The 241,493-nt window shown below is 39.2% G+C and overlaps 1 protein-coding gene across 6 annotated transcripts; it reads left to right on the forward strand.

Moving 5' to 3' along the window:
• Positions 1 to 18,963: 18,963 nt before the first annotated feature.
• On the forward strand, positions 18,964 to 199,058 carry LOC115061625 (partitioning defective 3 homolog B-like). Of its 6 annotated transcripts, none has more exons than XM_029530049.1 (27): positions 18,964 to 19,212; positions 19,843 to 20,068; positions 29,648 to 29,749; positions 56,509 to 56,662; positions 62,786 to 62,880; positions 71,220 to 71,290; positions 77,517 to 77,600; positions 78,546 to 78,671; positions 82,772 to 83,031; positions 84,202 to 84,306; positions 85,506 to 85,645; positions 85,801 to 85,929; positions 96,577 to 96,765; positions 97,502 to 97,660; positions 101,248 to 101,401; positions 104,555 to 104,630; positions 105,014 to 105,150; positions 108,486 to 108,530; positions 118,364 to 118,579; positions 121,481 to 121,703; positions 130,078 to 130,185; positions 130,651 to 131,025; positions 146,454 to 146,559; positions 179,669 to 179,745; positions 195,399 to 195,599; positions 196,247 to 196,390; positions 196,618 to 199,058. In XM_029530049.1, exons 2-26 carry the CDS (start codon positions 19,952 to 19,954, stop codon positions 196,359 to 196,361), a joined length of 3,564 nt encoding a protein of 1,187 aa, XP_029385909.1. In that variant the 5' UTR covers positions 18,964 to 19,212; positions 19,843 to 19,951; the 3' UTR covers positions 196,362 to 196,390; positions 196,618 to 199,058. The 6 variants fall into 6 exon arrangements, with proteins under 6 accessions (XP_029385909.1, XP_029385908.1, XP_029385905.1 ...); XM_029530048.1 differs by having other exon boundaries at positions 82,772 to 83,021; positions 84,198 to 84,306; positions 96,574 to 96,765; positions 146,445 to 146,559; XM_029530045.1 differs by having other exon boundaries at positions 82,772 to 83,021; positions 84,198 to 84,306; positions 96,574 to 96,765; positions 146,445 to 146,559; positions 196,247 to 196,357.
• The last annotated feature ends 42,435 nt before the right edge of the window (positions 199,059 to 241,493 follow it).

Here is a 241,493-nt window from a genome sequence, read left to right on the forward strand (position 1 = left end):
AGGCAGCTAAGTATTTTAGTGGCTGTGGTGGTTATTGTTGATGAGTCTTTCCTCTGGTTAGGGCACATTGTCTTCTACCACTAAACCCATGTTGTACCTGTACCTTCGAACCTACACCATAATAATCCCCAGTTCCTTGACTCTATGATACTTCCTGTTTTATTTTGAAATGCACTCTCTTTATCTGCTTCCTTCGTCTGCCGTGGTAATTATCATCAGCTGGCACCACTGATTCCTTTTCAGATTCTTTTGTTCTCGTTCGTGAGTATTACACCTTACTGTGCTACCTATGTTTTGTTCATCTGTCTGAGGTGATGGTCTTACCACACACTCTTCCTGTAAACCAGCACCATCACTGGTTCTGCTTGAGTCATCCTCTGCCAGCCATGACAGCTTCTCTGTAACTTCTGCTTCCAAAGTTCCCTGCAGTTGCTAACTCACATCTCTGTGATTTATCACTAAATTGGTCCGTGGATGCTGTTCCTTTCATATCATGTAACTGTGTCTTCCCCATTTGCACCTGAGCTTCATGTTGTTTTTCAAAAAGAAACTGAAAGGCTCCATCCTGCCGTCTTCTCCACCAACAGTGTCCATACTTAAGAGGCTCCTCCGTTATCTTCTGTTCTGAAATGAATCAGTGTTTAACTCATGCTTTACATGGATGCCATCAAACACATTTCCAAGCAATCTCTCCTATTTGAGATCCTCTTTAATTGTCAGAACATAACAATGCAATATAAACTGTGCACGTAAAAATCACTCATGTACCTTTAGGTGGTAAATTTTAGCACCACTGTGTCACATCAGAGCTGAGGCAGAATTTTTCAGTCGAGACTTGAGAGCAACATGTTTAATCACATGACACATCATTAGAGTTGCTGTGATCACACAGTCGTAATGTTATGACAGTTTTTCGCCCAGTTGCAGTGCTATCACAATCTCAAAGGGATGTACTATCCTAAGCTCATTTATACTAATAAAAAGGTGCAGCGTTATACCTTTGTTTTTAGGGGAAATCACATTCAAAGTGTAATGGCCAATCCATTAAAAGCTTTGATGAAAAACGTGACAAACGGAAGAATTAGCACATACACATGCCTCCCGTCTCTCTCTTCTTACTTGCTTGTCTCCATTCTTTTCTGTCTTCCTCTCACCATGTCTCCATCGTCCTCTGTCTATCATTCTCTCCCTCTATCCTTCCTTCCTGTCCCCAGTGTTCATTGCCACATTGAGTTTTCACAGGAATTTGAGCATGAATCTTTAATTAGCAACAGCTGCTCTTCTTGTGTGCTTGTCTTCATGTGTGTGTTTATGTAAGAGTGTTGGTGTGTGTCTGCTCAGTGCTAACTATTCTCACGGGCTCACTGTCACCTCAATAACTGTTTCACACACCGAGTGGCCTGCCAAATAGCGCAGTAACGTGTGCGCACAGGCACACAAAAAGTGCACCCGTGTGCTCACGCTTCCAGAATCAGATATGCACACCCGCTCGTGAATGCACCCAAAGCTTACGTCCATCACGCACAGTGAGACACTTTGTACACTTTTCAGTCTCCTGGCCCTCTTCCTCCCCATCCTTTCAGTTCTTGCCCTTGTTCTCTCTTTCTCTCTCTTTGTCCTCGTTTGCTCAGCTGTTAGCAATGAATTATGTATTATATCCTTATGGAGTGAGAAAAGTTAGCTTGGGGCTATCATTCGTCACTTAACGATCGTTAGCTGCATCTTTGTACCAATTAGAGCTTGATGGCAAATCAGGTCCTTTCTGCAGCCATCCATCTCGTGCATAATGCAGCTCATTGCACCTGTTAGTGCTACAGATGTGTAATATCACAGAAAACAATGTGACAATCAAGTACTGTTTCTGATTTCCAGCTAAATCACCCATGTTGACTGATGCTGGTTTGACTTCTTTGACAGTTTTGTAACTGTCTTTTGAGCCAAGTAGATATGAAAAGAACTTCAGGTTATGGTGGGGGCGTTAGCACACCTTTACAATGTCCTAATTTTTACTACTCTTTTACTACTCTTTTACTACTCTTTGTGTTTATAATTATTAACACATTGTAACACATTGTAAATATTATATACTTTATGGGTCTCCATTATTTCCAGGAGTGCCTTCGTCTGTACTCTAATTCTTTCTAATTCTCTCTGATACAGAGAGTCCAAATCTACAGAGTCCATATTAACCAGATTGTTCTGTTATGGCTCACGACTCTGTTGCAACTGAAACCCCAAGCAGATTCAAGCCAGGGGGCAGAGAATGGGTGAGAGTCTTTATTGAGATGTATGATAATACAAAACGATAACCCGAGGAGCTGGCATAAGGCAGGGGAAATCAGGAAGGGGGGCTTTTTGGTTAGAAAGCTGCAGTAACAGAAGAGGCAACAGCAAATGCCACATGGACGAAGGGAAAAGGCTGTCAGACAGGGGACGCACTCACTCACTAGAGTAGAGCAGCCAGACAGTACCGCAGTACCTGTGTAGACAATATGACGGAGAGCAGATGAGGAACCTGGATCTAAATACTTCATGCCCCTGCAAAGAAGCACACATGCCCAAACACACACACAAAGACACAAGGGCACATTAAAGAAAATAGAATAGGTCAAGGGAAACATAAAAGGGCTAGTGCTAGTGCTAGTTTTTAATATAATGTTGAATCAATTGTGTTATGAAATCGTTAATGATGTCTGTGGTATCCAGAGGGTAATTCTTTTGACTCATTTATACATTCCCACAAGCTTCATCTGCATACTGTGTTTAGTGCTGATTAACAAATATGGACGTATTTGAACAGTGAACAAAGAGAGGGATCATTAGCTGCTAAACATGAACACAACTTCCATCATGACTGTGCTCATATTAGCGTGTTGACGTGAAGCCTTTAACCCAAAGCACCATTGCACCGCTGCCTCGCAGATTGGCTCGCACAGTTGTACGCTTATATGTCTCATATCAGTATCACACCATCCTGTGGGTGTTCCATTGTGTCTGTCATTTGGAAACAGTGTCAGATTGGACGGATCAAAGAGAGTAATCTATGATCATGTCACCCACTGAAGTTTGTCAGAATGTGCTAAACTCAGCCTCACCCCAACATCTGGGTATCTACTATATAACATCCAACGCTGATCCACAGTCTTATCCCTATAATATGTACAATAACTCCTTCAATTTATATTGCTGAACGGGAGGCATCCTGGGCTGAGATGGTAATCATGTAGTTAATATTGTACAATGATCAAGGTTTAGTTAGAGTTTGGCACAAAAACTATATTGATTTTGAAAAGAAATCATGGATTGAATTAGAATTAGTGTCTTTTTAAAGATTGGGCCTATGGTGTTATTAAGACAGTTGTTGAATTGTTGAACAGATAAATGAAAAAGTACTGATTTCAGCGTCCCATTTAAAATGGTCCTCAGTTTGGCCAATCCATCAATCCACAACAACAAACACTTACTTTGTCTTCATCTATGTGCCCATAATTATAGGGCAGTAGTAACAATGTTTGAGTACGCTTTTTACTGGTGAGTCTCCGCATGTAAGAGTGATTCTGTTGCTAACATACAATTGATCCCGATACAGGAAGCTGACTGGACAGTAATGAAAATAACCCCTTTTCAACACATTTACAGGACGTCTGGCAGGACTTACCTATCTTGCATGACAATATTTCATAATGACACAGCAAATGATTGCATCCATCCCCAGCTGCTGCCGGGATCTAGCCTTTCAGTTACAATTTGTGTTCATAACCACCCCGCTACCTTTCCAGCTGAGAAAACAAGCCGTGCTTTTTGTCACTGAGTCTTGCATCCTTTAAAGCACTGTTCTTTGTTCTGTCAGAGTTTGCCTCCTCTCCACTTCTCTTGTCTCCTCTCACAGAATCCCTTTCTCCTTCACAAGACAGCCTTCTTGCCAGAACTGGATTTTATTTTGCTGACTTCAAGGCAATTTGTGGGATAAATGTCATCTTTTCCATTACGCTAACATTGCTGCCCTTCTTGCCACACACACACACACACACACACACACACACACACACGCACAAACACTCGCACAAACACATTTAGATGGTGAGTTTGTTTGAGACCTTCAGACCCTCAGTTTTTTGCCTGTCACACAGAGCAGCAATCGTAAATTCTTTTAAAATTCAAAAAGGAGAAGAAAACACCCTGGAATTAACCACAATGTCAGAGTCTACAGTATTTCAATGTATTGTTGCAGCTTCTTGACATCCAGGGTTGCTGAATGCAGTGGGGAACCTACAAACATTCCCTGTAGTTAAATAAAAGTGCCATCCTGACTTCCATAGAGCAGCAGTAGTTTGCAGTATCCTGTCTCTACCTGCCCACACTGACCTAACTACAGACTTAATGGCTCTGCTTGCTTCACACCCAACTTCAAACTTTCTTTCAAAAGGGAATATACAGTAGGAAAGGATAAAAATGTGAAAGAAATGTAATGGAAAGTGGGTTAAGGAAGTAATGTATAAGAGAGTAAAAGAAAGGAAGAAAATTAAAAAAAAAATTAAGTAAAAAATGAAAATATTTAGAATGGCAAGACGCTCTTGTTGCAATGGGATGGGTTCAAAATGCGGAGTATTGGAGAGGAAATGATGGCGAGATGGATTAGGAAAATAAAAGGAGATATTTAATGATAAAGAATAGCAGCAGGGGGAGATGAAAAATAATCTGAAAGGTCACAGTGAGGCTAGTAACTTTTCTCTCCAAAGACAAATGGGACCAAACCCTCTTCAAAGGAAAAGACCCGATACTAAAATAATAATATTAGTCCTTCTGTCTTCTTTGTCAAAGCTTGGGTTTCCATCAAGCCTTGAGTTTGTTATCATTCTTTCTGTTCAAGGGAACTTTAGAACATCTTGTTAATCTCTTATCATTTCACTTCCATTTTATTCATCTGCTTCCTAATATCCCACTTCTCTTTACCTACATTTGATTTGTTTCTCTTTTTGAAGGATTTGTTTTGCCAGGAATGGAGACATTGTTATATAAGCATAGCACAGCAAGAGGAAGTTCACCTCTGAAAGGGGAAGACAGAAGAATAATATTTAAAAAGTTATAAACAAAGATTAACTGGATAGAAAGAGTTTAGCATGAACATAAAAGGGTAAAGAATGGGAGTCAGAGAAAACATATAAAGAAGGGGAGATGAAAATGACAGGATAAACTGGATTTCCAGTTTCTACTGATGGTGGATGGATTATTACAGATACATTAAGTCTTTCCTTTCTGGTAAACTACATTTGAAAGTTCGCTGCACTGCAAGAATGCTTCAACAACAGTATCAACAACTGTAAATGTATAAAATCTGTATATATCCTTAAATCTATATTTTAGACTTACTGTAGGATATTCTTTTGCTCTTCCTTCAATTTTTTTTACTTGTATTATATGTTAATGTGGTATAACAAAAGAATTTCCCTGTGGATAAAATAAAGTATCTGTCAGTCCATCTATCTATCCATCTACCTATCCCTTAGGGTCATGTGGCCATTTTATTTGTGTGTGTGAGAGAGAGAGAGAGTGAATGAACATGTACAACCTGGCACACAAGCATAAACTCAAGTACTGGTTATTAACCCTAACCCTAACCCTCTACCAGATTTTCTTACTTTGCAAACAAATGTTAAATGTTGATTTTTGGTTGTATGCTGGATGACCAATGTCTAAGGTCATCACAACATCTAATGTCAACGCCATTTTGATGTAGTATATTGATGACAGCTGATGTTGATATTGTGCTGGTCTGAAGTTGTGATCGTAATCCTTCAAAATGTCTCAGGTCAATGCCATTTCACCATGGAAAAGACAATATTTGTGAGTGAAACCTTACTTTCAAACTCCACACAGAAAGGCCCATAAAGTTTAACCCCAGAACCTTCTTGCTTTCAATATGTGTGTGCATTGTTGACCATCCCTAACTGGTTAATTGGTCAGTAGGTCACATTTGTCTGATAAATAGCTAAAATACTTCCACACAAAAATTCATCTTACTTTTTAGTTTGCCAACTTGTTGGCATGATGCAGTCACAGGAGAGTCTCAGTGTCAGCCTCAGTGTCTGCAGCTGGTGTACTGGCTAAGGGAAATCGTACCAACAGTTTGCTGTTGTTAACTGTATCAACTGTGTTAACCGTCCTCCTCTGTACAACCTGAAAAGAGTTTTACAGCCCAGACCTGAAAACACAAGTTTACTACACGTGGATTTGGTGGAATACATAATTCAAAATGCTAAAATGCTGTGCCAGCTAATGCTTTATTTCCTTGTTAGCATACATCCAATCTAAAAATGTAAACTCTGACTCACTAACTGTAGATGGGATTTATTCTGTTATCTATTGAATTCTATTATTGTGTAAATCACATTTCATTTGTTGGATGATATTTATATTTTAGGATGTGTTATAATACATGAATGTGAGGAGCAGAGCTCCTTTAGGAGTGAAGATTTTTCTGTTGAGTTCAAATATCATGTCTTACTGAAGAAACACTTTTCCCATCTTTAAGAAAGACAACAGCAACAGACTGAGATAAGTATTTGCTATGTTAAATTGATCTTTAACTAATGTGCAGTGCACCATCATCCAGAAAAGTTGCAGGGAAAATGTCAGTTTGATTTGCTTTACAGAAAATGTAGTTGCTCTTTGCTTTCAAGAAGGTTAAAGGGTCACACTCCCAGAAACAATATTGATCTCATGCAGCATTAACATTCATGCTGCTGTCCTTAAAATTGCAGCACCTGTCAGTGAAGTGTGCTGTGTGCAAAATGGCCAAACTAAAACACAGGTACACACAATAGGTCGTTATTTCTTTATTTACTTTACAATGATTCAAGAAAAATGACCCTGAGACATGAAAGAAAGAAAGGAGGGGGAGAGAATACATGGCCAACATATGGAACCCTTTGAAAGGTCAGTCTATTTGTGTGTGGCAATTAAACTTGAATATCAAATAAAATGCTAATCTCTTTAATTCTTTCATTCTCAATAGAATACCCATATGATCTCTTATTTACCAATTGCTTCTTCCTCTTCTTTTTATACTTCATTTTTCAAAAATTACTTTCTCCCTCCTTCAGCACTGTGACTTGGTCAAAACATGGCCTGTTGAAAATTCAACAGGCCGTGAGTCCTATGATGTCTCCCTCCATGCCTATCCCCCATTAAAGGCTAAAAAGATCACTTACCAAGCCCCGACTACACACACACACACACCCACCCAGACATGCACCCTCATAGACACACTAAAAATATAAACTGCAGGAGAAGTTAGAGATGTGAGAGAGGAAATTTAGGAGAAAGCATTGTGAAGAAGAAAGATATGATTTTCTGTGGTTTCAGGAGTGCCACAGTCTCAGGCCAGAATATATTATTCACTTTCACAAGGCACACAATATTATATCTGACATTGTGGACTCGAGGCTTCTATTTCCCCATAATGAACAGAGGAATGGAATTTTATATTAGAGGTCTATGAAAATATTGTTCTAATAAATAGATCGGTTGGTGTTTGCTCTTTGAATCCTTGCTCTCCCTTTTGCTTGCTGAATGTTTTTACTCTGTTTTGGTTCTTTCCATGCCTTTCTTATTCCCTCCTGTTTCTTTCTGCATAGGTCAGACTCTTTCACCATGGGGATACAGTAATCACAATATAATTTAATGTGGATTTATTTTCATGCCTACTCATGGCAATGTGCTAACACATATATCTTGTAGACCTAATATTTTGGTCTGTTGTTACTTTTGTTAAAAAAGCTTGAAAAGGAGGAATTTATACAGAAAAGAAATGTAGTTCATTTGCATGTGTGGTTGTTGGTCTCTGTCTGTCTCAGTGTGTTGGCCCTGTGATGGACTGGTGAGCTGTCCAGGGTGAACCCAACCCTCACCGTGTGAGCTGAGATTGGCTCCAGTAACCCACTCAACCCAGAAGAGTGGTAGAAGATGAATGAATGAATGAAAAAATATGAAATCAGTCTTTCTCAGATGGAAGTATAACTATATGAGGAATGATTCATGTTTGTAAACTGAAATGAGGAGAGGAAGGAAATTTGAAAATAAATGTTATAACACAAACACAAGGGGGAGTACTCACCATAATACACGATTCCACTGAATAATTGTTCACAATGTTGAGAATCAATTTAAGTATTAAAGTCTTAATATTTGATTTCAGTGTTATCATTTATTAGCATATCAAATACAATTGGCCTAACAGACTGAATGAATCAATTTTAAAGTTATGGTTTAATACTTGATTCAACCCATTTCCACTGAGCGTATGGACACACACAAACACACACACACACACAGAGCCAGTTAATAGCAGGCTTTGTTTCAGACTTTAATTATTTAGCATTCATATTTTTAACAGCTAACATTACACATTGTAACATTACACAGCAAGTGTATCACTTGACTCACACAAGTGCTCTACTTCAGCGGCCCGCAACCTTTTTGGCGCCAAAGACCGGTTTAATGTCAGACAATATTTCCACAGACTGGCCTAGGTGTGGCGGATAAATGCATCAAAATAAAATGATACGATCGGCATAAAAACTGTGCTATTTTCTAAATTTCATAATAAGCATGAATCCACATGTGCACTAGTATGCAAATTTATTAGCAGCGTCCTCATAAAAAAGGTTGGGGAATGCTGATTTAGAAGAATGGACATCATCCAAACAAGTCCAGACACTTGTAGAATTAGTAGCAAGGTACACTGAAGCTGTTGTGATGGCATGTTATCACCTAACACCTCCCTAATAACCCATTGAATTTATTTACAATTGCATAAAAAATGTATTATTCATGTTTTTGCTTTCAAGCTAAGAGATAGATTTCAAGATACATTAACTGGACAGGTTAATTTGATTATAGTACATTGAATAAATATAAATTTAGGTATGGGGCAAATTAGCAACAACAGGCAATAATGAGCGGTCCCCTGAGAAAGCAGTATTTCCAAATTGTTCACAGGTATGAATTGAATACGCACAAACCAGCATTGGGGAAATAAATACGCTATCTTCGCTGCATTCTGAACCAAAGTGGCTGGTTGGTCAATTCTAAAATGTATTCAAATTATAATTTTTTCACAGAAACAGAATCCATATCATATGATACATGTAACTTGTGATTTCTATGATACAGGCTTACATTTGGGCTTGAGTTTGAGGCGAATTTGATTGTATAATAAACGTGTTGACTTTGTGTGTTTCATTTTTTTCATTATTGCTGTTAGTCATGACAGTGTAGACAGTGTAATTTGTGTTTACACTGGCATATGTGTGCCCAGTGTAAGAATGCCATATGATCTGTGTTTGCATGAACAGTGATAGTTTGTAATACTGTGCATTGCCATTTTGAGAAATGGTTTCAAATAAAAGAAAATTAGGGAGCGAGAGGACAGAATGTAACTGTAAACTGATATGTTGCCACCCTATAAAACGCCAGAAAATTCTTAGTTATTTCAAATAAGAAAAAATTGTATTTATCATGGTAATAGGCAAAAGGAAATTCCTAAAGATAGATGCAGCGGCAAAGTGACTATTGAGTGTAACTTACCTTTTTTGGAAAAACATAGCATGCAGGTGTTGGCGCCTACAACAGAGGCACTCTATCGCCTTGAACACATTCTTGTGAAGGATACATGACTTGAGTCTTTATTGCACTGAACCTCTCCAATATACGCTGTGTATTCAAAAGAGAGCTTGCCACTTGTATAAATGAGGAAGCACACAATGACAGATTTTTCACAACTTTTGCTATTAATAAGAGAGCTTAAGAGCTGTGCACACTTACAGTAGATGTATATCTAGAAGTGCAAATACATATCATTCTCCTGCTTAAGGACATCAAAACAGTACATTTTGTGTAAAATCCTTTGAACTGCTTCTGCTTAATCCAAAGCAAGACTCTGTGTCAATCTCTGCTATTATTCATAATGACAATGTTGGGATGAATAAAGCAGGCCAAGACATTTCCAATGAGATGGCATGTTTAACATAACAAAAGAATGTTTTTCCCTCCATCTTATTCTGCTTTCTGAAAAACCTTGATTTCATTCAGGCAGTCAGTCAGTCTGCTATCATCACTTCTATTCATCGCCTTGTTGTTTAAGCCCCGATTTTTTTCTTACCCAACACATTTTGCTCACCCTTTCTTTTCGTTTCTCTTTCTGCACTTTCTTGTTATATTTCCGCTTCACTTTCTGTTCCCTCATCTCTCATTCGTCTCTGAGGATTTGCCCCAGACATAAAATGCTTGTATATTCAATTATTTATTTATTTGTTTTGTATTTGCATGAGGGCAGAAGGTTTTACAGTGTGTGTGTATGGGCTGCATAAAAGAGATCAGAGTATAAGGATGATGTAGTTATGGGTTTGTAATTAATAAATTTACATACAGTAATGGGGAATGTTTGGCAGGCAGAATGCTGCTTTCCGATGGGAGCAAGTCTGACCTCTGACAAATGGACTGATCGCAGAGGGAGAGCGAGAGAGTGACCTTAGAGAAAGCAGAGTGATCTCCCACTTAATTTCACAGACGCTCATTTACAGACATTTTCATAAGAGAGAGAGAGAGAATGAATCGAAAGAGATTAAATTGCTTCATGCATTGATAATATCTTATATTCTGTATTAGATGGAGAAAGAGAAGATAAAAGAGAGAGAGAGAGAAAGCGAGAGAGATCGACAGACTGAACAATCTCTGGGAGATCTCCTTAATTCCACAGACGCTCATTTAAAGACATTTTCATAGACGAGAGAGAGAGAGAGAGAGATTAAATTGCTTCATGCATTGAAATGTCATATTTTTTGTAAAAGGGAGAGGAAGGAGATAGAGGGCATGAACCCGCTGCTCCTTTGGCCTGCAATTCCTCTGAATCCAATTCAGTGTCAGACCGTTTTCCATTCCAACGACCTATTCATCTGCTCGCATCCAGCTCTTACTGGACTAAGGATATAACCAACAGTATTGATTTAAAGAAGCAGACTGTTGATTTTCCATTTTGTCACCAAATCCTACTCAGATAACAAAACCAACAATGAATTTACCCAACTTATAAATATTGTGCATGTATCCAAAGTCTGATTTATCTTATGCGCCATAGAGCTCCAGTGTCATTTAAAAACCATTTTTAGCGGGGTTTTAGATTGCACCATCCTATTCCTTCCTATGTTAGTCATAAAATCTATTAAAAAAAAAAAAGATAAATAAAGCATCAAAAGCTTAAAAGCTTTTTTTTCTGAATGGAGAGAGCGTATGCACTGTGAATATGACCAATGGTCCGGTGATCGTAAAACCAATTGAGTTTTCTTCAGATTTGCACAAATGTAAGAAAGAAAGTGTTACAGTCCTTACAGTACCTTGCCTGTCTAACCAATAAAATTAGCGAAGTCAAAAATTAGATTCCCCTCTGAAATGTAGTGAAACAGAAACATAAGGTAACTTTAAAAGTAAATATTGCAAGTCAGCACCCATGGATTCTAATATTGTTCAGTTCAGTTCAGTTATGTTGATAATTAAATGTCAAGCCAATATTGTCAATGAATAGCCACTCTTATCAGATGGCTAACATTAGGTTGCTGAATGCTGAAATTTAACACAAGAGACACAAGCTAGATAACATTATTGTTTATCCATAAATAACTGACACACTGTCACTCTGTAGTCAGGGAATGCTACTTACATTAACCTACAGTGTCTGCGTTTAACACTGGAACAGTGTGAGTGAGGGTGAGTCCATTGATTGACCCTGACTTTTCGGACGTATAAGTCCAGCCAGCTTCTCCTCAAATACACCCGTTAAATTCTGATCCAAGTTTTCCCATTATAGTGAATGTCGATCAGAGCCCCACTGTACATTTCCTGGTTTGAAATACCCATAACTGAGGAATCAGTTTTTAACTAGTATACTCCCTTTTAAGTAACAGGCTGTCTTCATGTATTGCAACTGAAAGGAGAGATTACAGCTCAGTCACATGATGAGATATACACATGCAAACTCACTCGCTCACACCTCCCTGTCTTCACAACTATTAGCTTTCAGAGGCTGTCGGAATAATTCTCTGCTTGTTATACACACATAATTAGTTTTCAAAGTAGCTTCCCGTGAATATAGTATCAATTACTTCCTCTCTCCCTCTTTGCTATCCCCCTTGGAGACAGGTGGATTTAGTGAGCTCACATTTTTTGATGTGACAGTGTGTTAATTGAGCTATTAGCCAGAGGTGTGTGTGTGTGTGTGTGTGTCTATGTGTGTGTGTGCGCATATGGAAGAAGGAAGGAGAGACACAAACCCAAGGTGTGCCCAGGTGTAGTGTCAAGTATATGTAGTTGTGTATGTGGGTTGGGTATATGCATGTGTGTGTGTTTGTGTGTGCACAAATTCACTTTCCGAGGTGTTTCGTTATATTCTCTCTCTTTCTATTTAACCCGATTGAAAGGTGTGAAATATAAGGATTTTTTTTATTACCAAGTCTATTTCTGAGCTGATGTCAGAGACTGTAAATGTGACTGTCATTTTTATGTAACACATATTCACTGATTGCTTTACATGTTTAATGTGAATTAGCTAAGCTAACAAATTCAGTTTTGTAAAAATCTGAATCAGAAAAGTTACTTAACAAGTAAAAAGGTAGAAAATGAAGTGGGGGGAAGTTTTCAGTGTGTCAGAGTTCAGTGTTTTGTTTAGTTTTGTTGTCTTTGTTGTTCTTTTTTTTTAGCTTTTTTGTTTGTATGTTCGGATGTTGGTCATTGATGTTTCTCTGACTTATACACATAAGACAATGACGTCCAAATGTTTAGTATAATGAAAAACAGTAATGATCATTGGAAATGTTACACAGTGGCACCAGTACCTCAGACTACCTGTGAAGTTAAAGTCATTGTTTTGTTTTTTAGTTATTGTTGATAAGAGGCCTTTTCACATTTGTGTTTCTAGTCAGGCACTTTGTCCCATTGTTTTGTTTTCTCCAACTCTTAGTGGCCTCAGCATCACATGTTTTTCTTGCTCATGTTTTGTTTTTTTTGCATTATTATGCTGTTTTCTACAGTGAAATGTTAGACATTCATTTATTTTTTCCAAGATGCTGAACTATCCATGCTATTTCTTTTTTCATATGACATTTTCTGCTAGAGTTGAGTTCAGAAGGAGTGGTCAAATTCATCACAAGCCCAGGTTTTATTCTAATATGAAATACTGATATATTTCATATCAAATGGATGTATGCTAGTGAATAAAAAAATGAATACAGAAAGCTAATGAGCAACATTAGCATATAGATAAGCTTTTAAAAGAAAAGTTAACATTACAAAGTGCTATTGACGAAACATTATGGATTGTAAATTAAAAGTAACTTATCAGATAATTTTAATTAAGTCACATGTAAAAGTCTCAGACTAATATAATTAAGTCACTCCTTCATCAGTAAAATCATTGAATACTTCTCAGTTACCGTTAGAATATATAAAACCTTTAGGGAAAGCTACCAATGATAAAATGCCAATAGCTTTCAAAATAAAACATAGGCATTGCAGTGAGGAAAACAAATAAAGCAAACATGTTCCATTTGGTGCTGATTTCCATAGTAATTTTCTCAGTCCAGGATTACCAGGGGAGGCATAAATGCTTTTCCAACTACAATACATAGTAAAAGGCCAGTTCATAACTGAATGTGACACATTAGACATCTCTGCAGGAAGCATGGATGATCGACATCCTCGGCTACTATTATTAGTATATGTGGGTGTGCGGGTATGTGTGTGTCTCAGAACATATTGACAGTCTGCAGGGTGCTGGAAAAATCTTTTTGTTTTTTCAATTGCATATAACACATTGAGTGCCAGGGCATGTCATTTAGTCTGGGCTAGATTTATTCAGTTGATATACTTTACGAGTTGTGGAGGTTTATAGTTCCACACAGCAAATAAAGTAATGAGAGGATATAACAGCAAAATGAAAACAAGTATTGAGTGCCACAAAATAAAGGTTTTAGAATGAGGAGGCCATTGACACTAATAGAATGTAATCTGCTCTTGCACAAAAATGCCATTAACAATATAAGTTTATTGTGCTGTCAACTGTGTCGTGTGTTTACATAACTGATCTTAGCTTCATAAAGACTGTGAGTTGTATGCACACAATGATGAATAATCTTAAATCTATTAAAAACATTTTGCTTTCTGCACCTTTGACTGCCCTGCTGCTTTACCCCTGTTTACCTGAGAAACAGACACAATGAAACTTTAGAAGATGTACAAACATTCACACTGTAGCATATAGTGGGCTTATCTGACAAAAAAAAAAAAAGACGACTAAGCAACCGTAGCAAATTCAAAAAAGGAAAATCAAAATAATGATTCTGGAAGAGGCTAAAAAGCTTGGTGCAACTGAGATAAACCGCAGAGATGGGAGGAGATTATATGTAAGTTTATTTCATTACACAGTTATTTGAGGCCGTGTAGTCCAACTTTGAATATCTGATGTTTTCAACCCAAAAGATAAAAGCCTTATTTGAAATACACTTAGGCTTTTGGATTGATTACATTATAATACATCAACATCAAGCTAAATGACTGCCCTGGATATATGACTCGAGAATGAGTGAGTTCGTGGAAAGAAATGTGTGTGTGTCCCCGTTCTCATATGCCCCCCTGTACATCTTAACTTTGAAAGCCTTTCATGATATATTGAGCTGAGGCTCCTAAGAGTAATTCAGAAACATTACTGGCATGTGGATGATATAGGTATGTTCTTTAAAAACAGCAATAAATGTTATTTTGATAGTACCGACTGATCATGCTTGTTGCACAAGTGTCTTCTTGTTTTTTTTATAGTATTGAACTGCAATGACTGACTTACTGATCCTATTTCCACCATTGATCAGCTGAATGCCACATGACTAAACATTGTAGATGCCAACAACACAGCTCGAGTTATAAGCAGTCAGCCAGATACTTAGCTTTCCTGGCTCCTCTGAAGCTGCAGGGAAGTGGAGTGGTCCTGAGCCTCACTTGCAAAACAGCAAATAAACTCCTTTCATTATATGTATCATCATTACTTAAGGAGAAGAAGAATAATTCAACTTAAAATAAGGTACAGAGAGACCAAGGGAAGTGGGAGGGATAAAGAAAAACAATCTTCAACTACTAAGTTAAAGAAACTAGTAGAAAATAGCTTCTAAACAACAAAGTCACTAGCAATTGGAAATGAAAGAATGCATTAATACAGCACAGAAATAAAAGTCCTGTAAGAAAATTAAGGGTTTCTGTCCACTGAAATTCTTGCATTAATGAACAAGCCAGTAACTTTAACATGGCAAATGAAGGCCTCAGACTAAATCACCAGTATTGCCACTTACAATGTCAAAGGGAGGAAAATAGAAATAAAGACCTGGCCTTAATAAGGCATAGTCTTCTTTTTTCACTGTGCTTTCCTGTATTTTCCCTTTCCCTACTCTGTGGCTGGCTCGGCCTTCCCTCTCCAGCCAACTCATCTGAAGATTATGCCAAGTGCCATGAGCTATACCTTCCTGTTTAAGAAACCAGTCTTTGCCTGCATGTTGTTTCACTCCATGTGGTGAGCACTACACTTCATGATTGTGAGTCCAACCAATACTTAGCTGTATTATGTCCACTCAGTTGGATCTTGTCTCCTGTGTGATTGTTCTAGCCAAGTCAACTGCTCCTGCTCTCCCCACAACTGTCCTAAAGGTCCCTATCAGCTTTTCCTCACTTCTTTACAGGAACATATCAGCACACAACTTGCCCCTTTGCCCCTTTCTGTTCTGCCCAGCCTTTACTTCAGATGAGTAATTAAACTAGCATCCATCAGTGTGTTAACATTATGGATCCAGTCTCACAAAGCAGTTAATTTTAAGGCTCATTGTGGATATTCTGTCGCATCTAACTCTCTCCCTAAGTGATCCTTTTATAAGTTAATACAGATGAAATCACAGCACAGTCTGTCTCATAACCGATGTGTCAGGTGATTTGTCAAACAATTCCCAGGTTTATAAAATAAGGATTTAGCAGCAGCTTGGAAATTGATTCTATGTAGTCTTAATGCGCCAAGCTCCACAACAGAAACAGAAAAACATGTAAAATGAAAATTTACTAAACTGTGATAAAATACTGTATATATGAGTACAGAGAGTGGGGCAATATAATATATATAATGATGTAAATTGTTTAGAGGTTCCAGATCCAACGCCTCAGCTTCACATATTGATCATCTGTTGTCCTGCATTTTAGTAAGTTTTTACTTAGTTTGGTTTTTTGATAGCAGAACATGTTGTACTGCAAACTGATTGTTTGCTGGAGTAAAGATGCACCTGGCCCAATAGCAGGGCAGCATTCACATCCTAGCATGTTCGCTGTGTTTCATAGCTGAGGTTAGCATATAGGTTGAGGACAGGGAATGACCAACCTTATAGACAAAATGGATACATTTTGAGCATAAGCCTATTTCTCCGTTATTTAAACAAACAAACAAACAAAAAAAAAAAACAACAATTAAACAAAAGCAGTAACCTTTGGCAGCTTGGTTGTAGGGGACCAATAATGAAAGTCAGCTGTGGTGTGTGTGTCATGGATCAATATTACATTATATTTAAAGCTCAAATATTTTTAAACGCTTTCAGATGCTGTTTTTTTTTTATGTACTATAAAGATTTTTGCTGCAACTGTAGCAACATTCTATTGTTGTTCCTGTCTGTTGCCCTTTCTTCATGAGTGTGAAAGAATAAATGTATCGTGAAACAGTTTTTATACATCACACATGTATATAAATGGATATGTGGTGTGATAAGCAGGTTACTGGTCTAAACTACATAAGGAGCCAGTTTAGCACTGTAACTGCTTATAGGTTTCCTTCACACTTTTCATTGTGCCATTGTTGTGATTATAAGATATAGTATGTGCTATGTGCTCCTTATTTCCATACATTTGGTAATTCCATTTAACCTGGTGTGGAGTCGGTTTTATTTACACTTATCTGTTATCACATTGTAAAATAAATGATTTCCAATTTTCTATAATTTGGCTCAGAGGATGCTTTGAACTGGGAAAATGGCTTATTTGTGTTAGATTTTGGCCACCCTTACAACCTTACACTTATTCACTTTGTGGAATTGGTTTCATTTATTGGTCACAGCACACATTTTGATTTATCATAGCAAGAAAATTGCAGCTGTTAGTAAGAATAATAATGTGTCTGTTCTATTCAAGAGTCCGAGATAGTCATGATAGTGTGACAGTGAGCAAGCATGCACAACACTGCGATTTAGAAACTGAACTGAAGCATGCATCATTAACTTCATTTATATGTGACAAGTCAAAATGTCCTCTACTGGCAGTGTTGAGGAAATAAAAAAGGAAGATATGTTGTACAAATAAAGTTTGAATTGATGTTGACAAATGACATGTATAAATAAATTTTTGGGAACTACAAAGCTATCAAAGCAACTAATAATCCTTTAATCTACTTTAATACTAATACTCCTTTACATTTACAATGCAAAGTCCCAATGTTATAGAAAATATTCAAATTTGGCTTTTCTTTACTTTCCTTTTCTTTTCTTTCGACCTGTCTGTCAATATAAACATTTTACCATTTATATCCTAAATGTTTATTCAAGTGCACTTCTAATTTTCAAACTTTCACGGAAGAGGGAAAGAAACAAGAAAAAATGCATGCATGCACAACATTCCCCCTCCCTTGGGGTTCATTAGCAGCAATGGAATTCAGTGACCCAGAAACTAAACCTAGCCCAAATCAATTAGGAGACATACACATGCATACATTTGATCTGCTAATTACAAAGCCAAACTCCACCTCTGAGAAAAGGATTTCCTCCTTGTAAATGAACCAAACTCTGAAAATCCAAAATGTTTTGCAAATACAGTATTTTTGTTGGTTTCAATATTATAATGCTGAACCAGTGTCAACTTGAAGTTCAAAGGATCTGATTACACGTTTGAATTTGATGTTTGGTGTATTATTGTGACATTTATTTGTAGCCTGTCCACTAGCAGTAGATGTGTGCCTGTTCTTGGCTCTGCAAAGGTTAACTAACATTGGTTGGTTGTTCCTTCTGGTGTAAGCATTTGACAAGACAGCAGTGAATTATTTGAAGTAACTAATGTAGTATTATTACATTAAATAAAAAAAAGCTTAAAAGTGGGGTATGGCTGTATGTGGCATTGAAATAAATGTTCCATGGTGACCTTATACAATCTATAATGAAGTGTATTAGATAGAGCAGCAAAGTAAAATGCTATGCAGAGGCAGGCAGGCAGGCAGTTTGGCATTTGGACAATACTATAATGACACACTACTTTTCAAGAACAGGTAATACAGGGAGAACTTCAGGGCAAGTGGAACACTTCTGTTTGTTTAAACCTGAGGAAATGAATTCTTTTTCACAGCAGACCACAATCTGAGAAGCTCCATCATATAATTCTTTTTAATGAATAATGGATCAAGTGAGTGCACTCACAGATAATTAGCAACAAACCAACTCTGCAGTTATTCCCAGTGTTTAACCCCAACTGCCTTTCATCCCATTCATGTGGAGACCAAAACAATGGAAAAAAATGGATTTCGTTACTCAGGTAGCCAGAGGCACAACTCCATGTGAATGCCATGATCGTACGTTTGTATGTGGACCCGTTTGCTATCAACTTACTTACTATCAACTACTACAACATAAAACGTTTAGGTGTGTGTACTCCACCACGTTGGGCTGAAAACAGTAAGTGAACGGATCCGTCGTTTAGCCGTGTTTCCCTCCAGCCACACTTACCGTGTGGGACCATGAACGGCGCATCACCTCTGCGCTCCAGCAGAACTTCAGGAATTGGAGCGCTGCTCCTTTAAGAAAGTGACAGCAACAAGCGGCGGAGGAGCTGGTCAGGATCTGGCCAGGAGCGGACGGCAGTGAAGGCATCTCCAAACTTTTCCAACACACAGTGACGCGCTCTAATTCACTCGTTCACTGCTCCTCAAGTTTGCCCCATCTTATTTCTAATATTAAAACAAGCTCGACGTCGCCGTAGTTTGTGTGTCGGTGGCGAAGCGGATGCTACTGACCGCTTGAGGGAAGAAAAAGGAAATTTGCGAGAGAGAAAACTTGTGGAATGATGCCCGAGCGACTCCATCCCTCCCTCCAAAGTTCAGCTAAGGTGGCTAACGTTAGCTAGCGAGGCACTCAGCTCGGTGACTGTGTGTGAAAGTTTTCATGTACGTGTTGTCTGCTGGTAGAGAGCAGCTGGAACAGATCACCTGTTGTGGTGGAGGAAGGCGTCAGGATACGTTATCCTGTGGCAATGTGAACGCTTTCTTACTTGGCTCGCTGTCTTAGCCGGGCCAGGTTACATTATCAGGCTAATGACTCTGAGCTAACTGGAGCTAGCAGACAGACAGACAGACACACACACACACAGAGCTCTCCTCTGTCAGGTCAACTTAACAACCTTTAGCTAACTCTGTGTGAGAAATGACAACACGCACACTTCCCGTTTACCACACAAAGCCACTGTGACAGTGAAAGACTGAGGTGCTTTACCGAAACGTACACACCCCTGCCATCGGCTAGGGCTGTTTACTTTGGACATGGCGAGGACAGACACTGATAGTCTTATAGGAAGGTTAATTATGACAAGCCGACAATCTGTGTCATTTATTAAGACATTGTATGGAGTTGTGTTAAACTGATTTTATGTTTTTTTTCCGTTTCTGATTCCCCTAACCACTTATTACACTTTTTTTTTTATTTAATCTTTCCTGGTTGGTCTCCTGGTCTCATCATCAAGACTTTCCGGGGGGCATTCTACAGTTTGGAGCCTTCCTGCGTCATTATCACCATTGTTCCTCACTAACAACCTACTGGTCCTCATCTTGGATGAAGTGGACAGTGCTATAATGAAGGTGACAGTGACTTTTGGGCAGACTGGTGTGGTGGTGCCCTGCAAGGAGGGTTGGACCGTGAGGGACCTCATCCAGCAAGCCACGCAGCGATACAGAAAACTTCTTGAACAGGTACGACTCACAACCGGGCATGTTTGAAAGCTGTGACATACAACTGCATGTTTTGTTGCAGTTGCTCCAAATCCAGGGAAAGGTATTTATTATTATAATTTCAACCGACCACCCTTTGCACAATATATAAATTAGTTAGAAAGACGTACAAAGTAATATGCTTGGGTACTCAAATATTCTTTTTTTTCCTTTCTAAAAGTCATTTGAGGACATCTCTAAATTAACTCACCTTGTACACATCACCCCTACACAGTAATTACAATGGATCATTTCTTCATGTAATTGCTTTTCATTTGTAAAACTTTCTGTAGCAGTAATTGCAGTTGTGGAATAACACTTCATTGACATTGATACCAGTGTGCCCAAAAACGTGTTGAAAAGCATGAATACATTGTATTCTATCCCTTTTTAAGTCTTCCTGACCTTTGAACCACCAGTTAGCTACATTTTATAAATTGTAAGAAGTACTTTTGTAATATTTTGTAAAGATTTTCACAAACTCCTGAAAGACTTAGGAAAGACAAAAGATAACTTTTCATGAAAGAGGGTTTTCATAATATTTGAGGTTTTCCCTGAAGTCATAAAAGAGTAATCAAATGCTCTGTCATTTTTATATCATGAAAGGACCATATGATTTTCACATCCTAAAGTCTTGGGAAATTAGATGAAGCCAGGAGGTCCAGTTCTCCATAATTTCTGCATAAAAAATTAAAAGCATGTCTGATATGAATTGTGATGGTCCAGACAGTAGCAGGCATGGCTCTTTTCCACTTTAGTTGTGAGTGTAAAATGCAAATGTTCCCTTCTTGTGATTCCTTTATGACTGCTGTTGATTCCCTGCCTTGCTCTTAGGACAGGAACCCTGTGACCCCCATCAGACGACCAAATCTTCTCAGTGACTTGCTTCATATTGGCTCTATTATTCAAAGAGCACGCCAGTCATATAGATAGATGGCCTCAGTTGTGATTGTGAGAGAGATGTTTAAGCTGTGTGTGTATGTTTTGGTTTATGTGAGACAGACATCAAGACAGTGCTTGGAGATGCACTCATTATTTCCATCCTTCTCTCTTCCTTTGTCTTGCTAACTTTTTCACTTCTTAATCTCCTTTCATCTGCCTGCACCCCTCCCAACTCAAAGGTTTCCTCTCCCTTATTATCCTTTTTCTTTCACTAGTACATCTCCTCCTCACCTCTGTCATAACTTTCCACATAGCAGGAACCCTCACCTTTGTCATTTGAACTCTTCTTCCTCTTTTGACTAGTTCCTCACACACCTTCTGTTCCTTCTTTGTGAGACTTGTTTTGCCTCTGTCCTCTTCTAAACTAACACCACAGACAGCTTGGTACAAGCAGAAACAATGTCGTGATTTAGGTTAATAATTAGAATTGAAAGATAGACCAGCTGGTTTGCTGTATTCTTCTCATGGGCTCAGTTTTGGTGATGCCATCTTATCAGAATGTCAACTTTTAGCAAGTGTTTGTCATGTACTCTCAACTCTGTTTGTTACCTTGTGATTTGAATAACGTGGATACTGTGGGACTATATGACATCTAACTCTAACTCTAACTCTAATGAATTGCCTTCAGAATCACAAGTGATATTTATATTTCACAACCACACAAATATTACACCAATGAATTTACAGTTTACAACATCAGTGTGAGCAAAAGATTCACACCCAATGGATAACACTAATGAAGTTCTTAATTTCGGTCATAACAATTTTATGCACAATGATATAAGACCAAACCAACTTCTTTCGCTCTGATTAATTTTGGTCTTTGACAACGTGCTCACATAACCCACACAGTGCAAGGGAAGTGAGGAGCTTGCAATGAAAATTAAAAACAAGAGGCACTTGGTGGTGTTTTGGCATATAAAAGTGAGAGCAGGCTGCAAAATGGAAGCTACTGAGAGTGATAATGGTGATGAGGAAAGAAAAGGAACAGTCAGGAGAAAACGACAAAATGTCTGAAGTTTGTGATCATTATAAATTGAAGAGCAAAGATAACACTGTGGTTTGTGTATGTTGCAAGATTGAGCTGGCTTGCTACAATAGTGCAGGGCAAGCTTCAGTTCTGAGAGAGAGAGAGACATTTTAATAGGTGTAGCCTTTTCTCATGAATACATTGGTTTAAAGCACTCAGAACAAAAATGTGTAAAACTATGTATGCATGGGCTCTTGTTCCAAGTTCCTCTTTATTTGTTTTTGCCTCCCAAATGCCACAACACATGACTAGAAGGTGACATTAAAGGCCTATATTATGCCTGAGCTGTGAATGTTGAAACTTGTAGTACTGAAAGTGAATTTCCTCAACTTAAAAGGCTGTGTTTGTCTTTTTTCTGTTTAATTTATTTATTGTCTGCCTTACTTTTGACTAAACAACTAACAACTAAACTAAACAAATCTCATCTAAGTCAATTTTGTGGTTGTTCACAGTGCAAGTTCAAACAGACAATGAGCAACTACCGTTTTACTTTTGATAGCAAACATTGTAATAATTACATTCATTCATTCACCTTCAACTGCTTCAAACCTTTTATCTGATTACTCGATGGAATTTTTGATGGAATACTCATTACTAAAATATTTGGGTGCTACAGCCCTAACTGAACTATTATCAGGATTGCATTTTAAGTTTAATAGATAATAAAAAGGAAAAGCTCATATTCCATTACAGTGTACTCCAATCTTACACAAATGCAGTGACATTTAGGTGTTGTTAATGTTCACTGAGCGATGGAGTTCCAGTGTTTTCCTGCAGCTGTGAAGTGTGTAAAGGTGCACCTCCCTGCTCTATTGATTAGGTCTCTCAGTGTCTATATACTTTGTTTCCTGTCTGCGTGAATGAAATGCCTTGTTAAGCACATGCAAACTGTGTGTGCTGGTCTGCTCTCCCACAGCTCTTCTTCTTTATCTTTCCCTTGCTCTCTGTTTTGTTTCTCTCTTCCCACAGCTTTGTCAGCATTTCCCAATCTTTCCTTTTCTCTGACATTCCTATATTTTATTTTTTGTGGGTGTTTGTATTTTCAGTTTTTTTTTTAAGCATTAATTGCTCTTTCCATTTCTTGATAATTTTGCCTCGTTAGTCCTCTGCTTTGTTGTTCTTTTAAAGAGTCTTCCTTCTGTTTGTGTTCCTTCTTGTTCCTTCCTCCTCTCCTTAATTGCCTCATCTCATCCAAACTTCTTCTATTATATTTGTATTTTTTTTGCTTGTGTAATTATAGCTGTTAGTGTGTTCCAAGATTAGAAAACCAGGATATGTGTCAGATAGGTTTATGTTATAGAGCTGTCCAATATCTCATCTGACAAGGCAGATCAAGTCTTGAAATTGTCTCAGAGACAGTTCACTTTCTGTCTGTCTACCCCCCCAGCCAACATATGCTTTATCCTACTTAGTGAGTATGCTGCTTGTATTAAAAGCATTTTATTATCTTGCGTGTTCCAGCATGCAACCGCTGTAGCTAACTAACAGTAGCTGTCCCTTTTATCAGCTGCTTTGTGAGTTCCCACACCGGTGCTTAGGAGGAGCCCACACTGAAAATAGGCATTAAAGCTACATTTTGGTTGGCTTGAATTAAGTTTGCCATCTTTGAGGGTTCGTCTTGAATTAGGTTTTAGAGAGGATTTGTTTAAAAATTCAGATGCATTGTTTTTTTTTTTCTCAGTCTATTTATTACCATATCTATGTTTTTTGTGTTACGCAGTGAGGCTCCAAAGGAGCAATAGACAAATGGGAATATTTTAATATGTACAATACACTACATCTGTGTCATACTAATGCAAGGAAAAGTCTGTTCTAAGGATTCTGTGGACTCTGAGCTTGTGCAAAGCTCTTCTCTGTGAAAGTTTCATTTTCACGTCATTAAATACTAAATAGTCTTTCACAAATATAATCTTGGCCTTTCTTTGGACAGAGCTCTGACTGATGCTAAGCTGAAAACGTAATGTTGAATTTTGCTAAAGCACATAGTATACAGTTCACATATGATATTTAAGGGTCTTAACAATTGAAAATATACCTGCTACACACTGTGGATGATATGCACTTACTAAATAGGAACGGCAAAATAATTGTACTTTCATAGCCAGCATTTTAGTATTCTCAGTGGAGGAAAGCTGGTAAAGTGAAACGTTAGCTCTTGGACTAGTTAGTGTCCAGTCACTCATCTAATGTAACAGTATTAGTTCTCTGAGGTACTCTGTGAAGTGGGTGACAATAAATCCAAGTGAACTATGATCTGTAATTACTTCTTTGAAATGGCAATGGGAAAGTTATAATATAGAGCCGTTACTCCTGACTGATATAAAGCATGGAGCACAAGTTGTTGTTGGGTGAAAAAGAATGGAAATGGTAATAAGAGAAAACATAATGTAGTCATAGATGGCATGCGAATAGAGATGCAACAGGGAGGAATTAAAGAAGGCCATGACGGAATCAGAACAAACATGCTGAATTCAAAAAGGTAAAAGGCTTGAAGAGCTGGTGAAGAGGAAGAGCCAATGGGGTGGGTGGGTTGCGTGTTTTTTTTTTTTTTTTTCGTGGGGAGTTGTTAGGAAGTCATCAGTTTGTTCACAGACTTCTTAATTACCTTTTGGTAAACAGACAAGTGTGTCGTCATGTGTTTAAGGATGCTTGTGTGACTTCAGGGTTGGTCTCCAGTAAGATGAAGGCTGTATATCTGCTATATCACTTTTTAAAATGCAAGTACCCTTTAAGTGCAAGTATATTTTTCTGCATGTCAAAAGACAATACCAATATTTTGCAAAGCCTTATCTTGTGATGCTCACGTGCTATGTACAGTATGCCTCTGTACACTTGCACAATTGTCAGGTAGATGTATTTGAAAGGGTTCCTGCCTATGTGGGTGTGTTCCTTAGTTTCATTAGCCAGGGGAGGAATGCTGATGTGGCCGAACAAGCTGATAAAATCGTAAAAGAATTCTGGCCCTGTGCCAAACCACAGGCAATTATTCCTGAGAGGAAGGGAGGGGAAAGGAGGGGTCGCGTGCTGCCTTCTCTGCAGGACTTTGTTGATCTAGTCTGAACACTTATCCTATTCTGTTCCCTTCTTTCCTGTTCATTTCAGATATGCTCTGTTCTAGTCTTATTCGTATTTTCCCATCTATTCTTTTCCAAGTTAGAAGCGCTGTAATTGCACACACTTAGCAAAACTAGACAGTGGCTTGACCTTGCCATTTAGCTAATTATTAATGCAAGAGATTGAAAGTGATAGTGTGCAGATCAGCCTGGAAGATGAATTCTAAAATTTGTACATTTTAGAATTGAATGTGCCATGTTAGTCGTGAAAAAAGGATGCTTGCCAGACAGTGTTAAGAAATTATGGCATGATTTGCAGGTAAGGTGCTAATTAAAATAAGATTTTCAACCATCAGATTAACCAAACCACGGAGACTAAATGGATGAAAAATTTGATTCTGCCCATCTGAAATGTTGCTGTGGGGTCAAAGGTCAATGTAACTCAGATTTTGTTCTTTTTACACAGAATTGAATGCAGCATCAGAACTCACTGTCTCAACAAAATGGAGGGGCTCCAGAAATTCTATTTGATAATTTCAGACCCCTCAGTTTTGGCCCAGCTCCAAAAATGTAGAAATTTTTATCTAGTGGTACTAATGCAAATTGTCTTAGATTGAACCTGATGTGGTGCTCAGTTTTAAGTGTATTGAACAGATGCCTGTCACATTTTGTGTAGACAGCATGAGCTCCAGGGCATGCTTTAAATCAACCCTTGATCAGTGTTTTGTGGAGTGGCTAAAATATTTTCTTTGTGCTGCCTTCAGTTTTTTTGACAGCAGAATACATAACAAATGCTTGTGTCAGCTGACAGACTTAAAAAACTGGCTGTGGGAGAGTTGGGGAGCTATATGCATACCTAACAACATGAATTAAGCTGCATAGTGTATGAACTCGTTTGTAGATCATGTCCTGAAAGTAAAATACCTAAAATTTAAGCTTATCTGTCGTAGTATCAAGTACTGCATTAAGCGCTAAGCCCCTGATTTTCAGATTAGATCAGTCTGTTTACAACTCTTATCATCAGCCCTACAAAATCTAAATGTCCTTCTAGATTAAACTCCCAGATATAAAGGTACAAGGTTTCTATAGCTCCCACAAATATAACATATTCATGCACTCCCATGAATATCAGATGTGATGACTTTTTTCACTGCTCTTATCACTCTAACTCTCTATCCCGTTGTCGTCTTAGCTCACAGCTGTATGGCTTGCCTACTGTCAGAAGAGATCATAGGGTGCTTTTGACCTACAAACAACAGCTGGTCATCAAAAGAATGAGGCTGCTCGATGTTGTTGTTCTGCTTTTACTACTACTTTCACTGTTTTCTTTAAAAACTTAAGTTAAAGTTTACAGTAAAAAATTTTTGTGTCCAGGTTTACATCTGCAGTGGTCAGTTTTAAAGAGAAAGTATGTTATTAAAAACTAATGTATACAATGCAATGTAATGTTGGAATCAAATAATATTTATATTATTAGTATGAAATAGAAAATGTAAATGATATAATATAGTATCAGTGTGTATAATATAATATTTCCTTAAGTTAAAAATTACAATGGTTCAAATAATCCAATCCTGCCAGTTGGGTGGGTTGAAATAATAATATTTTTTTAAATCATAAATCATCAATGTTAAAGTATTTATTTATTTTTTTTTTATTCATTTTCATCCATGAATTGGGTGCTTGGATTGGATTAATTACTTTGCTTCATAGTTGTTTTTCCATTCACTTATTTGGTATTTAAAATCTCAGAAGTGAAATGTACCCTAAAAATATCTCAGACCTCTTTCTCTCATTGATTTCTCAAATGTCTAGTTTTTTTAAATCAAATACCTAAAAAATATTGATAAATAATTTCAGTGATTATTCTTTAATTTCCATTACAAATAGAGAAAATCACAAAGTGATGAAATAATGTACTCTTCTGACAGCTACAGACAGTGTTCAATTCATAAAGGGGAAACACACCCCTTTGCTCTTGTAATTGTATGGCTAAGAGAGTAATGCAGGGATTAAATACAATCAATGAATTTCTGTCAAAAGTATAACATGGCAGTTTTGCAGAAAATTCATCAAAAGAAAAAAAAAAAAAAGGTTTTGAGTGCTGGATCACTTATATCACTAACGGGGCAAAGCAGGCAAATTGTCCTGAGGTGCCAAGTTTGTTAAGTGGTCTGTGGTAATTAGATCATTTGGTAATTTGTTTGCACCCAAAAAACACAATATTAACTGAAATGAAACCACATTGTATAGTCTGCTGTGTGAACTGCAGGGAGCTGTTCAGCTGCTCATTTCTCCCCCAGAGCACCCTAAGTTTTTAATGTGGACCTCACAACTAAGGTTTTGTTGACATAAAATACATTTTTCTTACTGTAGATGATTAGATTAAAAGTCCAGTGCAAGCAAGTCAAGAAAATGTTACCCATAATTCTTCGTTGTCCTGTTTTCTGTAAAGAATGAAAAGAGTTACTATGTCTTTTTGTCAAGGCATGGTTTGTGAAGTTGTATCTTAAATGGCTTCCTGTTTTTTATTTATTTATTTATTTATTTTTTTTAGGGAAGATGGACTGAGCACTTTGACTGTAAAACCATTATATACAAAAGCCCAAGTGGTAATACCTCTGGATACAAATAAAAAGAATAAAAAAACACTTTGGAACCAAATTTTTACTTCAGGTAATCATAAAAATTTTGTGTGTTGACCCAGAGTTAATAACCCTGCAAGACCCTGATTGGTAGTGCTCACAGAAGGTCAACACTGCAGAAGAGAAAAGGGTACTACGCAGTGCTTTAAAATGGTTGTCATGCATGTGGCCTGGGTTTCAGCCAAACCCGTGTTAAAATAAGTTAAACAATGAATTCCAGCAGGAGGAGAGGAAGAAGAAGACAAAACAGCCACAGTCTTGTTTAACAGTGATGGTTGCAAAACCATTGAAATATGTTGTAAGGAAACAATCATATTTGAAGGTTATTCATGTATCAGCTGATTCCAGATGGTTCTTAAGTGTGACTAATAACACTTAGTGCTTACTGACAGTCTTAACGCACTGACATGTTTATTTTTCTGTTATATCCAGGCCATTAAGAAAAGTTTGAGCAAAAACTAACATAGACATCATAAAAAAGGTTCAAGCGTGAAACCACTCTCATTTAGGTGAATACACTATCATCCCTTTGTTGGACTTTTATAATAGCTGTTTCTTGTGTTGCAGTGAGAATGGACTAAAGACTGACAAGTTGACTCCAACGAAGGGTACAATCAGCTCTGACAGTTATTCTCTTTTTTCCCATTTCACCTACTTTTCATTCTGAGAAATCAAAGCCCAGATGCATATAACTTATCAAACTGAAAGAAAACTATAATTAAATTAAACTTAAAATGATTGGTGCACTGTACTGAAGATCAGTACCCATCACCAATATGGCCTAACTCAGAATCATATATTCTATTACAAGTTACTTGAAGATACCTTGCTGCTTTGGATGCTTTGGATAGTGTTTAACCCAGAGTTAAATATTATATATTTTTACAAAGCACATTCACAAAACTAACATTATGTAAATAGAGGAATAACACATATCTACACTCTGTAAAAACAATTGTTATTGGATATAGACCATTCAAAGCTCAAATTATATTTATATTTACTGTATGTTGTTCAATGTAAATTTCTACACACATATTACTATAAGAAATGTGAGTAAGTAAGCCATACATTGGAAAGATTGCTGCTCTAGAGTTGCTCTTAATTTAGTGTATATCTACCGTGATATCCAGAGACATAGAGTGCTTCGCTCCATCTGACACTCTCCCTGATGGGAGTTTTTGAAAAGCACCTGACCCTGAAAAAGTGATTTAATGGAGCGCCACTCTGAAATGTTTCGACTCATGCCTCTCCTAAGGCTGTGTGTGGTTTTGTATGTGCCTGTGTGTGCAGATGTGTGTGTGTGTGTATTGTTGCAATATGTTGTTCAACAACCAGCTCTATGTAGTCAGCTGTCCAGTGCAGTGTTGATGTCATTAATCACAGACCCAACACAGCAGACAGGGAAAGGGCCAGGTTGGACTTGTAATCTCTACAAGGTAGGTAGGAAAAAATGTGGAAAATGCCTGGATGAAAGAAACAAAAGAGAGAGCAGTCGTGGGGAGGGAAGGGAGACGAACAGTGGGAGCTGCATGAATGGGATGCAAAAATGTGTTATGGTCACCAACACACTGTGCTGTGGCCAAATTGGATGGTGATCACAAAGTGAACACACTTAGTACAGCACTGGTCTTATTTCTGATTGGGAAAATGTTGCAGTATCTTACAATAAATGCTAAGTTACAATGCCCCATATGATTTCTATGTCATCTCAGTTTTTTAAAGATGTACCTTAGCTCACTATAATACTCAGTTGATTTAATAATTATGAATAGTTCCACTGACATCGACTATTTTGAGCATACCAGTAAGGCAGGAGAGTGATCAACTGATCATTGGTCTGTTCACTTAATAAGGTTTTGATCACATGCTTTTTGCCTTATATATGTAGGAAGGAGATTTCCTGGTCCGGACTCACCATGTTGAATACTGTGATGGAGGAATTCTGGACCCCGACGATATTCTTAGTGATCTGGTTGAAGACAAGGACAAAGTAAGAACCTCTTTGGGTCCTTTTAATGTTTTCTGTGTGAACCTGCTTTCAATCTTATAATGTAAAACTAATTGATTTACTTATTTTTTATTTTACCTTCTGCAATAAAAACATTGACACTATTCAAAGGTTTGTTTGGCATCAAACTCACCACAAACAGCCATGTAAAGTTTATCTTCTTAATTAATACCCATGCAGTGGAAATAAAATGTGAGAGGTTTGACTTTAATATTCATTGATTAAAATGGCTTATTTTCCTGAATAACCAACAGTCAGCAGACTATGCAGACAGGCGTGTGACTAAGCAAAAGTGTCCAGACCAGCAGTCCATAAAGAATGGAAACAAATGCCAGGCAGGTCTTGTTCTTTCCACAGATCTGCAAATTGACTGAATTTAAGTCAACCATTTAATCCGATAAATCCTCTCTGATACTTTTTATATAATTCATATAATCCTTTTATTTATACTTATTAATTAGTGCGTGTGTGCGCATGTGCATGTGCGCATGTATATGTGCTTGTAAAAGGGTTTGAGTGGGCATTTTGTGTGTGGCTGTATGTGTGAGTTTGTTCAGACTATACAGTATTGAGCTGCAGTGGCCTATAAGCCACTCCCTTGGATAGAATATTGCTTCACAAGCAAAATTCAAAAAGGGAAATGGTTTTAATTTGCCTGTAGCGTTAGGCAGTGTCATTAGCAATTCACTTTTTCATTTTGCCAGCTCAATCCATATATATAAATCCTATTTCTTCTTGTTTTTCCCCTGAGGAAAATGTCATGTTTCATTCTCTCCTTTGGAAAGTCTTGTGTTTTTTGTTCCCTTTCAAAGATTTTGGCATTATTAGATTGTGATAAATGGCCCAGATGAAGGGCTTTTTAAACCATGGTTTAGGACCTTAAAAGAATCTTGAGCCCTCTCTTGGTGATTCTGCACATTAAAAGAGTATCAACGTGTTTTAATGAGTCCATGTCCTATGGTGAACTGAATTCTTAATTTAGGTCACTGCAAGTGAAAGTGGAGGAAACTACTGGCTAGAAAAAGTGATGTACAGTATACTTCCTGGTCGTTTGCTCACACTGTATGCCTTTAAGGATGAATGAATACTGCACTATGTTGGGAGATTCTCTGAACTAATTAAGAACAAAGTTTCCTTAGTTTCTCTTGGAGCTATAAGAGCCTTTGAGAAGAAACAGTCACTGTCTTTCTTAAGTGGGATTCAAGCCTCAGTTAACATCAAAATAATCTTGCTTTTAATACTCATTTTGATTTTAAGGTTTCATAAGGAAGATATTTATCATTAAATCTCTAGTTACAGTCACAGCTAAATAAAAAAGATAATTTTTATGTTTAATAGTTTGACTAGACCTGACAATGTGAATGGTGGCATCTTTTGAAAAAATGACATAGGACTGTCTTCATTATGAATAAAAACCCCCACATATCATTTTAGAAATATTTAAAGACTTTTTCTTGGCTGAATCTTAATGAGCTCCCAGATGTCTGTCAACTGAGGGGGTTACATGATATATAAGCCTGAGCCCAGGGGCCATATTACTCAGTGACAGGTGCAAAAACAGAGTTAGAAGACCAACACCTAACTTAGGGGGCTTGTTGCCATTTGTGGAGATCCAGCAAGCAGCATGGCCTGTTTCCATAGCTGGCTAGTTGCCACACGTCCTGGAGGATGTGCTAAGACAGAAAAATGTCTTCATTCACTCATGTCCTCTTTCTTTGCCATTGTGTATGAATTCTCAGTGTGCAAGTTTGTCCACTATAAAATATCCACAATGGAACACAAACACTTCCTGCTGACAATACTATATTACAACGCCATATATTTTATAGAATTTGAAAATAAGTTTGCTGATACAATAAATGTATTTATTGCACCTGACAGTTGCAGTGTGATGCTAATTAGGTGATTAACAGTTTGCTCCATAGAGTAATTTATCAATATATTCTTTAGTGGGGGGAATAACTCAAGCATTTTAGGCACAGCCAATATACACCTTTTAAGGTTTTCTACAGCAGTTGGGCCTTATCTGGCACAAAGCCAGATGTGACGTTTGAACAATTTGAACTGCTATGGAGATGAAGTTTTCTTCACATGCCACTGAGGTAGCTATGGCAGGTGCCAATTTTTATATATAGCACATGGTAAGACCTATCAAAGGAAAAATTTATAGTTAGTGTTGAATTATTTCAGGCTTTGATGCCAAGATGCTGAAATGTTCTGAAGAGCTTAGGGGAACTGTAACCACCAGCTGAGATGTTGCACTGCACTTTTATTGTGAACAGGACTAGGGAAGCATTTAGTGAATTGTTGTTGTCGTCATAAAAGTTAGAAGTTTGAAGTTTGTTTGTCAGGCCCGATGCAAAGATCAGATAAGCTTTGGATCATTTGAATGGTCTTTGTGTGGATAAAGCTGGTTTAGCAGGTTTCGGTATCATGGCTGGAGTTGCAGTAAATGCAACTTCATTTGTGTGTTTATGTATTTATTTTTGAAGACCATATATGGACAGGTGTTTTGCATTTTTTCCCCAAATGTATCCTGAAGTCTCTCATCTCATATTACTTAAACAGGACAGAAGTATTTTCTTTTTGATAACATCCTGTAAATTCAGTGAAACTGAACAAAACATACCTTTGGAGCACACAACCAAATATAAATGTACATGCATACCAGAAAATACACATTTTCATACTCCTATCAAATACACAAACCAATTCCACAAAACACACACACATGGTGAGACACACATGGGGAGAAATAAAGTGTACAGAATGATATCCAGCAATACACATATCTGTGCACCAGAGATTGCATATGAAATGAAAGTGTGAAATATTCATTGGATTCTGAGGCAAGGCTCTCATAGTATTACTGAGCTGAGATGAATAAATGGCTTCTAATCCCAGATGAGTGTTTTACTGCAGGCAGACTCAGACTGCCTGGCTTTAGGTTTATAACCACAACCCCCCCCCCCCCCCCCCCATCCCAAAAAAAAAACCAAAACAAAACAGAAGATTTCTGAGGTCTGCTGAAGATGGAGCAGAGGTCAAAAATACAGTTTCATAAATCCATTTCTGAAATATAGTCAAGTGATGCATTTGGGAACAGAGTGCTCAGTTTATGAACGAACATTACTCTCAAAAATCTTAAAAGTATAGCAGCACAACATGATGAAAGATCACTTACTGTCTAGATCCAAAAGTTGCCATTCATTGTACTTCTGGTTCTCCTGTATCAACACATTCATTTTATGAAATAAAATTATTGCATGCCAAGTCACAGCTTTAATGTGATTAGTTTTATGTCACGAAAGAGGACAGTATGACAAATACAAATCTTTAAACAAATCATCATCAATGTTCAGGGATTCAGAAGTACATGGCCTACACATGAAGTCAAACAAAACCGGCACATTAAAATATTTTGTGAAAAATCCTTTTCACAAAAGCGTTTGCCAACTACCATAAGCTTCACTGTAGCTATCTTCATGTCTTGCTTGTGTTGTTATTCTGTCTTTAGTTTGGTCTCTCAGCAAGTGGACTGTGACTATATTGGATTGTGATCAGATAACTGACTTGGGTAGTCAAGGATGTTAAACCTCTTGTAATGCTTAATAATGGTTAATGACTAATGCTTAAACAACACACAGTGGCGCAAGAAACAAAGAAAATTATTAGTTGTTTTTTTTTTTTTTTAACCCTTGCAAGTTGAGGAGTGTTAAAAGGGCTATAATTGAAGTTGCCGTAGTACAAGGCCTGAAGAGCAAAACGTGTAATTGTCCAAATGCTTTTTAGGAAGGATGCTTACCATTGTCTGTCTCCGATGAAAAGATTTCATCATCTTGCATGGCAATGTTCAGCTTAGCCCAAAGACTGGAAGCATATGGAAATAGAAAGCTTTGGTCTCTCAGTGGTATGTAAGTGCCAACTTTCGGAAGAGTCCTGTTTATTTCAAACTTTACTTTCTTTCCCAAAGAGGCCTGTCTTCTTTGGAACCTTCAATGTAGTAGAATTTCTTGTTGCTTTCCACGGATCTGTGCCTTGGCATAATCGTGTGTTGTGTCTTATCTATGCATCCAGTTCCATCTTTTCCGTCACGTGATATTTGCCTGATATGCTGTCAGCTTTTAGAACTGAAGACGTGTGCTATTCCAAATCATGCTTTACCAACTGAATGGAACACAAGTTGACTCCTATTGTGGAATAAGTCTGCAACATAAAGTGTGTGGGGGGGGGGGGGGGACAAAAAGAAAAACCCAAACAAACTGAAATTGTCCAATAATGCTCTGAATACACTTAGGCATTAGTTCAAAATCATCTTAAAAGTATTTTGTGGTGCAATATGGGGCCCTGTGTCAGAAAGGTGGGGCTCCATCAGAGGTCATGGGCCTTCCAGCAGGACAACAGCCTAAAATGTACTTAAAAAGCATGCAGAAATTGTTAAATACAAAGTGGTGGAGAGTCCTAAAATGACTGGCAATAAGTCCAGACCTGAATCCCATAGAACACCTGTGGAGAGATCTCAGCAGTTGGCACCCTCATATCTGAAAGAACGGAAGCAGTTTGCAAATGAAGAATGGTCCAACATTACAGTAGAGAGGTGTGAGAAACAAATTCTTGGTTACATGAGGCCATTCATTTGACTTATCCATCCTAAAGGATATGCTACCAAATATTAAGACGAGGGTGCCAATAATTTTGTCCAGTCCACTTTTGGAGTTTTGAGTGGAATATAATAAAATATGGCTTTTTTGCATCACAATACAAAAGAAAGTATTTGTAATTGTAATTTGTAATTTTCTGGGAGAAGTGGTACGTTATCTGACAGTGTTAGTGTGCCAATATTTTTGTCCATCACAGCTTTTTGCACAACTTTTACACCCGACAAATGCACTCCATTCTAGTACCTTGGCCATCTTGCATGAAAAAGAAGCAGCATCACCAGATTTATCAGGCATCAGATAACATCAAGGCTCTGCTTCCTGATAAACTCTTGTTGTTGGGAATAAATAGATGCTCAATTGAGGAATCCATATGTGAAGTGTCTGAATACTTTCTCAAAGCACATTAATGTGGTGGCATATAAGCCTGAAACAGATACGAAAGCTGTGAGGAAGCCTTTGTCTGCATGGTTTTCAAGTTTACCTTTTAGACCAGCAGCCACACATCCACCCCAAGCCATTTCTCCATTACCCTAATGTCTCCCTTGCATGTTGTTTTTCAATCTCACTCACAGCTTTATGCCAAAGAAAATGAAAAGTAAGCAGGAAATATGGATTCCCATCAGCATTTTTTGTGTGGCTGGAAGTGTAATTCCTAATGTATTTTTTGTGTAGGTATTGCAGAAAGAACCCTACATAGACCTTACGGAGAGTTTTTTAAAAGGTTAACTGGTAATGGAGACAGGGGACTGCTGCCCTATATGATATTGCTGTTTGCTATCAATATCAAATACACTTGATCAATCTTTTTCACACATACACACACACACACACACACACATTCTTAACAAACATCAGTGTAAAGCGTAAATGCTGTTCATTGAGGTTGCACACCTGTCTACAGGAAGAACCCATTTACAGTACCAGTCCCATTCTGTTTGCTGTCACACCCTACGCCAATATGTGGATGTGTGTGTGATCTCAAATACTCTTAAATAAGTATATTATACAAATTCAGTAATTTCTTTTTAGTATCATCTGTTTAGGAACAAATATTTTCAGAACCTCTGTGGAAAGATGAATGGAACAAAGGCTCACCAGGAACTATGGCAGCTCAGCTTTGATTATGGCTGATTGTGCAAGTCATTATTTATCCTATTGATTGTTTGAAGCACGCATGCACAGAAACTCGCGAGTGGTTTCATTATATTCCTTCCTTATTCTGATGTAAATACTATTAGCATTCTACCAGGACATCCTATTGGTTCCTCTTCGAAAAATTGATCTGTTGTGTACTTCTTTATTTTTAAAGGCATTTTAAAGGCAGAAATTCAACAATATATAAAATTAAGATGGTTCTCTACAGTAAATACTTGATTATAACAAACTGAGTTGAGGTGTCAGGAGTTGGTGTATCCAGATCTAAAGGTTGTTTTTAAATGACACTATGCTGGCCTTGGAAATTTCTTGCATCCTTCCCCGATCTGTCCCCAAGCATTTTTGCGGCATATGAATTAATAGCTATAGCAACATGATATGAACATCAGAAGAATGATCTGTGTTTCTCCAGTGACTAAGTCCACAGACAAATCTAGTCAAGTCAGACCTGTAATGCTCCGATGGTGTCACTTGCCGGAGGACTGATTTTAAGTGGTCTCTTAAATCCTGTTAGAATACACTTTGAATCGATCAAACTTTAAACATGTCTGGTGATTATACTGTCTGTCTGTCTGATTAGATGAAACAACCTGAAATGGTCTGACTTAGAGACATTAAGATAGAGAGTTGGTGGACTTTGAGTTTGCATATTCTCCCACATGTATGTGTCAATGTTTCCTGCCAGCTACTAGTAATTTTCTTGAATCAGGCTGTTTGTTTATATGTTTAATATATCATGATAGCTGTAATTTTCTTGCTTTTCTTAACTTTCTTTGTTGTCCTTCTGTTTTTTGGCCCTTGTTGCCATCATTTTTGGGCAGTGGATGGTAAGAGCATGATGGAGACAAACAGTGTCCATACAGATTGTGTTGTGTTGGGACAGAGTGTAAAATGTAAATTAGCATTACAATATGCAAGATCAAGACATTGTACATATATGTAAAGGGTGAGGGTTGTGCGGGTGATACACTTTACATTGGAAAAAGGAGAGTTGAATAACAAAAGAAACACAAATCAGCTATTGTGTGAAGCCATGGACCCAGGCAGTGACCCGTATCAACACGCTGAGAATGTTTTGGCTATGAGGAAGTGAAATATAACCTGTGTTGGATTTTTTTTGGCTCTAAATTAAGTGTGCTTCTTCTTCTTGTCTTCCCCATCTGAACACCTTACTCTTTCCTACATTTTAATCAAAGCTTGATAAAAGATCTTCCCAAAAAAATTCTAATTGTCTATATTTATTATTTCTGATTTAATGATTTAAATTAAAATCTCTTTTCCATTTTGCCCAGATCACATCCTTTGAAATTAGTCATCTGTTGGTTAAACTGGAATTAAAATAATTAAAGGCCTCTACAATACCAGAATAATTAACAGAATAGCCAAACCTTTGATAATGAGGAAATTATTCAGAGCAGGTTCCATGTTATCAGCAGGCCCTTCCTTCCCTTCTGTGCTCTCACACACTACAGTTCTCCAGATCCATGATCATGAATGCTTTGCTGATCAGTGGTGAATAACACAAGCTGCTGCTGCTAACAGATGCAGCTCTGTAAAACAGACTCAGTTATGTCTGTCTTCCAGTCTGAGCACTCACTTTGTAACTTATAGCATGAGAAGACATTAATAATGTTTGCAGGATGCGACAGTTCCTGATCCAGATAAATCAATTAAAGGCCCACAAAAATGAGAAAGAATTACGATCATGGGCTGCTGTACTATTTGTTTTAATGTGCAGAGACACACAGATGCACATGAAAAAGCCATTTGGCCAAATTGATGTGGCATCATTTACAGATTGATTACTGCCATCACTGATTGTGTGAACTTGTAGTATTATTTATAATGGAGCCAAATCATATTTGTTACACCATTCATCATTAGCGACGATTCAGTCTAGCTTTTTGCATGGCAATTAATTGTTGGCCTGATCATTCTATTTGGGTCAAAACACATTGTTTAAGTTGAAAGAGAGATTTATTTATTTTTTTTTTGGGTATGTCTGTATGTACATTTTGAATATATATGTAAGCTGTGACACAGCTTACATATACAGCAAACCCTTGATACATCACAGACTAATGGAGGAGAGAGTTGTTTGAATGAAAAATTGTTCAAAGGTATGTGCAAAAGGATTAATTATGCAAATTATAAAAATGATTACATTTTAAACACAGATTTAACCTATAGTACTGTAAGGCATGGACTGAATAATTAACCAAAATATTTGATTTTATTGCAACTGCAATGTTCAAATCACAGTAGCTGGAATTCTTTTGATAAAAGTAAAAGGCATCTTCATAAATGTAATGTAATTTTATTGCAATGATACAGAGATACCCTGCTCTACGTATAATATTCTACAGATGTACAGAATTCAGCCCTACTCTAAGCAGGAGTACACATGGAGGAGAAGGAGGATAGGTAGAGTACAGAGATAGGTATAGAGCCCACAGAGTTTGCTTGCAAGCAAAGTGATGGGCAAAAAAAGTCTTTTTGTCTTTAACGGATCAGCAGCTGTGGAGTAAGTGAAAAATGTATGCAGGTGTCACAATCATCACATCAATAGTTTTTGGCTATGTTAACCCCTCCAATTTACAAACTATATAAGCCATCTTTTGGTCTTTCCCAACCTTTTCCATTCTGTCACTTAAAATCGTCTCTCCCTCTTCCTTTTTCTCCACAACTGCTGTACATGTCTGTCTTCTTTTTCTCTCTCTCCTCCCCCATTTCTCTCCTTTTCCTTCCTACCACCTCTTTGCTCACCAGCTTAGTGCTGTCATTTTGAGGAAAAAAACACAAGCCAGTCAGAATGAGGCAATTATGACCCTGTTGGAAGGGTTATTACACATAATGCCCCATAATCCTCCACTCGAGTTTTCATCATAAATGACATGTACATTAAGTCTGTGCAGAATATACTTGCTGACAGAAAGTTTGCAGCTTCAGCCCCTCTTTCAAAATTGACACATATACGCACACACACAACTGTGTTTAAACTATCGATTCATAAAGATGATGAAGTTGCAGTGTGATTATTCATAGCAACTTATTCTGGTGTGACAAGATAATGAAGACAATAGACAACCGGCAGTCGAGCAGTGTTCGATTGCGCTCTTCTGTACATGCTGTGTAAGTTGCGTGTTTGTACATTAATGTGGTTAATGATAAGTTCTTATAAGATTTAGCATGTGCGTGTCTGGGTGTTACTGGATAACATGTCAACATTAATTGAACCATGACCCAGATCAAAACAATGAGTCTTGAAAGGGATTAGAAAAACATGCAGACATATTGAGGAGCAGAGCTTTATGTGGGAAGCCTCTGAAGCACTCCATTTTTAATTGCAACATTTTAATCCCAGGCAATTTAACAAAACCCTGATAGTTAAATGAACCAGACCGGCATCTAAAATCTCATTGTTCACCTTGAACCTGTGTGTTGCACTGTATAATCATATTAGTGCTGTTTAATGTGCTTTCTTTTTTTCAAGCTTTGCCAGTATCATTGTTTTCCTTTACTGTAGCAGAGTTTTGATCAAGTTTTAACAAAAAAAATTATTGTCTTTTTAACCTCTCAAGACCTATGGTCTCTGATAATATTTTTAACTTGCCTGTTCATTATCTCTGGTATGATTACAGCTTATAGGTTAGATTTTTATTTTTTATTTTGTATCGAAGTTTCAAGGTGTCTGGTAATTGTGCTTGTGCTTTCACCAGACCTTGTGCCTGAGCTCCATCTTGAAACTGAATTGAGTTATAAAATTCAGGGTTGAGAGAAAAGAATGCTTCAATCTACAGACATGCCACCATTTCTGCAAAAGGTAAAAGCCAATTTCTCTCAAACCTTTTTAGACCAGTACAGATAAAATACTTTGCTGAAACATAATCTTAATCTCCCTTTGGTTTTTTTCAGCCGGTCTTAATCATATTTATCAACATATCAGTCAGGGCAATCAAGTTCAGACATATCTTCCTTTTCACATTTGATGTCAGCTCGAAAAGGTTCAGCGAATGAACTAGAAGGACAAATATTCATCCACATTTCTTTCTCACCCACGTACACACACAATGTGGCCACATAATACTAACAGTCTTCTTGGCACCTTTGACCTCTCTGCTCTTCGTATCAAGTGGCCAACTGGAGAGAATAATATTGACCTTCCGCTAAAGAAAGCAGTGCTGCTTATTGCTTTCACACATTGTGCTTCTTTCATTTCCTGGGTATCCTGGTAGTGGGTGTGTGTATGCACAGATAAATAGAGCACATAAAAAAATCGGAATATATGCTAAACTGGTTTGTATTTTTTGAGGTGTGTCTTTTCTGCAGTGAAAATGACATGCTCTGGGGGGTTATTTGAATTTGGTAGTCTGTTCTCTTTAATGCAATCTGAGTCACTCAGAAAACCTAAATTATATTATTTCCGAAAGAGAAACAATATAAGTTACAAGAGTGGGAAGCAACTGACCTGACTGTAAACCTACTGATACTAAGAGGAATAACAGTCTCTTTTTAAATAGAAAAAAAAAAACAACTCTCAATTTCAAAGGTTGAGGAAAAAACTGTGTGAAAGAATAGTTTATTGTTTTCTTATAAGCCTCATTATAGCATGGTATGACCTTCTAACTGAGTCAGCAAACATGATAGCAAAAGGAAAATTAAATTTTAAATCAGTCTTCTCTCATTAAATGTATCTGGGCCAACGGAAAACTGGTATGGAGCCCACTTCCCCAATATAAATGTTTGTATTTGTTCTTCCCAGTCCTTCAGAGGGGTACAAGGACCATAAAACCTTCAGTCCATGCACTATTGGTATGTCTTGGAGACCATTTTCCAAATATAATCTGACATTTTTAATTATAATGTAATCATATATTTTACTTTTCATTGATGGGTTCCCTTATGTGTATATGTGTGCATTTAAGTGTATCTGGTAGTCCTTGAGAAGGGTAGATGGCCCATAAACCGACTCTGTAGGTACTCAGATCTCAGCTATTGTGAATTATATTTGATGAGGCTATGGCCTCATTGTTAAATTGCGGTACAGTGACACATATATCAGTCTACACTGACAGTCAACATATATTAACAGGACACCCTTTAATGAATCTGCATATTGTATGTACATGTGTGCTGAAGTATCAGCTTTTAGTGATATATAACGTCCTTGGTTGTATCTTTTGCAGTGATTTACAGTATCAGCGAGTCTATATGATGAATATTCTCTTTTCTGTTTTTGATAGAGTAAAAGGCTACATGTTCATGATTGGAGGTTTCTTTGGTCTTAAATCTTATTTGTCTATAAACCTTAATGGAGAATGTACTCTCTCTCTCTGTCTGTCTGTGTCTGTGTGTGTGTGTGTGTGTGTGTGTGTGTGTGTGTGTGTGTGTGTGTGTGTGTGTGTGTGTGTGTGTGTGTGTGTGTGTGTGTGTGTGTGTGTGTGTGTGTGTGTGTGTGTGTGTGTGTGTGTGTGTGTGTGTGTGTGTGTTTCAGTGAATCATCTTTCCAAATGCTGCTGACACTCAGTACCATCACCTCCTATCTTTATCTTTTGCACACCCACACATGTGCACACGCTCACACACACACACACACCCAACCACATAACTTATGAGGAACACAATGACTTCATATGTAAGCCCTGATGCCGTCTAGCTTCCTATGTTAAAGGCATGCCATGCTTCAGTTCATCACACACACAGATGGGTAATACAATATTACTCATGTGGCACATTTTGAATAGTTCTGTAATGTTCCATTAGTTTGATTGCTTATAACCCGTCACACATGACGGGTAGAAACAATAAAATTGGACTATACAAAACTCAATTAAATGTTGTTTTTATGTGGTAATTTAATGGTTTAAATTTAATGTTGTTCATTTACGACACAAGTGATGTGAAGAGACGGTTTCACTTAGACACAGATAGATGGAGATGAAAGCTCCACACAATTGTACACACACACACACCCACACACACAAAGACACACACCCTTGTCAAAAGCAGTGGAGTGGAATAATGGACAAGGCGATGGAATAGTGGGCAGATTTTATCACTCACACACTCTTAACCACCAGCCATCTGCTAAATGCACACATCCTTGTCGTCGTGTCTCTGGGTGGGTGTATGCATGTGTGTGCATGCACACATACATACATGCATGCGAATAGTTCTGTAAAAGCTTGGACTTGAAGGCTTGGACAAAAACTCATCTTGTTACACTTCCTGGTATATAGCTAAAGTTTTGAATAAAATGCATGATGAAGAATTGGACTTGCAATCTCAAGCAATGTAGTTAGTACAATGTATGTTATTTATTGAATACTTGTTTTCTTATTTTCTACTCATCTTGGTGCCAGTTTTCTGATAACTAGATACAAATTGCATTGTCTGCCATTACAGCCTTAAAGACTTCAGTGAACTGATGTTTTGAGATACAAGGGAGTTCAAGTTTTTCCAATTAACAGGAATTTTTCCTAAAGGTCATCCAGGCTTGGCTGATGTATCATTATCTCTGTTACGTAAAGAGATTGCTCATTACAACAGGATAAAGAGGAGACAGCACTGAGATCTCAGCCATAATGAACCGAAATGGTCCCTCTCACCGTCACCACATTGCCCTATTCTATCCATTCTCCACCTCAACTTTTACTCTTTATAGTAATTATCCTCCCTGTGCTTGTTCCCTCTCTCCATGAGTACTGTTTCTTGGCTTTTTGTGGTGCCTTTCAGTCCGTCAACCATTTGCCCTCACCCTTTTCCCCTTTACACTCTGTCTGCATCTTAGTTAACTCTACCTGTCAAACAAATTAGTTCATATACATTTCTTTCTTTCCTTGGCATAATTCTTCAGCTAACATCAGTCTTTGTCTCTTTCCCCTTTCCAGTATTGGACTCCTCTTTCTTTGTCTTTCTTTATTCGCAATAACTCTTACCTGTATTTTTTTTGCTAGCCTAGTAATAGTAGCCAGTAATGTATTGGCCCCCTCCTCCTCTTTACTATCCCTCAACCCATTTCTTCACCTTCACCGCTTACCTCTGTCTCTCACCCTTCGCGCTAATGAATCCAATAATTTTTGAGTCACACCTTAGTGGTCAAGTCTTTGTGTGTGGAGTCTTCATTTGTCAAAGGCACACACGATTTGATCCAGAGCTGACACACCAGTTGACCCTTAGACAGGAACCACAGGGGTTAATTGAGTAACGGCGTCTGCAAGAGAGGGTGAGGATGCTTGAAGGGAGGATGAGACAAAAAGCCAGAGCAAGAACGAGACCGATAGCTGTAATTTGTAAGATCATATGGAAGGAGGAGAAGCAGGAGGGTACAAAACTGAAAGGGGTTAATTGCAAGAGTGAATAAAATGAAAGTCACAAGGAGGCTGGCAATTAAAGAACTGTGGAAGAGAGTGTGAAATAAAGACAAATGTTAGGTTAATGGTGACAGTGTTGAGATGGGCACGAGGTGACAGCATGAGGGAGCCAGCCAGCAGAACCTGGAAGATTGATCTGAAGCAAAAATAGAAAGGGTTAACAGGATGATTGAAATGAAACACAGTGTGAGAGAGAGAGAGAGAAGGTGGTGGGGGGGGGGGGGGGGGGGCAGGAACGGTGAAAGCAAAACGGTTAATTATGAGTGTAATAAATGGAGAAGCCAATGGTCTTCATGGAGCTTGGCTCTTAATTAAGGAAACGCAGCTGCACCTGGGACCCACCAAGAATAGATGGATCCATGATCTTGCGTCATGAAAGTGTGTGTGCATGTTACTAATTGTTATTGTTATGAAGTCTGTGTCGTATTGGATTCATTGTGCTGATGAATTACCTTAATGAAGTGGCTGAATGTAGTGGTTGCTGGGAATGGATAAAGTAAATGACCAAGATGCCTTCCTGTGTGTGGTTCCAACTGTGTAAATGGACACAAATACAGTCAAGTATATAAACATGGTAATGTATGGTAATATAGATCTTAAAATAAAAATAAAATGTCAGTGTATTGGCACACATTTAAAATTTTAAATGAAATGTCTGAACTACAGGCCAACAGATAGTTTTGTTGAAGACTGATACAATTTTGGTATTTGAGGATTTAAAAATTCACATGTGATATAATATGATATATTCCAAAAATGTAAATATTCATTTTTAGTTTGATTTTTTTCAGAAACGCATAATCAAAGATTTGTCCTTCATATTTATGAAGTGTAGTTAATTGAGAGTCCTCACCAAAATAAGGAGATACAATGCAGTGTAAAAATAAATATGGTTTATCAACAAAAATATTTTTTTAACAAAGGCACAGCTGGTGCCAGATCCCTGGCTCATGGAGGTTGTGCAAATGTTGCACATCAATGTACCTGATGGGTCTCTGGTAAAGTACTCCCACACCCCTTGCCATATGTCAAAACATAAGATGAAAAACAGGTGAGACATAAACAAGATAAGGAACTTAATTACTTAAAAACTTTTGATCCTGTTACTGCCTGCATACTTTGGTGCATCTTTTATGCTGGCATGGATGTGGAGCCATACATCCAGTAGACAGCAGCTCCTCCACTGCTGTCCAACTCACATTTCACTCCCATCCAATGTCCTTGCAGCTGTTTGTTCCTGTGCTTGGACAAAGTAACATTATACATATATTAAAAACATATGTTAAAAATCTCTCCATTATTAAAAAAAACAACAACAACAACAACAAAAAAAAAAAACCTTTGGTGTGTCTGGCTTGAACTTTTTGCTAACTTGTCGGACCATTTGCGATGGTAATTCTCCATTTTATCCATTTCTCACAAATACAGATGAAATGAATGCTGAGACTGTTCATTCTGTATCATTATTTAACATTAAGAATCAATAAGTCACAGATATATTTTTCATTTCTTCATTTAGGCAGAATAAAGTGAACACTATAGTTTAACTGTTAAAAATACCACCCTTCTGCTGATAACCAATGTGTTTAGTAGCTTTGTGAGTAACCCCATTTAGCTATGGATAGCAGTATAAGCTGCTAGCAATGTAACACCACTCAAGTACCCTGATGTAAAACATAATTTTGTTGTTTGATGGTACAGGCTTTCAAATGATTGCAGCAAAACCAGGCATGGCTGACATGACTGCTGTCAAGTTTATCTGGATTAAGAGAGGAAGTGATGGGGATTGTTTTTTGTTTTTTCAGTAATAACTTAAGTATTAACTTACCATTCATGCAGGTGGGCTCTGTTGTGGGCCACCATTCTTGACACTGATTAGCTCAGTTGATTGTCGTCATTTGTGGCATTTGTATATGTGGTGCGAAAAATTAAGTTGGCGGGCTCTTGTCTGAACGTTTTTGTACTTTAAGCATGTCAAGTTGCTGAAAGATATTCAACATAATCCACATTTTCTGATAAAGATTAACTTCTTTTCATCCAAATGATGTCAGATGATGTGGTTCAGTGAAAAAGAACTGATTGCTCTTGAAATGTGACATCATAAGAAATATTTTCATTCAAAATGTAATTTTTTTGGATGAGAACAGTCAAATCCATTGCCATAATGACAGTGTGCAGATTTCTATGGATGAAAAAACAGGTAGCTTAAAAGTCACTGAAATTGAACCTCTGAAGACCTGCCAGTCTCATACTGTAGTTCATTATGATTACACCGAGAGAGCATAATTTGCTGCTTGATCTCATAACTTAAAAGGCTAAAGTCAGAGCCATCTAAATCTTTGAAGATATTAAGCAATTTACTGCAGCAAGCCTTGGGCTGATTCAAGGAAATTATTTAGATCTACCTGAGAGATTGTCAGCTAAACTTCAGCTGGGAACTACTGTCGCTTTGTCCTATGACAAAACCTGTGGTGTGTAATTCAGATCGAGGTGTATTGTCCATTTGTGCACAAAACATTGTTGAGAGTGCTGAGATGAATTTGATTCCTGGTCTTGTGAAAAGGTGATATGAGCTGTTAGGAAAACTAATGTAATCATTCTTTACTGACTATGAGCTTCACTCCTCATCTCAATCATTAAGACATTAGAAAGACCACATCTCAGACCAACCATTTAAAAAGAAAATCTTCTCTATAGATGCACTCCCTTTGGATCTGTTTGTGTGTTCAAGAGAGATTTATCATTCATGAATGTGTCGTCATTGCTCATTCAGACGTGCACACACTCAAATAAATAACTCTACCAGCCGTTAATGGAAAGATTTACATACATTGACAGAGTAATGTTTCTGGTGGTGAGAGCTTTATAAAGAGTGAACTTGTCCCTGAATGTGTGAGCTATGACAACAGGCTCATTTAATTGCCTAACCCCTAAACATAAACACACACACTTGCAGATCATCAGCTTCCGAAGTAGGTGCCATGTAATTTCTCTCATTCACCTTGAAGAGGAGGTAAAATAGAACCGTGGGAGAAAGAAAGTACTCAGTGTGTGATTTAGCTTTGCAACATTAGCCTGTGTTTTAGGACACTGATTGAACCAACAATAATGCTGGTTTAGGAAGATGGATGAAGTAATCTTTTTTCAGTTTTTGAACGGACAGAAATTGTTGTAAAATGCGAATAGGTGTTTCTTTTAGTAAGAGCTAATAGCAATGAAAGTCCTTTTACCTTGCATGGTTTGAAGGGACGTGGTAAGATTGATTGTTCTCCTTTAGCTCTGGAGTAGATAAGCTGTTGGAGGGGTCAAGAAACAACCTTTCACCAATTAACCCGATAATCCCCAATGTGGTTACAGATTATAGACGTGTGCAGTTGCAATCTTTTGTGTAGAACAGGACAATGATTCTTGCACCAAAAATGTTTTCATGTTAGAAGCACAAAGGTCCGAGGGAATAGGCGTAGCGCATGTTATCACTAGCCATAAAAAAACAAAAACAAAAAAACGGGATCATAAACGGAAAATAATTTTCTCAGTAAATGTTATCTTTTATAAGGAGAAGCGTGAGGAGCTGTAGGTTTGATACAATCTATCCTTTAAACTCTGTTTCCATGCCAATATACTTATGTGTATGTGACTACTGCATTGATTCGGGGTTAGGACTGTCAGCGGATGGATACTAATGCTTTGTGTGGTGACATTTTAATCCTCAAACAACAACCACCAAAACCTTTTGTGTGTATATGATTGTGAAACTGTGTTTGCATATATGTGAGAACATTGTGTGTGTGTGTTGGGTTTGTGTGTACGTGTGTAGCCTAATCATTCACATCCAACAGACAGCAAATCCCACTTCAAAAGCCACTCAGACATCCATTGTTATGTGGAGAGCCAGCTGAATGAGATAAGATGGTGGAAAGGAAGAGGTGGATGAAGGAAAGGAAGGCTGGATAAATGAGCTATCAGGGGACATAAGAGCTGTAGACTAAGGGTTGGCTTATGGTCTCTTAGAACTAGTTCTAAAGATGTGTTGGTCAACCACATTGTAATTCGGATGTGTTTATAGTTGTTCTCAAGGGTTGCACTCAAGGGTGGAGTAAAACACCAGCACATTGGGGAGAGGATGTGAAATTAAAGAAAATATAGATAATGATGCATATTTTCAGACAAGGCCAGCACGGCAGCATAGTGGTTAGCGCTGTTGCCTCACAATAAGAAGGTCATGGGTTTGGTTCCTGGGCCTTTCTGTGGGGATTTTGCATTTTCTCTCCTTGCTTGTGTGGGTACTCCAGTTTCCTCCCACCATCCAAAGACATCATGTTTGGGTTAGCTGATGACTCTAAATTGTCTGTAGGTCTGAGTGTGAGTGTGAATGGTTGTTGGTCTGTCTTTGTATGTTGGCCTAGTGATGGACTGGCAACCCTGCCCTCAGCCAATGTGAGCTGGTATTGGCTCCAGCACACCCTGTGACCCGGACACTATAAGTGGTTGAAAATGAATAAAAAAAAAAAAAATGAAAAGAAAAAAAGGGTTAGGGTTATTAATTAATTTTCAGACAGTCTCTTCACCAAGACATTTGTTCATATGGAAGTTCCACAGATATCAATATAAATGGAAATGGAAGACCATGGCTTGTGTTACTTGTGTTTAGTAATAGGTTGTTGTTGGCCTGAGCAAAAAATCATTGGCCAAACTCTTTGCCCATTCAACTGGCCAATTTTGCTCTTTTCCGCAACAAGCTTTTCCTGCACTTTAAGTGAATGGTCATTTGATATTCGTTTGGTATGGCTCCTTATGGATTCAAATACGGACAAATACGGTATGCTGCAGTCATGGTTCAGTATGTACCTTGGTTTTGAAAATCACGGTTTGGTACATTTCTGCTACAGAGATAAAAAACTTGAGCAATGAAAACATTAAACCTGGTTAGGACGGTTCTCGGATGGGACTCGGTAGGACAATAAAAATAAGTAATAAAATAAAGCTCAATTAAATAGCATTGTAGAGAATAATTTTCGTCTTCACATTCAAACAGCTTGATTAAATAAAAAAAAGCCTACTTGGCTTTACTATGCAAGTTGAAATATCTTGAAAGATATGTGGGTCCCCAAGCTCTTGTTTCTCACTTGCATTCGCCATTAGTGAGCCTCATGCTCCTCCATGCTAACGCTAGGTGCTAAAAGGAGTTGCCAGATGGCTCTGTGTTAGACTGGGTCGTTAGTTAGATTAATTAACTCAAATTTGTTTGGGTAGCTCAAGCTCAGTGAGGCTGGTCTGCACTACATGCTAAACAAGGTTGCTCGGATGGCTCGACAACAACATACGGGGCTTTGTGATAGTGTTCCGTCACCCAGAGGAAACAAGGAGTGGCGAGTAGTTCTGCTTTGCTTTAGCCTGGTAATATTTTTGTACCAATACACCCTTAGAAAACATACCAGATTATTGCCACAGCTAGTTTCCATTCTTAATCCCTTGGCAGATAGGTGTTGCGGATTACTAATGCATGAAGAATTTGATGCTTCGAGATATATCGATGTAGCACTCTCATTCGGAATGGAATCGTGAGGTAGCTAGAGATTCCGACCCTATTTTTCTCAGGCGGAGCCTGTGCAGTTTTCTCTAGTTAATAGGCTCCTCTGTTTTGTGAATGCTGTTGGTAAAATGGCTAATCCTGGATCATTCGGAATATGGCCTTCACAGAATGTGTCCATCTGTGCTGCTGTGTGTCTCCATAATGCTGTTCCATATGGCCAAGTGTGGTGTACACACAGCCTCAGGGAAGTGATGGTAGATGGTTATCGCTCACACTCACTCTCACTTCCCCATGCACAAGCATAAATACATATATGAATATGGGGACACAAACACACATTCATTCACACATGCACATTTGAATACAGACACGTGTGCACACCATCTGCATAAGTGAGGAGACAGAAGTTGTCATTATATTTTGGCTGTGTGGCAGACACTGAAGTTCTGTAGTCTGAGGTTCACAAAGTCAAAGCAGTTGCACTACTGGTATGGATGGAGGCTGCTCTGCTTTTGACATTTTAAATTGTTTGTGCGTTGTCTCTCTCTATATCTAGCAGCCCCCCTCCCTCTTTGTCTTTATGTCTGTGCTTTACCTTCTTCACAGTATGCCATTTATTCATTGTGTTCTACCTGTCTGTGTTGTCTGAATATCTCATGTACTACTGAGGGGCAAAGTGACTGGAGGTCAATAGAGGGTCAACCAATGCACACAAACCTAGACAAACACACACACACACACACACACACACACATACACAGTTGAAACTGCTGAGCAGGTGATGGTGCTGTCTCCATACGGAGACAGCACCATCCTTTTTATTGATCACCATTGCGATGAATCGATTGCAGCAGAGGTCATAGTCAGAGGTGTGCGTGCGTGCGTGCATGGCACTTTTTGTCACTGTCTTCTTATACAAGGCATACATGATTTCCTTTATAGTATATTTATACATCCCTCTTTGGTGAATGTGTTTTCTAATCTGCATAAATCTGCTGCTGCTGTTTGTTTCTCTCATGTCATGTTCTCTTCATAAGAAATGTAGACATAACAAAGTAATTAAAACAAGAGAGAGTGGAAGAGGAAAAACAAAGGAATTAAATAGTAGGTACAGAGATTGAGAGCATTTGTGTAGCTGTATCAGATTCATTTGTAATCGATAAGCTCTTTGTTGGTTTGTGGGTGTATCCGATAGAGCAAAGTGCTAGAACATGATGAGTTACATCAGCTGATTTGTAAGGAGCCACTACAGCCCAGAGTGGAGAGAGGGACGGCAGAGAGAACCTACAGAGAAGATTACTAGGGAGGAAGTGTCGGGAGAGGGAAGGGATAACAGAAGCAGGAGAGGAAACAGAGCAAAGGAGGCAGGGTAAAGCAGAGGAAGCACAACAGTAACCAAAAAGAGGATAGGCAAAAGAAGGGAGGGGTTACGAGTAGCAGCAAAAGGAGAGGAGGCAGGGTGAAGCCAGAGGGGAAAATGGGGCTAAGCAGGAATAGTTGCTGATGAAAGAAGAAAAAGCCAACTTGTACATAGCCTGGTGGAGGAAAGCTGACCTGCCTCGGGGTTCATTCAAATTCTCTTTGTGATCTGCACAATTATCTTTATGGGCATCATGCAGAAATGTGCAAGGCTTTTAAAAGCTACCTCTTGTGTTGGGTTTATCCAGAGCTAGCTCAAATGACCTTATCTTGCTACATTAGCAGTCCTGCTTTGGATTTCTTTTATGGGTGCAGCATAAAGAGCATCACAATTATGTCATGAGACATAAAGCATTTCTTTTTACTTTGGCATTACATCAGAAAGGATAAAAAGTGCAATGACGACATGCTGATAGAAAGCAGCTCACTGGGGCTGTAAAGCGTAGCAACATAGAACAAAAAAACAAAGTGCACAAAGAATGGTGTTTTAAGAATTCTCCATCTACCACAAAGCAAGCAGCCACTGTTTTCCTTGCAACTTTTTATGCTTTGAGTAGAGTAACATGCAGGTATAGTGATAACTAATAACAAAAACAGTGGTAGCACTGGGTCTCCCTCATTCTGCACTTCTCACAGGAAGAAAACAGTTCTTTGTTTAACAAGGAAAATACGAATAACATAGTTACAGACCATGACTGCTTTGGGGAGGGGGCAGTGGCAGCCTGGCCTTAAGTTGCCCTGAAGATGTAGTTACCATTGTGAAGAGCTAGGTGGTGCTGTCAGTCTATCCACTCTGTGTGTATATTTGTGTGTGTTTGTGTATGTACGTGTGTGTACGTGTGTGTGTCACTGAGTGATCACAGCTGGTTTCCTATGAACACCAGTTGCCTTAGAGTAAGAGCTTTGTGATTTTGGACCTGGAATTTAATCTTTTTTTTTTTTTTTTTTTTAAATCCTCAATTTGTTACTGTGCTATGGTCATTAGAGTTTATTAATTATTCCTTTTTAATATAAAATACCAACAACTTAAAAGTAAATTACTATATTTCCAGTGAGGAAAATAGAAGATTTATTTTAAATTTCGCTTTGCGCTTTTACTCAAGCCTCAAGTGTTTAACACCCAATACCAACTGAGCTCTTTGTAACCCCTAATATGGCATGTCCTGACTCATGCGCACAGGCACACCTACACCGGCGCACACACACACACACACACACACACACATTTCACACGATGGACAGCCAGCATGATATGTTGCCACCTCAAACATTAAATTTATGGTTAAGGCTGTTGTGATACATTGGTCATTGCCAAGCTGCCTTTGCTGATGGCATTAAATGCCAGTGTACACACACGCATACACACATACACGCAAGCACACCACTTTAACATCATAGATTTTTTTTTTATGGTAAGTGGTCATGAGTGGAAATCAAAGCTCAGTGATGTACAGATAGCTTAAGCACATTTCAAGATTGTTTTCTATGCTCTGTCTGAGCTGTGTGTATGCTCATGCATTTGGCTGATTGTAGCATTTTATTGATTGACTCTGCATCAATCAATCATGCTTTAATCGACCCGATTAAAAAGGGTATGATGTGAAAAAATTGTAATATAGTATGTATGTGTGTGTGTAATGCTGCCAACTTATGCACTTAAAACCTTAACTGCTATCAATCTACCCTTCTCAATTTCATATGCTGTTTTAATTTTAATAAAATGACAGGAAGAAACTCTGCACTTCTTCATCCCGCCTCCTACATATGCACTTTAGAAGTGGATGAACAGCGTACATAACAGAACACACCGTGTGTATTGCATTTTACATCATTTGAATAAAAAACACTATATAAGTTAACTAAGAAATTTTACATTTTGATAGCCTCATGCTTTTCGTTCCCTCTAGATCTATCACAATTATGACGCAATTGCCTGATTGCTATCATTTCAGCATTTTGCTTAATCGTTTAACCTGTTTCCATTTAAATTGTATATAAACAGCTGAATAAGACCAACAGATATGCCATATTTCCACAGCTATTTCCAGGTTGTTTTCCACACTTTGAGGTTTGATTGAGTCTCTTTTAATGACATAATTTCTTTCTGTTTTCTTGTTCAGCTTGTTCAGTTACATTAGAGTAGAGAATTATTCTGAAAAACTGGTACTTTCAGTTTCAGTTGTTTATATCATATCTGCCCTGTGTGCAATTTTTGTTTCCAAAGCCTAAAAGGCAAACGGAACTGCAATTTTTGTGTACCAATGTTCAATGGCAATATATTGCTGTTCTTCTTCATAAGGTGTATGTGTATTATTAAACAATTTTTATGTTTTTACTATTATAGTCAAAATCATCAGAAAATGACAATTAAATTGTGAATTGGAAATTATTTGTATGGCAATTAACCAACAAAAATTCATGATGGTGACAGCCCTACTGCCACCTAAAACAAGACCAGACTTATTGCTGGTAGCAAGCTCGCTATGTTAAGACGATGACAGATGGAAATTGAATGACCGTGCGGGCCATGTTTTCATCCAGTATGTTAATTTTGGATGAGGAAGTGATGATTATAAGCACTTTAAGTCAGTCTTAGGTTTCACTTTGTAGCACTTGTGTGGATAGGACTAATTAAACAATCATTGCATATTTCCTTTTGAATTTTAAATTTTCCTTTTTTTTTTTCGTCATCATCCCATTAGTATCCAAAAATGTTTGTTCACTCCTGGTTGGAGACGAATGAGTTTGAACAATAGGTTTAGCCTGCCATGAAGGACAACAGGGAGGCCCCTGCAAAAAAGTTAGCGGAGCCTCGATGGGCATCAACACTGCCAAATCTCACATGAACTGAAGCCCATGCCATGAGTTCTGATTGATATTCATATTAAATATCAAGGTGTCCTTGTGAATAATTTAAACTCAGAAGAGTTGAAGATTAAAAGTGGCAGTGAGGTCTTTTATTTTTGAGAAGGTCTTTAAAAAGTGTAAAAAAGGTAATGAAATTAACTTCAGGATTCCTGCACATAGCGTTTTAAGATTATCTTGATGTTATCTCAGCAGCCAGTGTCTGTTAGGCAATTGCTTTGCTTTTCTACCTACAGGAGTTTTATACGTTTTAGTTGGTTCTCTTGTTTCAAGAGTTTATTTTCTTATTTTCTGATGTAGATTTTGTCGTGATGATTTGCACTGCAACTCCATCAGTTTTCTTCAGTTCTTACTCCACTCTGCTTGATCTGAGAAACATCTGACTTAGCAGCACATTGCCAGAGGATGGGCAATCCTTTTGTCAGTTAATTTGACTAATGTGACATGTTCAGTATTAATTCTCATAAGTCACAGAGCAACGACCACCCCAGGAAAATGGTCATTGAGCCCCCATTAAGATACCCAAGCTCCAGTCTTAACCTAACCGTTTAGAAGAATGGCTTATAGAAAACCTTGTAACTAACTTTGTAAGTTAAACACTTAATTCAGTGAAAATTTGTCACAGAGAACTCCCAAAGTGGTCCAAATTCTCACACATCAGGGTAATTTTGTCTGGGTGTTTGATCGTAATTTGTTACGTTGAGCTGTCAGCGCTCAGGTCATGATGTTCAAAGATCACTTACATGTGGACAAACACATGAATACGCTTCAAGTCTCTCTCCGTTAGCTTCCCCTTGGTCTGGGTAACCTGTGTTTACATTGACCATACAAGACTCTTTGTCGCTAAACTATTCATGGGAAATTCATTGATGGGAAAACTGAACCAAAGCATTACATTCTGTTTTAATATGGTTTGTGCCATATTCAGTCTGTATTTGGTGCATCTTTCTAAAACTAAATTAAGCCAGAATAAAGCTTTATTTTTTGCTCAGTATTTTTATTTTTTGACCTCAAAAGTTTTGAAGCTTACAGATGGATAAAGGGATTTCATGAGGTTGTCAGCAACATGATCAAACCAAAGTGTGTTTTGACAGTAAGATGAAAATGAAAAATGGGGGAAAAAAACAAGTTCTTTACTATCTTTGTCTTCAAATCTGTCTAGTTTGTTGACAGGATAGCTGATGAGAAGATAACATGGTATATTTTAAAGCATGATATAGAGACACACCAGTAACGTGTTTGCAGTGGCAATTATAACAATTAACTTGTTAGTCCAAGGGCCAAAAATATAGGTATTTACATCATAAGCTTTCAATGTAACACTAGTCTTGATGCTAGCAAAAATGGTTGTGGTGTAAGAGAAATAGAAGCAGTGTTGGCAACCTGTAACTTTTCATTTTGCGGAAAATGGACACATCATTGCAGTAGCACTTGACATAGTTAAACTCTCAGACAATCTTAAGTCTGAGGTTTCTGTCAGTCCCCCTCATTATTATCATTATGCTTCTCTTTTAGCTTCTGTCTCACATTTTCCATGGCCATCCTTTTTTTTTTTTCTTCTTCCCTCTGTGTTTTCCCTCTGTGCAGTCTCACCTTTATGTTTCTCCCCCTCCCCCTCTCCCTCTCTTGCTCAGGCTATGGTGTCATTTTGTTTGGCAGGTCTTTGAGTCCCTTGTCTTAAAGAACATAGGCACAGTCCTCCCCTGTCTCGTCTTGCTGTCTTTATTTCCAACACTCCTTTTTAAGAGTCTCAGCGAGGCTATGTTGAATTTGTCTATCCATTCCGTTCCCTGTCATTCTTTCAGTAGTTCCTTATAAGAATTTCTTCCACCCCTCTCTGTGTGCTTAGCTGGAAACATTTAGTTTTGTTTTGGTTTGTTCCAATAGCCAGATTTACTGAAACTGTAGTATGCCATCAGTTTTTAATATTATAATTATTATTATATGCAATTGTGCAACTAAACCAAGGTTTGAGACTCTGGGCATGAAGGTTTCAGAAAGCTATGTGAATGAAATACAGAGGATATGAGGAAAGGGAAAGGATGAAAATCAACAAGCGGGTAAAAAAATTGCTTTGAAAGTAAATTTTGAGCAGAAAGTCTTTTTAAAGTAATGGAAGAAAGGCGTATGAGAGAGCATGAATTTGTGAGTGACTGAGGGGTGTCAGCTGGGCTGAACACTTGATGTGATGGTGAGAAAGGTGTTATAAAAGGCTTGATGTTCTGCATGTTGCCTTACTGACGTAGTTATGCTTGTAGAAGAAGGCACTCACAATGTATTATATTCACCTCTTCACAAAGACCATTTTAAACGTTTCTAAATGTTTTTCACACAAATTTGAAGTAATCAAACATATCAAAACAAGCAAATCAAGCAATCAAATCAAGCAATCAAAACAAAATAGTGAATTCAGCAAAATCATGGATAGCAAAATTAAATTTACTGTATGGTTAAGTATACACTGCTACAAAATAACATAAAGCTATTTGCTTTTGCTTTTTACATGCAATTACATTTTATCAGCACCGAAGGACAATGTGGTTCAAATACAGTCAAAGTTTATGCAATTATTAGTGAAGCTAAATGGTAAACTATCCTGATAGAGATTTTCTCTGCTACTGTTGATCCAAGTTTTTAAAAAACCCAATTACAGGCTTCCAGTGAAAATCTCCATAATTTATCAGGTTGGTCTTGAAAAAAGCGACTGGACTACCAGCACCTGTGTAAGCTTTTAGTCCAAAATGTTGACATTACTTTTTGTTTTAGAGTTGCATTTTTGTAATGTCAGCTTAATCATTTCTGCCTCCCTGCCATAGTGCACCAATTTATATAGTTTGTGTCTATGTTAGTGTGTATGTACGTGTGATTGACACAGTATGACAGCCACTTGTGGGTTCCAGTTTAGCAGGAAGCCTCTGGCTTTACTGGCAAAGTCCCCTTTCTTTACCCTTGACCACTATGGATGTGACAGGCACATGCTCATATGGGCCCATTCAGCTTTTGCATGGAGGCCCCTAGAACACTGCGTTGACAAGCTATGTGCTATGTTAGGCTAAACGCAGACTCAGTGCAATACTCAATAGACAGGGATTCCACTATATAACACAGTTGGAACAAGCTCGGTGTTGCACACATGCAAAGGCCAGACACGAATGGAGTCAGTTGCTAATCAGTAGACACCCATCACTCTGTCACAGGAATGCTGGGCTCCTTGGACGTCCTCTATAGCGTCCTCATCCACAAGGTAATTTGCAATTTGTGAATGCGAACATACACATCCATTCAGTTTTTCTAAATACCCTGTTGTAGGTTTTGTTTTGTTATTTGAAGAAATGTGATCTGAGGGTTGTTTATGTACATTCACTTGCTGCAGAGGACCTCTTGACATATACAAGTTCTTCTCAAGTTACTGAATATCATTTATGGTACCTCTAAATGTTGTTCAATTGTTTTCACTGTACAAAGCCAGAAAGGACAACAGTTGCAATGTACCCAATCATTCTAAACTAAACTGGAGCAGCTTTTCTGTGGAGAGAGTGTAAAGAGTAGAAAGTACAAAACCTGAATAGACGGAATCAAGTTAAGTCAGAATATTGAAGTGCAATTCTGCTGTTCTACTCTGATCAAACAATGTGTTCATAGAGGATGAAAAAATAAAAATAATAAAAAAATGGTGACCCCAAAAAAAAAGTATATATACATATATATTTTTTTTTCTCCCCTTTGTTTTTTCAGCTGATGGCGGTGTATGAGGAGCAGGAAGCCCAGCAGAGGGGTGTGGCGAACACAAGCCTTGCTCCCAGCCCTGAACTCTACCAATCCGAGCTCTCTGTCTTCCAGCCAATCGCAGGAGGAGAGATTGAAGTCAATTCTTCAGCGCTCAAGTCCAGTAAGTTATTTCACATTTTGTTGTTAGCTGCTCCATCCACTTCAACTGCAAAAATCCAATCAAAGGAGATCTTTGTTTGCAGATCTATGGTTTGTACAAGAATACTTCACTGCTAGATTTAAAGCTTCAGAGATCTTCCATGTTAGATTATTAATTATTCATTCATGAAAAGCATCCACAGAGCAGTGAGATGCACCTGAACACCTACCCAGTTATGTAGTTATCCTATCAGGATGTTAAGTTAATCCTCACCTCAAATATAAAACTGCAAACATCCAACCATGTTTGGGAGCTTCTGAAACTGAAGATCTCCTGGGATTTTCTTGCACAAAAGTCTCAAGATTTTTTTTCTGAATTACGTGGTGGGGGGGATACATCCACTGGGCACCAGCTCTGTAAATAAAAACCCCTTGTTGACTAATGCTATGATAACTCAGAAAACCACTCTTTATAGCCGAGTGGAAAAGCATTTTAGGATGCACATCATGTAAAACCTTGAGGAGGATGAATTATAACAGCAGACCATGTCAGGTTACTCTCCTATCAGTCCAGAACAGAAATCCTAGACAGGTCAGTTAAAGACTGAGAAAAACAGTCTGGTTTCATGAATATTGATTTCTGCTTAGGCAGCAGATGGTAAGATCAGAATTTGGCATCAGCGCCTTGAATCCATAGACCCAACCTGCCTTTTGTCAACAGTCCAGGCTGCTGGTTATGGTGTAATGGTGTGAAGATTTTTTTCTCAGCAAGCTCTGGGCCTCTAAATACCAATTCATCATCATTTGAGTGTTGATGCTAACTGTGTGCATCCTTTTATCACCTTAGTTTAGTGTTTCCTCACGGCTATTTCCAGCATGATAATACAGCATGTCATAATGCAAAAATCACCAGATCAGTATCCAATCAAACACCTTTGGGTGGGCGTAAAGTGGGAGATTCACAGCATGAATGTGCAGCTGACAGATTTGCAGAAATGATATGATGCAGTCTTGTCAACATAGAACAGAATCCCAGAAGAGCTGAGGGAACAGAGAATGAAAATGAAGAAAGAAAAGAAAGAAAATGGCGGCCCTGTACACTACTAGTATGATATTCCTAATATGGTGTTTGCTGAGCGTAGGTACTCTGTGCTCTGTGGAGGAGGAGCAATGATGTTAACATCAGTTGGATTCTGGCATGTGCCATGGCATTACAAAATTTTGTCCCAATTATTGTTACGCTGAAGGCTGAGTACTTGTGTATGGCAAACACAAGTACTCTGTGTCTGATTAAATACTTAGAAATCCAAATTTTCTCAATAATTTTCTCAGTCTACTACTTAGACTGCGACTTTCTTCTGACAAGGTTCCGTTTCTTATGGTGTAAATGCTGTTTTAATCATTCTTGTGACTTCACAATGAAAAGGCCTTTGGGAACTGTCTATGTTTTTAAGTGTAATCTGTGGGTCAAAGCAGAAAGAGGCCAATGCCATAAGTGATGTTAAACAAAAAACAGGTTCAATCTGTCTCAGCTGTGATAAGGATCCTGATTGCTGGGTCAAGGATAGCAGTCAAGCCAGCTTTATTAAATTCAAAACCAAAGTACATATTTGAAATTTTGTAATGGCTAATTATGGCTGTTTGTAGACAACATTGTAGGAAGGATGTTAATTTAATACTTTCTGAAATATAGAACAGACAAAGGTCAGGCTGTAATAGTCATTTTCTTTGAGAAACTGATGAAAATACGATGGAGACAACTCAAACATTGGTAGCCTTACCTCCGACATACAGACCAAGATGGGGGTGATAAACAATCGGATGAGGAGAAGCAGGAGAAAGAGAAGGCAGGAAGTGTATGTGTTCTGTCAGGCTCGAAGCAAAAACTGATGTATGTGTCTGGTTAATCTTACTTGGACCATACCTAACTTCATGGCCTTTCCTTTTTCCTCCTATCCCTCTCTTTAAGTCTTCCACTCAGGTCTTTTTCTTTCTCTCTTCAGCTATCTCTTCATCTCTTCCTCTTTTCTTACTCTAAGTCAAGTGCCTGTTCAGTTCAGGGACTGTAGTTGTAAGAGATGGCTTAGATCTGTCACAGTAACCCATCTAACTTTTGTTTTGCCTCGATGTAACAAACTGCATGGGCGATGGATTGTACATACACAATTAACCAAAAACCTTTGCATTACAAGTTACCTCCCCCTTTAATATGTCTGATGACCGATTCCACTTCCTTCAGTTATGAATTGTAGACCTTATGTCTGCTTTGCCGTGCGGTGCTCTGTAGCATCCATCTAGTTGGGTGCTTGACATTTATACATAACCTGTCAAGGTTGTTTTCAAAATGTCATTAATATGACAAATAATGTGCGATAAAACCCATCCATCTATTGTTTGGGGCTTCAATCAGGAAGTTTCATTACTCTCCATTCTCGTTGTGTTTAATGATGCTATACTATGCTAAGTTTCTCAGTCATCTTCAAGGATGTCAAGCACTTAATTGAGCTGAAACTCCCCAAAGATGGACAAGAATAATAATTACAATTTTACATCATAGATTATTTAGCAAAAGTAATTTTTCCATCCACTTTAACCGATATATTATACAAAAACCTTGTATCTTGCATCTATACTTGTAGCTTGACTTGTGATAGTAATAACAGTATTGACATTTCATTTTGTGTGACCTTCCAGAATTGTGAGGGGCTTTAGTTGTGAGATCCAGACACTGTTAAGAGAGGAAGTTTAGTCTGTTTTAGTATGATCGTCTGTCAGCAGAGATTAGTCCTAATGTGTGACTGTCATGGGAGATTAGAAGTAAAGGAGCTCTGGAGACTATCACTGTCAGTGTGGGAAGGTCAGACCTAAGTCTCTGTTACTGTCTACTGTTTTGCCGCTCATTCTAACCACCTGTCTCCTTCTCACTCTCATCATAACGTCAAAGTTTGTCTCTCCAAGTTGGTTTTTTATTTATTTATTTTTTTTATAAAAGAACAAAACAAAACAAAAACAACAGCATATTTTTCCTTTTAATTTCCCCTTTGATTCATCTGTTCTCTGTATCTGTGCTGAACAGGTACTCTTCTTGCCAGGAAATAAGGGCTATAAAATTGTTAAATTATATTTCGCACTGCAGTTTCAATGAAGAACTCTGAAGTGTAGATGAGCAACAAAATCAAGATTCAAAGTTCTGCACGTGTCTTGAGAATGATACATAAATCTATATAAGGCATATATTAGATAGCATTTCCTTTGGAGCCAAAGATAATCGGTCAGGTCTATGGCTGAAACAAGTTAACGATCAGCCATTCAAGAGATAACAACCTCAGAAAGATTTTGAGGAATTTCAGTATGACTTATCTATAAAGACCTAATAGATTAAAGCCATTAATATTCAGATCCACAGAAGAAAAACCAGCAAACAAAAGTAGTGAATTTTCTGGGTCAAGCATTCAGTGATAGCTTTTGCAGCAGTATTTTATTTTGTTATCAAGTTATTGTTTTTTTTTTTTTTTAATCTAGCCATTGTACATTTTCTTTTTCATGCCCATTATTTATCTCTGCATGTTGGTCCCTTACTTTTTTTCTTATCCATTTACCTGCTCTGTCTCTCATTTTTGTGTCTTTTGTCCCATGTCCATTTATCCCCCTTTCATTGCCTTTCCTTGAAGAGATGAATTGATTAGCTTTGATGTACTCTATACTCCTCAGCCAGTCTTAAGAGCACCAAGGGTCCATTTTGTGAGAATCAATATATGACCCTACAAATATCATTTGGCATGTGTTCTTCGTAGTCCACTCATTTAGAGTACCCTCCACCCTCACCACCACCTATCTCATTTTATCCCCAATGGAACTATAGAAGCTAACATGACAATGTTCTTAATGTATATAGAGATTGATGGGCCCCATGAATGGATATGGTAGACTTGAGAATTGGGAGTGTACCACAAAGATCATACTAATATCTCTGTTAAATATTATTTATTTGCATAACTCTCTGTGATGTTGACTTTTGTCTCCCTTTCACTATTTCACCAAACCCTCAGCAGCAATGCAGGCAGTTATGCAGCATGCTTTATCCATCATTCATTCATTCATCTTCAACTGCTCTTCCATTTCTGGGTTGTGGGGGTTACTGGACCCGATCGCAGCTCACAGTGGTTGAGGGTGGGGTCAACCGGGACAGGTCGCCAGTCCATCACAGGGCCAACACACAGAGACAGACAGACCAACAACCACTCACACTCACACTCAGACATACAGACAATTTAGAGTCACCACCTAACCCAAACATGATGTCTTTGGACGGTGGGAGGAAACCAGAGTACCTGGAGGAAAGCCAGGTAGGCACGGGGAGAACATGCAAACTGTATCTTAAATTTTAATTTCATGCAATGGTGTTATGAGACACCACCATGTATTTCCTACATGTGCACTGACATCTGCATATCAGCTACTTTTTGGCCATTAGTATGCATGAAAATCTGTTTGTGACCTCAACATACTCTGGCTTTCAGATCTGCTCCTGAAACACATAATCATAATCACACTGAGCCATGCACACCAAAAACAGCATTCAGAAACAAGCCCTGTGATGATGCTGCTATACTCGTCAACAGATATACCCATACACCCGCAAATTCCCCAGGCTGTATTGATCAATTTGATTGATTAAAAGTTGTTTTCTGTAAAAAGATCAAATGTCTTTGATATTTTTGATACAACTTTTTAAAAAGGCTTTTTGCATTATTTAATCAAGTCTTCTATAGCCAATTAATTTGGGCTAAAATTTTACACACTGTTGTTTTGTAAAACCTACAGACACTCAGACTCTCACACATTCAGAGACAGTAGTGTTTATATGCATTCATTTCCTATTGTCTATCCTGCCTTCATCTTACTTTATGATGATCATTGTGGTCTAATTAAAACAGCCTATCACTTTGTTATGGTGAATATTGGTATGTTCTTGTCTGTCTTTGAAGGCACACTTTGACATGTCTTGGACTGAAGTCATGGGTACATTATGATGACAGGTTGGAAATTCAATTTGTCAACTGAAGAATAAAAGTGACTAATCTCCCCTCTTTCTTTCTGTCTCGTCACACTGACAGTTTTTTGCGTGCACAAACTCCTGTCTGTAGTGTGGCATGACTAGCTCAGGGTCTGTATCTTGTCAGCTAAAAAATTATTATTAGACATGAATTTTGCTGAACTGTGACTCCATCAAAATAACAGCCGCAATTTTGTGACAGTTATGTGGGAGTGTCTGTGTTTGGAAGCAGATGCCGCCTTTCTGTACTCTCACCATTTTTGCCTTATTCTTTGTCAGTGTTATTTTTTCCTCTTTCCCATTCGAAGCCTGATGGGAGGCAATCACACTGGTGACAAGTGTCTCTTGCCCAGGTAAAAACAAAAGGACAAGTTCCTATGGTTCTTACCCGGGCAAAAGAGCAAACCCTGAAAAAATATAGCTGGATTAAAAAGAAGATAAGTTTGTGACAAGAAAGCTATCTGAAAACAAAATTTAGATACAAAGTTCATTAGTTTTTGAGAATGATTAATCTTTTTCTGCATTTACAAAGTTTTTGATAGTTGTTTTACATAAACATTTATTCTATATTATGTAACCAATATCCTGATGCAAGTAGCTGCTATGAAGTTGATTTCCAGGTTGTGGATCATCTGCTTTAGACATTATTTGTACTTATCCAGTCCATACAGATAAGCTTTTTCAACTTGTCCAAACTACAACATTTACTGTGATTCCTCAATGAAATGCTCAAATGCAGGAGTCTACTGTATATTAGTGTTTCCTTGTAGGAGTACTAGAGGCCAGTAGCAAATAGGGAAATAATTTATTGTTGTTTTGTCCATAATTAAGACAAGGACAGAAGTCATAACTGCTCCAGTTGAGGACATCTAACGACAGATTACGAACTTTAGGTTAAACAATGTGTCTGCTCAGGGTCCTTCATGTGAAAACGTTTGAACACCATTGGTGTAGCGAAGCAGTGCGGTGACTGGTCTCAACTATGTGTGATACTGTATGTTATCATGCTCCCCAAATTCTTTTTCAATAATGAAGGAGAATGCTGGAAGTTACCTCCGCATCTAATTTGTTTTTGTTTTCTTTCTGCAGATACCCCCCTGCTGGTGAGAAGTAGCAGTGACTCAGCCCTTGGCCCCCAGCTGACTGAGACTGAACCTCCCCTCAATGAAGACACCACTGAGATGGTAAGAAACACGCCAATGAATAGAAAGACACATTGAAACACACATTGTTTCTTTGTTGCTGAGGCTACCAATGCTCTTTTTGGGCTAAAAAAACATGCACAATTACCCAAAGCCAAACGATGACAGAATGTATGATCCGGTGGTTACGAAATATGAGCCATGTCTAAAAGTCTACGTCTTGCTGGCTTGTTTCAGATTGTGCAGTGTCTTCACAGTGCAAGAAGTGTAACAAAGTTATCATACTTCTAAAAAAAATATAGCAGTCTGGTAGGAGTGCAAAAAAGAGGGACCTCTGGTGATTACTGGTGATGTGTGCCGCTAGCTGACTGTTAATGATTTCTGTAACCCACAAATATTTTTAGGACACCTACCACAAATTTCAACACACAAGTGAATTTATTTTGGAAAGACCAAACATTTTGTCTCCTAAAGTATTTTTTAACTCCTTTTGTTTAATTAATCAATTAATTATATTTTGCATGCTCATATATATTTGTCTGCTTCTGTTAATGATTGACTTACTTCATTAAATCTTCATAGACACTAGGTTTTCTGCTGTTGTAATCTAATGGGCAGATTGCTGAACAAATTAAGACTCCCAAGGAGGTAAACACTTTGATTTTCGTGATTCTATAGTCTCTCCCCCGGCAGCATTCCCAGGACAAAATTAATATATATTTTTTGTTGAGATAGTTTTGTAAACTAATTACTTTACTGTCCACTATGTATGTAATACACTGGAAAAGCCTCATTTTGCCTTAGATATTCAATTTCTTGTTTTGTTCTTTTTTGTTTGAAAGCAAATTCATAAATGTTCACATAAAGGTATAGAGATGTATTGAGCATAGAGATGTTATGTGCCAAATTTCTTTAGTCTTTCTCATATTCTTGTTTGTCTTGTGCCATATGCGCACATACTGTCCAAAGCGTACAAAGAAGAATTCAATAGATTCTCAATGAACAAACCTCTGATTTGTTTATTGAACGCTGTGCTGAATCTTTTAGTATGCATGGAACCGGGGAGTTTAAATTGTGCTTGTGTGTCTCCTTATGTTCTTTCTAATTCAGTCACACTTTGTCACATCAGACTTCACTAACAAAGACAAATGACTCCAAAGTTTTCCCCCCTCTTTTCATCCTCTCTCTGCCTATCTCAAGAGGGCAGAGGGCAAACACTTGTTCCTTTCTCTTTTTTCTTGCTGCTTCCCCTCCCCCTCTTCCTTTCCTTCACTTCACTTTTTCTATTTTACATTATTCATCATCACGATTTAAAAATATATAATTTGGTTTTTTTTAATTGTAGGTCATGTTTTTTTCTATGAAAACTCGATGTTTGACGACATCTTAACTTTCTCTTAACTCACTCCACTTTTTATTAAAAGATTGTCTGCTTTTCCACTTTTGACCTCCGAACCTCATGTTTAACCTGCAGATCCATGCTGTCCGTTCCCTCTCCTCTGAAGCTAATATATGTTTTTTGCTGCATCTCCTATTGCCTCTTGAACCTTGAAACTAATTGCTCCATATCTATGCATGTCTCTTTCCTTTGCTGTTACATCCCCTATCTTCAGTTTTCTTTCAGTGGTCTGTGTAAATACTAAATCTCCAAAAAGGTTAAGTGTATGCACTACATTTGCATTATCATTATAAGCAGCAGCTGTGTTAATCCAGCATGATTTAAAATTACATTAAACACTGGGATGACAGTGAGTTTTAGCACCCATGTGTATTTATTGTGAAAGCTTTAAAACAGACGCATAATAATTTTCAGTGATGTTACTTTCCAATTATTTGAACCTAAAGTGAACTTAAATTGAGAACGAGCATCTTTATCTTTTAAATTTACTCTGTAAACTTTACATTGTGCTATATTCCCATTGTTTATTTCTAATTACACATCTTATTATCTTCTCTTCTGTGACATTAGCCACCAATTATTGTCATATTCTCAGGTGGCTTTTCTTAAATTTATTTTACAAAAATACACTTGTCTTCACTACATCAGTGACATGAATGAGTCATGCACACAGACACTTACAAGTCTGTAGAGTACCTGTTACATAGATATGCAGTTTCACTGGTAGTGTGATAGTTAAATATTCCCTGTAGATCGCTGGACACCAGAAATCCCTCAAGTTCACTAGTTACAGGAAATCCATGCCTGATTGGACTCTTGAGTGGTGAAGGCTGTTCCCTTAAGATCACTCACTGGACAAACATCCTTTTTTACCCTCACTGTATTCCCTATAGAGCAACTTGTGTGCAAGGTTCAATTCTTTTGTGGAATGAGATTGATTCTCAGAGGTAGCCATTCTACTTACTGTCTATATAACATACAAAATGTAAAAATAAAATACAAAAACAACTTTCAATATCCAGCAAAAATAGTCCTGTAGTCTGTTTTGATGTCCGACAAGCATGCTATCAAATCAGGGTGTAAATCTAGTAATACATGTTAACACTAACACTAAACTGTTCAGCTTTCCTGGTTAAATGTGAGTGGAAGCTGAGGAATGTGGACCGTGCTGTTCTGAGCTCACATTGTAGCTCTGTTTTCATGGCAAGCCATCACTCACAGCTGCCAATATAAAATATTACTGGGTTTAAGTTACACAGTAAGCTTATCATGAATGTGTGCAACTTGGTATTTATCCGTTGGTCTGCCTGAACTTTAGCATGCTCATATATGATTTCAGCTACAGCAGCTGTGTCTGTGTTTCTTGGATAGTTCATGTTTGCCACTAAAGTTTCTCTACTACCATATGGCATAACTACAGCCCACATTTTGCTTTGCCTAAGCCTACTTTCCTGGTTGGCTGCTTGCAGACAATGTTACAATAAATAGCTATTAACATTGAGTATTTAACATCATAGTTTTTGAATTTTTTTTCCTACCTAAGTCTCCCTTGACTAATTGCAAACCATCTGAACAAAGCAGACATTTTCTTGGTGGCATGCAGCACACTGGGGATCTTTTTTCTGTGTTCCCTAGTGGGATCAATAAAAAATCAAGTTTGAACCTTGGAGGAAACACAGGAAATCTAAGATGGAGGAATCTGTTAAAATACTCATGTCCTACTTCATGAATGTATGTTGCACTGCTGTAGTTTAAAATGACCCTCAGTCTAAATGTAGATTTCTTGGATAAGCTGCGTTAGCTGTGTAGTCGTGCATAGAAATGGGATGAACCTAGCCAGCTGAGATGAAGTTTGTAGTACCGTCAAGGGGGCCTCATGCTGAGGTTGAAAAGCTAAACAGCACCAAAAAAGCATGAGGTGGAGATAGCTTAGTTGGGACTTATTGAAGAATTTTAGCCAAGCACTCAGTAACCTCAACAGTTAGCTGGGGTGATTCTGCTTAGTCACTAACAGCCTTTTATTGGAGCATCCCATCTCTCTGATTGTGTTAGAGATATTATGGTGAAGTGATGTCAAATGTCATTATGGTCCTTTTACTTTCAGGAAGCCATTGTGGTCTTAAATGTGATTGCTGTATTTTGATATTTGCGCTCTGTAAAGAATGCTGAATAAGACTGTTTTGCATGACAGCACTTTTGCTTTACTTAAATTTGCCACTGAGTACCTTCTATAAGTTTCATATACATTGAAGCTGACAGCAATCAGATTCTTCCCACTCAGACGTCCACTTCTGAGTCATTTCACTTTACTTTTACTTAGGCATGTCTAACACAGGCCGGAGGGTTATATTGATGTATAAACTTGAGTTAAGCAGTTCTTTAAAGCTTTTTTTTTTTTTTTTTCCCTGTCTTGTGACATCTTGTTGATGTCATCAAAAAACTACAATATTACACCAAAAGCCATTAATTAAGAGATGTGTTTAAGTTTTTAATTGTTAATATTTATAAATTATATGGTAGGGTTTGCTGTGTTTAATGGTGTCCTGTGGCACCCATCTTTCCTGTGCCCACACGTAAATAATAAATAAATCTTATCTTTATGTTTTCTTCTCTTTTCTTCCCCATATGTCTTACATCTTTCTATGTCTTCTCACACACACACACACACACACACACACACACACACACACACACTTAGTCACTTGCTGGTCTGTCTCTTCTCAGCCAGCCAGGTTCAGATAAAGGTAATGGCTCTGGGTAATTGTTCAAATTGTCACTTGGCCTTTTGGTGAGAGCGATGAAGGGTAGAAAGTACTCTCCTTGCAGTAATTCTCTGTCTTTCCTCTCTCTCTGTTTATTCTCCTACTCTCTGTCCCTCATCTTTACTTAATTCTAATCCAGAAAGATTCACCGGTACAGCTCTTCCGTACTAAATAGCAAGCTCAAATCAGTACAGTGAGCTGCAAAATCACTCTTTGCTGTCCTTCTTTTTTTTTTTTTTTTTTGCTTACTACACACATACATGCATGCGTGCACATACACATACATGAGGTTTCAGGCCAGTTACAACGTGTTAATCATGGGGGAGTGTTTGTCCTTGCCTAGAATTCTAGTGGGGCTAATAAAGCTGTAGAGTACTTCTTTATCATGCTACCTAGGTGTCTGTGCAGCCGCACCCAGGCACCCTTCTCTTCATATTGTTGTCATCATTTTTGTATACATGCGGATCTTTGAAGCCTTTTAGTGTTAATATCTGCTTTTTTGTGTTTACACCACTTATGCTCCTCTTTGCCTGTTTGCAGATGAAAAACTGAACTCATAGTTGTGAAATAAGTGGAATGAATAAGGAAGTAGATGTTGACACTACAATATGGCTGCTTTATTTACAACTTAATTAATTAATTTATTCACTGTAATGCCTTCTGTTAATGCATTTCTTATCAGAGGTGGTGAAGAAAGATTGGGAATATCCAGGATGTTTTAAGCTGATGGAGCTGATGTAGATTCATAATGTGTGTGTGCCCAATCTCACCTTAAATCTGAGGAAGCAACTCCAGAGTATGTTGTTATATACTCAAGAGATAACTTTAGATCCCAAGAAAAAGAATAAAATGTTGGAGAGGGATGTGCCACTATGCTATTGGTTCATAAACCATAAACGAGGAAACATAATTATATTAGAACACAGGAACACTTGTTACTGTCCATGCAAGTTCTGTTTTTAATCACATCTGGTTTCAGTAGCATCAACAGAAAGCCATCCAAACGTCTCAAGGCATTGTGGCATTAATATTGAGGTGTCACAATGACCTCTGACCTTGAGTCAGTTACCTGTCAGGTGGACAGGAGAAAATTTCCCTCAAAATTTAATTTGAACAGAAAGCCCCATTTCAAAACACTAAGAACATGTTACATTGTCCTGTGCTATTTTTGTCCTTAAACTAATGGGCTATACAAAGATCTGAGAGTTTATGCCATTTATACTATAAACGTGATTTTCTATATAAAGAAAATAATATGATGTTATATTTTGAATATTATTTGTTTACTTCCCTGCTCATCCTTCTGGCTCTTTGACCTGGTATTTATCAAAACACATATTCATTTCAATTCATCATCCACATCCACATCCACAAAGAGATATTTCAAGATGGATTACCCAATGTTTGTCAGTTTTATATAGATACACGAACATGCACACGCACTAGAAATACATGCACATAGGCAAAAACTGTCCTGCATTCATTAATATTAATTTATCATACTCACTTTGGGAGTGTTTTTAGAGGACACTTAGCCAGATTGGTTATTCACTAATTAGTAGTATCACTAATAGTTCATTCTATTTTTACTGCTTTTATCCGCTTTCAGCAATTATTAGATTGAACCTGCAAAGGGTAAATGCTTGCTGACCATTTATTACAAGCATAGTAATTCATGGCATGATTATCAATCATTGGGCTTCAAATGGAAATTCTGCTATTCTAATCTCAGATTTTGGAGGGCCTTTAATGTTCAGAAGTATTGATTGAGCTGTCTGAGGTCGACAGAATAATGTATTATTTCATCCCACTATTACCCTCAATGTATCTCTAATAAATCTTTGTCTTTTAGACTTTATTTTCCTCTGAAATAACTCATCAGCTCTTTCAGTCATTATTTCTCGTGTGACTTTTAGCATGTATAGACATGTCTGTTTTTAAAGGGGCTGTTTGTATAATTTTACTTTTTGATAAAATCATAAAAGTCTGGATTGACTGATAGTGCTGATCAATTTTGAAACATAATCATGTTAGAATTTTTCTTTTTTTCCATTCTCCATTCAGTTTCACAACTTCAATAATGCTTTAATTTTAAGCTTTTTTAAGAAAATTTCAACATAGAGCTACTTCGCTGTTCAACAGATTTCATGTTTGTTGTACTATCCTTGATATTGGGAGGTCAGTATGAATAATGAGCCACATTTATACGTTCAGATTCATTAACTTGTTGAAATTAGCCTTTGATAAGTAACGTATGTTGCTGGCCTTTTATAATTAACATGTAGCTCTCCTGAAAAGAGATGGAAGACTATTGCCATTATTAAATGAGACAAACGTTTAAGCACCAAAGATTTTCCAATTAATGTAAGAGTGGCTGTTGTTATGGCAAAGAGGTTAGGATAATTAATGTTATCTGTCATCTTGTTCGTAATTAAACTCACATGACAGCATGCGTATCTAGACCAGACTAATTGATTTCTAGGCACCCAAACCTAAAACATATGTTTACTGTATTTGACGTCTCACCCCACCTTTCTCCTTTCACAGTTTTACAGCTTTCTTATATTTCCTCTCCTCATTCCTCATTTGTCTTGCTCAGTTTTTCTTTTACTTTCCTTTCTTCCCCCTTTTCCAACTGACAGGTGGTGTAGGTCAAATGGCAGTAAGGTGAAAGGTCAAAGGTTAAAGGCCATGTTATGAGTCCATTAGTGCCTACCACTAACGTTGAGCCATATTGACCTTCATGTGTCTGCTCACACGATCACTGCGCACATGAGCTCAACTACCCATATACAGATTAGGACTGAATGGATTCTGATCAGTTTGTCAGACGATCTGAGACACAGATTTTGTTAAAGATCATTCATGTATGAAAAATTAGGTGCTCTACATACAATTTACATTTTAGCCTTTAAAAAGCATGGATTTTGCAAACTTTGCAGACAAATTTCTACGAATATGTTATTAATTGTAGACTGCAAAATACATTTGCATAAATTATTGATTCCAATGTCCCCATTCATCTGTCGTAGTTTTGATGTGAATGAAGTTAAATTATTAACTATTATTAAATTAATTAAAAATTAAGTTAAATTTAAATTTTCACACCAAGGTTGACAATAGCTTGAGGTATGATGATAGAGGTCTGATATTTACGCAGAACCTCCCCTAGTTGCCTCTATGTTTTTTGTTAAATTACAAAAAATTAATCTATAAAACTTCTATAAAAGACTATAAAAGACTTTGAGTCAACATTCATCGTGATGTATTCTGTGTGCTTCAGGTGAAATGTGAACTAGGCAAGTGTTCTAGATTCATCTTAGACAATGGATCATAAAATTAGAGGAAGGATTTACAAAAAGCACCACTCAGTATGACTCACTTCTGGCCCAATGTTGGCATAAGGACTTGGAGAATAAAGCAATACTTTCTCTTCGCAGTATCTAAAAACTGCAGAGTACTGCTGGATGTCCAAAATGTTATTTATTTTCAGAAAGCTGGGATTTATTCCAGGGTTCTTGCATCTGACTGCATAAGACATTCATGGTTCATGTCAGGTATTGGCTAATTCAGCTCTCTGTCACTATCACATGGTGACATGCCATCAGACATCGTCCCTGCGGACCTCACCTTTTTATCTCCTCACAAATACACATAGAGTGTATAGTCATTATTGGCTCACATTTACATGGTTCTTTGTCACACCTCTTCCTCCTTTTCGGAGTTGCCATACCCGTTGACAGTGTTTTTGTTATTGCTTGACAACACTGTCGTCCTGATTTAAGATATGAATTGCTATTTGTACACCACCCATCCGTCAATTTAGAAGCTCCTCCACTCATCACTTCATTCATTAGTTCCTTTGTTAATCATGCATTCCTTTGTCTTTCTAATTGAAAAGAAGTATTTGAGCTCCGGATTTCATATGGGATGTAATGTATTAAATAGTCAAAACAGGGCAAATCCTTTAAGTTCTCCACTTCACTCACTCCTAGCTTTATGTTTAGTTACACTACTAACTGTCCCTTCACAAGTCCCCCAATATCCACAAAGTCTTTTTTTGTTGGTCATTTGTCCTTCCATTAATTCTTGCACTTAATGACAGCTCCAGCAGCGTTGCAGCTTTTTGTTATGTTTTTGTATTGTTTTTTTTTTTTTTTTTATCCCTAGATGCCAATCACTGACTAAGCTGAAAGAAATTCTGTGTCTGTTCTTTGCAGGCAGTCAGTCCTGCTGTGGAGAAGCTTGCAGGGGTGGACCGAGCCCAAGGCAAACACACCTTCAGTGGCAGGTCAGTTTGTGGGCTTCTCCTGTACTAGCGTCTGCTGTGCTATGTTTCCATTCTGTTTCTTGTTCACTTGCTGAATCAATGCGTTTACAAAATTCTGTGTAGTTAAATAATCCAAAAAAATATATGACTGTTGCATGATAGTTTTTACGCAGTCTATTTTCTTTCTCTGTGCATGTTTGTCTACATTCATGTGTATTGATGTTTATGTGTCTACTTCTGCCCTAGTTTTTCTTCATTAAAGCTGTATTCTAATCCAGATCAAGGCCCTAACAGATATAGTTAATGAAAAGAAGCTCCATCATTAGCACACTACAAAAGACTGCAAAAACAGGGTCAGGGTCATGCACACGTACAGAAGCACGCACACAGTCAATCACACGTTCACACGATACAAGTAAAGAGCCGCAAACAGACTTCCATGGGTGTGTATGCATGTATATGCACATGCATGCCTCATGCCTGATGCCTGATGCTTAATTAAGTGTTAGGGATGCAGAATGCAGTCCTCTGGTGAGTCTTTTAATTGTGCATGTTTATGTGGGTGTGGGGGAACAGCGACAGACATTTTTCATACATGTTGCAAACATGAAAAAGGACATAATAGACTCCTCTGATTCAGTTTTTTTTTGTTGTTGTTTTTTGGTCTCTCTTTGATGATCAGGGTTTTATTATGGTGGGTTTTAGCACACATCATCCCATGGAGCCATATGACTTGATATAGCTCAAAGGTCTATCCCAAACATAATAAAACACAAAATTGTCCTCTTAGTGCCACTGGAACCATGGGTAGTCTCTGCATTAGTATGATGAATACAAACCCACAGCAGTAAATTTGAGAAAGTGGCAGTTACGTCATTGATGAATGTAATGCTGTGTCTGGAAACACTGACCTCTGTGAATGGAGAACATATTAGTCTGTTTAAGACATTAGAAGGTCATCATGGTCATGTAATTAATCTGCAGTTAATTCATAAATACTGAAACAAAATAAAATGCAGTTAACCTGTAACATAGACAGAGAGTTAGAGCAATGTTGAAGGAATTATTTTATGAGCCTTTGCTGTTGTAGTCTCTCTCCATAGCAACCAGCTGCACCCAGGGGGCACAGACAGAGATTAGATCATTCACATGTATTGTCTCACTCACACTCATTTGACCATGCTTCCTTTAACAGTGACTTTAACTGCAGGAAGATAGTTAGATGTTTCTATTAGTAGAAAGCCTTGATTTCTAATTCCCTCTCTTTGCTGTGATTGACCATATTTTGGCATGCACCACATGCAACAACAGCTGGATGAGACTAATGACAAAATAGATGGGAAAGTATTATGATTTTATTGTTCTCTTATAAAATTAAACAAGGAAGAATAGCACACTGTATTGAGGCATATTCTCCATTCAAAGCCAGGGCACTTGAAATAATTTTTATCATATCTCTAATGAATTATCATCATCTGTCATTGAATTACTGTAATACCTAATGCTTTCACCTCAATTAATAATGGGAAACAAATATGAAAAAAATAATTAGATGAAACATCTGTATTCAAGTGAATCAAATGGAGTTATTGGACAGTTTTTGGTTTTATCCTTCAATGCAGTACTACACAATCTAATACAGTGATTATAAAGGTCATTCTTTTTGACACGCATATTCTCAGTGTCTTTTGATTAGCCTTAGTAACATAAATTCTTATGTACGCACACAAGCACACACACTATCTCCGCTGTGAGTAATGTAAGAGTCATGTAATGGTTATTGTGGTCGTTGGGGAAACGATCCTTGAAATTGCAAAAAAAGTCCAAAATGAGTAGAGGAACATAGCTATAAATATTAGAACGGTAAAGCATACGTTAAATAAATGTGTGTATGTTTGTGTGCGTTGTGAATGTGAAGCTACACCTATAAATACAGTAATGGCTTATCTAAATTTTAACCACAGTATGCTCACCACAAAACTCATTACCTTTGAACCAAAAATGTCGTTCTTATATGGGGAAACAGATTTAGTGTAAATTGGTTTATTCAAATAGCAGTGACACTATATTATATTTCTTTGTGAAATAAGGCTCTGTGTCGGAGGTGGTTTAGAAGCTAAGAGGTGAAAAGGTAAATAGGTTTCACTGAGTGCACAAAACAAACTGGATGTGAAGGAGGTTTCCATGGATAACTGAGTTTATTCATGTGCCATTTTGAGACCAAACCATCTAATTCTGGTGTCAGGATTCCTGTTGTGATGGTAATGAGATACTTGGTATGTTTTTCACTCTGTACCTGTCCATCTGTAATCTCAACCTTTTTGTTTCTTCATTTCCAGCTTTGTTCCCGGTTGTCATTCATTCACTCTGTTCATATGTACAGCAGTATAAACACAATGCAGAAGCAACTCTGACATGGCGCAGACCTGCAGTTAAACTCTCTCTTTCATTATTACTCTTTATTCTCTCCAGTAATTAACAGACAATATGTAATAATATTCAGAGGCTGCGGCTAAATCATTTGGGGACAAAAGCAATGTTATAATACATTTTTGTTGCTCACAGTGAAATTTTTTCATTCACAAATATTGTTAACTTGCTGCACTGACTTAATATAATTGTATTACATACCTGTTTAGCTAGATACCTCATACCTGATTGAAGTATAATCACTACTGTGATAAATTAATTTATAAGGAAATTCAATCCAACTCATCGCAACTTTTATCTGAACAAGAGAGGCTGAACTGTCATAGCAGAAACAGAAAACTAAGTCATTTGACTATAATCACGCTGGCTGTAAATTTTTTCCATATATATATATATATATAAACCGATATATATATATATATATATATATATATATATATATATATATATATATATATATATATATATATATATATATATATATATCGGTTTCACACCTTCATTAGAATGGAGGGGTCAGAGAGAAGTGGGAATGACTTGCAAGAAAGATTCTGGCTGGTGGAGTTGAACTGGGGACTCGTCTGCTTTGAATTTATGTGCCCTAAACAGCTATTGCGTCACCTTGGCCACCTGCTATACTAACTACTGAAAACTAATATCTAGCAGGAAATCTTTTTTAACATCTTGAACTCTCAAAATGATGATGAAGACAAAACTTTTCTGAAGACATAAAAGTAAAAGTAATAAATGTAATCTTCTGAATTGCATTGGATCAAACAATGTGTGGAAAAATTAATGGGCGCACACTTTCGGGCACATTCAAATGGAATTGTTGTTCTTTTTTCCAGCTGATCATCTCAAATAGTCAATGACCAGCCTGCTATTTTTTTTTTTTTATTGTCTTTGATATTGAATATAACCAGAAAGATGTGATATATAAAAATGGTGTGAAGCAACCATAATATATTTTGTACTGATAATCGAAGCATATTTTCATACTTATTCCTATTCAGTAATAAAGGAATCATTTCCGTATTTGGTCTTAATGGCTTTAATGCAGTACACGTAGACATTACTATGCTTGTTATCAATAAATTGTGTACACATTCATTCATCAAAGTATTATGCGTTTTTACCTGTTTACCTTCCTTTTACTCTCTACATCTCTGGTGTGCTCCACTTTGAAGGCCATCTTATAGAGACAGGGAGATGATAAATAAGAAGAGGGATGAGAGGGTGAGATGCACTGAGACGAAGAGTGGTTTGGTAATGCACATCCTCCTTTTTTGTTATTTTTCCTCTGTGTTTCTGTCTTTCATAGTGAGGATCAGTGAAGTGGCAGGCGAATAAAGAGAACACCTGCTCTCTTCATCTCTCTGAGCTCTTATCCCTCTCTCTCTCTCTGTCTGTCTGTCTGTCTGTCTGTCTGTCTGTCTGCCCGCCCGCCTGCCTGCCTGCCTGCCTGCCTGCCTGCCTGCCTGTCTGTGTGTGTGTGTGTGTTTCTGTGTGCGCGTGTGTGTTTCTCTTGTTCTCTTGTATCTCGCTCCCTCTCTCATTCCTTCTCAAGTCTCACCCGTTTTGTCTGTCTCTCACCCCCAGTTCATTTTTTGTATTGATGCAGCCTGTCAAGCATCTCGCACAAGATTTAAAAAAGCACATGCAAATGGATCTCAAGTGTGTGTGTGTCCATTCTAGTGGGAGCATTGGAGATCAGAGACACAGCAGCAGGAAGGGATTGAGGGGAGGGTGGATGTTATTTTTTCCTCTCATGTTAATGCTATTCGTTTGCCCTGTTTAATTAATTCAATGCTTCCTCCACCCTTCACTTCAGTATATCTTGCTTACAGACCTCCCTCTCTACCAATCTTTCTTTTTCCCTCCCTATTTTCTACAGTTCTCTGCCCCTCTGTATTTCTTCCCCTTCTATGTTCTGATTCTGTTCCATGTAATTTTCCCCATCTATTGAATTAGTTGGTCTGGTGAGCAAAGTGTTGAAGATTTAAAGTTAAAATCTTGATTTAAAGCTAAAGTCCTTTAGATGATTAAACCACATTTCGAGAAATTCCCTTTTACAGAAAAGTAGACAACCCAGAAACAAAAAAAGTACAACTCAAACCAAAAAAGGTGAGCTCAGGGATGAGGGGGGACCAGCTGACTGCCACTGGCCTGCTGTCAGCAGCTATTCACCCACCAGACTCCTGCGGGGGAGGGTGCATAGAGAACCTTGTCATGTTTTCCAAAATTGTTTCATTTTCTGCGGTGCTCTCTAGAAACTTTTCACATCTAATTTCAATCCCCCTGTTAATTATTCTTTGTGACTGAGAGTAGGTTGTCTTTTGTGCATTATATATTATAGAAACAGTATACAGTATATACTGTTTTGAGTGGACGGAAAGCCAATTTTCAATGTCAATACAGAACAACACAGTTTAATTTGTGACACAGTGTAACTCTCTTAATTCCATCCATCTTACCTTCCCACTGCCTTGTCTTTTTTCTGCTTCTGCTTCCCCCCCCTCTTACTCCCTTGCTGCCTTCCTACCCACATACATCCCATGTTTCTCCCTCTGTCCTTGCCTTTATGTGTCTTCTCTCTTCCCTTTTCCTGAAGTCACTTGTCTCTTATTGTCTGGATTAACTCAAATTTGCTGAGTGATGATGAGGCAGCATCAGTCGTGAGTGTGTGCGTGTGTGTGTGTGTGTGTGTGTGTGTGTGTGTGTGTGTGTGTGTGTGTTTGTGTGAGACAACAGAGAGAGAAATAGACAAGAGGGGCTTGTTTTTGCACTTTGCATCTCTCCCCCATTGCCTCCCACCATCATGAACCACCCTCTCTGGAGTTTATCAGCATCTACTCTACATGTACTGCACTACATGGAGGTGCAGGGATGGTTGGTCTACAGAGACGCAGGGAGACAATAGGGGAGAATGAGTTGGAGAGAAAGGAGGGCAGAACTGAAGAGCAAAAAAACTAAGTACAGATAAACTCACTTAGAAAAAAACACACGCAGGGAGCAGAGAGAAGGTCGGGGGGATTAATGGCTGTGTTCTGATAGATAAACTAATCAAACAAACAAAGACACGCATTAAAACACAGACAGAATGTAAAGCAGATGAATCCAAACTAGGCAGAGGCATTGAAAGATTCAAAGAGAGGAAGAAACCCATAGAGATGAATAAAAAAGTTTTGACAAACATGTGCGCACACAGAGCAGTCTTTAGTTTTGTTGACTTTGAATAGAGCGTTGGTATCTCCTCCTCGAAGGGCTGGGTTCACAGACATGGATTAAATCCTTCACAAAAAAGAGTATTTTTAACACAATGAAGGCTTCCCTGGATAGGGATATATCTATCTAAGATGGTAGGTTTCAAATGTAAGCTCAGGAGACATATTTTGAGCACTGTTTCTATTCTGGTGTCTGTATTTGTGTGACACCACAAGGTTTTTTTGTGTAATCTCTCCAACATCCTGTGATTTAAACTTGTGATCCCTCTCCTTCTCAATTGTCACTTTTTAAATAAAACCCACCTTGACCCACAAAACTTATTTTACAGAACCGCATATATGGTTTTATTACACTGATAATATGGAAATAAGATCTGTAGTTGGTTGCATTATAAAATAAATAAAGTAAAAAAACCTCTAAACACTTTATTTCCAGAGGGTAAACACTCTTTCTCATGCCAGATTTGTATGTATGCTGCAACTTTTCCATGACTATAGAAGAGTTCAACTTCACTATTACTATTACTAATTTTGAACTGATGTAATGTTTTTTTCCTACTAATCTGATGCCTGCGATATGGATATGTGTGCAGCCTGACCAGAACAGTGGAGATCCTGGGAGAGAACAGTCCTTTGGGAATCCATGTGGTTCCCTACTGCTCATCACTCAGTGGACGGTGAGTTTTTTCCACACTAATGTACAGCAATGCATTCACACTCTCAATGACAGTTTTGTGGATACAAGAACAGATAGATATTTATGCAAGGCCTAATTCTGCCCTTTGACCTTAGAAAGCCTTGTCTATCTCCAAGCAACTATACATCCCAGAGTTTTTTTTTGTGTCATCCTGTTCTGCACTTCTGACCAGAAATTCTGGTCCGTTGAGCAACAGCATACAAAATTGGCACACACACACACATACACATAAGCAGACTGAAAAAGAAAAGGAATATTGCACAGCAATGTAGGACTCTTAAAAGGCTGTGTGACAGTCAGACAGTGGAATGGGGATTTCCTTAAGGAAAGCAGGATGAACTTTATGGCTGTTCTCATGACTCACCTGACCCCACCAATCTCCTCTTTAAGCTCCTCACCCCATTCTCTCTCTGTTCTCTTTTTCCGCTCTTGCTCAGTATGCCTCTGTCCCCTCCTCGCAACTTCCTGAACACCTACTCTATCTTTCACCATTTACCATAATCTCTATCACCTTTTAACCTTCTTTCATCCTTTTGGAGCTCAAGTTTTTTTTTTTTTTTTTGTGTCGCTGTCATCGTTTCAGATTTGTTAAGCGTGTTTTAGTTCGGAAGTTGTGGACTCAGAATACTAGTTGTTTTTTCAGTCCATCCTACCATCTTATTCTCCATATGTAAATGCATATGCCTTCTCACCTGTCTGTCCTGACTGTGTGTGTGTGTGTGTGTGTGTGTGTGTGTGCGTGCGTGTGTGTGCATGTCTGCCTGCGTGCGAGTGCATGTCCATGTCCTGTTATCCACTAACCTGTGCACTCAAACTGAGAGTTCTCTGCCATTTATGTGTACAAGGATATTACAAAAACTTAAAAAATTATGCTGAACAGCATATGCAGTTTGTAACCTCCCTTTTTCTCTCTGTACAATTTTAGGCCTCTTGGTCTGTTCATTCGTGGTGTGGAGGAAGAGAGTCGCTCCAGAAAGGAGGGCTTGTTTCAAGAGGACGAGTGCATAGTCAAGATCAACAACACTGACCTGATAGACAAGACATTTAGCCAGTGAGTTCAACACAGTTTGTCTATGCAGCTGAAATTAAACAGTTCAATCATTCAGTCAATTCATTAATTAAATTGGATATCAAGCTAATGCAACTTTCTGTACAGTTATTGAGATGATCAAGTTACAACATGGTACTGGAATGTTTCTCACATTTTCTTTAGGAAATAAAATAAATATATACATAGCGGGAAATATGCACATGTAGTAATACACAGCATTTGTTAGGAAGGTATTCTGGGCCTATTTATTAAGGAGGATTATGTTAGCATTAAAAACAAGAAAGCCTTCTTCCATTGATGCCTACCTATGCAGGAAGTTTAGTTTATCTGCTAATACTTTATTGATGTTTTAATGGAGATGAGAGCCTTCTTCCCAGACCAGTTAACGTAGACTGAATTGCCTATCTGTACTGCTACAGAGAAAAAAAAAATCATTAAAAGTAGACCAGAGTTAGTATTAATTATTCAATGTAGATTTGATCATCAAATTAAGCTACTTTACAGTTGTAGATGCCACCCACTAGGATTTTATTTTACCACTATCTGAAAAATTTAAGAAAAACAATTTCTCTGTGTGTGCCAGAGTAAGGGCTGCATGCACAAAACCTGTTGGAGGGAAGTCTTCTGTTATTCCTCACTGCTGTTGTTGCTTTTTTTCATGCCTTGTTTACCTTTCTGTTGACAGAGGGCTTGTATAATCACTGTTGTGGCATCATGTAGTGGCATCACTGGGAACAGCAGAAAAGTGTGTGTGTGTGTGTGTGTGTGGCAGTTAAAGCTGGCGTTTGTGTGTCTGCACTTTCCATGTCATTCCGCAAAGTAAGATTTATTCAAAATTTATTTGAGACCAGACATTTCTTTGTATACTTTGCTTACCATAACATTGAAGTACATTAACGTAGGTGTAATTGGAAATGTAACGTGATTATGAATCATTAAAATGACACACTAAAAATGACAAGGACGGATGTGGATAATACAATGATGATCACACATTAACACGTCTACGTAGTCCAAGCAACAGTACTTGTCCACTGCCCAGTGTGATAATAAGATTATATGCGAGGTATTTTACGCTGCACTGTAGGTAAAGGGATTATCATTGGGAGGCTTTTTGCCTATTGTTCCAAAACAGGTGTCTCACTCTTCACACATACATGCAAACAGAGATACAGTTTGTCAGCAGTAGGCATTCAGTGTAAAACACGTGTAAAACACACGTCCTGCATGTAGGACAAACTGAACTAAGACAATTCTTGGAGAACATATATCTACATTATTTCTTAACATCAACAGGTTTAATTGTGATTATGTGCGCACCAGAGCAGACTCCTTGTTAATTTTTCCATTTTCAGGTTTGCATCTTCCAAAGTCTCAGTATCTGTTCAAGCACACAGCTGCACACACGCTTGCCAGTATTGTTCTTTCATGGCAGGTGTGTTGGGATGCGCAGCTTGGTCCAGTGAAATATGTGCAAGTAGGCCACTGATAGGCCACTGATCCTCGTGAGTGTTTAAATCCAAACTTGCGCACAAACAGACACACACACTGCCATTGTCCTGGCTTGGCAGCTTCATTGAGGTAGCCTGCTTGATTATAATATCTTTTTTCACACAAATGTGGCTGCGGACGTTGTCCAATCAGGGACAACAATGATATCATCTGAACACAATGATTCAAATACACACGTCAACACACACACGGTTTTCACATCTAGTGTCATTGTACTGTATTGTGGTCTCAATATAATGAAAATCACTTCAAGTGTCATTGAGCAAGGTGTGACACAAGCACTTGCTTAGCAAGCCTAATGTGTTTAACGGTATTAATATGCAAATCCTGTGTGAGAAGAATGAAGATGCGATGACCACCCATCCCTAATCTCACACACACACACACACACAGACTGACACCCTCTTAGAGATCATTCTTACCTACAGCATCATTCAGTGAAGTTCCCTTTTGCATTTAAATGCAGGGAAATATCAGTGGGGCACTCAGCACTTTGTATAGACTGGCAGGTATAATGGGTACATTAGTTTTATATTTTATGCACAGTGTCTAAAACAGATCAAGTACTCAATGTACAGTACTGTGCTAAAGTTTTAGGCAGGCATGAAGCAGGGCTGTATACTATAGTAAGATTGCTTTCAAAAATAATATATTGAAATCAAGTATTGCTTTGATTTAGATTTATATTCAGTTCATTCACTTTGCAATTTGTTAATTGATAATAAATAAACTTAAAACTTCTATTTTAAAAGCTTTCTTACTGTACAGCATTTTTTCAAACCTGCCAGAAACGTTTGCACAGTATTGTATGTTATACTTATGAAGAAAGTGCATATCCATGTAAATGTGCAGTACACAAGAATAAAGCACATCTGATTTGCTCTGGTGATCAAATGATAGATTGATTATCATCGCATTATTACAATCCGATACTATTCTTACATGTCTAGTCTATTAAAACCTGCATATCCTTTATACATGCTTTCTAACAATAGTCTCCAGTTACGGAAACATTATGATCGTTACATGTAATAATAATCTAGCCAGGAAACAATAGGAGTGTAATCCAATCAAATTTAAATAAACTGGATTTTCTCTGTCGGTTATCTGGGGAGAATGATGGTGTGTACCAATCACTTCTGACACAGTGGTCCCGTTAACATACTTAGCATAATCCGGTAGAAACTAATTGTCTGCAAAATCATCTTTTTTGTAGATCACAAGGTCATAATGGCCTTTAGCACAGATGTCATCATTCTGTCGCATCCCCTGTTCTGTCTTGTCCAGAGCTCAGTAAAAATAAAAATAAACATGGTCAACAGAAGAAACAATTGGCTGTTTCATCGACATACGTCTCAAGTATGCACAGTGACCACAGCTAATAAATGGCACATTCATGAGTTCTACATATGTGTTTAATGTTGTATAACTAAATGTTTGTTTAGTTATATAAAAATATTTTTGACTGATTTCTGAGCGTTGTTCAAGACACTGTAATGTTATAATTAACATGGATCTTTTTTTGTCCACCACCCATATATCTGAAATATCTGCTGCTTTATAGCACAAACACAAACCTAACATACATACAGATGTACATTGACATAGAATTGACATTACATTAGACTTCACAAATAAGCACTGGCAATGATTTTCACACATGCAGCCTTAAAACAAAAAAGTGTGCAAGCTGCATAAAATGCACCAGATTCCTGTGTATCATGACTAGGGGCCTGCCAAGAAACTCAGTATCATCTTAATTTCTGCTCAGATCAGCATTTCTTGAAATTTTTGTGGCCACTGAAAGACCACTTAACTAATAAAATACAACTTATGGACCACATCCCAGACATCCCCAAAAGCAACACGGCACTTATAGCAGTAGTACAGTGGTGTGCTTGTATGGAAAACTGTTGTTTGATGCATTTTTCAAAAGATTACTGACAGAACAGAAAATGAAATATTACAAATGCAAAGTAACGAAGAGTCTGGCAGATCAGGAATCAAACTGGGCTGTCTTTTCTATTTGCTGCTGTAACATGAGAGGCTTCTATGTCACTGATTGCAAGACAAAGTGTGTGGCAAACACATGAATCACTTGTACATTTGAACACTGTCCAGATGTCATCAATCAAACTCTGTCAAAGTCTCTGTCATGGTGACAGAGATGAACAGGTTTTTGTTATATCTCACATTAAAGAGGGGAGCTAATCGTTAATGTAAAAAAAAAAAAAAAAAAAGCCAATGAAAATAATTAATTATTGGAAATGACAAATCACTTAAAATCTATATATATTTAAGTGGAAAATTAGACCCCATTTATATTCATTAACAATTAACTTTTATTTAATTTGTCATTTGTAATCAAATTTGTATTATTTTATTTTATATTTCTCCTAATTATAACTTGACAATTCTTCTTGTCAGAAATTGATAACTATTTAAAGTGTATGCAATTGTGATTAATTGCAAGATTAGCTTTATTAGTATGAATATGGAGGATGCCTATCTCACTTAAAACTCTTCCCTATAGTCGAGCACTACTTTTTTCCTGCTATATATCTGCTATATATCTCTCACCCTCCCAGAGCCCAGGAGGTGTTTCGGCAGGCAATGCATTCCCCAGTTGTCCGCTTGGAAGTAGTTCCCTCCTTCAACAAAGAAGGCTATGAGAAGAGTCTAATCGGTCAGCTGTTTGGCAACAGTGCTGGTCCCGACAGCAGCCCCCGAATAACAAAGAACAAAGAACCGCCGCCTGTCAAAGCAAAACCTGTGTTTAAGCGCGCAGAGACTCCACCCACACGATTGGCAGAAGATGGCCCCATTCAGGAACCTGCTGTAAGTTGCTCTATTTCAAGTCGGATCATGTGGATCACTTGATCTGTGAGCTTTCTCCAACAGTCTTCTTAAATCCGACTGTATACATTTTAAGATGGGCTGAAAAGTTAAAAAAAAAACCAAAACTTCTAAGTATTAATTTTTGGGACCTTTTGTGCCTTTATTTAGACAATCAGTGGCAGAGAGGTCGACAGGAAGCAGGGAGTGAGTGGGAGGAGGATGACATTTAGCATTGGTCCCTGATCAGAATTAAACCCCTGACGTGACAATAATGTGGCATAACCATTTGACTAACCACGCTGCCAAGAAGTTAGGGTTTTAATAATAACAGATGTGAAGTCACTTTCACTTTGATTTGCATCAGTAAAAGAGCTCAAACCTCTGCCACTTTCCCCTCTGATAAACTTCTGTTTTTGTTAGAACACATACAAGCCTAGCAGCCTCCTCCAATCTCACTTGATCCACCGACCCTCTGGACATAATATACAGCTTCTGGCTCATGGCTCAGTATATATTTAGCTAGAACCAGTACGAACCCCACGTTATTGTAACTTGGTTCCTATTGCAACCATATGCAATTGTGGTGTCGGCATCACCATAGTGACATGGCTGACATTGGAGCAACAGCTGGCAGAGGCAATAGTTACTTAGCAACAGCTGAATATCATCTTATTGAGTTATTTCTTTGGTGGTGTTGGGGGGCAAATTTGTAATGAAGATGTTGGAGCACAGTTTCCTCTGCATTGTTTTTCTATTCATAATGCCTTCATACTTAAAAATACAGCTCATACAAGTTTAACACTGTATATTGATGCCTTCTTTTCACAATTACTTTGAATAATTTTCCAGATGCAATCAGAGTTTAGGAAATGGATAACATTAACAATTAGTCATATGTGGTCAATTTTGTGTAATAGCTTATTAGTCTGCTTAACAAATAACATCTCACTCTATTTTTTCATATGTGTTATGAAGGAAATAACTAAATTTCACAGTTCACAGAGCATTCTACTCATTAGAAATGATGCAAGTCAAATGTAACAAACTAGAGAAATGTAAAATATGCTAATGGTCCATTTGAATAGTTAGACTTGTGTGGACATCCTTCTTGTACCCTTATGCTTTAATGCATTTAGGTCAGTAAAATGACTTGATTGCTGTTCTCTCTCTACCTAGACCCCCAAGGCCAGGAGTGAGAGCCCCCTCCTTAAGAATAGTCCAGCCCTCTCCAGCTTGGTGACCAATAAGAGAGGAGGACGGAGATTGAGGATCGATTTAAAGAAAGGTGATAAGTAGCCTGAGAGCCTCCCTCACACAGTGTTACAGACTCTTTCTAAGAGTCTCACATGAACATTATTCTGTATATATTATTTAGTTCACAGATTTGTGAAAACGAGAGAGGGCTGTAGAGCTCATGCCTTTTGATGCCATATACATAAAGCCCAGCCTTAGGGGTGTATAAGAACTAAAATTTTGCTGTATGCATGCCAGATGAGGTTATGCAGATTCAGGTAGAACTACAATAATTTGTGGAAACACATCTATTCTTTCATCTCTATTTATCCTGCATTTTTTTTTTTTCCTTTCAGTCTCATTTTTTTGAATGTAGATAATTGACCCGCTTGATGTCTCTGGCTCTATGCACAGCATTGTGTTTATTATTATAGATATTCCTTTCTCTGTTCCCTGGCTCACTCTCCTTCCTCTCAGCCTTCCTCTCTCAATCTCCCTGAGTCCCTTTCTTCAGGGTCTATTAAGTCTTTATTGATCTGTTCATTTCTGCTGATATAAATTCATACTGGACCAAACTGCTGACTTGGCTCTGTTAAAGAGACTGGACTAAATGAGGTCTATAAAACACAACCAGTCTCTTTCTGTGTGGCCGTTTTGTACACGTGTGAATGTGCATGAGTGTTTTTTGGTATGTGCACCTGTCACTATTTTAATCTTCATCACTACTCTTTCCAGAACATTTCCACTGTGCTGCGCTCAGTCCTCTCTTACTTTTACTTCATTGCTTCCTCATTTTCTTTCCCTCTTCTTCGCCCTGCACCTGAACCCATTTTTTAAAACCCTCACACCTGCAGATACTGTAGCAGCAGCTATGGCTAAAGGGTTTAAAACACCACATACACACAATATCCTAAGGCTTTAAATGATCACACTCAGAGAATGTACTTGGGAGCTGAGTCAACAGCACTGTGTTGAAGTTTTCAGGACTGTGTGTGTGTGTGTGTGTGTGTGTGTGTGTGTGTGTGTGTGTATATGTATATGTATGCGCGCGTGTGCATGCATGTACATACATGCGCTTGTGAGGATGGATAGATTTTTTTTTCTTGGAAAGCCTCAACAAGACAGGGACTTAACAACCACATATGATATTTTGTGTGTTGACAGTGACTCAGGAGTGTTACTCTTGCTTGCACATTGTACCTTAAGTCTTAAATCACATTCTTTTGGGTGTGTTTGGATATGTGTTTCTAGGCTCAGAAGGTCTTGGTTTCACAGTGGTAACTAGAGACTCTTCAGTCCATGGTCCTGGTCCCATTCTAGTCAAAAACATTTTGCCACGTGGAGCTGCTGTGAAAGATGGGCGCTTGCAGTCTGGAGACCGGATACTGGAGGTACAGAGCAAGTGATTGTTGAGACCTGCACAATTATAATCATCATCACTGTAACCCAGCATTTTGCAAATCAAAAGGGAAAAATAACCTAAAAATGTATAGTCACGCTGGTGGTTTGGTGTTTTTTTTTTTTTTTTTTTTTGGCCCATGTTTAGGTAAATGGTGTGGATATCACAGGTGTGGGCCAAGAGGAGTTGGTGTGTATGCTACGCAGCACGCGGCAGGGAGAGAGTGTGTGCCTAGTGATCCTACGACAGGAAGACATGTTCCTGCCCAGAGAGATGGTAAGAATGCTATATTGTAAACGAAAGAAAGGGAGACTTTCTGATTGAGATTGGGTGGGTCAGTAATTGCTCTTGAGGAAAATGGTTTTATTACTACATCAACAGTTGTAATTTTCACCTCTCATATTCTTTCTAATAATGCAATTTTTGGTCCAATCAACAGGCTTGTCTGGATTATGCACAATTAAGAAGCCTATAGGAAGGTTTCTGTTTGTAGATGTTACCCATATTTGCCAAAAAAAGCTTTTCTGTATTAGCTGTTATATACTAGATGACTAGCTAGACATTAGCTGATGATATACTGTGATGTAAGATGAAATCTTAGCTTTAAGTAATCATGCATGATGGTGTTTCATTATTCCATTCTGGTTAACAGGCATTATAAAGGGTAAAAAATTGTGCTGGTCTACCATTGCCACTTTGTTTTTGCAGAATTGCAACACAGTTGTTATTAATAAACTCCTCTTTCTTCATACCTGTTCTATTTTCTGTGCTTTTTTCCTTTAATCTGACTGCATGATCATCTGCTCTGAATGCACTGTAGTTAATTGGAGCTCTATACGTTTTCATGCTGTCGGTGCACATAACTTTAAAATGTTTTTTCTGAGAGTGCTGTTGTGTGTTGATGTTTGCACTATCTACCTTAACAAATTGTCAGCTGCTCTGTCGATTATTTTCATTTTCCCCCCAACACTTGAGTTGTCACTCGTTTTGCTGCACTTAAATTGAGAGAAATAACAAGGTCTTACTTTCTTATATTATAGTACCACAATTTTTTATGTGCTTTTGTCTCCCCTCAGTCCGTCACTTAGTTAGGGTGTTTTCTTGTTTTCCTCATATCGCTGTGGGTTATCTTTCTTTTATGCTGCCTTTTGTGTCTATTTTCCTTCTGTTTCTCAGTTTGCTCTTATTGACTGATGTTTCCTCAACAGCTGCCAGAAAATATGACACACACATATGCATGTGCATGCGACCCTGAGCCCCATAGGAAATTCTCTTTCTACAGACAGGATGGGAAGCAATGTGCTGTGTGTATGTGTGTACATGTGTTAACATTTAGGATAATTTGCAGTGTTGAATCTAGTCCAGAGTTTCAACATATAGCATGTCTGAACTCCATCGCTCTGCTCTTGTTGTGATGACGATAGATGTCAGTGTGTGTTGATGTTACTGAATACCTTCCCTCGCCATCCTCTCACTGCTATATGATAGGGCTACCGTAGTACTCCTCCTACTTCTCCACAATCTACTGTTACGCAGACAACAACCCTTGAAAGTGTACTGGGTAGACAATTCCCAGCAGGAGTGAATCATGATATTTTCTCGCTCCCAGGTGAATTGTTGTTATTAACTGGGGAAAGCAGACTCTTCTGAAGAACGACAGGTCACTCTGGAGCCGTTTTGTGACTGTAATTCCATATCAGGCCCCTCATGGGGAATCTCAAATTCTGATCAAATTCCAGATGACAGGTATATGTGTTACCATGGTCACCCAGTGAATTTTTTCATGTCCAATATTGCTTCCTGAACATTCATTAGTTGGTTAACTATTTATTACGAAATACTTAGCTTGGTTTACTTGCTTTTAGACCACATAGACATTTCACCAGAGCCCACTTTGAAAAAAGTGTGTGTTTGTTTTTTTTTTTTGTTTTTTTTAGTACACACTGGTTTGACTGATTGCTTTCACAACAGATTAGGAGTGGAAGCATCCTAAATTTATGAATTGTAATAACAGTATTTTGAGGATTTTATGATTTGCCTGCTTCACTAAAACCAGTTTGTATAAAACTGGACCGATGCTTGGCACACTCAGTGCAGCATCATCAAATTCAAAGGCTGAATTATGTGTTATATTCCAAAGTTAACTATTTTAAATGGATGTGGGTCTCAAGCTTAGTCATGCTAATGGGGAGCCTTTTTAGTTGTTCCCTCCTGTTTTGTTGGGTAATAATTTCTTCATTAACAATAAAAGCTTTTATTGCGGTTTTGTAATTCTAAAACAAGTCGCATTACCAGATTAGCTATTGCTGAATTTTAATGACTAAGATTGTGTATTATATCAGAGCAGAATAGGACACTATTGGTGGAAAACGGTATGAAAGAGAGGTATTGGTTGAAAACAGACTTATAAGTCTCTAGTTCACCTGCTGTCCCCTGAAAATAAAGTGTCAATGAAAAATGGATGGTTTGACACTGCAGTTGACAGTGCGTACTGATTAATTACATAGGTGAGCTTAAGATTCTCTACAGCAGTCTAAGCCTAGCTACAATACATCATTGTGGTGTGTTTGTGTTCGTACAGATATTGAGATTGAGGAATTGCAAACCAGAAAATGGTAAAACTCGCAAGGAATCTGCTCTGGACTTGGTACTTTGTGATAAGAAAGAAGATAAAATATTTTACAAACCCTCTGACACCACTTGTATGTGTGTGCTGATGCTGTTCAACATTTTGCAGTTTATACCTCTACACTGAGTGCAGCCAAGGCCAACAAAAGTCACAAAACACATAAACCTATGAATTCATTTAAGAATTATGACACATAATTTAACACTGTCTAATAGCATAAGATGATGCTGTGTATATATATATATATATATATATATATATGTATATTTGCACACACACACACACACACACACACAGTTTGTCGACTCAGATTCCAAACACACACACACATATATATATATATATATATATATATATATATATATATATATATATATATGTGACATCATAATGTTCTAACAAAAGAAGGAGAGATTGTGACCATATTTACTGCATGTTTTCTGGTTTGGAGGAGGCATACAAATATGAGGTGATAATTCTAGTGCTATGTTTGGAATCTGAGTCGACAAACTTATCTGTGTCTGCCTCTATCTTCCTGTTTCTCTTTTGTCCTCACCCTCTCCTCCAGGCAGACAGGAGGACCCACTAGATTTCACCTTTCTCAACAGCACAATTTTTAAGAGCAAGTGCATAAAGTGAAGAAAAAAGGAATAGTGTATTACTGAAAAGCTGGTGAGAGTGACTGATGAGGCTAAGAGGTGAGGATAAAATGAGGAAGTCAGATATGTCTTGGCAGCAAAACTGTTCTAAGCTTTTCAAAAGCACGGGGGTCATTTGACCTTTAGCAAAAATTCAGTACATGCAATAATTGTACATGTATTTTTTTCTTATCTTGGTGGTACAGATAATGACTGTCCTCTAGAGTTTGTCTCATGCCAAAGGCTCACAGGCAGGATATTAGCCTCTAGGCTAGACATAGAAAGTATCAGTCAATGTTGTTTTCAATCATGGTCATGCAGTTTTTGCAGCAACAGCTTTATTAAACCTTGACCAACAATGTGACATCACAATACTCTCCCATTGTAACAGGAGACACTTTTGGAAGGGACCACCATTGTTTAACCTTTTAAAAAGATGTTCAATATCTCACTTGTCCATGACTGGAATATGATACAAGGCAGAAGCTATCAAATCTTAGAGATACTTTGAAGGTGTATTAAAGCAAAGAATTTCCCACAATGTTTGTATTCTCACACCTCAAAGTCAAGCATACGCTTTAAAGTATACTTTCACCTCACAAGCTAGTGTTTTCAGGGTTTTGCAATGTCTCTTTCACATTATTCTCACAAAGCTTCTTCACAACTCTGCCAATTTTTGGTAGACCTCCTGCTGCCACAGAAAACAGCCATGTGCAGACAGATATAAATGTTACATGTATTTATTTATTGTTATTATTATTTTTTTTAAATCTGACCTTTACCCTCACTTGTGAATATGAGTTTGGTTGGTTGGGGCAGCCTGATCCCAACGTAGCACAGGTAATATACCAAAATGGTACTAATGCTTATTGCAGTTTCCTCATATTTGGCTGGGAACCAAGGGCATGGGTGTGAAAGTCTGTTTACAGTGCATACCTGCACTTACTTTGCTGCCGTAAATATGATGAATTGTAATCATGTTTTCAGTGAGATTAGATGAGATGGCTGGTTGCCACTCTACCCCACTTTTTTGTGTGAATGTTGAGCATAAATTCACAAAACAGAGAAAAGCCTTGAAATTTAAATCCTCCAATGGCAACCTCATTGGAAAAGGCATTGTGTGTTACCATGGCCAAGGGGAGGCAAAAAAGAGAGGGAAAAAAAAATATATATATATTAAGATATATTAATAAAATACGACAACATATATTTTTTTTTCAATTTTTCCTCTTTTTGCTGAGAATCGGCATATCCTCATTGGTCAACAGCTTTTTACTCCCGCCAAAAGCATAACAAAATATGTTGTGTCAAATCCTTGTGTGATATTGTTTTATATGATCCTATTTCTTATTGATTTTTGTAATGAGTTTAAGTTGATCAATTTACATGAAACCTTATGCACAGCAACACATTTTATAGCATTTTCAGATAAATATAAATCACAATGTGATGACAGTTCTGTTAATGATTTTATAAGAAGGTTTATGTCATGTTTATGGAGAAGAAACAGAAGGATGATGATGAAGTGATGGAAGGATCTTGTCTTTCGTCTCCTCCCCCTCTTCCGTTGTCTCATTTTAGCCCACCATCTGGTGTTGTCAGCAAAAGTGTGTGCTTGCTGTTGAACAAAGACATTACACCACCTCTACACACATGCACTCACCCCCGCACAGATGAACACGCACACACACACACACAGTCATTTTTTTTAATTATTTGACATTCAATTCCGCAATTGTTTACCACAAGTGTACATCCACCTGCTGAGTCGACTACAGCCTTGACACAAATTCCTTGTAAATATCACATCAACATCAAATGTACGAAGCAAATTATTCAAAATAGATACTATATTTAATTTATTTTTACTATAATTATTAGAATGTACACATTTCACACTATATTCCTTTCCATCTAGCTCATCATGAATACAAAAACATGTATTGTGAAAAATTAGACAGTTGACTATATGAATATGAACGATTCGCAAACACACACTGACTCCTCATACTGAATAAAAGGTTGAAGTGTGATTCCATCAGGCTATTTGTATAGCTCTGCCTTTGGGATCCAGTACTTGATGAGCTGCGAGACAGTGTCCTGTCTGTCCTTCCTCTTTTTTCCACACTAGGAAACATTCTCCTTAGTGCCAGATGCTCCTCACACACTCTGACAAATCACTAAATAGTTGGCAGCTGGTGACAGAGCAGATTCAAAACAAAGCAACTTTATTGAACAGTTTCTTCATTCATTTATTCCCCATCCATCACCACTGCAGTCACTGTCTATGTGTGAGGCATTGTGCGTCTGTGCACTTCTTTGCAGTCTGCTGTCTGTTTTTGTGTGTGCTACATCTCGCTAATATCGTCACCAACGTGACCTCACAGAATCACTACAGTAGATCCCCCATCTGTTACACCCTCAGAGACCTGTGTATGAACACACACACATACACAAACTCCCTGGCAGCTTGGTGTCTCTGCAGGAGCTGCCATCATCCCAGTGGAGAGAGGGGTATCATGTCTCTCTCCCTCTCTCTCTCGCTCTCTCTTTGGCTCTCCGTCTCCTATCATATCTCTCCGCTGTTTGTTGAAGGTGTTTTAGAGTCTTCATTATCCTATCATCTACAGTCGCTGCTGTGCCTTTAAGCCGTCAGCACAACACCGGCTCATACATTTCAATTGTGGCTTCAAGTCACTTGGGATCAGCATGGGTGTTGTAAGCTTGTGCTCTCATTCTTAACAAATGAAACCTTTGCTTATGTCAGAGGCAGTGCAACAGTTTGTTTTGAAGTTTGTGTTGTATTGAATTTTGGGAACAGATCTTTTTCTATCTTACCAATGAAGAACAGTGACACAGACATGTTTGTTAATTTTGGTGTTTAAGAATGAAATTGGGTGAAAGTGAAAGTAAAAAAACCTGCCTACACAAAGGCTCTAAACCACTAGATAACACATTGAATTTGTTTTATTTAACCTTTTGGGGAAAAAAAAAAAAACAAAAAACAAGTTTACAAATGACAAATTTAATTTTACATCCTTTAAAAGCTTGAAGTCAGAGGTGAAAAGTCAGCACTGAATGTCTGCATTTTCACAGGCGCACAATATGATTTGATAAATTTTATGTCAATGGTTTGATGTATAAATAAAAAATATAAACTATATTTCACAATTATAAATTTGGATTCTTAGCCCAAAATGGATAGAACATGTGTAGAGTAAGGATTTCAGCATTTCTGGTAATTTTTGGAAAGAGAGTTTTTCTTGGGTGGAGGTATACACAAGCCCACAGCTTTTGAGACTTTAAAAGCAAAACGTACAGTATTACTGCTTGTGCTCCCACATCCACCAGTTACAGTCAAATGTCATCAAATAATAACCGAGAGCAGACTGACATTCTCTGTAAAAGATTCATTTTAAAGTGCAGAGACAACAGCTATAATTCACAAGCTGTTGCCAAGAAGCAATTTGGTCTTCATGTGGGGGGTTTCGGCACATGAACAGACGGCTGCCCAGCCCACACCACAGTCCCATATTACAACGTGACGGCCCGTGACCACTTGTAGCCTCGGAAAAGGAACCCTGTGCTGCCAACATCTGCTGTAGATTTCACTGGACCTGTGGGCCTGCTTACCCTGCATGCAGTGACCTTTAATATAGCGCTCCAGAGGAAAGCGTACAGGGACGCCACAAGCACTGCACTTGTTTAACTACAGGGGAGCATTGGCATCAGAGTACGCAGCGTCTGTATCCCTTCTCCAATCAGTGCCTTTCCATCGCCTAGACACTATGGCTGGTCCCCGTAGTGCTCTCCCCACAGACATTTTAACCCTTAACATGGACTGTGCATAGGTGTGAACCGGCTTGGGGTTGCACCTCTTATTACATGCAGTCACCCAGCTGTCGTGGCTACTCTGAGTAGGCAGGGAATTGAAGTTGGGCTTCCAATTCACTGAGCATCACCTTTGTTATGGCAAAAGAGCAAGAGAATAAACAGCAGAAAGACCAACAACCAGAAATTAAACAATTCCCTTAATGCAGCACACCAATAGAAGTTGTTTAAATGCTAACAGATAAAGGGCTAATCTCCACTGTAATGCCAAAGGGCTTTTAATCTGAAAGTTAAAGGTTAAAGTTAGTTAAAGGAAGGATTGAGTTCACGAGAAATGTATTAATTTTAACCTAACTGAAGCAGCTGAAAATGAGAACATTCTAATGAAGAACACCAACAACATATCGGTGTGCGGGTAGTTGAACAAAAACCTCTCTCTAGGGTAAATAAAGACCTTTGGGCCTGTGCTTTGATCCACTGGGGTGCTCTACCCAGGATGCCTTTCAATCCAGAGATGTGTGGTAAACAGGCATCACTTAACGCTGAGTAGAATTCAATATGTCAGAGCAACTACTAATTGGGAAACATTGCCTCAGTCGCATGACGTCAGTCTCTTCTCTCTTCACCCTTTTCCTGTGTTTATGTATTTATTCAGCCTTTTTTGTCCCCTTGTCCTTTCTCTTTCTTTGGTGTTGTATGTGGTCCTTACTGACTCTAAGATTGCTGTCTGTAGTTGTCCCATTCCAGCCTTTACCTTGACCATTAGTATAGGGTTTGGACGACTGGACAATGGGGGCCTGTCTTGAGAGGCCAGTGATAGGACAGTTGCTTTCATAAGTCTGAAAAGTAGCCTATAATGTCAAGCTTTGTTCCATTGGTGTGTCACTGACTGTTGTCATGCCTGCCAGTCATCTGTGTGTGTGTGTGTGTCTACTTGTCTGCTTCCCAGCACAGTGTATATTTGCCTCCGTGTGTGTGTGTGTGTGTGTGTCTACGCACGCACAAGTTGTCAAATCTACTGCTGCATTGAAGCACAATTGCTGCTGCTGTTTGGCCTTGTAAAATGAATCCTTGGACATTCATTCTCACAGCATGGGGCTTTTTACTGACACACGCACGCACACACACACACATACACACAGACAAACATACACAGCATCTCTGCATGACCGAGTGGAATGGCATCTGCGACCTGTAGTCATTAAAATAACATGTTTCTGAGAGTGGGTGTCCTTACCCACAAACACAGAGGGACCGAAGAGTTTATAGCAGCATCGTATTAAACCATACCCAAATAATACTCATTCACGTGCGAACTAAAATTCTGATCACTATTCTTATCTCCTCTTTCATTTTATATTTCACCTTTCTCTCTTTTTCCCCACTTTCTCAGTATATGCAAGTTTAAGTTTCACATAATTGGTTTCTACATCTTTCTCTAATGCACGGCTCTCTGGCTAAGTCTGATAAAACAGCACAGTTTGCTCTCAAACACCTACACCAAGTTGTCCTTTTAATAACATCTTATTTGTTGATCCATCATCGTGACAGCTTGCTGAAATGTTGGATGCCCAGCATGAGAGGGCTCATCTATGCAAAATGTTTTTGCATTAACCTTTGATAGGCTTTATGTAGCAAAGACAAAATCACCATTCTAGCCACAAACAGAAAGCACATCACTGTTTATTGTTTTAGTATTACGCACAGATATAACCACCTATCTTAGTAATGAGGCTGAAATAACAGAAATGTTCCATGAAATTACAGCATGCACTTACAATACAAAGTGTTTGCACCCTTTTTCTACTCCCGTGTGTATGCGTCTTTGTGTGCGCACATTTTAAAGAAATTCCCATGAATGAAATAGAAAGGCCTTGTTTGATTTGCCATTTTTATTTTATTTATTTATTTATTTACTGAGTTCAGCCATAAAATAGTAGCAGGTTTCGCTTTCTATTCACTTGGTTATAAAAAGTCACAGGGCACTCAGGTTGGACATTCCTCATAGGCCTGTTCTCTGATAAATTATCAGAGGAAGCCTGGGGGCTGTGCTTATTCATTGTTTTACAGGAAAATTGAATTCATCACCCAGAAAAACAACTTTACATATATTTGCATATTTTCCTCAGATTCCATAAAACATTTCACAGCCCTGTGGGTGGTCCTGACCCCCAAGCTGAGAACTGCTGCTTCAAACTTTTCTACAGTAAAGCAGCATTCATTCTAAATTTATTCCAGCATTGGTAATGTCCCATGCTGAGTACAAGAAAAAAATTAATAAAACAAAGTAGGGAGGTTAAATCAGATAATAAAAGAATGTAGCCGCTTCAGGGGAACTTACAAGTTGCTAAATCATGACATTACTCTGGACAGAACCTCAGTGACTAATGAATTCTCCCTGTAATTATACAGAGAAAGTAGCTAACATTTCTCTTCTGGGGTTTTGAAGTTCTTTCCAAGGTCACAGAGCTTCCTATCAGGTCTGGACAGTCAGTCTGATTGGAGGACTTTTTCCAGCAGGGAAAACAACTTTCTGCAGAGTAGAGGACTTTGTGTCGGCTTAGCGCTGTTAAACCTACAATCCCCACAGACAAACAGTGTCTAAACCTGACACAGCTGACCCACGCAAACAAACACACACACACTCCCTGCCTGAATTTATGCATGTATGGATACAACCACATAGGCACAGACAGACTTTCATTAAACAAGTCCTAACAAAAACAATCATGCAGGACATCCCTGTACATAAATGATAATACATGAACACAAGTCATATTGCAAGGACTGCCACAAAAACAAAATTACTGAAAATTCTGATGTGGAAACATCAGAAAATACATTCAACACAACCTGTAAATGCTACAACATACATCATCAGTTGGGTTTCAAGAGACAGTGTTTATACTATTTTCCACTGTCCATCTGAAATTATGAAACAGAATGGCCAAATATGCTGCACACGGTTTATCCAGTAACTTTATTCAACACCTTTAAAATAGGTAACCATACTTAAAGTCCTTTTTGTGGTTTAAATACAAATGGCTGTTAAAAATGTAATATAACATCTTACAACGACTCATGCAAAGCTGTTTATTTTCCTGTTAAAATCTAAGATTTCCCTAGAAAAAGCATGCATTGGAGCTCTTTATGTATTTACAATAAAAAATGCTCTGTCATGAAATGCCTTTAACTTGTCATACCCTTTCAAGTACAATCTATACGTAGTGGAACCGCGCTGTCTCCCACTGAGCTTTCATAAGCTTCAAGCAAACATTTTCATCTAACGGGATCCACTCGCTTTCTTTGTTTCTAATATTTTACTGATCTATATCCCCCTCTTGGTTGATGTTTTTCCACCATCTCTCTTGGTTTATTGTAGTCATTTTTCATCTATAAATTCAGGCTGGTTCTCTGTTTTTCAATGTGTCTTTTCTCTCTGTATTACCTCTGCTCAGTACTTCTGTCCCTCTGGCTCTCTGTGTTTGCTCTATTCTCCAATTACCTCTTGAAAATGCGCAGGCAAGTTTTTTTCTAGATATTGCAAAGCACAGAAAGGAAAAATGCCAGGTATATAAAAGCAGCCAGTCCAAATGGCTTTTTTTCTTTTTTTCCCCTTTTCGAAAATAAACTCTGCCTGTAATTTTTTTCACTCATAGCAAAATTTATCTGAAACGCTCCCTGTGATGCTTTCTCTCAAATGGAAAAGCTTTTAGTTTAGCTTCTGGACACTATTCAAGCACAATGAGCTGACCTGTGTCTCCTCTACCTCACCATTCACCCCTTTCCCTTCCATTTCCATTACTCTCTCTCATCCCTCAGAAGGAAGAGCTGTCCCACGTACCAGGCTTTGTTTCAGAGAGTGGGAAGGAGCAGCTGATGTACGAGGTGCCTCTAAACGACACCGGCTCTGCGGGACTTGGTGTCAGTCTCAAAGGAAACAAGTCCAGAGAGACAGGAGAAGATCTCGGAATCTTTATTAAATCCATTATACATGGAGGGGCGGCATACAAGGTGACATAATATTCTCAAGCAGGCCTTACGCAAAATCTAACAAAAATTGTAATTTCAAGTGTTTTAATTCTCCCATGTAAGAATAAATGCCCCTTTCCCATGGTGGGAAGGAGGGTCAAAGGTTTTACAGAATTGAAAACTTCACTCATGGAATGAAGAGAACCATTATGAAAAAATAATCATTAATCGAAGAGATTGGGAACTGAGAGAGGTATGGTTACCGCTTCAGCTGTATCTTCTTCTCTGCTGGACTGAATCTTTGACTTCTTACTTATAGGATGTGCATGATATGTTATGGACACCTGAGAGGCAGACAAGAAGATTTGCACACACATGCATCCACCTACCTGTGCAGACAGACTTGAATAGATGGGATGAGGTGTGCAGTGGAGGCGTTGTTAAAAAAACAAAAAATGACAGTGTGTTCAAGCCTGTATGTGTCAATTTATGATAGTATTTCTTCAGAGAGGTGCCTAGTGTAGTGTACAGCAGTGTGCTTGGGCACAGTAGATTTTTTTTTAGTTGTTAAAGAGAGAGCAGAATGTCAAAACACAGTGTACAGAAACAGAAATACAGCCGATGGTATTTGTAAGATTGAACATCAAGCTACCAGTCACTTGAGGTCACATACATGCCTGCGTGGACACATTTTTTTAAACAAACCCCAGTCATTTATAGAACACTGAACACAGTGCATCTGTAAACTCAGTACACTCTATACTTGAATGTTTCACAGGATGGACGTCTGCGTGTTAATGACCAGCTGGTTGCTGTAAATGGAGAGTCGCTTCTGGGACGCTCCAATCATGTGGCCATGGAGACGCTCCGCCGCTCTATGTCACAGGAGGGAAATGTGAGAGGGACCATCCAGCTAGTGGTGCTGAGGGCTCTGAAGGTAAACACACTCAGTCTTATGAGGGTCACCAATGGGCCCTAAAATTTGAGAGAAACAAAATCTCTCTGGCTTATGTGATCTTGCTCTCTGTAATCAATAGGAGCTAATAGAGCTTTAACAGTTACTTGATTATAACAATTGGTCAGCAGAAAATATAAACAGACCAAAACTTTGATATGCAATCAAGATTTTTTATTTTATTTTTAAGCACACCTGGAAACAATATTCAGGTAAATATATTCTGCTTTTCTTTGTTTTGTGTGATATGGATTGAGTTTTGGACATTTTGGACAAAGGGGTGAAGTCATCAGCCTGGAACTAACACACTTTTATATCTTTGCTGACATTTTATAACCTGAGGTGCCAGATGTTTCACAACTGCTACACATCTGGAAAGGCCTTGTTGGAAACTGTTTGTGAGAGAGCAGTGGTTGTCAGAAAATATTTGGCAGGTGGTTGAATGTGCTATCCGTTTATCATATGATGTAGTAGGAGTATGCTGATGAGGAAAAAATCCAGCTGCTCTGTAAAGTTAGACATTTGAAGACCAAACAGTAGTTGAGTTATAGATTAAAAAGAGCAATGGATTCATTTGGATAAAGTAGCACTTTTACTATTGACAGTACACTTGAATGTGTTTTTATTGTCAAAGCCAAAATTGGAAGGTTATGACACCTGAATGGGTGTCATAACCTTCTGAGTGAGAGCATGTGCATGTTTTTGTTACTTCACAAAGAAAAAAATAAACATGCATGCCTCTTTTCTCCTCACTGTATAGCTCCTCTCCTCTTTGCTGGCTCTCCTTGACTATACAGTGGTGTCGGTTTTTTCCTGTGGCCTATTGCCTCTGCTTCTTTCTACACATCCTTGAAACTAGTCTCTCTGCTCTCTTTGCTGCTCTTACCAAGCAGCACCAGAAGAGCATTTACACTTCAGCTATTCATATTTTGTGTGGTTGTCTCTGAGCTTCTATATGTGTGTGTGTGTGTGTGTGTGTGTGTGTGTGTTTGTGTTTGTGAGACAGTGTTATTCACCCAGTTGTATATCTCTTTATTCCTTAAAAAAAAAAAAAAGTAGATCTTGGTTGCCTTTCATCTGATGCTGTTAACACTGCTCTGGTGAATGTTTTTACCCTTGCACATACTGTACAAGGCCAGGTTTTTGGCTTGTGTGTGACTGGCCTGTTGCATGGCCAGCTGGTAGTAGAAAAAGAGCCACATACATTCCCTGCTTCATATTTTCAAGTACAAACATAATATACACACAAGATGTATGCTGTTTACTTGTGTGTCTTAAGATTAGGCTGCCTTGAGTGAAAATTTAATTGGGGTAAAAGAAATATAAGAAATACCTCAACCAGTTCTCAGCATCTGATCTAGGTGGCACAGATGAAGTTTAATCAACGGCTATTGGAATTAGCATGCATTAGTGTAAGGGTAACGTGTACCTAATAAACTGACATCTGAGTGAATGTATGTACACAGAGGCATTCTTGGGCTTTCAGGGAATCCCTTACCGATACCTTGGAGGACAAAGCGGTCGAGAACATCAAAGAGATGCTTCTATGTCTCTCTTTGTCTTAAGGGAGGAAAAGACTAGAATAAAAAACAGAGACAAATAAGAGAATGCACCTTAAAAGCCTTTTTTGGCCTCAGTATTGATGCTTTTAACATTGTAGAAGTGGACTGCTTTGCTTTTCCCCCCTCTGATCTTTGTTTTTTCTTTTCTTTTTTTTTTTTTGATGTGTCCTTTTACTGTTTTTCTTACTCCCTTCTCACTGTATTCATCTGCAGCCAGTTCTCCTTCAGTGTCTCACTTTATCCAGCTGCTCTTTTCATTCAATAACTCTTCAAATACTCTCCAAGATAAATAAGTACAGCTCTTTAACAGGGTCCAAGGCTGTAATCTGGTACTTCTTTCACAATATCTGAATTTTCAACTTTCATAGAGGAGGATTTGGAGAGTTGGCACTTGTCATTATCAAAGTTGTTAAAAATAAAGATGTATAAATGGACAGTGTTTTACTTTACCTTTGTTAGGAAATGAAAAATAATGATTTAGCAATTTCCTGCAAATCCTATATTTAAGTTCAAAACTCTTAGATGGAATAACTTTTATGTTGACTTTTATATGAACTTCTCCTTCACCCTTTGACTAAAATGCAAGGTGTTTCCAAGCAACAATCAAAATCTTTTGTTGAGGAACCATTCTGCGCTTTCCTTTTTTAGCTTGCCAACACCCTGGCAAGAACCACAAACTGTTCTCAGGTAGAGAATTATGAGAGCTGAAAGAACACTTCTGTAAACTACACCGTTTGCCTCTGTTGAGACATGAAAACTTTAAATTTTTTCCACACTGTCAGTTTTCCACTTGACAAAGTTTGTTACTCATGGTGATATATTTAAAGTTTTTAAGTCAACTGTTTTTGAGAGCACTCATTATACTGTTTATAGAATATCAACAATCAAAACATAAAACCCTGCAAAAAATGAATTATCCTGTTAAACAAACAAACAAACCAAAACAAAGTTTTTGTGATATCTTGTTAGGAACACTTGAAAAATTTCTGACTGTATCCGTCAGTTATGTCTTTATATTTTTCTGCCCCCAAACACATTGGATGTGTGAAGACGTACATTTTTTTCAAGGGTAGTCTGATGGCACTGTGACATTGGTTAATGGGATGTGTGTGGGAGAGAGCTGGGGTTGGGAAGGGGCCCTCAGGACCTCTAACATACTGAAGAGTGATGTGTCCAGGTTTAAAAGCAGGCACAGGTTAGGCAGGGGACAGGATCTGATGCTGCTAGTGGGGGGGTGACAAGAAGGATTTATTGCGCGCACAGTTCACTGTTGTGTCTTCTTTGTTGTGCGATCAGGAAGGATTTCTATACAAAAACACACAAGTACCCTGAGCCGTACCATTGAAATGCCAGACATATACATGTGTTTGAAAACAAACTGACAATGACAAATAAATGCAAATCAAACTCTTAAAGGAATGTGCACAAAAAGAGACATCAACAGTGGAGTGAGTGCTTCTTTTTGATTATTCAAGGTCCCCGAAAGAGTCTTACCTCTGGAGAATAGGTGTCAGTGTTACTGCTGCCGCCACACACTCAGATACTAACAAATGCACACATAAAAGTGATGCGAGTGTGGAAAATAGTTAGTAGGAACCTGATGGGCCATGGGAAATTAGCTCCCCCTTTTCACTTTGACCCTCCACTGTCTTTTGAGAGACCCTCCCTTATTCAATGTTTTGACATCTATTTGTGTTTGAATAGTCTACTCCAAAGGCCTCACTTAATGTAGTCATCTCTCACTTTAAATGCTATCCGCATACTGGACCACTTTGCATCGGAAAAGCATCCTGATTTTAAGATATATAAATAAGAAAATCAAGAAACTTACCAAACAACTATCAAATATCTAATTCATGTCTCTTTATGTATATTTTTTACAGACTTAATTTCCAGTTAAACTGAGCATCAGACGGTAGCACTCTTACGTAATTGCAGCCACTCCTGTCCAGAATCTGTATTAAATTTGCTTTGAAACTAAATGTTTCATGTGTGATCTTGTCTTAGGATCAACATGGTGTGTCACCCAATCGCTCATTTGACAGCTCCTCCGGCATGACGGGAATGATGATCCCAGCCAACAGTCAGATGGGATTGGTCAGTCAGGCCAATGGCCCCATTCACTCCCCCATGGTGACCAGTGCTCTCTATACCTCTAATGGTGAGTGAAGTGCTTTCACATTGGTTGGTCAGCATGACATACAGCACAATTTCAGTTTTAAGTTAATTATTTTCATATATTCATTTCAGCACCAAGAGCTGACATTGAAGTTTGTTTTTAGAAATTGGAAAAAAGGGGACCATAGGAATATTGTTCAAATTATGGTTTTAAAACATTTGTATTGGTCCCAAGTCTTTGGTTTTGTGTTGGCTCAAAACAGTGCAGGCCAAGCGGATGGAACAAAGTGATTTTAGTCTACTGCACTGTTCTGACATCTGTTTGTACTTTAGCAACAAGCACTAAATAGTTTAAGGACAGAGCTCAGGCAGCAAACTGCAATGCAGCCCAGTGATATGTTTAATATAAAACAATCGCTATCAAGTTTTTTTTTTTGTTTTTTTTTTTTTTGGTAATCACAGTATTACCAATCTGCAGTGCACACTGTTCGATCTATTAGGACGCACTGTTGTGCCTAAACTTTTCTTTCTTAAAACATGTTTCAGTTCATTCTGACCTTATTCCGTCCCTGATTTAATTTCAACTTGATGCAGATATATATTATTTTATCTTTCTGGCATATCATTAATAGTGTGTTCATTAAAGCATTGCATTATGTAAGTTTAATCATGAATGATAAAGCAAACTAAAGACAAACATAAAGAAAACAGCTAGTGCCATCTAAAGTCTGGTTTTAATTAGATGCTGTTCTGTCCCTCTTTTCTCTTTCATTTCTCTATCTCAGTCTTACCGTGGTTTATTTTTCTCCCCTCATTCTCAAGGTTGTTCAGTTTGTTTGTTATTGCTGGGTTCAGCCTGTTATAAAGACTTATTTTGGTTCTGTGTGTCTCATATTGCTCTGTCTCAGTAGCTTTAACTGCTCCCACCCTTATATTATTACTATATGTGTACTAGTGAATGTGTGCTCCATGCTTGTGCTGTGCTCAGTGTTCGTTACTCCCTGTTAAGTTTGTGTGTTTTCCTATGTTTGCCTGATATTTTTGCTTGTTCGGAAATGTGTCTCTGTGTTAGTTCAAAGATATTTGGCCAGTATCAAACAGCCATTTGTGTGTGTGTGTATTTACACTGAATGGTAAACAACTTTGGCCTTGAATACACTTTGTAGTTCAAATTCACCTCAGTCATGGTGTCTTTTACATATGCACATTTGCATGTGCGATAGCATTCATATGTGTGTGTCTGTATACAGTAAGCACATTTCTTAGGCTCTGTAAAGTTGTTGACAGTGTTTTACTCTCCTAATGAACTTTATCACATGTTAAATCCATTTTATCTGGCATTGAAGCCCAAATTAAAATGGAGCAATCTTTCTCTTCTCACCGATGTGTTCCTCTGCAGAAAAATAAATTGAGCTTAATTATCCCGTACATATGTATTTATGCAGATGTGTTATTTTTGCATTTATAGATCTTTCTCTTCATGGCTTATCCATCCATTGCTGCATCACAAGATGTTTTGTACCACCAGTTTTATTTTTATTATTTTTCTTTTTTCTGTACTTTGTATTTTCTCTCTCTCTCTCTCTGAGGAGGAAGAGGAAATAAGATAATATAATACAGATTTAGTTTAATTGCAGATAGATATGATGCAACCTTTCCCAATTAAGTGGTTGTTTTGGTATTGAAATGTCACAATAATGACCCAGAAGTTTCCATATTTTAATAAGTGATTTTACACATTTAGATCTGTTTTCTCATCAGCCTGTAAAATGCTTACATAAGGGCTGTGTCTCTCTATAATCTTTGTAGACTTTCTGATCATCAGAAACCTTTAAGCATAACGATGCAGGATCCTTTTCAAAGCATTAACAGACCATTGGATTTATTTGTCAACTTCTTGATCACTGGTTCCCTTTTGGAGGGCAAAAGCATGCAAGCAATGGAGTGAGAGAGGTTAGACAGAGACAGTGTAGACAAGTACAGATGGTAGGAAGAAAAAGTGTGGAAAAAAAAGATTCATATATCTGCTATTGATGCAAACTGCTCTTCATCTCTCATCCACACAACAAATGCCTTTTCCACTTCAAATAGTGGGAGTCAGTGGGAACAGATTTGTGTGTGTGAGGTGAAAGAAGAATGAGTTTTTGACAGTTCAGTTGATTAAGGTGCTGGCAGTGAGGAGGAGGAGGACAGAGGAAGTTTAGCGGGGGAAAAAAAAAACGCTGAAAACTGAGTGGGAGATTGAATGATTTATAGGAGATATGAAAGGAGAGATAAATGACAGCCAAAATATCAGAAGATTGCTATAATGGGAGCAGAAGAAAAATAAAGCAGGTGATTAGTGTAGGGAGTGAGAGAAAGAGGGTTAGAGATGAGAGAGAGTGATATCTTCAGACGCTGCCATTTTCTTCTCTAACTCCAGACGTCTCAGCTTTCAGTTACGCATGTGCGGATGCAAGCACATAAAGACACACTTTGAGGATTTGGCAGTAATCTCAGTATGTGTTGTGAGGCAGCTATGCACCCTGAGAAGTGATGACTGTATGTAAAATGTGCTTGGATGCATTATATGTCTGTGTATGAAGTTGTCATAAGCCTGCTTATCAAGCAGACACAGCCGTATCACTACTCTACATCTGCACTAGTTGCAGATGTCGAGCGGCTGCATTTGATGATTCGTTCCCATCCTTCTTACATTTCCTTTATGTTTTTCTACATCTGTCTATCTGCCTCTGTGGGACTCTTCTGCTTGTCACTACTTCTCTCTAGTTTTTAATCAAATGAGTTCTTAGTTTACCCCTTTGTGTATGGCTGGTTTCTTGAACATTTATAGAGTAGGCTTATATTGGCAATAGAGTACAGCAGATTGTGTTTGGTTTAAGTTTCAAAAATCAACACTTATGTTACATTTATGCCTGGCGCCAACACTACTGCGGCAGACTCTTGGAAACTATGATGGATTTAATCAGCTTTGACTAACTATGTGACATGGAAAACTAATTGCAGACATAGATTTTGATGGCCATTGGAGAAATAGTATTCTGGTCGGGGTCAAATTTATTGTCATCAAAATTTTTTTAACTCAACCCCAGAGGCTGGGATGAATGTGATTATTGAAAATCTGTTTGACTGGCTGCAATATATCACCACAACCATCTTTTATGTAGACAGTTTTTTTTTTTTTTTTGCTTTTCAGTAGCCAATGGGAGTTATTCCCAAATGGATGAAGAAGAGGAGGGCGAGCTGTACGGACGTGACGACCTACAGGAAAGGTTTGTGTTTGTGTATATCATGAATAATGTAAAATAGACACTAAACTTAAACACACAGCAATTATCTTCTTAATAAATATTCTCAATATATACATGACTTCCAGTGTTGTCTTTCAGTCCGCATGATGCAGAAAAGTCTCTTTGGCCACATATAAATAAAATCACCTACATTATTCATTCGTTCATTCATTTTGAACTGCTTTATTTTTTTCTGGGTCATGGGCACCTACATTATAATTGGAAAAATGAAAAAGCAAAAAAAAAAAAAAAAAGAAGAAAGTAACTGATAACAGATCCTGAGGTTTAAAAAAAAAAGTACTTACAAAAAATAAGCTGAGCTCAGCAAAAGTGCATTATGATGATGCATTGTCATTTTGTTCTAGGGAAAACTCTCGGATCCCAAGCCCAGCTCAGCCCCAGAGTCCCACCCAGAGCCAAAACCAGAGCCAACGGCAGTTCCAGCATGTAAAAGCCTCCAAGAGCATGGACCTGGGTACGACTCAGAACCAGCAGCACACTGGTGGGGTCATTTTTCAGTTTATCTGCTCTGCATGGTGGCTGCATGCGTCTTACCCTCACATCTGTCTAAGTACCCCTCCTGATGCGTGGCTGCTGCACCACTAGCATGCTCTCTACAGCCAAATGCAGACTCACACCTGTGCAGACTTGCAATGCATCATACAAACACAGTCACAGCTGCCCGTTTAGATAGGGAGCCCTGTACGCTCATTTGTTAAAAAAGGTTTCCATCTTGTGCATGTCGTTGTTTGTATGGTCTTGTTTTATGTTTGTTCCAGAATTGGGAAATGTCTTATCTTATTATCTGGTGTGATCAGCACACAATCTGCATACACTTACACAATGCTTCTGTGGAAGCATTTGTACATTTTGTATTGAAGTCTAGATTATTTTAATATCCAAAACATAATAAGTAATGTAACCCATTTGTTCCATTACTATCAAGTGAAAGTCCTGTAGGGGAAGACCTGTATCTCTTAGTAGGATGTAGATCAGAGGTTTGACAAAGGAATTTAACAGCATAAAGGAACAGAAAAGACATATTCAAGAACTATAGAAATGGCAGGCTGCATATTTACACCCAAACTCTTCCTCTGTTTCTTGTTCTTGTTTATTTTTTTAACTTCTCAAAGAAAGTGAGGAATTAGTCACTGTGTTTGTCACCAGAGTTTAATTCAGAGTCATTATGGTCTTTTATTTATATAAGAGCAAGTCAGAAAGGCTACATTTGCTGCCCCTGTGATCCCGCTTTCACTGTCCCCTCTCTGTCACCTGTTGCTCACTGATTACTGACAGATGGATTCAAGGGTTCGCTGACATTTCAGTGATTGGTAAAAAGACAGTGTTAGAAATATGTGTGTAGTTATGTCTATGCCCGTGCATACATCTGTGTAATATGACAGTGGATGCAGAAGCACAACAAAAGCTTATTGTTTCAAATGTCACTTCCCTCAGTCCTCCTCCTCCTCCTCCTTAAGCAGACTGCACTGCTGACTGTATGCGTAAGAAGATGAGATGAAAGGGCAAGAGACTCTTTGAGTAGCATATACATCCATTTCTACAGGAATAATAGACTGATGGCATCTGTACATCACCTCCTTTGTGTCTTTACACACTTAATTTTCACTAAATGCATAAAAAGCAAATTAGAATTTAATTTCGGTTGCTTGAATGGCACAACATGTTTTCATTGCCAAGCCATCGAGCAGCAGTAATGACAGCTTATTAACAAATGTCTTTGTCTTTTTTCCATGTTGACAGTAGAGGAACAAGATTCAACCAAGATTGCCAAGCTGTTTTATATCCAGAAATAGTTTAGAGAGTAGAACCTTTCATTTTTGAGGATAAATATTATCCATTTAGACTGGCCTAGGCCTAGCTTCATATTTTGTAGGATATTCTGTTAAATTTAACAAAGGGCTGTTTAGAGATAAACACAAAAACACTCAGACACACACACATGTTGGATATAAGCTTAGTACGAGGTTTTAGTTTGTGACAGAGCAGGGGGCATGTTATAGAGTCAAACATAAAGTAAAACAATAAAACACTGAGCCTCATGTTCTGCTATAATCACCATAAAATATGAACCATAACCTGGTTTCCTTAGGAAATAGCCTAACTTCAGCAACAATTAGCAAACATTTCCTCATCAGCATATTTGCTTTTCACATTTGGAAATCAGATTTGGCTAATTAGACTGTATGTAGATGGTCCACATGGGGACACTTGCGTCCCCAGGTGTATGCTGGAGACACATTTTGATAGGAAAATATGTAAAGATATACCTTTATTGAAGCTGTTTTTTTTAATGACATATTAATAGCAAAGTGATGTGTGGATTCCAAAATCAGGTGAAGTAGCATAGTTTATGGCTACTACAGGACAACAAGCTTCTTTTCAATTGCCTTTGCAAATTTGATCCTTTCTTCAGTGAAACGGCGGCTTTTTTTACTGTCCTTTACTTCATGTCTGAAAATAATCCTGATAAAAATGTATAATTAGTCCATGTGCATGCATGTCTCAAGCATCAATTAGATCTGTGCCAGTTTATGCAACATTGGAACTATATTTCAAAACATTTACTACTACCTTCCTGGTACTTTTTTTTATCAATGAGCCCATGCCCATGCCCAAAATAGACAGACAGAGAAGGCATTCTGAGCATCTCATTCGTGGGTCCGTTACATAATTTCATTTTTATTTAATTTGTCCTGATTTCATTTTCTATCCCAGTCCAATTAAACATTTAACAATAATTTCAAATGGGTTCAAAATGATGAACTCCCTGCCCAGTTCTCACTGTCCTCCTCATTCTCTCTCCTCCTTTGTCTCTGTCAGAGATTGTCACCACAGGTTTCACTGCGTAAGTTGCTTTAATTAATCAAATTGGGATATGTGACAATAATCGTTTTAGTTCAGCTTCGATTATTTTATTTCTTTTTTTTTTTAATGACAGCCCTTTACATCTTGATGGAGAGTCCCTCCACAGTGATGATTCTCTGTGTGCGTCACACACGTGGCATTTAAAAATCTGCTGATGTAGACACACACTCATTCACACTGATCCCCAAACTACTGGGTTGCTAAAGCAGTCGTACTGATTCACCGCAGACTTATGCCATCAGACACACATGTAGCTAGAATTACAGTTCAGGCTTGGTTTTCATTATAGAAGTATTTGCTGCGAGAAGCCATGTTACTGCTTGGTTTTGTGGTCTAAGAGTGTGTGTGTGTGTATTTGGCTACTAGTCAATGTGTTTCTTGTTGCCACTGGGGTGATTTGTAGCTTATGTAAAGGGTGAGGAAAAGCAACAGAAGGACTGGGGGAGAGGTAGAAAGGGAAAGCAGGATTAACAAAAAAGAAAAGCGAGAATAGACAGAAAATCTCTGCTGGATGGAGAGAGTGTTGATAAAACATCAATGAAAAGATAGAATAAGGCATAACAAAAAAGCGAAATCCAATGACGGGAAGGAAACGAGGGAGACAAATGAAGTGAAAGCGAAGGGAAGAAAGGAAATGATTTCAGTTCCAATGAAGCTGACTTCACATCACAGAGAAAAGGAGAGGTTACTGTGCCATCTCGTAAAATGAGATGGAAAGAATAATAGTGTGGTAAAAAATAATGGAGACAGGAGGAGGAGTTGAGGCAGTTGTAGAAAGGAGAAATGAAATAACCAAAAAAAGTTTTTAGGGGTTAAAAAACATTTTTGCACAGCTGGTAGATTGGACACAAAAAATTGATTATATTGAAATCAAGGGAAGTAATCCAAACAACAAAGAATTATATGTGTGAAAGTGTGTTTATAGATTAACAGGTGTATGTTTTGTTCTAGTGGCAGATGAGAGCAACGTTGGATCCCTGGTACGAAACACTGGAGGTGAGCCAATCACAGGTGCATCCTACACCAGCACATAAACTCAAGTAGAAGACACAAAAGAACACTGAAACAAAGATTTTACCAAACACAGCTTGATTTCAAAAAAATGTCAGCAAGTAAGAAAGCCAAAAGACAGCAAAGTTACAAAGGAGAAAAGTATCCCATTGAGCTGACCTCAAAAAGGGAAATCAAGAAAATGGAAGTAAGAGCCACAGCCTCAGTTTTCTGTAACTGTGTGCAATTTGTCGCAATGCATCTAAACTGGAACTCAATGTGAAAGGTGAAGACATGTTTGTCTGACCGACTTATGATTTGCTTCCACAGTAAACAAAATATAACCAAAGAAAGAGTAGATTAATAGTCACACTCAAACACTGCTGCTTCTCTCCATTTTAGTTTTTTTGTTTTGCAATCAGGAAACATTTTTTTTTTTATCACTTCAACCAATTCATCACAAAGTTTAAAGCCATGTTTCCCTTCTTTTGCCTTTCGTCTCTTTCTTTCTGTGTACATGCCACTTTAACTCTCTTTACATCTGGCTTCTTCTGTCCCCTATATGCACTTGACCCCTTTCTGTCTCGATCAACATGTCTTAATACCTGAATTTGTTCAGTTCGAGTTGCGGATGAAAATGTGAATTGCAGAAGTACTGGAGAGAGAAGAAAAGGGCCAGTCTATGGTCACTTACAGACAAGCACATACATAAGAGTTAGAACAAAAGAGGACATGCTAGTATAAAAGGAGAGCATGAGCACAGGTAAATAAAGATGACAGGTGCAGCAAAACCTTTCACCTTAGTAGCCCACACACACTCTTTTATTGAATTTTAGTGTCAAAGTTTTCTTTTTTGCTTGGCCTTAAAGTTTCCCCCATTTTGTTGTTTCTAGCTGCTTGGATGTAGAAACACATTTCTTCATTCCACTCTGTGTGTCTGTGTTGTTGTCTGCCACTTTAGTCCTGTCAATCAGTCCAGCCTCTTTTTTCACATTCTTCTCTGCTTAAGTTTTACTTAATGTGGCACTGAATTTTGTGTAGTGAATTCATAACCATTCTTTAGGGAACCGGAAAGACAATATATGGCATATAAAATACAAGACATGGAAAGAATGCTGGACACACGTTTTATTACAGTGAAACCCCCTTTTAATATAATTTGGAAAAAAATGTCTCTTTCACTCTAGTTTCTCATCTTTGGTTGGGAACTTAAGTGATACTGTCAGACCCATGACTGTGAATGATATCCTAGTGTGGGCAAGGGCAAGGTGAGGGGAAAATCTTTTTAAATCCAAAGGCACAAAACAAGGTTTCATCTGAGGAAAAACATACAAAATCCAAACACTTTGTAACTCTCATCTCAGACTCTGACTGTGTATTCCTTTAGGTTTCCAAAACAAAGCGCTCTTGTCAGTAAACATCTGCTTATGTTACGCTTATTAATGGTGTCAAAATGTATGTGGCCCTTTTCACTCTGAGAAGATTGTAACATCTTAAATAACTAGAAACTGCCTTCAGGTGTAAATTAAATCAGTCTCATTTGTAGTCACTCTCCATTGTGAGCCTGGACCTGCAAATCACATTGTTTCTCAATGGTGAGTGTGGTGAATGACAAAGAAGATCTTTCTTCAAATGTAACAGGAACAACACAGCAAAATTTTGGGGCTTGGCTGGATGAACTTGTGAATGGATTTGAAGACTAAATTGTCTGTCTAGCCTTGATATGAAGGAGTATTGTTAGATTTTCCCCTTACAATTCCTCTTCTCCCGTGAATCGCTGCAGTTTATGGCTTGTTTTGAAACCACTTATCCACAGCATATCCTGCGGAACAAAAACAGTTCATGAGGTTTTTCCTTGGCCTGTTATTTTTTTATTGACTGAAATTTTGGATGAAGAAAGACAAAAAGCACTGTTGGTTAATTATAATATATGGATTTATCTACTGTTTCCTTTTCTGTCACCAGTGAATCTAAGCCAACCTGACTTGAAGTGATAGCTGAAAGTTGCAAGCAAAGTGAAAACCTGTTTTTATCATTCGCAAGTCCAACCACAGTTTTCATTCTTTTGAGTTTTAGCTGTCTCCTCCCCAGCAACATGCTAGATGATTGTCCAGCTAAGCCTTTAAATGCTTCTCCTTTCTCCTGGGAAAATCTATATTTTTTATAATACTGAAGCCTGTTTGCATGATCTCTGTACCTGTTGCATATCAACCTGTCGCCTGTTTTACAATGCCACATAGCACAGAGAGTTAAAAAAAAGAACGTGTCTGGAAACCGTGCCCCCCCTTATTTTTTGCCAACGCACTTTCCTTTGTTCTAATGCAGTTTTTATTATTGAACAGCTTCCAGAAAACCCGCACTGGGATGTCAGACAGCTGCCTGTAGTTTGTTGAGAAAGCAAAGAGAGCGAGAGAGGGAGGGGAGATTGTGGGGTCAGTTCCTGGGAAGTGAGCAGTTTTAAAGACAATGACTTTGAGCAGTGGTCTGTCCCTCCACGCCCTGAGAAACCACCGGTCACAAATATACACGCATGCACATAGACACACAAATACTATGGTTATGGTAATGTTATGTTAATGGAAAGACTCCATCATCTTGTGGAAAATGTGAACCTTGGAAGATGTCACATTATGTTATGATTCTGTAGAATCTGCGATGCAAAGTGATGGAAATGGGAGACCATATTACAAAGTGTGTGTGTGTATGTGTGTGGAAACCTTCCCTGAAAGTGAGTGGGTGTGTGTGTGTCTAACTGTGCCTTTGTGAATGAATACATTTCCTGTGTGAAGGCAGCCATAGAGCAAATTCTGTAATTCCCCTCAGTAAATTTTAAACTGCTTATTTTTAATGTAGTTGGAAAGGTCTCTGTTTCAAAACTCCAATATTACAATACTGATGGAGAATACGAAACTTGAAACACTACTTAACACAAGTTGTTTGTCTATCTGTGTGTGTGCTGTGGTCAGTAATGCTTTATGTTTCTGTCGTGGCACAGAGAAATCGGAGCCCGATCTTTTAGAAAATAAATCGAATCAGCTGTGGTAGAAGAAACATGAAATGCATGGAGAGAAGATGCTTCAAATGAAATTCCAAGTTGATATTCAAATCACTGTCGAAATATACAATACAGATGTGAACTATGTCATGGTGAAAGAAAGTGAAAACAGAATATATAAATCTATCTTTCTTAAGTGTGGACTGATTCCCTCCACAGACCACTTTAAATAGGACAGTGCAGTTGAATGTGCATGCAGACACACACACATTCAAATACTGCTGACAGGACATAAAATGAACGGCTGCAGCTGTTTTTTTTTTTTTTCCCTGCTGCGTTTTCCTTTGGTGATGGGGACAGCCTGGAGCTCTCTCTCTTTGTGTGTGTGTGTGTGTGTGTGTGTGTGTGTGTGTGTGTGTGTGTCTTAGAATCAATGTAGGAGAGTATGAAAATAAATGGTGAGCAATGGACAGGCACAGGAATGATGAAAAGCTTGTCAGGAGAAAGTGTGTGTTTTTCTATCCAGGGAGCATGTGTACATGTGTGTGAACGTCCTCAGTGATGCCAAAGGGTTCTTGAAATGTGTGTGCGAGAGTTTAATAGTTGCACAAATCCCAACACAGATGCTTCCAAAAGATGTGATAGTCTTGTTCTGGGGAATGACTCTCATCTATCCATACTTGTGAAGACATGAAGTCATTCTCCTATTCACTGATGTATCCAAGTAAAAATACTCAATATGCCGTCAATATGCCCATCCACTTATGCTGTGGTTGTATGTCCTTGTGTTATCACCTTCTCTCTCTCTCGCTTTCTCTTTCTGTGTGACTCACTCTCTTCCTTGCCAACGCCACTCAGGCTTACAGACTTACAAACAGACAGAGGAGCTTAGAATGAACAGCATCTCTCTGAAAATGTGTGTCTGTGTGTATGTGTGTCAGGGGGCCAGTGTGATGCTGAGGGAGACTGGTGCAGTCCATTGTCTGAATCTCTCCCTAGTGAAACTTTGACTTTGACAACAGTCGCACACAGACAGGCTCAACCAAAACTAGATCTCTCTATATCCCCGTCTGTTTCTTCCTCTCTGTCTTTTTATTTCACACTCCATCTCTCTCTCTCTTTTCTTTTTTTCTTTTTCAGTTTTTCATTGTTTCTTTCTCTCTTTGGCTCTTGCAGACTTTGCCTTGGAATTAACCTGAAAGCCACCTTGTTAGGCTGATGTGGATTGATGGATTAATTTGCTACAAGGAGAGCAGCACATCTTTGTTTGTGCCTCACACTATTCCTTCTTATCCATTCTCAGACACAGAAGTAAAGCAGCTGAACTCGGCATCAACTGCTTCCCTAACAGCTTCACCTTTTATGCTATTGAATACCTTTTCCCTGCACGTAATTTTTTCATAGTCTCTCTCCCTCTGTCTGCTGTGTTTAGCACACACTGAAATTTCATGCTTATTACGTGTACACTCTGTACCTCTCCTTATATTGAATGGCCTTTGACCCTGTCTCCATCTCCTCCGATAAGCTAATAAAGATGAGGAGTAATCAGGAGATGGTCAGTGCTGTCATTTCTCACTGGTATGGCCATTCATCTCTGTAAGGCCTCACACGTCGACCACTAACATTAGTTGTATTGTACATTGTACGATGGTTGAAAGAGAGAAAGAAACACCAAGGAAGGTAGGCCATTTGTTACTGTCTTGGATCAATCAGTCTCATTCCATGATGGATTCATTCTGGAACAGTTGTGTGTGCCTGTTGTATGTCCCTTCTTGTATACATGCAACATGTCTACATGTCTCTCCTAACTGTAGCTTCCCTTTCTAACCACAGAGAACCCCATGCAGCTCTTTTCTGTTGAAGTACAAATTATGAATGCAAATTTGTTTCAGCTGCACACAGAAATATACTAATAAACTCCTTATTTACTGCCACACATTTGTTAAGTTAATTATTTTTAACAATTGAATTTCAAATGTAGACAATTAGGCCCCACAATAAGAAGGTTGTGGGTTCGGTTCCCGTCCTGGGGCCTTTCTGTGCAGAGTTTACATGTTCTCCCCCTGCCTGTGTCAGTTTCCTCCTCATGTTTGGGTTAACTGGTGACTCTAAATTGTCCGTAAGTGTGAGTGTGAGTGGTTGTTGGTCTCTGTCTGTCTCTGTGTGCTGGTCCTGTGATGGACTGGTGACCTGTCCAGGGTGACCCCACCTTCACCCAGTATGAACTGGGATTGGCTCCAGCACCTTAGTGACCCGGAAAGGGATAAGCAGTAGAAGATGAATGAATGAAAAAGTAGACCATTAGAGATCTTCAGCTTCCAGTTAAAACGGAAAGGATCAACATATTGATTTGGGGGGTACTATTCTTTATTTTATGTTTTAGAAATGTCTGAATCAGTAATGGAGGACTAAATTGCCCCCAGAAGGTGGGGGTGGTTCTGGCTGTGTGTTTTTTTTTTTTGTTTTTTTTTTTTACGTTTTTGCATCATTTACAATTTTTTTAACATTAAGATTAATCTGTTACATTTCTTCTTTTCTTTTTTTTAATCATGTAATTTCTTAGCTTCACACAGTTAGGGGCAGGAAGGTAGCCTGTTCATTCAATGTTGTGACATTACAGACATTGAAATGAGACAATAGCTTCTGGATTGTCAGGAAACAGTCCACCAAGTTAGTATTGCATTATTTTTTACAAGTATTTTATTTATTTATTTATTTTATTTCTGTTCAGTGCTGCGGCATCTGCATCAAGCTCAGAGAGAAGCAGTAAATGCCGCTCTGAGACGTGGAACTGAAGATGACGTCACATGCTTTTTTATTGTTTATGATGCCCATTCAATTAATAGGAAACTCTGAGGGATAGTAAAGCCGCATGTCATCCTCCGAGAGATTAACACTCATATATAAAATATACAAGAAATAGTTGTTTCCAGGAATGATCTTCTCTTCTCAATTTTATTTGAGGCACTAACTCACTGTCTCTTACATTTGTTCACAGGTTGAGGACATGTAATTTTCCTCACATGGCTCTTTGTTATTTATGCATCACACCCTGTATATGAGTAGATGCCTGCTAAACTTCATGTGCCTTAAGAGGACACTCATGATTCATTTGGCATGATGCTGGGCCGGATAGTGAAATATTTTGACTAAGATGTGATGTTTTTCTTTAACACAGTGGGACTTCCACTGATGGGACAGTGAGAGAAGTTTGCTATTCTCTTTACGGATAAACAAGTTTTTTTTTATTTATTTATTTATTTTTTATTGAGAAGCATCTCTTTATGTTTTCTCTTTATCTTTATGCTGCTGTTGATACACTGCAGCTAAGCCACTGTTTGGTGTAATGTTGACTTTGAAAATAGCCTTTTGCCTTCCTGCCAACAAAATAGCCTTGGGATAGCTTGGCGTTCTCTGTCTTTGCATTTTGTTTTAAATTTTTGATTACTTCTCTCCTACTCTCTGTCTCTTGTCACTTTTATCCACTGTCGTTCATTCCCAGGCTTGTTCTCTTTCTCTCTTTCTGTACAAACCTTTCACAATGTCCTGTTTTTTCCTCTGCTTGTCAGCCCCTCTCTCTCTCTCTCTCTCTCTCTCTCGCTCTCTCTCACTCTCACTCTCTCCCTTTCACTCTCCTTGCTCCCTCTATCTCTTTAAAAGCAGCTTAATTCTATCATCTTACAGTTGGACAGCAGTAATTACATTTCTGACACAAATCCTGCTACTCACAGCAAAATTTTGTGTGTCGCAGTGTGTTTGTGAATACGATTTTGGACATGGAAGCATACAAGCGTGCATGCGTCTGTTCCCTGAGAACCTAGCACAACACAAAGCTATTTTTAACAAAATTTGTATCATCCCACAATCCAAGCGTGTGCAATCAGACAACTTTGGACTTGGAGGTCACAGGCTCTATCAGACTTCTTAAACTGATTCCATTTGCCCACAAACATTGTGATCCCCCAGTGGGAAATTAATCTTGACCCTGCGGTCTGGCATTGAGTTTAAATGAAGGACTTCTCTCACATATTACATATGGATGCATTAATCTACAGAGCAGGTCAGTAAACACTGATGTGTATGAATCAAAATAAGCCTTTTAGACATGAAAACACTATTTAGGAGTTTATTGCCACAGATGTTAAAATGTCAGAAGCTATTTTAACTTTTTTTGCTCATGTGTTTTGAGAATGTTGTTGGTGACAGCATACATCAGCTTGAACAATTTGAGGAACACTGATTAGAGTGTGAATAAAGGGAATAATACCTCAAAGATTCTGGACAACTGTACTCATTCATGCCTTCATTAGCCTTGGCTCAAATGTTATAGAGTAAATCTGCTTTCTTTAGTCAATTCCAATCTTGGGTTTGCTGTTAAAGTAGGAATTTGTCCCCCTTATTTAAACATTGCAATGCAATTAAAGCCCTGGAAATTAAAATCTGCCTCTTGGAAAAAAAAAACAAAACTATATTGAATTACTATGTATATATATATATGGATCGTAGCCTCACTTTCCTCTTTGGTGGAGGAGCTAATAAAGTTTTCATTTTAGTTCACTGACAGCAAAATGTACACAGCTATATTAAACCTTTCTCAGGAAGTGACTTCTATGGTAACTTTCACAGAGTTACCAGTAAATAGTCACTTGCCCCTTAAAGGGTTAAGGCTCTGTGCCTCTGTGTATGTTATAATCAGGGATGAACTTGAGCACCCAAAAGCAGGTCACAGATTCAAGGTTGCAGTTATAAAAAGGAGTTTTCTTTAATGCATAAATATGAATGCATCAAGAGGGTGGAAAAAGGTTCCACAACATAATGCAGAGATTCAGACTGGGGTCGAATTTTAGTGGATGGAGAAGTTGGTCAGGACCAGAGACCTTGACCATGGGGAAAACAGGATTAATCCAAAAGCATATTGAAAAGTAGCAATCAACAGAATGATCTGGTGGGGTTTGGAGCGAAAACCAGGGTCCAAATACTGAAGAGCTGATGAGATGTATGGAGGTGATTTCCATCAAAGCAGCAGGGACGTGCCACACCCAGAGAGAGAGAGCAAGAAGCACAACAGAGTGGGAAAAAGAAGTGAAGTCACAAAGGGAGAGAGGGACCATGGCTGTTGCCATGACAGTGTAGGTTGATCAAATTAATTGTGATACCCCGTGACACTTATGGAAATACATATATTGGATTTTTTGATGACGATATTACACAGTTAATAATCAGGTCCATCTCTATTACATTACCTAATGTATTTAATAATCTCTTTTCTTGATCTTTAATCCTCAGCCAAGATGAAAGCTCTTCTTTTTTTGTGTGACAGGTGATATATTAATACATTTTAATATAAACTTTGACGTGTGCTGTGACTAATAGTTAAAACATCTAACATAGTGTGAATGCTGTCATTTAAGCAAAACATTTGCTGCTTGGTCAAAATGCCTGTGCAGCTGCAAAGAGTTAAGAAATTCTGAGTGGAATTAATAATAGTCTCTAATACACAAACAATAGAAAACTTTGTTGTGGCCATATTAAAAAATCTTCATCGTCAATCCAGGGTTGTGATAAAATAATCACATAGCATTTGTTGTGCTGTGTGTATGTTTACTGCTTCAGTATGCATCTGAGTGTCATGTGGGCTGTCTTTATGGATGGGAGTTATGGCCCCTTGTCCATCTCTTCACCCAGCCGCTGCCTTAAATTATTCATGTGCATACATTCTAGGTGTTATTACTCTTGATGTGTGTGTGTGTTTGCCTAATGGTTGTTTAAATAGATATGGAAGTCACATCAGTCCTCTCATCTTGTTTGCTCTGAGGAGACACCCGCGCACACACACGCGCACACATACACACACTGAGTGGTCATGTGTGTATAGGGAATCATTAGCTAAAGTGATGCAGGTTTAGCTATCATGAATCACAGTGGCATCATATCGACAAGCTAGAGCCAGCAAGTCATCTAAAATACTTGTGCGTGTATGTGTGTGGGCATGTGTGTAAGGATTAGCAGTATTTTGAGCTGGCAGCACGCCCGGCCTTACTCCCTCCTTATCATTTTTCTCTGTCTTCCTCTCTGCCACCATGGAATTCCATGGAGGAAACTCAATTTGCTCTCTCCCTGTCAACGTTCCTAGCATCTCTTTTCTCTGCATCTTTCCTGCCATCAGTGTCGTCCTCATTTTAGGTAACACACCAAATTGGAAGTGCGCATTACCTTCTTTCCATGTTTTGACTGACAATAAGCAGTCCTCGTCCCAGTGGTGTAGACATTGCAGGAGGCAACTTGGTCCATCTTAAGCAGACAACATTGCATTACTTTTGTTTGAGTTTCAGTATTGGAATAGCAACAATTGTTAGGTAGCACAATGTGTAATGCCGCCATTGTTCTGTGTTCTCATACGTTTCCCTCCTCTTCATCATCCTTTCTGCTGCATCCCTCCCTCAGTAATATCTCTCAAGGCATAGTTGAGGTGATGGATGGAGAACCACTAACATTGAAGCGGGCTTCACATCCATCATAAACTCAATAACAGCATAGTTAACTGCATCAGTGTATTTTTTCCTTGGCTCTGCTGTCCCAAATTCAGCCATGTTGTGGTCTATCTGGCTCCATGTCTACGGCTCCCAGTCTCCAGTCTCCACAGGAGTTCTCACACAATCTAATCATGGCATAACACGGTTAAATCCTTTTAATAGCTTGATCAGACTTGGAAAAATTGCCTTTTTTCCTACCAAGTGTGTGCTTTTCAGGTTCTCTTATAAGCGTGCCAATTTTTAATGCAATTATACACATTTAAAATGAGACTCTTATATCGGCCTTTTCGTCTCTCCATCTACTTCCTCAGCTGCATCAAGTCCAGTGGAACTCGGCCCTACCCTTGGCTTGAAGAAGTCCAGTTCGTTGGAGAGTCTACAAATGGCAATGTCAGAGGTTAACAGGAAAAATGAGCTCCTTCCATTCCACCGTCCTCGCCCAAATATGGTCAGGGGAAGAGGCTGCAATGAGAGCTTCAGAGCGGCTATTGATAAATCCTATGATGGGCCACCTGAAGATGATGAAGGTAAGAGATGTGAAAAACGTGTGAAGTCATGGGGCCTGTGTGCATGAATGTGTGCTGTTTTGGTGCTTATACCTGAAAAAATGTCTACATAAAACAAAAATTACTCGGATGCTCATATAAGTCACTTGCTGTCTTCTCTCCTTTTCTTCATATGCTACTATTTCCACGAGTAAATAGATTACTTCTGTGACATCATCCCTCAAATTTTCAACACATATCAAGCAATTCAGCTGCTTTTCATGGCAGGATGCATGTGATTCAGAGCTGAATTTGGCTTTAGCCTTAAATATTTGTCCAGGAGCTAAATGGTATTGTTCCACTGGAGGTAGAGGCGGTGGGGGTGTGTGGTTCATTTCCCAGCTGTATTATTAGCAGCAAACTCTTATCAGTCACCAGCAGAGTAATGAGTTGGGCTGTTTCAGATCACTACTCTCACACAGGATCGGACTAATAGGGCATGTCAACACCACACACACGCAGTGGCCACATCTGTCACCGTCCTTCTAAATGTTCAACACTTTGAGAGCTTCTGTTAATTGACAGATAACAGTCCCCTGCTGCACATACTGGAGATATTCTCTCTTTGTGTGTTCCTTCTGTACATTTCTACATTTTTCCATCACAGTGCTACAGATACTAGTGAATTCAGCACTGTTCAGTCAACAGAGGGTTCGATGTCTTCAAGTCAGCTGGGATTGATTTTAGTGGTAAATAGTTGCCACTTCCTCAGATGTTTTCTTGCACATCAGTTTCATTTGTGTCTCTGTCTTTTCTCTTTGTTGTTTGCCTTGTGTGCCTTCCTAGAACACCTTTCCAAGAAATGCTGGAATCTGTGGTTTAGGGAGAATTCTATCCTGTGAATTATAAGCTTCCTTTGACAGTACAACTTATAGTATTACAAGAGAAGAGATTTTATGCAGTGTTTTTAAAATGCTTATACTTTGTTGAAACAACCTATAGATTGACTTTATATGAGTTGACAAGCCAATAGTAAATTTATATTGGCTCATTTACCTAATGTGCTTTCTGGCAAATCCTCTGATATTTACTTATTCAACTGTACTGACGGGCTGCTCTAACTCACAACCAGTTACAGCCCAATCCTGGCATAGCAAATTACTGTGTGAGACAAACAAGAGAAACTGATCTGTGCACATCTAAACACAGGGCGTATTTGAGAGATTTTGCTGTCAGATGTCATGAACAACCCTAACTTTCTATATTTAAGTTAATTTTGTCACAATTAGTTGAGTTATGACCAAAACCCCTTTTTTCTGAGCTTTGAACTTTGACCAATCAGTTTATCTGTGGGTGCATGTGAATTTCTCTGCCACATCTAAGCAAATTAAAATTCTCTTCATATACTGCATTCAAGAGGCCAAAGCCACAATATGTGAAGGCCAAGTGACCTTGACCAAGGCGTTACTCTGCTTCCTTCTCTGGCTGTTGCAGATGTTTTTAACTCCTCATTAGAGGGTTATATCCACACGTCTGCATTTTGACTAAAATAAAAATGGTATCATCCGCACAACAAGAGGAACAAAAGCTTCCTTTTCTGGTCTACTTATTTGTTTATTTATTTATTTTTTTTAAATCAATTGTCTTGGAAAAGTTTACGGTGCACCTCCACACAAAGCCTCTCTGCAAACTCCATTTTTGGGTTCAGTTGGTACCAGATATCAATAAATATCTGGCCTATGACTGTGTTTCTTCTGGGCGAGTATACTTCCTGGTGCCACAGCCCAAATCTGGCCCAAAGGCAGTATGACTGTCAGACACTACTTTGGACCAGTTTTGGCATGCTAACAAAAAATTTGCCAGCTGTTATTCAGCACTGCAAGATAACAGCTGGACTCGACCCAGGTGTGGCTCTGTGGTCTATATTGGGTCAGCTTTATATAATATAATTTTATTTTGCTCTTTGGTTGTGTTTTAGTAGTCGCGTGAATCAGTGGGCATACAGACTCTTGCACACCCTACATTGTAAAGACCCGAGAGGACAATGCAGGACAATAAGAGTGGATTAACAATGACAGATACGACTAACAGTTTGTGGGTTTGCAGGCAGCAATGCATACACACAAATAAACATTTTCTGTACATACACACAACACACAATTATATTCCATCCTGCTGGTAGACAGTCTTTGTAATTAAGGGTGAGGTGAGGATCCACACAAAGTAAAATCTCAATTGAAGTAACTAATTTGGTTTTGTTATCTTATAAAATCTGACAACTGGTGTGTGTGTGTGTGTGTGTGTGTGTGTGTGTGTGTGTGTGTGTGTGTGTGTATGTGTGTTTGTGTCTGTGTGTGTGTGTGTGTGTGTGTGTGTGTGTGTGTGTGTGTGTCTGAGAGAGACAGATCATTGATATTCAAGACCAGAGCTCCAATCTGCTGGAGAAGTAATGAGGCATCACCATTTACGCCTTGAAGTAAAGTTAATAGATGCGATGTGAAGATGTGGCATTGTGTGCCTGTGTGTATGTGGACTTTTTTTTTTTTTGATAGATACATGATCAGTTTGAATTTCATTGATTTTATTCTACATTGATGGACGTAGTTGGTTATAGTTCTTTACTACTACTTTGCGTAAGATATCATCTATTTGCAAAATTCCTGGTAACTTCCCATTGTTTTGTTTTAAAAGTCTGACCTGTGTGTCTGATTTGGGCCAATACTGATTCTATTTCTAAAAACTATTATTGACAGAAACTTTGTAACGCGTGTGCAGCTGTGTTATATATTTAAATGGCTTAGAATTCATATATCTGACACTGATGGCGGATCACTGATCAAGCTAAAAACATGTTTACCAGCTAGTTGAACGGTGCCTCCCTTCTTCCACCACTCATTGTAATGCTCATCTTTTCTACTCCTCTTTTTTCTCTTATTCCCTTAGAGGATGATTCAGAGCCAAGTTCAGGCCGGGACACCCCTGCAAGTAGTTCCTCCCGCCAGGGGATGGGGGATCGGGTCGAGGAGAAAGGCAAGAAAGACAAGAAAAAGAAAGTGAAAACAAAGAAGAAAGAGAAGAACAAAGGGAAAGGAAAAGAGAAAAAGAAAGCAGACGATCCTGAAGAGACAGAAAAGAAGAGCAGGAAAATAGGATTTGGTCTATTGAGGTGAGCAACCGTGTGTGGGAAAGAGGAAAGTTGTCATCCAAGTCCCCTCGTAGTATGAGAATGCGTGTGCGTGTATGTCTGTATTTGTTGAAATTTGGACACAGTATCTGCACTACCTTTTACCCATGTGGCTTCTTAAAGTCTTCATTTGTCTGAGGGAGCTTCAGTTTAGAAGAAAGATAAATTTTAGTGGTAAAGAAGAATGTTGGTTTCTACTGACTTCAGATGATGTCAGCATGATAACTGCAATAACAATTACACAGAATGATAATTTAGAAGTTAACCCTCTGGTCAGGTGATCCAGTTCATTCATGAAAAACAATTGTCCCCAAATATAAGCACTTTTTTATCACTCATGAAAAACAAACAAACAAAAAAAAATCTGTCTAATTCGGGTGATTAACTTTAACACAATATCTTCCAATGTGAATGAGGTACAAGCCCACAGAGAGTGTGTGTTTTAGTGAACAGTGAGGACATTCTACCATAATACTTACTGTACCTAATACGTTGGTTTCCCTGCGTCATTTCTGAAAGTGGGATTTCACATGACCATTACACAGATGCATATCTTAAGAAAAACACTTTGAGCAACGGTTTGAGCAACAAAATAAAGCTGCAATCCACTTACTGTACAAAAGCAGTCTTTCTGAACCAGAACCCAGAAAAACACATCCAGATTTCAGTCACATTTTATCACAGTAATTATATCTCAGAATTGCAAGTTATTTACAGTGAAATATTAAGTAATTATGCTGATATGCACTAATGTTACCTAATTGAGCAGGTTCAATGCTCTCTCTGAACTACCCCACCTTTTTCTTCACCTTTTTTTTCTTTAATCTCAGCTTTGTGCTTTCCCTGATCATTAGTGACATGTGGACTACAAATGTTCTTGTGTAAAAGGCCCGTTGTATGTCAGCCCATCAAGAATCTGTGGCTCAATTTTATGCACAAAGAGAAGCAAATGCAACATATAGGAGATAGATGTTTAAAGCTATGTGATGTATTCTGTAGTGTGATGTTGAATGTTATTTTTTTTTATCAATTTGTTTCTGTAGTTTTAGTTTCATGTCAAATTTTCCTGTCTCTATTGTTGTGAAATGTTCCTGAGAGCCCACAGTTTAGGCACTTTATCCCATCATTACAAAAAGTGCTGCTTTTAGTTCTATTGAAAAATTAAATGCAGCGTCAATGGTAGCTTCTTTCCATGGCCTAAATTTATGAAATGTTTTTTTTTTTTTTGTTTTGTAATGCAATTCTTCAAGCCTCAAATGAAAGATAGACCTTGCAGCATGGAAGAAAGTCTCTGCTTGCCCACACTTGACACGAGGTCACATCCCCGAAACAAACAACATCAATAAAACTTTTTTAGCAGTATTTTATTGTGCATGAAAGAGTTTTCAACCAATGGCAAAAAGTGCAAAATTGCTAATACAAGGTCTGAGGATTTTTCAGGGTGTTTCCAAAATCACTTTTCAGAAAAGAGTTTGTTTTCAAGATGACCGCATTTCATTTTGCAATATTATTATTTGGAAGTAGAATAAATATTACTTCCATTTAATTGCATTTCCATCATGAATCTTTATCAAATAGACTAAAATTGCCTGCATGGCAACAGCACTGTTTTTATGAAGGGCAGGAACCGACTATGTAACCTAATCTAAACTTTGCAGATAAACTGATTGTACACAAATGGAAAACATTTTAACCTCCACTCACAAACGTGATCCATCACTGGGACCGTGGCACTTTTATGACAAGAGATGCTCGACGTGTTAGTGGTATGCTCTGATACAGCTGATACACATTTAATAATGTGGAGCTTCTCTCTATTTTAGCTGCTCACTAAAGGTGACATTTTGCTTGTGATAAAGATGGATGGCTGATATAGCCAAATTTTATATTGCAATATAATTCTTAATTTTGGTAAAAATTCTATAATTTGGATAAATATATGAACACTTAGAATGCCCACAACTAATGTCTGTACCTGAAAATTTTGACTATGAAAACTTCTCATATGAAACTAGATCATATTTTAGATTTAAAGTATTTACAAGTAAATCAAAGTTCACTTTTTGTTTGCCTAATTCGGCCTTCAATTATGAACAAGAAACCTAGCATGACATTACTGTCAAATGAACAAAAAACCTCAGCATGTCAATATTAATATCTTTCAACCAACCATCATTAGCTGATTAGAAGAATATTTTTTATTACCATTCTATACACACTGAATTTACATTTACATTTTGAAATACATACATGAATTAAGGTGATAACCACCAATTTTACAATAAGTCAAACTGGTCTTCTTTCAGGAAAAAGTGAAGGGTCTGTAATCATTGTGAAAAGATAAATGTTTCAATAGACTTTTAGCAGAGAAGCCCCCCTCAGTTGAGGCAGTCAAATGCAGTCATAGTTTTCATTTTTGTGATGTGGATGTTGCCCTCTGTGGTCTCCTAGTAATTTTCTGTCCCAAAATCACTCCACATACAATTCTTTTATGTTAGCTTGGAGATATGTTCAAACTGTATTAGTAGTGTATTCTCCAGTTTAATCAAACCAAGTCTTCCCGCACTGCTCTTAGCTCTCCATCCATCTATTCATCTAACCACCAATTCCCCTCTTGCTTTTTTCCTTAAGTGTGTCAAGAAACCATATTATACACCCAGAGATGTATTTAGTCCTCTCCTCCACAACCCATCTCTCATCACCATAAGAGTCTCGATTGGAGACCGGCGATAATCTCAGCCTTTTTTCTCCTTCCCCTTTTTATAGTCATGGCTCTGTAACACCCACCCTCAATCTTTGCATCATTTAAATTTTTCCTTTCTGTCCACTCCCCCTCCTCCAGTTCCCTATCTCCATTTGATTGCAAGTAATAGTAGGAGTCTGAAAAGTCAAATTGGTGCTATTCAGGACAGTCCAATTTATGCCAAGCTGCCAATTTGTCACATTCATCTAAGGCCAACTCTGATTGTACGGATGATCTGGAGGAGAGGGCAGCACAAGTCAGGACAGTCCATCTTTTTCAAAATACCTGATTTTACAGTAGCAGTAGTTAATTTTATTCATGTGTTTCTTCTCACATTTGACACTTTATATCTCAATCCATACACCAGCTCTAAAATCAAGTGCAGGTATCTGTGTTTAGTAGTCCTACAATCCTATAGTGTGACTCTGGTCACTTGTTTTCCAAATTTAAGATGTACTGGCCAAAAAAGCATTGTCATAATTTAGCTGTTCACATAAATGAAGAGTGAGTGTAGAGGTATACAAAAGTTAAATGTAATTACGGTAATGCTTCTTTCACACTGTTCATCCAGATATTAGAGTTAGACTGTGAATATTTGTTGTAAAGCCCCTTTAAGCTGACAGCTGGCTCTGTCATCTGAACTGCTGCCACCTGCCAATCAGACATGCCAGTCTGTGTGTGTGTGTGTGTGTGTGTGTGTGTGTGTGTGCGTGCGTGCGTGCGTGCGTGCGTGAGCACGTTAGAAACCATTCTATTATGAATATTTATATTGTGATAAAACATGATTGGCCACACAGTCAGATGGTTTTCGTATAGATAGTTTGCTGTGAATCTTCCTCAGACGCAGTGTGTGAAGGGGGGTGAAGGGGGGGTTGTGTGTATTACCCCAAATGATTGCATTTATTTGACCCACTATGATCTGATCTTTGCCTCTCTTTCTTGCTTGAATGCTGAGATTTGATATTCAACCAACACCTCTGTCTCATATTGTGTGTGTGTGTGTGTGGGTATGTGCGCAAGCATGTACACATGGATGCAAGCACGTGCACACACCCATGTGTGTTGGTGTGTGGCATGTTCAGAGCAAGAGATGACAATTTTGTAATCAGTTAGGAGAGACTGGAAGAGGACATGGTTCACCAGAGCTAGAGAGGAACAGACGCTGTTCTTGCCAGTTTGTTTATGTGAATGTTGCTGTGTTGAAAAGTACATGTGCATGCTATTCATTATCAGATTTAAACTGGTGTGAATTTATGAGAATGTATGATAATACATGCATGGTCGGCTGCCTGGTTCTAATCATGCACCACTGTACTCCCCTCCCTCCAGCCCACATTTGCTCTGTTTGGTGAGCATGGTTTTGTGTGTGTCCATGTGCATGTATATGCACAAATTTGTGCTGACAGCTTAACTATGTGGTTTAATAATAACATTTTATTTAGAGGGTCATAGAAATCCTTAAAAAAACTTCAAAGACTGAGAGCAGGATAATTTAGCCAGAAAATCAAAAAACAAAAATTTTTAAAAGAAAGTAAGTCTCAACAATTTTGATTCAATTAGATCACCATCGTCTACAAGCATTAAGTTAATTCCATTCCTCTACCTCTTATCGATGCCCACAATTACACCCCCCCTCATATATTTTCCCTTCGGTTTCTTTCCCACTCTCTCTCTTCGCTCCCTCCAGCTGGTCACAATACAGCACCTCTGTTAGACTTTAAGTGCTCCATCATTGTGACTATTAGCCCATCTCGATGGTGGGGCCCATTAGGGCTGACTACCTCCATTGTGGGGTCTGTTATGGTTGAGCTCCATGCTAGGCCTATTAGCCCAAGACAGCGCACACTGTACGCCTGTGTGCGTGTTTCAGTGTGTGCATGTTGTGCATGGATGAAAGGGTTGGTCGAAAATTGGCTTACTTTGTTGCCGTGGTCATTTTTTCATTTGCAGGAGACTTTCTTTTTGGTGGAGCTTTCCATTACATCAAAATCATCTGCAAAATGTATGAATGTGTTTCTGGATTGTTAGAGGAGGCCCAAATTGGGCTTGTGGGCATGTGTCGGATTAATTACTTTGTTCACACGAGTTGTCTTAAAGTTATAGGTATGGAAGCAGAGCTTTTCGAAACATTACCTTATCTCCTTATCTGAAATGCTGAAATTACAGAAAGAGGTGAAATGTGTGTTAGTGAAAGTTAAAAAGGAATATCTCCCAAAATCCTGATAGATCATGTTGGAGACAGCAATACAACTTTTGCCAAAGAAACAGTCATCAACATTTTGTCAATGCCACAGATCTAAAATACCACATTCTGACAGCTATATGTTGAATTTTTTGATTTGTTTTTTCTCCCTAGTTATTAGCATATCATTCTGTTACATAAAAGCCAACATGTTTGGATTTGGCCAGAGGATGCTTTTTTCAGTTCTTCATGCAGAAAAAAGAAAGATTAAAAAATCGTCTCTGTCATTAGTTCATAATTAGAGAGCACATGCTTGAAAGTGGGGAAGGACCCACCAGCTGCCAATCATGACAGGAAATCATTGGTGTGTCACTGACTGTTGTCATGCCTGCCAGTCATCTATGTGTGTGTGTCTACGTGTCTGCTTCCCAGCACAGTGTATACCTGCCTGTGTGTGTGTGTGTGTGTGCGCACGCTTGTTATCACAGCACACTTGTCCATCACCCGTTCCCTCTGGGATCCATTCACCAGTGACAGCAAAGGAAGGCGTGTCTCAGGAGTGGCAGAGGGAGGGAAGGAGAGGAGAGGGGAAGAATAGAGAGAATGGGTGAAGTGAGAGTCACAGATGTTTGCACCTATTTTTGACTCATTTGTCAGCTGTTGGTTCACCTCATGCACCATTCAGAAGCAAAAGTATGGGCCAGCCCTCTGCTCACAGTTCATCGCTCAAAGTGGGCCGTCTGGGTGAATGTGAATATGCAGTGTGTGTCTGTAGGTGTTTATTGTCAGAACCTGGCTTTGTCTTCCTTAATGTTTTACTTACTCCACTTCTATTGTTTCATTTTGTCTTGCACTCTCACCTTTGGTAAATTACATGAATGCACTGTTACAACAGATGTTGTGGCATTACAAATTATTTATTCAAAATTGGTTGGTAATTTGGCAGAACTCTTCTCCCTTCGTCAGATTTCAAAAGGCCAAATGTTGTTTTTTTTTCTCCACCTTATTCGACACCGATGGAAGTTTTAAGAAACCTGTACATGAAATCCTAATAATGAAATCTTTCTCACATGCAAACGAGTGAGCCGTACATTTTCCATACAGATTGTGGTGTTAGGTCATGAATATTCATGAGCCATCATTCTGTTCCCTCTAATGACGGAACAAGAGGTAATGTATTCATCTAAACTGGCTGCAAATCAGCTGTTCTAACTGATATACCTTCTGAAATAATACTCAAGTGATATTGTTGCAACTGTAAAATGTGTCATGGACGTTCTGCCTTTATGTATATTTTGTGTGTGTGTGTGTCTGTTTTGTTATATATTTAATTTAATATTAATATATTTATACGTGCAGTTACCAATACGAAGAGATCCAAGTGAATATTTTTTCATACCCTGCTCTGCTCAACCTGAGAGCAGTGGCAGGAGAAATGTTTACCCATTTCTTTTCCCTGCCATGCAGTGATGTCTCAATATTAACTAAAATGTGCGGCCCCTTTTTTTTTTTTTAAACACTCCTCCTCTTCCGTTCACTAAAGACAACATGCGCGTATAAACACACCAATACAACAAAACACACTACACTCCTGGTCAATGTAACATTAAGATGCTGTGTCATTTAAAATATTGTCTGTTTAATGCAAGTTTATTTTGTAGTACTTATAGATTAACAAATGTTGTTGTCATTTAGTAAAATGTGACTTTATGTCTTTGTGTGTGTGTGCATATTCATGTGTATAGCCCAGTAATAACAATATCACCAGGGTCTGCAGAGAGAGTGAGCTCCAGTCATATCTTCGTAACAGTTCTTTTCTGCTCCAGTTTGCTGCTGTATGTATGTAAGCGTTCTGTAGTTACATGTAGTTGCTTACTTCAGTCTTCAGTGAAAAAAGGAAATGAAAACGACAGCATAGAGAAGTGGAAACGAAGGGATGGTAAGGCTTAAGTGCAGTGAGGACAGTGTTTGATAGCTCGGAGGAAAAGAAAAAAGCGTCAAACGAGACAGCGAGATGAAGGGGTGAAGGCAAGGTGAGCTATGGATAGAAAGAAAGGAGGGTAATGAGAGGAAGGAGAGAACGCTGAGGTAAAACAGGAGGAGAAGGTGAAAGAGGGGTAAGTGAAGGTAAGGAAGCGAGTTGAAGGAAAGGGTAAGCCTCTAACACCGGAGGTAGCAGTGATTAGAGGGATGCTTGTCCCCTGTGAGGCAAATACACATGCACATTGTAAATGCACACACATGGTTGGAGCCCTTCATTGCCCATTGAGTGCTACTCTATAGGAGGGAAATTGGCTCCTTCACCAAGCCGCATGAAATTAACAGCTCAGAACTGCATGGAATGCTCAAACAACTATTATATATACTATTAACATGCATTCATACATTCAACACTTTAAAATGACCCCCAATGTTGTTTAGAATAATGCACAGAGGTATATTGATACTTCAGTCGACAAAAGGGTTTGATATAAAAAAAAAAATAACTAATGAATAAAACATAAAGTGCGTTAGAAGATCACAGTTTGCAGGTTGGATATATTAATTATTTAGCAGGCTTGACTGTCTCACTTACCCGTGTCCTTTCACTGCATAGCTGCTGGGGTGTCGTCCATCTCAAAGTGAAAAGAGACGAGGGGGAAGCAATTAAGTTATGGGAGTATTTAAGGCGGAATGTGACTTCACTATAGAATTAACTACAGGGTGGTGGTAGCAAGGCAGTCATGGTATTCACATGGATCTTGGCTGATCCAATCACATGTGATGAGTTGTAAGTACATCAGTTCTTAACTGGCTTTGGCAAAGTGTCTCCAAAACGCATCTTGAGTGGCCTTTGAATCTCATTTCCCAGCCCTATATGCAAATATACATATACACACATAATTTCTGACTGGAAAGAATAAATGTGGGTCTGTCTTTAGGCCTTAAGACTGTTGTTAATGTGGTAAGATGGGAAGAGCAGAACAAGTAGGAGCTGAGCTGATCAATGTGTTATAGTGAAATATGGTTATACCTATACGTGGTTGCAAAAACATTTGGAAAAACAATACTCAGCAGTCAATGTCGATATTGTGTAAGGCTGCCACAAATCAATTAATCAGTCCACTTGTAATTGGCTCATCTGAGCAGCATGTTAATGTCAAGTCAGAAAAAAGGCTTCACGTCTAACAGTAGGCTTGTGTTTGCTTAAGGCGGCTGTTTACAGTGAACTAGATCTTCCTGTTCCCACTGGCTTGAAGTGATATGAAGCTGTGTCATATTTTAATACCTAAACAGACTAAATCTGTTATCATATAATGTGTTTGCGTGTGCATGGTTTAGAAAGTGTTAATGTGGCGTACCTCATAATGTTATATTATCATAATATGATGCTTTTCTCCCCCTTTGTCACCGTTTCACATGTCTCTCTTTATCACTGCTTCTCTGTCCAGATTTGGAAAGAAAAAAGAGGAGAAGAAGGATAAAGCCGATCTGCAGCGACAGAAGTCAGACATCCTGAGTGATCATGAGTTTGAGAGGATGAGAGAGGAGAGAGAAAGGTGGGGAGATGAGACGATAATGAATTTGTGCGCTCAGACTGATTTTTTTTTTTTTTTTTTTTTTTTGTTTCTTTTCTCATTGAAAATTCTGTGACAATTTTTTTGCCCTGATAACAGATGACTGTTCACTCATCATTCTCATTGAACCCACTAAAATCACTGAATCCATTAACAACTGTCATCCTTTTCCCTTCGTTGCCTTTCATTCTTGTCATTTTATCCATTCCTTCTAACCCTCACTGCTCCACGCTTGTCATTCATGAGCTTTTGACTCCTGGTGCAATTACCGGGATTATCTTTTTTCAGCAGGCCATATCCTTACTCAGCCCTCTGTCCCACAATCACACATGCATCAGCATACTAAAGCAAACAGATTACACGTTGGTGCAAGGTTAATGTTTACTCTTCTTACCCTTTAATCCCAGAATTGTAGATGTCTTAACCAGCTCCTTATTTACATTTCAGAATTGAGGCAGGACATCCCGAGCTGCGTGCACACCACTCCAAAGACCATCCCAGTGGCGGGGGCGTGTCTGTGTATCCAGATGTTGAGGATGATGATGCAGACCCCAATTACGCCCGTATACAAACCTTCAGGGAACGCGATATGGGTTCAATGCCACCACCACCGCTGTCTCAGTCCCCTCCATACAGTACTCTCCAGCACACCCATGCTCATAGCTCCTCACCACAGAGCCCATCTTCTTTTCCAGGGCATGGAAATCATGCCAGTGACCCTGGAGCTAACCCTGCTGATGACCACATTGATAGACTGTATGCCAAGGTGAATAAACCAAGAGCAGCAGCAGCCACATCTCCTCCAGGTCCTGCCAATGACAGGTAAGGCTCTCTTTTTCTTAGATTTGATTTATCTGCTGGTTAACCTGGCCCCTTTCCTGAAACCAGGCCCCCTAGGTAAGCCCATGGGTGCCTAGTCAGTTTCAGCACCAAAGGTACCATGCTGGTTCCACATGACTTTTTGTCAAGTTAAATCATATTGCTACATAAGCGTCACCCAGACTGTTCTTCCTTTCTCATCCACCTGTTTTTCTCTTCCTCTCTCACCTGCTGCTTCCAACATCGAGTTTTTGTGACATGGGCCTGTATTTGTGTGTGTGTCTGCCTGTCTGGGTGTGTGTGTGTGTGTGTCTGACTGAGAGCAAAAGAGAAATGGAGAGATGGAAACAGACAATAAGTTAAGATTGAATAGTTTTTGCCTGCTTTGAGCTTCAGTATGACAGCATGTGTACTCCAATACCCACGACATAGATATTGTGTGTGTGTGTGTGTGTGTGTTAGGAAAGAAATCTCCACAGGGCTCAATGTGTTCCTCCCAGTTTAACTTTCTTCTGTCAGTCTCAGCTCACTTACTTTTGAATGTATCCACCAGTTCACACACACACACGGCCAGAAACCTTATTTCTGCACCTGTCTTCGTTTGGGGAGGCATACCTGTCTGATGGACAGTTGCGGTCTTTACAGATATCTTTTCTGATTCTGTGTTTTTCTCATATGGCTTCCTTCCTGCATAATAACATCTAATTATGCAAAGTCCTGACTCCTTTGACCCTGTCTTTGAGGTTAAACGTCTAGATACAGATACATATGAATTTATATGCATGTATACATGCACACACAGACCCACACAACACAGGAAAGAAACAGTGCCAGGTTCTTTGAAAGTAAAACCAAGATAAGGAGTTGGGCATCCCTGCTCCTTAGTTAAAGACAATTACACAGTACTACTGTATCACAAAGTTGTTCTAATTGAATTGTATTTGTTGATGATCAGTATGTAGTATGCTTATGTGAAAATGCAGTTTTAAGAACAATTTTTAGGTTTACACACATATCCAAAGCCAGTAAGAAGATTATGTATTAAAGAATGAATTTAAAGAATTAGATGAATGACTCAAATGGACCCAGACTGAGCTTTAATAGAATGGTGGTGTCAATCTGAAGAATTGACACTGTGCTAATTTGTGGCTCTTTAGTTTCTTTTATTCAATGTCTCGTTACTACATTTTGCCATCTCTTTCTTTCCTTAAAGGAACTAAACTAAGCTGTGAAATGTCTTTATTTTGGAAATCCATATTCATGGTCACAGCAGTGCTGGCAGATAGCACTGTTCATTTATCATCACTTCCTGGAACCTGATGATGCAGACAGAACACAGTCCATGTATTGGCTGACGGTAATCGATGGTGCCTAAAAAAGAAATGTGTGTCAGTGGTGTCTGTATACACATGACTCTGTGCTACTGAGCGTCAAGGGCAGCAAGAGTTGAGGTATGCATGTGGGATAAAGATAAACAAAATCCCTATGGACTCCATTCCATCAGCGCCTCAGCAAACACACACACACACACTCTAAGAGTAATGCTGTGAATAAAATAATGCATACAAATGCAACATCTAGACTGAATATAAGCGTTACAAAACAAGTCATGGACACTAAAAGTGCCCAAAAAGACAAACAATACATTGAAATGGATTGTTTGAATTTGATCAATTCCAATTCTGATTGCCCTTATTCATAATTGAAAAGACAACTAAATAATTTAAATACACTTTGAATATCAAATATCAAGATAATAGAAATACACTTAGCATTGTAAGTTGTACCCAAACTATCATCCAGCGTTTTGAGACGTGCATTAATACGATATTATTTGCGAGATAGATTATCCCAGAGCATGTTCTTCTTCTAACACTTTGCGGTTATTAGGGGTAATGGTAGGCTATAGTCACGGTTCGGTATATACCTATATACCTGGTTTTTAATTCATGGTTGTGTACATATTTGTTGCAGAAAAATGCACAAAAAAAGGGGTTGGGGGGGGTCTTCTTGCCGTTTATTGTCATATTGAAAACAAAAAACTGCTTTCTGTACACACACAATTACACTCGTAATAATTGTTAAGGTTTTGGTGTCCTGCACTCTTTTAATCAACATAGAGAGCAAATAAAATATGCTTGTTGTGAAATTGGCAACTGTTGGCAAATTGGTAACTTGGCAATTTCAGCTCAAAAAAATTTGGCAACTTCAGCTTAAATTCAAATGAACTGAACCGTCAGCTCATTTTAATTTCCTCGCTGGCGACTTGCTGCTATCTTAAGTTATTTTAAGTCTTGAAGTCTCTATGATTTCCTTGTTGGTTCACTAATGGTAAATCAGTAGATCAGTTGATAATCAATATGCTGAAATATATACGACTTATTATATATGCTTTGCTTAAATTGTGCTACCTGCCCTGAATTGAATATGAATATCTGTCATATCTGTGATTAACGTCGGGGGAATAATTACATTTAATATATTTATATATTTCTATGAACACAGAAGGCCTCATGTAATTAAGCTGCCACCTTTTTTCCAATGAATGGTTCAAATACACAGCAATGTTGCACATAGCCTTCCATAACACAATTTCAAACATCATGTCAGTGTTTTCAGCCTGGACAGCAACGTGTGGGGTCTGAAAATGTCTAAAAGTGAATGATAAAATGGTCTACTTTAAATGGCTTTTATTATGGGAGGACAGTTATTTAACCACACAGTACAGTTATGTATCATTTTGTAAACCCATTGAACACACATGCACAGAGCAAGGTCTGCCACACATTTGGTAAAGATTACACACACACACACACACAACAAAGCATGGATGTGTTTTGAAGAAGCACAGAGACGTTTCCTCCTGCAGTTACTCAGATAAACAAGCCAAAATGTAATTATCCATCTTAAAGAATACTTCGATCTTTCACTTTCTGTCACTCTTTTTCTACCTGTCTCTTTGCTCAGCGGAAATGATTTCCTACAGTATGTTGTGGTCTCTCAATATTTTGCCCTGGATTTCTTGCTAGTCCTTTCAATTTGATGCTAAATAAGTGTTTTCAAGTTGTTTTGCCATGATCACCTACATTGACATTTAAACAATGGATTTATATCATTGTCTTGACATCTCTCCACACCAGAGATTTCTTTTAACCAGGCTGAGATATTGGGGGTTATTCAAATCAGCTAAGTGTAAATAGAGCGCTGAAGCGTGGTGGAAAAAAAGATGCATTTTACAGTTGCTGGTTCGATGTGGACATACAGTTGTGTTCAAAATAATAGCAGTCCAACATGAATAACCTGTTTTTGGTAGAAATTATATTACTGCATGGCAAATAATTTACCAGTTGCTGTAGTAAGGTCATAGAAAACCAACAGAGCCAACCTTCATGATATGTATGCTCCTCAGTCTGTGTAATTGAATAATGAATTGAAGTTGCGTGTTCAAAAAAATAGCAGTGTGGAGTTCAATTAGTGAAGTCATTCAATCTGTGAAAAAACAGGTGTCAATCAGGTGGCCCTTATTTAAGGATGAAGCCAGCACATGTTGCTCATGCATTTCTCTCTGGAAACCTGAGAAAAATGGGTCGTTCCAGACATTGTTCAGAAGAAAAACGTACTTTGATTAAAATGTTGATTAATGAAGGGAAAACATACAAAGAAGTGCAGAAAATGATGGGCTGCTCAGCTAAAATGATCTCCAATGCTTTAAAATGGAAAGCAAAACCAGAGAGACGTGGAAGAAAACGGAAGACTACCATTCGAATGGATCGAAGAATAGCCAGAATGGTGAAAACTCAGCCAATGATCAGCTCCAGGATGATCAAAGACAGTCTGAAGTTACCTGTGAGTACTGTGACAATTAGAAGACGCCTGTGTGAAGCTAATCTATCAGCAAGAAGCCCCCGCAAAGTCCCACTGTTAAAAAAAAGACATGTGCTGAAGAGGATACAATTTGCCAAAGAACACATTGGCTGGCCAAAAGAGAAATGGAGAAACATTTTGTGGACGGATGAGAGTAAGATTGTTCTCTTTGGGTCTAAGGGCCGCAGACAGTTTGTCAGACGACCCCCAAACACTGAATTCAAGCCACAGTACACTCTGAAGACAGTGAAGCATGGTGGTGCAAGCATCATGATATGGGGATGTTTCTCTTACTATGGTGTCGGGCCTATTTATCGCATACCAGGGATCATGGATCAGTTTGGATACATCAAAATACTTGAAGAGGTCATGTTGCCTTATGCTGAAGAGGAAATGCCCTTGAAATGGGTGTTTCAACAAGACAACGACCCCAAACACACCAGTAAGCGAGCAGCTTCTTGGTTCCAGACCAACAAAATTAAAGTCATGGAGTGGCCAGCCCAATCCCCGGACCTTAATCCGATAGAAAACTTGTGGGGTGACATTAAAAATGCTGTTTCTGAGGCAAAACCAAGAAATGCAGAGGAATTATGGAACGTTGTCAAATCATCCTGGGCTGGAATACCTGTTCACAGATGCCAGAAGTTGGTCGACTCCATGCAACACAGATGTAAAGCGGTTATCAGAAACAGTGGCTATACAACTAAATATTAGTTTAGTGATTCATAGGAATGCTGAATCCTGGATATTTTTCAGTTTATACAGTAAATATTTGAGTTTGTAAAGTAAAATGCAGACACTGCTATTTTTTTTGAACAGCCCAATGTTCATTTTTCTTCATTTTCTGTAAAGTGAGTAAAGAATTTCTGCTTTTTTCTTCATGTTTTGATTTAGAATATAATGTGCAGTGTCCCCAATGCATGGAAATTAAAACCATTATAAGGATTTTGGGCTTTACTCAATTTTTTAAACAGACTGCTATTATTTTGAACACAACTGTACCACCCTCTTTTCTATGCCAGCACACAGATGGGCACATCTAAGGCCTGAGTGGCCTCCATAGGGAGGGAAGTACCAAGGGGACCAGAGTTGGAGAGCGAGGGACTCAAACAAAAGAACTCTCCAGAAGATTTGAAGTGAAGAGCAGCATTCTTTGCCCACCTTCTGCATGGAAACACACACAGTGACACACTCACTGTATACACTCTTTATCTCACCAGAACCATTTTCCACCTCTTGTGTGCTCACACATTTAGGTGCATGTACAAAACTGAGGTAGTTGAGATGTCAAACACACACGCACACACATGCACACACACACAAACGGTCCATTTGCTGAAGTGACCATCTAAGTCTTGAATGAGTGCTGTCCTCCGTTTTCTTGAGTGGGCCCTCCTTCCTGCCATCACCCAGGCACCATCACCACCTCACCCTTTCAAGGGCCCCTTACAGGTTACCATAACAACCACGACCCCTGGCACTCCACCAATTAGAAAACAATCATCCTGGAGAGACCAGAGTGAAGGGAACTTGAGAGAGCGGGAGAGCTACTGTTTCACATGAATGAAAGCTCATGAAAGTAGAGCGCAAAAAACAAAAAGAAAGCAACAGAAAGAAAGACCGAAAGGTCTAGGGTGCATTTGGTTAACATCCTAGAAGGAGAAGGCATAGCTCCTTATTAGAGACAATACTGATAACACTCTGCTGTATTATGACCTGAGTTGTATGTCATGTTTTTTTATGTCGGAACAAAAATATGGCAGCTCATCAGTTGCTTCTATTCCATGCCAGTGCAGTTGTCATTATTAAGCTGAGTAAACCTCTGCTGGATTGATAATGCCTGTACGCTCTCCCTTTTGTTTGTTTTGGCTTTGGAGGATAAACACACTGGAAGCCATTTTGGGAGAAACTTTTGCAGTTTGTATTTCCGCTGGTAAGGGTGCTAAAAGGCTTCATAAAGACAGTGCAGAGGCTATTCAGCTCTGTGGTAAGCCATATTGTCTCAGACATATTTAGGTTTAGACAGCTCTCCACTTATTTCAAAGATTATATGATCAAAAAATGTGCTTATAGCATTGCTTGGCCACTCACTGGAGAGGCTTCCTTTCCTCCACGTTAATTAATCAGACATTTTCTCAGCTCATTCAGTACCAAACACAGACTTCCTCTGTCTTGCTCCGTCTTTGTCTCTCTCTATCAAAAACATGTAATACTTTTTTTTTTTTTAACAACGTATAATGGATTCTGCTTATCTTCCACTCTTATCACATAAACGCAGCTTTAGTGGGTTGTGCTTCTTTTCCACATGATTTTTTTTCTTGTACATAATTAATCTTGGAAGGGTGGTGGCTTTGCCATGTGTGATCCAATGCTTCTATGCATGATTCTGCTCATTCTGAAGCATTGGATTATGTGTTTTATGGAAGAGAAATATGTGTAACTGAATTATTGTATATATATATATATATAGTTACACCATCTTAAAGCAGCCTTAGGGCTAATTGTACTGGCAGCGAGGGCTCATTGCTCATATATTATTGTGAAAATGTTACATACACATCAACAAATTACAAGCATATCTAACAATGTCTGTATCTTTTCTTCTTTAACAATTTTCTTAATTTACTGTTTTACTTAGTTAAACTGTTAAAACAGTGTGCTCATGCTCTACATAAATGGTTGGGCATGTTTATGTTGAATATTTTTTTGTTTTGTTTTTCAAAGGATGTGTTTCTTCGTGTATGTTTAAAAAGAATAGCATAATTGTTGAAACTGTGGAAAGGAGTGAGGAATTTTCAGCTAATTTAAAAACTGAGAGAAGCAAGTGGATTGAAGGACCATGACGGATATGAGAGAGAAGTTTGGAGTGTTTTGGAGCTAAAGGGAGGTAAAGTGGAAGGTTAAGTAGGATTATGAAGAGAGAGGAAGGGAAGTTGGAGAAAGAAAAATGGGACGCAGTGAAACAGAAGAGAAGTATGGAGAAGAGAGACTCAGTGAGTTTGGAGTCCAAAAGAACAAATTAATGGTTTGAAGTGCTGAAGAAAAAGACGGGGTTTAAATCTAAAAGCAGGAAGAGAAGGATACAGACTATAGAAAAGGGAGGACAAAGGTGAGGAACAGTAAAATAATAGCTCTCTGTCTCTGCATGTTTAGAACTAAAAAAAAAATGTAAGAAGAGGATGATTTGGAAGAGACAATATTATATATCCAAAATTTTTTGGCTGAAAGGAGACACAAAGAATTGCCAGGGTGAGAAAAGTGGATCAGTAAAGGGGAGAAAAGGAGAAAATAAGAGTTAGTAAGGGACTCAAAGGCGACGACAGGCTAAGTGGGCGTTTTGGGGTAATTCAACAGGTTCAACAGGTCCGCTCATGAGGTGGGGGGTTGGGGGTCAGTGAATGTCCGAGTCTGAGAGGCCCCAATAGACTGAAGAAAAGGAGATGGGAAAGTAGAAAACCATAAAGAGATGAACAAAACTGAAATGCTGAAAGTAGAGAATGTGGGTAAAAAAGAGGAATGAGAAGAGGTGGAGGGGGGACGAGTGATGGCTGGTAGACGAGAAAAGGGCCAGAGTGTTTGCTTTCCGGACTCAAAGCGCATGATTCAGTTTGGTTAATAAGGAAAAGCTCTCTAGAGGCACTCGTCTTCCTCCCCCTTGCTCTTTCCGTCAATAGACCCTTTCTAGTACTCTCTTTCCTCCTGTTGCACTCTCTTCCTCTCATTTATGATTTCCGCCTCGTCCTTGCACGAATGGTTCTCAGTGAAAAATAAATTCCATGCAAAGGACATCCGTAAGCAATGGGGCACGGACGCAGTAAAAGGACATATGGGCACATGCACTCAGGCTCTCAAAAGGACAGACACATGAACAGCACATGAACGCACAGATAGACACAAAAGAAATGCACTAAGTGACAGAATTATCTTCGTGCATTTTTAATGTTATTCTAAATTGCTAGAGATATCTATTGCCCCCCTCTTTCATCTAGTATGGTTTATTAAAAGTTAACTTAATTGAAATTTGAGTAGTAGCTAACTGTAACTAAGCAACACATTCACACAGTTTTCTATGTGTATGCAGTAGGTCTCAAACTCGGGTCCTATTTGGCAAAGATTCCTGTGATTCATATGCAAATATTCTTTTTTATTATTTTCTGTTCTCTCCATATAACCTCAAAATTGTCTCTCTACCAAGAGACAAGATGAAAGCTTGTGTTGGAGGGTGGACAATACATTTTAGGAAAGGTTGGGTGAGGAAGTTATGAAGTTTAGTTGAAAATATTTAAGTTTTAAGTTGTTGAGGTTTTTTTTTTTTTTTTTTTTTTATGAATCTCATAAAACTGAGCCACAAAGCCAGTAAACAAAGAAAATTAAAAAGAGAGCATGGGAGGTGAGAGAGACGGATTCAGGTGAAGTAAGGGTCGGCTGGAGAGACTCAAACTTCCTGGAAAGAGAGTGGAATCTGTGGATATGTGGCTGTGGCCAAAGCTGTAACTTATTTTGGCCTGTGGTGAGAAAAAACTACAGCAATACCCCAAGATCGGTGATTGTTCCGCAGCACCAAGCCAGGACACCTAAGTTGGAAGTGTCTCTGATGGGACAGCTGTTTACCCCTAGCATCAAGTGTAAACCCAGCTTCACAAAGATGCCATCTACAGCTTATGTGGTTGGCAAAGGCATTAAGCAAATAGGCATCCTGACACGCACAAATATACAAATATACGCACTGCAATTAACGTCAAAGAGGGATGTTGAGCCAGACAGCCTTCTTTCGTGATTTTATGCCAGCCAGTTAACCACCTGTAGCGCTCCCCTCTCTGTCACAAACACAGACACACATGTGCATGCACAAAAGAGGCCTTGTCTAACTAATGTTATGCCAGACAATTTTCAATCTGTACAATATAAACATACTTGGACGCACACACATGTACAAACGTGCACACACTCATACGATGACTGCCATCACGATTGAATGCCAGCCTCCTTTGCCAATGTGAGTGTCTCTCCAAGGCACGCAGGCATTTAGACAGCTCGTCTGATTGATGTCAGCAGTCGGCAGAGCGCTAATTACTCACCGGGCTTAGACGCCGCAGCGTAAGGAGCAGTGTCATATTCTGTCAGCTGCATTTTAAAAACACATGTCACTTCCTGTTAGCCCATAGAGGACAATAGAGCACCAGAGCAACCTGACAGCATGTACACGTGCTGCCCCCCAACACACACACACACACACACACAGAACTGTAGAATATTACACTCACCCTCTCTCCTTTCCTCCTTTTTTCCCGTCACTCCCCCTCTGACCCACCTGCCAACATTTGTGATCTTTTGTTGTCAAGCTTCATTAGTGGAGATGTCAGCTAATCAGAGCAAAGCAGAAGCTGGGAAGATTAGGTGGAGGAAGATGATGAAGGGCGAGATGAGGCCGGGAAATGGAAGGCAGGGCAGAGGGGATGGAGATGAGCAGATGATGAAGAGATTAAGATGGAGTGGGAGGGAATGAGAGATGGACGGTATCAAGGTAGGCATGGAAATGACAGCAGAGATGATTGCCTGTGCAAACTGTGGAGGAGGCGAGAGGGTGAGAAAGGAATGAATGGAATTGGGAGAAATTGAAAAGGCAGAAAGTGACAGAACTGTGAATATTTACTGCCCTAAATGACTCACACTCCCCGAGATAGAAAAAAAAATAAATAAATCAAATCCAGCACAGCAATGCCAAAATGATAGAACATATACAGTAATGTCAGGAAAGCTCATATCCATGCAACAAGATGATGGACAATAACTCACACTGATGAAGTTGTTTTGATTTCCAAGTAATCCAGTGTGCATGTGTGCGTGTGTTTGCAACGGCTGAGTGAGACAGATACAAGACACAAGGAGAGGCAGAGATAATGCATTGACCTGTGTCTGTTGCTGTGGTCTGATAACGATCCTCTACTCTACAACTAGACACTCGGGAAAACACACACACACACACACACACACACACTGCATATCAGCAGTCATTTGTGGACGTGTGGAAAGAAAAAGACTCCCGCTTGTCATCATCAGTCAATATTAAGCTTCATTTACTCTCTTGTTCTCCCGTACTATTAATCGAATGCGGTTTCAGTCTTGTCATTGCCAAAAGATGATACTGACCTATACCAGACTATTCATTAAAGATGTCAAATGGTAAATATTCATTATTTCCTTCTCTTTTGCAAGAACATAAAGCTTTGTATTAGTTTGACATTGAATTGAATGAAGTGATCAAGTTTCCTTAAGTTAATTCATGCAATTTGCATCCTTGTCGAAACAGGTTTTAAGGTCGTTGCCTTATTAGATCTCATCCCAATAAAGCTAATCCTTAAGTGAGCCAGAGAGACAGCTGAGTGTCATTCACATATTTCTAAAGAACCAAAAGGAAAAAAAAAAAAAAAACACAGTTATTATTTTTTGCATTGATCAGCAACAGCAGGATGCAAAGTCATAGTCCTACTTTTTTGAAAATGGCAAAGGAGTCATTATTTATGAAATGTGTACCATCTCTTAAGCTTTCTCAATCAATTGTAGTTCATGTTTTCAAGCTTTGTCGATTTTTACCAATGGCTATCATGACTTTGTGTTTGTGCTAATGAAAGGATATCTGACTTAACTACTTTGCTTTTTTCAGAAGGTCAAAAGCTTGCAACTGGGTAACATTTTTATACTCTTTTCATCTATGTTCCCCTAAAGAATACACACACACACACACAAATAAATTCTAACATCTGGGAATTGATCAATGATTTCATCCATTTCCTTTCCATATTTAAGTTTTGTTTTTTTTTTTGTTGTTTTTTTCTAACACACACTCACATGTACACATATGTTCGTAGATGTGTTAAATCAGATTGAGCCAATACTATTTATAACATATTTCCCTTGTGTACAAGAGGAGGCTATAGATCAGCTGTGTACTGTATGTGTGTGACTGAGCACTCATGGGTGTGCTGCTGTGTGCATGGCAGACTGTCTCTTGGTCATTTTCTGTCAGATTTATGAAACCTTTCAGCTCAAAGTCATCTGTTACAAAACACTAAAAGCATTCCCTTGACCTGTCCTTCCTTCAGTTTTTGTCTCCTCCTCACCCTTTAATAACCATCTTTTCATCTGAGCATGTCTTTCTTGCTTTACATCTCTGATAATTTATCTAAATGAGGAAATATGTCCAGAGAAATATCCTGACCAATGTGGCAAATTACTGTTTTCCTTTTAGAGACCAGTGTTAGTCATGGATTTGTCATATCTTTCTGCATTTAAATTATTAATGAACTTATTACAAGGCCTAAAGTCAAAAGGCTAAAAACGCCTTTCTAAGATATTTCCACTTACATTACATTACATTTTGAAGAAATAAATCACCTTTTACAGGATTTAAACATAAGCATAGTGTATTTTTCTGAATAGATTTTGTTACCACAGGATATGACAGATCTCACATTATGCCATTCAGAATTTATGTTAAATATACATGACCTTTGAACACATGCCACACTTCATCTTGTCTTCAACCCTTGACCCCTTTCTTGCTTTTAGAAGGCAAGGTAACAAAAAAAGGAATTTAACAAAAACCACAATACAGTATATTGTAGGTGTCTAACTTGAAGAAAAAAATAGCATGTCCTTTAACCAGTCCTGTAAATATTTATAGGCTTTAATGACAAGAGCATATTCCTTTACTTTGGACATTGATATATTTTAGGGCATAAGTAATGGAACAAAACCCCTCAATTATTAATAGCAGCATTATTAACAGCAATGCTGTGGTTCAGATTCTGATTTTAAACATTTATGGAATTATTATTGGTGTGACACAGCTAGAGCAAGAGATTGATCTCTCTCTCTCTCCCTGTGTGTGCGTGTGTGTCTGTACCTGGAGAGGGAGGGAAAAAGCATAGTTTATTCTGGAGGAAGCCTCTACTCTTACTTTAAAACATTAGTGAAGCGTATGACTGACATGCAATATTCCTGATGGGAAAGTATTGGTAATTAAAGCAAAAGTGTGAAGAATGTGGCTGCTGCCACATGAATTAATCCTAGTGGTGTTTAATGAGCACAATGGTAGTTAAAACGTAAGGTCATACAATTCTTTTTTTTTTTTTTTTTTTATAGCTCACTTGTTTCTCTAAAGCTAATCAATAACTCCGTCAGTTCCTCAGTATGTGGTCATGGAGATGTTTTAGTGTGTTGTTGTGTTGTGTTGTGTGTGTCTGTTTATCATATTTATTTCATTCCTCCCTGTACGCGGAGTTATAAATCGTATAAAGTACCCTTTGTGTGTGAGGGTGTGTTTACTTATAAGTTCTTGTTTATGTGTGTGCATGCGTCTGTGGGCATAAAATGGATGTTGTGTACACTTTACCACCCTATTCTCCCAGGCCCTCGGTCAATAAAATAGAGCACTGGGTGAGGGTGTGTGTTTGTGCATATTGGCATGACTTGTGTATCGTGTGGCACGCTGTCTGACACAAATCATTTCTACTGTGATAAATCAACATGAGAAAGCATAACAGAGAAAGAGGTGACCAAAAAAAGAATAAGATAGAGAAGAACCAGCATACCTGTGTGATCAGACCATCATGGGCCAGGGTTTTCATCTGGCCCAACCCATTCTCATGAACACTTAATCTCAGCATCATTTTAGCCAAATGTGTTGCAAACATGCACTTGGACTTGAGGATGAACTGATTAAATTTTGGTAGTCAGAGGTTTTTGTTTTTTTTTTTTTGTTTTTTTTTTAGCCAGAACCGATGTGTTAATTTGCTGGATATGACAATTTCTAATGTCATTAATGTTACTTGAAACAGCAGTGCATGTCTGGAGCATATTAGGCCAGAAAGGAGTGTCACAGCAAGAGGAGAGCAAGCTGTGGGATGCAGCATTGATTAGCAATAACTGCGAATGTTTTTTTCTGGTATACGATAACATCATGGCCGGTGTTTCTGTTGGTTTCACATTCTGGGACTTTGAAGCCTCTGTGTAGCTCAATAAATTGTTGACATAATTGACAATACATATAAATTAAAAAACACAAAGGAAAAGTCAACAATTTTGTACAGCTAACCGTTGATTATAAATTATCCAGACTAAGTAGTTGAATACTGTTTGGAAACAAATGTAAGTAATAGCAGCAGAACTAAAGATGAACAAGTAGTCACATCTAAGCCATTTGTGGACAAACAGTACTGCCATCTCGCTTTTGTGGATAGAGAATGAGTGAGGGAATCTGTTTCCACTTTATTTTGAAACAGGAACCAGCCAATGGGTAAACTCAGCATTTAGCTGAACCATAATGTACTTTCATCATGCAGGTAATTTGCTATGGAAATTTAAGTTTCTATGTCCATCCATAGGCAGCAAAAAAAGATACTCATGAATTTTATTTAAATAAAATAACCAAACACAACAGCAACATGGAATGGCAGCTAAATAAAACAAATCAAACAGAATAGAGAAACACAGTGACAAGACAATCAAGACCACAAAAAGTTTTTTCCTCGGTCACAAAGTGCAGTTACCTTCTAATCTCACTATGCTGCAAATCTAGTAGCTACTGTGTCTTACTGCTGACACTGCTGTTTTTCTTTCGTTCTGCAGTTAAAACATGGGGTGCAGACACACCCTCACAGAGACACAAATACACACATACACAATTCTTTGATACAGGGCACACTGTACATAAATGCAGCTTCTAGCTGTCTGACTCCTGCACCAGCAGTGAATTTGGAGACTGGGCATAATGCGTTTTCAGAGCTGTGGATATTACACTCATTTTCACAGCTCTCTGGGCTCATGGGCTCAAAGAGTCGAGGGGGAATGAAGGACCAAGGCCAAGGAGGAGAACAGGTATAAAGGGGAAATGGGAACAGAGAAATAGGAGAGTCTGAATTTATTCGTTTATTTTGGAAAATTTGGCATGGTTTTAAAAAGCGGTCTTGATTGGCGTGCTGGTGTTATATTCTGACAGTAATTTGTATTGGCATCTGCGATGAGGTCCTATTTGTTTCATTTCGTTTCAGTCTCGTCTCTCTGCCTGTGTGAAAGTTCCATGAGTAATAATTTGTCAATGGGACCTACAGTACTTTACCCCCCACCACCACGTTCAGCCTGTTTGCTAATGAGCCACGTCATTGTCTATCACGTTGCTAAGACTTTTGTTGCATTGTTGATGGTGGTATGTTATTTGGTGTTCCCCACTCCACCATCACTACAGTGGAATGTCTTGATGACTGGACACACTTGGACTTAAGTGCTTTTTTTTTTTTTCCTTTCCTTTTCCCTCTCTCTTTTCTTGGCTAATCTGTTTTTCTGGATGTTTGTAGACACTGAGTCACTATGAATGGCAACACATACAATGACTACCGAACCAGGGGAGACGCCTGTCTGAACAACAACAATAGAAAATAGATCATATCTTTAACTGTACCTTTGATGCATTTATGATCATTTTCTGAGCACCTTCAGTGTTTCTTACCGTGATCAGAACATTTGTTAGGAGAATCCCAGCTGAACACTACCAGTAGAGTCATCCACTCCAGAGTTAAGGTTAGTGCAGTCATAAGATCATTATTTATAAAAAAAAAAAAAAAAAAAAGAGGGGGGGTGTATGCTCGCAGAATAAAATGCCCACAAATCTAAAACAGACCAAAGTTGGTGCTGCATTATGGATAAATGTGCTGGCTGTTTTGCATGACCTCGCAGGTGGCATGGTTGACAGAGTGCCTTTGAGACATGGGGGGAGTCTTTTGCTATTCATCTGAATTCAGTGTGTTTTTCTCCTTCCACCAACTTGGTTCATGAAATTGCCCGGCGCAGTTCTAATGATGCATACGGGAACATATGTGTATGATATGGCTTTCCATTTTCCATTATGTGTGGGTTAGTGGATGTGTGTGTTTATGTGCATGACTCACAAGGCTGCCAAGGGTTCAGTGTTGATACGCTGCATATTTCCCCTGTTGACAGAGATAAAGAATATTCAGGGAATGATTGATGTTTTTGTTTTCTTGCCTTTTGCTCAAGAAAAAAAAACAAAAAAAACATGGAAACCTTGCTATATATGTAGGCAGTCAGAACAGTTAAGAGATTGATCTGTGTGAGTGTGTGTGCCTGCGTTTGGACTGTGTGCTTGCATGAATGCATGTTTTCAGCTGGGTCTGTCTACTCTTCTGGAGTCAAACCTCTGCAGACCGATGTTGAGAAAATTTCTATTTAAGTAAACAAATGGCTTCCCTTTGCTGGCATTGACACACACCTATGTAATGTTAGTGTCAGAGCTCTCATAGTTTTTTTTTTTTCCCCCCATACTGTTACAAATGTGATTGAGCTGTAAGAAAGTAAGAAAGATTGAGCTGTATTCATTTAGCAAAATTTTACCAGTAACTGTCCTGATTCTTTAAATCATCAATTAGCTTAGCACTTGGTGAGGCTTTGGATCAATCCATGAACCTGCAGGGCCTGAAAGCTCTATAGATGTGTTTACCCTTGTTTGTTTTTCTCTGTGTGTGTTTGTGTTTGTGTGGCAGTATGGACAGAATCCAGCAGCTGAGGAGAGAGTACCAGCAAGCAAGAAGGGAAGGAATGGTCCCACCTTACGATGAGCTTGATCCTCGGCGCAGGGGGCAGGAAAACACACACAGGGTAAGGAGCTCAGGCATACATGTTCAGACTAATGTATGTAAGAGCACACAAAGAGGTGCAAACTTCTCATCTGTCTATCCGTCTCCTGCTTTTGTTTTATGAGAACTACGTGTGTGTGTGTGTGTGTGTGTGTGTGTGTGTGTGTGTGTGTGTGCACGTGCAGAGAATTTGTGTGAGCCACCACTTTTAGTAGGACTGCTGAGTGATTGACGTCCTTTAGCTGTCACTGGCAAGTTGCTCTTTGACTTGAATGGCCCCTGCAGGCATCGAGCTGATAGGACTGATATGATCCTTTTTTCACTGAGGATGGGACACAGGGGAGATGGGTAGAGGCTTTAGTAACTTGTCATCTTGCAGGTATAGTTTTTAAAATCATAGAATCACATAACACATCCTCACAGATTCACTGCTTGAGTCATTGTGTAAAAAGACAACACAACACTTCTGTGGTGCCGTGACGACGGCATATGATTAATGTGCTAACAAGAATTCACCTCCCGTGCTGGTACCAGGTGTCACTCTGCCATGACATCATTTGCAGCTGTTGCTAACGGCGATTATAAACATGTTGTTAGGGATCAGATTTTATTTTTATTTGTCTGACAGTGCCATTGTTTTGCTGCACCACTTGGTTGTCCTAACTCTTACCAATATGTTCCTTCTTACCCACTGCTGCATGTTGCCTTTTTTATTTACTTTACTTAATGAGATTTCCCCGTAATGCCTCAAATCTCAACTTCAAGTCGTCTTGTTTAAATGTGTTACCTTATTAACAGAGAAGGAGAAATTTGAAACGTATGACGTGTTTTACAGTTAACCACAGAGCTACATTCTTCCAGGTTTGATGAGGCTCTGCTGTATTATTTTTCCACTGTTGACTTGTTTAGGCACAATTTATTTATACAACAGTATTATTTCTCACTTGACCAATAAACCTGTAAGAGAACAATTGGAGACTGAGAGCTGATGTCATGAAAAGCTTACATTAGCAATTAGTTATGAGTAAATTTTGAAACTCTACAGCAACATGTAGTGCATAGTAATCTAAACACATTGAAAGAGCAACGGCTAATTGTTTTTCCTTTCCTGTTAACAAAACCAAATCTTAGTCACACTCTTTTAATCATGCAGTAAGGTGCCATTGAGTAGTTTGTCTTTTCAGGAAACACAGAACTCTTGGTTTCGGCTTCCTGCCTTTTTTCAAATCCTAGTTCACTGAGTACATCTTGCCTTATCCTGCCTCTTCTAGTCACTGACATGTAAGCTTTCAGTTTTGTTTTGAAACAAAAAACAAATGAGGTTTTCACTGTCGAGCTGAAATTAATCCCCTCTGATAAATGAACAGATTTATTGCAGCATATCACAGCTTTAATACTGCACCATCATCAATGCCTCAATTCAGCCCAGCTGGACACAAGCTTTACTCTGTTTCCCAATATTACCAAACTTCATTGTGCTATGTTTAAAACACAAATCCAAAAGAAGGAAAGGTGTCTCAGTATTGTTGCTTAGCCTTCCATAATTGGATCATGAATATTTTCACTAAACTAAAATTTAACAATAATAGATTAACAGACAACACCTTAGCGTGTAAATACTGAGCAGATTATAGCAAGCATACATGCTTGGGTGTATATGCATGTATATCACTTAATGGAGTTAAAATTCACCAGGCCTCGAGCCCTCAGGCTTGCAAAAGAAGAATACATTGTGTGATTCTGCTTCCAAACAACGAGTACAGTAGCAGTCAGTGCTGCTGCAGGAACCCCCATAGCAGAAAATGATGCTCTAAATGTAATCACCAAGTCAGTAAATTGAAAGTGGCTTCTTAATAGGTCACCTGCTATACACACTAACTGTGCATAGTTGTTGTTTTGGCTTTTGGGGGATAGCTGTTCAGAAGTTCATTGGCTTGTAACAAGTGTGAAATAAACTAATTACTAATTTTTAAAATTTTGTGTCATTCATCAATTTTCTGTTGTTTAGATGAAGTCCAGGTGAGGACAGGCCCCTTCAGCCTGAGCTGCCCACCTCAGGGCCTCAGCTGTGATAATAACTGAGTAATATTTAGAGGCCTTTAACTTTTTAACATTTGTCAGACAGACCCAGAAAGCATACATTTTACCAAACTGTAGTTGAGCTTAAATTATTCTTCTCATATCATTTATTGTGCAGTTGACCAATTGCTGATTGGTCTGTGGTTCTTTTTCTGTGTTTTATTTGAAGTGTTGATGGGAAAAGAGTCAGACAGAGTTGGAATAATAGACAGGTCAGAGATGATTGGCTACTGCTGTGTTTTTAAAGACATAAACACAGAGACAGGGTTGGACGGTGGGTCCATGTGGCTCAGGTGAGCGGTGCTGGGGGGCATAACTGATAGCCGAGGGCAGTGACTGGGAAGTATGCACATCACAAATTGAGAAAGTTGACAGCGCACCTAAAAGGAGAGTTTCTGAATATGGGTTGAGTGTGCATTTCTCCATGGACTGAGCTCTTTGATACTTTCAGAACATTTGTATTTGGTCTGGGTCTGTTGATCAGACAAAAGTAGAGATTTGAAAGCAGTGCTTTTGGTCCTTATATTACAACCTTACACAATATCTTATTTTAGATTTATTTCTGGTTCCAGGGGGCACTAATGTGATGTCGAGTTAGTTTTGTGGAACAAAATGCTGACATTGAGTGATTCAGAATTGTACCACCTTTGGCTTATCCAAACATGCACCTGCTACACTTTAATTCAGATCTGAAAGTCATTTGGTCTGTGACCAGCTCGGGGCAATCTTCTTTATCCTGCGATCAATAGCCGCACATTACACTGCGTTCTGCCTTCAAATGAGAAAACTTTTTTTGGTTGTTTATAAAGCAGAGAGCGAGAGCAATTAGCATGCTTCAGAGGTGGAAATTTAGTTTGAAGTTGGAAAGCTAAAAAAAGGAAAAGGAAAAAATCGAAAGAAAAACAGACCAGAAGCAGTTGCCATAGGGCCTAATAAGCCCTCCTCATTAAGGATGACGCATTTATTAATTAAAGCAGAGGTGATTATTTACCTCACTGGCTTTCTGTTGGAAGGGGAGAAGGAGAAGTAATGGTTATAGAGGTGAGCCGATGGCAAACTAATTCAACTTCACTTCTATTGGTTTGTTTGTTCTCCTTAAGATGTTTTTATTTTTGTATAGGACTTGCTGAATGACTATGGAAAGTAAAAGCATAAGTGTCGAGAGAGTGAAACAAAAACAGAGACGTGGAAAGAGTTCTTCATGAAATGTTGCCACAGTATACTGAGTGTGTGTCTGTGTGCCTGTGTTTGTCCCCCTATGGCTCCATTAACATCTCACTGATTCATGGTTATGGGTTAGCTGTCTTCGCTAGCAAAATTATGTTTGCCTAAAAACAATTATCAGGCATCAAAAGCCACAGCACAAGTTTTTTTCCAAGTGAGTGCATTGTGTGCTTGTGGATTGGTATGTGTGTATTTTGGAAGACAACAACAGACTTTCTTCCTAAAGGAGATGGAAACTAAATCAGTTTGCTGTAGCTTTTGTCATATACACATGCATAAACTCAATCCTACACACATGCAGAGGGCATTTTTTTGTGGTGGGCGGTGTGACACAGCATTTACAGGATTCAATTATAATGAAAAGCTTTTGTACAGTGTTTGTTATTTATTTATTTATTGTTTTATTTATTGTACTTTAGGGTTCTTTACGTGTGTTCATTTAATTCCTAAAGGTATTTTGTTGTCTGATGTAATATAAAATAGTACAGAGCTCAATATAAGAAAACCCTCCTAAAAAGTTTTCTTATGCTCCTTTTCACATCGTTTACAATATTTTATTAATGTGCTCACCTGAGGTAAAGCCACAGACATAGGAGCCGTTATAGTCACTGGAACAGTTGTGGACTAAATGCTTTGTTCAAGAGATTTTTTTCTTATTTTTTTCCCCTTTTGTTACTAACTGTTGGTCTTAAAACTGGTCGGAAAGAATCCAAAACTTGCTTATGGGACTCATTGCCAGGGGTCCAGGAACTCATAAGATCCTGAATCAGACCACTTATCTCCATTCTTCTGTCTTTGGTCTAGTTTTCTGGTAAACTGCAGCAAATGTGTCTGAATGTGAAAGTGTCTTATTGGAATTCCATCTCGTAGGTGAAGGATACCGTCATCAAATTTCTCAGTTTTCACAGCTATGCCCTCCCTCTAATACCTGTTGCTTTAGAAATTCAACGTATTTACAGCAGGAAAAGTAAATATGAGTAGTTGCGATGCCAACAGACCTTGAAGTTTATGTAAATTCTTGTTTTTGAGCCAAACATTACAAATTTTAACAAGTGAAAATAGCACAGCTGTGCCAGTTTGCAAACTGAGGAAGGATGTATAAGTGCTGTTGGGTTTTTGTGATCCATTGTGATGTGATTTCTGAATCTACTTCAGCAACCTTGGGCAGACTGACCCGGTGTGTATTGAAAGGGTGAAAGGTGAGACACACCCTGGCCAGGTAGCCAGTATATTATATGGCTAACACACACTTCACAGTCCTATTGCTACCTAGAAGGAATTTCCGTTTCAAGTGATCAGTACATGCAGTGTGGAAAGAGAACGTACACAGAGCTGGGGAGGCTACACAAACCCCTCAGAGGAAGGTCCTTGTGGCCTGGCCAGCAGATAAAAGTCTCAGAGTTGGGAATAGTGGGTTTGAAAAATAAAACTTTTCTGTCTCAATTGCTTCCCCATCCATTCTTGATACTGTATGGATGTGTGCGTGTGTGTGTGTGTGTGTGTTTTCCGCCAGCTGTTCCCTGGAGTGTTTTATTTTTTCCAGTTGAGAAAATGTTCTCTCTGTATAATGATGCTTTGAATTCGGAGTGAACTGAATCCAACGAGGCAATCACAAGGTTTTTATTTACTAATTTGATATTCTAGCTCCCCTTCACTCACATAAAGAACCACACATACACGCATGCAGTCCTTCTGAAGTTTAGACTATGGCAATAATTCAAGTCAAGTGATGTAATGTGTTTCACATCTTCTCCAAAACCGAGACAAATTCACTTAAACTTCTGCCAACCATTTGGTGTCGATAAGGTAAGTTCGGAGTAACTGCACTGTGGTGTTTCACCCATAAGAATCAGGTGCTAATGATCCAATTTATCAGAAAATTAAGACTTTTGAACATTTAACATAACGTAGCATTCGGTCTCCCTTAGCACACAGAAAATAGTCTTCCCTGAATTGTTGTTAATGTAGAAGCCTCCCCTTTCTGTGCTTTCCTGTGAAAATAATCATGTGCAGACAACATTTGAAAGCAGATGTCGCAATTGCCTTTAACAGGTCTAGGGAAATACACATGGAAAAGATTCAGTCCTGTTGCCGTTGGCGCAGAACATTAAAAATAGTGAAATGCTGCTGGACATACTGTAACAATGACACATTTGGTCATCTGTGTTGCCTCCAAATGTCTCACATGACAGTTATAAGAGGATCTTGTATCATATCCTGTTGATCAAGACTAAATTCCTTGTACTCTTAGAGCTATGTCCAAATTTGTGTGTTTGTGTGCGTGTTTTTCTGGAATTGTCTTTGTCTTTGGTTCAAGGTCTCAGTCCCTGAACGGCTCCAGTATCCTCACTAACCTTGTCACTATGACCATCAAGAGACAGGCATGCCATTGTGTGATTCACAATAGAATTGGGGAAAATCCCAGCACACTATTCCCATAACCTTTCTTATTGTGTATTCTTTTTTTGTGTGTGTGTGTGTGTGTTAATTTTAAACTGACTACTGTGAAACCCCTCTCTTTCCACACTCATCTGACCGACCAGCTTCTGCACATTATACAGCCCGTTTTGAATTCATATGGAAGACTTGGGTTTGTCAGCATAGCATTATTTTCTGTTAATTTAGCCCACCTTGCAATTGAAGACCTTGAATTGACTTCAGCATATCTCTTTACTCTCCATATTGTGGGAAACAATAGTTCCACTAAACCTTTGACCTTATTGTGTTGACACAGCCTCAGATGAGCTTTAAATAGGTTAGACACACTGACAGAATATTGACTGGATGAAGACAGAAAGCATTTTCACCATTGTAGCACAATATGTATGTATATGGTGACATTAGTCATGAGTATCAGCCATGACCAACAGTGAACACAGATTTTCCATCCCATTCAAAGCAGCAGAGTATTTCTCTATTTGAAGTGCAGAGCTCTGATTCCACCAGCAGTGGTTTGTTTTTTTTCCCCTATTATTCGCAAAACTTGTTATCTGTGGGAAAATCTTCTCAAGTTGTGTTGATGATGTGGGACCACATCAGTATATACTCCCGAGACACCAATGACACCAAGGTCCTGCAAAGTTAATGAGCAAATATTTTTAGTGAAAATGTAATTTGGACATCTAAATGCACGTGCTTTAGTGTCAAAGATTCAAAGAAATGGAAAATCCCTTTGAATCTTATGTGTAACTTCCACACAGTTATAAAGTCCTTGATTATTTTATAGTCTGACTCAACTGAAACCCAATTCCACACAATGTCTGAGTATGTCCTGCCTTCAATAATGTGACCTCATGTTTGAGATGCTGTCAGAAGTTTTAAGTATCATTAGCATTATCAAAGCAATTCTTGCAACAGTTACACTCCGTACAGCTGAGTGGAATGCATTTTAGGGTTAGGTGAACATTAGATAAGCAGTCTTTTCTACGTGCATTCCCCTGATTTTAAAAGACTGCATCAGACTAATGATCCTTCCAGATAAGATCAGCCACGTGGACTCAGTGGAACTCAGTGTGGCTTTCTGTTCAGGTAAAAAGCCCACAAAAACAGTCACAGGTGTCAACAAGATGCTTAACATCTTGTGACTTTGTAGACTTCAGTTAGCTGTTGATTTTATGGGAGTTTAGTGTGTTTTATGTGACTTGGCTGCTTTGTGCTCTAAATGTTAAGAAAGCTTTGATTCTCATATTTCTGATTAAAACTGAGTCAGTATCCACCCTCTCCATGTCCTGGAGTATTTAGGCAACACTAATACCAACTAGCCAACCAGAAAAGGGTCACTGTATTCTCTCTGCCTGTGCTGGTGGTAATTGATAAAAATCACATAAATCAACCTTTATGGGGAATAATTCCAATTACAGTTTCTGCTTGAATGAGACTTGTTCAGTCAGAATAATGCTATAAATGTGGGCCTCTAAAATAAGATTTTTTCCACATCATGGAGGTGTGCTCAGCAGACCTTTATATTTGTCATTTTACAGCTATGCAGGGGCAAGCAAAACCTCTTCACCCTTCTCTTTGCACACATACACACACCCACACACACACATATAACCCTCTCCTTTGTGACCTTGAAACTTTTCATGTGATTTCAGCCATTATAAAACAGAAATAGGTGTGCTACCTTGGGTGCTTTATAGGTGGAGAGGCAGGGGATCAAACCCCAACCCTCCCTTAATGAAAAGGGGCTGCAGTATACCTTGTAGCTGTGCAGCTCTGTGTTGCAACAGATGGGAATAAGAGAACTGTTTGTGCTCCAAAAAAATAAAAGTAAATTGTTTTTTAACTCCCGCAACCCAGAAATGGATAAGTGGTTGAAGATGAATGAATGAATGTTGTTTTTTGTTTTTTTTTTTACTTTCTCTCCATTCATTCTCTCTCTCCTTCAATCATATTTATAATTATCATGGTTCAACATTATTTCTCCTCCTCTTTCATAATATTTACTCTATTAAATATGACATTGGGAGATGAAATGGTTTGCCTCTTTTAGATAATTGATTCATCCACCCATTCATACGCTCAGAGGTGACTGACAATGCCAGAAAACTACAGTATCTTCGTAAAATGTTGGGCCACCACGTGAAAGCAGAACAGTTTCAGTGCTCCTTGCTATCGGTTCTATAGCTGTGACATTGACTGGAGGGATAGACACGATTCTTCTCAAAGATCTTCCCTCATGTGGTATTCTAGATGATGGCATCGTGCTGTCTACAGATCAGTTTTGCAGTACTGCAGTGTCCCCCCACAGTATGACGCATCCACCTGATGCCCACTCTCTGTAGAGCTTTCGGACCTGTACCGTTTTCTTGGTTTATGCCACATATGAACTCACACATTTGGGGAAGAGCATTCTTACTTTTTCCCTGCATCCCTGTTTGTTTTGCTGTGATGTGCATCCAATTATGTGTTGAGTAATTGTAATTGTTGAATTGTTCAACACAATATACAAATGTTGTTCCCAATTCCGATTTCCATTCAGAGACCACTAAAGTCACTGTTCCTGTTGAAATTCCAGTCAGCAGAATTTTAGAAATAAGAGCGAAAAGACAAAATGAGAGTTTTTCTGCAGTATGTTGCTTGGACCAAGTAAGATCATATTTCTCCGGTCTCCATTATTAATGGCAGCTCCGGGTGACCATAAATTCACTGCAATATACTGCACCACATCACCCAATCACCAAAGACTGCATTGCTGGCGGCACACACACTCACACACCTCACCAACTGACTGCATTTCTAATCTGATGATTTGAAGGCAGCGCATATCAGAGGGGGTCTACTATGTAATTTTTTGCTCATTCAGCATACATGGACCCACATGCACAAGTATGCACAGATGTGCATACACAATGATAACAAAGAACAAGTTCAAACAATAGCAAATAAAAGACGCATTATCACATGCAGCCGGCATGCCAACACATGCAGTACAGGAACACATAAGCTGCCAAGTGCTGACACTAAACCACAGCACTGCTTGTGTAAAAACATATTTATTATATTAAAAATGAGCTGATCATATTCCTTTCCCTCCCGATCTGAATACTCACAATGTGTAAAAAACATATATTTAACTTCCACTTAATTTCTTTACTGTGAGAATTTTCCATGCGCTAAGCAAGCAAGCAAAAAAAAAAAAAAAAAAAAAAAGCCCCTCTATTTACTTTGGTGACAGATTCAACGAACAATTGAATCTCATTACAAACTTTACCCAATGCACAAATTGGATAAGGTTTAGTGTTTGGCATCTCTGGGGACTTCCATCGAAAATGTATCATCTGAATAACCGGCATTCTTCCAGCAGCGGGAGGGTGTGACCTGCACTCCTCCCAATACAAGATGACTGATGGATAAAGAAATTAAACCTGACAAATTAAAAGATTTGTCAGGCTGCTTTTGAGCAAAGTTCGGAATGACTAAGATCAGCTGGGTAGGAATTGTCAATGCATGAGTTGTAAAGATGGCAGTGCCCTAAAGGAGCAAGAGCAATCACGTAGACTCGTGCAAACATATGACGATGCACACACGAGCACACTTTGCATTCAAACTGTGGTGTTTCCTGTGTGATCATGGGATTGAGCCCAGTGCTGTTACTCACTCTGGCCTTATAAGGGCAAGTGGAGCGTTGGAATGGTACAAATGTGCTGAATCTAATGGAACAGAGAGGAAAATGGCCTCACACTGATGGTCCAGAACAACCGGGAGCCAGAAAGGAGGGATCGAGACGGAGAAACTAAGTAGAGAGAAGGGAAAGGAAAATGCCAGACAATTAGCAAGCAGATATATTTTACATTTGACAACCTTAGTTTTTATTAGGTAGCACATATTTTTGAAGTGTAATGTGTGTTCTTCAAAATGACTTAAAAATATTCTATATAGGATGGAAAGTCAGGGAAGACCTCTTCTAATCTGACTCTTACCAGTCAGAGATTCCTCTTTTATCAGTTCTTTGCCTTCATCCCTCTCTTAACATTTTTCCACTGCTTTATCTGTGCATGCGACTGTGTGTGTGTGTGTGTATGCGCGCGCATTGTGTCGGAGTACTCCCGGCAGCAGGTCAGGAGTTTGTAATCCGCAAGTCAGACAAGATGGGATCAGTGCCGATTCAGTAGACCCAGACACATAGCTGTAGCTTGTACCATAGACACACACATACACGTAATGATACGATATACATCATCTTACTGTCCGAGTCAATAATGGAGAAATGCTGATGTTCAGATATTTCACACTGAGGCACTTAACGACTGACTCATTGTCGGAGATTTAGAGGCATTAACAATTAAATCAGGGTAGCACAGCAGAATAGCACTGTTGCTACAAAATAGCAGGATTGTGGGTTCAGTTCCCGGCCTGGGGCCTTTCTGTGTGGAGTTTGCATGTGTCTGTGTGGGTTTCCTCCAGGTACTCCGGCTTCCTCCCCCCGTCCAAAGACATCATGTTTGGGTTAACTGGCGACTCTAAATTGTCTGTAGGTCTGAGTGTGAGTGTGAGTGTTTGTTGATCTCTGTCTGTCTCTGTGTGTTGGCCCTGTGATGGACTGGTGACCTGTCCAGGGTGACGCCGCCCTCAGCCAGAGTGAGCTGGGATTGGCTCCAGCACCCCCCGCAATCCGGAAACAGATAAGCGGTTGAAGATGAATGAATGAACAATTAAATCATTCATCCGCTCACAACTGATCAAGATTGTGTGTGTGTGTGTGTGTGTGTGTGTGTGTGTGTGTCGGTGTGTGGGTGGGTGTGTGTGCTGGACAGTGGAGTCATGTAACAGTCTGAATAGTGTTTCCATTGCCACTGATTGTGGGTGTGTATGTATGTGTATGAGTTAAAGATGTCAAAAAGAAAGTCCATGCAAATCATCATGCCAAATTCATAACCCTTTTGAGTCAGACTGATGCAAGCCAAATCACACAAGCTCCATTTGATTTGGCAGCAGAAGCAAAGCTGCTGTTGATAGAGATCCCCTTACCACACACACACACGTCATCTAAGCAAGAAAAAATGCCTAAGACAACACAAGGCTGACCTACAGTAACCACACTTCTGGTGCAGGCGTTCAGCACAGCGCAGCCGTAAGACTTTCCGTGCTGACAGACCTTCAGTGGAGCTTAATTCCAGCGCTTTCTCTCTGAACTATTGAAAATCTACCCTCAGACCTCTGCTCCTTTTTCAGGATCAGAAGTAAGTTCTTTCATAACAAAGGCAAATAATCTGACTGCCGTTGGAGGAAAATTTCAACATTGAAACTTATCTTGAAATTGAAGGAGAGAAAGTCAGAAGTTCTCTCAATGTATTATCATTTTCTGAACATCTGTATCTGAATAGAGGAAAATGAAAAGTTTGCCTTGCTCAAAAATCTAAATTGATCAACATAACTCAAGCTGCAAGTTTTAGCATCAATTTATTTCCAATTATCTTTTCACTTTTGTCAATAAAATATCAGAAAACCAGCTAAACCGACCAAAAGTTAAATGATCAATCATCAATTTTCAATCAATCACCTGACCACCACCCACACTTCTCTGACCAGACATTCACACAGGTGACACGAAAATGAGATTAAACCTAAGATGTTTCTTTAAGTGTTTTGCCTGATTGCATTATTATTGTTTAACTCTACACAACAATCGCTGATTAAAGTCAGACTGATATTGGTTTATGTAATAACTTTTCTATTCACATGAAGGAATGATTTAATTTCATCTTCAGCTGTGAGAAGCAGAGTACCCAAGTGTATTTCATTACGATTTTTTGATGTTAAATAATGATGACTGAGACACTCGAGAAATTGTTTTGTATACATAGGTGGGATTAATTATTGACACACATGCTATAAATAGCCATCCCCCTACGTGACACCATCTATGTTTGTGTTGCATTTGCCGTTCATCTCACTGACAGATCTGGTGGTGGAGGAGCCACAAGTTTAGACATGTTCCAGGCGTTGAAGAGATTTTTTAAATTAGGGTATGTGGGAAGAGAAGTGATGCTTGTGCTCACGCTCACTGGGAATTTTTGAAATTATGATTTTTGTTTTTAAAAAAATCTGGTGTGCAGTCCTTCCATTAAAGTAAAAAAAGAAATGTACACATTTCTGTGTTTGTGGACGAACACAAGGTTCATAGGTGGATCTAGTTTTGTGAAATTTGCCTCTCCAGTTCTCTGAACTAACAGTTGGGTATTTTCTTTCTTCAGATAAAGTTTAAAAAGAAGGCAAAACATAGGAATGAAAGTGGCAACTAATAAAACCTTATTCACATTCAAAAAATTGTCGAACTTGAAGTTGGTGGAATTTTATTATAATGATGCTCAAATACATGTTTCCCCATAATCATGTGCTATCTGGATTAAATTAATGATATCAAGTCATTTGAGGGGGAAAGAGAGAAAGGTTGAGATGGGATTTAAGTTGATGAAATGAAAAGACAGTTGGAGCAAATGACTCAGAGGAAAGCAAACCTGCAGGAGTAAAAGTGAACAAATGAGACAGCCATTGAAGGCCAAGGATGGACACTGCAGTTAAAAAAAAAAAAAAAAAGAAGTTATGAGGTAGCTAAGATCAAGTCAGAAATATAGACACGGGGGGGTAGAAAGCAACTGACGACTGAATAGGGCTGAGTTCTGCATTGGGTCATTATGAAGGAATGTTAATATGATTAGTGAATGACTCTGACCTCGCTGTCTGGGACTGGTGCCTGGTCTGATGACCACTGAACTTTTCATAGACACACACACACACACACACACAATGGAATTTAAGGATGAAAACATACCTCAGACACTTGCCCCCCCCCCCACCCCAAAAAAAAAAAAAAAAAAACATACATTGCACACAAGACTGACCGCATGATCTCACATTAACTGAAAAGTATAGATGCATGTCTGAATACACATACTTTGTCTTAAACGCACACACATCATTAGACTTCCTCACTAGCATGTGTGATTTGTGTCTTCTTGCTGCCAGCAGGGCAGAATGAGTCAACATGTCATGACTTATTATCTGTTTTTAACATGTATGATTCCCTGCAGTGTGGCCTCATAAAGTTTGTGGTAATATTCTGAACGATTCTGTGGTTTTCTTAGGTCCCGATGTGACCATGTCTGTAATTTGTTTTTGCCTGAATCCCAGGGTGAGAGACGCAATTCATCCTTTAGGTCGTGACATGAAAAGCTGGAGAAGGTTTAATTCCATGATTTAACTGTCCGTGTATCATCCAGTAACCTCACTTCAATTTACTGTGGTCTGCTAGAATTGGAAACACGAAGTTACAGCTGCCGGACACCACAAAAAGAAGTGTTTTCATCTTTTCATTTTTAGAACCAATAACCTCAACAATAGTTAGCAGTCAATGCCTAACCCTGCTGAATGAGCCTGAACTTTTGGAAACCACTTCAGAGTCTTTCTCTGTTTTGTTATTGGAAAGTGTTTAATGTGAAACAGCAGCAGGAAGTGCTGTCTTTTTCTTAGCATTAAATCATGAGTCATGACTTAATCTGTTAATGTGTTTTCTACATGCATGAATCCCTAGAGTCTGGCCTTAGCGCACATCTCACGTAAAAGCGGGCCTCTGTTGTAAAGACATAAAAACAAAAATGTTCTGGTGCTGACATCCTAACCGGAAACACTAGAAGTGAGAACATGCTACAAGGTGAGCAAGAGGAGCATCTAACTAAATGCATGGCTACTTTAGATCAGCCAATCTGTTTACTTCAGGTGAGGGTTGAGGCGTCACTGTGACTGTGAAAACTGAAAACTGGACAAACACGGACAAATCACAAGCGAGACAAGTTTTTCAGAAAGCACAGACGCTGCAAAGCATTTCTATAACTCAAACCATAGTGAGGCAATATGACCCTAAAGATGACAGGATAATTGGAAGTGTACACACTTCCATGTGATTAAAAGAGGTTATTTCTCACACAGTGCTTTCTATCCCGACATAAGTCTGCTTTATAATTGTATTATCCTATTTGGAATTACTCTGCTGCAGCTCAGAGCCTGAAAAACAAAACATGTCTAACTGTCTGGGCTGTACATGTAAAAGGTCATGTTTTTAGTATGTGTCTAGACTAGGACGGGTGTACTAGAGATTCTTCAATTCATAAATCCACAAATACGCATATACACAAAATGGCAAGTGCTCATAAAGAGTCAATCCCTGCATGTGTTTTCATTTGGCTTCCAGGCATATCCAGCAAAGAGCCATATCGATATCACATGCAGAAATAGAAATGATCCTGTAATCTAGCGTGAAAGCCTCTCTTGTTGCAGTGCTGTTGGCAGAAACGGTTCAAATAATACAGTTTACTACGTAGAGGTCACATTCTTGGAAAACCTGTCTGCAGCTGTGACCACAGTTGTGTGTGTGTGTGTGTGTGTGTGTATGTGATTTCTTTTTCTCCTTCAGGTATAGCTCATGGGTCTTCATAGCCTTACGTCTTATCAAATCTTGATTTCTGTTGAGCTCTCATGATTTTCATTTCAGGCTTTGAGAAAGATGCCAACAGGCAAACATCCTGACAAACACGCGAAGCCTTGTCCAGGTATGTGTGTAAAGAGTGATGAGTTTTGGTCCAATGGAGAGTGTTATCGCCACTGGCCACCGCACTGTGGACAGGACAGATAGCCAACTGCCACGCACTTGTGTGTACATTTTTCTTTTGTTGGCTCAGCTGTGTTGCTGAGTACCAACACCTCTATATGACGAATATGTGCACCTGTGAGTACGCTGCCTGCACACTTTTGTCAGCGTGTCAGTGAGGATGTGCGTGTGTGCCTGTGTGTGTATTTGTAGATTGTCAGCGATTCTTAAGGCAGCACGCAGCACTTGAGCTTCTGAGAGAGAAATATCTGACACTGAAATATGGTGAGTCATCTGGTAGATAAGAAATACTGAGAGCTGGAAAGGAAAGGGGGGGAGTTGGTACAGATTGAAAAACATACAGTCACAAGAGTCAGTGAGTTTCAAAATAAGAGTGGTTTTAAGAAAACTCAAGTGTCAAAAGAGAGAGGCAGTGAGAGACTGAGAGTCAACTTAAAGTCATACAGTGAAGAGAGGGTGTGCTGAAAACCCGAGGAGAGGAAGATATTGAAGAACATCAGGAGCACCAACAACCTCCTGCTGAACGCTTTAAAGATAGAGTGGGTGTATTTTATTTTTTTTAAATGACTTATCAGCAAACCCTGCAGCTAAGACATTGCAACATTTATTTATTAATTAGAATTTATGCTACTGGTTGAGCTCACGAATAGGAATGGGAATGAAGGTTTTCACCTAATCAGTTCTGCCCCTGTGACGGTATGACTGCCCTCCTGCGTAGTGAGCTTGGATAGGCGCTTCTGCCCGGGATCCAGGGGTACTTAAAATAGGTTGATGGAATTAGGTGATAATGAGCAATTTATTTCACGTACAGGTCACTGTTATCAAAGTAAACCTGCTTAAATTGAAGCTGACACTTGGCCCTTTAATGCAATGTCTATTATTTAATTCCATTAAGTCCTCTGAAGCACAGAACCTAAACAAGAAAGTTAAACTTTTACATCCTCAAATGTGTGCTCGTGGTCTGGACTTAAGGTTTAAATAAGCATGCTGTGTGTGTAGAGCTGGTGAAGTACACTTTTTTTTTTTTTTTTTTTTAAACAAAGACTCACACTCGCATTCCCTCTATGGCATGTGAGCTAATTGATTCAAGCCCAAGTTCACAGGATTCCTCTCCAAACTCTGAAAAGATGCTAAACAAGCTTTGTCTAAGTATGTGTGTATACACTGGATTGACTTTTGATAAATTCTTTGTTTGTTTAGCTCTCATCTTAATATACATTTATTGATACATACTAGTTATATATGAGTTAAGATTCTATTTTTGTACATATTTGTTTTTCTCTCATGTATTCAGCACAAATGAACTTCAACACTGGATCAATATAGAAAACTGAAAATGCAACTGAAAGAGATTTTTCTACTCCAAGCGCTATCTTTAAAAAAATGGGGGGGCGAGTGTGTGTCGGGGAGAGATTCAGTTAGAGCTGTAGAGAAAAAGAGGGCAAATTCAAGTCACACACACTGAGATATTGAGAGAGGGCAAGCTTATGTAACTGTGGCACATCAATACAGCTGTCTAAAATGCTGACTGAAAGAAAGTCAGTTTCGCTTAATGTTTTCTGTGATAAAAAATAGACATAGTGCTAAAGTACTGGAAGAATATTCAGTCCAAATCAGTGTAACTAGTGAGGCAGAGGAAGCGTTTCAAGTTCCACTGCGTTTGGTAGTACTTTCTCCATACAGCTCACTTGATATTTTTTTCCAACCCAGTAACATTGAGGCCTTTCCATTTAATACTCAAAATTTCACAGTTTGCTAACTTTACTTGAAAGAGCTCTTCATTAAATTAGGCTTAATGGACAGGAAATCACTGGCCTGCCTTGGCGATCCTTTAGTGGTTTTAAAGTAAAGCAAAGCTAGACAGGGAAGTGATTAAGAAAAGAAAGTAAATTGAGCTGGAGCTAAAACCTGTTTTATGTAACCACAATAAAGATCTGTCACAAACTACTGCACTGGAACCTAGTTGTGGCTGGAGAAAAAGTCAAATGGGGTCAACTTTAAGCACACATGATGTGCGTGAGTCCCGTGTTTTTTCAAATGATCAAAAAAAAGGTCCTACAGCATTACAAGATCAAGTATAGGTGGTTTTCATTTCAAAATTTGGCAGGTTTACAATTTGGTTTCCTTGTTTTCATTTCTAGTAGCAGAGGACTTCTCCCATTGGTCACTTTTTAAATGGAGAGATTTGTTTCCAACTGCTAACTCAAAACCAGCCAACCCCTTCAGTGAAGATGTCTCAATAGCGTTTGGGAATCCAGGCCAAGTCCCTCATTTGCTCTCTCTCTTTTCTCTCCCTCACATACACACACACACACACGTCCTCACTCCCTCTTCCTCTTCTTTCTCTCTCTGTCCGCCCATCTGTGAGTTCAGATGAACAGAAGTCTCCCGGGGCTTTTCATTGGCCTAGGTCCACACTAAGAGGCGAGCTAATTGGCCAGCTGGGGCCCAGCCGGTTGTTGGAGACAGGGCATTGGCCGAGAGGAGGGTCAAGTGACATGTCATTGGTCAGATTGGCTGGCAACCTGGCAACACTTCAGGCTTCCCCCCTCGAGAAAAGCCTGGTGGGAAGAAAGAGCTCCCCCCCCCAAAAAAAAAAAAAGAAAAAACGAAACGAAAAACAGAGTGACACTGAAATAATTTGGAGAGAACCTTTCTAAAAATGTTTATCTGTTTATTTTCAGCTTTTTAAAGATATAAAAGTTTGTATCAGTGAGAGCTGCAAGTTTCTGTACTTCTTGTGTGACTTTGCAAATAACCCTCAATCATTAGGATTTAAATAGTTGGAGGCACCTTCAGCTTCACTAATTTATCAGCCTGAACAAGGCAAGAAGCCAAAGCTAGCCAGTTACCATGACAAGCCAATGTGTATCTCAGTGGCGAGAAGTGTGTGTGTATCTGTTGTTTGTGTGTGTAGACTTTTGAATTTTCTTTATCTTTTCAATTTAACACAATGTTGAGATAATGATCATATGAAGAGAACAGAGTAAAGTATCCTGTTCTGATCTCTTCACTTATTGTTTGTTGATTTAAGCCCAACTTGCACTGTTTACCTTTTCTTTCTCCATCTAACATTCTTGGTTCTTTACTTTCTGTTTTTCTTTTTCCTTGGTTTCCCATTTTACATCAGTACCTCCAATCTTTATATCATTTGTTTTCCAGAAGCTCCGCTGTGGATACTTATGATAGTGGCCACAGCCGCTATCATATGGGCCATATGAGCAGTTCCTGATCTGAATTCTTTATCATCGGAGTGACATAGTTTCAAAACTATTAAATAATTTATGATATTTACACTTTAATGAATGCTTCAGTGCAACAATGTGTGAGCCAAAAGCTTTTTGCAAAGAGCATACAGCCTCGCCAACTTTCCTATCTGCGGTATGAACATCATTTCTTGATCATCTGCACAGCTCAGTAGTTTTCTCCCCTCTATGTACAGGATATCAATAATCTAATTTACTGACCAGGCAACAGGGAAAGCAGCTGGTCAGATGGACACGTGCATTTTGACACATACCATCTGAAGTATCAGTATTAGTGTTTGTCTTTCTGAAGACATGGCTTGTTCCTCTCCTACATTGTGATTTCTGGATCAGAACAGCTGAGTACAGATCAAGTACTTCTTTTCTTTCCTCCAATTTTGCAACACAGAGTTGCAGTGTTTGGTTAAGGCTGGGGAAGGATTGTGGTCGCAGTTAAAAGAATCCCATGTTTGCAGGTGGGAGCAGTTGGGAAGCAAACAGCAATCTTCTGTGTAAAAGTCTTGTCCTTATGAGGCTTTTCTGGCTCTATAACAATGGGGAAACGTACGCCAGTATCATTTCTCAGAGATATTAATTCAGAACTCACAAAGCTACATGAGTTTTTTGTAAAGAAATGTAGAAATAGGTCATTTTAGATGTTTGAACGGTAAATGCCGTCGTTTTTTTGGTAAGAACAGTCTTCAGAGTTGGAGAACACAATCTTTCTCCCCTTCGCTGTAGGTTAATATCTGTCCACCCTTAACTTTTTATTAAGTAGCAGAGTGAGCTAATCCAGGGGAAATGAGAGGTGGAGGTCAGTCACCAAGGATTACTCTGGTCCCAGGACATCAATCGTTCCATTCCCACCCAAGAGATAATCACAGCCAGGTAAGCCAGGAAATTAAGTGACTGCCTTTCAGAGGGTTTCTAATCCCCGTCTTGCTCTCTCTTTACATTTCTCATTCTTTCCCACCCATCCTCCTTCTAAATCTGTTCTCCTCCTCCAACCCCCCCCACCCCCCCACCCCCCCGGACTAGGACTGAGCCTAATCCTGACCAATCTGCAGCAGACTGCTTGTGTCTGCAATAAATTGTCCATCTCTATTTCTAAGAGGATATTTGATAAATGACACTTTCCGCCCTTGTACTAAATGCAATATCTGACCCTGCAGCCAGTTCGCAGCTGTCAGACGAAGGGAAAACTGCCCAGTAATATTTCACATCTCTTGTCAGGATTTTGGAGAATTTTGTTTTTACAAGGACTTTTCCCTCTGAGTATTCTCATCATCACACCTTATCAGTCAAGTCAACAATGTGAAATGAGGTACATTGTGTTTTTGTTTTTTTTTTTGTTGTTGTTTTGTTTTTTAATCTTTACCACTGGAGACAAGAAGGTCTCTCAAGGGTCAGACCGTAGTTTTAAAGATTTAGATTTGTATATATTTATGTATATTACCTTTTATATATGACCTTGCCTTTAGAACTCAAAGAGAGAGCACCACAATGTGGGTTTGTGTATCTGTCCCTGTGTACATGTACTCAGGGCCACACAACCACAACACAAAAAACTGCAGCAAGTGGATTTATGCCTCTCTTCAAGCCATGTCATCCAGCACAAAAGCAAATATTGCCTCCATTTTCCACAGTCCCTTATCTGTTTTCCTCTTTTTTCCCCTTTGCTCATCCTTAGTCATGCACAAAGCATCCATTCATCCATTTTCTACTGCTTTTTCCGTTTCCGGGTCATGGGGTTGCTGGAGCCAATCGCAGCTCACACCGGGCGAGGGGCACACCCTGGACAGGGCCAACACGCAGAGACAAACAACCACTCACGCTCACACTCAGACCTGCAGACAATTTAGAGTCACCAGTTAACTCAAACTTGATGTCTTTGGATGGTAGAAAGAAACCAAAGTACCTGGAGTAAACCCACGCAGACACGGGGCGCAGAAAGGACCCAGGCCGGGAACTGAACCCATGACCTTCTTATTGTGGGGCGACAGTGATGACCAATACGCTGCCTTATACATATACAGTCCACGAAAACAACACACTACTTCACTTCCAATATTTTGTCTATACTGCATGCAAATTGGAGATTTTTCTTTTTACTGAAATAGACAAATTCATCTTCGTGCGTCTGTCTCAGTCAGTCGTATCATATTGTTAATAGCAAAAATCCCACCCATCCCGATTCAGGATTTGTGTCAGTGTGTCAGTCACTGTAATAAAATACATTGGCAGTTCGTGGTGCATGTGTGATAGGAGTGAGGGTGTGAGGAGGAGGGGTCCCCTCGCAGTGATACCTGAGCAGACTTGAAATGGTGGGATGTCAGAAGGAATGAGAAAAGACGGAAAGCCAAGGAGATGTGAAAGGAAAAGAGCAAAGTAAAAACTGAGAGGACAAGATATATAACATGTTGAGACTGGAGCAGTGTGACAAAGGAGACAATAGGAGGGAAGAGGTCAAGACTTTGATGAGAATAGACGACATAAATATATAGGAAATACAGGGGAAAAAATGGAAAGGCTGCACGGCCATCCCTAACCTTGGAGCCAATCATCTGAGAGAGGAAGAGAGTCTGAAGGAGGCAGAGGGAGAAAGTGTCACTGTCATCCTATTAGTGCTCCATCTAACCTGCCACTGTAGCCACCTGCTCCCACCACTGCACAATCACTCTCATGTACAAACCTATTTTTTCAGCCTGATACTCTGCACATGCATACATTCTCTCTTGCACACACACACACACGCACACACACAGACACACACAATCAGGTGTACATAGTAGAGAGGTGCCTGTGCTGCTTTTATGTGCTTATGCTCTTATGCTAAGTCCTGCTCTTCAGATATCATAGTGAAATAAATAAATAATCCACAAGAATCCACAAATACCCAGCAGAGATTTTCCTACCTAAGGTGCTGACATTCTAAAAATGGCAGTGGGGGTAAAAAAATGTTTCCTGCTCTCATCTTTGCTGTCTCTGTCCTCTTTCCCCTCATCTCTACATCTCCGCGTGCTAAATTGTCTCCCCTTTAACCCCACCACTTTTCACTCACCCATATTTCTCTCTCCTCCACTCTCTGAGTTGGAATTCACCTTTTTTTGTTCCCCCTAATCCTCAAAGAGGAAATTTTATAAGTCGAGAAGTTTTGGGTGGAAGCAAGAAGTGAGGCACACAGATGGAGAGCGGGAGGATAGAGGAAGAGGGATATACTATCTGGGTGGCAGGGAGGGGGCTTAGAGGTAACCAAATTATCTAGCCTCACTTTTTTCGGCTCCTTCTCCTCATCCTTCTCTCTGTCCCTCTATATGCCATCATCCTAACTCCTTCCTACTCTCTCTGTCCTCTTATCAGCTCCCCACCTTGCACTTTCAAGGACACGCTTAACTGTTAAGAACACTAAGGATTGGATAAACCTGTGTGTGTGTGTGTGTGTGTGTGTGTGTGTGTGTGTGTGTGTGTGTGTGTGTGTGTGTGTGTGTGTGCGCTTTTTTGTGTGTATGTGTAATAGTTTTAACTGTATGTGTGGTTTTGCACCTTCTCTAATTTTTATTTGTATTTCTTACTCTACTGTATGTATTTGGATTTAATTTCATGCATATGTACTCTATTGTGGTATTGTGCGCACGCATAGATTTAGGGCATGTGTGTGTTCGTATGTGCAAGTGTGTGTTGTGTGTAAAGGCTCTGCAGCTGGGACTAATCCTAGCTTCTCTAATACCACCTTACCTTCTTTCTTACTATCATTTATTTATTCCCATCTCTCTCACCACATTAACTGTTTTCTTCCCTTTTTTTTTTTTTTTCTCTCTTTTTCATTTTTAACCTATACCCCCCTCCCATTTCCTTACAGATAGATATCCAATGTATATATATGAGATGTACTGTGCCAGTAATATGCTCAGTAATGTCAAATTTCACCATTCACTATCACCAAATATGTCCTTCCCTCTAAAAAAAAAAAAAATATATATATATATATATATATATATAGTTTTTGACAACTTTCTTCCAAGTAGTTTATGCAATCTCTGGTTCATTTTCCCATTAGTTCAGGACAGTGCAGCAGCTGTGAAAGCTGTCAGGTGAGCACCCAAACAGGTGGTCTCAGTCCACTAATTCAAAAGCTAAACTTGTTATTAAATCCATCTTCTGTTCTGTTCGTTTCCATTCCCTCTTTATAAGTGCCCAGATTTTACACAAGCTGATGAAGTGATTCTATTTTATACATTAGAAAGCGAAGATTTACTTAATCAGGGGTTTGTCTTTCTTGTGTGTTTTTCATTAAATCTCAACTGTTTTCTCCGTTTCCGGGTCGTGGGGTGCTGCAGCCAATCCCAGCTCACTCCCCGGGCAGGTCCCTGAAATGCCCTGCTGCTCTGTGTGTGTCTCCCGCAATTCAGTGGAAGATGTAAAGAGTACATCAGTCTTGATGAAAATTAAACCACCAAACAGCCAAAGCTGAAAGGAAACAGTGGCTCTTATTTTCTTTGCTCCTGAACAACTGCGCCAAAAGCTGGTTTGAGGTTATGCTAATGGTTGCAGTTATTTATGTAAGTGGTCATTTATAAGGTTAAGGTACATTTCCAGGGAATTAACATAAGTTACTGCGATATCGTCCTAAGTGGAAGAAACAAATCTACGTTGTGTCATTTGTGTGAATATGCTGTTCTGGCTACCCGTTTGCTGGGATGCTGATAATTTAAATGCCATTTTTCTTTTTTCTTTTTTTTTCTTTTTTTTTTTTTTAAGAGGAATTAATTTGATTGATAGGTCTACATACTGATATGCATACAAACAGAGGCAAACTTAATATGCAGTCCTTTCCACTCCCAGACCCACGCTAAACTAACAGGATATGCTTTGCATTAAGTAGTATTAATCGCTGTATTCATGGGCGATGCTCTAAACTGCATGCTTTGGGGAAAATTGACCTTCTGTGGTCTTAATTGTACCACAGGCTCAACAGCGCTGTGACATTTAACTGTGCTCCAGTCCTAATGCTTAGCCCTTTATTCTAGTGCTTTGCTGACATTTCAGTAGGAGGGGGGGGGGTTGTGAATAAAGATATTGCTGTTTCTTTGGTGCTGTAAACAAATAAACAAATTTGCTCATGATTATTTAATTTTTTCACTATGTTTGTCTGCCTCTGTCTCAGTGTCTTACTTTTGCTGCACTCTTTTGGCTGCCACTCTTTGTCTCTCAGCAGAGCAAACTGACATTTCACAAGCCAACAGCACAAAATGGTGTGTGTCTGTGGAAGTCTATGGAGGGCTGTTGATCAATGGCAGGGCCTCAGTGGTTACTTTGCCAGGTGCTGAGATTCCTGGCTGTGAAACGGTCCCGCCCACAGCTCTTATTGTGTCAAAGTAAACAAACAAACACAACCTACATAGACATATTTCAATTTACTTTAAGATGTCTCCTGATGCTACAAGTAGGTGAATAATTGATTTTATTCCAAAGCTGAGAAAGGGAGAATGCATAGTTTTTGAAATTCAAGTATAGAGTTTACTTCACATTTGGTTTTATATTTCAGGAGTTTATGGAGAGCACTCACTTCTAAGATAATAGGATAATAGAATAAGGTGGATAACATTTGTTAGGCAAATATTAGACTACAGCGAATATATGGTTAGCTTATCTTATTTTATCTTAGTGTGTCTCATGTCAGCATTAGGACTGGAAACAGTGTGGCTCTGTCCAAAAATGATTAAATACAGTTACAGGCAAAAGTTTATTACTCGTCGACAAGCAACAATCAAAACCGGTCAGCTCCAACATCTGCCTGGTACAATTGAGATTATTTTCCTGATTTATGTCAGCAGTGTAGGTGCTGATTTAGAGGCAGTTTTTACCCAGAGCCATCAGCATACTAAAGTCAGTGAAACTCTGAAGGTCAACGCTATTAACCAAGCTGCTCATGTGCAATTACAATTTATTATACCTGTTACCAACACAGAACAATGGCCATTCATGCTGCTACTTAATTTTATTACAATTATTTAACAGTGACTTATGCGTAAGTTATGTGTATATATTTATATATAAATGTATTACAACCTGTGATGTCTCTATGTTTTATGCTACTATTAAATGTCATTTTTTCTTTTCATGCAGCTGCTTGATTTGCACGTTCAATTTTGTTGTTTGCTTAGGACCACAATAAAATCTCAAATTAAGAAAACATCTGTTAATAGCTATGGTAGCTGTTTCTCCCTGGCTCATGTGTTCTGTGCTAAGATAACCAGCTGCTGACTGTAGATTCCTCTATAAACAATGAGATGAGAGTTGGCTTAATCTGAAAGTAAATGATTCTACTACAAGGAAGACTTGATGTCACTGATGAAAGACAAATTTCTGTCAAGCCACCATTTTATGATGCTGATACATTTGTAACTCCAGATAGAGTGATGGAAAAGGTGTACCATAGATGACTGTGGCAGAGACTGTGCCTTTTTTAGTCGCTAAAAAGTCCTTAGAGGAATGATAAGCATAAGAAAGGCCTCATTAGAACAGCTCTGTCTGTCACGTGGTAATTTTGAGGCAAAGTTTCAGACTGAAGACCAATGTCCAATTGGGAATCGAATCGGGGTTAAATAAGTGGTGGCTTGGTCAGTCACGATAGGAAATTAACAAATTAGTGCTCAAATGTGACCTGTGTGTGTGTGTGTGTCAACTTGGATGTAATTTCAGTATGAATCAACATGTTTTTGTTTTTTGCCAGTATGCTTTTTGAATGTCTTCCCTTTAGTGCTTCCTTGTTAAGAGGCTGTAGTTATTAGCTGGAGAAAATGGAGGGCTTTTCACCAGCAGCTGCAATTCATTTTCTCTACGATGGATGGAAGTGTACACGATCACATGAACAGATAGAGAGGAAAATAAATGAAGACTGCGGTGCTGTAATGAATGTAATAGAACTGAATGGAAGGAAGTGTACATAGGTGGTTAGAAGTAGGGGCAGGAAAGCTGAGGTGTTTGAGGAAGAGCCGGGGGAATGAGCTTGTTCTGCTCTGTCGTCCTGTTTTTTATTGCTTCAGTGACAGTGGATGGAATGTTATGAAGGCCATAAGCTAAATTTGATGGGAGTTTTGAAAGGGAATTTAAACTGTTAGATTCCTGTCTGATAGGTGCCCAGCCCAAACATAGTCAGACACAGGGACATGCTTGAGAATCGAGACAAAGAGGACATGTCACTAATATCATAAGGTACATTACTCTGTTAAGTGTACATAGATGGGTAAGGGTGGATTCTCTCTTTTGCAGTATATGTATGTGTTCTGGTTTGTGTGAATGTATTTTCATCACTGTTAAAACGTCTAAAACATGCTTTCAGTATGTGACAAAATGCAACTAATAGCAGTGGGGTTGTAATTACTAAAAACATGAGGTGTGTGTGCGATGGGGGGGGGGGGGGTCATTTAAACCACAGTCTGAAATTAATAAATAAATAATATAAATATTGTGTTTTAAAAAGATTATATTAGATATATTATTATATATTATATATCAATTCTATTGACTATTCATAATCATTCAATATTATTCAGGAGTGGTTTTGTAGTTTTTGCTTTTTCAGCAATACACTAATGAAGTCCACCCTTTGTTTTTCTTCGGGTAGCAGATAGATGCAAACAGAGTTTTTAAAAATCAATATGGCACAGACTGGGGTTTTCCCCCTCCAGCAGGTCATCTTTGCACCAGCATACAGACTTAAAGCAGCCAATGCTTCAGTTTAGAATTTGGCTCACAGTTAATGTTGACGCGCCTAAAATTTAAAGTGAGAAGGCCGCTATGACCCTTGATAGTTTGTCTTTTAACGGTAGCATCACTGTCGCTCTAACCTTTTTTTCCCCATTACAAACCAGACACATTATTCTGTTCCCAAAGTTGAAGTTCAGACTTCACTATTACACACTATTTGACGCCATGAGGATTCAAATTCACACCACCGCCTTTGGAAATGCACTTCATCACTGGAATGGTTATTGTCATTGCTGTATGCAGTGGCAGGCTTCCTCGGGTGGCACCCACCCCATTCCTCCCACCTGTAACTGAATCTGACACATATGCATTAACCCCTTAACATCTCTTGTCACGAATTCACCTCAAACTCAAACCTTTATGTAAGTCTGTACCATAGAAATAACATCATGTGTGTATCATGTGATGTGGATTTGGTTTGAGGCATCGACCTGCAAAAAATTTTAATACATCTTAGAATTAACCAACCAACTGCTTCCATTCATGATGCAGCCTTGTTTATTCCCCACTGCCTGCTTGTCATATTTGATACATACCTAGGAATCTTTTGAAAGCGCTGATTTGTCATAGGACTGGTCATTATTTCCTGTTGTTAATTTGTATCATACCTAAATTTATATTTATTTTATGTGCTATAGTCAAATTAACAATGTTCAGTTAATGTAGGGTCCACTTGATTTTTTTTTTTTACACAAGTGTAAATAAATTCAGGGATTAAGGGGTTTATTATATCACATGCTCCAGTACAACACAGACACTGGAATAGTAGCCTCTTCAGAGCTGTTTTAATTGAGTCAGCTCAAAGTGCTGGCTGAGCAGAACGATATGTCTGATACAGATTAGGAGCAGCCTTCCCTTATTCATTGATTTCTACAGGGGTGGTGGGGCACTCTGGAGGCAGGACAGAAAGAGAGAAAAATCTTTTTTATCGATTTACGAAAGAAGACAAGGGCATTGGCAGTGAAAGAACGACATGGGCCGAGGGTAAACGAAACATATGGAAGGAGGAGGATGGGGGTTTGTCGAAGAGGGAACCTCCTCCATGTGACTGATTCTCTTTTTGTCTTCATTGATTTTAGGAATGGGGGGTATTAAGATAATTGGGGTGGGGATACAATAGAGGGAAATGAACGAGAGCATGAAGATGAGAGTTGTAAAATCAGCTTCAAATAGTAGATTGATCGAAAGGAAGGAGTAAGACAACATCATGAAGGGTGCAGGAGGAAAAAAAGAGATCTTAACTAGGAGTAGGAGGGGGAGGTTAAAAGTACTCAGAGGAACCCTTTATTTCAATTCGGAGAGTTGGTTAATGAAAGGGAAAGATGAGGCGTGGACAGGGAGAGAGGGAGGACAGGGACAGGAGGAAGAGGAACATAATGATGATGAGAAAAAGACATCAGAAAGCCTTGAGGAGAGGGCACAAAAAAAGAGAAAGAGTCACTTCACATTTGGCCTAAGTGGTCTCAACCAAGGCAGCATGCATCTACCAAATACTCCATGTCGATCTAAATCCCTCAGAAATCCTGGAAACAGCTGGAGTGAAAAGGATGTTTGCACTATTGTGTGTGCATGTGTGTGTGTGTGTGCAGTGTGTAACAGAGGCCAAAAAAGAAAAAAAACTGTAACTGAGGAGAAAAGACTGAATGTGTGTGTATACGTCAGTGTTGAAAGTGATGGGGTGGTGTGTTTTATGGGTAAATTGAAGGGTCTGTTGAAAGGAGAGAGATGAGCCTCTCTTACAGTGTGTGTGTGTGTGTGTTTGTGGCAGTTTCTCAGTGTGTGTGTGTGCGTTTCCTCAGTATCAGTCTCTTCTGCTTGATTTCCGCACTCTCCTTCTTGCCTCTCGTCTGCTCACTATGCCGTGAAATGGTTTTTCACTAGACCATTACCCCAACCAGTGGGTTACACTGCTGCCATAGTTCTCTGTGAGCGAGAGAGAGAGTGTGTTTAAATTGTGTGTGTAACTGGAGAGAGAGAGAGAGAGAAGGGTGTGTATTTGTTTGTGTGCATGAGAGAGGCTGTGTGTGTGTGTGTGTATGTCAACAGTAGCTGCACTTGAAAGATAAAGATTGTGCATGTTTGGTGAGAAAACATTGCATGCACATGGTGGTGCTTGTGTGTGAGTAAAATGTGTGTGTGTGAGAGTGTGTGTACAGTATGTCCCGCACAAGCCCAGCTGTCATATTGTTTGCACTGAACTGTACTCCTGTCACACTGGTGAATGTGGAGAGTCTACTTACCAACATCTAACATTTCTCTGTCTCTCTCTCGCTTACACACACACAGACTAATACAGGCAGCTGTAGTTGTAGTCAGGAAGTAATTTCGCTTACAAACAAACTGCCAGTGGCTGATTGGTTTTTGGGATTGTCATTTTTTTCAGCAATAAGGATCTCTTATGTGTTCTGTCACCTCGGCCTGAAAAAACACTTGCAGGATTCACTGAAACATATCATTTTAAATATAGTGTGATTTCTGTGCTTAACTTATCGATGCTGGATCGATGAATGAAAAGGTAACCAATCTTCATCACACAAGCACAAACAATGATGTATTACTTCATTAGGAGAAAGTCCCTGTTTGCTGTAATTACTTCACTTCGGATAAGAGTTACCACGATTCATTGTCCATGTGTGTAATCAGTGGTCAGATACAGATACGTCTTTCTTGCTCGACTTATATTTTCTCTGCATACATGCATGTTCAGTATATGTTAATCTGGCTGTGTTTGCTCAGTATGGTGCATCACACAGTAATCTGCTCTTGATCCCTGGGTATGTATTGAGACAAACAAACACTCATGCACATTTGAGCAGTACCAAACCGCATCGTGTCTGTACTGGGAGGGTCAGGGGGAAGATTGACTACCTTTTCGAAAGATGAGTGCCTAAAAAATGTTGATTTATCCTTGTTGACAAGACAAAGTATGAAAAAAATAAAATAAAATCCTACCATATACTGATCCTCTGTAGCAAACATGGAGTAGATTTTTTTCCTCTGTGCCAAAGAGCTCTGCTATTGTCTAAAACACACCTATGAAAACACACAGTGTGCAGTGCAGTGACTTTTGAGACTTTTTTAATATATATTACCATTAACAGGCAGCACGGCAGCATAGTAGTTAGCGCTGTCGCCCAGAGAAGGTTGCGGGTTCAATTCCTGTGCCTGTGTGGAGTTTGCATGTTCTCCCCGTGCCTGTGTGGTTTCCTCCCTCCGTCCGTAGGTCTGAGTGTGAGTGTGAATGGTTGTTGGTCTCTGTCTGTCTCTGTGTGTTGGCCCTGTGATGGTGACCTGTCCAGGGTGACCCCGCCCTCACACAGAGTGAGCTGGGATTGGCTCCAGCACTCCAGCATAAGGGATAAAGGATGAAAGAAAGAATGAATGAATTACCATTAACATGGACACTATAGTATAATTCAGTGTCATATATCACACATGCTTAAAAACATCCATCCATTCATTCATCTTGAACTGCTTATCCAAAGTCAGGTCTTTGGGGTAAGAGCCCCAGACTTCCTTTTCCCTGACAACCTTGGCTGACCCAGGCCACCGAGGAGACATAATCTCTTCACCTGGTCCTGGGTCTGCCTGGAGGTCTCCTCCCACTTGGATGAGGCAGGCATGCCTCTCTAGGGCAGGGGTCTTCAACGTTTTCCAGGCCAAGGACCCCCAAAATGATGGAGAGATGGAGGAGGGACCCCCTGCTTATATATGTTGTGTATAAAATTGTGTTTTTTATTAATGTGGTCCTATAGAGCCATGTATAATGTACCTTGTTATTGTGCATTCAATACTACGATATTCAAATAATACACAGGTTCATGTTCATGTTTTTATTTTGAACATGCAAGGTACAGTAGGGTGGCCATGTCACTGCCATTTATGAACATAACTCAAACTGATACCTGCCAACATTTTATCTTGCATACAATATTTAACTACTTGACAGATTCATGTTTTAATTTTGTGAATCCTGTGAACAATGAATACTCCCACATTAGTGAGATGTCTGACCCTGATGCGTAGCACACAACTTGTCTAACCTAGGATGGATGGAGGTTGTCAAGTCATATCAGCCTCAGGCTGAAGTCTTTTTCAGGTTGGTGAGTGAGGAAAACCCACTTTCACAAAGATAAGTTGTAGCAAATGGCAGCAGGCTCTTCATTGCTTTTGCTGCCAGTTGTGGAAAGCCTTTCTGGCAAGATATCCAGAACTGGGTGAGAGGTTTAGTTTCATATATGTTTTTTAACGTGCTATCCGTGGACAGTTCAATGAGCTAATCCTCCTCTTTCACTGTCAGGCGTGCACCGTCTGCTGCGTCGTCACTGAGCGGAAACTGTATCCATTTGTTGTCACTGCACCAGGAGTCGGCCTCCCAAAAGTAGTTCTTAAATTGCCCACAGAGCGCCTCCAGGTGGGAAAGACTCACGTGCGGGAGGCGAGAGCACAGCACAATCTCCCAGCTCGTCCGCTGATGGAAACAGAAAATATTCCCTACCCGACGTGCTCTTTCCATCTTCTGATTTTTTTGAGGTAGCCTTCCATCTGGTCGTACAACTGAAAGGCATGTGTGTTGCAGCCTTGCATCAAACTGTTCAGTTTGTTCAGCTCAGCAAAAATGCCAGCAAGATATGCGCGTTTGGTGATCCAGGCATTGTCGCTAAACATTGCAGCCAGTTCTGTGCGCATTTGGAGAAATAAAAACTCTTGAATAGACGTCCGTAATTCTAACAGACAGGCCAACACCGTTCCGCGTGAAAGCCACCGCACCTCAGAGTGGTACAGTAGCCCAGTGTGCTCTTCTCCTTCAGCAGCACAGAGATTGGAGAAGAGTTGCGTTTGCAAAGCACTCTTCTTGACTATATACACGTTTTAATCCAGCCATGGCTCTTGCGCCGTCAGTGCACAGTGCAACAAATTTTTTCCATGAAATGTAATTTTCTATGAAGAAAGCATCAATCACTTTGAAGATTTCACTTATTTAATTTTCTGTGTTTAAAAAAAATTGCGGCCCAAAAAAAAAAAAAAGTCTAATCAACCAAAATTTTCGCAACCCCCCTGCAGTACCTCCGCTGACCTGTTGAAGACCTATGCTCTAGGGAAACACCCAGGTGACATCCTTATCAGATAGGATGGATAGGGGCAGCGTCTCTCCCAGATGACTCAGCTTCTGAATCTATCTCTAAGGGCGATCCCAGCCACCCATCTGAGAAAACTCATTTCAGCCGCTTGTATCCGTGATCTCTCGGTTATAGGCCATCGCTCATGACCATAGTTGAGGGTAGGAACGAAGACTGACCAGTAGATCGAGAGCTTTGCCTTTGCCTTTCGTGACGGTCCAGAACAGCAAATGAAGCACCGCACCAGCTGCCCCAATTCGCCGGTCAGTCTCACACTTCAGAGTTCCCTCCCTCATGAACAAGAACCCTGAGATACTTGAACTCCTTCACTTATTGCAAGGACTCATTCCCCACCTGCAGTAGGCAATCCGTCGGTTTCCTGCTGAGAACCGTGGTCTCAGGTTTAGAGGTGCTGATTCTTATCCCTGCCACTTCACTCAGCTGTGAACTGATCCGGTGAGCACGGTAGATCTAAGGCCGATTGTGCCAAAAGGACCACATCATCCGCAAAAACAACTATGGGATCCTCCAGCTACTGACCTGCGACCCCTCCTCACCACGGCTGTGCCTCAAAATCCTGTCCATGAATATTACGAACAGAATCGGAGATAAGGCACATCCCTGGTGGAGGCCAACACCCACTGGAAACATTTCCACCTTACTGCTGAGTATCCGCGCACAGCTCTCACTTTGGGTATATAGGGATCTGATGGCCCTCAGAAGTGACTCCCACCACACACGCTTTCCCCAGATCCACAAAGCACATGGCTAAAAACAGTCCCAGCAAATGCAGCTATTTTAATAGATTACTGTTCCCTTTAAAGAAAAATAACTATGTATTCATGACCTGTTTTTAAAATTGTTTTTATGGATCAATGAGCTTCGTCTGGGTCGGGAAGTCAGACTGAAGCTGCACATTTCATGGGATTTCTTGACAGCAGACAAAATATAGAATAATGCCAGCCTTATCCCTGATGACAGTACTGTCAGAACTACTTAAACAGTTTTCCCTCTTTCATTTATTTTCTCTTCACGCCTCTAGTCATTACTCTGTTTTCTCTTCTCTTCCTTAGTCATGTCTCTCACCTCTCAGTTGCCACCAGATGTTGCAGGGACTCCTCCTTCATCTTTCACCTTTCACTCTATCCAACCACCACTTTTAACACCCTGTTTAAATCCTGTCGCTAATGTCCCTTTCACCGTCATCTCCATCTTCACTCCATTCACTCCCTTGTTTTATAATTCACCTCTCATCTCCTCCTCTCCCAGCCACCTCTGAATGTCTTCATAATCTCTCTCCTCCTCTCTATATCTCCCTCACCAGCTCTCCTCAACTCATTTACTTCTCATTCACTCCACCTCTCTGTTCCCCTCCTAATATCCCGCTGTCTCTCCACCAGAGATATTGGTGCTATAAAGGCAGGTGTTCAAAAGAAAGCAGGACCAGCAAATCTGTTTTATGTGCCTCCTGGCATCATTTCCTAGAATGCGGAGAGAGAGGAAGAGACGTGGTCTGTAAGATCTAACTCTTATACCTTACACATTGATGGCATTACCTTGAATCAAGGAGAGAAGAGGAACCTAGTTTTCTAAAAGAAACTTTCAACCTTTTGTCTTCAACACGTTGGACACAGCCACACACACAGATACACACACTTCCCCCTACTCTGTTGTCTCAGATCTAATATTGTCTTTTTTTTTTTTTTTGGCCTCTGCATTCAGCATTCTCTATACCACTGAGCGACTTCCCTGGGCTCTGTGGAAATACAGACTACTACTTTTAAAAGACATTATGGCCAAATGTGCTGGTGGCATATAGTAATATCCTATCACACGTATAATCTGTCAACAAGCTGTTGTTTGTTATACAATTTTGTGTATTGTTTAAAAAAAACAACAACAATGAAAAACAAGCACTATTTGCAGTGATAAAGTTGGGATAGGCTAAATGTGATGGGTTAGCATTACACAGCTCCTGGTGGGACTTTATAATGCAGCATGTGAGTTATTTTTATTAGTGGAGTTGAGCAGAGCTTCAACATTCACCCTGAGTCATATATCTCACTCTCTCACTCTGCATTATAAAAATATGAGTCTCATTTACATTATTAAGAGTGTCTTACAAAGAAAATGGCATGTGTATATGTTTGTGCGTGTGTGGATGCACGTGGGTATGTATTTATTGAGATTGTCATTTGGGGTTTAGTTTGCATCCTTAAGGAGCGCCGCGGCAGCTGGAATCTCCCTACTGAATAGACTAGGATAATCTCTGAGAGTTTGTGCGTGTATGTGTGTGTAAGAGGAAGATGGAGATGAGACGTGGTTCTGTTTGTGTGAGACTGTTTCTGTGTGTGTGTGCATGTGTGCGCCTGAAACTCTGACTAAATCCCTAATGAGTAGCCTTTGTCAACAGACACACAAACAGAAAAATAAGACCCGAGGGGTTCATGTTACACATATAGAGGTTCACAGTGTTTAACTTCATTAGTACTTGATGCAGGGCAATGTGTAATTTAGACATGTCCTTAAAAATATCAAAACAGTAGAAACTAATTAGTTGTGTTCTCTGTGGTGTGTCTTTCGTAGATGCCAGGCAGAGGGACAGATCCTCGGTTGGCACCGCGTTATGAAGAGGTGGAACGCCAGTATGCCTCCCTACCAAGGTACGGCTTCTTCTTCTCTTTCATAAGGATGTCCAGAAGGTTTTGTACAAGCGTCACCTCTTCTCTTCGCTTCTCTTCTCTTGGAAGGCTCTTTGAAGTCTTTCCTGCCCGTCTCTGTGTCTCTGGCAGCCTCTGCCTTAGACAGGAACTCACCTTATCCTCTCCCTGGGGAAGACACACTCAGACTGCGGCTGCAAACTGATCCCTGCCTCCTGGTCCTGCTCCCCCCACCACAATCTCACTTATGCACAATCAGAAGTTTTGAAAGTCAGCATGAGTGTCTTAGCTGTGGTTTTTTTCATCTTCAAACATCTGCTAAAATACCGGGGCTACAAATTTCAAGTCTTTAATTTCAGCAACAGCTTTTCTAAGTTGTTGGAAACATGACACGTAATTTCCAACACATTAGCACAGTATAAAGACCTCATAGTGGATTTATTGCCATCAGGGTTTGCATTGCAACTTGTTTTCTGAATCATAAAACGGCAACTAGATCAGCTGCTGTCACTTAGATACTGGTGTCCAGTTGGCTTCTGTTGAAACTGCAAAGTTCATGCTAGACGATGGTATTTATTTGAAAATTAAACTGTTCATATATTTAGAAACCATATTTACAAGGGTTGAGTCAAATATCCTGTACAGATATAGCCATTTTGACGAGTATGATTACCATACGAGTTGATATCCGTGCTGCGCTGAAGGAAAGTCCTCCTTAGGGCATCTTGTGATAGGACAGAGCGGAACGCGTCATACTACAATAGCCACGCCCACCGGAGGGGAAAACAATTGGCGGCACAATTTAAAATATACTGTTCAGTAGTTAGCTTAAAACATTATGTCAGAATCCGAGATGATTATTTTAACACGCTAGCTGTACCGGAGAAAAAACGGTACAGTGAAGAACTCACAGCTGTGGGTCGTTCTCGTTCTCCCTTCTGTTTGCCTTCATTTTCATGGACTAATGATCCCACTGAATGGCTGCAGGTGACATACATGGATATTTACAGCTACCTGATGGAGTCCCCGGCGAGATCATCATTTAGCCTAATAGAGATGTAAAGGTAGGCTACATCCACACCACTGCGTCATCATTTTAAAATAGCTTTTAAGAACCCAAACGTTTCAAATCTGCCCCACTTTATGGGGTTATGGGGTAAAAGCTTGATTTGTAACGGAAGCGGTGCTGCATGCAGCACACATCTTCTGTTCTGTTTCTTCCCCGGGTCAGGTTTTTTCCGGTCGGCTCGCTCCTCTTACCTTGGTCTAATACAAATTCATCTGTAAATACAAATATATTGAGGCTAACAATAAATATAGCAAGTTCTGACCAACCCATATCAATTTCAGGCTTAAAAATACAACTTCCATATGAACCACGCCCACTTTTGGTTTGACTCTCGCCACTTACAAGTACGAATAGAGTCAATGTAGATGGTTGAACAGATACAGATATGGCGTACTCACTCATCCCTTGTAATTACCATTGAGCTTTCTAGTTTACTACTCCACAGAGAGTTTACTGTAGACCTGCTCTACATGTAAAGTGTCTTAAATGCTATGATTTAGCGGTGTATATATACATTTGATTTGATCTGATTTGACTGAGCAAGCTAGGAGACAGAGGAGACTGTTGTGGACAGTCCTGAAGGGAAACTCTGACTATCTTTGTGACCCTACTCTGTGCATCTTGTTGTTTTCTTCCTTCGACAGCATGAATTATTACCAACATTAGCCAACACAAGAACAGTAACAGCTTCCTGAGTATACTAATCAATTGTTGAAGCATTCTTTCCATTTGTCTGATGATGGCTTCTCTGGAATAATCAGGGTCATATTCTGTCCTTAGACAGCCACAGTTGTGTTTGGTTGTGTTTAGTTTATTTACAAATTTCCTGAAATGTGAATAAGACACAGCTGTTCACTGAGAATTTAAATATTTAGACCTCAATGTGAAACATAAAGGCAAACTACAATGTACAGCCGTCCTCGGAAAGTCCCTGTTTTTTATAATCTCAGTTTTCAGTAGCAATATTCACCTCAGCTTTGCTAAATCTTTACATCTCTTGATTTTCCTAATTCTTAAAGTCCTTTCTTCTGTTCTTATCTTCTTATTCTTCTCAACAATTAGATATATCTTTCTTGGATTTAAGTCCCTTTTTAATTCAGTAAAATAAAAAAAAAAAAGCTTACAACTTCTCACCTCATTCTGTTTTCCTCTTAACTGCCAACAGCCTCGCAGACTAACAAACTAACAACAACTGTTTCTTTGCTTTTGTGTTTGTGCATGTTTGAGTGAGAGAGGGAGGAAGTCAGTAAGTGGAATGACAGACAGAAGTTTTGAATGTTATAAGGTTTATAGCCAGGTTCCCACCCTAGTTAAAAAGCTGAGGGATGGTTAGTTTACGCCTCTTTGTGTGCATGTGTGTGTGTGTGTGTGTGTGTGTGTGCGTGCGCTCGAGTGTGCCTGTGTGCACATGTGTGCGTGTTATATGCGCATGTGAGTGAGAGAGAGAGAGTGTGTGTCTGTGTGTGGGTGATGAGTTTGGCAGATGGGAGCGAGAACAGTGATGATAGTTTTGAGGTCTGGCTGTGGTATCTGAAAAGCCTTGGGAAATTGGACACACACACACTCACATACAGTACACCCTGTCTCTGTTTCCACTTTCAGACGTGCACTGTAATCTGTAAATGCTGCCAATTTTACATGTTGGCCTCATGTTTGAGGGCCTCAAGTCATTTTTCCGTAAAGGTTACTCTGTCTTCTAGCCTGTTAACGCCTTTGAAGCATTTCTACATGTCTTAAGTGTGATTTAAAACAGTCATGTCAGCTTTCCTGCTTGGGACCTTTTTGCATACATCATATGAATCATGACCAGGATATGATGCTTTAAAAGCTGCAAAATCACTTTCGAGCAGATCAGTCAGCTCTGAAGTAACACTGTACTACTTAACCATATGGCATGAGTACATTTGTTTTATTTTTATTTATACATGAATTAAAAAAACAAACAAACAAACAAAAAAAAACACGCAATGTCAATATTGCACTACAGCCCAAAAGAAGCCCACAGGAAAGTTTCCTTGTTGAATGCACTGATCTGTAAAACAAGAAGCTGTTACTAAATACATGGATTATCCCAGAAATGTTTTATGTCTGAAAGGGATATCTCCCTCCACTCCTTCTGCCTCTGCATCTCTGGCTTCACCCTCTCCCTGCTGTCAGTGAGATCTCAAAATATTTCAGTGTCTAAAGAGTCAGACAAAGATCATGTTTGGAAACCGCATCCAGCCTGTTGACCTTATGAAAACATATTATTTCACCACATGCCCCGAAATAGCTGGCAGGCTGTGTGTATCTGATATCTACATGGCTGTATACCTGGATGTGTGTTGGAAGGGCTGTGTTTGTGGGTGTGTATGTGTGAGTTTGTGTTCATATTATTTCCAAGTGAGTCCAGAAATAGCTGGAGGGCTGCTTAGTCAGATACTGTGTGTTTGACTCAAAATCAGTTAACTGGAGCACTGGATATGTACGTAGTGTGTGTGTGTGTGTGTGTGTGTGTGTCTGTTCATGTTGTTACTTTGAGACGAGAGGTTTTGATGGCTCTAAAATTAAAACATGACCCAGTAGAAGCAGATGATGTTTGCCTGCCTAAAGCAGAAACCTTTACCTAACATACTGTCAGCAAATGTCACCTATGTGAACTAAAGAGTTCATTCTGGGTGTGTTGAGTATTTGGCTTCTGCCTCTAATTTGATTTATCAGAGGCAGATATAGTAGTTCTAAAGTAATGTTTTGGCTAAGTATCAGGCATGTAGTATATATAAAACAGTCTTACAGATAAACTAATTTGATGTGATCTTATTAATGCGAACGCTTCCAGTGAGCGTTTTACTCAAGGTGATCTTAGTCCATCAGCAGCTCCATTCGAACATTCAGTACTTCACCTGCTCTTGTATTCTCTACTTAATGATTTGTGCTCAAAATGCAGAAAATAGCACCCTTAACTCTCTTACTCTTTTAAAGTATTTTTCTCTTGAGAGCTGAGAGGTGTGGGTTTTCCTGGAAGAGGAACATTGACAACACAGCAAAGGAAAGAGAAGACAACACCGCACGTTCTTTCACTTCAAATCTTCCCAAGGTCTTCTTACACTGCCATTTTCTTGAAATTACCTGCACCCATCCCACAAATTAGTCACCCTCTCTCTGTATTTCACCATTTTTCTTCCATTTCACCTTCTTTCTGCGCTGCGTTATAACAAAACAAGGGACCCAGCTTGAAATGAGCTTGAAGCTTGAAGTGTCGCTGTGCCTCAGCCCATGTGTCAGCGAATTAGAATTTTAAACCTTCAAAGACATTCATCCTATTTTATTTAAGACTAAGGTTGGAATATATACATTTTGTTGCTTTAAAAACAGCCAAATTACAACACAGCACACTTTCCCAGCACTGGGAGACAGCACAAAATTACCTGCAACAAAGAGAGGGAGAAGAAGAGGGAGATGTATGACATTCAGATAACATTCCTGGCTGGAATCAAACCCAGACATGTGGTTACATGGCATGAAACCGCTCTCTAATTTTGGGTTAATGTATGAGAGTAAATGTACATCTGTTTGACATAACGTCAGTGATTTGAATGCATACGTGCCTATCACTACGGGTGGGCGTGCACCTGTGTGTGCAGGCCTCAGTCATTCTGGGGTCGTTCGATGGCTATCAGAGTGTGTGCATGGTCAGCATGAGCAGGTTGCGCCCCTAACATGTGTGCGCCATTACTGACCCATTTACAAATTCTGTCTCCCCCTTCTCTCTCACCCAGTCAAATACGTGTAGACAAGACTGTTTTCTCTCGCAGTTATCTTCATATTAAAAACCAATTCAAAGGAGAAAGAGAAAGAGAGAGGAGAAAAAAAAAGAGAAAAGAAGTAAACTATAAAGTCAGCAATCAACACAGCACACGTGAGGCTCATCGTTACTGTTAACAGTGTTACATTGTGGCACAACTATTGACCTTAACAATCTAATCAAGCGAGACCGAAAAGAAGGAAACTAGCTTAATAGGTAAATTGGATTCCATGGAGCGATATAATCCACCCAGTCATATCGATAAAGTAGACCACCCTACCCCACCCACACCCCTCTGTTTTACTGATGTTCGACGACACCCTTTTTCTCCACTAGCCCATATTTCAGTTTTGAAGACTTTGTTGATGGGCCTGTGACATGATTCTGGTCTCCAAACATGTCTTTTGGCAGCAGCTGTCCACTGCTCCCAACATTGTCTTGACCCAATTGGATTAGTCAAACACCCTCTCCCATTTGTCCTACTTATTACTCTTATTGGATTTAAAGAGCCAATCGGAATTCTTGTTCAGGTTTCTGGGAAGGCTGTCACTTCCTCATTATAATGATAATTAGATGATTAGTAATTAGAAAGCAGATGTCATACTGTGCCGTGTGTCTCCGTTAGTTGTACTCCCTCCTTTATTTCCCTTTACTTTCTGGCCTTTTGTTTGTTATTCTCTGTTCTCTCTTTGGCTCTTCTCTCTCTCCACTCTTTCCCATTCTCTCCAAATTTGGGCTGAAAAGGACATTGTTGAATATCATTTCACCCTGCTGAGTGGGGAAATGAAATGGACATGTCTCTCTCTTCTCTTTCTGTCTCTCTCCCTCCATCTCTCTTGAGGAGACCTCCCAGTCAGGCCCGAGAGTTTCCCAGACCACTTTGTAACTGTCGCACAAACTGGCCCATTGTCCAGTTGTTTTCCTGCAAGTCTCCAGACTCATCGAGACTCTGTTCGTTTGTTAGGCATGTAGGGGATGTAGAAAGACCCTGTCTCTCATGGATCATGCCTCCCCTCCTCCACCATCTCTCCTTTTCTCTCTCACTCTCTTGACCCTATCTTGTTCCTCACTTCTAGTATTTCTAATGTGCTCTCCCGTTGCTACTTTAAAGACTTCTTCTCTCAGCTTTGATCTTCATCAGGGACTCTGAAATGCTAGGTTACAACCCATAATGTGTTGCAGAAGCTGTGGGTCCCGGCATGACGGGGCTATGAAATGCCTTCATAAGTCAGGATCCGGGGGTGTGGGAGGACATTTTTCTTTCAGGTCCCAATTGGCGAATGTTAAACAGGTTTTTGGAGTTGAAGTGGTGTTCAGCGATACTGTGCTCACATGGAGTTAAGGAGTTTTACAACACGTTGTGAAATTTACACGCATATATTTTTCACTCTTTCAGAATAATACCTGAACGATGCATTTTATCTTCAGTAGTCAGCAATGGAGACGGCGCATTTTTCTTTGCACATAATGTTATAAATCAAAATTCTTATTTCTGCTAATTACTCATTCAATATTCCTTTCATTTACGAACTTGGCATATATTCAGAGCAGCCTGTGCTTCACAGTAGTTTGTCAGTAATCAGATGTGTGGGAAATACATTAAGGAACTAGATGTTGTTGCATACTTCTGATGGAAGACGATGGACTGTGCTTTATAAATTTCAACATTTGCAGCTGTGCAATGATCACATCTGGTAGCAGCCTAATGACCATCTGTTGGCCCTGTACTGCTGCTAAAACTTTTTTTTTTTTTCTACAAATTCAATTCAAAGTCATATTACATAGTAAAATGCTAATTATGTTTGTTTGTGTGATTGTTCAAAGTTCTTTTTTCCCATTACTAAAACCATGATGTGCAGCATGAGAGTGTGCATAAACTAAGCTCATGTCAAACTCTTTGATTCAAAAGAGAAAGCACCATGAATTTGTTATGATGATTTATGAATCTGTTCAAACGGGAAAAAGCTCAGATTACTTCAACAGGCGGGTGTTTGACATTAAAATAAAACAGCAAAGCTATGGCAGTTGAGTTCGAGAACGAACATATGCATGTTACCTGCAACTCCAATGTCATGCCTTCATGAATAAACTTGAAAATCCGCTGTATGTTTTCAAGAAAACTGAAAATTAACAGCAACGTGGTCAATGTAGCAGTGGTAGAAAGAGGAATAGCAGCTGTTATGTACAAACCATACATTTTCTTTAGGTGTCACACATGTCTGTATCTCCCTTCCTAAAAGCCTTCACATATGCATCTGTTATTTGTGGGTATGCGATAGAATGGCCCTGCTACACATATAATTGCAGTACACCTTCTGTATCAAATTAGTGTCTATTGAAGGATTGCAATTCTGTCAGCAATTTGTATCCCATGGCTGTGCATGGAGCAAAATGTCCCCAGCCTGAAACTATTACATCTTGTCAAGGGAAACCTTACTGGCTCAAGATGTGATATAATGGAAGCTATTTGAATGGGATATGGGATATGGTGTTAGCAGTAATGGATTTCATGATGTTTCAGGAAGTCACCCACTACACTGCCTATAAGTGGTTATGTATGAGGCTCCCATAACTAAATGTCACCTTTAGTTGACTAATTTTGTGCAGTATGGATGTACACGGCTCATTCAGATGCTCACAAGGTGCAGCCACTTTGCTGCTAATGTGATTAGTCCATATTTATGTCTGTTACACCATGAAGTATCAAAAAGCTGATGTGGCAGCGTTTAATAAGGCTTCATTTCTGAGCTCTCTCTGCGACAAGGTTATCATTTCCTCTGAACTTAGTGTTTGTCAACCCATTTAGCATGTAATGTGCAATTTTTCTCCAAAAATTATTGAACATTGACGTAATAATTGAAGTTACTTTGTGACACAGGCTGAAGTCTTATACTGTTCCATTCTTTCCAGAAATTATTTAAAATAGTATATCATTAAATTCAAAAAGATTATGATTTTGTTGTTGTTGTTGTTGTTTTTTTTAATGATCTAATTTCAAATTGCAGACAAATTTTTTCTCTTCAGTTTGCATTATGTCACTATATTACTGTCCCTGTCCTGCCCTCAGCATGACATAGAGGATCATTTTCACAGGACAATTTCAAGATGATTCATGTTCACACTTTACTTATGAGTGGAGTTCATGTCTAACAGAAAAGTGGGAAGAAGAGTTGCAATGTCATCAAGAAAGGGTCTGAAGGACACTGATGATGAGGTCGTATAGAGCATCTTTCTGATCCATCAGCTCATCTCTCATGGGACATTTTGATTTTTATATATATATTCTTCTTCTTCTTCTTTTTTTTTTTGAGCAACCTTCTACGGTAAATTGTCATTTTCTGTGATTTCTGGCTGTAGTTTTGTCACTGAGTTTCCAAATGGCATGGCCGTATTATGATGGGAAGCGAAAAACCACTCCAAATCCCCATTGTTCTGCCCTCTCTGTGTTTCCGAGGCAACAGTCTCCTACCATCTGGAAGGCCCTCATCCCTCAGTTCCTCTCACTTTCCTCTAATGGGTTTCTCCTCTGTCCTTTTTCCATCTAATTTTCGTTTTTGTCAGTACTGTCTTTATCTTTCTTTTCACATATTTCTTTTTATTTTTTAATCAAATTTTTAAGCACTTTAATTCGGTTCTCTCCTGTTTCCTTGTTCTCAATTTTTCTTTTACTTTTGCTTTATTGCTGTACCCTTTCATTTGCTCTCGTTTTATCCTGCTGTGGTCATTTTCATCTCATCCCCACTTGTCTTTGTCTCTTTTTTTCTCTTAGCAGTTCAGCCATGTTCTTAAATACTCTGTATCCACACTCACAGTCGCACACATTCAAACCCTGATAGCCACATACTCCATTCTCTGTGCGCACACACTAACACACACAGGGGAATGTAATCATATAGGTTTCATGGTTTGGTCAGTATGCAAATCAAGATGTTCACATGGAATAATCATATTTGACCAAACTTTATTGACAAAAAAAGACAGAAGCACCCGGAAGACGTTCACTTTCACTCGAACATTACAATATGAACATGTGGTTGTGTGTGTGTGTGTCCCTCTAAAGTAGGGTCTATTATTCTCAGCAGATGCTGACCTTCAACATGCCAGCTCTCTGTAGGGCAGTACTTGTTTCTCTATCTTTTTTATTCTTTTCTTCTCTTCAGCTTCAAGCTTCCCCATCTCTGTGTTACTCATTCTTCCCTACTTCTCATTTTCTGCTCTTTTCTTTCTCCCTCTTTCATGTTATTCTTCTCAACTTCACAAGACCTCCATTGGGGAGGCTCAGTCTCTTCTACTTGTAGCCCAATTTATCATCTTTTTTTCTACTGCTTTCAAATCTAAACGCTCTCTCTTCCTGTTCCTTTCCCTCCACCTCACCATCTTCTCTTTGTCCTCCTCCTGAAACTTATTTACCTTGTTTTCTTCCTTTTTTTTCTTGACAATAACAGTTTGTAAGCACCTTGCCCTCCCCAGCTAATGTAGCTTTTTGGAAAACATTCTGTTTGTCCTTCTCATCTCATCTTTTAGATATAACCCATGTCTTGCTCTTTCCAGGTATTGTCCTGATTATCGTCTTTTACCTTCCTTCTCCTCCTCACACCCTTTTGCCTCTTGAGACTGGGTCAGCCCTCTGCAGACACACATTTTTGTCTTCTATTTACATCAACTTCCTATCTTCTCCACATTCATCTGCTTTCTCTCTGTCCTTTTTTCATTAGATGTTTGAAAGGAATACAGATGAAGATAGGATTCTTTAGTAGTCTGCTCTTTACCTGCCTGTTCCTTATTGCTGAGGTGTACCTCATACATATCTTTTGCACGTAGACACACAAAATCAGTAGACCCAAAAGATTGCCTCTTCATTTTAGTTAATAAAACAATGCCTGATAATATAACATTGATTCCTATTTTTTCATAATCCTCAACATCAACAAGAAATAACAGGTATATGTGAGGGCTGTATTGAACATCCACCTCTATAAAATGAGGTATAAAATGAGGTATAAAAGGTATAAAAGATCCTGAATTCAATGGCTTTAACTCACATCAGTGATCTGCACAATGATCCGACTTAGTTTGTTTTGCTGCCGCTGCAGTTGGGGAGGTCACTAATGGTCCAATCCTTGACCAAATGGTTAACTTCACCAAATGGTTTGGAGAGTTGTGAATGTTATGTCTATCTATTTGGTATGCCACCTAATCCTGCCTGATAATACCCTTACTTAACCTTTGACTCCATTGCCTAAGTGTTTGGTGGGAACCAGTAGAGTGCCATGTGACTTCAAGAGGTCAGGAGGCAAGGGAGGTCACATACACACACATACACACGCGCAAGCATAAATGCAAACCACAATGACAGCTGAAACAACAGAATACCATCTCTGCCACACACACGTAGCCTCAGACACAGTATGTAACCACTTAACCATAAGTAGGAAAACAGCTTAGTGTCTTATTGGGCTTCTCTTAATAAAACAGAAAACTCTCTCTGCTGCTTCAGGCGCCGTTCTTAATGACTTGGCTGTGTTCTGTTAAGAGCTTGTTTTTTCACTTCTCTGAGTTAAGACACTTCCAGATGCCACATACTGTACCTGTGCAGTGAGCACACACAGGAGCTTAGAGTAATTTTACTTAGTCAAACAAAGCCAACTGCCAATCACTATGGAAGCCGTACCTCCCTACTTGATGCCTAAAAATGGTTTTAAACTGCCTGCCTGACAAAATCTTTACCACCACTGCTGTTCTTGTTACACAAGGTAGCCATGGCACCTGGGTTTCTGTGTGTGGACCGACGCTAGTGAGCATAGTAATGAAGAACAATAAGTGGTAGAAACTTCATAATTACATTTCAGGATTCCCCCCGAGGATCAAGTGATGTAATTGGATTTTGAAGCACTTTGCAGCATGAATGTGCATATTAATGAGCAATGTCTAATTTTCTTGAAACTCTTCTAATGTTTTTAAGCTCTAACTTGAAGTTCATAATGAAGCTGCGTACACAAAAGCAGCACATTTGTTTACCTTCTGTCCTCATTTGATAGGCAAGATTACATGAAACAAGGTGTATCATTGCTGCCTCACCAATATAAAAAAAATCATATCACATTTCTGTCACAAAATGTTTAAAAATAAAACCTTAAGATTTTGAACAGGATTTTCTGTCCTAAATCAGTTTTATGATGCTATAATTTACCACATTTTGATGTATTAAGTTCAGACAAATTCACTAAGCAGTTCAAAACCAATAAGAAATGGAATTTGGCAAAACCCCAGAATGTGACATAAATAGACATTGTTGTCTTCACCTTCCCTTCCTTGGAAAGAAGAGAAAACATTTTCTCTAGCCTTCATTATTTTTCACTTCAGATTTTATTGCCTCATTGTTTGGACTGTGATGTTGCTGTGATTAAAGCTTCATAATGAAGTATCACATTAGGAAGATGAAACAAAATTAAAGTTAGTTTAACTCCAGGGACATTATATCATGGCAGCTCCATTTCTACTGTGGCTCTCGAAATGACATTACGACAGAAGTTGTGGAACAATTTGAGCTATTCATCTGTTTTATTGCCAGCCTGTCAAAATATCGTGGCTCTCATTGACAAGAATCTGACACAGTGGATACAATTTGAATATATGAAGTACTTTCCAAACCTCAGATCTAGAATTGGTTTTAAATGAATATCAACCCAAGGTGAGAGCTCAACTCTAAGAAGACTCATAAAGAAGATAACTGAATTTAAACTGCTGCACTTTATCTCCTCTTAAACTCATTTTAAATATCACTCTTTACCGCCCCCCCTTCCTTTCTCACCTTCTATAACCCTCGCATCTGAAACTTCTCCTCTGTTCTGATTTTGAGGTTGTGTTCTTGTGTTTGTGCTTTAGTGTTAAGTTTTATTGAGACAATTCATCTGCAATGTGGCTGTCATTGTCTCTCAGGAGTTTTTTAATGTGTTGTGTCACAACGTTGCATCCTGTCCCTCATTCTTTAAAATATTTGTGTCTCTCTGAGACGGGCTGGGATGATATATGGCTGTGTGCGCATGTGTGTGTCTCTGGATGTGTGTGCGTGTGTTTCTCTACGAGTATAACAGCTGTATCCAGCTCTTTTAGAAAGAGTAAGTGAAAGTTTGTGTGTTTATGAGAGAAAGGGGCAGGTGCAGAGGGCATATAACAACTCCTTGTTTCCTCAGAAATCTCTTAAATACCAGAGAATTGGAAAGGATCACATTACTCTCAATTACTGTCAGACCTGCAGAGAAATATTTCTAATTATCCTTCCAGATTTCTAACCCATAAGTGCAGTATCTTCATACCTAACAATATTAAAGGAGTCATCCATAGACATGGATTACATATTTGACTTTCACCTCAAACTTAGTCTGCCATAGTGTTTCTCTTCCTGGAACCTTTTCAGTTCTTTCATTTTGGTTTGATTACTCTGTTATGTTAAACTAGTTGTTGCATGTGCCAGGAATTTGTTCTCATTCATTACTTTTTCTCTGTTTTTATCCCTCTCTCTCTCTCTAACGCACATACACACACACACACACGGACCACCAGCCACTTCATTTGGTCTTAACTCCTCTCCAGCTGTGTGGCAATTTGCCTCCTTCAGTGTATGTGGGCTTTGGGAGGGGGTGGTTAGGAGCTAGCACTGCATTTCAGCTAAGTGTGTTTGCTCTGTGTGTTTAGGGAAAATGTTGAGGTTCACAGTGTGTATATGCCTATGCAACAGTCTCACGTCATGCACTGTATGCTTACCCGTGTGTGTTTGTGTGTGTGTGAATGCGTGTGCCCCAGTAATGGCTTCCATCCTCATTACCCTGTAATCCCCAGCTGCTGTGCAGAGCTCTCTGGGTTCCTGGAGGGAGAATTCCAAACTTGCCAACGGATTTGCAGGAGATTCCCAAAAGATTCCCACTGGATATCTGCTCCAAATGAAATATGTAAACTCTCATAAGAATCTAAGCCTGTGAATAATGATTGTTTTCAGCATTGATAGCATTCGTCAATTAATCAATTAATCTTTTCATCTGCAAACAAAGTGTGAAAAGAAAAAAGCCTGATGTGACTTGTTTTAAGTTGCATGTGTAATTCAACCCAATTAAAGCAAAAAAAAAAAAAAATCAGTTTACAACTGTTTAAAACAGTAGGGCAGCAGCAAACAATGCATTCAAGATTTTTATTTATCTGGGCAATTCATTTTATTTCATTTCTTTAGTCAGCTAATCCTTTCAACCCAGGTAAATTAAAAAGAACAAGTTACATCTACAACCTTCTTAACTGTCCTATAAATTAGACGATTAAAAGTGAGTGATCCCTCCGCCCCCCTTTTATTTCAATTCTAAATTTCATCCAGCAGCTGTTAAGTCCCACTCCTTCTGGAGATCCATGAAATTGTCAGTATTTCCCAGATGTTTTCCAGTTGACTTCCCGTGATCACTGTTAGATGGCCGATGCGCTTTAAAGAAGGGGCATCACTGAAATCTAAGTAGACCACAAGTGACCTGCGAGCATCAGTTCATTAATCATACTTGCCAGTGCAGAACTTGTTTCACTGGTGCCACCAAAGTTACCAAAGCATAGAAAAGTGAAGAGCGAATTGGAGTCTAGTTTCATCATCTTATTGGTACGTCTGATTTCTCATCAGATCTCATATTAATTTCATTTTTATGATTCAGTTTTAATTTTCTGCTTCATTGTTTGTGTTCTCGTCCATTCCACCACCTCCTCATTTTTGGCTTATCTCATCATCATCGCCATCTTTGCTGCTTCATTTCATTTTATCTCTATTTACAGGTTTGTTCCAAACATATAACAGGGCTACATTTAAGAGAAGTGAAGTCTTCTGTCCTAATTTAACAAGTGCTTGAAAGCCTGGAACTCCAATAAATCATTTTGAAGCATTTTTTAACAGACGCTTCTCCTGTTTACAGATGAATTTTTGTCCCTGCTGTTTACTACTCCTTTTCCTATCTCCTTCACTTCTTTCCGGCTCTCTTATCATGGTTTTTAATCAACGTCTCTCCCTCACACTTCCCTGTCACTCTTCCTCCCCACTTAATATCCCTCTCATCTCTCTCCTCCACTCTGCCCGGCCTTCATCACCTGCCCGTCACCTCTCTAGCCATCTTATCTCTGCTTTGGTGACACTATGGTGGCCAGGGGCCAAATACTGAGTGACAGTCTGACTCACTGATATGGACGCAGGTATACCGGCTGAGAGGTGGAGAGCAAGTCATGCAGGCTGGCTGGCAGGGAGACTTGTAGCCATAAAACCTTCTAAAAAGCAGGCAGGCGCACGGACAGACTGGGCAGCTGGCAAGCTGACATGTTGTTGGGAGGCTCTCGAACAGAAGAGGAGCAGACAAAACGGCTGTGGCCGTCAAGAAGGGAGACATTTGAGACATGAATCTGAGACTCATGCTCGGAGGGACTTACAATAAATGTAGCAGAATAAGTTGAAAACCAGATGACAGATGAGTTGACAGAAAAGCAGAAATGTAATGTGCTCACGAAACAGGCACACACACACACAGGGCAGGAGCATACATCCCAAACATGATCGGCATGCAGGTAGTTAGACATTAGTCTACCGCTGACCACCCAAACTGCCACAGACAGGCGTCAGTGGGGAGACCCCCAGCACTCCATGTGTATCTGTGTGTGTATGTGTATGTATTTATACACAAATCAGTCAGTCTGTCTCTGTGGCACATTCCCATTATCTCCAGGCAACAGGCAACAGGTCAGCTCTGTGATTGGTTGAGGGGGTGTGGAGCCCCACCCACTCAACTCTGCATATCAGTGATAAGTATCATAATGACATCTGCATAGACTAATATGGCTCTGCTGGTTTTAACAAAAGTGCTGGCTGCACACCATGTTGAAATGTACTAAGCCAATGAGCAAATATACACAGAATCAAAACTACTAACACATTTTACAAACATTTATTCTCATATGCAAACAAGCATGAATAAACTTGCTTTGAAAATTGAAAGGATTAAGGCTAAAGCAAAATTTCAAAGGACAGAATGGGGAGGAGAGTGACAGCGAGGCAGATGGGTAAATAGACATAGGAAGAGAGACAAATCTACACAAATGAAGAGAGACAGAAAGACAGAGATAAAATGTAATACCTTGTAATGTCAGCTATGTGAATGACACATGTTTGTGTACTTGCTTTCCACTGGGCAGAAGACATCGATATCTATTAACAGGACAGGACTGGATTACCACAGCTGTGTGTGTTTGCATGCATCATGTTAACTGATGCCCAGCCTACTTACTTAACTACCACATGTCACTTATATTCTGTTTGCCATGTGATCTTTGGCAAGGATGGGCTGAGGGCTGTGTGTGTGTATGTGTGTGTGTGGGTCTGTCTGTGCTTCTCCTTCTCTATCTTGCTTCTCTCTAGTGCAAAACAAATACATTTTAGCAGGTTTTCATGAATATTTCAGTCATTTAGTTCATGGACCGAGCAGAAAACAACAAATTCTGTTTTTGTTTTCACAAAGTGTTAGTGGTTAGTTTAATTGTGAGTAATTACCAGCAGACCAAGAGGTTAAACCGGGACCTATCTAGCCGTATCATGCATAAAAAATCATGTATATTTTACTGATTGTCCTCATAATATTATGTTGGACAAAATGGACGATGTTCACATTAAATTGCTTTTTGTCTTTTTTGCAATGCAAAGTGAAAATAGCTTCAGAAACTGGCTTTTTTCTTTTTCTTTTTGCTTTGTGTTTTCATCTGGCATAATTTGTTTTCAAATTATACTCTCCTCTCCAGACGGGGTCCATTGGAGCCAGGTGACTACCCCATGCAGCCCTGGTCTGGTCATTATGCTGGACCTCCCCAGGCCCCACAGGGATACCCTCAAGCCCTTCCCTATCCTAACCCTAATGCTCAGACTGCTCCTTCTTATCCTGGCTACCCTCCCAGTCAACAATACCCACGGCCAGGTGACCCTGGATACTACCCTCATCCAAGGTACTTAAACACAGGGTTGGTGCTCTGTGCTTACACACGATGCTACAGACAGTCGGCCTCTAACATCAGTTCCAATGTACAGCACGGTCAGAAATAACCCCTTAACACCTGAATTTCTATAAATGTATATAAAAAAATGTGTGTTTTTGTTTTGAATGAGATCCTAAATTAAGGGGAGATTGTTAATTTGACTATAGCACATGAAATAGATAGAAATCTGGGTATGTTGTAAATTTGCGATAATAGGCCATAATGTTCAATAGTAATAAAACAGATTTTACCATCTCAGGAGGTGGAGAAAGTTTTATTGATGCTACAAAATAATTTTCTGTGTCCTGACTATGTAACACAGACTATTATAACTATGTCCTAATCTAATTTCAAACAGAGCTCAAACTTTCCATTTAAAACACAAAATGAATTAATCATAACATTGACAGGAAACAAAACAGGTGAGTATTGAATAAGCACAAACCAACTGGGCTGTTTCTGTAATGCAAGCTGTTTGTTGCAAATTAGTGTCAGTCGGCGTTGGGGGGTTAAAACTTGTAAACTGCTCTATGTGTGTCTTTCCTTTTTACACCATTAATTCCCTCTTGTTGTCACTTTCACACACTACTTGACCACACCTTGTTTTCTGCACCCAGCTCCCAGCAGAGAGGGCCCCTGCGACAGGATGTGCCCCCGTCTCCTACCCCTCCACTTCGTGGGCCGCGGTACGACACTATGATGCGTGGAACTGGGGGTGGAGGCTACAGGTAGGGGCATTTTGTGGATGAAGACGATCCCAGGTAAATTCTGAGATCACAAATCACACACTTAAAACTTACATCACATTTAATATCTGAAAGTTGAACTCTTTTAAATTAAACCCTGTGAAACTCTGAAAGTTTAAGCAATTTGGTCTCAGTATGTAAAGTCTGAAGTATGTCTCCGCTTCGCAAGGATGGTTTGGAAAGTTTACAACTGTAGCTTTTAACTAAGATGACAAATGTGTGGACATGTCTGACCGGTACAGGCATCCGGTGGATCCCAGTCCAGACCAGTACAGCTACGCTGGGGAGGGAGGAAGACAGCAACAGCAACACCAAACCAACCCAAGACAGAAGAATGCTATGACTGCAGCTGTGTAAACCAGTTGGGTCCAGAGATGGAAAAAAAGCAACCTCACATTTCATTGTTCATTTCACTGCTTCGGTGAAACAGATATCAAACAACTGAATTGCCATTTTCATCAACAAGGCGTGCTGTTGAAAATTGCATGGCCGTATAAATACAGGTAAAGGAGGTTAATTACAAAAGTTGCTGGAACAAAGAATGATGTATTTTTGTTTAAAGGCATTTAAAATGCTTTGAATATTTCCAACATATACTATTTATTAAGTTGTCCCTCTCAAAAATCAGTCAGATTCAGGTAATTGGATCCATTTCAAATAGCCCACTAAAAGCATAAACATTTCTGCACCCTCTCATGTTGGAACCGCCACTTTCACTACTGTTGCTCCCCCAATAAGACAAAACATTAATACACCAAAAAGTAGCGTTTAATGTTAGCTTAACCTTAAGTCTCATGGCCATTCTGAAAGATAAGTAACACTTGTCAGTGTCAGTGCATCTGTGTGATGAAGCCAAATTTATCTTCATGACTGAAGCACTTCATGTTTAAACAAATGTGATTGTGGGGCTCCGAGTCTCCTCTTGAGGGTGAGTTGAGTCAAAGGAATCCTGTGTTCCCAAAATAATACATTGATGAAATTGATAAATCATCCAAATGAATAATAAAAACTTTCCATGCATTAAGAGTTTGGGGACAAGTACAGTGACTGATATGAAGAGCTCGTCTTTATACCTCAGAGTCTCAAGTCACCAAACAGGGAGAACTCCACTATACCGATCTCTGTGAAAGTACAGATGTGCTCTTGATTCGTGTCTGTTCAACTTATTATTTAGCCGTTGGAGGCATTTTAATAATTAAAGTGCACTACAGAACAGTAGAGCACTGTATAAATTATCTCTGTGTAATAATATGCCTTTAACAATATCATGCTATGACTGCTTTTCATCTATGTCCAAAATGTAAGGATAGGTTTAAATACTCTTCTCATTCAGGACCAGATACATTCTAAGTCCCAAGCCTGCCTGGCCAGTGGTCCTCTGAATGACTCTGATTCTGCATTAGTGTTATCTCGGGATAACGGCCTTTCAAGCCACACTGCAAGAAGCGCTATTTGACTGACGTTTATCTGACTGTTTTATTTCCAGTGAATGTAGGATAAAGTTGCATAGGTTACACTTTCACAGTAATTTCTACTTAATCCAGTGCTGTGAATTATTCCACCATGACTGGAGTTTTTGCTCAAGTTTTGGTTTCATTATACATCCAATTCAGAGATAATCCATTGCTTTAAACAAAACAAGCTGGCAACCACATTATGTTAATATCAGTGTCTAAACTTTGACATTGGGAAAGAACCACCACTAAGAACGAGATGATCGTTTTGCGATTTGCAAGACACAACCCAAAACTTTTTAATGCTGCCTTTTCCACTATGAGGAGTAACTCAGTACTCAGATAGTATTTGCTTCTTGACACCAATTCCTTTGGGAATGAGCGCCTACTATCAAACCACTAAAATGTGCTGTCTTGTACCAGTGTTTGTAATAATCTTGTTTTCTTTTGGAGCTAAATGTGAAGTTGTTTAAGTTGTTACAATGTGAACAGAAACGGTGCAGAAAATCGCCGAGAGAGTGAGGTATAGTTGCAGCGCTTGTTTTTTTCTCTGTATGACAGCCACTTTGTCTCCTTGTCTCCTGCGTCTGACGTGAGCTGCAGTTTGGCTGCACATCACTGTGACCTGGTGGTGTAGGCGTCACTGTGTGTTGGAGTCCACACAAGTCCTGGTGAAATCTGAATTGGGCATCAGAGTGCTATTCTCACTGCTGGACCATGGTGTATATCTATTTAGTCACTTACTTAACCATCAATTAAGTATAACTAAGAGTTGGAGTCAAGCTTTTTCATTCTACAGAGCTTTGCAGTATTCATTTCAATGAGATACAATTTGTAAAATTATATTTCGGGATTTTGCAAATTGCGTGTATTTTTCTAAAACTGAGGAAGAAATACCAATAAGGGCTGAATATTTAGGGTAATTTGACTGGAACCCATGTGACACTGTGTCATTTGTTTGTTAGAGAAACTGGATTTTGATTAGAATGAGGAATGTATGCCAGAAGGTAGAGCAACAGAGTTGACTGTAAAGAAATTAGGCCGAAGGAAGAAGGAAATAGGAGTGAGGAATCCAGAGAGAAGCAAAGAAGGACATAGAAAGGAAAGAGGGATGTTGACAAAGCTGAGTTTGAGAGGAACAAATTAAAGGTAGTTATGGCGGGAGGTGAACTAGCAAAAAAAAAAAAAAGATGCAATGCATGAACTTGCATGCCTTTGTAAGTCACACTGGTGTGGTTCAGCAGAGCAGAGGAAAGAATGAATGCTCATCAGACTTTGGGCAGCAGCTGTTCTGTGGTTTGGGGGTGGGGGAGGTATCTCCTGAATGTAGAAACTTTGTTATTACTTAGAAATATCCAAGAGTATCTAAAGAGTCTTTTTCATGCTATTATCACTTCTTTTCACCAGTGTGAAGGTCATGCTTGCAAACACAGTGATAAGGATCGGACTGGTGGTCAACTCATCTGTCAACATTCAGGAAATCACACCAAAATAATTCCACAGCCACTCAGTGCTCAGTGCTGTTGTTGCTGCTGACGGGGGTGGGGGTGGGGGGGTCAACAGCATGCAGCAATAGAGAGGCGATCATACCTCAAACACAAAAAAACTCAGCAGTTGTTCACACGATAAATGGCATCTAGACTCTAAATGTCTCTATGAATTCAACTGTGTGGTGTTTAAAATAAGACTGAAAGGAAAAACAGTAAAAATAAATAAAACATCATGAAGCAATGTTACAACTAATAGCAGACACTGCTGAGTTAAAATGTGTGCACCTCTTGCCATTATGGCATTACAATGTAGGCTCCCGTCATGTCCAAAAGGTCAGTTTTCATAATTTAACCAATATAGTGTATACCAAATAGAAGCCCATGTGTTTCAATATGACAGAGTGAGCAGGGGGCCCCAGAGAAAAGGATCCACTGTGGATTATTTTGGTGTAATCATTCCAAAACAGTTGCACTGTCTGAGGACAGAATGAAGAGGAAATAAATATGGAGGATGTCTTTTTAACTGTCAGAATGCTGGGTCAGTATACAGTATACTGAGATTTGAACATTACATGAAGGTGTTATTCCTCTAGTATTACTACACAAGCAACATTTATGTTACTCTTCACAAGCATTTATTTTCTGTTTTTCCTTCTGTTTAATGATGGTTGGTGTTTGTTGGGTGCACCACAGGGTGTTTGATTACTGATGCCGTGCTACTGAAAGCAAAAATGTACACTGCTTAGTTTTCATCGAACAGATTCAATTCATGTTGGTTTTTCTAAAAACCTGGTAAGACAAGCACAATGTTGTGATGTACAGTAGCTTGGTTAACAGTATGAAACACCTTGTGTGTGTGTGTGTGTGTGTCACTCTTTGGTTTTTGACATCACAGGAAGTGTTGTCTAAGATGAAGGTACGAACCAGAGCCCTCCTTTTAAGGGAGCTCTGGTACTCCTGGTCCTTTTTTTTTTTTTTTTTTTTTACAGAGACCATTGAATGAAGGAACCAACTAAATAACCTCTCTGTTGTAGAAGTATAGCATTTTTAATAATTGCTTGTATCCAAAAATTCCCAAAATGCCATTTTGTAATGTTGTAACAATAACAATGATTTCTGTTGTTTTCCCACATTTTATATTTATGTATATAACACCTTTTTTGCATTAAACTATTCATTTTCAAACACATTATGCCCAAGATGTTTTACACATGTTCTTTTTCTAAGCTACAATGCATGCCCAGCACATCTGCTAAGGTTAATTAAATATGAGTCAGGAGAAATGATTTCCCTCATGTCCCCCATACCCTGCAAGGTGAATCATTAACATTGCCAACCTAATTTAGACTATCATTTAAGCAGCTGATAAATTGTACCTTTTGTGATAAGAGATAGATGTTGGCCCCAAATTAATGCAACACTAATTATCAATTAGAAAAAGGAGATAAAGTGTGCTGATTGCAGTGCAAAGTTTTTCTCTTTCTTTTTTTTTTTTTTTTTGGCAGCGGGGGGGGGCGGGGGTTCTGGCATAGTGCCACCAGACTGCTAGGTCATATCCCTCCAATTAATAAGCATTTAGTCACAGTCTGTGGCTTAAGGTGCTTCCTTATTTATCAGACACTGTCGGTGCTGGACTCGGACAGCAATCAGAGAAGTAGTAGTGAGGAGACAGAGGCCAAGGGAATGTTTTATCAGTCACTGCTTAATTAGCATATCCCGGACCTCTCAGCCAATGGGGAGAGGAACAGGGAAGTAATTAAATTCTCCGGAGTCACTGCCAAGGTTTATTTTGTGTGCACTGTTCAGTATGGATCTGCAAACTGTGTGTGTGTGTGTGTGTTCACTTTCACAGGTCTGATTACAGCGTCTGTTTAAATCCTGCTGTTTATGTTCAAGCTTAAATTGGTTAGTCAAGATTAATGGCAGTGTACTTAAGAACTCTTCTCACAGTCTGGATCAAACATGTCACTGAAATGGACCAAATCAAAGGAGGAAAGAGGGAAGAAAGGCTCGATGACAAGATGTGCTTTTGCTCCCACATTGGAAAGAGTTCCTGTGAAGGTAAAATGTTGCTGACTCCGTTTATCTCAGAGAATCGTCTTAACACTTGGCAGCTGTGCACACTGTGCTACTCTCAGCAGTGTTTTAAGGTCACCCTACTGGACTATATGAGAGAAATATGTCCTAGAGTTCAAACTGGATATTTTCATCTTTAAAGAGCATAATATGCAAGGAAATTTGTGTCTCATGAAGAAAGTGGGAGATCCAGTAAGTCAAAACGTATCATTATCAATGTGACATTAATCGATGTCACATTGAAGTGCAACGGTTCTAATCATTTTGATTTTCAACTCAAATCTAATTAGGATTTTCGTAATCTCGCTCCCACCTACATCTAAATACTGTTGTATGATCAATTTTCTCCAAACCCAGGCTACATAATTTCAGGTCTTTATACAAGGCTGAGCTACCCCAAGAAAACAATAGAGCCAAAAGTGGATCAACTGCAGGAGAGAAAAAATACTGCTGATTGACATTGTAGACTGATTCTACAATGCGGCTGATTTTGGAGAGCCAAAGTCCGGTTTTCATGTGTAATCAGTCCAGATTATGACGAACCCTGCAGGTTTCCTAACAGACAGCTGCCTGATTTCTGGTAAAGGTTCTGACTGAGTGTACGAGCAGGTCACTGACTGACTGGGTGTGTAATTGCTTCAGCCTCCCTCCCATGGTGGGTTTGGCATGCTGTAATTATTAGCAGTTATTATTAGTAGTTTTAATAAGTGTTGGAAGCCATTGTAATTAGGATTTCCGAGTATGAGTAGCTGCCAGTTTGTGGACGTGCGAGTGTGTGTCTGCTTGGCAAGGTATTGTTAATTCAGAGCTATTACTGGCAGACTGGCAGCCTGCTTTTTGTTCCTGTGGCTTCTTATTGTTCATGTACACACTGTGTTTGGAAGCCGCCCTTGGAACTGCCAGACCTCTCAAAAATCGTCATTAATCAATGTCAACTTATGATCTTGTTTCCTCTTAATACCTCTTCTCCACCAAGGCAATAACAGGACCAGTTTAGAGCAAGCATGTCACCTTGAACCAGGTTCAGGGGTTTTGGCCGTTTGAGAATCAGCTCTCAGACAGGGAAAGAAGTTAGAGCGCGGCAACACTTTGATGGTCTACAACCAATAAACGCCGATGTAAGTATTGTTACCAACACGACCAGATTAAATTTAGTGAGCCCCATTTATAAAAATGTGGAAATGCTGAAAATCACCAACAACAACAAAAAAAAAAAAAGTAGCCTCGAGCAGCACTTGTGATGAGGTGACTTAGTCCGTCATTGCTCTGCAAATCTTTAAAAGCAGATACATACAGTGGCATTAATGGCAACTCAGTGGTGACTCTAAGGAAAATCAAATCTTCAAAGGTTCACAGGTTGAACCAACTAACGCTGGGACAGCACCCTTTAGGAGGAAGGAAATGTATTCCACATGTGTCATGGACCCTAACCCTCCATGTTTTCATAAAGCATGACTGAGCGTCCATAGGTTGATGTCAGCTTTTGTCTGAAGAACAGTTTGGGTGAGTAAACTGAGCAAGTCTACTTGTTCTGAGCGTACTGATGTCACAGGAAGTAGACAGCAGGCTGTGGTTCGTCCCTGTAGCTGACACAGTGGACCTGAACAATGTCTTGGCTGCCTTTCCGCCGATGTCATCACCGCTGTTCGGTGTTTCCCATACTTAGATTTATTTGTGATGGCCTGTCATCAGATCAATTTTGACCACCACCTACAGAATTATCTATTGATTCATCTATTTCTTATTATTTACGTTGCATGACATCTTATTAGCACTGACTCATTTAGCCCCTCCCCACCACACTAGCACTGAACACATCATGACTTTTGGTTTGTTTTTTCTGAGACAGTCACATGCGTGCACACAGATACACACACATTTTAATCATGTTAATATAAACTGACTATGTTTATGTTCATTAGTGAGTTTAAATCATCATTGACTGAAACTGATGCTGCAGTTCAATTTTGTATGAATCAGCAGTGATATGCAGAAGTGATACTGGAGGCCAAGTGGGAAATTTCCATGAAGTCATCAAATCCAACATCACATCCAACATTACATTCATTTCCAGATTTTTGTCAGCATAACGGAGTGGAACCCCTACTCTCTTGGTTGAGGACTCAGAAACCAGATTTTTTTTTTCTCCTGTCATATTTATTTAAACTATTTATCATCTTGACTAGGATAAAATGGTCCAGGGATTCACTAATAATAATCTCAAAATTAAAAAGACCTTCTTTTTTTAAGTGTGGGGTTACATGTTTTTTACTTTCCCAATGTTTGTTATATCTCACAGCACACAGGTTTGCAGCTTCTGATTTAGTTAACTGAACCCAATAAAATGTAAACTTGGCGTCAACTGTGGGAACGATGGAACAAGCCGATGACCACATGCTGAAGGTAGAGACAGCAGACGTGGAGGTGTTGATTATGGCGAATTCTGTTGTGTGTATCTGCGTGTGTGAGACTCCAAAGATTCACATCCTGAAAGGGTCATGGACAGTGTATTAAGGACAGTGAGTGTGTCCTATTAAATGTTTGTGTGTAAAAATTACATTTCCTCTTTCCCCTGTGGACATTAATGACTCGTGGTAAACTCCACTGGCAGCTGTTTCCCCTTTTCCCGTCCCACACACACACACACACACACACACTGTGGTACAGTAACCTTGAGGCATCTTGCTAGCACACAAACATACACTGTCTCGCTTAATGGATCCTGGATTGAGCCTGCCACACAAAAACAGGCTCAATCCACATTTTACTAGGCCACACTTGGCAGGACTTCTGTGTGTGTGTGTGTGCTGCTGTGTTCCGGCAGCTTTCCAGTATTGTCTCATGATTTCACTTCAACCTGAGTTTTCCAAGACACAGTAGAGCAGTCAGGAGTTATACACAAACAAAATTCAGACATGCACTGTTGGGAAAAAACAAAACAAAGACAAGAGGACAGTAAAACACTACTCATCTTACCAATGTAGACACAATATAGACTTTAAAGGTCTTGCTATAGCTGTAGCACTGTGTGTTGTTATGTGGGTTCCATAATGATCACACGAACAGGAGCACACAACAAAAAGCCACAATGCACACACTTTCTGCTTGGATAGTACCACACACTTACGAGTATTTGTTTCTTCAGTTCATTTGGAAAAGGATAGGTATTTTAAACACGGCTGCCAGACCAATCACGTAGAAAGAGTCCTGGAGGCTCCACAGATGTGCCTACGTGGCATGCTGTGCATTCTCACACTCACTTGCCAGTTCTATTATTTTGTATCTTTACAGACATTCCATTGGGTTCCATGCATTTTTCACTTCTGTAACAGCCAGAAGAATCACTGTATGTTCTTCAGCTTCACCCCAAGAATCAGTAAAGTGCAGATCAGCCCAGTTATTGTGTGTTTCTTTTATTATTTCAGGTGAGTAAATGTTCCCTTACATTCATATTTCATTAGCAGTCTGCCCTTTATAGTTGATTAGCTTCCTTTGTTGTGTCTTTCTCAGTGATGTTGTTTGAGGGAATGACATAATGATGTATGCTGTGAGGTAAATCTGCAGCATCATAATGCTAATGTAAAACTTAATTGATTTGAAAGGTTATTTTTCTAATCTGTTTAATCTGACTTTAGACAACACATTGACTAAGAATGTGGTGGTTATGATGATTTGTAGCACTAAACCATCTGACATATCCAAACACCAGTTATCACTATAGCAACAACAAACATTCGCAGAGGATCGAAACTACAGTGTAAATCTGAATTAATAACATTGCATTCAGCACAGGGTGCGATAATAATAGTTAAAAATAACTTCCTTCAATTGTATCACTTATATACTGGAATATTTGATTTAATGTATTGCTGTTTATAAGAATATAGGCTACTGATTATAGAAATCATTTTTATGTACTTTGAATAATTCATAGTAGTATAGTACATTATCTATACGCAGTATAGATATACATTACGATGTTACATCATTATTAAAAAAGCTGTTTTTACTTTAAAGTTTTTAAATGAATGTATTTTTAAGAATGCCCCTTACTGAAAGCTTCTAAAAACCTTATTATATGTTTATTTCTTATTTCTTCAGAAAAAAATCTTTTCTTCTTAAAATGAAGTCTGGGCTGATTCATGGGCACCACATATACTCATAAAAACCAGAATTTGTGTTCCTCATCTTCAAAAAATTCACACAAACACATTCTTTCTCTGCAACAAAATTTAGTTTGTCAGGACAGCGTGTTGAAAAGAGAAAAGACAACCATCAGAGAGACAAAGACAGAACAACTGCTGCTTTTTTCCAGTGGTTGTCTTCTTTCCTCTCATCTTCTTCCTTATGGCCACAGCAAAGTTACAAATCACCAAACAACATTTACTCATCTTTTCATCAGCATGATTGTCCTCTTTGTTTTTGTTTATCCCCCCCTTTTTTCTCCTTCCTACAGCTTGTGCATCTTCCTAACTTCTTGTGACCTTGTGATGCAATGGAGTCCAAACAAAAAAATTGTGGCTTTACGTTATCTGTTCTCTGCCTTGGCAATCGTTTCAAGAAATGAAAAAATGGCCCAGCTTTTCCATGAGTGCAAATAACTTATTGAAATTTTCCAGTGAAGCCTGATTCTGTGGTAAAGACACCAGCTCTGCACACAAGCACACATGAAATTTCAATTAGGGGAAGAAAATGTGGAATTGTGAAGCTGTCACTCACCAGCTGTGACCGCAATGGTTTTGTTTTATCTGACGATTTTGCTTTTCTGGAGGGTTTTTTTTTTGTGAATAATGTTTTTTGTTTTATAAAAGTAATTACAACAGACTGAGCGAGAGAGTAAAGCAAATCATGCAGAAATGACCAGGTCCACTAATTGCACAAATGACATGTCAAAGCATTTTTTTTTTTAAACAATGAATTTTGACCAAATCACAGAGAGATTAAAACTAAAGCCAGATATATATATATATATATATATATATATATATATACATATATACATATCTACACGGTAATAAAGTGCTCTAAATTAATAATCATAATTTAAGGAATAACCAAAAATAATGACATGTTGAAACCACATCCATCTGAGTGTGTGAGCTGACAAATTCACCTCTGTGAAAAAGTACCATCTGTCTTTGCCAACTGCTGCATTAGTGTAAAGGTGACACCTCAGAAAAGCAGACCTGAGTCCACCCCTTGTAATCCACCTTCACCATAAATCAGCTCCTTTTTAAATTGGCACAAGGATCCCAATTCTGCATCTTTTAGTTAAACATGCATGTCCCGTGGGAGTGCATGGCGGCCTTTGTGTTTAACCACCATGACAGTCCAAACCCAATGAGGGACTTCTGTGTGACCTCTCTCTCTTTTGCACTCCCTGGTTTGTGTTATCTTCCTACTGTCGGCTCTGCAATAAACTCCAGAAACATGAAGAGAAATGAAGCTGCAGGCCGGAGGAAAGTGTTCGATTGCATGAATAATGCATGCTGCACCCTCAGTCAACCAATGAAAGTGCAACCGATGATCAGCATGACTTCCGTTTTCGGCGGTTAATGATTGTTTGTTTAACTTTGAAAGGTTTTGAGGGGACCATGAAGCCAGCTGTTGTTTTTCCTCTGTGAGATAGCCACACTTTCATGTGCTCCCTCTGATGCTGTTGGATACCTCCAATACCAAACTGTCATTTCAAGACGGTTTTGTGCTGTGGAAGTAGCTGTATAGATGACCTTTTTTTTTTTTTTTTTTTACAGGAGGCCATTCTTTTTTAGGTGACATGAGCTCTGATCAGACCCAGCAGCTCTTAGTGGATCAATTCATCCCTGGCTGTATGATCACATTCATCGCTTCATATGCAAAACACACAGGTATGTATTTAGCTTTTAGCCAATTAGGCAGATGGGTCCATTGTCCAGTGTTAAGTGCGTGTGGATGAGTGAGGGAGAGAGACAGAGAGAAAGCAGGAAAAGGAGGGGTTGAGTGAAACCGCACTATAATGACAACGGCTTTTAACCATTTGAAATCTAACAATATCACCATGAAACTGTTTGACCTCATTTAAACATTTAAACTGAGGTAAAGTCTTTCATGATGGTCAGGCTGTGCAGGGCTAAAAAAAAAAAAAAAAAAAAAAAAAAAAATCTGAAACACACCCTGTCCAATGTTGTGCCAGGTCTCAATAGAGCAAAGAGACACTAGCCATTATTGATGTCAGTACGCAGTCTGATTAATCAACAGAGATTACTGGGAAGATTTTAAAAGTAGTTCACTGTGCTTTTTCCACCAACAAACAAGCCTCGCTTGCTCTTCACTTAGCTTTTAAGGACATTTTTGCATGCACTTTTTGATAATATTTTAATGATTTCTTCCACCCAAGGTTTTTCCAAGTCATTCGTCAAACTTTAAAGTCTTAATTAAAATAAATGTGTCTCAAATCACGCACTTCAATATTCACACTCGCTATATTAAGTTCATAAGTCCATTATGTGCTAACCATCACTCGCCATCTTGGCATACATGTATGCTCAGCTGAGCCAAGCAACGGAAATACAGCGTAACAGTGACTTTAAATCATCCTATCCAGAGCTTGGGCTCAACCTGCTCTATGTGTGAAGTGTCTTGAAGTAGCTTTGTTTGTTTAATTTGATGCTATATAGATGAAATTTGATTTGATTGTACATCATTTCAGTCAGTCATTTCCCGAGTGCCCAAGCTGACTGATGCATTGCATTTAAAGCTCCTGTTTGTGTTATTAGCCTATTTGCCATCTTCTCCTCTCTCTTTCACACAAACACACGCACACACATTTCTCACACAGCCATGGGGAGCTTTTAGCCTATATACACAAGCCCGAATCACAGCAGCGACAGTCACTCACGGGATAGGATGGGCATGACATGAGCAATTATAATCTTCCAAAAATACATCCCCCTCTTTACACAGTCCCTGTCCGGGGTAATAGACTCTGTAGTTGAGGATTTGTGTTTAAATGGCTTGAGGGAAGGAAGCAGGACAAAGGATAGTGAAAGAGTATAAACTTACATCCACAAAAATGTGCTCATTTAGCTACGAATCCTGAGCCAATGCTTCGCAGAGTGCACATAAAACTCCTAAAGCCTGTGCTCCTCTCTTCTTCTGGGAGGATCTGCAGGTACAGACTGTTGAGTTCATTTGTGTGTAAGGCAGTTAGAAAAGCATCGATAGGCCAACAGCTGTGTCATGTTTTGTTGTGAGACAAGCTGCTGGAGACAAAAAAAAAAAAAAAAAACAGTTGACATGGATAAATATGTGTGAAATATGAGCCATGTTTATGTCCAAATGTTTTGCCACAAAGGGCCGAAGTAGAGGAGGCAGGAAGTCTTTCCACAGTGAAGAGACACGAAAGGATGAAGTGCTCACAGATGACAGGAGAATGAAAGATGGAGATAAGTGAGGAGAGAATGATATTGCACACTTGTTTCGATTTCTATGTGCAGCCAAACTGCCAATCTATCACCTCTTCTTCTTTTTTTTTTCATTAGTTTTATTAAGAGATTCATGTAACAGCCAATAATAAATCACACTGTGAATTTAATTTTGTGCTGATTTGAAAATTATGCTCTACGACTGACATTTAATTTCAGCCCAGCATTTTTGTAGCCATCGTTATGAAGTTTGGTCAGACTTTCCCATTCAAATAAATAGGAAAGTCTGTCCAAACTTTTGACTGGTACCGTATATATATAGATGTATGAATGTGTACACAATATGCACTTATGGTATTTCAAGCTTCACTGAAATGAGATGGATTCTCTGCCCTTTACATACCCAATGAAGTAGAGCTCCACAGACAATAGTTTAATACCTTCACTCATGGGGAATTTTAATCTACTCTGTCAACTACTTTGGATCCAAAATGGTGCAGAGTTTGTTAAAGCAGCTTTTTTGAACCGGCCCTGGTGCCATCACTCCACTGCTCCGGATACTCCAGATGGCTGGTCCAGCTCTGCTGATAAGATTAATTTGATAGCAGTTTGTTGGTAGTGCCATAAGTTGATCTTCTCATGACTGAGAGCCACATGCTGGCATGGAGAACTGGGGTACAGATTCTCTCCTAAAGCCGTTTCTTATCCTCTGGAAGACCGTTAGGGAGCACTGAAAGACAGAGACGAAGGGATGGATGGAGAGAAGGAGAGAGGGGTTTATCACGTCAGCACCCTGCAAATGTCATCTCCTTTCCTCTGTCCATCTGTCTCACTGTAGCTATCTCCTACTTCCTTTCTTTGTATCAGTTCAGTGAAAATTCTACAAAATGTCAAATAAATGAATTTACTGAGTAAATCCAAGCAAACAACTGACAGTCGAAGGATTGTTGGAGACACTTGGACAATCTGTCTTATATCCCGGGTGCATGATCCAGGGGTCACATGATCATGTCTAGGTTGCTGTCTGAGATACTGTTAGAAGAGAGCAAAGGATGAGAGGACAAGTTCAACATTGATAAAGGAGTTAAAAAGGATAAAGAGTGCAACAGGATGAAGTGGTGGTGGTGTGAAATTTCCACAGTGACTCAAGGGGAGTTTGTGTTGTGCTGTAGTAGACGTCGATTTCTAAGGAACGGTAGTCACACTTAGCAGCCCTCAGAGCTCATTCTGCTGCTGCCTCCGCTGACTTCATTACCCTGGTTCATTTCTGCTGACTCACTCATTCCCTCTCTCTCGCTCACACACGTCACACACATCCACATACACAGTAACCCACTTACGGCCATTGTTTTGACTGCACAAATTCGCTCTCTTTTGTGGTTATTGCACCATAGTGATTTCTCAGAAGCATAGATGCGAACACCTTGACTCATGTTAATGGAAAGATTGTAGAGTTTACAATGTGAACTAGCAGGGACTATTTGGTAGTTTTAGTGGAAGAAAAGACACGACAGAGACATTCGTCCCTATCACGGAGTTTCTTTCCACTCCTGGATACAGCTCTTGGAGCATGAAGAAATAAAATTGCTGAGTTCACAGCATTTTTTCGGGACCGTTAAACAGCTGCAAATGGCTGTTTAACGGTCTTGAGGATCTGTTTGCTCATAAAACTTGAAAAATAAATTATTTACAAAACTTGAAACATAATAATGTTATTTTTTATAATTATTGTAGTAGGGAGATGGGCCTCATTGTTTTCATGGCAGGGTGGTAAGAGACGGACACAAAGACTGCTCAGTTAGAAAGGGAATTAGAGCATGGCTCTCCCTTTGTACAACTTTGTGAAGGGCATCATTTATAATCAGGAGTTTTTGAATGAATTTGACCTCAACAGCAAGGTTTCCAATTGATCATGAAATTAACAATACAAAAAAGACAGTTGCCAAAACAAAAACAAAAGAAAAAAAAAAAAAAAAAAAAAAAAAGGCTCTCGTTACTTGTTGGAGACAGGAAATAAAAAATAATCATGAACTGTCGTCCAGGTAGTTACACTGGTGTTTAGTGTTTCACGGTAAAATGTTCATCTTTACAGCAGAAATAAATATGTTTACAATCAGAAAAAAAGGTGTCTGTTGTTAATTTGCTTCCTAATATATTCTTTTACATAACTCGCTCATTTGTTGTGAATAATCTGCAAACCTGCAGGCCACCGACACGATGGAAACGATAATGAATCTGAATATTTTTGCCAAACTTTTTCCAATTCAGCTTAAGCCTTTGCTACATTTGGATGAAAACCCACCTGAAGAATCCAAAAACAAAGTTGCAGTTATACTGTGAAATCCTTTACTTATCCACTGTAACCTAATCGACTGAGAGGATCGCTGTAGTAATATTGTATCAGGACCAACACAGTGCAAGTTGTTTGATTTTGTATCAGAGAGACTGTAGCGAGAGTTTGTCTGTCCATTTGCTAACATTTCATCTCTTGGCAAGTTTGATTATTTGACAGAAAATGAAAGAAAAAAAATGCAAAGAAATTATTACTGTCTGAGGTTAGGATATCTCTTTTGTTGACAGTCTCTATTCTGATCAGTTATAATCTCTGATTGTGTGCTTTGGTATGAGAAGACTTTGGGATGAGGGGGTTTTGATGAATTTGGGTAAAACCGGTGACAAAGCTTCTTGATTTGTGCCAAACCACGTTCTTGGTGTCTGTGTTCTGATGAAAGAGCACCACTACTTCTCATGGAAACTGATACGGAGCTAATCCATGGAGGCTAAAAGCATTTGAAACTGAGTGGGTTCCAGAAAGTATTTAAAATAATATCCATCAATGCCCCACCACACACACACACACACAGATGTCTCCATGGAAAAACATTTTGTGCACTATAGTCACAAGAGAATTATTTAAGAGCCCAGAGGATGCAGAGAAACATTTTTAGAATCAACAAGGAGTTAATTAATTTTCCAGAATGTGGAGTCCATTGCAGCTCTGCTTTGTGAGATGATTTTGAAATGCAAATAGGCTAACAAACAACGTGTGACATTATTCTGTGTCACTTCATTTTTAATCTCTGTAGCGATTGGGATTTGTTCATTATTCATTTGAGTGAATATTGTAACGTTATAGCAGTCTGACGAACCGAATCATACTGGGAGGCGTAGTAAACGAAGAGCCTGAAACTTTGGTATTTGGAATAGTTTTTCTTGCAATAGAATGTTTTTGTATGTGTATGTGTGTGTGGTGGTGGAGCACTGTATCTGTTCACTGTGGCCTGTACATGTCTGTGGATGTGCATTTGTCAGACCTCTTGCACACTCTCATCTTAAACGGTTGGCCATGTATTTATGCACATGCAGAGTGAAGACAAAGACCAGAGTGAGTGAAAGACATGGGGAATATAAACACGGCTGACGGGTAAAGAACTTTTTCTCTTGCGTGCATGCGTGTGTGCACATTATATTTCTATATATTTATATATGTTTTTGTCTGGTTGCTTTTTCCAAAAAAGAGTTTGCGATTTGTGGAACATTCTCTGGAAATAACACAACAAACATCTTTTTCCAGTGAATTCAAAAGGTCTTTTTGTTTGTGTAAATGCTAACTCAGTTGCTCTCATTGTGGAATCATTCCTGTGGATGATGATAATGATGATGTTTTTTGAATTAAAGGATCTAGGACTTTGTGGTTGGAAAACGTCATCACACTTGTGTTTCTTGGTGCCAGTTCTGAGAAGCAAAACCATGAAACTCTAACAAAGTAACCTTTGTAGGGATAGAACTATATCAGCAAGCCACTCAAACCCATGTGCACCTAAATGCAAAATAATATTTAATATCCAGTACTTTATTCTATCCGCCACGATGAAACAGGTTTGTATGGATGAGAGAAAGGATTCCATGTGCTCGATTAAAGAGGCTTTTTTTTGTTGGCTGTTACTCTTTGCTGAGCGTGTGCTGATGCACATGTGATGGATGTTTTCAACGGGGGCTCTGCTCAGTGTTAAAACATAAATGACAAAGATCTCCCCAGAGCCAAGCTTTTATCCAGACACCTTCTCACAGCCCTTTAACACGCTAGGACACGTAAACAGAACAAGTGTGCACCTATTTTTAGGGAGGTACAAGCACACAAGTGGACAGACACATACAGAGGAATTTGTGCGTTCACTCACATCTAAACACAAAAGCGTGAGAAATGATTTTCACCTGGTATGGATACAATTTCACCCTTTCAGCCATGAGAGTTTATTAGCTGCTTAAAACATTACCACAGAGGGAGTTTCCCTGCTCTCTGAAGTGCTCTGCAAATTCCTCACTTCATGCACACACACACACACACACACACACACACACACACACAGAGGAAACCAAACCTTCACTTTCCATCTCTCTGTCTCCATCAAGCCAATGCCTCTCTTTCAGCCTATTACACCAGCATACACACTCCACCACTCCATCTCTCCTTGCCTCTCTTCTTTGGTTCTCTTTCTCGCCACGTTTTTTTCCTCCTTCACTCGGTCCCTCGCTCACACTCGCAGACACCCACACACTCCTGTAAGTGTAATGTTACGACGCAGGCTGTTAACATTCCCGGGCCGGCCGCTGAAGCTTTCCAGATTGTTCTGTTTAGACAAATGCTCCCACAGAGGCACAGTGGAGACAGGAGAAGAGGGATCGAGGACTGAGGCTGCACTGCAAAATATGAATAAACACACATGTGCAAGCGTGCGCATGGACTGACATGCAAAGAAAAATGTGCATCCTCATAAATAAACTGAGTAATGCATAAAACCCTTTGTAGCATTGGTGTGTTTCCATGTGCACCTTCAGGTGAAAGCACACGCTCACCCTGGGTGAACGTGCATCCTCACATGGACCCTCAGATTTCCGTATCTCATTATACTGTTGAAATGTCAGCCTTATTAAAGTGGCCTATTTGACTTAATTGAGAAGCAGTCCGGTTTATTTTCTCGGGTTTCTGCAGCTCTCTTCTCTCATTCCAGACCAATTCATCACAGAACCCGTCACTCTTGCCGGCTTTCTTTACTTTCCTTCTCTCCATCTTTTGCCTTCAGTCTTTATTTTCATTTTCACCTTTTTGTTTCCCCACTGCCTTTGCCCTTTTTTGTGGACAAAAATCTGAATAATACAGCAGAAGCCACACTGATTCAAAATGCTGGAAACGCTGTGAACATTTTTCCATTAAAGGCTGCAACTTTGAGAATCTTCACAAACTGCGCAAAATGTCAAAAGTGCAGTTGCCAAAGAGCTTAGCATGCTACAACTTTTTTATTTTATTTTATATATATTTTTTTTAAAGAAGACCTGGAAATAGACAGAACCACAAACAAATCCAGAAAACATCATCGTCAGTTTGACAACATCTGCTGCAAATACTCCAAATTAGGACAGAAATTGTTCCCAGGGGAAAAAAAAAAAAAGTCATCAACATGCCTTGGACACACTTCTTGTTATGACTTTAGAACTTATGTTCATTTCACACAATGTGTGTCCCAACCATGGTTGTTGGCTGTGCTACTTGCAGCAGCTTCTGTATTTGGTTGTGAGTTAAGCAGATTTGTCTGTTTGAATGTTTTCCTGAGTTACAGTGTGTTGAGCCCTCAGGGCCACCGTACAAAAGAGTACACATTTTACATAGACTCTAAAACAGCTCTTCAAGTTCTTCACAGCAGGTTAGAGACTTTCCTGTGACTCTAGTGAACTTTCTGATAATTTCACTCTTTTGCGGAACACGAAAATGTTGTATAAGCAGTTGTTTTCACTCATATCTTCTTGTTATGAAATCATTCTGTAACTTCTGTGTCCTAGACTTGCAATAATAAGGCATTTCACAACACTTGTTGCTGTTTTGAGAAACGTTTCCATAATACTTTTCTCTGCATTTGGCACGATGGGGTCCAATGCCTTTAAATGAGCTGTGATGATTTTTATTTTATTTTACCTTGTGTTTACCGCTGAGAAATAGTGGCTTACATCTCTGAGCAGATCAATTAACTCAAGTGCTACAGAATAATGAATGAGAGGCACAAAATGGGGCTCGGCTTCAAGCTTTTGATTACAAAACCCAGTTAATGCAGTGAAAAGCTCTTGTGGTTATCATTATGGAAAAGCAATAGAAATTATTTCTTTGTCACATTTGGAGCATTTAAGAACTAATGAATTGTTCTGAATAAAAAAAAATTACTTAAAAAAAAAACCTTTAAGAATAATGTATATTCTATGATCTTAATTGTCTCTTTATTAACTTGCAATGATGTAAAAGGTGATTTTAATTAGATGGAGATGGAGCGTTGACTTTCTCTTTTACCCAATCCTTTTTTATTTCCTCCCATTTAAGTCCCTTTCCAATTACTTTCAATCCAATCTCAGTCCTGAGTTATTACTTCTCTTCTTAAGGGATACACTGATGGAGTTAAAGCCCCAACCATGAGCAACAACGTCCTGGTCCAAGTCAGCTCAGGTACCTTTCCTTACCTTTCCTAATTGTAGTATAATTAGATAACAATATTGTATGGTGGCATTTTAATTTGTTGTTTTTTTAGATTAGATATTCTGGAATAGATTTTCTTGAAAACTATCCTGTCGCCACTCTGCCTAACCTCCATTCCTTTTCTTTTCAGCTACCATCCACCTTTCCTTCCTGTAGTTTTTTTCTCTTCCTTCCCTTTCATCCACCCTCATCGCTCTTCTTCTCAGTTTATTCTGCCGGCTAGAGTTACTTGCCACCATTCTGACATACACTGAACCTTCTCTGTCTGACACAAACACTTGCAGTCAAGCAAAGAGACAAGAGTGAATGCTCGATTGCTCGCTCATACTATACACAGACCAAGTCATTGACCCGTACAACCTCGCAGACTGGCAGGGAAATATGGTGCGCGCGCAAAACACACACAAGCACAAAGCCATACACTCTCTTAAAGGCAAGCACAAATGTCACACTCCAAATCCTCTCATTTCCTCTTTCCTGTAGCTGGTCAGTCAGGCATATGTCACACTCAGAGTATCCATAGCAGGGGCAGGTTTTGCTGGTCCTTTGAGATGTGTACGCACACACACACACACACACACACACACACACACACACACACATACACACAATGGCTTGCTTGCAAATGTATGCACACAAGCCCACACATTCACAGGTCAGGGTCACCAGAGATGTGGTTCAGATACTGCACAGCAACCTTTAACCAATACCAGGGCCTGGACCAAGTGTGTGCATGTCTGCAGTTGTGGTTGAGTGAGTGTGCATGTGTTGCTCTTGGATGGTCAACAGTGTAAATCAGAGCCAGGTGATAATGAGGTCCTACTTGACTGGACTACCATGTCGCTGCAGAGTTTTGCGTATTTATCTGTGTGTGTGTGTGTGTGTTTGTCCAGACAGGTCATGGACTGTTACTCTTCATTGAACTGTGCACAGCTCCCCAGACAGTCTTCATCGCCTGTGGAGGGTCTGTCTCCCTCTATTGTTTTGCTCTCGCTCAGTTCAGTGTGTCCATGTCTGACCATGTTTGTTTTCTCTTCCAGTACTTGTATTCATAACCTCTGCAGTTATTAAAGTTATGTATCAATATTCTGTGGGATACTGTGTAGTGAGGACTAAACACACCAAAGAGGTGATTTTTTAAAATTTTTTATTATTATTATTTAAACTTCTTTTTTTTTTTGTATAAAGTGGGTGATGAGAAAGTTTGTTCAATAGAAATAACCATCGCATTACAATTGGGTGTTATAGAGCAGGACAAACAACAGTTTGATTAGCAGCCCAATAACTGTTGCCACTGACCTGAAGTGAGAGCACTTTCTATCTTTATGTTTACATTCACTGTAGAGCTGACCTACTTCATGCTCACTGCCTCCTGAGTAATCATCCTACTCTGCCCACACATGCAAATTGAACACATAGTTTCAGAAACATCGCAAACGCACAACTCATCCCTGTTTCCTGTAGATAATGTTTCATTGTTTCAATGCCACTATATATGTTCCAAACATAAAGCAGGATTGCATTAGGTTTGTCAAAATACGAATAGAGACCACAAACAAGGGATGCAAACCCTGGGGCTTTAAACTCATTAGCACTGGTATTAGCATATTTATTCGTTAACTCGAGCTCATATCAATGTTCTCTTGGTGACAATCAGGGACAACAGTGCTGTGTCTAAATGTTAAAGCCATCTTCATCACCTGTTCTTCTTCATCTTCATCTGCATCTTTTCTGAACCCTTTTTGATGCAGTTAAGTTATCTGAGAATTAATGAGCTCAAAGCTGCAGTTAAAGTCTCACACACACAAACACATCTACATACACAGTATTGATTGCGCTGTGTTACACTGATCAACTCATCAACCGGAATAACCTTGTTGTCTTTTCCACACATGGATACATGTTACAGGCAAACTCATACACCTACACTTAGCTGCAGGGAAACACAGTACATCTACTGTATACGCTATAGGTATCAGGCATTCTCACATTTTAACCTCGCAGTCAAAGGACTCTGTTGTTCTCGGTCCAATCAAGCTTTTTAGAAATCCACAGGATGGAATTACAAAAAGTATTGATTCTTGTAAAGTGAATGTTTTAAAGTTATGGATTTCACTTAACTGAGACACATTCATATTGTTACATATCAAATACTGCAGGTCACGTCACGGATCAGCTTTGCGCGTGTGTAAGAATTTTCTTATTTTGTGTGGTTCATATCTTTCAAGAAAACATCAGTAAAGCATCACCACAGGGGTGAACTCCTGAACAGGCTGGAATATTAGTTAATACTGCACACGTGTCCATAAGTCTATTTGTTTGTGCTGGTTGGACAGTTGTGACTGTGCAGCTTTGGTGCCCACATCTGCAAATCGGTAAAAGAACATTTTACCTGAATGATCACGTACACATTCAGTGTTGTTTGTCAGTAGTTTTGCTTTGGCTTCACTTTACATTGTGTACTTGTGTTGTAGGTGTTCTCAGCCTTTATGAGCTGTGTGTGTAGGCATAGAGGAAGCCTCTCTCTGCTATAAACTGAATCTTAACAGCAGTGGGAGTCCGAGGGGTTATGTATTTGCGTGTGCGAGGCTCGGGTAGATTACTGATTTGTCTGATTTGTGTACGCTTGTGTGTTTAGAGTCTTGCTTGCATGCTTTTTTCTGTGTGTTTAATAAATGAGGAAGGGCAACAAAGGTTGAGCACAGCACTTGCTCCCCAGCTGGCTCAGTTGTATTGTAGCAACTCCACATGAATAATAATCATAAACACACACACAAACACATTAATGAGCCATTCTTCTCCAGCTACTCTGCTTAATCTCTGTCAACTGCTTCTACTCAACACTCAGATCCAGTTTACTGTAAGGATTCATCTACTTTTGGCTGAGTCCAAACAATGATAGATAGACTCTCAATTATCTCCACTGTTATGCCCCCGTCCTAGGGGAACCAGTGACATGACATAATGTGTAGCCCTCTTTCCATTCCCAAGCAAAGATTTCTCTGTACGAGAATTTTAATAACAAAAGCAGTTTATTTTTACAGAATCAGGGACAAGGGGAAAAGGCCCGAATTGTACCTATAAAAAAAGAACCGAAACTTCCTATTAAAAAAACAAGAGAAAGAGGTTTCAAAATAAACAGGCTTTTGTCCCCTACTTCTAAAGCACACTGCTTTGGCAGACTATTTGCAATATTTACAAACTGATAGACAAAAACACACTTAAATGCTAACAGCTAACACAGGAAACAATGAACAAAACACTTAAACTATCCTCTAGCTCACAGTTAAGTCAGGCTATTGTTGCAGCTCGATAAAGGCATCTCATCTGGCTTCTGTCCTTGTCCCAGTACATGCACGGAAGTCAAATCGATTTATTTGTTGAAATGTCACCTCTGCTACGAGAGGTGGCGATACGCACTCTTTTGGCTTCTGTGTAATGGGCCACTACCACTTGACCTATGACGTCACAGTATCCATCCAAAAATGAGCTTTTAATGCAGACTTTGCCATTTTTGTAGCAGTTAGCTGGCTTCTTTTGTCCTACCTGCTACATTTGCATTTACGTTTCACATGCTGTTCGACTTCCGGGTCCATAGCCTAGCGTGAAACTTTAGCACATGTGCGGATGACCTCCTCGAGTGCCGGTCCGATTGCCCGTATATGCAGCAGTAGATTGACTTTTAATCGCATTATCTGGGTGTGTTAGTCTGACAATTTTAAGTTCGATTTCAGTTTATGTGTACTTTAAAAGTCCAGTTTTGGTCAGATTAAAGCAATAATTAGTTTCTTATTTAGGTGTCATGTAAACGTGCTTATTGACAGAAGCCTGACTTAGGCAGGACAACAGCAAGCTGTAGCCACACACACAAGTTTGGAAAAACACTGAGAGGAAGAAGAAAGGTGTCATCCGGCTTTTAAATTTAAGTCCACCAATCCGCTGCTCCAAACAGGTCACCTGGCAGTCAGCTTCACACCTGTAACCAAATTTTCCACTCACACACATGCACACACAACTACAGAGGAGGGGAGGAAAAAGAGCCACGAGCACAATATATGATGACTGTCATCTCACCACATTTTAACCTTAACAAGCTGCCTGCACCATCAACGCACATACGCAACAGCCAAAAGCATAAACAAACAAACAATGACTGAAGCTTATACATCAATTCACTGTGTCCTATCTGCCTGTGTTCGAGTTAAGTAATCAGGTAACCAGGTAATTATTATTGATTATATGTCCAGATGTAGCCTTGAATTTACTAGCAAATCTACTGATGCTTGAAGGGGAGCTCAAATTCCCCACGAAGAGGAAGGCAGAGGTTAGTGCCATTTGGTGTTTGTCATGTCTAAGAGATGAACCTTAGGACGCTTGGACACGACAGATTGCATTGTGTTGCACACATTAGTTGTGATATCGCAGCTTTAGACTTCAGTGTTTCGGAACTTGAAAAACTCTAAACACACAACTAAATTGCTAGATGAGCCATTTAACACGCAGTGAACAGTGAAACAGTCAGATTTGAGATTATATTATTTTAAATAGATTTTTTTCTTGAGGACCAATCTTTTTTTTTTTTTTGGCTTAGACATTCAAATATCAATTTTGTAACAGCCCAATATAGAGTAAAAAATAAATAAATAAAATAAAGCCAATCAACAGTTGGTTGCTGTCACAATTGCAGCTGGGAGTGTGAGAGTGGACCGAAATGCGAGACCTGGAGACAGGAATCAGATCGGATTTCGCATTGGAAACTGGATGATCTGACGACGAGTTACCAGAGAGACCGGACTTTTTACTGAGACTGATGACAATGGAGAACATGTGTGTCACCTGCCCACCTGCTAGCTCACTGGACCCGCCCCTAGGGGAGAGGAGACACTGGGAACACAGACTCATGACAGTTGCAATGAAGCTTATTGGTCTTTGTTTTCTTCTTGAATTACTAAAATGAGTTTGGATGTTAAACATTTCGAACAGTGTTGAAATTGATTTTGTTTCTCCCATTTAACTTTCAATTTCAATTTATGCCCCAGCATGTGATGTGATCACACATTGTTTTTTTGACAGCATTTTGGATTCTTTTTTTAGTCATGAAATCTGTGGTTTTGAGGGTGAAAGCACAAAAAAAATCAATTCTGAAAATGAGTTTACCATTGAGAAAAAGCAGGTCCCACTTTATTTTTATTTTTTATTTAATTTTCTATTTTTTTTAGTGTGATGTCTTTTGTTGCTACATCTCTCTTGGGTCTTTAAATATCTCCTCAACAGATCACTTTGACTGTTTTTGTTGACTGTTTTCTGTTTTGGGAATGATTTTTTTTTGATGGCAAATGGAAGTCAACAAAAAGTAATTTAGACATCTGAAGAGCGCAGCAGCCCTCACACTGTTTACAGGGATTCACTCTGTCCAATACTGGTTTAAAAAAAATGCAATGTAACTGCGCTCTTGAGAGAAAGAGAGAGAGGGTTGGATGTAAAATTGCAGTTAAATAAGATGTTATTTTATTGAACCCAATGCCTATCCATGAGGTTTTCTGCAAAAGCCTGTAAACACACTTTGCAAGATGCCAAAATATAAAACATATACGACTTCAGCTCTTTCAAAAGGAAAACTAGCAGCTGTAGTTGTAAAGTTCAGCGGTTTTCTATTTCTGCCAGAACAAACAAAACCTAATAAATGTGGATAACTGCTATCGTTGATTTGAAAGACCAGATCTCAGATTTTCACTTCCAATTTTCTGTAAAAATATGTTGAATGCGTTAATTATGCGTTGGCTGGCTTGTACATTTCCTCTTCCTTTCTTTTTCAATTAGTTCATTCTCAAAGGTGAAGATCCACAATTACTGACAGTCTGATCTCACATGTGTGTCTCCGCAGTTACAACACTCCTTCCCAAGGCTGTGTTCAACCGGTTGCGGAAGTGTATTTGCTTTTGTGTGTATTTCTTTTCAAGTAAAAAAAACAAAACAAAAAAACAAAAAAAAAAAAAACAAAAGGTTGGGTCAGAGGGCTGGACAAGTTGGGACAGTTACACCAGTCAACATGACAGAGGAAAGAAAACAAAGCATTTCTGAGAGAAGTTGGGAAATAAAGACAGAGATCAGGGATTGTTTGTCACACACACTTCCTTCTTCTCTCACATACTTGACCTTTGATCGTCCCTCTTTTCATCTGCTGCTCGCTGCCTCTCCCCTTCCTCCCTTCCATCACTTTGACACCCGAGTGACTTCTACACCTCCGCTCTCCATCACTCTCCTCACCCTCTCCTCTCGCTCTCCTTCACCTCCCACCAGGATGTCATACACTCTACCACACACACACAAAGACCAACCCCAAAAACACACACACAAAATTGTCTCTGTTTAATAAACAAGCAACAGAGGGTGTAAGGAGTAAGGAAGCTTTTAGTGGCGCCTCTTATCTTTCTTCCCCTCGACAGACACACACACACACTGTCTGAAAGTCCGAATGTTGTCTTTAAGTCTTTCACTGTCTACACACACACACACACACAGCCTTATTTGTTCCCTCTCAGTTACACACCAACATTGACAGGCTGTTCTGTGAAGTGGCTCAGTGAAAGAACTCTCACAGTAGTGTTGGCTCCTTCAACACACATATGTGCACACATACACACAAACATTACGTTATTTAAGTAAGTGTGCCAGTAGGTTGGAAAGCTGAATAGAACTGATGATAAAGTCAATAATTGGCTGTAATAGAACAGCAGATGTTGCCACGAGATCTAAGTTGTATTCAGTTTTCCTTGGTCTGGTCAGGATATGGTAGTGTGTGTGTGTACTTTGGGTTTTGTGTCTGTGTGTCAGTATCATGATACCCAACACTGACGTGGATCCAAGCTATGCCGCTGACAGCTCTGATCGTGTGCTAGATCAGAGGAGAAATGAAGACTATGCTTCTCCCTTGGCTTTGAATTCACACTAAGTAAGGACAGTTTTTACCCGGAAAGATTAAACTTTTCAAAAATCTACCTTAAAGAAGTGAGCTGGGTGTGTGAACTGTCTCTTCCAATGCTCTCTATGATCATTAGAAAGTATTGATTTGACCCCTGCTTCACCGCCATTAGCTACTGCTAGTTGAGGGGAAAGTGATTGTCTTTGCTGTATTTTGTCCTGTAGTGTATATAATGTCACAATATTGGATGTTTATATTTAACATCAACGACCCATTGAGTGAGATAAATGTATGTAAAAGTCAAGTCTCCTTGACATCAGACAACAATTTTGCCTGCAAAGTATCCTTAAAGGCCTACAAGCCATTAATAAGTTTACATGATTGTCAAGATATAAATTAAATGGTCCTCCTTCAAACATTAAATATCATCTGTGTCACAGTATGTCACTGTCATACATTAAATACACAAACACACTTCTCTAGAGATCATGCAAATCTGTAATGTGTAGTGTATTTCAATTAATTAAAAATAACACGCTCTAAGTAGGTTCTTTCCTTTAGGATGATGAAGGAATGATTGAAAATCAGTCATGGTTAGAGTTTCCTGTGTTGGATTCTGCAGAGTGAGGTCATCACCGTCTTTCTGTGTTCAGCTCATGTTCCACGTTTACATCACTGTGAACACAGACTAGCAGACCAGTAGTCCACAGGCTGTGATGCCACATGGCTGTAATAACACATACGACGTGCCAAACATGGAAGAAACACTGTGCTAGAACTACCGAGTTAGATTAAAAAACGCTTTTCTTGTTTCTAAACTTGTAGGCGAGTCGCTGTCACTCAGATGTCCAAACTCAGCTGCTGCTGCCACCACAGGTATCGCCTCCTCTTCCTCCTCTAGCCTTGCTTGTGCCCCATTTCCACCTTCGTCCTTTCTGTTTGACACAAATCTTCTTATATCTACCACAAAAGCCCTGTATGTGTTGTCCTCTCTCTCTGTTGCTTTCGCTGCTCCTTGAATGACACTGAGGACAAAAACGTGCCTCTATGTTCTATATTTATTCAATGTTGTGTAATTTTCAAGGGCTATAATGCGGGAGGTGAATGACTAATGAACAGATTTGCGGCCACATTTCCTCATGCTTGCAGATAAATAAATCTCAGAGATCTTATTTGTAAAACATTGGGGGTTTTGGAACCCCAAACACGATCCACAGTTCTGCTGTGCTCTGCACTGCTGTGGACTGATGGGTCTGCTGAAACAGAGCTTGCTCTGTTTTGAAGAAGCATGGAAACATGAAAAACCCCATCTGACTGGTTTCATGAACCTTGACAGGCTTAAAGAATATAAATGATGGAGGAATACATTACCTTCATGTTTCTAGTTAAACTAGTTACCTAAAATTATGGTTAGTTTATTTGCATATCAAATCAAAGGAAGGTTTAACTGTAACTCTACTGTGAATATTGCGTCTCCTGCTTCACACTAATTTATCAGGTCACTGGTGCTGAAATCCCCAAATGATAACTCATGCACATACAGAACACAATCATTTACATAGCCCTTTATGCTGTTGTCCACATACTGTGGTCTGTTTTTATAGCTGGTCCGCTTTGAAGAGCAGGTCTTATAGTAAGATGGTAGGAATAATGAAAGGTAGTGAAATAATTTCAGGTCTTTGTGGTTCTGCTGTTAGCCTACCATACAAAGTAGATGTGATTATTTGTTCAGAACTTTTCAACAATGACTTTGTTTAGCTTGCTGCATGTTTTGCTGCCTGCTGAGCTTCCAGGTCCAGTAAGGGACTCACTGACATCAGTGGGTCCAGGATGGAGAGCGTGGGCCATCAGCGAGAGCTTTGCTTGAGGGCTCCTCTTTTTGGTGTGTACTTTAACCATTGTGATTCAGTAGTCTATTCGCCATTCATTAGTCCTCTTTAATGAAACCTTTTGAGGATGCTTAACTTAATATTGACAGTGTTGTACAGTATTATGGACTTCTATAGAGCTGTGAATTTATTAGAAGCCAAGAGTAAAATATTGAGCTGAAAGAAAGATTACAGTTTCAGAAGTTATTATTACATCTGCTGAGGCAGACAGTCTCAGCACAGTAACCAAGCTGTGTCTCTAACTGTCCGAGGATGTTGAATGCATTTTTTCATTTTCAAACAGCATTTTAAAAATGAACTGGGCTTTGTGTACATTAAGTTTCATGTAGATGCAAAGCAACAGGTGAAAATGAATATCTGTGTTTACAAATGTGAAAAGATTCAGCATAACAATACACTTTGGATGTGTTTTCATGGAAATTGCTTTTATCTCCTGTGTGTATGTGTGTGTGTTCATTGAGCTGATTATAGTTGAATTAGTTGCTTTTGATGCAGACATGTACACAGAGGACAGAGGGCTAAACACACATGAAAATGACTGAAAACGGAGGTGACGGAGAACAGGAATGAGTGTTTTTTGGTGTGTGTGTAATTTCTGTTTTGTTTTCTTTCCCATTCCTCTCATTGTTCCTCTTATTGTCATTTATGTTTATCAAAGAGGCAGCCATCAGCAAACAGAGGATCTTGCTTAAAGCCTGTGGCTTGCTGCTAGAACATTTTATTAACACACATTATCATCCAACACAGTGGGTGTTCTTGTTGAGCTGCAGTGGTGCGTTAGCAGCGCAATGAGCTACCCACATGATTTGATTAAGTGAGACTGCCGCTTCACAAGCAGTATGAACATGAGGAATGATTACAGTGATCGGTTACTGTCCGTGTAAACTGGCTTTTTGAGCTTTCTATTCAGATGGGCCTGGAAAAACTGTCCTATAATCACAGGTTCCCTCAGCCTTGTTTGTGTGTGTGTGTGTGTGTGTGTGTATGTGTGTGTGTGTGTGTGTGCTTACCATTTCTTCCTTCCATTTTAGAGAGATGAAGTGGAACATGGAGTTCCTAAGCAAACAGCTCCACTGCTCATTTGTTTGCTGATTTATTGATATATAAACGATTGGTGCAGTACGGCCATCCCTCATCCTGTAGCTGCTGTCTTGATCACTTTGTATGCATGTGCATGTATGAGAGCGCAGCTTCTTTGAGGAAGACTCATATGATCTTTGAAACTAAGCCAAAACTTTTTTTTTTTCTCTCTGTGGTGTTCTCTTTTGAACTACCTCTGATTACACTCGCTTTTTTGTCTCTCTGCTTTTGCTGTCTGTCGGTATATTCACTGCTCATTTGTAATTGGATACACTCATGCACACAGAAACCTGCCAAACTCAGAGCCTTTCCAAATGCCTTAAAGCTCCAATGGCTGCATCATTTATGGCACCCTCTTATTTATTTATTTATTTTATGTCTGCATTTGTCCTCATAGTTTAACACTTCAGGGTGCCAACATTGTATGAGATTGATGCAGTAGAGTCTTGCAGCTAAATATTTTATTATTTCAGTGTTTGTGTGTGACCATCACCAGCCCTCCCTGGAAGCTAGTTTGTGGATCTTTATTGGGCGCAATGATCTTTGTGTGGCAGGGAGGGCAGTGCTACACCTCAGACACATAGGGGGGAATAAAGGATAGAGAAGAAATGGAAGGATGGACGGGGGAAGGGAAGCAGGTGGTGCTGGTAGGAACTGGTGGAGTGAATGATGCTGTGCTTTTCCTGTCACCTCACTCACGATTAAGTGAGTCCAGGGGTTTCTGTGTAGATCTCTGGAGAGATCGAGTCCAGGTAGGTGAAGGTGTCCCAAAGGAGGAGCCGTGTCAAAGACAGGATTCATAGTGATGGAATGAAAGAACAGGTCTGCCCATTTTAGGCAGGATTCATCATTCATTCATTCACATGCATTCTTGGCATGCATGTGAGCTGCCAAGTGACATCACACATGCATGTGTGCATTCCCTAAATATGAGTGAGACCATCACCAGGGCCCAGACGCTCCCCCTCTGTGTGGGAGGACATGAGGTACCAAGCCGAGAGAGCCACTCTAACTGAAACAGCTAAATAAGAAGTTCCCGGCCTGGGGCCTTTCTGTGCTGAGTTTGCATGTTCTCCCTGTGTCTGCGTGGGTTTCCTCCAGGTACTCTGGTTTCTTCCCACTGTCCAAAGACATGCATGTATAGGTTAACTGGCGACGTTAAAATGACCGTAGTTGTGAATGTGAGTGGTTGTTTGTCTTTGGGTGTTGGCCCTGCAATGGACTGGCGACCTGTCCAGGGTGTACCCCGCCCCTCGCCCAATGTGAGCTGGGATTGGCTCCAGCAGCCCCGCAACCCGGATTCGGATAAAGTGGATGAAGATGAGTGATTGAGTGAATAGTAAAATCATAATATCAACCAATTCTGCAAAACTGAGTATATTTGAGCACCCTGGTGGTTCTTCTTGTACAGCACACACCAATGGAGCTTGACCCTGAGTTTGTGTTTGCTGAATAAAGTCTTTGACTCTTGAATAAAGGCAAAAATACCTCTTGTGCCTGCAATTCCTTGTGCAGGCTTAAGCGTGGTGAAGAAGAATCGCTTTCTAGTATATAGTACAATGGCATAATAAATTGTAGACATAAGCAGAATGTCAGCAATAGCCTATCACTTATTTTGATAACATCAAAACTGTTATCAGTCTAATCAGTAACATGTCCTGTTGTTGGGTTTTGCTAAGGTTGCTTGTTTGCTAAGGAGCTGATTCTTCCATAACGATGAGGCCATCAAATGAAAGAAAAGGGATGACATACAGTATTCTGGACCAATTTATCATCTGTGTAAATCATGGTGTTAATTAGCACTTATATATATACGTGCTAATTGCTAAGTGCTTAACACGAGTGGATGATACACACACACACACACACACACACACACGCACACGCACACACACATTTCAATATATATATATATATATGTATTTCATGTATTCATATATATATGTATATATATGTGTGTCCACCACCAGTTTACACAGTAAATAGGCGTAATGCAGTGTGGTATTGATGCAGGCCTGTAGTTGCCTGGCAATGTACTGAGCTGTGCTCCAGAAATAAATTACCAGACCAGAGAGTAAATGCAGAAAAAATTTTCGAATTCCTCACTAAAGGTGCTTTTTTTTTTGTAGAAATACATAAATTAATTTGTTTTTTATAGTCTGCACACATTGTTTTTGGTTTGTTTCCTTTTCGCTGTGATAAATAACACCATGTTTTACCCACCTGTTGATTTATGTGTCTGAGAATTGACTTTGGAGTTTACGTTATACAGAATACGTGCACGTTCTTGTTTTTACTTTGTGTGCAAAGGAACAAAATAATTGCAGGCAATTTTCTTTCTATACCTCCTGGACACATTTCAAAGACAGAGTGAGAGAATGAGAGATTCATTCAGTAACATAAAGTGTATACGTAGGACGAACACATTGGTTACTTGTGACTGATTTAATTGATGCGTCTATGCATCAGTCTTCACTCGCTCTGTGTGTCTCAGACAAACACATAAAATTTTACCCATTGAGAAATGTGTGTGTGTGTGTGTGTGTAAGTGGGTGTTAATTGATGCATTCTCTCCTTTTGTCTGTTTAATAGGAAAGCACTTCTCATCAAACTGTCGCTCACAAGTGTGTGCGTGTGTGTGTGTGTGTGTGTGGAACAAGAGAAAGGAAGAAAGATTGGAGCAAGCTATTATAATCCAGTGTGAGGAGAGGAGAGAGAGGTTGTAAAAGGGGAGTGTAGGGAGAGAGCAGAAGAGAGGTACAGAAGAACAAACCATTACAACAATTAGCGTGCCATGGAAAAAGCTTTCCTTACGGCTGTTTGATATTGAAATGAAACAATGTGTCTCTGCAGGAGGCTGTTGGGGAAATTAGCCTAACAGGACATTAAATGACACACACACACACACACACACACACAGACACTGACATACTTATTCTCCATCACCTGTGAAGGGCTTGTTTCTCCTTGCTCCCAATTCAGCCATTTCATTTAAATTAATTGAAATTCAATTCTTTTCAAATCAATTCAGTTATGTTAAATACATTTTTCCTCACCAAGTGAAGCCATACTGATGATAAATTTTCCTGATGTGAGCAGAATTTTCAGTTAACAATACTGACAGAAAAAAACAACAATCCAAATTTGTAGAAATAATCCATGTTTCCTTGTGTCTGTTGGAGTCTCTCTAACTGATTTTAACTTGAATTTATATAATTAATAATCAGTATTGATGGTATATGTCTATACAATATATACATACATAGGCAGCATGGCAGCATGGCAGCATGGTGGTTAGCACTATTGCCCCACACTAAGAAGGTTGTGGGTTTGGTTCCCGGCCTGGGGCCTTTCTGTGCAGAGTTTGCATGTTCTCTCCGTGCCTGCGTCGGTTTCCTCCCACCGTCCAAAGACATCATGTTTGGGTTAACTGGTGACTCTAAATTGTCCGTAGGTCTGAGTGTGAGTGGTTGTTGGTCTCTGTTTGTCTCTTTGTGTTGGACCTTGTGTTGATGGACTGGTGACCTGTCCAGGGTGACCCCGCCCTCAACCAGAGTGAGCTGGGATTGGCTCCTGCAACCCCCGCAACGCAGAAATGGATAAGCGGTAGAAGATGAATGAATGATTTAATATATAAATTACACACCTACCCTATACAGTGGTAGCACTCCATCAATTCCTCTTTCTCTGAACTCAGCCATGAATGTAGCCTACTTCTAATCAGGTTGCCCGAACTGTATGTGCTTGTGTTTGTCTGTGTCTGTACCCCTAAAGGCATAATTTTATAGTAGGCTGTTATGGACAACACCCACACAGTGCTAACGCGTCACATGGGATATGGGAATTATACACTGCTAAGTATATTGTTTTTTGCAGTCCAATTATAAAAGAATTTTAACGTTTTTGTACGATGTAATCTTGACTCTCACCTTGTGTTTTCATGACATACAAAATTGTTTAACATTTTCCAGACATATACTGTGAAGGAGGGACCTGTTGGGAACACCTGTTCCTAATGAGAACTTGTTTGGTAAAGTGTTGAAAGGGACAGAGCTGAGAGTCCACACCCTCTTTTGTGGTGAGACTCTACATCAGTATACATTACAAAGCCCCAACACAGCCAAACGTACCATTATTGCACACTCATTTCTGAGGGCTTTGTGCCAGTTGACTCCTGGAGGAAGATTAGAAGGTAGTGGGTTGCAGGGCGAGGTTCTCAAATGGGGCTGGGACCTGGCTTGCGAGGGCGGGGAGCGAGGGAGGTTTTGGCCCCTTCTCAGCATTAGCATGAGGCTCGCGGTGGGAGATGTACTGTGACACACTGATCCACAGTTCAGAGCGGCTGATTGGTAACAGTACTGCTTTAAAATTGTCTCATTTTCAAAAGAGAGAACTCAGACAAAAAAAAAATGTAAAAAATAAAAAAAATATTACTCTTCACCTACACCTGCTGCCATGTTTTTAAGGTATTGCTTGTATTTCTCTGAACAGCATCTGTGGCACGAAGCTTTTCTATTCATGTGAATGGTGAATGGTGGAATTCAAGTATCAATAGGTTTTACTAACAGGTCACAGGGTTAATTTGCCTGTTACATAATGTGAGTGCTGTAATGGACTGTTTGTGAGGTGAGAGCTTGTTTGAGCGAGATACCAATACTGCTCATTGCCTTTGTTAAAAAAAAAACAAAAAACAAAACACTTGTTAGTTCAAATAATATACCATCAGTCTATACATGCACTTCATTGCCTATTTTGCACACTCTGCTTGCGGTTTGTGTTGTTTACCTTGGCTGCAACATTACAGTTAAATTGACTGTTTCAACTGTTGTTTTTGTGCCTCTTCGTTTGAATGAGGTGGATTGGCTCATGGGCTGATATTTTTATGTCAACATCATTCACTCAAATATTTAAACAGTGAGATCAGACGCCTCAGCAGGATGTATCATTTCAAATCTGTTGAGTTTTTTTCATTGACATTTGTACCATTGACCATTGATTCATAGTTGACTCTGGCAAGAGTTGACAATGCTCATGCACCAAATGGTGGCGTTAAAACACTAAAATGCTGTCTGCCAATGACCCCCCCACCAAAAAAAAACCCCATTGGAGGAAGACGGATGTTTGTTGGTGGAGAATTTGCACAACTAGGTGATAAGTTGTACTTTTATGAACATATCAGTCCAAATTTCAATGAATAAAACACCTTTTTCAATCCAAATTGTGCCTTAATTTGAAAATCAACCACATCAACAAATTTGAAAAACATCTGGTCGAAGTGTCTGATTAGACTTACAGATGCGTACAAGAAATCATCGAGAAAGCATGAGATAAGACAACAACCACAGTTCCTCTACCTCAGTAAAACTGACATCATTCATGTAATCATGTTGGTTTTTCTTCACTTTTCAATCTCTGCCTGGGAATCTGGACTAGTTTACAGTAATGTGGCAGCGGTTAGGGGCAAGGGATGGATTGGTGGGTGGAGGTTCAGCCGAGAAAAAAACTGCTTGTTAAAAAAAAATCTGATGAAATGAATGTGAGCATTTCCATTGTTGTGAACGCTTCATTCAAAATTGTAAGAATGAATGTTAACTAGTAAAATTTGATTAAGTGAGCCGAGCTTTCAGCTATCTTTTATGAGCTGTGACCACTGCCCCCACAGGGATTAGTACAATTTTATCATGAGCTACATCAAATGTGCATTACAATGGATATTGATAGAGCGGTTGCATCGTTCACTCAAGGAAGAAGAGTTCAACTAAATCTATTTTGGAAACTTGGCAGCACAACCCATAGGGAGACTACAAAACACAATGCAGGGACTTCATTTCCCAACATGCTAACGAGGTAAACCAGTAAACACAAGCAGAAGGTGCAGATGCCCGGCTGTCCTCATTCTTCCTTGGCAAACTTGACTCAGACAAATGGTAAGATGGAAGGGTGGATGGATGACTTGCAATGACTGGGCCAGTGCTCACTCAGATGCAAGGGCACAGAGTGTCACAGAGATTACTGAAAAAGATAGATAGGCTTTGTATTTTAGTGTATTCTCACAGCAATCACAATAGTGTGTGCATGTGTACTTAGTCACAACCCATTAGTCTTAACAGTGGAGTGGCTGTTGGCGGTCACACCAAGAAAGCAGCTTTAAGGAGTACGGTTTAATCATTGTTGTACCAGAAGATGGCTTTAGCATGTGTGTTTGTGACTCCATGTTGTGCTGGTGCAACTCCATATATTCTCAAATATTACTCAAACATCAGGTTATTCTCTTTGGAGAAGTTTCTCAAAGTGAAATAGCTTTACTGGAAAGTAAATTTCATTCCGCTTGAATTATTGTGCTGACTGTCTTACCATGTGCTTTGCACACTGATTACAAGGTTGCCTTATTGACAGGTTAACTGACAACCTGAGTGACTAGATGACTACTGAATGACCCCTGCAGAAGCAATTCTTCACCGAACATTTGTCTTTTGTCTGTTTTATGACAGCACCATAAAACTGTGGCGTGACGGAGGACCCCTTAAAACGAGGGCATTGTAAATACAGAGGCTGTGTGTGTGTGTGTGTGTGTGAGAGAGAGAGAGAGCGAGAGCGAGAGAGAGAATGGTGCTTCATTAATTCCTTTGTATTTCACCTTCTACTTTGTTCTAAGACAGTCCTGAGCTTTTCCATCCTCATTGAGTCCCTCTGTCTTTGCCCTCTCATCTGTACTCCTTTTTTTGTCAGTAAATCAGTAAACTCCTCCTTTATGTCACAAAAAATGCAAAGCTTGAGGAAATAGAAAAGACTAAAAGTTGGAAAGAGAACCTGACAGAATTAAGAATCAGGGCTAAGTAATCAGTTTGGCAATGTATATCTTTTCAACTTCCCCGCCTACACTTGCGAATTTGGATGAATTTGCAAGTGGCTAACGCAGTAAATAAACAATGCAGTCTGGTTGTACCGCAGTCCCAACTCATAAAAGAGATCATAATGCTGTGTATGCACGAACCTGACCATGGTCATGCGAAGAGCAGGATTCAGAACCAGGTTGAGATATCAAAGAGCAGACGACCCCCCTTTTATAAGTTTAATGTCATCCTGGTCTCAGCTGAACTCTTCATTGAAGACAATTCATAGAAGGATGCTTAATGCTGTAAGACCCTGATATAATATCAGAGAGAGAGGGAAGGTTGCACAGGAGTAAAACAGATGGTGAAAAAAGATGAGAACCATGACGAATAACGATGAGAAGGTGAAGGTGAGTTGTTCGAGGATATAAGGTGTACGGCTGTATTAATGCATTTATATGTTGGAAAGAGAGGGAGGAGATGTATAGTGTGCACTGTGGTTTATTGGCTATTTTCCAAAAGCCATTGGTATAGTGTTTTTATCCATAACACAAGTACACTCAGAGACTACAATATACTTTTAAAATTGGGTGATAATACTTATACTTACAGGATAATTGTCACTGATTTAACTTCAATGACAAATGAGCAACTTAATAGTCACAATAGTCTTAAATTGTTTTGTGTGCAATGTTGTACTCAGGATTGGACTATTGAATTTAATTAACATTTAAGAATAAATAACAGCAGAAACCTAGCCAACTAAATGAAAATGACACAAACCAATCAAGTAAAACCAATAATAGGGAATACCAACGACAGCAGCATTCAGGCTGAAATGGTAGGTGCATGTAAAGTACGGCATTCACACGGCCTGGCAGTAGCAGCACCAATCTTCACTGATCCAAATGATCCACATTCCTTCAATTTTCTATCCATTCACACGCTCTTCTATGTTCATCGTCCCTTGGACATTGTTATTGGCACTAAGTGATGAGCTGATTCATTAATAGTATTATTTGTCGAGTTTATTGGCATTGTTGCGCTGTGTTGTCCATGGCCTATCAGTACCATTTCGTTATATCTATTAATGATCTGATTTGATTGCTCATGGTGCCTGTTAGAAATATAAAGGTGACCCCACACCAGCATGTTATACTCCCATGGTCGGGGGGTACATGTGCATGTGTGTGAATTTGCCTGTGATATCCGTTTCCTGTGCACTCTGTGCACTGCATGTGTCCTCTTAAATTTACCCAGTCAAGCTTGTATGATATTATATTACCATGAGTACGTGTGCTTATGTCTGCTTGTGTTTCGTCTTTCCATATCGTCAAGCCATTCAGCGCCACATGACAACATGACATACTTTTTTACGTGTGTGTGTGTTTGAGTGAGTGCATTTGGGTTCAGTTAAAATCCTTTAGTAGGTCTGGGAAATGAAACAGCTGCTGACCCCCTCATTTCTTCCACCCATCTCAGATGCTGTCTATCAGCCAACGCTCCTCAATCAATTAGTGTCTACTAATATCTGTGTGTGTGTGTGTGTGTGTGTGTGTGTGTGTGTGTGTGGGAGGGGTTGGTGGTGGAAGCGGTCAACCATTTAATTGAAGCGGCAGCTCCAAATCAAATTTGTGGGCCGAAGTAGCAACCCCTCATTTCCCGTTCTCATCTTTCCTTGCTGAGCAGGCACACACACACACACACACAAACACACGGGCACAGAAACATGCTGAACGAAGGGATACAAATAGATGTGCATACACACTCATGTACTTACACCTACTCACAAAGATGTGCACACAAGCAGCCACAAGGCATGCATGCAAACACACACCCTGAGTCCAGAATCTGGTTATTTCCTCATGGTAGATTATTATGGTAATCTGAAGACTCCAGATGCTAAATCTACCAGCTGCAGAAAATAGGATTTTATTTGGCGCAAATCCATCCATCTATCCATCCATCCATCTATTCATCCATTCATCTCCAATGATTCAGTGATTCTGATTCCCCCCTTTACTCAACACTTCCGTTCATTCACTTTGCCACGATCCCTGCATCAGTTTTATCCATCCATCCATCCATCATGCCAGCCAGAGATCCCGTCAACCCCCCCCATCTCTGTATCCTTTCCTCTGAACCGTACAGAGGAAATAGGATTTTCTCCACAAAGTAACTGTGTATTCCTCCCTTTCCCTCAGTCCTCCATCCATTCACATGTTCCTCTATCTCTGCCAGACTGCGAAAATAGGATTTTCAGTGGAAGTAACTCCAATTATTATATCCCTCCCCTGCCTCTGGTTCTTGCTCCCTGGCGCGCCCCGCTTCCTATAAATAGATGGGTAACCACAACTATACGCTTGTTCCCCTGTAACTCGCTCCTTAATTTACATCATCAGAGTGGTAATCCTCAAATTTGTCATTTCAAAATTTTGGTTTTTGTATGTGGAGTTATTTTATGTCTGCAATTATAGCTTTTGCTTACTTTCCACTTTTGTCTATGTTTATTCCAAACAAGCTCATAACTTCCTGTATGCCAGAGGGTGAATCACCATTATATTAGACCAGAATGATTAACGTATCTCATTCATGTAAATATTCACTGTTGAGGTATATCAGACTGAATCCAGCTCTCTGTTCTTTCTTTTTTCCACTTCTTTTTCAGTCAAATTCAGACCAACATAGCACTGTGTTAATATGTTACTGGAGGACACAGATACAGGGGAAGTCCAAAAGGGCAGAGGTTGTCGATTACAATTTGAATTTGGCTCATTGAACGCATGCACAGACATATTCCTGGTAGATTACTTTGACACATATGCTGCCTGTCTTGTGATTGTTGAGGAATCGGGTAAGCCTTCAAAGCTCTGGATGCATCTTTCGAACTCACCTTTTTGATTTGTAATTCATCTTCCACTTGCAGCAACATGCCATCACAATTCTTCTGGCGACCAACAGTTTTTTTTCTTAGTACTTACTTTTACAATATCCTTGTTTTGTCTCACCCCTGCATTGCTTGCCGTGCCAATCATCAATTTCTGTTGGGATGCAATGGCCAAGCTTTTTCCTCATCCAGATGTTCTTCCACCCCTCCATTCGCCATCTCACTCTTCCTGCTGGTAATCCTCTCCTCCAATCCTATAAGTTTGGTTACATAAAGGTCAAAATATTTTCCCTTTCAGTTCCCTATAGCTGGATGGAAATGTCACCCGTACTTTACATGAACTATAGAAAAGCTTGCAATCAAGCTGTATTAACACCGCAGGCAGCATGTTGGTGTTAGTGTGTAGCAGAATATTTCTATCAGTAAGTATAATTTCAAAAAAACAATCCACTAGTAAATGAAACAATCTTCAAACACTCTGGAGTTATCTGTGATAGTAAAAGGCTTCCATTCTGTGCTTGTATGTCTGTACATTGAGTTTTATATCTTTTAATTGCAAGCCAAGAGATGACTAGATCACCTTGAGGTGTTTGCAGTTGACATTAGCATGAAGAGGGTGTAAAGGAAGAGGGAAAAACTCTCATTGAAGGAAGGTAGGAAGGAACAAAGGAAAGGAGTAGGAGCAGAAGGTGTTGTATGTGAAGTAGAACAAAAAGATTGGGGTAAAATAGTAAAGTATTTCCTCCAAGAATCTAGTTTGCATAAGGAAAGAGGATGTATGGGGCATGAATGGAGTAAAAAGTACAAACAAACAAACAAACACCCATACAAGTAAGTAAAGGAGAAAGAAAGAAGCCACAAATGTTGTAACATGACTCACTCACTGATAAAGCCCATGTAATCAGCCCTCTGTGGTGTTAGAGGCCACTTTATCAGTGTTAGGTTTCCTGACCCATCATCTTATCATGATCAGGGACCGCTCTGTCTCTGTGTTTGTGTGTGTGAGTCTTGGTGTTGGGTGTGTTCATGATTAAGCCATTACTGATAATCCTATCATTTTGTGTCATCTCGCACAACAAGGGATTCCCCGGGAACGAAAACCGCTGTTATTGTGCAGCCGGAGGGCTCTGCTCCTAAAACTCAGTCAGACACACTTACACATCTCCCCAAGGCCATTGTTATTGATAATGCCATTAGACAAGGGTCTAGAGATGTTCCGCGTCCTGTCACTCAAAGCATATGTGTGTGTATGTATGTGTTTGTGTGTAAGCACTGCATACTGGTGGCCAGTGACCCGTTCTTCTCTGTATTTCTAGCATTACAGCTGAGGGAGTTGCTCATAAACACGTTTGTCTTTTGCTTTTCTTCAACAATACCAGCATGCATGTGACTGCAATTGGAAGGTAGTGGATTGTGAAAACTGTGTTACACTAAAGTCCGGTTAGTTCCGATTGCTGACATCCTATTGGTAGTGCCTTAAACAGAAAAGAATGGGGTGACTAGCAAAATGGTCTGAAGTTAGAATAATAGAAGAATGAAGAAAACAATAGAGAGGGGGGTGGGGGCCAGAATGTGTGCAAACGGGGGGATGGGGGTTGTTGCTCCTCTCCCCTTTTTCTCAGCACTGTAGCTGTCTTATCTTGTCAGACGGTGACTGATGGCTCTAAACACAGTACCTCAGCTGTCACACCATAGCCATGTAAGCGCAAGATGTCAACTTAAGAGGAATACATTTTTATGATCAGACCAAAGCTCTGGTTTTCTTGCCTGTGTAAGTGTAGCATGAATTTTGTTCTGCTCAGATCATACAAACCTTTAATAATATAAGCTGCACCCAGTTCACAAAAGCCACATCCTTGTTTGGAGATTGCCAACCCAAGCACATGGCTCAGGCGGTGAGATACTGAAACAAAATACATCCTCCTAATGTATATAAAAAAGCTGATTCCATTCACTTGAGAAACAGTGATGAAAGTGAGAAAACCCATCTATCTATCTGCTCACAGCCTTTGAGAGAAACCTTGATCCTTCCATCACACCTTTCAAAGCACAACATCTTTGCTCACCACCAACAAGGCGATTCAGTGTTCTGATGTTTTCATTGGAAAACTGTCTTCACTAAAGGGTCCTGAGAGCTCTTTGCAGTAATACACTACTCACAAAAAGTTAGGGATATCCGGCTTTCGGGTGAAATTTCAGGATGAACCTAAGATTCACTATGACCTTTACAGGTAAACTTAATGTGACCTGTAAACTTTTGCACAACTCGCTGTTCTCCAACAAGGAGCTTAACGGCTAAATTCACAACAGCTGTTTGATCCATGAATCAACCAATACATTTCCGGGTTCAATCAGAATTGCTGTTTAAATAGTCCTCCTCATCATGCTGTTCACATTTTGACTTGACGCTTTTCTATTGCGACGCTTCAAACTGGATGTTCTCAGACTGAGCTAAGAGTGTCTGGAAGACTGGAAGAGTCGCAGAAAGGCATAGAATCGGATGTCCTCTGGCCACATCCCACACTGATGGCTGCTTCGTTGTGAACAGTGCCCTGCGGAACCGAATGATGAATGCCCCTCAACTCTGGGCACATTTAAGGGAGGTGAGAGGCACCCATCGTCACGTCAGACCATTCGAAACTGTTTACATCAGCATGGTCTGCCTGCTAGACGGCCTGCAAGGGTATCTGACCACATCACCAGGCATAGACCAGGGAGCATTTTCGCTGGACGAGGGACCAGTCGGCCTCAGTGCTGTTCTCTGATGAAAGTCGATTCAGGTTGAGTTGAAATGATGGCTGGCAACAATGCTGGAGACGTCAAGGAGAGCGCATACATTAGCCACTGTTGTCACCAGACGAGCCTTTGGTGGTGGTGGTGGTGTTGCAGTGTGGGCAGGTGTGTCTAGTCAATACGGAACTGCCCTACATGTTGTGAATAGTACAGTGACAAGCCCATACTAACTGAATAACATCAGCAATCCAGTCATTGTGCCCCTGCATGAACAACACAGGCTTAATTTCATCTTCATGGACTACATTGCTGCAGCTCATCGAGGCTGCCTCATTAGGGAACGGCTGCTGGAGTTTGGGGTACCGCGAATGGAGTGGCCTGTACTTTCTCCACACCTCAATGCCATAGAAAACCTATGGGATCGGTTGAGTCGCTGTGTAGAGGCTCATAACTCTGTACCCCAGAACCTCAATAACCTGAGGGCCGCCCTTCAAGAAGAGTGGGATGCCATGCTTTGGCATGAGACGTCATTGTCAAGCTGTAATTGATGCTCAAGGGCACATGACATGTTATTGACACTGTTGTTGACTTTTGTTTGAATACATTGTTTGAGATGAGGAAACGACCACTGCATGCTTCTACTTAAATGCCCTACTTTCATCATATAATATCACTGTAGCGTGAACTTTTTACTTTTTCCATAAATTTCACCGGAAAGCCAAATATCCCTAACTTTTTGTGAGTTGTGTATTATATGGATGTATTTATATCTTAACATTGAAGAAAAACTGCAACTACTGGCCTTAAAAAAGTAAGCTACAAAAGGAAATAATGGCCTGCTATTCAACAGATATCTAATTGCTGTTCCAGTCTATGTCTAGACCTCATTTTCTATAAGTATCAAGCAAAAGAAATTGTAGTCCATTAAAAGCAGAACACTGGATGGATCTTTTTCACACCAATTTCACATGTATGGTAATGTTTCATTTCAAACACTTACAAGTATGAGTAGTTACAAAGTTTTTTGTCTGCTTTCCAGTGCGACACAAAGGAAGTAGCTGCTGTGCTACAAGCTGAGTTTGGACACATAGGGAAGGTTCCTTTATTTACAGCCACACAGAGAAAGAAACAGAAGACAGTCGAAGGGGAAAATGTTGCAAGAGAGAACAGAAAATGAGAAAATCAAACATATGGGAGAAAAGAAAATGGGCATGCTGGAAGAAGGAAAGCGCAAGGAGAGTTAAAGGTACAGAAATAAAGAGCAGAGTGTAAAAGACAAATCGATGATAGAGAGAACAATGAAGTTATTAGAAAGAGAGCAAACATTTCTTCATAGACTGGGCACAGCTCTGACAGCCCCTGGTGATCCCTGGACACTGACTGTGTTTGTGACTCAGTGTATCAGTGAGCGTTTGTGCTTCTTTGTGTGGGTGTGGTGGTGTATACATTTGTCTGTCTCTATCACCTCCGTGTCCTTGCTAATGGCTGAGTTGACTCCCTGCGGTCTCCACAGGCTGCACTGTGATTATCACCACTTACTTGCGCACCCGTACAGAAACAAACACACACACACACACATAGTGACATACAGCGCTGCAGTCAGAAATTACAGAGACATATGCACACAAAACACACAGAAGAAAGCTACAAATACAGTTTCCTGCTGACATGCATGTAATATACAGGTTCATGCGTTTTCTTAGTGGTTGTGTGCGTGTGTGTGTGCGCGTGTGTGTGTGGGTGGGTGGATCATATCTTGGACTTGTTGACTCCATGTGTGCCTTTCTTTTCACGTTCATTTATGCGGCTGTGTGTCTGTGCAAATGTGCATCTCTTGGTGCGTGTAAAGCTTGACAGATCTCTTCTCTACTGCGTGTGTGTGCATGTGTGTATGCGCGTACATGTGCATGCATGTCTCCACTCTGCACTCTCCTCCGTAGTAGTCATGTTGACTGTTGACACACTAATTTGCTGTACCCACTCAGTAATATGGCTTATTGATAAGGCCATAGGGAGCATATGAGTATGTGCATCGTGTTGTGTGTATGTTTGCATTACCGACTGTTTTCAGTGCTGCTGTATCCACAGCAGAGATCAAATATTTGTTGGGCAACAGATAAATACGATCAGTCCATGGGTGATGTCAGATAAACGTTTACCCTCTGTGAGTCTATTTTTCTTTCTTATTTCTGTTGTTTGTGGTTGTGTGATGTATTTTTTTTTTTTTAATGATTAGATGCTGCTGCCCCTACATTTGAATATTTCATTACAAACTGTGGTGGAAAACTGGACAAAACACACCCCCCTGCAGTGTCCCTGGAGTCTGATGGAGACACACACTCACACACAGGTAAGAGAAAACACTCATATGCCGAAAACTTTCCAACTATGCACTCAAGCAGACATCTTTTAACTCTCTGACATGCAAACGCATACACAAACACCCAGATGTAGGGACGTGAGGAGAGACTGATGGACGCAGAGCTGCCGGTCCCTCTGAGATCACCACATTCTGCATGTGCCATTAACCTCAGAGATGGATGGAGGGAGGGAAGCGGCAGCACAGCAGTAATCATGAAGATCGAGGGAAATCTCAGTGGGCTGACAACATTTTGGGCTGATTACTTTGGATGTACTAACATTACTGAGACTTATGGCAGCCTGAACCAATAAAGCTTTGTGTGCACATAGAAAACATTCACTCTGTTAACATCAACATGAAATGTGCAGCAGGGAGGTAAATAGCAAACACTGCTTGAAGAAAAAACAAAAGATAGAGTAAACACATTTTGAAGCATGACAGTCCCGGGGCAGTTGGTCTACATTGTTTAAGTAATTAATAAAACCATTCATCAAATTAAATGAATGGGAAAGAGTGGCTGGGGATGCAGTGTGTCGATGATGTGTAGACAGGGCGAGCAGTGCTTGTTGACAAGCCAGCAGACAAGTTCTTCCCCTGACGCAGAGCAAGGATCACCTTACCCTCCACTCATTGCATAGCTGTCTTTTAATATGCACACACACACACACACACACACACACACACACACACACACACAACAGAATCTTTTTACTTAATTGTATTGGTATCTTACTTCTCTCCATTCATTCGCTGAATCCAGTGTTCTGTGTTAATAACATCAACTTTGGCATCGGCTGTCGTACACAGGGGGGTCGTGCACTGTGTCAAAAATCTAGCAGCTAGAGGTGACAGTGACAGCGAAGTAGTCAGAACAACATGTGCTATTTAAATGATCTCTGGGATGAAAAGGGAGTGATTCCTTTTTCGTGACCTTTAAAACAAGAGATAAACACATAATATTAGCATCCCATTGACCATTGAAGCAAATGCTGTTTCCACTGCCTCCTTCGCGTCCACGCAAACACAGCCCAGCAAGAGCAGAAGTAGCAAAGAGAGGGGTGGGGTTGTGGGGGTGTTAATGCAATACAGCAATCAAGTATGCTAACTTAATACACAAACTGAAGCATATCATATGACTGACATGAAATATAACTTAAAGCTCCCTGCAACTTCTAATTGCTGCTTAGCCAGTGTCGGTAACAGTTCCAGCTGCAGATGGCGACACCAGTGCAAAGTCTTGACTCTTCTACTATTGAAATTAGCTTTTATTTCAAATAGAAACAATAGTGGAACAACACCTGCTCATTACAGCCAGGAGTCATTCCCAACAGAGAAGCCAATATAGCAACTGGCAACATGAAAGTGAGTTGCCTATTTTATTAATATTATTTTTTCATTTTACACATAGGGTACACAGAAAAACATGGTATCTGTGACATGTTCCACGCTGTATTTTGTATTGTTTTTGG

This window comes from Echeneis naucrates, chromosome 21 (assembly GCF_900963305.1).
Source record: "Echeneis naucrates chromosome 21, fEcheNa1.1, whole genome shotgun sequence".
NCBI lineage: Eukaryota > Metazoa > Chordata > Actinopteri > Carangiformes > Echeneidae > Echeneis > Echeneis naucrates.

Excerpts from the sequence above, each read along its gene's own strand:
- LOC115061625 (XM_029530045.1), top strand. The coding sequence starts at position 19,952 with ATGAAGGTGACAGTGACTTTTGGGCAGACTGGTGTGGTGGTGCCCTGC. Across the intron at positions 29,750-56,508 it reads TGGTTGAAGACAAGGACAAA|CTGATGGCGGTGTATGAGGA; the intron begins GTAAGAACCTCT and ends TTGTTTTTTCAG. Across the intron at positions 196,358-196,617 it reads ACTGGGGGTGGAGGCTACAG|GCATCCGGTGGATCCCAGTC; the intron begins GTAGGGGCATTT and ends TGACCGGTACAG.